Genomic DNA, 238,851 nt, shown 5'->3' with positions numbered 1-238,851 from the left:
GTCTCGGCACGAGGTCACTGTGGAGTGTCACCTGTCCAGCAGAGCATGGCAGGGGATGTCTGTGTCCTTGCACCCTGGTGTAGTGCTCAGGTGAGCCCTACTCAGGTGCCCTGCTCCTCTGCATTGTGCTGGACATGCAACTCGGCCTCTCAGGAACACATGTTCCACTGTGGCTCCCAGGCCATGAGGGCATCTTGGGGGTGCAGTGCAGGGCCAGTGCCACCCACAGACAGCCCCAGCTTCCAGGTCAGGGATTCTCGCCTGGCTCTGATTCCTGGTTCCCCTGGCCCCAAGCAGGCTCGGAAAAGCACAAGCACCCTTGCCGCTCCTGCCTGGCTTCCAGCCTCTGAGACACTCGGGGCAGGGGCAGGGCAGCCCCAGGGGCAGGAACAGACAGGCAAGACTGGTGACAGCAGAGCTACCCCAACAGGGACCCTCTCTGGACACAGAGGTCACCATGTCCTGGGCACAAGGAGGCCCAGTTCTTTCCCCGTTGCCCCTCTGCAGCTGCACTCCAAAGCTGACAGCTGGGTCCTTGCCCGCCTCCAGGGCTGGGTAGCTCAGGGCCTTGGGGTGAGAACAAGCACTGAGTACCCTAGCTGTGTCAAGTGCACCCTGTACCCACTGAGGAGGCAGGCACACACCGTAGTAACCTTTATGCCAAAAGCAGAATTCTGAGAACTTACGTAACTCAGCCAGCCTACAGGAGGAGGGAGAGGTAATAAGTGGGGTAACCTGCCGCTCACTCCACCCTGGTGAGTCCCAGTCTACATCTGTTGTCCGGTGTCGTAATTAACACAGCTTCCTTTCATCTGCAAAAGATTCTTCTCTTCCCCAAAACAACCCAGGCTCCCTCCCAACCCCATTTTCCAAACTTCAGGGACTGCCTGCTCGGACCTGCTCTGCTTGAAACCACAGGCTCGGGACGGGGCTGCAGATGCAACAGCTGAGTGTGGCTTCTCTGCAGCAGCAGAACAGGGGAGAGACGGGGGGCCCCAGGGTCTGCGGTGGCTGTGCTGAGCAGCTGGTGGGTGACCGCGCCCAAGACACAGGCCCATCACAGCCCCCCATCCCATTGCATGTGAAGAAGGGTGAGCACCTTTCTCCCAGGCCTGGGTTCACTCAGGACTGCGTTAGTTATGCAGTAGTACATTAGAAGCTGAGCATGGTGGTGTAAGCCTGTGATCCCAGCTGGGAAGCTGAGGCAGCAGGATCAACCAGCCTGAGCAACTCAGTGAGACTCTGTTTCTAGAAACGCAAACAAAAAAAATACAGAAAGCAAGTCTGCCCCTCAGGTTCCACCTCTTTCACTGGAGGCTGTCACCAGATGAGAAGTAACAGTGCCATGGTTTCAGACCCAGATAGTGAGATAAAAACCTCTTTCCTGTACAGGCCAGGGTGTGGTATGCCTGATCTGCACAAGGCCCGGGCTTCCACCTCCAGCACTGCCAACGAGCAAAAACTTCCCTTTATGAATGATGACAGTTTGTATATCCTGTCACAGTGACAGGGCAAGTCATTGAGGTGGGGGCCACACAGCGTCCTGCTACACCATCCTGTTCTCTGTCCAGGCTGCACCAAACTCAGGTTCTCTCTCAGGGCCTAGTGACAGGGGGTGACAGGGTCAGTGGAAAAGACATCTGGGCTGGTCCGATGGCAGTGGGTTATCAGAGCTTATTAACATTAGTGTCACTAAAGTTGGTATACCACCCCCCACTGCTAAATTTGACTAGCTTAGAAAAAAAAAAAAAAAGACATCTGGACACTCCCCACGGAGAGTGAGATAGGACGAGCTGCAGGCCAGCAGGACCTGGCATCCAAGGCCACCTCCCTGTCACTCCCAGCTTCCCCGTTGGCTTCACTGTCCAAGCAGTACCCTCTCAGCGAGTGCTGATGTTTTGATCAGTCACCATCTGTTCTCCAGCCGATGTCCTCCACACAGTGGCTGAGACTGCAGGTTACCACGTGTGAGGACGTCTGCAGTCCCCAGGGTCCTTTGGGGCTCCCTTTCTACCCTGAGCACCTGCAGTTTACCTGCAGGTGGGCTCCATGCCCCACCCCTCAGCATCCTTCCCAGCTGCTAGGCGGCCGCACTCCTGCTGCGGCCCTGCAGGAATTGTGGACAGGCTGTAGGCATGGAAGAGTGTGGTAGACTTTGCTCAGAGCCACTCTCCTGGCCACAGCATGCACCCAGCTGATCGAGGACCGCACTGGAGTCTCAACAGGCAGGGAGGAAGGCTGTGAAGTGGCTCTGTGGTCACAGTGCTTGGGGTCACAGACCGATTTTATCACTTGCTGTGGGTCTTAAGTAACAACCTGCCTGAGCCTCTGAGAGAGCATAACGGCATCACCCTGTGTCCAGACTGTTACACAGACAAGACTGTGAGAGCCCGGTGCTTGGAGCAGGGCCCCGAACTCACTGGACCAGAGCTATTGTCACTGCGGCCTGGGGAGTGACTGGTGCTGTGTGTAGTTATTTGTTGTACAGAAGTTGACAGCAAATAACCCAGCCACAGCTCTCCCTGGCCATTCTCAGCCCAATCCTCTTATGAAATAATAAACCTTGGGCCAGTCATGGGACACATGCCTGCAATCCCAAATCCCAGCACTCTGGGAGGCTGAGGCAGAAGGACTGCAAGTTTGCCCAGCCTGGGTAACTTAGTGAGAACCTGGGGCATGTAGCTCAACAAGAAGCTCCTGGGTTTATTCCTCAGGGTACCCTGCCCCCCAAAAAAGAAACCTTGAAGTAGGAGGAAGTTTAGTGTCAGAGATTGTACTTCGCAGTACAGTAGGCCTGGGGCACTAGACCAGTGTCCAGCACCAAAAGATTAATCAGTCAGTCTTCAAGGGGCGTCCACACCAGCTGTGCAACCACAGTAAGCATGTAGATTCTGGACTTCTGGTGATTGCAGAACAGGCAGGCAGCACTGTAACAGGGGTCTCAGTCCAGACTCTAGGAGCCCCCAAAAGGTGCAGACTCCTCAGCTGTGAGCACCATTTTTGTGCTGCAGTTCCTCTGTGAGGGACCATGACTCAAAGGGCCGGCACCCCCACAAGTCTAGAGACTGCCTCAGGGCAGCTGCAGAAGGCTGTGCCAGGTCCCCTGCTGGCACAGCCACTCCCAGGAACACCAGGACCCAGACAAAGCCAGGCGACAGCACTGCAAAACAACAGAGCAAATTTGGGCAGGTGGAACCCAAGGCACGAAAGTGTAACCCCAGTTAGTGAGACTGCAGATCACAGGCACTGGCTTGGTAGGCAAGCCCAGGAGACACGTGGGAGGTCACCTCAGGTCAAGCAGGCAGGTGCCTCACGGGGGCTGGGACAACAGGCATGACCTGTGTCACACCCAGCGTGGCCCAGGGAGGCAGTGGCAGAATGGAGCCAACTTGGGCTCTGGTTATCTCAGCTTGGCCCCCATCTATCTACACAGCAGGGCCCTGCGGGCCTCAGTGGCCCCTTGGCCATATCCTTGCTTTGATGAGAAGGCTACGCAGGCAGGCAACACCTTCAGAGTCATTTTCGAGGCAGTTGGGGCTGGGCTGCCACTGCAAGCCCAGCCGTTTTCACCTTCCTGGATATAAGGGGTCATCACTAACTGCAAGGTAGCTGGGAGGCTCTGAGGCCTGAGGGCCCCCCAGGGATGAGGTCCTGGGGCACAGCCTGTGGCAAGTGCTTGCAGAGGGCTGAGACAAGCAGCAGAGGGGCACTGGCCTCGGTGTGGGGTGGGGGGAAAGAGGAAGTGGGGCACAGATCAGAAGTGGCCAGGGAGGAATGAAACTGCTGCTGTGTGGCAAACAGTCCTTCCTGCACCCACTGTGGCCCAGCTGACCTCAGCCCTCACACACACGTGTGAATCCACAGGACAGTGGTGTGCATAGGACCCGGTCCATCCCGTTTTGTGCAGCGGAGCTGCCCCATGTCACCAGGATGGCCCTGCCAGGTTGCCCTAAAGTGTAGCACAAGAGAAATGGAGCTGGGGACTGACAATGCCTGGGCAGGACACCTGGGCCCAACTACCCCGACTGGCTTTGCCATCTGCTCATGGCCCAAACTGCTCTGGACCTGACTTCAGCCCTCTTTGGCCCCAGACCCAGGCTCCTTTGTGTTTGTGTGTGTGTGTGTGTGTGTAGTTTTTAAAACAGGATCTCACTATGCACTTCCCACTGGCCTCAAACTCATAATGATCCTCCTGCCTCAGCCTCCCAAATGCTGGGATAATTAGTATGTGCCACCACTCCTGGCAGGCCCCTTCCTTTTCTGACACTGCTTGCTCACCTGCAGGTCCTGAGACAGATGGGAAATGACCCCACTCTTCCCTTTTCCTCTCACAGCCAGACGGGGGCATACATTGCTTGGCATGGACAACAGCACAATCCAAGTGATGCCTGCTCTGACCTCAGCAGGCTTGAATTTAAATCCATGCAGGCCAATCAGTAACCTTGAATTTGGACCAGTCAGAAGGCTCATATTTGGACCAATCAAAAGCTCACTACTATTACATAAGCAACAGTCCCAACAAGCATCTCAGATTGGCTTAGGAGGACTTCTTTCTATGTAGTGATTTTCTGTCTGTCTTTAAACAAGTTCCCAGTATGGTGATCTGCAAATCTGCTTGTGATTTATTTTTCTGATGGTGTAAACTCAGAAGGCCCTCTGCTCTCAGTGACCCTGACCCTCTGTGGACCTGGCCTTTTGTGTCAGTTTTTGTAACAAAAAAATTTAAGAGTTAAAGCATTTTTAAATTAAAAAAAAAAAAAATAGGGCCAGTTGTAGTAGCACATGCTGTCATCCCAGCACTCAGGTGGCGGAGGCAAGAGCAGAGGCAAGCATTGGAGGCCACCCTGGGCTACATGGCTCAAGGCCAGGCTGAACTACAGCTTAAGCCCTGTCTCAAGAGCAAAACAAAAGCTTGTAGAACTTTAAAGATGTAGCTCAGAACACTTGCCTAGCATCCATGAGGCCCTGGCCTCAATTCCCAGCACTAAAAGGAAGATATTTTCGTGCACTTACAGATATTCTCCGTTTACCAACCTCGCTGTTTAATGACTGTTCATACTTAGGACCGAAGCACACTGTTCAGACTTGGGACCAGCCGCTCCCTCATATGTGAGCAGCAGTGTGGCCTCGTGGTGGCTTCTACAGTAGGGTACTGTAATTCTTGTTGATTGTACTGTACATTACAGTCCTATAGTTTTATTGTTTTACCTTATCAGACTGCATGTAAAAGTTATGCAAATAAAAGCAAAGGGTCAAAAAAGAAGGGCCTTAAGATTCCTGGGTTGTATTATGGACTACAAAAATAAAAAAGAGCTATAAATTCTAGGGCCTGCTGGCCCTGAAGAGTTCCAGAGGTGAGCAATAGAAACGAGTGGAAATTGGTAGCAGAAACCAGCAGCGTCCCCTTAGCAGTGACAGTCACTGGCGGGGCAATGCTGGTGTGCGCCAAGGGCGGAGGGACACTAGCAGAGCTTTCCCTTGCTGACCCATGATTTCTATCCAAACTGAACAAAGCAAACCCCCAGTTGACTGATGAGAACCTGGCTTGGAGCACTGCTGGGCAGCAGTTAGCCAGTGGTTGGGAGGAAGGGCCAAACCCCCAGAAGGGCTCTTGATCCGGGAACTTTCATCCAGTGAAACCCATGACCCACCTACCCCGAGGCCCTGCCCATTTCCTGGGAGGCTCAGCAATGGAAATGGGGTGCTTAGGACAAGACCTTCCTGCCTAAGAGGTGGCCCCTGCCCCGAGCTGGCTCCCAGAGTGGAGTCAGCACATCTCATTCTTCAGATCCATGTCCTTGGCCACAAGACCTCAGCATTAGATGGAGGTTCGTGATCAAACATACCAGCGCTGCTCGTGGCCAGGCACCATGGGATTCACACAACAGGCACTGCATTCCTTTACTTGGCAGTCATCAGCAGCTCTCAGCCCTGGCCTGTGCACCAGTGTCACCTGAACAGCAGAGGGCCTTTGGGAACATCCCTGCAGGGTGGATGAGACTGAAAGGTGGTGACAATCCGTCTAACAGGACACACTCACACGCCAAGAAACAGCCTCCCTGGCCTCTGTCTTTTCAGCCTCTGGGTGTAGGACCTGTTCCCCGGCTGGAAAGAAGGGCATAAGGTGCAGGGTGTTCAGGGGATACAGGGCAGGAGGCCCATTCCCACCAAGGATGCATCGTCACGGCCCACTTTTCCCCCTCAAATTCCTGGAACACATGGCCCTCAGAACAGCCCTTAGCCGGGTGGTGACCCCACCTCCAATCCTAGCAGTGTGAGCAGCGTGGTCCTAACTTGATGCCACCTGGGTAAGTTAACAGGCCACTCTCTCAAAAAGTACTGGGGATGTAGTTCAGTGTAGAGGCCCTGGGTTCAGTCCCGAGAACCACACACACACACACACACACACACACACACGCTCACTTCCCTTCTGTGGGAGGCTGTAGGTTCTGTGTCTGGAGCATCAGCTAACAGGGACTGCAGTGACAGGAACTGATTGTAGCCAACACTTCTGCTTGGAAAGGGAGGGAAGTACGTGGCCCCAGCTGACTGGGAACATTGCCTAGATGCCAGCGGCTTTATTCTAGAGAAAGGTTAGTGAGATTATGGACCGGATCAGGAAAGAGCCCAGAGTAGAGATGACCAAGGCGCAGCAGGGGAAGCAGGCAGAGCTCGTGGAGGGAGAAGCTGCCAAAGACCACAACTAAAGCCCCATTATGGTGCAGCACACACCCTATAAAGTAGATGAGCGGTGTGGGGGAGATATGAAATGACAGCAAAGTGTCCTGAGAAAAGGTAAATAAAACAGAAGATGAAACCAGGCACAGTGGCACATACCTATAATCCACCACTCGGGAGGCTGAGGCAGGAGGGTCACCACAAATTCAAGTTTGAAGCCAGCCTGGTAAATTCAAGGCCAGCCACAACTACATAGCCAGGCCTTGTTTCAAAAAGACAAAAAGTGCCAGGTATAGTGGTGCACGCCTGTAATCCCAGCCCTTGGGAGGCTGAGGCAAGAGGATTGCTGTAAATTGAAGGCCAGCCTCAGTCACATAAGTGAGTTCAGAACCAGCCTGGACTACACAGTGAGACTCTGTCTCAAAAAACTAAAAACAAAAAAAATGATCCATGTCTGACCATCCTGGCTGAGTGAATGGACCTTTTAAAGGATAAAGAAGAAAACTCTTCAGACACCCAGGAGAAAAAAAGTTGTGTCCCCAGGAAGGGGGAAAAAATGTCAATCTGGCCTCAAATTTTTCCACAGCAACATTTAGTGCCAGAAGACAAGGGCACAGAGTCTTCAAAGTTGTGTGGAGAAGAGGAAGCCAAGAATACTACACCCAGTGAAGTTGTTCAGATTTATAGAGAACATGGAAAAGGTCAGAGAAAATAGCACCCCGGAGCCCTTTTTGGAAATCAGACCAAAACTGCTCAGCAGTGAGATCTAGCTAACTAACCATTTAAAGGGTACATTTTTTAAGAGATAAAATCATGACTCATACAAATATAAATGAGCATGTTAAAATTTTTATTTAACTTGTTAAGTAATTAGTAAGTAACATGTAACTGCTGATTCAAAAGGAAATTTGAGTACATGCACATCCATTGCAGATGATGCATGTTGGCTTATGATGCATGTTGGATTATGGCTTTGCATAATGACAGGACCCACAGGCAGCCCTCAGTTGGGACATGGGACACAGTCATTTGCATTTCTAAGACTAGAATCATCTGGACTGCTGTAGTCTTTACAGTTGAGGTTTGCTGAAAGACACAGGTACCCTAAAGAATTAGGTACCCAGGCCAGCTCAGGGACAGAGCAGCTGCCTAGCATGAGAGAGGCCCTGGTTCCCTCCCCAGCACCACAAAAAAGAAGATGGGTAAAGATGACCCCGGGGAGCCGGGATTCAGCTCACTGGCACAGGGCCTGTCTGGCAAGCATGAGGTCCTGAGTTTGATTCCAATACGCCCTCCCCCAAGAAGTGACCCAGGATTCCATGAAATCAGTGGGTGATAGAGTACGTTTAGCTTGCATGGGGCTTTAGACTCAACCCCCAGTACTACCAAAAAATAAAAGATAACTCAGAAAGGAGAAGGGATCCATTTTCCACTATTTTACAATGTTTTCTTATGTGACCAAAAAATGACTCAAATGCTGAACTCTGAGACAACATCAGGTTTAAAAATTAATGTGAGTCAGGCATGGTGGTACACACCCATGCTCCCAGCATTCAAGAGGCTGAAGCAGGAGGATTGCCCTGAGTTTGAGGCCAGCCTGGGTTCAAGGGCAGCCTAGACTATATACCGAGACTCAAGTCTCAAAACAAAACAAATGGGGCTGGGGATTTAGCTCAGCGGCATAAGCACCTGCCTTACAAGCAGGCAGTCGTGAGTTCGATCCCCGGTACCGATAAAAAGGAAAAAGACAAAAAAAAAAAAAAATCAAAACAAGACTGTTGGTCATGGTGATGCATGCCTATAACTCTGGGAGGCTGAGGCAGTAAAATGACAATTTTGAGGTTAGCCTGGAAAATTTAGTAAGACCTGTTCTCAAAAAGGGTGCTGATAGGGGTGCCGGGATGCAGCTCAGTGCAGGGAAAGATTTAAAATCCAACCCCTTGTACCACAAAGCGCGGTGGAATGGAGCAGGCCTGCTGGAGCTGGAGCCCAGCGGTACAGCACCTGCCTGGCTTGTGCAAGGCCTTAGGTTCAACGCCAGCACCAATCCACCCAAACAACTCAACACTGGGAGAATTACAGTGACCAAAGACTGTGTTATACACTGTGACAAATTTAAAATATTAGCATCAGTCTCAGGAGCTCAGGTGGAAGATGGGAGGAAGCAGGGTGAGGGACCAGCTCCTCTTTGCTCTTCCTGTTGCTCCCAGGGAGACACTCATTCTTTTTCACCAAGACATCATCATTCTTTCCATGAATTTCATAATCTTTTTCTTTAACCTTAGAGAAATCCACTATGAACTAGTACTTCTTGTGAAAAGTAAACAATTTATATTACATAAGACTCAGAAATTTTTCTACTTTGGCTTTTTGTTTTGTTTTGTATTTTGGTTACCAAATTTGGTGAGTTGGGATCGTACTCACGACCTTGCACTTGTCAGGCAGGTGCTTATGCCCCTGCACTAAATCCCCAGCCCCCAGGCCTATATTCTTTCTCTCTCTGTATCTCTGTCTCTCTCCAAACTTCCCTGTGTATGTAGGGCATCGCCAAGTGCTCACACAGGACAGTAGCTCACAGTAAACATCTTCTGTGTTCCCGAAGTCCGAGGTGCCAGGAATAGAGCAGAGAAGAGAGCCCTTGCTGGGTGTGGGGCGCACACCTGGGATCCCAGCACTCGGGATGCTGAAGCAAGAGTTCAGGGTCAGCCTGGGCCACACAGCGAGACCCTGCCTCAAAAAAACAGGATCTAAATAAATAAGTAAAAATTCAAGTTAAAAAAAATACACTGGCCCTCCTGAAGCTGCTGTTCCTACTGGAAAACCTGTCACTTCCTTCTTTGTTTTCTTTTTTTTTTTTTTTTTTTTTTTTTCTTTTTGTACTCAGTGTTATTTGTTTTGACAGTGAGCATATATCTCTTTTTATAAAAATAATCATCACTTCTGAACATCTGGAGTTAAGAACCACTACATTTTAATCTGTGTGAGTCACTGGCACTTTAGTATAAATAAGGTTTTTAAGAAGACAGTGTGAAGACCCAGAGTCTTTAAAGGTCTCAGCTAAAGATAAAATTTCACAAAAAGGAGAAAAAGATTCCCTGCCTGGTGGCTGAGGCCTGGTCCCCAGGTGCCAAGTCCCTCCTGGAAAGAGACTCCTTGAGCCCCTCTTACCTGAAGGAGGTGCCGGCCCATGCGGCAGGTGTCATGCCAGGCAGCTCTGGCTGCACCCCGCCGGCCTCAGCGCCAGCCCTAACTCCGGCATTTTGTTGGGAGGAGGGAATCACTGAGGCTGGAACTCACGACCTCTGCCCTGAGCTGCACTTCACCCTGTTTATTGCTTCTCGGGTTTGAGACAGGGTCTCACTAAATTGCTCAGGCTGGCCTGGAGCTTCCGATCGATCCCCACCTGCTGAGCAGAGCCTGACTCCTGCCCCGTCCATCGAGCCCTCTGGGGGACATTCTGCTGCCAGACCTTGGCACCCGCCTTTTCCCCCCCAGGCTCGGGGGGCCCCTTCCTGGAGCCCCCACTTCAGGCTAAGCCTCCTGTGGCTGAGTCCCTGGCCATCCACCCTTCCTCCTGGGGCTCTCAGCCCAGGGCCTCCTGCCAGTTGGGCACCCTTTGCCAAGTTCCTTCCCCTCTGGACTTTGTTTCCTTATCTGAGAAGCGGGGACATGATAAGCGCCTTGATGGGGTAAAGAGTGCGCAGAGTGCTCGCTATTTTTAGCTTTGGATCTGTTGGAAGAGTGACAGCTCAATGCGGGTTGGTGGGGAGCTGCCCCGCCTGTCCACACAGAGATGAAAGCCTTTCAGGGGAGCCCCAAGAGAATCCACAGGGACTGGGGGCACCAGAGGACCCCAGGCCCTTCCAGTGGAACATTCTGGACACTCGAGGCCGTGCCTGTCCCCACCCCTTCCAGCTCAGTCCCTGTGCCCAGCTGGGAAACATCTCAGTTAGTCTCTGCCTGCTCCCCCGGAGACCCTCCAAATCACACCCTCTAAGCAGCCCGTCAGAAGCTCCCAGGGTGAGCCCCACTCAGGGTCCTGCTGGGCTGGGTGAACTGAGGTCACCTCACCCCCAGCAGCCCCAGGGAACCTGAAGGCAGGTGGGGGAAGGCAGGGGCTGTCACCTTCGTGTCCCTAGTGCACCTTTCACGCTGCTGCAGAAACAGTAGTCACATGAACTTTTCCTCAGTGAGTGCTGGGTGCCCTCAAAGGTGACAAGAGGTGACAGGATCCAGAGCACAGGAATGCAGCTCCTCTCACAGACCTTTTGGGGTGTCTGGCTGGAGCCTCCCTCCATTCTGTACCCCCTGGCCTAGCATCTCCCACTCTGCGCAGGTTTAGCCACCTTTGTGATCATCCAGCTCTGTGAGGGAGACACTGGACTGAAGAGGGGAGAGTGGGACCCCAAGATCACATGCAGGCCTGGCAGCCCCACCTGTCCCGGACCCTACTCCCCTGTCCCAGCCTTGCAGCCTCACAAAGTAGGGGAGGCCTCTGAGGCGTGGTTGGTGCCACCCTGGCTGAGCCTTGGCCTTGGCCTTCGTTAGGGCCCCAGGGTCCCACCGTAAGGTTTCCAGGAAGCTGGACCCTGCCGTGGCAGGAGCCAGAGCCTTACTTGGTCCTTGGTCCTTCTTGCCCTGGATGGAAAAATTCTGTCAAGACACACAAGCCAGTGGCTGGAGGTTTAGCTCAGCGGCATAAGCACCTGCCTTGCAAGCAGGCAGTCGTGAGTTGGATCCCCGGTACCGATAAAAAGGAAAAAGACAGGGGCTGGGGATTTAGCTCAGCGGCATAAGTGCCTGCCTTCAAGCAGGCAGTCGTGAGTTCGATCCCTGGTACCAATAAAAAAGAAAAAGACAAAAAAAAAAAAAAAAAAAAAAAAAGACACACAAGCCGTGCGCAGATGCTAGGTGAGGTATGTGGGGAGTGTGTGGGGATGCAGATTCAGGGAGAAGGCAGTCTGCACAGACTGCAAATTGGTACCCGTTTTCTTTTTCTTTTGTTTGTGGTACCAGCGATTGTCCCCGGCCCCCTTGGTACCCATTTTCATGGGCCAGGAGTTACTTTTAGGATCTGGGGTGCTGGGGTACTTAGGATGTTTGTCACTGTTTTACAGAATTACTTTGGGATTGCAAAATGCCTTCCTGTCCTTTTTAGGAAGTGTTTCCTTGGGGAACTTAATCATGTAAGAAATGGACAGAAACCTAGCTCTAGCCCAAACCAGGAGGGTCCTAAATGACATTTCCTTCCCTGCTGTCAGTGGGCTGTGGGCTACAGGCTGTGGGCTGTGGCAGCTGGGCAGGCTGTGTGCCCCACTCTGGAATTAGACCTGCAGGCATCTGGGTATCAGGAGGACGGTGCACAGAATGTCACCTTAGATGTCAGGGTGCTCTGGGGGTGGCTTCGAGGTTGAGACCTAAGAAGTGGTTGTAAACGTAGTATGCATTGAAGTCTTTGTTTATCAATCAACTGACGCTATTGTGGACATCTCCCTCCAATCTGTCCCTCCGGCCCTGGGTCTAACTGGCTAACAGTGTTGGCCCTTGCTGATGGACACTCAGGTTGCTTTTGATCTCTTTGTCTCTCTTTTTTTCTTTGAGACAGGGTCTCTCTGTGCAGCCCAGGCTGGCATCAAGCATTCCTGCTGCCTCAGCCTCCCGAGTGCTGGAATCTATTTCCGTCTTTTAAGGCAGTGCTCCAGTGACTCCTCTGTCCACACCCCACTTGGCCTTTGGGTGTGGACAGGTAAATTCTTTGGGGCCAGGCCCTAGCAAGTCCCTGGCAGGACTCTGGGTCTCACACCAGGAGAGAGCACCTTTGAAGAGGGCTCTTCCCCACAGGGGTCCTCTGACTGAGCCATGCTCATCCCCCACAGCTGATCCTGGGGTTCCTGGGGAGACAGCCTGAGAAGCACCAGTAGAATTCTGAAGATCTCTGGCAGAGGGCAATGCCAGGCTCCAGTCTGGGTCCAGGAGGCGTGGAGCTGGTCTGGACAGATTGTTGTGCAAATCAAACAGGTAAGCAGATCTGGGGAGCAGAGGGGTTCCTTGGGGGGGGGGGGAGCCTGCCCAGGCCGTAGGAGGTTTAGAGTGCAGTCCTGGGGACACTTCCTGCTCGGGCCTTTGTTTCCTTCCCTGGGAATCCACCAGAATACCTGCTGGGTCCTTCACACTGGGGAGGTGGCCAAGTCCCTCTTCATAGTCCTGCCCTCGAGGTTGAGGTGACCTCCTCCATAGCCACAGCCCCAGGCACCTTCTCCCACTGTGCTCCAGGAGCCAAGCAACTGGGTCACCCTTGTCACCCAGCAGCCAGCACATGGACACAAGCAGGAGAAAAAAGAACAGTACAAAGTCTCCCGAGCTCAGCCTGCACCGCCTGGGCTGTAGGCCACCTTCAAACACTGTGTATCCCACAGGACTCTTAGGTGGAGTGCCGGTTCCTTTTGCTTTTTGTGTGTGTTTTTTGTTTTGTTTTTGCTTTTTTTTTAGCTATTTGATTTAAGGGCTCTTCCTCCTGGGCCTTGGCAATTCTAACAGGCACGTGTGGATGCTCCTCAGTGTGAAGGAAGGGGAAACCAGGCCACTATTTTGAACTGAGGTCCTACTCAAGGCACCAGTAGACCAGAGCAAACTCATATGGTGTCACTCATGCCAAATGTCACATCCTCATCAAACTGAAGCTTTGCGGAATCAGGCAGATCCCTCCTGCCTCAGCCTCTTGAGTAGTAGGGTTACAGGCATGTGCCACCATGCCGCCTCAGCAGGTATTCCTGAAAGCAGCTTCTAGTCTGCCTGAGCCAGCCCTGTGCTTTCACCCTTCCCGAAAGAACCTGACGGTAACCAGTTACTTTTCTAGCACTGTTCCTTGTCTTCACCTCACAAAAGCCAGCGCTCCACCACTGCCCAGCAATTCTCATTTTTCTTGCTTAGCCTAGAGGCTGCCAAGATACAGCGTACCCCTGATTACCGTGTGCTTGACACTGGCCTCAGACACAGGACTAAAGTGTCCCCACCTGGGTTCCCAACTGGCACCCAAGGACAAGCTGGATTCCAGCACCCCGGAAACCCCTGGGGGGAAGGTGACACCACTTGGTGAAGGCCGCTGGGGCAGGGGCGCCCCAAGGCCTGGCAGTCAGTCCCTAGCTCCCCATTTCCCTCCAGCTGCCAAGAGTGGCGCAGATCCCGGCTCGGCTCCTCCCCTGCAGGTGGGCTGAGCTGCATGCTGCTCTCTGGCTGCAGCACCGAGGAGCTGGGCCTCTCCCACAGGCCCCTGCGCTGAGCCCGCTCTCTTGTTACCTTTATTTGGAAGTGGGGAGGGCTGAACCCAGGGAGCACTGAGGCGCGAGTCCACACCCCACCTTGAGACATCTCACTAAGTAGCCCAAGCCGCGCTCTCCGTCCTCCTGCCTCAGCCTCCCAAGTTGAGATGATAGACATGGTCCACCACCCCCAGCCTCCTGTCATTCTTTTAAAAGCCGCTTTTGAAAAAAAGGCAAAAGCATGATCATCACCCACAGAAAAAGGAGCATAAAGATTTTATTCTAGTCCTAAATGAATTTAAAGTAAGGGAGCCAGACAGGTGTTACAACTGGCTTGGACAGAACCTGACTGACACCTTTCATTATCAGCGAGGGGCAAAGCCGAGGGGAGGGAGGGCAGCAGGTGCACGGACCGCGTGGAACCTCGGGTCTGTAGACGGCTGCTCCACGCTGCCCTTCACTCCTCACCCCCAGCATGCGGGGGCGGGCTCCTCGCCCAGCACAGGTGCACAGCGTTGTCCTACAGCTGCCAGCCCTGCAGCCCCTCGCTGGACGGTCTGAGGCCCCTCCGACCCCCCTGCCCACAGACCATCCAGGGCTCCCCTGTTTCCATTTGAACCCCATGTCCTGGGCTCCCCTTGACCCAGCTCTGGGGCAGATGTTTGAATGAATAAACCAAGAAAAATCCCAGGGTCCTAAAACCAGGCTGGGCACATGACGCCCACACAAGATGGTGGGACACCCCAGCCCACAACTGCAGGGTGGTGGCTGAGGCGGGGCCTCCTGGGAAGTGAGGCTCAGAGCTGGGGAGGGGCTGCTGGCCTTTCTGCTTTGAGCCCCGGGGCTCCCAGGAGCCTCTGCCCTGTGAGTCTCCCGGAAGGAGAAAGCAGCATCCTCATGCTTTGCATACTTACATGACTCAGAAACTAGTTCTTATAAACAAATCGAAGCCACTTGTGGTAGCCCATGTCCTTAGCCTCAGCAACGGGGGAGGCCAAGCCAGCAGATCACACAGATCGCAAGTTCAAGGCCAGCCTGGACAGCATAGCAAGATTCTGTCTCAAAGGACCAAAGAGGAGTTTCAGGAAAGTCACACGGAGACACACCGATGGAATCCAGCCTGCCCCACAGTTCATTGTACAACACGTAAGTGGTTATCGCAGGGATCAGGGCTCGGCTTCCACCACGACGGTCCTGTGGCCTTGGTAAGTTACTTCGAGTCTCCATACCTCAGTTTCTTGCTATGTAAGTTGGGGCTAAAAAAAACAGCTCAGAACAAAGTTGCCGAGAGGGTTGAATGAGTTCTAGGAAGAAGACACTCCCGTCAGTCCTGGTAAACGTTCCAGGTCCTTGTGACTTAGGAAACAAGGTGTGCCTGGTTTTGCATCATTCTTGGGACTCACAACCAAAAGGCCAGATGAGGAAGATGGACCCAGGAGGAGACAGCCGTCAGGAGACAAAGTCACTGACCCGAGGCTTTGCAGCCGGCCGGGGCCACCATTTCCTGGGCCTGGCACAAGCCCCATGAGACAAAGCCAGCCAGATGCGGGCTTGGCACGAAGTAGGCGTTTAAAAAAGGCTGGTTTGGGCTGGGGATTTAGCTCAGCGGCATAAGTGCCTGCTTTGCAAGAGCGAAGTCGTGAATTCAATCCCTGGTACCAAGAAAAATAAATAGAAAAAAGGCTGGTTTCTTCTGCTCCTGCCTCCACCCTCCTGGCTGTCCAGCCAGGGCCCTGAAGGTCACCTCCAGTCACAGGGATTGTGGGATGGGGAGGGCTCCAGCCCGAACACTGCCCACTGCTGTCCAGTCAGCACTGGGGGCTGTGAGAACCCCACACCCGCTTTCGGTCTCAGCCATCCTGGTGATTGGACGAGGCTCTCAACCCAAACCACGGGGCTGATAGGTGTTCTTGAAGCTAAGAGGTGAACAAATCTATTGTCCCAGCACTCAGGGGGCTGAAGCAGGAGGATCATTTGGGCCCAACCTGGGCAACTTAGCAAGAGCGTCTCAAAATAAAAAATAATTTTAGAAGGCTGGCGATGCAGCACAGCATGAAGGGGTGCTGTGTTCAAGCCCCAGGACTTCTTCTCTCTAATGAGGGACTGGAGTCAGTGAGTGACTGCATGAAGGCCGTGCCCTGGGGCTGTCCACAAAGTCAACTGACCCATAGCCCACAAAGCCCCGCCTAGGTCAGAGGTGGAGAATGACTCAGCTGCAGGCTCAGTGGCAATTAGCCTCCTCAGTTTATGGACTAAAGGTGTTTTAAAAACAGCTCGCCCAATGTCGGGAAGCAGCCTGTAAACAGCAGCTGGTCAGAGGGCCCACCCAGCATCCCCTGCCATCGGGCCTCAGGTCTCCAAGTGGCTCCACACTGACCTCCCCCTCCTGCCCAGGTAAGCGGGGGCGCCTTGCTTCGTACAGCAGATGGCACGATCCCTAGGTGGTGTGGGGGCTTGCCAAGGGAAGCAGGCCGCAGTGGCCGGCCTCCCCTCAGGGGCCTGCTCTGCCCTCTCTGCTCTGGGAATCTGGGACCTAGACTCTGGGAGGCTGGGTGTGCTGGTGCTCACCTATAGTCCCAGCTTCTCAGCAGGCTGAGTCAGGAGGATTCAGGGGCCAGCCTGGGCAACATCTCAGAGGAGAAGGGAAGGTATTGGCAGGCAGCTCAGTGGTGAGCACTTGCCCAGCATGGGCAGAAATAAATACATAATGGGGAGGCCCATGCAGTGCTGTGCCAGGCTGGTGGCTGGGGAGTCACTGCCACGAGGGCAGGGAAGCCTTCCCAGTAACCAGGAGAGACAGTTCTGCTGGGCAGACGACACAGACCTGCAAACGCACCCTGTGAAGCAAACGGCTGTGCTCAGTCCCCCGGGGACCCTGCACCCCCTCCTGTGGGGCCGGCCCAGGCTTTGCCAGCTCTGCATATGGCACCACTGCCCAAAGATGGGCCACCCTGTCACTAGGACATGGCAGCTGTGGATGCTGCAATCTTGGGCTCCTGACTTGGAGTGACCTGGCCACACTGTGCCTGCGCCATTTCTGCTCTTGCAGTCCTCTAGTGGGTCCTCCAGGTTCATCAACTTGGCATCAGGAGAGAGAGAGAAGAAATGGCCCCCAAGAGGGGTCCAGAGGTGAGACTGTGCCTACAGGAGAATTTGCCTTGTGACGAGGACACAGTGCTAAGCAGTGGGGAGTGGTAGGCTCTGCTATAAACCTGTCAGGGCAAGTGGGAATCCAGATGGAAAAGTAAAATTAGCTCCTGCCCCTGCCACGCACAACTCCAGGTGGATTCAGGATCACGTGCTAATATCAAAATTCGAACACACAGAGAAAAGTGTAGCAGGATATTTTTATGACCTCGGGGAAGGGAATAATTGTTTTTGTTTGTTTGTTTATTTAGGACAGAGACTTGCTATGTACCCCAACCTGGCTTCAAATTTGTAGTAATCCTCCTGCCTCAGTCTCCTGAGTGCTAGGATTACAAGTGTGCCCCATCATCCCTGGCTCTCTGGAATAACTTCTTTTTTAAGGAAATGTTGAAATTATAATTTGCACTGGGAAAAGTGTGCAAGTTACAATTCCCCAGGTGACCCCAGCTGGGCTCTCAGCATCCAGGCCAGCAGGCTCCTCCCACCACCCTGGGAATCAGAAGCAGCAGGCCTGGGGGTGTAGCTCAGCAGCAGAGCGCTTGACTAGCATGTGCAAGGCCTTGGGTTCAACCTCAGCACCAAAAATAATGAATAAAAAATAAAACAAGAATTTAAGCAAGAAAAGCATTGGCTATAAAAAGATCGATGTGCCTGATGGCACTAACACTGAAATCTTGCATCCAACAAAAACGCCTTGCAAGATGTGTCACAAGATGGACGAAATATTTCTTTTTTTGGTACCGGGGATCGAACTCATGACCTCACACTTACCAGCCAGGCGCTTATGCTACCGAGCTAAATCCTGGCTGGAGAAAATATATATATATATATATATATATATATATATATATATATTTTTTTTTTTTTTTTTTTTTTTTTTTTTGTCTTTTTCCTTTTTATCAGTACTGAGGATCGAACTCACAACTGCCTGCTTGCAAGGCAGGTGCTTATGCCACTGAGCTAAACCCCCAACCCCCAAGAGGAAATATTTCTAATACATATAACCAAGAGATTAGAACTCAGAATACATTTGCAAATCAAAAAGAGAGACAGGGGTGGGTGATGGTGCAAACCTGTAATCCCAGCACTCTGGGAGGCTGAGGCAGGAGGATCACAAGTTCAAGCCCAGCCTGGACAATTTAGTAATTTAATGAGACCCTGTCTCAAAACAGAAAGGAAAAAAAAAAAGGGCTAAAGCTTCTTTAGTGCGTGCAGAGCTGGGGATTTAGCTCAGCAGCATAAGCTCCTGCCTTGCAAGCACGTGGTTGTGAGTTCAATCCCTGGTACCGGTAAAAAAAAAAAGACGTGGTGCAGTGTGAGGGCCCCAAGTTCAATTCCCAGGACTGGGGAAAGAAAAATAAATAAATAAGGAAGTTTTGAAAGAGAGAGAAAACCTCCAAAAACCTCCACACTACTGACCAAAGTAAGGTGTGTGATTTTGTACCCTTTCTATTGCCCTCGTCTCCAGTCTCCATCCTCATCCTGCCTACGTCCCCTCCTAACAGGGCCCCAGCCGGTGTCCTCCCTGCCGCCAGTGTCTCCGCTCAGAGAGGCCACTGCCGAAGCCACATCACACAGTTCCCCGCAGCTTCTGACTTAAAGTCAAAACTTCCTGGAAATCAAAACTCAGTGGCTTCCTACCCTAGAGACCAACCGTGCTGCGCTCACAGATTCTCTGAGTCAGTAATCTAGAGATGAGCTCCCTGGGGTGGGGGTAGAAGAACCGAGCTGAGGACAGGGGGCTGGGATCTTAGCTGGGCATCAGCGGGCTCTTGTACACATGGCCCCGCCACCGTGTGTGACCTGGCTTCCTCACAACATGGTGGGTTCAGAAGTCAGCACTGAGTGGGGGCGGGTCACGTGTTAGCACCCAGCCTCCTGGCCAAGTGGCATCACTGTTGCCTTATTTTAGTCAGCAAGGCAGCTACAAAGCGCCAAGGCCTGCCCAGTTGAAAGTGGAAGGGAAATGGACTCAGTGAGGGAGCACAAGGTTCTAGAAGATTCTGGAAGCGTCCCTAAACCGGGAATGTTTCTATGGCCTTTTTTAGACGGTACACACAGGACTCCTCAGTACTTTGAGCAGGAGTGGGTTGGGGAGAACCAGAGCCATCTGGGTGTGGGCTCTGCTCCCTCCCTCCCCGGCTCCCCAGCTCTCAGGCCTTTTCCCTGACAGCAGCACGAGTGGCTGTCTGAGAAGTGGCAGCTCTTCAACCTCCCTGAAGGGTCCAGTGTGTGTGGCGGCTTGTGTTGTTTGGGAGCTGTCATCTCTGTTCCTTGTCTTAGAAAATCTGTTCTCTGCCTCCCGTCATCCTCACTGCCCAGGGCGAGCCGCTGTGGTTTTGGCAGTGGTGTCAGACACAGGCCGCTGGGGGCCTTGGGTTTCAGCAACAATCACATTTCATGAGGGCCAGCCCAGTGCACGGAACTGTCTGCCTTCACCAATCAAAATAGGCATTCATGTTTTACACACCAGAGACACATGCGTGTGCGAGGAGCAGAAACGTGAACAGAGTGATGAATACACATGTTCCAGCATATACCTGAGCGTTTCTTTTACTGGGCCTGGTGGCACACACCTGTCATCCCAGCACTTTGGAAGCTGAGGCAGGAAGATTGTTTCAAGTTTGAAGCCAGCTTGGGCTATATAGTGAACTCAAGGCCAGCGTGAACTGCAGAGCGAGATCCTGTCTCGAAAGAAAGAAAGAAAAAAGTTCCGATGTTGAAAAATGTGTTATTTTCAAAGGAAGCACACTAATCCCAGCCGCTCAGGAGCTGAGGCAGGAGGATCACTTGAGCTCAGGAATCCAACACTTTTGTTTTGGTCTTTTTTTTTTTTCCTGTTTTGGTTTTTGGTACTGGGATCAAACTCAGGCCCTCACCCTTGCCAGGCAGGCGCTGCACCACTGAGCTATATCTCCAGCCCTAGAGTTACTTTTTATTAAACGTTACATATTACATTTTTGTTTTTTATCTGTCTCATGTTCCTATATATTCTGTGCACGGTATGTTGACTGTTTCTGGTGTTTACACTTTATGTAAATATGGTTATATTTCTTATCTTGTCAGAGGAGGAGGTTTATATGGAGTTTTCTGAGGGATCTTGAAAAAGGCCTCTCTCCATCTTTTATTTTTTGGTTGTTTTGTTTTGTTTTCTTCTTCTGGTCCTGGGGACAGAACCCAGGGCCTCACGTGTGCTGGCCAGGAGCTGTAGCACTGAGCTACACCGTCATGATTTTTCATTGTCTTCATCTGTCAAACAGTGACAGATCGTCTAGGGAGCAGTCTTACATGACATGAAGAAGTGTCCCCCGCTGTCAAGCTGCCAAGCTCTCCCAGCCTCTGAGTGGAGGCAATGACAGGAAGGGCTGTGAGATGGCCCTTTGCCACGTTCCCTTCCAGTGCTGCTGGGGGACAGCACAGGGAGGTGCTCAGGTCAGTAACTAGGGTCCCCTACAGGCTCTCTAAGAACACAGCATCTGGGGACCAGAGCCTTGGTGTCACAGGCTGAGAGGAGACCTTCCAAAGAATAACCAGACAATCCTATGCAGCAGGCTGAGGCAGGAGGATCTCAAATTCAAGACTAGCTTGGGCAATTTAGTAAGACTTTGACCCAAATTATAGGCTAACTTTTTTTTTTTTTGGATACCGGGGATCAAACTCAGGACTGCACACTTGCAAGGCAGGCGCTTATTCCTACTGAGCTAAATTCCCATCCCTTTGATCCAAAATTAAAAAAAAAAAAAGAAAAGAAAAGAAAAGACAGCATGAGTTCGAGGTCAGCATGGACTACATTGTGAATTCAAGGGAGAGCCTGGGGGGCTGGGGATTTAGCTCAGTGGCATAAGCATCTGCCTTACAAGCAAGCAATCGTGAGTTCAATCCCTGGTACCGATTTAAAAAAAAAAAAAAAAAAAAAAAAAAAGAGCTAGGAATGTAGCTCAGTGCACAACCCTAGGTTCAATCTCCAGCACTACGAAAAAGAAAGAAAGAGCCTGACCACAGGCCCGAAAGCTGGACCCAGTGTGGCTTCTCCTGACTTTCCTCTGACCTTCTCTCCCGTCAAGCCCACCTGGCCCAGGGGCTGCCTAGCGAGTTTGGTCACATCCTGCTGCTGTCAGTCCTGAGAGGACCCTGACTCAGCAGCAGACCGGCAGGGAGGTGAAAGGATGTGGGTGAACGTCATTGCCTGTCACCACGTCCGTCCGCCTGGCCCAATTCCTGGCAGGGAGTCACCCTCTGTGGGTGTGGGCCTACACCAGCGTGGGGCCGTGCTGCCTTCAGGACTAGGGGACGGAGAAGAGTGAGGAGAGGGAAGGAGGCGTCCCCAGCTGGGGGCAGAGACCTCCATCTCACCTATTGAAGTGGACAGGGACCTCCCAGCCTGAGGGTGACCAGCCATGGGCAGGGGAAGGGTGTCCAGTGGGCCCTGTTCAAGCGGGAGCCAAGTCCTAGGCTCAACACTGTGCTCAGGTGGGGCCTGTACCTAGCCTGTGTGAGGTCCCAGACTCCATCCCAGTGCAGGGCAAACAGGGACGCGTGTGCACACACACACACACACACACACACACACACACACACACACACACACGCTCTGAGTGAAGACACTGTTTTATTATGCTATTCTCCCCAACTCTAGTACTGAGGATTGAAACCAGAGCTTTTTCACTGAGCTATATCCACAGCATTTTGTTGTTGTTGTTGTTTGTTTGTTTGTCTTTTTGAAACAGGGTCTCACTATGCAGTTCAGGCTCACTTTGTAGCTCAGGGCTCACTTTGTAGCTCAGGCTGATCTCAAACTTGCAAGGATCCTCCTGCCTCAGCCTCCCGAGTGCCGGGATTACAGGCATGAGCCGCCATACTCAGCTCACAGCCTCTTTCTCTCTTTCTTTCTTTTTTTTGGAATGGTCTTGCTAATTTACTAAATTTCCCAGCCTGAGCTCAACTTTTTGAACCTGTTGCCTCAGCCTCCCAGAGTGCTGGGCTTAGAAGCATTTGTCATCATGCCTGGTCTTTAATGTGCTACTCTGAGTTTTTAAAAAATGCAAATCATTGTCACTAGTAACAAGTTTGAAAGGCACAAAGAAGAAAATAAAAACACAGCCTCAAGTCCTTCACCACACATGGCTGTTCTTGGTTTCCTGACCTGTTATCTCCTTCTAGTCTCTTCTGTGTGCTTCCTTTATGAATTCTATTTTCTCATCAGCTGCTTTGTAAATTCTACACGGTGGGCCACTTGCCATTTTAGACCACTGTACACAAGGGCCAGGGGTATAGCTCAGTGGTACAAGTACCTGCCTGGCAAAGTGCAAGGTCCTGAGTTTGATTCCAGGCCAAAAAAAGAAAAAACAAAAAACGCTGTACACAAAGCAAATGTGTACAGTGCTCCCCGTCTCCCAAATGGAGAGAGCTCCACCTGCACCCCCACCTGAACACACCACAAAGCGTGAGGCTTCTCAGAGGCAAGGTGCTCCCCGACCCCCCAGAAATAAGTTGCCTGCTGCCCACACTGGGCCTGGGTGTCTTAGCTCTGCTGTGATTGGATGATCCCCACAGGGGGTGGGGCTTGCCTGGCACTCAGAGCTGGAAACATCCCGGGCGGCTCACCGTGCTGCCCTTCCGGAGCATCTGCCCTGTGCGAGCACCACGCCAAACATTTTGTAGAATTAGCTCACGACATTCTTGTGACATTTCAGTAGGGAGGTGTCGTTATCCCATTTAATGGGTGAAGAAACTGAGGCCACAGGTCAGCCTCTTCTGGGGTGGGTCAGGCTGCTGAGGCCTGAGGATGAAGACAGGCTGTCCTAAGAGGGGGTTGTCAGAGGGCGAGCCAGTCCTGAGACCGCTGCTCTGCCGCCTGAGGCTCTGGGACTGCTTCAGTGTGCATCCCATGCCCATGTGTCTGGCACAAGACATGGTTCCTGGCATGCAGAGCCTGTCCCCGTCACAGGTCCTAGGGCAAAGGTTTGAACAGACATGTGGGGTGAGCTACGCCTCCAGGCACCTGACCTCTCGCCATCTGTCCACTGCAGCTCAGCTGGCTCACAGAGCTCAGGAGGTTTAGATTTTATAAGGTCACCCAGGCATTCTGGGTCCTCATGCTTGGTACTTGTTTACATGCCAGGTGAGGGCAGTGCTTCCACTGGGCATGTGGCACAGAGCACCAAGTGGGCTCTGTCTCTTGGATCAGCCATCAGGTATAGGAGCCTGTCAGCTCCCCACTTGCTGCTCCCATAATACCCTGTGTAGCTTCAGCAAGGCTGCCCTGGTCCTGGGCTGGCGCCCAGGGCCTTCACACTGAGCTACATCCCCAACCTTTTTTATTTTGAGATAGGCTCTTGCTAAGTTGTCCAGGCTAGGCTGGACGCTTGTGATCCTCTTGCCTCAGCTTCCCAGAATGCAGAGATTACTGTTGTGCACCACCACAGCCGGCAGGGCCTGTCTTCTGTGCAGTCCTACCCCTGTGATTGCCGGGGACAGGTATGCGGAGCACCTCCCACTTCTGCCCTCTCCTCAGAGCTGCCTCTTCCACCTGCAACAGCCACTGCATTGCAGCTCATGGATGAATTCTGATGGATTAGCTGTGACTGGCTGGCATGCAGTGTAGTGATGAATTAGCAATGTCTGCCATGGGCCAGGACATAGCAGGAATGCCACATGTGCTGTGAGTTTGCCATCATTGTGACTGCCAAGTGACCTGTTCCAAGTGGACCCTTGAGGAATTCCCCTAGTACTCCCCACAGGTGAGCTATTCCCCTAACCCATTTCTCTAAAAATGAGCCCTGGGGAGAAGCTCGTGGTTGAGAGGGGATTTTGCATTGGTTCATTCTCAGTCACTTCCTGTCCCAGATATGGGCTCCAGGATTCGTACAAGGTTTATCCGTGAGGTCATAACTGTTGTCCTGAGCCTCTGCTTCTGAGGACTTGAGTCCTGCACAGGGTACTCCCAGCTTCCTCCCTTCATCCAGCCGTGCCCAGGAACCATGTGCCCCTGTGGACAAGCCCATGCCCGCTTTCATCTGGTCAGAGATAGCATGCAAATTCATGTAAACACTTGGCCCTCCCAGAGTGTGTGATATTTTTTTTATTATTATTGTTCATTTGGTTTTGGGTGCTGGGGTGGGAACTAGACAGATGGTTACCACTAAACCACAGCCCCAGGCCCAGGCTCAGAGTGCTTTTTGTGGAGACGGTGTTTCACTATGTAATTCAAGGTGGCTTCAAATTTGTGGTGATCCTCCTGCCTCAGCCTCCCAAGTATGGGATTAAAGGTGCATGCCATCATAGCCACGTCAGGGGCACATTTTAAAAGCAGAAATTCATAGTGGGTTCCAGTCATCAGAAGGGGGACATCTGAGACAAGGGAACTGCCTGGCACTCCTCAGATCAGTTTGGCATGGTGAGTACCAACCAGCCTCACCCCACCCAGGTCACTGTTTGCTGAGCCCGACTCAGCTCTCTGGGGCAGCGTGCCTGGCTCTGCCCGGTGACTCCCTGTTTCCCCGTGTCTGAGTGGAAGGGCTCCCCTCCCCCACCGTGCTGAGGGCCAGGGGAAGCCCTGTCTGTGGTTCCCAGGAAATGACTTGGGGTGCACAAAGGAAACATGTGCGAGCTCCTAGAGTTCTACAGACAGCAGGAAAATTGGAGGCGTCCACCACCCTAAATCACATGTCCTTCCATAGCCCTTCAGTCTGTCTATCTCCTCCTCCAGAGCCAGGAGCTCAGGGCGAGGCATGGGAGACTTAGGTTTTTTTTCCTGTTTTTATGTAGAATCAGGTTTTGTTTTTTTTTTTTTTTTTTTTTATTTTAAAGAGAAAACCGAAAACAAAAACAAAAGAAACACAACTATAACAACAAAAACCCCCAAACAATAACAATATAGACTTTCAAAACAAGATAATAGAAATTTAATAATAGTTGCAATATTGCATATTGTTATCTTCAAAAGAGTGGCTTGGATTGCCAGATACAGATATGCAAAACTGATCAAACCATATGTGTATTAACTGTTCTTTTCCATGAACTAATAGAATTAGTAACAATCATCTTAGCAACCTTGTGTGTATGTATGTACAAATTTATTTTATTTTTTATTTTTTATTTATTTTTGTCTTTTTCATTTTTATTGGTACCGGGAATCGAACTCACGACTGCCTGCTTGCAAGGCAGGCGCTTATGTCGCTGAGCTGAATCTCCAGCCCCACAAATTTATTTCTTTTTGCTTTTCTCTTCCTTCTTTTCTCTTCTCCTCTATCCCAGTGGTAGAATCAGATTTTTCTACAGTGAAATCATTTGGTCAGCCAATACTGATGGGCACTCACTAAAAGGGCAGGAATCCGTGCCCTCCCAAATAGACCTAATAAACTGGGCACCAAGAGAGGCATAAGCAAAGGAAAATACAGAGTATCTTGGGGTGAAAAGTCATGGAGAAAAAAGAAGGGCAAAGGGGACATTGGAGAAAAGTTCTTAAAGACCCAAAAGGCTAAGACAGCAGCATGTCACAGATGAGGTACAGGCAGATGTGTGACCAGTGCAAAGGCCCTGTGGTAGGAGTGGGGTTGGCAGAAAGGACAAACAACAAGGAGTCCAGGATGGCTGGGGCAGAAAGAGCCAGGCGGTAGAATGTGGGCAGTGAGGAGGCATCGGGTGAGGCTGAGGTGTCTTTATGAAAGACAGATGAGTTGGTAGTGCAGGCAACTACATTTTTTAAACAGAAAAGGACCAAATCCTATTAATGCTGAAACTTGAATGAAAGACTGAGACACCTTTGTCTGTCTATGGACACCATGCTTGGTGGGGATGGCAGGATTGGGCTTCTTTCTGGGGTTCTAATAGTGCCTGGATCCTCCCCTGGGCTTCTAGCAGTCAACCCTACCAGTCTAGCATAACCAGAGTCAGATCACCACTCCGTGGCAAGGGGTGAGGGCCTTGGCCATCTGCTGCCCCCCAGGCTGTGTGGGCCCCTGGGGACTCTCACTGAGAACCTGAGCCCCCATCCTGGGGCCACCAAAGAGGGGGTGGTTCCTGGGGCCAGTGAGAAAGGAGGAGCCAACTAGGAGGTCCTGGGGGGGGGGGGACAAAGGCCACAAGCTGTGCTTTTTTTTTTTTTTTGGTACCAGGGATGGAACTCAGGACCTAGAGCTTGCCAGATGTCACTTAGGCCGCTAAGCCAAATCCCCAGCCCTTGTGCCTTTTGTTTAATTTTATTTTGCTTTAGTGCTGGGGTTGGCGCCCAGGTCCCGGCACAGGCAAGCCCCGCGCCTAGTGCCTAGCACCAAGTGGCCCTGGTCCCAGCTACATGTGCTGTCACCTTGAGCGTGGCCCAGGCCAGCCCAGAGTGGCTGCCAGAGCCTCCACAGGAACACACAGAACCCTTCACCTCAGCCAGGCCCTGACAGAGTGTCATTGTTACAGTCACGGATAAGGGCCATTAGCTTGCAAATGTCACTTCGGTGTGTGTGTTTATCCTCTTGCACACTGGGTCAGAGGGTTGCCATCATGTGCCGGGCTTGGCCTGCTTTCATCCAGGACTCTGGGGACAGGCGGGGCCCAGCAGCAGCCATGGCACCCTGGCCCTGCACCCTCTGTCCCCAGTCCCGCCTGGCAGACCCGGGCAGGGGAGCACACGTGGCCAGGAACTGGTTTCAAGGACCATACTTGGGTCTCCGCTCTGCTAACCCTTGGTGGTTCCTAGAGTCAGACAGACACGGATTAGAGTTTTGAGGGTACCACTGCCTGTACATGTGTTCCTGGGCAAGTTATTTAATCCTTCAAAACCACATGTTCTTATCTGTAAAATGCTTACTTTATAGGATTGTCAGGAGGATTAAGTAAGGCTATGGTGGTAAGAAGGCAGTAGAATCTCCCATAATCCCAGGTGCTTGGGAGGCTGAGGCAGGAAAATCCCAAATTCCAGGCTAGCAACACAGTGAGACCCTATCTCAAAACAAAATAAAAGGGCTGGGGACTTAGCTCAGCGGCAGAAGTACCTGCCTGGCAAGCGTGAGGTCATGAGTTTAATCCCCAGTACCTAAATAAATAAAAATAAAATAAAAAGAGTTGGGGATGCAGCTCAGTGATATAGCACTTTCCTAGCATATACAAGGCCCTGGGTTGAACCCCAGTACCACGCAAATATTTTAAAAATAAAAATAAAACCCATGTGTGAAGAACTTATCATGGCAGCATATGCAGCAAGTTTGCTAAGATGATTTTCATTACCACTCCTGTAAACACAACCACCTTACAATTTACTGTTGACACAGGATTTCACTGTCCAAGTTTGCGTTTATGTTTATGATTGTACTGGCATCAAGCAGTTCTTTTTAATTGCTGCTGGCTAAAAAGAAAAGAACAGAGGCGGATTTAATGCGTAAATGATGCGTTGAAGCCAAGGGAAGGCCGGTGATGTAAGAGCCCACTGCACAAACAAAAGCAACTCAAACAGGGAAAGGTGGGGAGCGCGGGCTCTGGGGCGCCGGCCGGGGGGCCGGCAGACTCGGGAGGCGCCCTGCTCAGTGCTGGGGCCCCGCTCTTCCTCCTTTTGGTGAAACTGGTATCATTACTGTGCATCTTCCTAGATCTGCAGTTTTTTGGGGTTTTTTTAGTTTTAGTTTTGCTTTTGTATTACTGTTTAATCTATTTATTTTATTTATTTATTTTTGTGTGTTGGAACCCAGGGCTGTACCACTGAGCCACACGGCTAGCCCCGTTTTTATTGGTTATGTACATTTCTCTGAGGTAAATGGACTTATAAATGAAAACAAGCCCTAACATACCACCTGTTGACCAAAAGCCCTAAGGCTTGGAAGACAAATCGGATGGGATGGCGCACACCTGGGATCCCAGCTCATGGCCAGGCTGAGGCGGGAGACTCAAATTCTAGTCCCACCTGGCCAACTCTCCAAGACCCAGGCAACAAACAAAACATCAAAGGACGGGAGATTTAGCTGGGTGCAAGGACCCTGATTGAACCTACACAAAAATAAGTAAAATGTTGAAAGACTGCGTGGGGCATATTGTTCTGAATCATTTTGACCTGCGAGTCTTGCATTATCTATCAATCACGTGCTGATGGATTTGTGCAGACTATAAGAAGGTGTGTTTAGAACACATCAGAAATAATTCACGGTGGCCCAGGGCCAGGGCTGCTACTGCCTCTCTCCCCTGAAGGTGGGGAGAGCGTCTCCCCACAGGCGACCTGGAAAGGACCCCTTCCCAGAAGCAGGCAAGCCAGGGAAGAGGGGCCTGCGCTGCTCTGGGGCAAGAACCAGCAGACACCAGGAGGGAGGGCGGGGAGCCACGTCTGTGTGGTCACCTGTATGCCTGACATGGACCCCAGAGCCCCTTCTTCACCCTGAGCTGATGCCCCACCCCGGCTGGGCCACAGCCAGCCAGCTTCCCGTGCCCCGGGCCTGTCCATGTGACGGGAAGAAGATGAAAGTTCTGCCTCAGAGAACTGCTTGTTGCTTGACCTCTGACCTTGGGGCAAGGAGCCAAAAGAGCTTGCAAAATAAGCCACCAGGCACCAGGCCACATGGAGGCTGCTGAGCCAGGCAGCCTCCCGCCTAGGAAGTCAGCCACGGGGCGAGGCAGAGCTTACCCTGATAGCCCTTTGCTCAGGCCCAGGTGGAAGGGTCAGAACTGCCTCCTTGACCGGCAGAAAGAGGGAGCTAGTGGCTGGGGACTTACAGTCAACAGGGGAGGAAACTGAGCCCTGGAGAGATGACGTAATTTTCCCAGGGGTCTTCAAGAGCATCTTGGAGCTGAATTTTATTTTTATTTATTTTTTTATTTTTTGGTCTTTTTGAGACAGGGTCTCTCTGTGCACTTCAGGCTGGACTTGAGCTCACTTTGTTTTTTTTGTTTTTTTTTTTTTTTTGAGCTCACTTTGTAGACCAGGCTGGTCTCAAACTCACAAACATCCTCCTGCCTCAGCCTCCCGAGTGCTGGGATTACAGGTGTGCGTCACCATACCCAGCTGAATTTGATTTTTATTTGCAGCCTTCTGTTGTTGTTCTTCTTTATTGTCTTGTTTTCAGCTTTTATTTTTTTGTCTTTTGAGATAGGGTCTTCCTATATAGTCAGGCTGGCCTTGTACTCATAGGGAGCCCAGGCTGGCCTCAGATATGTGGCCATCCTCGTGCCTTCACTTCCTGTGTGCTGGAAGTGTTTACCACCAGGCCCCCCTGTAGTCTTTTTATTTTTTTGAAACAGGTGCTCACTACATTTTCTGGGCTGCCCTTGAGCCTGTGACCCTCCTGCCTCAGCCTCCAGAGTAGCTGGGATTAGCAGTTTGTGCTACCACATCAGGACTGAATTGGAGTCCAGAGCTGATCTGGTCACCAGTATGCTGTGCAACCCGATCGGGGTGGAGGATGGGCGGCTCAGTGAGGCACTGTACAGTTGCTGCAGAAAATCCAACATGCACTGTTCTAAGAACCAGGTGAGCAAGACTTGGCCAAGAAAAAGCTGAGTGTGACTCACAGCGCGCCTCCCACTCCAGATGCCTGAGTGATCCATGTCTGATTCAGCACTGCTCAGCCCTCGCTGAGAGGTTGAGGCACGGGGGTTTCCACCCAGACTCTCTTGTTCCACTCCTGAGGCTTTCTGTTCCTAACGCCTCGGAGCAAAGCTTCCTATCTGGAAACGGGGGTGATAAGGCAGTGTACCTGCCTCAGGGGGTGCTGGGAGCAGGAAGTGAGGGAGTCGCCTTCAGGCCTGGCGGCTGGTGATAGCCAGTGAGAGCTCTGTCCAGGCTCCGTGTAGGAAGAACCAGAGCCCTGCAGGGAGGCAGGATGCGGGCGGCAGGCTGGCTCCCCCAGTTCCTGTCCCGCACAGACCCCCTCTTCCCAGGACAGCAGATGGATCCGTGGTCCCTCCGGCCTGTTCAGAGCCTGCACTCTGCCTGGCGGTGGTGCAGTCGAGTGACACAGGCTGTGGTCTGTGTGCCTCCTGTATGGGGATCACCCGTTCCCCCTTTGGCTCTTTCCAGGGTAGGCAGCAGAGTCTTTAAAAACAGCAAACTGAGTAAAATTCTCTAAAAACTCATCTCTGAGTTGCTCTCAGGAGGAATTTAGACGTCAACCTGGACAAGGCTCCTCGGTGGAGCCCTCTTTTATCTCCTCCACTCCCACCCTGTCCCACCTAATTCCAAGAAGCGGCTCCTCCCATGGGGTCACACCCATGTCCTGTCCCTGCCCTGCCGCTAGCCTGGCCACCCTCTTGGGCCCTTTATGGTTTTGCCTCTTTCCTTTTTTTTTTTGTATCCTTCAATACTGAGGATTGAACCCAGAGCCTTTGTACTGAGCTACATCCTCAGGCTTTTCAATTTTTCTGTTTTGACACAAGTTCTGGCTCACTCAGACGGCTAGTCTGGGATCAGACTTGCAGTCCTCCTGCCTTAGCCTTCCAGAGTGCTGGTGTTACAGGCATGGACCATGGTGCCTCAGCTCAGACATCACTTCCTCCCAAGCCTGTTTCTCCCCCTCAGGAGTCCCCACATTACCCTTACAAATGGTCCCCTGCTGACTGACTCCACCACAACTGGGGCATAGATCCCGAGTTCAGTCAGCACTCAATCAGTATCAGCGACACAAATGACAGTGTCAGGAGGGCCTGGTGCACCCTCCACCTCCCACAAACAGGGGTCTGAGGTTCCACCTACCTACACCCACCCCCTTGGTCCCACCCCGGTTTGCCTCCCACTTCTCTGGGAGTTCCCCAGAACCGAGGTGGTCTCCATCAACCCCGGGGAGGGCCCCATGCTGCTTGGCATGCACAGCCATCCCAGGCATCGCTCCCTGCCAAGTGCAGCCCCCCCAGCAGGAGGAGCCGCCGTGAGCGGGCGGTGCAGGGCACAGCTCCAGCAGGCACGCTAGCTCCCCAGCCCCGAGGAGCTTGCCACCCTCCCCCAGGTATTTACTGACTTTTCCCCCAGCGCTGTTTGTTTTAGGGATTACAGTGAGTGGAGGAGCCTGTAATTTCCAGACTCATTGGTTCCTCTCCTGGCAGCCAGCGCTGATGATACCGTTCCAGACACGCTGGTTTGATAGCATCATCCAACATGAGATTCTCTCATGGCTTCCCGAGCTGAGGGCGGGCTGGCTGCTCCTAGGGACACTGTTCCTTCCACCTTGTCTCCTCGCAGGTCAACCTTGCACCCAGGTTGTTTTGTTTTGTTTTGCCCTTCTCTCTCTCTCTCTCTGCCCTTTTCTTCTCTTGCAGTGCTGGGGTTTGTGAACCTGGCAAATGCTCACCATTGGGCTACAGCCCCAGCCTCTTCTTATTTATTTTTGGAGTCAGGTCGCTAACTTCCCATCCTCTTGCCTCAGCCTGAGAGTAGCTGGGACTACAAGCCTGTGCGACCACATCCAGTTTACAATTGTTCTCTTTATTGTTTCTTTCAAGTACCACGATCTCTCATTTGTGTAGTATAGCCAAGAAATGGGAAATGGTCAGGGGATTTAGCTCAGCAGCACAATCGCCTACCTGGTCCTGAGTTTGATCCCCAGTACCAAAAGAACCCCAAACAAACAAAAACAAATGGGAAACAGACGAAAAACAAAAAGCTGGGCATAGTGGCACATGCCAGTGATCCCAGCAGTCAGGAGGCTGAGGCAAGAGGATCACCATGAATTCAAGGCCAGCCTGGACAATATGGGAAGAACTTGTCTCAGAAAACCAAAAAGAAAAAAAAAAAAAAAAAAAAAAAACCAGAAAGGTGCCACTCCATATAAATGACCTTTCAGAACAATTCTCTCTAAACACTAAAAGTTTAAAGTTAAATAGATTTTAAAGGTGCTTTATTGAAACATAATGGACACACTATAACCTGCCTGTATTTAGAGTACACAACTTGATTTTTTGGGTTTTGTCCCGCCCTGATTTGTTCTGATGCACAGACACAGTCAAATGATGAACAGAGCAGCCAACATCCCAAGCGCTCAGGCCCTCCCTGCCCCGAGGCCTCCCTCCCCCATCAACTGCCAACTGCCGTCTACTACTTAATTCTTGAGTGTCCACCCTCTTGCCAGCTACCAGCAATAACAGTGCGATCCTTGATTCAGCCCCATCTCTGACATCCTGAAAACGCTGTTCTTAGATGTCATGAGGATGTGGCCTGCTCTCCTGTGGCCGTATGGGGCTCTGGGCTTGGGAGCTGTCTCTGTGGCTTCCAGCCAACAACTCCTGCCTCTAACTCTGCCACATCAACTGCCACCCTGTGACATTTCCATTTGTCACTGCGGATCACTGGTCCTCAACTGGGAGTGATGCGTAAACATTTGAGGCCTTTGCCTTGTTATCATGGGAGTGGGGGTGCTACTGGCATCATCTAGAGTTTAGGGGCCAGAGAGGTGACTGAGTGTCCCAAGATGTCAACTGTGGCAAGGTTGGGAAACTGTTCTGGAAGAAGCTGGAAAACTCCTCAAGAAATTGCAGTGGTGACTGTCTTCTCTGTACGGGGCAGAGAAACAGCAGCAGGCTTGTTGGAGCTGCAGGTCATGGAGCTTACTGGTTCAGGAAGATTCAGGGAGGCTCAGGTGGCTCCATCCAACTCTACCAGAGGCAGGCTCAGCTTCCTGGGGACAAGCCCTTAGGAATGTCGCATTGGGCAGGTGCTCCTGAATGGCAGGTAAGACTCCACCTGAAGCATTTATTAGGTGTCTGATTGTGATGGCACTGGCTGTCTGCTGCTGCCAAGGTGGAAGACATGAGTTGGTGAAAGGAAGCCATTCAACCTAGAAGTGACAGCCAGGGCCGGGGTGGGAGTACTATGGTCAGTGCACACCTGCCCAATACATAGCAAAATGAGAAGGGCTGGCCATGTCGGGATCGGGTCCCAACACAACCCAATATGTCACCAACAAATCACTTCTAGCAGCTAGCTCCTCCCCCCACCCACAGACACAGCTTGCCTGTCATATAAAGGAAGTTTTCCCAAAGTGGTTCAGCCAGAACTGAAAGGGCCCTGCCCTGTGCTGGGCTGCAGCGTGACCTGACTGGGGGAGGAAGGGTAGCCTCAGTCAGCGTGGACCCCAGGGTCCTGGGGCTCACGGGTGAAGTGTGGGTGTGCTCTGTGCACCCCTGCAGGTCGGGAAGGCTTTGCTGTTGCCTTGTGGGACTTTTTGTAGATGTTCCTGGAAATGCAGGTAAGCAGAAAAGAAGAAAACAAAGGGTTCTGGAGTCTTACTTTTTCAAAAAAGCACCAGACTCAGGTTGCTGTGCACCCTTCTCCACAGGCGTGGATGCTGCGTACACTTTGATTAAAACCAGGTGCGGGAACTGCTGCTGAAGGCTTTGTTCAAGGTACCGAAGTGGGGAAGAGGCTGGAGAGGTGAGCAGCCCTAGGGGACTGCAGGACTGGGTAGGCCGGGTGGCTTTAAGACTCAGGTTATCGGGCCTGGGGATTTAGCTCAGTGGCATAAGCGCCTGCCTTGCAAGCATGTGGTCATGAGTTCAATCCCTGGTACCGGTAAAAAAAAAAAAAAAAAAGACTCAGGTTATCCTGTGGTAATTCAGGATGAGCTCTACTCCCTGCCCCAGGCCATACCCGTCAGGCCCCTCTTCCCTTCAGGTTCCCAAGGCACACAAATCCCTAACTGCTGTGTAAGGCTGGTAACACTTTACCACCTAGAACCTAGGATTCCTGCGCCACAAACTGGGCTCCCTCAGCCCTCAGGCTTCAGATCAGTGGGCAGGGACGGATAAAGAGGACAATACCTGGGCCTGAGGATTTAGCTCAGCAGCATTGGAAGTGCTGCGTGGTCCTGAATTCGATCCCCAGTACCGATAAAAACGAAAAAGGCAAAAAAAAAAAAAGAGGACAATACCTGGCCACAGGATTTGCTTCCTAGAGATAAAGAAGGCCTTTCTGCCTAGAGGGGATTCTCCCTAGAGGGGTCTCAGGGAGGGTGGCATTCAAATTCTTTGTATCAATGAAACTTTTTTTGGGGGGGGAGTCTGTGGGGTAGGTTGGGGAGTCTTCCTAAATTGCCCAATCCTCCTGCTTCAGCCTCCTGCCTATTGGGACTTTACGCTTGTGCGTCACACCTGGCTGCAAAGTACAATGTTATGTGAGGCCCCCAGCTGTGACTGGGCCGAAGTGGAGAGTCTGGGTGAAGCTCCCTCTGAGCAGCTCGATAGCTTCTGTCTACCACAGGCACTAGTGGAGCAGCCAGCTGGTGGGAGAAAGGGGAAGTGGCGTTGCTGGGGCCAGGGTGGCAACTTGTGAACCCCTGCCTCCCCCACCCCACAGGCTGCAGCAGCTCCCCTGGGGCCAGGCCCTGGGGACGGGTGGGGTCCTGGGCATCCGGCATTACTTTCTCCCTAGAGTGACCTTTTTTTCTAGGCCAGGGGACAAGTGTGACCCCAGGTCAGACGGGGTCAACCCTGTTCCCCACAATGAGGTTGTCTTGCTCACAGAAAACCATGACTCACTTCCTGCCTCAGTCTCACTGCGGGAATATGGCTCTCCCAACTGTGGTTGTTGCTGGCAGGGACTACCCCAGGGTGGCCCCTACAAGCCTGGCTTTCTGTGCGGTGGAGTCCCCAGTCTGGAAGGAGGCCAGAGTTATAGACTTATCCCCCAATTTTTTGAGAGTTTTCAGTTTCTAAAGGTCCATGAGGGTGCCCCCAAAGGTACCTGATCCCACTACCTGAGTATTATTTCCATTTTCCAGAGGGGTAAATTGAGGCTTTGAGAAATTAAGGTGGTACAATATAAAATGGTGCCCTGGGGATTTGAACCCAAGCTTCCTAGTTGACTTTGGAGATAAGATAATTACTTTAGGGATAGTATTTAAGCTCTCTGGGCCTCCCTGGCTTTCCTGTTAAGGTAAATGTTGATGTACAATGGGCACCTCATGAAAATGTCCTGTGCCCACTTCTTGGAATTTGGGTGAGGATAAAAAGAGCTCATGGAACAACTCAGAAGGTACCTAGCTCCTATATGGCCCTCAGCGGCCTGTGTGCCATTCCCTGCAACTTCCACAAAGGAGGCCACAGGACGCACTGCTGCCAGGTGCCTCCCAGGGAGTGGGAGGGATGAGCCTCCGTAGCTTTGACCTTGAAATAACACAGCCAGGAGGCCGACGGCCACATTTTCCCCCTTTTCTTTCTAAGCTCAAGCAGTGCTGACCTTAGCCAAGTGGCACAGACGTTTTCTAGGACAGGACCCAGGGAGGGAGAGGTTTCGGCTGGTATAGCGCTGGTTGGATTCCGGCTCTTCCCAAACTTCGGGTCTCTCCCAGGTTCCAGGGTCTACTAGCTGTGGGGCTCAGGGCAGAGTATTTAAAAGGGCCTCGGTTTCCTTATCTGTAAAATGGGATTAATAATGTCAGTTTGGATAAATCATTAGGATTAAATCATGACATAAAGAGGAGCGATAATGTGAAAGGGCCATGTGCACAGGGGCCAAAAGACACAATTAAAAGGAGGTGGGCTACTTCTGCTTATAAACCCACCTGTCTATACAGAAGCCGATGAAATCGTGACTGCCTCCCAGTAAGTCAGGAGGTTTGCCCTGTAGCCCAAGGACGAGCGCAGAGTCCCGGGTCACCATCGTCACCATCTCCGGGCCCTGGACCCATCATGTGGGCACAGGGAAGCGGGGACGACAGAGTCCTGCAATCGGCGCTCCCAGGCCCTGCCCGGCTCCTCGCGAAGGCTCGAGTTCGGGTCTCCACAGGGCCCAGGGAGCCGCGGCAGGGGCCGGGGCGCGCGAGGCTTCGGGGATCCCCGGCTGGGCCCGCTGCCCGGCTCCGGGGCGCGCGCCGGCGCTGGGATCGCGGCTGGAGGGCGGCGGGGCCGGGCGGGCCGGGCGGGCGCGCGGAGGCGGCGCCGGGGGGAGGGGCGCGGGGGAGGAGCCGGGCCGTCGCCGCCGCCGTGACAGCGGCCAGAGTAAACAAGCCGCGCCGCCGCGGCCGGGCCGCTGCCCCCGCCCGCCGCCGCCCGCGCCCGAGCCGGAGCCGGAGTCGAGCGCGAGGCCGAGGCCGCCCTGGTCGCCGGCCGGGCCGAGGCCGCGCCGCACGCGCGCCGTGACGCCGCCGCCGGGCGCGCGAGCGCGCCGAGCCCAGGCCCTGCCGCGGGGCTCCGCGCTCGGCCGGGGGCGCCCGCCGGGGAAAGTTTCCCCGCTGCGGCTCCCAGGGTAAGCGGCGAGGGCGCGGGGGGCCGGGCGGGGGCGCGGGGATGCAGGCCGGGGACGCGGCGCGGGGACGCAGCGGGCTGACGGGACTGCGCGCGCGACGCGGAGCCGGCCGGGCCCCGGCGCGGGTGGCGCCGCGCGGAGCAGGAAGCGTTGAACCCACCTGAGCGCGCCTGGCCGAGCCCTCGCCCGCACTTTTCCTCCTGCGGTCGGGCCCGGCCCTCTGACCTCAGAAAGCGCCCGCGGGGCCCGGCCGGCCGGATAGGGCGCGGACCCCGGGGGCGTGGGGTCTCAGTCCCAGCGCCCAGCAGGGGAGGCCAGGACCCTCCGCCCGGGCCCGGCGCCCCTGCTGCACACCTGTGCGGGGAGAGCGCCCAGGTGCGGGCCGCGGGCGAGCGCAGGCCCAGGTGGGTCCCCGAGGCCTGGCTGGGGCGGTCGGACCAGGGCCATCTGCTGGCCAGACGGCACCAGTTTCCCACCACCCCTACCCGGTCGTCCCCCCTGGGGGGGGGGGTGTCAGACCTTAATGTTCCAGAGAGTGCTGGTGTAGGAAGCCTGAGGGGGACCCAGGTGATGTGGCCTAATGAGGGCCGGGCCAGGTGTGGACAGGGCAGCATGAGACTGTATCCAAGCCTGGCCCATTGCAACCCAAAAAGCCTCAGTTAGAACTACAGTGTTTCCTAAATTGCGGTTCCTTGGAGAACTAGCATCTTCTGTTTTGTTTTGCTGTTTGCTTTTAAAAGAGAATTTTGTGGCTTTACGAAAAAGTTTGAAAACCACTGGTCAAACAGTTTTTACCCCGGAAAACTGACGCCCAGGGAGAGGAAGTGACTTGTTCAAGATCACTTAGCAAGTAGAAGTTGAGCAGGGGCTAAGCGTCAGAATTTCGAAAAGCCACCCGGTGCAGGTCGTAGCTGAGGGCTGTCTGCTGGAGAGAAAGACTGGACTGGGCTTCCTAGTGACCTGAGGTGGTTTGTCTGGCTAGACCTCTGGTGCCTGGGAAATTGTGGCCCAGCCCGGTTAGGTACAATTTGGAATATGTTCCTGAGATGACTGGTGATCAGGAGGTTCTGGGGCTGGACAAAAAGGACTTTGCATAGAAGACAGACCCAAAGAACTCCGCAGCTCTCTGTGGTCCACCCTGAGACCGATGGTGAGGCTGGAAATCCAGCCAGCCTCGGGGTTTGAGACTACTGGGACTCAGAGGGTGAGTCAGAGTCTGCGGAGGGGGTGGGGAGAAGTCCATTCATTCATTGTTCTCAGTTCTTGCTCTGTGTGTGTGTGTGTGTGTGTGTATAGGGGGGTCCTCCTTCTGTGTGTGTGTGTGTGTGTGTGTGTGTGTGTAGGGGGTCCTCCTTCTGTCCTGTGTGTGTGTGTGTAGGGGGTCCTCCTTCTGTCCTGTGTGTGTGTGTGTGTGTGTGTAGGGGGGGTCCTCCTTCTGTCCTGGAAGCTGAGGCCGAGCTGGTAGTGGTGGTAGGATGTCTGGGGCTCTGGAAGCCAAAACTACCTCTCCCCATGGCTCAGTACACTGGGTAGAGGCGGGCAGGCCTTCTTTCCTGGGAGACTGTTCAGTTGTGCCCAAAGCTTGCTTGCTTTCCAGGTGCTGCAAGGTAATTAAATAGTTGGTTAATCACCTTTAACACCAAATGGCTGCGGCTCCCTCTATCATGTGCTGAGACCTGGGCCAGACCCAGGTGATCAAGCCTTAACTGGAGGCATAGTGGGGGCTACAGTATTGTGGGTCAAGGGGTTTGGCTTGACATCTGGACCCTGAGGCAGCTATATGGCAAGGAGAGAAGAGGACCTGGCCCCCACATGCTTTAAATGGGGATTTGTGGACCCCTCACCCCCTAGGGCTTGGGCATCAGGCTGCCCAGCCATTGCTCAGGCTGGCTGTAGCCACCTAAGGTGTCCTGGGGCTGTGGCTCTCAGGTCTGCTGCCCCCTGCCTGCCCTGGAGCCCAGCATGGCTGCCCCTCGGGTGTAGAAGAGCTACGTGGTGGTTGTCTCCTGCCATCAGCTGTCAGGTTATTTTGGTGTAAACTGAAAATACTTCAGGAATGGTGTGTGGAGTCCCCCAGCCTGCAGCGTGGGCTCGCAGCAGCCAGGGAGTGGTTGTGGCCAAGGGCTATCCCTGGACAAGTGAGCCTGCTGCCTGCCCACTCCCCAAGACTTACAAGAGCTGGGGTACTTTCGCTGGGCTGTTGGGCAGAGTGGCCATGGGAATGACAGGGGCATCCGGCCTTGTGGGCAGGCACAGAGCCACTCAAGGAGCTTGGAACTGGGAGGGACTTCCCAGCTGCCGCCTTCCCCAGAGGCTTGACTTCTGGCCACTCAGAGGCCCTATGTGGGGACAGTTATATGGCCCCAGGCAGAGAGGTCCCGCTGTCTGTTTGCTGAAGGAAGAAAAACAACACAGGACTATTGATTCAGCTTCACCTTGGTGCTCCTAGCTCAGCAGCCAGTATTTGCCCTGGCTGCGGTCTCTGATTACGCAAGGTGGTGGGCACAGAGTGAGCAAGAGGGGTGTTGGGGGGCGGTCTTTTAGGCAGGGTTGGGCAGCCTCAGTGTACCCCAGGAAACATCAGGGAGAGCCTGGGACTCTGGCTGTGCCCATCAGCCCTAGAAGGTCCCCCGCACTTGGAGCGCTGTCCCCCAAGCCCTGCCCCGACCTAGGTTGCCCACTCCTGGCTATGGGGCCTTTGCAGATAACTCCTTCTGGCTGAGTCTCTTTACTGAGCCAGGAAACCCTAGTGAGTTCATTTAAAAACTTTTAAAAGCCAGTGTTTTATTCCTCTGTAAAATATACCTAGGTATTGTACAAAGCATACAATGACACAAAGGAGAAAATAACAATTACTCGAGATTCTCAACATCTTGAAAGAGCCTTTGTTAACATTTTAGAGTGTGCCCTTCCAGATTTTGTTTTTGATTATGTACATATATAAATAGCTTTAAAAAACAGTGGGATCCTGTGTACATACTGCTTTATAACATAATGCACCTTTTATTTTGGCAAGGTCTTTTCTGATTTTGAGCGCCTCAAGTCTTTGATGCTCTTTAGCCCCTTTCTGGGTCACACTTGTGTTTTTGGTGGAGACAGGCTCTGGGGGCATGTAGGGGTCACATGTCCGCCTGTCTGGTGCCCTTGGAGGCCCAGATTCCTCCTGGGGAGGACTGGTCTTGTTTTATCCTTCTCCCCAGTGCCCCTTTTGCTTGCCTCTTGAGTTGTCGGGTTTGGAAGGGCAGCTTTAGCTCATGGCTTTGGAGGGACTGACTGGCTCCCCTGTCTCTCTTGTTTCCCCCAGAGCCGGCAGCCCTCATCCTACCCTCTAGCCCTGCCCATCTCAGCCCCATGCCCCCACCAGTCAGTCCCGGGCCACAGGCAGTAAACAGCAGGCACGAGGGAGCCGAGGCCCTGTGACCAGGTCCAGGAGGCAGGAGCTCCACAGTCGGCCACCTGCCCCCCATGGAGCTGAGGCCCTGGTTGCTATGGGTGGTAGCAGCAGCAGGAGCCTTGGTCCTGCTGGCCGCTGATGCCCGTGGCCAGAAGATCTTCACCAACACGTGGGCTGTGCACATCCCTGGAGGCCTGGCCGTGGCTGATAGTGTGGCACGAAAGCATGGGTTCCACAACCTGGGCCAGGTAGGTAGCCTGCTGGCCCAGGCGGGGGATGTGTTCCGGGAGGGAAAAGATCATGGCACCAAGAAGCTGGAAGTGTTGGGTTAACTTCTCCGGGTCCGGGTGGCCAGTGGGAGGGGAGTGTGGCTTGACAGATGAGCAGCCTGTCACAGTGAGGGCAAAGCTCCCCTTGGTCCCCTGCATGTTTGTTCTGGGTCCTGGGGAGGGAACAAATATCCTCCCCCCCACCCCCACCATTGCTAGCCTCCCCTTGTAGCCACTGTCCACCCCCCCCCCCCAGTCGCTGCCTCCTGGGGACTGACAGATGGAAGGCCCATCTCAGTCTCTTGTTTCCCTGCAGATCTTCGATGACTATTACCACTTCTGGCATCGAGCAGTGACAAAGCGGTCCCTGTCACCTCACCGCTCTCGGCATAACCGTCTGCAGAGGGAGCCACAAGTGAGTCTGGCCCCGGCCCCCCTGCTGCCCCTTCCTCTGCCTACTCTCCCTGCTCCTCTTCCCTGCCACACACCCCACACCTACACCGCCTCCCTCATCCTCTCCCAGGTTCGGTGGCTGGAGCAGCAGGTGGCGAAGCGACGGACCAAACGGGACGTGTACCAGGAACCCACAGACCCTAAGTTTCCCCAGCAGTGGTACCTGGTACGGCGCTATCTGTAGCCCTAATGCTCCTCTGTGAGATCCTGTGGGGGTTGGACCGGCTGTGAGGCTTTGCTGTCCCGAGTGCCATCTCTCCCTGCCCCATCCTGATGAGCCTTGGAGGTCATCCCCCCACCTCCAGGGCTCTGCGTTTCCCAGGAGGCCACAAAAACAGCAGTGTCACTGGAGCCAGGATGGATGTAGAAAGGGCTTTGGGGCGGTGAGGGGATTCACCACCTTAGCCCTACACTCACGCGGTCAGACGCATCTTCTGAGTAACGGGTGGTGTCTCTGCAGTCTGGCATCACCCAGCGGGACCTGAATGTGAAGGAGGCCTGGGCGCAGGGCTATACGGGGCGTGGCATTGTGGTCTCCATCCTGGATGATGGCATCGAGAAGAACCACCCAGACTTGGCAGGCAACTATGTGAGGAGGCAGGAGGGAACAGCCGTCCCGGGTGAGGGGCGGCCGGGTGCGTCCTGTCCTGCCGTACAGTCAGCTGCTCCTAATACAGCCACGACCTTTCCAGGATCCTGGGGCCAGTTTTGATGTCAATGACCAAGATCCTGACCCCCAGCCTCGGTACACGCAGATGAATGACAATAGGTAAGAGCAGCGATCCCCGGACCTCTGGCCCCCTTCTCTTCTCTCCCACCAAGATCACAAGGTTGAGCCTGGGTGCCACATGGGTCCGCCCCAGACACCTTTGTCCATGGTCCTGGTCCAGCTGGGGCGCCGAGGGAGGTGGCCCTGTCCCGTGGAGTGGGGGTGGGTGTGGGTAGAGGGATGTGCTGAGCCTTCCTGCCCTCTGGCTGTGTCTGCTGTGCTCTGTCTGCAGCACTAAGGCTGTGCTCCTGGTCCCGGCAGGCATGGCACACGGTGCGCTGGTGAAGTGGCTGCTGTGGCCAACAATGGTGTCTGTGGTGTGGGTGTGGCCTACAACGCCCGCATTGGAGGTGGGTGTGAGCCTTGGCCCCCTGTTCCATGGTGGAGGCGGGAGGGACTTCGTGTGGGGTTGCCGTCAGCCCGCTTCCCATCTGACCAGTGCCTGTCACTGTCCCAACGTGAGTCCTTCTGACCACGCGGATAGTCCATCAGGGTTCAGTGACTCCGAGGGCTGGCCTCCCAGGGCCGGTGGCTGGCGGTGGCGTGGGGCTGGTGTCTCTTAACAGGAGTCCCCACACAGACAGCCTTCATCTCCCTGCTCCTCCCTGTCAGTCTTCCAGGCCAGCCTAGCTGAGGGAGCAGCCGTCATGCTTTTCCCCTCTTGACTCTTACACTGCAAGGGCAGAGACAGGTGTTAGGGGCTCAGGGCTTTCCAGCAGGGAAGGCTGGGCATGCCCCTTGGGGTGGCCCTAGCAGTGGACCCACACAGCACCCTTCTTTCTGCCCTGCTCTGTGGCCAGGGGTACGCATGTTGGATGGTGAGGTGACAGATGCAGTAGAGGCACGCTCGCTGGGCCTGAACCCCAACCACATCCATATCTACAGTGCCAGCTGGGGCCCTGAGGATGACGGCAAGACCGTGGACGGGCCGGCCCGCTTGGCCGAGGAGGCCTTCTTCCGGGGGGTGAGCCAGGTGAGGGGCCTGGCCCAGCCTTGCAGCCAGGCCTGATCTCTAGGGGCTGCACGGTCTTCTCAATAGCACTCTTCCTTGTGTTTGATCTTAACTTTATGTAAGACATATTTCTTTATTGTATTATTATTTTTTGGTACCAGGGATTGAACTCATGACCTCATACTTGACAGGCAGGTACTGTGTCACTGAGCTAAATTTCTGGCCCATGTTTCTTTATTTTGTAGTACAAGACATTGAAATTAAGGCCTTCATATTGAGCAAGATTCCACCCCTTTTTATAAAGCATTTTGAGCTGGACATGGTGGTACACACCTGTAATTCCAGCATTTAGGAGGCTGAGGCAAAAAGATCCTTGAAAGTTTGAGACCAGCCTGAGCTCAAGACTAGCCTGAACTGCATAGCCAGACCCCATCTCAAAAAGACAATAAGTAAATAAACCAAAAAGCATCTTGAACAGGTTCCTACTAAGTTGCCAAAGGTAGGTTGAATTTGGGATTCTCTTGCTTCAGGTTCTCAGAATGCTGGGATTAGTGGTGCATGCCACCATGGCTGACTTCAAAGCATGTTTGTTAAAGCATTACAGAGCCAGGCACAGTGGTGCATGTCTGTAATCCCAGCGGTCAGGAAGCTAAGGCAGGAAGATCGAAAGTTCTCACCTAACCTGGGCTACCTGGAGAGAGACTCTATCACAGCCTTTCCTCCAAATGAAAAAAAGGAGGAAAGAGCTTCTGGGGCTGAGGACTGGGAGTATAACTCAGTGGTAGAAGGCGTGCCTTCTGTGTGTGAGGCCTTGGATTTGAGCCCAGCACTACAAAAAGTAAATTAATAAAGGGACACAGACATGCTAGGCGTGGTGGCGCATGTCTATAGTCCCAACACTCAAGAGGCTGAGGTAGAAAGACTGCTACAAGTTCAAGGTCAAGGAGCTGGGGATTTAGCTCAGCGGCATAAGCGCCTGCCTTGTAAGCAGGCAGTCGTGAGTTCGATCCCTGGTACCAAAAAAAACGAAAAAGACAAAAAAAAAAAAAAAAAAGTTCAAGGTCAACTTGGACTCTCCAGCATCATCTTCCTGCCGGCCCTCCCCCAGTCCCTATCCTGAGTGACCTAGCACACTTTGTCCACAGGGCCGCGGGGGGCTGGGCTCCATCTTTGTCTGGGCCTCAGGGAACGGGGGCCGGGAACATGACAGCTGCAACTGTGACGGCTACACCAACAGCATCTACACGCTGTCCATCAGCAGTGCCACACAGTTCGGCAACGTGCCCTGGTACAGCGAGGCCTGCTCATCCACGCTGGCCACCACCTACAGCAGTGGCAACCAGAATGAGAAGCAGATCGTGAGTCTTGCTGCGGCTGAGGAGGGCGGCTGCTGGCGCCCCTCCCATGCTCAGAGACCCCTTTCCTGCCCATCCGTTTCCTCCCTGCCCAATTCACTGTATCAGCCCATGCTCCACGGGATGGGAGCTGGGGGCCCTGTAGCCTCCGGGAAGCCCTTGAGAAGGGTAGGCCTAAAGCACGCACTGCTCTCCGCCCTCCAGCTAGTCCCCCTTATTCCTTGAGAAAGTGAAGCCGGGAAGGGGCCATGCATCCATCCGTCCACAGCAAGTTGGCGAGGCAGCTGCTGGGCTTGGGGTAGCTTTGATCCTGGCTCACTGTCCTATTTGTTGGGTGCTAGGCAGAGGGAGGACAAGCAGGTGGCCCCTCCGTCCATCACAGACCCTAACACCACTGTCCCCTAACAGGTCACCACTGACTTGAGGCAGAAGTGCACGGAGTCTCACACAGGCACCTCAGCTTCTGCCCCCTTGGCAGCTGGCATCATTGCTCTCACTCTGGAGGCCAAGTAAGCAGTGGCAACTTTGTCCCCACCGTGCTTTTTGCAGGGCAGCCTTGGGATTCATCTTCTCTCCAGAAAGCCTAAGCCCCTCACCTGTCTACTCCTCCCCCATAGTAAGAACCTCACCTGGCGGGACATGCAGCACCTGGTGGTCCGCACCTCAAAGCCAGCGCATCTCAATGCCAATGACTGGGCCACCAATGGTGTAGGCCGCAAAGGTGAGAGCTAGCGGGGGCCCAGGAGCAGGTTTGGGGTCCCTCGCTCGGTGGGGGTGCTCTGCTCCTCCCTGTGACCCTGCCTTCTCTGCCTCCACAGTGAGCCATTCCTATGGTTATGGGCTCTTGGATGCAGGCGCCATGGTGGCCCTGGCCCAGAACTGGACCACAGTGGCCCCCCAGCGGAAGTGCGTTATTGACATCCTCACGGAGCCCAGGTGAGGATTGGACCCTGCTGGGCTGGGGGTGGTGGCTTCAGAGCTGTGGGGGTAGTGCTGGTTGCTCTGTGCTTGAACACTCAGCTTCATGGTGACATTGGCATGTGACCATGGTGACATTGTCTCTTCACTCAGAGACATTGGCAAGCGGCTGGAGGTGCGCAAGACGGTGACTGCGTGCCTGGGTGAACCCACTCACATCACCCGGCTGGAGCATGCTCAGGCGCGGCTCACCCTGTCCTACAACCGCCGCGGTGACCTGGCCATCCACCTGGTCAGCCCCATGGGCACCCGCTCCACCCTTCTGGCTGCCAGGTGCCGGCCCTGTTCCCTGCCCTCCTTGTCCTGCCTCCCCTGCTCCCTGGCAACTCCCATTCACAGTCCCCTGACACTTGTCATAACTACTCAATGGGACACTGGTGGCACTTGGAGAGGGCCAGCTTTGTTCTGTGTGAGGCCATGTCCTAGGAATTGCTAGCTTCCATGCATTTAGGGCCAGCAGCATGTGTTCCCATGTAAAGTGCTTTACACCGCTGTGGAGTCCCCTGGCGGAGTCCACCTGGGCCCCAGGAATCAGCCAGCAAATAGGCATTTCCGGCTCAGCAGAGTTGGTGGCACATGGGGGCACGAGTTCATGGCCCTGGGCCTGGGTTGGGTGTCCCTGGTCTGGGGGTCCACAAGGCTACAGATGGCTGTATATACCCCTTCCTCTAGGCCACACGACTATTCTGCAGATGGGTTTAATGACTGGGCCTTCATGACGACCCATTCTTGGGATGAGGACCCATCTGGCGAGTGGGTCCTGGAGGTTGAAAACACCAGTGAGGCCAACAACTATGGTATGAGGTCCTAGGGGTGCTGGGTTGGGGGACACGGGGTGTGGAGGTGGGTTGGTGGGGCCTGGGATGCCTGTGGTGCTGAACCTCCTGAATCCCGTCTCTGCCTCCAATCTGGGACAGGAACACTGACCAAGTTCACTCTCATACTATACGGCACAGCCCCTGAGGGCCTCCCTACATCTCCTGAGAGCAGCGGCTGCAAGACCCTCACGTCCAGCCAGGCCTGCGTAGGTCAGTAGTGAGGTATGGGGTGGGAGCAGGGCAGGGGCAACAATCTTAAAGTCCAGCTGTAGGAGGAAGCAGCATCTCAAAGGACCCTGGGACTTGCCAGGCATGTGGTGCAGGCCTGTCATCCCAGCCCACTGTGGGCTAAGGGAAGGAGGACTGCAAGTTTGAGCCTAGCCCGGGCACTTTAGCAAGACTCTGTCTCAAAATAAGGGCTGAGAATGCAGCTCAGTCTAGAGATCCTCCATGCAATTCCTAGAACCACATATAAAAGAGACAGAGACCCAGGGACTCTTGGGCCCGGTGCTTGGGGTTGCAGGTCCCTGGGACTGGCATAGACCTGAGCTGTGGACTTAACGTAGCCCCAAAGCCGTGGCCACTTGGCCAACACCTTTCCTTCTCTCCCATGCTGGCAGTGTGTGAAGAAGGGTTCTCCTTGCACCAGAAAACCTGTGTCCAGCACTGTCCACCAGGCTTCACACCTGAAGTCCTTGACACCCACTACAGCACCGAGAATGACGTTGAGACCATCCGGGCCAGTGTCTGTGCTCCCTGCCACCCATCCTGTGCCACGTGCCAGGGCCCAGCCCCCACAGACTGCCTCAGCTGCCCCAGCCATGCCTCCCTGGATCCTGTGGAGCAGACGTGCTCCCGGCAGAGCCAGAGCAGCAGAGAGTCCCCGCCAGAACAGCCACCGCAGCTCCCGAGTCTTACCCAAGAGATGGAGGCTGAGCCGAGGCCTGTAGCTGGCCTGCTACCCTCACATCTGCCTGAGGTGATAGCCGGCCTCAGCTGCGCCTTCATCGTGCTGGTCTTTGTCACCGTCTTCCTGGTCCTGCAGTTGCGCTCGGGCTTCAGTTTCCGGGGGGTGAAGGTGTACACGATGGACCGTGGCCTCATCTCCTACAAGGGACTGCCCCCCGAGGCCTGGCAGGAGGAGTGCCCGTCTGACTCAGAGGAGGATGAGGGCCGGGGCGAGAGGACCGCCTTTATCAAAGACCAGAGCGCCCTTTGATGAGCCCACCGCCAGCCCCCTCCAGCCCTCTCCAGCCCATCCTCTCCTTGGGCACTTTTTAATTCACCAAAGTATTTTTTTATCTTGGGACTGGGCTTGGACCCAGTTAGAGGGGCAGAGGGGCAGAGACTGCTTCCCACCCACCTTTGGGCCCACCTGGCTGCTGAGCTGGGCCCAGGTCAGCTGGAGAGCAGGGGAGGGTCTCTCCTTCCCTTCCCCCTCATGGGAGGACGGAGCCACACCTGAGGGGTAGCTGGCAGGGGCAGCTAGCTGAGGCTGAGCTGAGGCCGGGGCCTGCAGAGGTCCTGTGGAGGGAAGGGCAGCCCTTCTGTGAATTCCACGCCTGGTGCAGCTCCTGCACCTCCTGTCCCTCTAAAGCAATAATGGTCCCCATCCAGGTGGCAGGGAAGCTGGCCTCGGAGGGATTTACAGGAGGTGGCCACTTCTCCAAGGGCTTTTGCATCCCTGACACTGTCCCACACCTCTGGTGACCTTCAGCAGAAATAGTGATCACAGGAAGGGACCAAGTGAGGCAGGTTCTTCCAGATGTGTACCGGTGGCGGTGTCCCATCACTCTGCCCTCCTCTGTGCCCCAGCCTCCACTGGGCCAGGCCACGCTGGGCAGGCCTGAAATGGTAGCCTGCCTACCCTGTACTCTCCAGCACCCTTCCCTCCTCCAGGGCCCAAGCCCCTGTTTTCTGAGCCCCGGGCCACCTGGGCTGTTGGCACTCACAGTCCCGGAGCCCCTGGGTGGGTGGTGGGGAGGGACGGTGGCCAGCCCGGCCCCTCCCGCCTCTCACCCAATGCTGCTTTCCCCTGTGGGGATCTCAGGAGCTGTTTGAGGATATATTTTCACTTTGTGATGATTTCACTTTAGATGCTGATGATTTTTTTTTTTTTTGTATTTGTAATGGGGGTAGCAGCTGGACCACTCACCTTCACCCCCACTGCCCACTCTGCTCTCCCCAGCTGCCCAGCCCTGAGGCGGAGGGGGCTGCAGTGTGCTGCTGAGGCCCAAGTGCTGAGGGCCAGGCCAATGGGGTGGGCTCCAGGAAAGGGGGTCACGGCAGGAGGGGCAGGCGGACATCTGTTTAAAACAGGGCTTGTGGGTCACCAGTTTTCCAAGTCCAGGGGTGGCACCAAGCTCCCTCAAACACTGTGCCCTGACAGAGCACTGACCTGCCATGCCCCCCCAAACCCCTCTTCTGACGTGCCTTTTGCACCCCTCCCATAGGACAATCAGCCCCCTTCCCCCCAGGAACCCCTTTTTATTTTTCTCCCCAGTCCTTTGGGGTCCCCGGCCACCTGCCCAGGGGTGCCCCCTCTTCCATACCCTCTGTGGCCATCCCAGCTGTTTTTGTAAGATTCTGGGTTGGTGCACAGTGGTTTTTTTCCTTGTAATTTAAAAAGGCCCAGCATTGTTGGTTCTATTTAATGGACACGAGATAATGTTAGAGGTTTTAAAGTGATTAAACGTGCAGACTATGCAAACCAGGCTGGTCTCCAGTGTGGTGATGTTTCCCCATCCCAGAGGGCAGGGAGGAGCTGTCCTGGTCCCCATAGGTGGGCCTGAGGCGAAGGGCCACGGCCAGCCCCTGTGAAGAGGGACAGGTTGTGGGGGGAGCGAGCCTCTGGGCTTCAGGAGCTGAGCGGGGTACAGGGTGAGTGACCTGTGCTTAGTGACCATCCTCTCCCTGGGCTGCAGTGACTGGCTGCCTGCTAGCCATAGGCCTGAAGCCCAGGGTGATTCACAAGGGCGGAGCTTGAGGCCCACCTGGGAAAGTGCAGGCTTCCGCCCTCACCCCTCCGCTACTCCTGCAGCCCTAGGTTCTGCAGGGCACAAAAGCTGCTGCTGCCGCCTGGGTGGAGCGGGTAGAGAGAGTACTTGAGAAGCAGGCTTCTCCTCGGGATATTTACTTGGAAATTTTATTCAAATAGAGCTGGCGCATAGCTCTCCTTGGGGAATCTAGTGGGGTGGGGAGGGCCCAGACTAGCTTCCCCCTTCCGCTTCTGGGTGCCCCACTGTTCACAACCTTTGGACAAGTGGCTGCTCCGAGCCCGCCCCTGTGCCCCCTCTGCCGGCTTCAGGCCCCTCTGCCGGGTCCCGGGACTTGCTGGCCCTGGGGAGTGAGCTTGCCCACAGGCCTCTCAGCTCTGCTCTCTCGGCCATTCTTTCCCAGCCGCCGCCTCCTCCCTTCCGTTTCCGAGGGTGGCTGCTGTGGCCCAGCGCGGGGCAGAAAGGCCGGCGGGGGCTCGCCCGCCCCTTCCCCTCAGTGGCCCGCCCTGATCTGGGCCAACTGAAATCGCCCGGAGGAGGAAGCACCAACCAGGAACTGGCCGGCCGGCCGGGTTGGCGCGGCCTGAGTCCGTTGGTCCACAGCCTCCCAGAGGCAGGAGCAGCTGGCTTGCAAGGGTAACTGCAGGGGTGCTGGGGGCTTTGTAGAGTAGGGCCCCAGGAGATGACAGCCGCCGGGTAGGGATGGGCTACAGAGGGCAGGACAGCCCCAGTAGCCAGGTTGTGGCTGTGGCCCCGGGCGCCTCCAGCTTGGGGAGATCCAGCCCAGTACAGGCCTGTGTAGTGGTGCTGGGTACAAGGACCCCAGGAGGGAGGGTCCAGGGCATTCGTGCTCTAGGATTGGAAAGGGGACTTCTGGCTGGGCTTTGGCCTAGGGTCCAGGAAGCAGTGAGGGCCAGCCTCAAGCTGAGCTGTTTTTGCTGGGCATGACCCCACTCACCCCCTGCAGTCCCCAGCTCCTCCCTAGGGCTCCCAAACCTCTTTGTTATGCTCCTCCATCTCCAGCTGCCGACTTACTCCAGTGATAGTATCTTATTTGCCCTCAGGACGCCACCATGGGCTTCTCTTCAGAACTGTGCAGCCCCCAGGGCCATGGGGCAGTGCAGCAGATGCAGGAAGCTGAGCTTCGCTTGCTGGAAGGCATGAGGAAGTGGATGGCCCAGCGGGTCAAGAGCGACCGGGAATACGCGGGGCTGCTCCACCACATGTCCCTGCAGGACTCAGGGGGCCAGAGCCGAAGCAGTGGCCTGGACAGCCCCATCAGCCAGGTGAGCTCTGCCAGTGCTGCTCTGTCTGCCCGTTCCCTTCCTGAGCCGCTTGGGGTGAGACTGCAGATCTAGCAGGCTCAGAAGCCACTGTCCCTTCTCCCTGCCTCCTCCACTCCACAGTCCTGGGCTGAGATTACCAGCCAGACAGAGGGGTTGAGCCGAGTGCTTCGGCAGCACGCGGAGGACCTGAACTCGGGGCCCCTGAGCAAGCTGAGTTTGCTGATCCGGGAGCGGCAACAGCTGCGCAAGGCCTACAGCGAGCAGTGGCAGCAACTGCAGCAGGAGCTCACCAAGGTGGGGACCAGCGCAGGGCCTCAATGGTCGCTGTCACCCACGCAGCCTTGGAGGGGTGGCTTGTGCAAGGGCCCCAGCATTCACAGGGGAAGTACAAGTTCCTGACCACGCGAGGCGAGCCAAGCCTAGGACGGAAGGCCAGCTCCTTGGCCACTTCCTCCCTCCTCACCCACCCCCCGGGGGCGGCCTGCAGCCTCAGCATTGTCTGGTCCTGGCAGGCCCCGGGAGTTCTAGGACTAATGAGGCCCTTCTGCCTAGGAGGAGCTGGGGTAGTGACACTGCCAGACTCTGGGGTCCTGCAGACAGCAATGTGGCCACCACTGCCAAGCAGTTGGCCTGCCTGGGTCTGAATCCTTCAGCTCCTCAGTTGCAGGCCTGTGATTTAGAGCTACTGTTACTTCTCTGGGTGTTCCAGTCCCTCCACTGTCCAGCACCACCTCCCTTTCAACAATGCCAGCTGGCCTGGCCATGCACCCACAGCGGCCTCTGGTGGCCAGCCTGGCCTTCATGCCTGGTACCATCTAATGCAGGGGCTTCCCACTTGTGTAAAATTGGAGGGGAACACAATCATGCCTGCTGGTTTTCATGTCGATTTTGGCTGTTGTAAAGCTACAAGGGCAGAAATGAGTTATTGCAACAGAGACCCTGTGGCCTACAAGCCTAAAAATATTTACTATTTGGTCCTTTAAAGAAATTGGAATCAGACCTGTGGCACATATCTGTGATCCCATACTTTGAGAGGCTGAGGCAGGAGGATCACATATTTGAATCTTGCTTGGGCAACTTAACAAGATTCAAAATAAAAAGGGCTGGGGATGTAAGTAGCGCAGTGTAAAGGTCCTGGGTTCAACTCCCAGTACCAAAGAAAGAAAGAAAGAGAAAAAGAACGAAAGAAACAATGAAAAAAGAAAGAGACTGGTCTGGTCTATGCCTTTAGCTCAGCTCCAGAGGGGGAAACTGAGGTTCAGAGGAGTGCAGTAGAGCTTGTCAGTGTGTCCCCACACCTAGCAGAACAGGAAAGGCAATCCTGGTCTCGGACTGCATTCTTGTTCCTGTTGCCAGGAACATGATTTGCCTGACTCTGGGGCGAGGCCAAGTGCAGAGGAAAATGGGGGGCTCCTTTGTTAAGAAACAAAGGACAGAGGCACATGCAAAACAAGCTCAGGATCCTTTGTTGGAGCCCTGAATAGCCACTAAGGCCACACAGAACCTGAAGCTGACCCTCTCTGCCTCCCCCAGCTGCCTGTCTATAACTGTCAGGGCCTTTTCTCCGAGCTCAATCCCCAGTCACTCTTTTATTTCTTATTTTGAGGCTGTCATTAAATTGCCCTGGGTGGGTTTGAACTTGTGATCCTCCTGCCTCTGCCTCCCAGAGTACTGACATTATAGCCGTGGGCTCTCACACCCAGCTTCACATCACGGCCTTCTGAAGTCTCTAGGCCTTTCCAGGAGGATGGCCTTCACGTACAAGAGGACTGTCCATCCCTAACACTGGCCACCTCTGTCCCATCAGACCCACAGCCAGGACATTGAGAAGTTGAAGAGCCAGTACCGAGCTCTGGCCCGGGACAGCGCCCAAGCCAGGCGCAAGTACCAGGAGGCCAGCAAAGGTCTGTGGCTTCCCTCACGGCAGGGAGGGGACATCAAACCACTGCTGACCTGCTGCAGTGCTGACACCCGCACCCCTCCCCGCTCTTGCCACCAATAGACAAGGATCGGGACAAGGCCAAGGACAAGTATGTGCGCAGCCTGTGGAAGCTCTTTGCCCACCACAACCGCTACGTGCTGGGCGTGCGGGCCGCGCAGCTGCACCACCAGCACCACCACCAGCTCATGCTGCCCGGCTTGCTGCAGTCCCTGCAGGACCTCCACGAGGAGATGGCACGCGTGCTGTGAGCCCTGCCCCACTCAGAACTTTCATTTGGGTCAGAGTGCTGGCTGCATGGTCATAGGAGAATGGTCCTGGGCTGAGGCCCTGGACCAGTCCACCTATGTACACCCAAATTAATATGCCAGTGCCCTTACCTCAGGGTGCTGGGGGTGGGTTTGTTTATGGTACTGGAGATTGAACCCCAGGGTATGTTGAGCTATACCCCTTACCAATTTTTTTTTTTTTTTTTTGGTACCAGGGATCAAACTCATGACCTTGCACTTAACAGGCAGGCACTTGAGCCACTGAGCTAAATCCCCAGCCCATCCCTTACCCTTTTTAAAGTTTATTTTGAGATAGTCTCACTAAATTTCTCAGACTGGGCTCAGACTTGTAGCCCTCCTTCCCTAGCCTGCTGGGATTACAGGTGCAGGTCACCACCCCTGCCCATCACAGGGTTGTATCACATTGATTCAGCCCCATGCTAGGCTCTGGGATACAGCAGAGAATAATGCAGGCAAAGACATCTGTCCTCAGTGATCTATGCTAGGGAAAGGAAGGGAGCAGAAACAGGGCAGTGGTGCACACCTATATAATTCCAGCTTCCGCAGAAGCCAGGGCACAAGGATTGAAAGTTGAGTCCAGAGGGCTGGGGATTTAGCTCAGCGGCATAAGTGCATAAGCCGCATAAGCAGGCGGTCGTGAGTTCGATCCCCGGTACCGATAAAAATGAAAAAGACAAAAAAAAAAAAAAGCAAGTTGAGTCCAGACTGGGCAGTTTACCAAGACTGTCTCAAAGTAAGAAAGGAATGCAAACGGGCCCAGTAGTACAGCACTTGCTGAGCATGTGTGAAGCCCTGGATTCTGTCCCCAGCTCCTGTGTGTGCTTGTATGCGCACATATAACACACACATGGTCAAAGCAGGTCCGAAGCAAGTGCTACAGAAAAAACTAAATCTAACCCGGGAGATTGGGTGGGCTGAGGGCCTGGGGAGGAGTTAGTTTTAAATGACCAACAGGCCCTCTTTGAAAGGGTGACATTCAGAAAAATACCAGGGAGGTGTGGAAGTGAACCATGGGTCTGTGTGGAGAAAGACATTCCAGACTGGGACCCCAAGGGGACAGATGTGTGGAGAGGGTATCAGAGAGAAGTCAGACCCAGGAGGCTCAGCGGAGTGCTGGCTGAGGGCAGGGTCAGGCAGACCCAGGCTGGACGAACTGGGTTAGAGGCTATCGGGTGACAGAGGCTCTGACAGACCTCTGTGCGGACTGTTTGATAAGGTCGCTCTGCAGGATGGGGTGGTGCACACCTATAATCCAGCACTGAGGTGGGCCAAGGCAGGAGGATCACAAATTTGAGCCCCACCTGGGCAATTTAGTGACTTCGGAAACCACGTCTCAAAATAGGAAATAAAAAGGGCTCAGGATTGAGTTTGACTTCAATACAAATGCTCGGGGTTCAGTGTCTAGTACTTTAAAAAATAAAATAAAAGCCACTCTGGCTGTTGTGGTACAGATAGACTTCAGGGACCAAGGACAGAGGCAGGGAGACCAGACAGAAAGGAGGCTTTTATGGGGATCCAGGGCCCAGGGTGGTGCGAAGAGGTGAAAGGCCATCAGGCCAGGTCCAGGGTGTATTTTGAAGGCAGCGCAGGCGAATTTGCTTGTAGATTCTGAGACTAAGACAAGCGAGGCTGCCTGACCCCCTGGAGTATCTGGAGATGGAGTTACCATTAGCTGGAAGACTTCAGTGGCCCAAGAGGGAGTGTGTGCTTCGGCTGGGTGTTTAGGGGGTCTGTGTTCAAGATCGCTTTGAGTAGGTGGTTGTATGCGTGAGGCCAGGGCAAGGGGAGCTGAGGGGACTGCTGCCCAGGGAGCACAGAGTCATAGCACTTCGCTAGCTTACAGTTGTGGGGGTCCAGTCCCCAGCTCTGGGGCTGACTGCCAGGGCAGGCAACTGCAGCTCACATATTGTGAGACCCCTGGGCTGCCAGACACTGTGCACAGGTTCCCACCTTATAGGTCCTTATAGGACTGCAGCACACCCCATGAGCAAATCAGGAAGTAGGAGCCCAGGAGAGGTCAAATACTAGGCCTGTCATGTGACTGTCCCCTGCAGTAAGGTGGGGTCAAACCCAGTATCCTAGGTTGAATTGTTCACTTTGGCCAGCCCCAAAGCCTCCCTGACTGGTGGACCTGTCTTGGGGGACAGGAAGGAGATCCTGCAGGAATACCTAGAGATTAGCAGCCTGGTGCAGGATGAGGTGATGGCCATTCACCGGGAGATGGCTGCAGCTGCGGCTCGCATCCAGCCCGAGGCTGAGTACCAGGGTTTCTTGCGACAATATGGGTAAGCACATCCGCCCTTGCACCTGCTGAGCCAGGGCTGCCGGCGTCTTCACTGAAGGGACCTTGTCCACCTCTAGCTCCACCCCGGATGTCCCACCCTGTGTCACCTTTGATGAGTCACTGCTTGAGGAGGGTGAGCAGCTGGAGCCCGGAGAGCTGCAGTTGAACGAGCTGACTGTAGAGAGTGTGCAGCACACGTGAGTGGTGGTCTGGATTGGGCCCTGGGAGTTCCTTGTAGACCACGGGTGTTATGTGGGCAGGTGGGAAGTGAGCTCTATTGCGCTGAACCTCAGCAGCTGCGCAGCCTGCTTGGTTCTGCAGGACACATTCGAGCTGCAACTCTGACAAGGCCCTGCCTTGGCTGCAGGCTGACCTCAGTGAATGATGACCTGGCGGTGGCCACCGAAACCACGCTGAGCCGGAAGGAGGTGGTCAGCCAGCTGCAGCGAGAGCTCTGGAGTGAGGAGCAGAACACACATCCCCGGGAGCGGTGAGTGGGTCCCCCCAACACCCCGCTAGCTCCTCGTCCTGATGGCCTCCCCTGTGGCTGCAGACCGAGGTTGGTCTCTCACAGGCTGCCCGCCTGCTGGCCTACAGGGTGCAGTTGCTGGGCAAGAGGCAGGCATTGCAGGAGGCACTGCAGGGGCTGCAGGTTGCCCTGTGCAGCCAGGCCAAGCTGCAGGCCCAGCAGGAGCTGCTGCAGACCAAGCTGGAGCAGCTGGGCCCTGGTGAGCCCCCAGCTGTGCTGCTCCTGCAGGATGACCGCCACTCCACCTCATCCTCGGTGAGCGCCGCTCCCCTGCCCGCCAGCCATGTCCCCCACAGCCGTGCGCTCAGGGGCCGTGCTCCTCATTTTCACCCTCCCCCTCCCCAAGCCTGGCCACCCGCTGACGTGTGTCCCTGGCCTCAGGAGCAGGAGCGAGAGGGGGGAAAGACACCCACGCTGGAGATCATCAAGAGCCACTTCTCGGGAATCTTCCGCCCCAAGTTCTCGGTGAGTGGTGCCCAGCCCAGGGCCTGGACCTAAAGGGTGGGCCAGGTTCAGGGTCTGCTTCCCTTGGTTTTCTGGGCTGAGTCATGGGAATGTTCCAGGACAATACCCCACCCGGACTGCTTTATTGGGGTGCCCCTCTCCTCTTGAAGTCCAGGCTGCTTACGTTCCCAGTGCCTGCCACTCCATGCCCTTCTGGGCTCCCCATCTCAGGGACTAGTAGCCTTGGTTGTCCCTCTGCTCTTCCTTCTCCAGAGAGCTTGTGACCTGGAGGAGAAGGTACACAGATAGCTGTGTGTGCTACTTGGGGGCTATGAGGACTTAGTGGGTAAACAGAGACTCAAGGTCCAGTTGCCTCCCCTGAGTGACTCTAACCACTTCTTCCCACACGTGTCCAGCTCCCCCCACCACTGCAACTGGTTCCCGAGGTGCAGAAGCCCCTACATGAGCAGCTGTGGTACCACGGGGCCATCCCACGGGCGGAGGTGGCTGAGCTGCTTACGAACTCCGGGGACTTCCTGGTGCGGGAGAGCCAGGGCAAGCAGGAGTATGTGCTGTCAGTGCTGTGGGATGGCCTGCCACGCCACTTTATCATCCAGTCCTCCGACGTGAGTGGGGCCCCGGGCTACCTGCCTACCAGGGGATGACCATGAGCAGGCAGGGAGTGGCTGGCACATCTTAAACGCCTCCCTATCCCTGCCGGACAAAGCTGGAGGCCACCTGGGTCCCTGCAGCAGGAGAACGACTTAGCATGTGTCCTCCCCTAAGAAAAGGTGACCATGCTGGAGATACAGCTCAGTGGCATAAGCGCCTGCCTGGCAAGTGTAAGATCATGAGATGAATTCCTGGTACATCCCACACACACAAAAAATGGTGGCCTGATTGTCACATGTCACATGCTTGTGTCTGTTCTGTGGGCCTCTCTGCCTTGTCCCTTCTCCCTGCTCTCTCCCTGTCCATCAGTCAGCAAGGAGGCTGCTGACGCCAGGCCCTCTCTCCGCAGAACCTGTACCGCCTGGAAGGCGACGGTTTCCCCACCATCCCCCTGCTCATCGACCACCTGCTCTGCTCCCAGCAGCCCCTCACCAAGAAGAGTGGTGTTGTCCTATATAGGGCTGTCCCCAAGGTGAGCTTGTGGCCTTAGGGAATGGGGACTGTGGGTCAGGGTGCCACAATGGAACAGCAAGGGCACACATTATCCAAAACCCACATTCAGGCTGTGACTGCGTGTTCTGGGTAGTACTCACCTGGTGGGGCACCTCAAGTGTGATCCCGACTGGGGGAGCACGATCCTGATCAGGCCAAACCCCGTCAGACATAGCCTCACACAGAGGTTCCAGGAAAAGATGGCGGACACCTCCCCAGAGCCTGGGGCCCTGCTCTGTACTTACTGTGACACTCTGACTCTTCTTCCCAGGACAAGTGGGTGCTAAACCATGAGGACTTGGTGTTGGGCGAGCAGATTGGGCGGGTGAGTTTGCATCTTTCCCTCCCTGCCACTTGCTCTGGGCCATCCCCAGGCCCTGCATCCGGAGACCTCTCGGTCTCCCAGGTGGTTCTGTCCGGTACCATTGGCTCCCTTGCCCAGCCACTGCCATTAGCTGTCCCCTGGGAATGGAGTACCTGCCCCAAACTCCTCACTAGCACCCCAGCTCCTGCCCTCATATGAGCTGTAAACTGCCTGCCTAGGAAGGAGGTTGCTTTTCAAATGCAAAGGAGAGTGGCCCTGGCTCTCCCTTGACACCTCTGAGGATGCGGCATGTCACAGGTGACTGTCCTGCCCACCAGCGCAAAGCTCTAGAGAGCTAGGGGAGCAAGTCTGAGCTTGGGGGCTGAACACAGAGAGCTGGGGACCAGGGACTGTCCCCTGAGCACAGACAAGACCGAAGCACCGGAAGCTCTGGTAGGAACCCGAGACCATTTCAGGGCAATTTTGGCGAAGTGTTCAGCGGGCGGCTGCGAGCTGACAACACGCTGGTGGCAGTGAAGTCTTGTCGGGAGACGCTCCCTCCCGACCTCAAGGCCAAGTTCCTGCAAGAAGCCAGGTGAGTAACAAATTAAAGACGACCAGAGGTTCCATTCCAAAGTGTTCCTCTGCACGAGGCCCAGTGTAAAGTGTTTGACCTCACTGGTGGCGCTGAACCCTCCCAGCCCCCTCACACCTTGTAGCACTCTGTCCCCATAAATAGAGCCAAGGCTGCCAGGGGGTCCACCCTATCATGCATCCAGGGCCGATGGCCTGTAAGGCCAGGTTGTCATCCCCTGACTCTGAGGTGCTTCTCATGACCTTGGGGCTTGTGGAGGGAGACGGGCAGGGATGCCGGGAGCTGAGCACTGGCACCCCCCAGGATCCTGAAGCAGTACAGCCACCCCAACATTGTACGGCTCATTGGTGTCTGCACCCAGAAGCAGCCTATCTACATCGTCATGGAGCTGGTGCAGGGTGAGTGTGGTGCCCGTCTCGGGGTGGGAACTCAGCCAGCCAGGTGTCCCTAAGGCTCAAGGCTGCCCCTGTCCAGGAGGCGACTTCTTGACCTTCCTTCGGACTGAGGGAGCCCGCCTGCGCGTGAAGATGCTGCTGCAGATGGTGGGGGACGCGGCCTCAGGCATGGAGTACTTGGAGAGCAAGTGCTGCATCCACCGGTGAGCCGGCCTGACCTGGGTATCAGCTCCACGCCCCACAAGCGGCACCTTCGTTCCTGGCTTTGTCTGGGTGCGCTGCCCAGCCCAGGCAGGTGACATTGGCTGAAGGAGTCCCCTGCTCTGCCTCACCCAGGGACCTGGCTGCTCGGAACTGCCTGGTGACAGAGAAGAATGTCTTGAAGATCAGCGACTTTGGGATGTCCCGGGAGGAGGCTGATGGGATCTATGCAGCCTCAGGGGGCCTCAGACAAGTCCCTGTGAAGTGGACCGCCCCTGAGGCCCTGAACTACGGTAGGTACCTGCTCCTCATCCAGCCCAGGCTGCAACGGGGAGGCCAGTGGACAGGGTGACGGGGACAGCTCCTTCATGCCGCCCCATCCCCTCCACAGGCCGATACTCCTCTGAGAGCGATGTGTGGAGCTTTGGCATCTTGCTCTGGGAGACCTTCAGCCTGGGGGCCTCACCCTACCCCAACCTCAGCAACCAGCAGACGCGGGAGTTCGTGGAGAAGGGTAAGGTACTGCCTATGGCATTAGCCTGTCCCACTGGAGCCCAGGAGCTGTCACCCTCTGAGAGGCTGAGACAGCAGGATCAAAAGTTTGAGCCCAGCTTGGGCAACTCAGTGATTTAGTGAGGCTCTATCTCAAAACACACACACACACACACACACACACACACACACACACACACACAAAAAGGATAAGACAATGTAGCTCAGTGTGAAGGCCCTGGATTCAGTCCCCAGTATCACACACACACACACACACACACACACACACACACACACAAAAAAAAAAAAAAAAACCAAAAAAGAGAATCACCCTGTAGTTCCCTGCGTGGAGCACCTGTCTGTGCCAGGCCGTGCCTTAGCACATTTGCCCTTCCCACACGTGAGGGGGATCAGTGTGTCCCTTTTGCAAATGGAAACACTGAGCCTTACAGAGTCACACAACCAGCACGTGGGGAGGTGGAGACAGAAGTCAGATCTCTATCTTGTGGTCAGTGGTGTAAACAAGACAGGTCTGTGTGAGTGGCCCCAGGCGGTTCTCACGCCCAGTGCCTTCCCTGTCCTCCCAGGGGGTCGCCTGCCCTGCCCGGAGCTGTGTCCTGATGCCGTGTTCCGGCTCATGGAGCAGTGCTGGGCCTATGAGCCTGGGCAGCGGCCGAGCTTCAGCACCATCTCTCAGGAGCTGCAGAGTATCCGGAAGCGACATCGGTGAGGGCGCCAGCCCATGGTGCCTGCAGGCCGAAGTGTGCCTCCTCCTCCGCGATCTCTGGTCACACTGAGAGCAGCACCCCACGGTCCTGGGCTCCAACCCCCAGCACCCTCACTGCTGCAGGGGCAGCCCTAGGTCCACTCTGGCCCCTGCTCCTGCCGAGGCGTCCTTCCTTGGATAGAAACAATAAAACCACTGTGCCTTTCAGGTGCTCTTGGCTTCGCGGTTTTTTGGAGGGCTGGGCCAAGGGGCAGGCAGAGCTGATTGGGTAGCAGTGGAGGCGCCCAGGCTGAGAGCTTAAGGTCATGGACAGACTTTGGCCAGATGGTGGCGCTGTCCGCCAGGAAGGCGGCCAGAGAAGCAGAACTGTGGGGAGAAGGGGGAGTTTAGCACTTAGAGATGTCCCTTGGAGGATCTAAAGAGTACCGAGTGAAGAGATGGGTCTGGAAGCCCACATGGAAATGTGAAAGCCATTGGGTCGTAAATGTCAGAGACACTTACGGCTGACACTGTGGATTTGGACCAGTCACATCAGTTTGGTAGGAAAGGACGGACTAAGGTCCACTCTAGGACAGATGTGGCCCAAGAGGGAAAAACTTCTCTGAGGCGTTCCTCTCCAGACTGCGTCCTGGGTGCTGAGCTGGAGATTGGGGAGCCCTTGCCCACTCCCCCAAGTCCCTCTGAGACCTTGCTAGCAGAATCAGTGAAGGCCAAGAAGACACAGTAGCTTGGGGCTGAACTGCAAAACAAGAACCGGGAAAGACTTAACATGTAAGAACACAAGCAATAGGAATCATGCAGCTTTAGGCAGGGAGTTGCATGTCTGTAATCCCAATACTCAGGACGCTGAAGCAGGAGGACTGCAATTTCAAGGTCATGGTTTACAAAGAACCATCAAATAGGCCTGGTGGGTAGCTCAGTGGTAGAGCACTTGTCTAGTGTACATAATGTCTCGGGTTTCATTCTCGGCACCAAACACACACACACACACACACTTTAAAAGAAAAAAAAAAACATGAAGTAAAGTGGCCATCCCTTAAAATCAGAAAGTGGTTTACGTCAAAGAGGAGTTTTAGCCCAATAACTTGGTTTTCCTTTTTGTTTGTTTTTTTGGTATCTAGAATCGAACTCGGGACCTTGAGCTTGCCAGGCAGGCAGTTATGCTGCTGAACTAAATCCCTGACCTGAGCTAAATCTCCAGCCCAATAACTTGTTTTAAAAGAAGAAACTGGGAACTGGGTTGGTGTCACACAACTGTCATCCCAGCACTAAGGAGGCCAAGGGAGGAGGACCAGAGTAGGCAGATGCAAGGCCAGCCTGTGAGACTGTGTCCAAAAAAATAAAAATTAAAAACTGGGGGCTGGAGTTATAGCTCAGTGGTAGAGCTTGGGCTTGGCATACCCTTGGGTCCTTGGATTCAAACCCAGTACTAAACAAATGAAAAAGGGGAAATATTTGAGATCTGAGAGCTGGAAGTGGTGAGAGCTTAAACACTTCTGCTTCTGGGTAGTTTGTAGGAAATCTCCACAGGCCACCTTCGGCCCCATCACAGCAGCTGGGGAGAAACAGACACAAGGGAGTTCATTTTATTTTTAAAAGAACAGAAAGAAGTGGAAAGAAATACAGATGACTAAATTTCCAAGAAGGAAAGAGTCCTCCTCCCAAGGTGAGCTGGCGGTAGGTGGCCATTTCATTCCCTGAGACATTCGCTGCTTTTGGAACAATCCAAGAGGGCCACTCCAAAGGGACAGGGTGGTGAATGGCCATCAGTCCCTCAGAAATGCACCCAGACCCAGTCTTACATGGGGCGAAAAGGGAAGGCAATGAGACATTTGGCCAAAGGCCCGGAGAATTCACAGCAGCTCTCAGGCTGGCAAACTGGGTGCTAATGACTGACCTCAGGCTGCTTTGGGCCAAACCCACAGCGTGATCCAGGGGAGGTAAATCAGAAGCCGAGGCTGTGGCAGCAGGTCTTTACAGTGTGAGGGCAGTGGCGCGGCTGAGCTCATCTGGGGGCAGGAGAGGCGGCCCTGCAAGTCCACTGTGACCTCAGTCTGGATTCATAATCGAGATCGTGAGTTCCAAGATGATGAAACAGTTGCCCTGGTCACCGCATGTTTGGTCAGCGCTCCAGGCCGTGAGGGAAGGTAAGTATTTTCCTTCCATCTGGGGTGACTCCCAGGAAACCACTGAGCAACTGGGAAATAAGTTCCTCAAAATGAAAGCTGGGAGGGGGCCAAGATAACGCACAACAGATCACCGAGGGGGAGACCCCGGCAACATCCTAAAGGGAAGTGACGTCGTCACTATGGAGGCTGAGAAAAGCCCATGACAGGCGAGCGGGAGCCCCTAGGTGTTGGCAGAGGGACCCAGGTGAATCCCAAGATCTCAGAACCAGAGCAGCCAAAGCAGTAACCCTTGGTTCAATGCCAAAACCCTGAGAGCTCAGGCAGGAGGTTGCTGGTTTAAGTCCGGGAGTCCAAAGCTAAACATTCTGGACTTCCAGTGTCCAGGGCTGGAGTCCAACCTGTCCCAAGTAACCTTCTGTATTTATATGCCCTGGTCCTGGCCACACAGAGGGCAGGTCTCCCCCACCCTGCCTACGCAAGCTCCCAGCCCACCTCCTCTGGGGCCATGTGCCCTAATCAGCCTCTAGGCTTCCTCTGCCGTTGTAGACTCTGTGCCACAGGCCGCTGTGATGAGATATTGCCTACAACCTGCCCCAAGGATTTGCAAATGATCCTGCCACTCGACTATAAATCAACGTTGTTTAGGAGTGAGTTCCTTTGAGCTATTATACACCGAGTGGTAAAACCAAATGTACCCTGAGGATAGAATTTCCCATTTTTGAGACAGGGTCTCGCTATGTAGTTTGGACTGGCCTTGAACTTGTGGAGACCCTCCTGCCTCAGCCTCCTGAATGCTGGGATTTCAGCAGTGCACCACCAAAGCCTGGAAGAATAGATGTTTTCTTTTTTTTTTTTTTTTTTGTCTTTTTCCTTTTTATCGGTACTGGGGATCAAACTCACAACTGCCTGCTTGCAAGGCAGGAGCTTATGCCGCTGAACTAAATCCCCAGCCCCCAAGAATAGATGTTTTATATGTGCATAATGCTTCTCTTCATTGTAAGAGATGTTCCCAGTGGGGAAATGTCATGACTGGGGTGTGATAATTAAGATACAGACAAGTGGCCTGGCCAGGTGGAACCTGGGAGCAACCCAGGAGAGTGGGGGAACTACTCTGATGAAGCCACTTGGCTGGGGAGCCAAGCACCATCCACTTAGAAAAAGCACTTGGGACTGGCGCAGTAGCTGGCCCTAGGGGAACACCTGTGATCCCTGCTACTTGGGAGGCTGAGGCAGGAAGATTGCAAATTCCAGGCCACTGTAGGAAACTTAGTGATACTTTGTCTCCAAAAAAAAAAAAAAACTTTTTTGGGGTACCAGGAATCAAACTCAGGGTCTTGTGCTTTGCCAGGCAGGTGCTGTGTCACTGAGATACATCCTTGGTCCTCAGAAAAAATTTTAAAGGAGCTGAGGGTGTAGCATAGGGGTGGGATGCTTGCCTAGCATGCTTGAGGCTCTGGTATGCATCCCTGTACACCCCTCAGGTGAACCCAAGAGAGCCTCAGCACCCGATAGCAGTCTTTCCAGCAGTATGCTGGGCTCAGCCTGCTGGATAGGGCTACTCAAGAGGCCCTGCGGGCAGGACCCCAAACAACACCCAGCCTTAGGAACTACCCTCTCAAAGCCAGGCATGGCGGTACACACCTGAAATCCCAGTACTTTCTTTCTTTCTTTCTTTCTTTCTTTCTTTCTTTCTTTCTTTCTTTCTTTATAATAAGGAGCTTACTGTATAGGCTGAGCCTGACCTGAAACTCCCCATGTAGCCCAAGATGGCCTCAAATTTGAGATGCTCAAATGCTCTAAGCCTCCCAAGGGCTGGAATGACAGGCGTGTGCCCACATGCCCCGTACAGTTTCTGCTTTGTTATTGGGAGCTGGTGATCACTGAGAGACTAGGATATGTTTGTACCCCGATATCTTCACTGTGGGATGGGGCTGGAGCAGGGCAAACACCAAGGATGTGCCCTTGGCCCATCGAGCGTGTTTCCCAGGGGATATGCCGAGAAAGAGATAAACGGGGTCTGGCTGACTCAGAGGCAGCATCTGTGCCACCGCCTTGGGCTCAGCAAGGCCTCTGAGAATGTAGACCTGATCCCAGGTCAGCTGAGTTAATGACCAGTGGTGAATGCTGGACTGTTTACACGGTGTGTCCTCAGGGAAGACAGATTCAAGTTTTGCACAGGACAGGGGTCTCTCCCAAGGGCAGAGGTGTGGCTGTGGTGCTTGGCCTGAATGACTCCTGTCCATGGGGCTTTGCTACATTTCCTCTGCCTCAGAATAGCAGCCAGGGGCTGGCAGCCTTGTGCCTGGCCACAGGGCAACTGGATCATCAAGTCCCATCTCGTGCCAGAGGAGCATTAGGCTCTAGACTGAGGGGCACCCATGTCTGAAGGGGACCTCTCTGGAAATCGGGGGTGAAACCCTTTGGCCAGGAACATCAGTGGAACCAGCCACCTGGTCAGTGCTGTAAAGCCATGGTCACAGTCACATAGGACGTGACAGTACATCCAGGGCCATGGCCAGAACGGGCCTGGCCATCTGACCACATCAGGCCAAAGAGGCCCGGCTCATGTGCCTGCACATGAGCTGAGTTAACACACACAGCTGAGTGGCAAAGAGAGCTCCAGAGCTTGCGGTCCTGCACTGATCCTGGTTGGTAGCTGGGCTGGGTCTCCCACTTTCCTTCTGAGAGTACTCAGGATGTTGACTGCCATTTCTCCAGGCACGGGACAGTGACCCCCAGACGTGCAGCAGAGGGGAGTTGAGCTTCTCAGGGTCCCACATGGCCTTGGGTGCATTTTGGATGCCCAGGCGCATCCATCAGATGAGGGTGCTGCTGCCTTAGCAACCATGGAAGCTCAGCAGTGGGACCTGCTTGGGATGTTCACTGGGCATGTCTTGCCCTGTGTCACCGACAGGTGGCAGCATCAACAAATCTCAGAAAGGGCTTTCAAAGGCATGCTTGTTCTTCCTGTCTCCCTTCATGCCTACCTCAAGGACATAAGGCCCGGAACCTATGTTGGCAAAGGAGGTTGGAGAGTCTCACCTGATATTTCTCTTCCTGCCCTGCCGAACACAAACCAGACTATGCTGTGCAGCATGAGAAGCGATGGACAGTCGCACTGTGCTGGGTCCCTACTGGGCCATCCAGGGCACCTAGATAGCTGCCCACCCTCTCCTGTACCTGGCTTAGTGAACCAGGAGAGGTGGAGCAGTTTCTCAACTTGGAGCAGAAGTAGTGTGGCAGTAAGGTGGGCTCCAGGGACATCTGGGGCTCAGCTGGCCTGATTCCAGGTGGCAGGCCTGGTTGTGCAGAGCCTTTCAGGTGGGCCTGTTCATCACTGGACTGAATTACGGTCAGGAGATGTTGCTTCCAACAAACAGAAATCCTTTGGGCTGAGCTCTGTGCAATTCATCAGCTGTCTGATAAGGAGACCTAAGCTCCTGAAAATATTTGGAAATAATTCTTGGCAGGACAGGTGAAAGGCAGGGTGGCAGAGGTGACACTGCCAGACACAGCTGGGACACAGTGCTCTGAGACGCTTGCATGGCTCCCTAAGGGCCTAGCTCACACCTCCCTATAGGTGAGGCTGGACCACCGTGTAATCCCAGCCTCGGCAGGACGCTCTTCGAGGCCTCTTGCGCTATAGCAGGACCCCTCCCGAGCAAGCAGAGCCAACAGCCTGGGAAGGAGCCTCATCCCTTGTGGGCAACTGTGCCTGGCCATTTGGAGCCCCTCCCCCATCCCCTGGGTGCAGCCGCAGCCTGCAAACCTGCCCAGCGCCAGCTCAGTCTCCTCCTCATCAGAGACCTCCCACCATTCCTCCCACCCGCTCAGTGCTGTCCAGTGGTCCTAGGGTCCTAAGGAGCTGCCACCGCACCAGCCTGCTTTTGCAGTATGTGTAGATACTAAACTGCCTGGATCTACTCCAGCTTTCTGTCCCCTAACTGGGAACACACTTACACTTATGACCACAGCAATGGTACAGAACTCCCCCCAAAAGGTCTCCACGCTTCCTGAAAGTGAATTCTCACCCATGTCCCATAACTACTGACTTCTAAATCACTATATAGTATCTCTTCTAACTTTTCTGATTAGACTCATGCAAGAGTGTATACTCTTGTGTATCTGGCTGGGTCATACTCAGCATGTTTCGGTAATCATTACGTTCCTGCAGGTTCTTGTGCTTTGTTCCTTTTCATTGCTGAGTAGTCTTTCACCATGTGGATGTGCCATAACTAGTTTATCAGTTTACTTGGATGTTTTAGTTTTCAGTTTGGGTTGTGATGAGTAAAGTTGCTATAGACCATTGTACACCAAAAAAGATTGTGCCACATGTTGTAAATTATACCTTTGTTTAAAAAGAAAAAGTTAAAAGACAAATAAGAGCTCTTGAAAATTAATGTTTTCTTCAAAATGAAGAAATCACCCAGAAAAAAAAATGTCCCAGAACACAGGGCAAAATACAAAGCATCTGGCATTCTAGTTAGAATATAATCCTGAAAAAAATGTTACTGCTGGTGATAAAAGAAATGGAAGTTAAAAGAATGAGATGTTGCTTTGTATCTGGTTAAACAATTGAAAACTATTTAAGCGATATTTAGCAGTCGGGTTTTGGTCTTTTTTTTTTTTTTTTAAAAAAAAAACATTATTTCCTTTTTTGGTACCAGGAATCGAACTCAGGGCCTCATGTTTGCCAGGTAGGCACTGTACTGCTGAGCTACATCCCTGGCCCAACAATTGGTTTTGACTGCATAAATCCTTGGTACAGTCCTTTTGGGGAATCACAAAAAATCAATTCCCCCACCAGTCACATCAGGGCTTGTGTTTTGCCTAGGAAACCTCAGTGCTATGAATTTTTCCTAAGGCAATAGAATAGTTTATAAGCAGTAGAAATTTATTTTTCACAGTTCAGGAGCCTGAGAAATACAGTACCCAGACATGAGCTGATTCTGCGTGCGGCTGGTAGATGGCGCCTTCTAGCTGTACTCTCACAAGGTGGAAAGGACAAGGGAGCCCCCCAGTCCTTCTCCAGGGGGCACTAGTGCCATTGCTGCAGGCTCCCCTCTCACATTCCAACCGCCTGTAGGGTTAGGGGAGGAGGGGAGGTGGAGGAAGCTCCTATCAGGTGCAGCCAGGAGAAGAAAAGTTGGGCGTGGTGGCACACGCCTGTAGCGCCAGCACTATGGGAAGCGGTGGATAGAAGATTGCAAATTCAAGTCCAGCCTGGGGAATGCAACAATTTAGCAAGATCCTGTCTTGAAAAATAAAGGACTGGGATGTAGCTCAGTGTGATGGCCCTGTGTTCAATCCCTGGCACCGCTCGCGCGCACTCACACGCGGACTTTCTAGAGATGTCCATTGAAGCATGTTTTAGGGTGCTTTAAAATTATGCACAACCATTCGGTGGCAGGAAAGAGACACTCGCAATTGTGTGCGACAGACCAGCACCCCAACCCACAGAAGACCCTTTGCCCGAAGAGCCAAGTGCGGGACACCCGGGTCGCCTGCCCATGGGGGCGGCAGCAGAGGGCGCACCTCGCTCTCCGCGGGGCTAGTGGCGGGGAGGAGAAGCGTGTCTGCTCCTATGACAATGCATTCACTCTAGGAACACTCAGAAAAAATAAAAGTTGCGCGCCTCTGCGCGGGGCTGCACATGCGCAGTGCGGCCACCGGCGGCTCCGGGTCCAGGGCTCCGACGGCGGCGCCGGGCCGGGCCTGGCCGGGCCGGGGGCGCGGGAGCGGAGGCGGCGGCGGGGCGGGGCGGGGCGCGGCGGGCTGTGCCTGTCCCTGTCCCCGCGCGGTCCCCGCCCCGCGCGCTGCTGCGGACGCGCGGTGCGGGCCGGGCCGCGATGTGAGGCCCGGGCGGCGCCACGGTACTGGGGACGGTGGTCACAGAGCCAGGCAGGTGCCGCCCCACCAGCCCCCGCCTGGACCCGGCCGCGAGAGCTAAAAATACTTCTCGGAAGCTGCGGAGCGGAATCTGATAGCGCAAAGTAGGGCAGGACGCGGAGGCGGCGGCGGAGCGGCCGCAGGCCTCGCCCCGGCTGGTGGACCCCGGTCGCTGCCGGTCGCGGCTCAAAGTTTTGCACTGCAGCAATCAGTGCTCAGGGGAGAACTAGGCCTGGCTGTGTGGCGGAATCCGAGCTTGTCTTTTCTTTTTCCGCTACCGCCGGGACCTCGCATGCTAGGTGAGCGCTGCCACTGAGGTGCACCCCAACATCCCCCTTTTCCTTTTTTCCTTCCTTTCCTTTTGTCCTCCCCTCCTTCCCTCCCTCATTCTCTTCCTTTCTTCATTTTTAGAAATGTATTCCGTGTTCTTACCGAGACAGAACCTGTGCCAGGCAATTTCTGCTGAGACCGAGCCCAGTGCATGGGGAGAGAGAGACCTTCATGTCTCTTCTGCCTCTCGCTGTATCTTTGTTTTATTTTGCAGCATTGAGAGTTGAACCGAGGGCTGTTGCACTGTGCTAGATCTCCAGTCCTTTGTATTTTTATTTTGAGACAGAAATCTTTAAGATAGGCTTGCCTTGCATTTGTGGTCCTCATACCTCAGCCTCCCAGAGTGCCAGGATTGTACTTTGAATTAAACAAAATAGAGACCAGTTTATTCATCTGAAGAAGCACATGGCCCAGAAGCCTGGACAGGTACCAGGAGCCAGACCCCCAGGGAAGATGGTTGTACTCAGGAGGTTAGGACTCTCACCCTGGACCCATTTAGCTTACATTTTCTTTTTTTTTTTTCAACGACCTCTTGAATTTCAAAATATTCTTTTTTTTTTGTTTGTTTGTTATTGGTACCGAGGATCAAACTCATGTATTTAGCTTACATTTTAGCTGAGGGAGCACATTTCTCCACCTCAGTGGCAGAGCTGCTCCCAGGTCCAGGCAGGACCAGTCCTAGATGTGCTACTTAATTGTTCTTTTAGAGTCTTAATGAAAAGAAGGAAATCATGATTGGGTCTCAGTCCACAACTTGTGGTGCTGGTGGTGGGGATTTGGTGCTTAGAAAGCTTGTCTTTGCTGGAGCTGGAAATAGGCATTCCTTAGTAATGCCTGGGAACTCACTGGGGCATGTGGTAGAAAGACCCCAAAGGGATTTGCATGCCAAAGCTACAGATGGCATCTCTTCTGCCAGGTGCACTCAGAGGCCAGCATGAAACTGAAGAAGCAGGTGACCGTGTGTGGGGCTGCCATCTTCTGTGTGGCTGTCTTCTCCCTTTACCTTATGCTGGACCGAGTGCAGCATGATCCTGCCCGACACCAGAGTGGTGGGAACTTCCCCCGGGTGAGTCCTGCCTGGCTGTTGATCCCTGTGTCTACAAGTCACCTGGGCTTGGATTGTCACCCAGACAGAGAGTCATGTCAGCCTAGGCAGGTTTTTAGCTCTTCATTCTTCCCTTCCTTCCTTCTATGGTTCCAGGGATCAGACTCAGGGCCTTGTCCATGCTAAGTGCTAAGAAATGCTCTACCACTGAACTACATCCCAGCCCAAGTAGGGAAAAAAAAAAAAAAAAAAAATGAGAAAGAGAAAGACGGAGGAAAAAAATGGCAGTGTATGTTGCTACTTTGTGCCCTGGAATTCTTAGCACATTGCTAATTGATTGCAGCATTTTCTCCCATTAAGCCCTGATGTGATGGATCTGTCTGGGCACTGTGCTCCAGACTGGCAGCACCGATCACTGTATGTGACCTGAAATCTTTGCCATCTGTGAACTAGAGAATGCTCAGGCTTCCAGGTGGATCCAGTCCTCAGTAGTGATGTGCATGGGACTTACCATCCCTGGAGGCCTGTGGTCTGGTTTCCGTGGAGGGGGAGGGCTCACAGCCAGGCCTCAGGTGGTTCCTAGGCAGGTGGCTGGGGCATAAGGAGCTGTAGGTGAGTGCATTCTGGTTTTTTGGCAGAGCCAAATTTCTGTGCTGCAGAACCGCATTGAGCAACTGGAGCAGCTGCTGGAGGAGAACCATGAGATCATCAGCCACATCAAGGATTCGGTGCTAGAGCTGACAGCCAATGCGGACAGCCTACCCGCCCTGCTCCCCTACCACACAGCCAATGGCTCCTGGGTGGTGCCCCCAGAACCCAGGCCTAGCTTCTTTTCCGTGTCCCCCCAGGACTGCCAGTTTGCTTTGGGAGGCCGGGGCCAGAAGCCAGAGCTTCTGGTAAGTGTAGGTGGTGGTGGCGGCCTGCAGTGGGCACAGGCAGGCACTGAGCTGCCTACTTGCCTGCAGATGCTGACAGTGTCGGAGGAGTTGCCCTTCGACAACGTGGAGGGTGGTGTGTGGAGACAGGGCTTTGACATCTCCTACAGCCCACATGACTGGGACGCCGAGGACCTGCAGGTGTTCGTGGTGCCACACTCTCACAATGACCCAGGTGAGCCCACGGCAGGGGTACCAGGAGCTGGGGGAGAAATGGGTGGTTGGAGGAGGAGGTGGCGTCCTCAGGGGCCCCCATTTTGGCCCCCCAGGCTGGATCAAGACCTTCGACAAGTACTACACAGAGCAGACACAGCACATCCTCAACAGCATGGTGATCAAGCTCCAGGAGGACTCCCGCTGGCGCTTCCTCTGGGCAGAAGTCTCCTTCTTTGCCAAGTGGTGGGACAACATCAGTGCCCAAAAGAAGGCGGCAGTCCGAAGGTTAGTGGCAGTGGGAAAGGTCTGGTACTGTCATACAAGTCTGGGCAGGGAGGGCAGATCTTACCATATGCTATGGCGCTGGCACGACAGCTACAGCAGAGACGAGGGTGACAGTTAGTGTCAGAGATACCAGTTGCTGAAGCGTCCGTGGAGAGAGAGCACGGGGCTGCCCCCTGGGAACACAGACATGGTCCTGTGATATGTAAACTCCAGCTGACATGGGGTGGGCTGGCAGGGAAGCAGGGCCAGTATTTGTGCTCTTGGTCCCAGGTTCAGGTGGACTGCCCATGAGCCCAGCCAGCGTCATCTGGTTGGCAGGCCTGGACATGGGTCCCCTCCCTATCCTGAATGTGGCTTCCTCCTTAGGCTGGTGGGAAATGGGCAGCTGGAGATCGCAACGGGAGGCTGGGTGATGCCAGATGAGGCCAACTCCCACTACTTCGCGCTGATTGACCAGCTCATTGAGGGACACCAGTGGCTGGAGAGAAACCTCGGTATGTCCAGGTAGACACCCTGCGGGTGGGGACACCAGTGGGGTTACCCTGGAGCTGGGCCTGGGTTATGGTGACAAGGGGTAGTAAGGCACAGGGACCAGGGGCTGGGGGCGGTTCCTTTCTGGGCTAATGTGGGCCTGAGGTGGTGGCACCTTCCAGTCTCTGCCAAAATGCGGGCCTGAGGTGGTGGCACCTTCCAGTCTCTGCCAAAATGCGGGCCTGAGGTGGTGGCATCTTCCAGTCTCTGCCAGGGCATGAGCTGGAGTTGTAAGAGATGGGCAAGGCCGAGGTTAGGCCCTGTGACTCTGAGACATTCAGGGTCTCTGTAATCCCATGTCCAGGTGTGACTCCACGCTCTGGCTGGGCAGTGGACCCCTTTGGACACAGCTCCACCATGCCGTACCTGCTGCGCCGTGCCAACCTGACCAGCATGCTGATTCAGAGGGTGCACTATGCCATCAAGAAGCACTTTGCTGCCACCCATAGCCTGGAGTTCATGTGGAGGCAAACATGGGGTAAGGCCAGGTAGGGCAGCGGGTTCTGGGCAGTGCAGCCTTCACTGGGAAGAGCAGACTGGTGGGCAATATGAGCCCACAGTTTCTCAGGTCTCTCTGCCAGAGTGATCTGTCCTTCAGGGGAGGGGACGGTCGTGCTGACCTCTCACCTCTGTGGGGCTCCCTATGTGCCCTTTAGGCCCCTGTGTCTGTCCCCTGCCTGCAAGTCCCATAGCCTGAGTCCCACTAGAGTTTCGCTGTCTGTCAGGGCTGCCTTTAGATCTGTGCCCTCTTGAAGTCCCTGTGCACCGCGCCTGAGGCTGCCCGCTGATGGATGACCACATGCTGTGTCTTCTGCAGACTCAGACTCCAGCACAGACATCTTCTGCCACATGATGCCCTTCTACAGCTATGATGTCCCCCATACCTGTGGCCCTGACCCCAAAATCTGCTGCCAGTTTGATTTCAAACGGCTGCCTGGTGGGCGCATCAACTGCCCTTGGAAGGTGCCACCCCGGGCCATCACAGAGGCCAACGTGGCAGAGAGGTAGGCATTGGCCTCCAGCCCTGGCCTGGGCATGGTGTTGATTTTTCACTCTATAGAGGAGCCAGGAGGCTGGGGAGCTATGTGATGCCAGACATAGCTGAAAAACAGGGTGGGCTCAGGTGCAAGTTCAGCTCCTTGCAAGTCTCCCTGGAAAACTGGCATGGCACTCAGGAGCCACCTTTCCCAGAAAGCTCTTACTGTCCCCAGCGGATATGCTTTCCCATATCAGAGCCACTTGAGTGATCAGAGGCAAATGACCTGTAAATTGGTACAGTTTCTTGCAAACCTCAGGCTAATGTGCCTTTCTTTGGCTCAGGTATTCTGACTTGGCCAGAAGTCAGCAGGATCCTGTGCAGTGGACCACAGCCCATTCACGTGGCCATTCAGTCCCTCATAGGGCCTCCAGCCTCCCTGTCCCCTTTGAGAGAATAGTTACAGCAGAGATGAGAGAATAGCCATGTCCATGTGGCTAAAATCGCCCCGCTGTCCTTGAAAGTGCTGATTATCTGTGACCTAACCAGCGATTTAGCCAAAACCTTAAGAATGTAACAAGTTGAACTGGTTTTCATGTGACCAGAAGGGAAAGAAAGTGGTCTTTTGTTTCTAGAAATCTGCACACTGATTGCAGGAAGAACTCTGGCTGTTAAGCAAGCATGACTCTCCCAGCAGCGGCCGCAGTCTCTGAGGCTGGCCGGGCTCTCAGAGAGCAGCCCAGGGGGAGGACATGGCTCCCTGGTCTGAGAGGCTCCCAGGGCTGATAGATCAGGGGCAGGTTTCCTTTGAGGGATCTGAAGACAAGTCGAACCAGCACAGTAGTAGTAGACTAGTGCCCAAACCACAATACCCATCAAAGGACATTTAATAGGTTGATCTAAAAACAGGAGATCAGGAAGATCTGCAGTGGTAGCTCAGTGGTAGGGCACTTGTTTAGCATGTATGAGGCCCTGAGTTCTATCCCCAGCAATGCAGATAATAATAGTGAATAATAAAAACAGGAAGGAACGTTTAAGTTGTGCTATAAAGTTTTAAATTTGTATTGGTTTTACCCAGCATATGGATTAAAAAACCCAGATGTCTATGTATAATCCTATCATGTGTCAGGCACCACTATAAGTGCTTAGATATAAATGCTTTCATTCATTTTAATTCTCATAACATTGTGAGGATTAATGATACTAGTAAAGATACTAATGTTATCTGATATTATTCTCATTTTACTAGAAAGAAACCCAGAGAGGTTGCCTGAGGTCACCCAGCTATGTGGAGCTGGCTTTGGCATAATCTAACTCCAGAGTCTGGGTTCTGTTTTGGGTGTTAGGAGGTGCAGGTATGGTTGGGTGAACCCAGGGCTTTTGCACTTACCTACAGCATCAGCCTTTTCATTTTATTTTATATATAAAATATATAAGGAGACAATATCTTGCTAAGTTGCTAATTTACCCAGACCTCACTCAAACTTGAGGTCATCTTGCCTCAACCTCCTGGGATTACAATAGGCGTGTACCACCATCCTAGCTGAGCCTAGGCTCTCTAACTGCAGTGCAGTGTGCCTTCATTCACCGTAGCTTCAGAGCTGGGATCCCCCAAACCAGAGGAGATTTTTTAGGTATAAAGGCTCCACTCTTGGCTTCAGAGAGCAGAACAGGAGGTTCAGGGTGAAGATACTGTGCCGATCAACATACTCAGAAAGCACAGTAATTGACTATGAGTGTGGTGGCTGGTAACCTTGGGCTGCACACCTTGTGGACAGTGGAGCAGAGGTTGGTCCAGGGAGGTCTGGTTCCGTACACCACCCTCCACCCTCCTGTCTTTATGCAGTTCAGAGCCCCTGGCTCAGAGCACTGGCTGGAAAAACACATTGTAAACTGGCTGTAGGGGCCAGTTTATAGGAAGGGAAAGTTCAGGCATCTTTGTTGTATCTGGAGAATAATTGTGGCAAGGAATGCAGATGCAGGGTCTGGGGATTGCAGCTCAGCAGAAAGAGGAATTGTCCAGAGAACACTGGGTCCTAGGTACCCGTTCCTACTCTGTGCTGTGTCCCTGGAGGCCAGCCAGCTCCACAGAGGCCTGATGCTTGCTCTGGGTGGCCCTGCTCCTTGATCTCGTAACCCTCTGGCTTCCAACAAGGCCTACATCCTGTTCCCCCCAGGGCGGCCCTGCTTCTGGACCAGTACCGGAAGAAATCTCGGCTGTTTCGCAGCAATGTCCTGCTGGTGCCACTGGGCGATGACTTCCGATATGACAAACCTCAGGAGTGGGATGCCCAGTTCTTCAGCTACCAGCGGATATTCGACTTCCTCAACAGCAAGCCTGACCTCCATGTGCAGGTGGGTGGCTGGCTGGTGGGTCGGGGCTCCTAGAGCTGCAGCCTGGGGTCTTCCTGGGGGGACCCCTGCTCCCCGCAGCTGGCTCCCAGCAGGGGTTTGTTACCTCTCAGGATTTATCTTCTGTGAGGACAGACAGATGAGCCAAAGTTACCACCCCTACCCCCACTCCAGCTGCTGCAGCACTGGTGGCCTTAATTCCCAGGAGGCCCTGCAACTGATGGGAGCTGGTTTGGGGGTCCCCACAGGCCCAGTTTGGCACCCTGTCAGACTATTTTGATGCTCTGTACAAGAGGACAGGGGTGGAGCCGGGGGCCCGGCCCCCAGGGTTTCCAGTGCTGAGTGGGGATTTCTTCTCCTACGCGGACCGTGAGGACCACTACTGGACAGGGTACTACACCTCCCGGCCGTTCTACAAGAGCTTGGATCGAGTCCTGGAAGTCCATCTGCGGTGAGATGCCCATCATGGGCTTCGGGGAGTCAGCTTTTGGGGTTGAAGGCCAGCTGGGCCTGCAGGAGGCCAGGGTGGCAGAGGAGTGACAGGAAGGAGATGGGGACTGGCCTTTCATGCCGGGCAGGTGGCAGGCAGTGGCCCCTCTCTCTGCAGTGGGGCAGAGATGCTGTACAGCTTGGCGGTGGCACACGCCCGTCACTCCGGCCTGGCTGCCCGGTACCCACTGTCCGACTTCACTCTCCTGACGGAGGCCCGACGCACTCTGGGGCTCTTCCAGCACCACGATGCCATCACCGGCACTGCCAAGGAGGTCGTAGTGATGGACTACGGGGTCAGGTGGGCGCCTTCTCCTTCCCCCAAAACTCTACAGCATTCCCTGCACCCACAGATGGTGGGCAGTGGGCCAGCTGTGGAGGGCCAGCCCTGTGGTCATCTCTGGCTCCCTGTGCTGTCTGTGCAGGCTTCTGCGCTCTCTTGTCAGCTTGAAGCAGGTCATCATCAATGCGGCCCACTACCTAGTGCTCAGGGACAAGGGGACCTACCACTTTGAGCCTGGGACACCCTTCCTCCAAGTGGTGAGCCCCGCTGAGTCTGCTGGGTCCTCCCTTTCTCTGGTCAGGTGGGGAGAAGGCCTGGTGCCTGATGCCTCCTCCCTCCGCCTGCTTTGCTCCAGGATGACACCCGCTCCAGTCATGATGCCCTGCCGGAACGCACAGTGATCCAGCTGGATGCCTCGCCAAGGTGAGCCACGCTAGGCCAGGTGCCCCGAGGCCCACAGACCCCTCCTCACTCTGCACCCATCCCCCATGCAGGCCCTGTCCTGCCCACTGGTCCTGCCCTGTCACCTCTCCCCCCCAGGTTTGTGGTGATCTTCAACCCACTGGAGCAGGAGCGGCTCAGTGTGGTGTCCCTGCTGGTCAGTTCGCCCCTTGTGCGTGTCCTGTCGGAGGATGGCCAGCCCCTGGCCGTGCAGATCAGTGCCCACTGGAGCTCAGCCACCACCATGGTCCCCAATGTCTACCAGGTGAGGCGGAGCTGTGTCTGTGGTGGCCTCTCCCAGGTCCTCCCTCTGCCCCATCATTCACTTCCATCACCCTGCTGTGGCCCCACCTACTGTCCAGGTTGGCGGTGAGCATCTTGGGGACAGGGGCTACACTCTTGGGCATTGAGCCTCTTTAAAAGGAAGAGAATAATAATAATAATAATAATAATAATAATAATAATAATAGAAGTATGAGTTACAGTGCCCCACTGTCCATTCATTCTGTAAGTATTTATTCACTGAATTATTTGAGACATGGTCTCTCTATACATTGCCCAGGCTGGCCTCCAACTCCTAGGTTCAGGAGATTTTGCTTCCTCAGTCTCCTACTACCAACAAGGAGTATTTGTCAGAAGCCTCATGTGGTACCACTCTGTAGGGTTTGTTTTGTTTTGTTTTGTTTAGCACAAGGAGATTAAACCCATGACTGAGCTACCTCTCTAGACTCACTTTTTTTTTTCTTTTTCATTTTTATCAGTACTGGGGATCGAACTCACGACCGCCTGCTTGCAAGGCAGGTGCTTATGCCGCTGAGCTAAATCCTCAGCCCCCCGACTCACTTTTATTTTGACACAGAGTCTTGCTAAATTGCCCAGGCAGGCAGGGTTCACAGTTCTAGTCCTGCCTCAGCCTCCCAGAGTGCTGGGTTTACAGGTGTTCCACCCTGCTCAGTGCTACTTCATAGTTTGTCAAATGTCATTTGAGACTGAGAAAACCTGACCAACAAGAGGGGACACTCAGGAGAGGACAGAGGTTCTGGTGGATGTGGGACATGCCCAGGCTCTCTGTTAGGAAACAGAGACTGGGATCCCAGGATGCGTGGCCCAGCCTGTGTCCTCACCCCTGTGCCCACAGGTGTCTGTGCCTCTCCGCCTGCCTGCCCTGGGCCTGAGTGTGCTGCAGGTGCAGCAGGGCCTGGACACACACCGCACACTCTCCTCCTCCGTGCGCATCTACCTGCATGGACAGAGGCTGTCGGTCAGCAGACATGAAGCCTTCCCCATTCGTCTCATCGACTCGGGTGGCAGTGATTTTGTCCTCAGTAACCGCTACATGCAGGTCTGGTTCTCAGGCCTTACCGGGCTCCTCAAGGTAAAGGGCCAGGGGTGCTGTGCAGGGTCACGAGTGGAAGAGAATGTACGTGCTGGTAGGGCTGTGCCCACTCCACTCCAGTGACTGATGGTGACCGGGCATGGGCTGTCTCAATGCTGAGCCAGCAATCTGGGAAAGCTGGGCGCGTTAGGCTGTTACAGTAATAGATACCCGAGTTCATCAACTTATAAAGAACACAGTGTCGGGTTAGCCACGATTTCAGGGGTTTTGGCCCCTGGCCCAGTGGACCTACCTGTAGGAGCCGCGCATCATGGTGGGAGCCTGTGGCAGAGCAGAGCTTTCCCTTTGTGGGTAGGACAGAGGAGACAGGAGAGGGGGCACTCTGATGACCCCAAATCTCCTTTGGGCCCTGCCTATTAGCTACCACCTCCTCCCTGCAGCACTCCCAGACAGTGAACCCTTAACACAGGGCCTCCAGGGAGCCTGAGCTGCATGCTGTAGCCCCAGGCCAGGCCAGGCCTAAAGCTCTAGTTTTTCACAGAGCGTCCAAAGGATGGACGAGGACCAGGAACAGCGAATAGACATGGAGCTCCTCGTCTATGGCACGCGCGCGTCCAAAGACAAGAGCGGTGCCTACCTCTTCCTGCCTGATGACCAGGCCAAGGTACCTGGCAGGCCCGGGGAGGTGTCCATAACAGAGCTTGCAGAGGGCCATGGTGACTGCTCCCTGCTGGGGTCTTGTCTGCTACCCCGGGAGGGAGGTCGGTGCGCAGGTGGTGGTCACAGTGGGGCCCAAGGTGTGGGCAGAGTCCCCTGGGATGAGAACATCTCCTGACCAGCCTCAGGCTGCTAACTGCTCAGCTGTCTATGCCTCCGTCTCAGTGGCTGCCTCCTCTTTCCTAAGCCCTACGTCCCGAAGAACCCACCCGTGCTGCGTGTCACTGAGGGCCCTTTCTTCTCAGAGGTGGTCGCCTGCTACGAGCACGTTCATCAGGTGGTCCGACTGTACAACCTGGAAGGTGAGGTGGTGGGGGAGATGTGGGCCTCGGTCTGTGATGTGTGCCCTCTGCACACCTTCCGTGTTCACACATCTGTTCCCAACAGATGGAGCTTTTGAGTCAGGATGCTTAGTGTCTTGGGATAAAGTCACAGAGACACCGTCCCTGGGACTCTCCCAGGAGGTTGGGCAGAGTGTCCCCAGCGTAGCTTCCAACCTGTGCTCCTCTGTCTTTCTCTGTGTTTCTCCCGTGTCCCTGTGCCCAGGAGTGGAGGGGCTGTCTCTGGACGTGTCATTCCTGGTGGACATCCGGGACTATGTCAACAAGGAGCTGGCCCTGCGCATCCACACAGACATTGACAGCCAGGGCACTTTCTTCACAGACCTCAATGGCTTTCAGGTGACATCTGGCTCCCCAGGGCAGAAGGGGGACTGTGTTGGTGGCTGTCATGAATGTGGCGTGTGTAATCAGGAACTCTGAGGGCCCAGACGGTCCACAGAGGCCCTTGACTGGCTGGGCCTCCCAACAGGTGCAGCGCCGGCGGTATCTGAAGAAGCTGCCCCTGCAGGCCAACTTCTACCCCATGCCGGTCATGGCCTACATCCAGGATGCACAGAGGCGCCTCACGCTGCACACGGCCCAAGCCTTGGGTGTCTCCAGCCTCAGCAAGGGTGAGCGGGGAGCAGGAGGCCACGAGGGTTCACACCAGAAGCAGCCACCCGCCATGGAGGCCTGTCCCCTGCCATGGCCTCCTCCCCTAGCTTCTTCCCTGTCATTGTCAGTCACCTCCATGTTGGAGAAGGGATGAGGGAGCAGCCACAGCTCCTGCCAGTCTCCCTGGACACGGGGCGGCAGGCTCCACGTCACCCTGGCACAGGCAGTGGGTGGTGGGGGTCCCGTGGGATCCCTCAAGAGGCACCAGGTACTAAATGGAAACTACTTGCTGAGGTGTGTGACCCTTCTGGCAGGGGTGCCTGTAGGGACACTCATGCTCAATATTTTAGTGAAATACTTACAAAAAGAGAAAAAAGAGAGGATGACGTTCTTTCTTCTTTTTTTTTTTTAATCCCCAGTACTGGATTTGAACCCAGGGCCTTCCCACTGAATTACATCCCCAGCCTTTTTCAAATTTTATTTTGAGACAGCATCACTGTAAGTTTCTAAATTACCCTGGGTGGACTTGAACTTATGACCCAGGGTGCTGGAATTAACGTACATACCACCATGGCCTGCTGGTTCCTTTTTTTTTTTTTTTTTAAGTTTATTGATACATTTAGATATACATGATGATAATATTCATCATAAGGAATTTGGACTCATACATGATGTATTTTGACTTTTTTGACTCAAGGACTCAATATACAATACAGGCTGATTTTTTTTTGTTTTGTTTTGTCTTTTTCATTTTTATTGGTACCAGGGATTGAACTCACGACCACAAGCTTGCAAGGCAGGCACTTATGTCGCTGAGCTAAATCCCCAGCCCCCTTTTTAAGTTTTTTTTTTTTTTTTTTTTTTGGTCTATACAGGCTGGTTTTGATACATAGTGATTTGTATCCCAAGTTGTCCTCCAATTTACAACCATCCTCCTGCCTCAGCCTGCTGAGTGCTGGGATAATACACATGTACCACCATACCCAGTTTGGTTTAATTCTTTTTTTTATTCTCTTTTTTTTTCTTTTGGTACCAGGGATTGAACTTGAAACTTACCCTGCTGAGTTAAACCCCCAGGCCCTTTTGGTTTAATTCTTTTTTTTGGTCTTTTTCATTTTTATTGGTACCAGGGATCGAACTCACAACTGCCTGCTTGCAAGGCAGGCGCTTATGCCGCTGAGCTAAATCCCCAGCCCTTGGTTTAATTCTTAAGAATGTCTCCAAACCAGGCTTATCAGTGTACACCTATAATTCCATCATTTGAGAAGCTGAGGAGATAGAGACAAAGGCAGGAAGAACACTGCAAATGTGAGTCCAGTCCGGGCCTCGTAGTGAGTTTAAGGCCAGCCTGGAATATATAGCAAGATGCTAAAGCCCATCCAAAAAGTAGAGTGTCAGAAATGTTGATCTGGAGACAGAGCCAGCCAGTTGGGCAAGCTGTGGGTGGCTCCCCGAGCCTCAGGGCAAGATGGGATTTGGACCTGGTGGCCTCTGAGGCCCTCGGCGTCCCCTCTGTGGGACAGAGCCTTTGTGCAGGCTGAGCTCCAGTGCCTCTAGGACTGGGGGGTGGGGTAGGGACTTGAGGAGGAGTTGGGCCCTGCTGCCCTCTGCAGGGAGCAGCGGGCCCATCTGCCTCGTGACTCCGAGCTGTACCCCAGAGCCCCCGCCCTTCTGTGGCACGGTGTGTTAGGAAAGGGTTGTTACCATAGAAGGGATCCATTTCCGTGTTGGGGCTTCCTGTGGTAAAGCACAGGAATCAGAGTGAGGGAGCAGAGGTGAGGGAGGACCTAGCACCCGGGTGGGAGAGGATGTTGGCTCTCGTCAGGAGAGCTGGAGGCACCAGGCATGGGAGTACACATGTGTGGTCCCAGCACAGGAAACTGAGACAGGAGGATTGTAAGTTTGAGACCAGCCTGGGGTATATATGGAGCTCAAGGCCAGCCTGGGCTACCGAGCGAGACCCTTACTCCAAAACAAAATAACAACAACAAAGTTCAGGAAAACTCGCCCAGCATCCATCAGCTTCCCAGTGAGCCCCTTCTGCACACACGTTCACAAAAAAAGCACAGAAAGGGCTGGGGACATGGCTCAGTGGCGGAGCATTTGCCTAGCATGTGTGACACTCAGGTTTGATCCCTAGCACTGCAAAAAATGAAAAAATAAAAACCTAGAGATGAGCCAGGCATGGTGAGACACATCTGTAATCCCAGCATTCAAGAGGGTGGGGCAGGAGGACCTCGAGTTCAAGCCCAACCTGGCCAAGTTAGTAACTTAGACCCTGTGTTAAAATTATAAAAGAAAAAAAGTGCTGGGAGCCCGGCACGGTGGTACCAGGAGTAGCTGTAGCACTTCGGGAAGGTGAAGCAGGAGGCAAATTTAAGCCTCACCTGAGCAATTTAACAAAGCCTTGTCTCAAATTAGAAAAAAAAATTTTTTTTTATTAAAGGGGCTGAAGTATAATTCAGTGAGACTGAGTTCAACTCCCAGTACTGGGGCTGGGGCGGAGGGGCGGCATGTGGAGGTGACTGTCAGCCATCTGTGTTCCCCAGGGAGCCCCGAGGCCTCTGAGCCTCTTCTCATCCATCGCCTGGCTGTCCGTGTCATAGCCAACTTCTACAGAGCTGGTGTCTGGCTCACCAGCCTCCCAGCTGTCCCCTGCCATGCAGAGCACAGCTGGAGGCCAGGGAGGGAATCTGGCCACCCTGGCACAGTGTTGCTCTTAGCCCCTGATTGCTTACTTACTTTGTTTTTTGTTACCAGTCCAGATAGGGCACCCTGCCGGGTTTCCCGGACCAGGGCCCCCTTCCTGACTCACAGTGCGTGGCTGTGCTTTCTGGCCTGTGGGTTCCTCACTGAGGGACAGGGGCACAAGGCTACCACTCTCGGCCCTCCCAGCTGCACTGTCCCGACTGCCTGAGCTCCTGGTTTTCCTCCTGGGCTTTTTCTCAGGGCTGCATTGGGGATTCACTTCCGGAAGCTGTCTACTCAGAGATGGGGTGGGGTGGCAGGCTGGGCTCACTCCTCCTTCCCCCAGGTCAGCTGGAGGTGATCTTGGACAGGCGGCTGATGCAGGATGATAACCGGGGCCTGGGCCAAGGGCTGAAGGACAACAAGAGAACCTGGAACCGTTTCCGTCTCCTGCTTGAACGGCGAACCACGGGCAGTGAGGTAAACCTGGGCCCGGTGCCCAGGGGCCAGGCAGACTTGTCACGGGGTGATGGTGGTATCTGCTTGAGGAAGGGACAGGCAGAGCAGGGCTAACTCGGGTTGTGGCAGGTAGCTGTCTGCGTCTTGCTGACCGTCTCAGGTACTCTGCCTCTCCCTCTGTCGTCTGTGCCCCTGTGTTGTCTCCCACCTCCCTCTCTGCTGCCTCCACCCTGCCCTAGCCCTTTAGCCCTTTACCTGTCCCTGCTCATCTCATGGCTTTCTTTGCCCCACCAGCCTGGCTTTTTCTCCAAACTGGCAGCCTTGTTTAGGGGCTTGATCTTTCCCAGCAGCAAGAGCGGTGACCAAAAGGTAAGGTTGGGTGACGGGAATGCCCAGCAGGCTGTCACTGTACTTGGAGCCCACTGCTTGGTGCCCAGGGGTCAGTGGCTCAGCTGTGCCCGCCGCGTAGACACTGAGCTCCTGCGGTGCTGGGAGCTGACTAGTGCTGCTGACTCTAGAAACTGTGAGTAGGGCTGCGGTAGAAATGGACGTGCACACCCAGATCCTGAGGAACAGATCGTGGTGCAGCTGTGGAGGTTACAGACACTGTCCTGGCAGGGGTGTGGGCCAGGCTTGGCTTTGACCAGGTGGAAGGCTCTAAGACGTGGAATGGGAACTGGCAGCAACTTCCTTCGGTTAGACCAGACCTATGCCGTCTTGTGTGGTTGTCACCAGCCACATGGGGCTGCCCCAGTGAATTAAAATGAAATAAAAAATCAGATTTTCATTCCCATTGAGCATAGTTCATTCCTCACTGACCCCAAGTGCTACCGTTTAGAAGTGTGGGTTGATGAATTTCCATGCAGGAGGTTTTGTGGTGGGTGCTAAGCTTGAGTGTGTTAGGGCGATTGGGCCATCTGCAGTGGCCATGAAAGCCTGGCCACAGAGCCCAGGGCGCCCAGAGAAGGGCAGGAGCAGGAGCGATGCTCTCAGGCCTCGGCCCTCTGCGAATAAGCCCAGCCGCAGAGAGCAGGTAGGCAGTCTAAAGGCTGCCCCAATAGGATGTGTTGGTGGTTTGGACAGCTGAGCCTTGGGTGGACAGAAGTCGGGGTGGCTGCTAAGACTTTGTAGTGGTGGATGGCAGGGGTTCAGCAGCCCCCGGGCCTGGTCAGAAGAGGAAAATTGAGATCCTGGGTGTGCTAGGGCCAGGGATCAGAGAAGAGAGCAGGGGCTTTGGAGGCATTGTTCATAAACCTGTGAGTGTGGCATCGAGGGCAGAGTCACAGGGCCCAGGGCCCTGGGCACCAGACTGGCACTGTGGATGTGGAGCGTCCTGGGGACCCCAGAGAGCTTAGAGCACTTGCTCCATCAGATGCTCATCTCCCACCCTTCTGTCCCACTCATGCGGATGTCTGTCTTACATTGTCTGTCTGTCTGTCTGTCTCTCTCTCTGATGGGACATGTCACTGATGAGTGTGTTGCTCATGACAGCGTCACAGATAATTACCAGACAATGTGCACGTCACAGATAATTACCAGAGAAAAGCAACCTGTCTGAATTGGGTGACATGGGAAGTAGTCATGCACAAAGGCTCAGAGGTGCAAGGTCTGGGGCCAGATCCAGGGAGAAGGCTCTTGGCAGGGGAGGTGGCCTGTGCTGACCTCCCCTTCGCCTTCATCCTGGCTGTGCCCTCACCCTCCTCTTGGTCCCTCCCACAGGCCCAGGACAGCCACTCCACCAGCTACCCATCCCTCCTTAGCCACCTGACCTCCATGCACCTGAATGCCCCGGTGTTCACCCTGCCTGTCGCCAAGACGCTGTTCCCAGGCCCCAGTCTGCAAACCTTTCATCCTCTGGCGTCCTCACTGCCCTGTGACTTCCACCTGCTCAACCTCCGCACGCTCCAGGCTGAGGTGAGCACCCTGCTCAGCCTTGGCCTCCAGGGCCCATTTCCGCCCTCCCCTGTCTCTGTGCCAGCCTGCCCTTCACTGCCCGCATCCTGTCGCTCTCCCAGGAGGATAACTTGCTCTCGGCAGATGCAGCGCTCATTTTACACCGCAAGGGTTTTGACTGTGGTCTCGAGGCCAAGAACTTGGGGTTCAACTGCACCACAAGCCAAGGCAAGGTGAGCAGGGCCAGGTGTGGGAGGCAGAGCTCTGCAGAGAGGCCGGAGGTGGCCCGCTGGGGAGAGCTGGATGACAGGGTGGGGGAGGACATGTTGTGCCAAGCCAGTGGCACAGTGGCTTGTACCTGTGGCACATGCCTGTACCCCCAGCTCTGCGGGAGGCTAAGGCAAAATGCCTGCAAGTTCTAACCCAGCCTGGGCAACTTAGAGACTTGGTGAGACCCTGTTTCAAAAAGAGAGAGAGAAAGTGAGTTACTCCTGGGTGTCGGGAAGGAAGGGGGAAAGCAGTTGGCCCACGCTTGGAGCTACTGAGGCCTGGCAGGGCAGTTCCACCAAGGCCTAGGACCCTGAACCAAGCCAAGACCCACTGCATCTTCCTCTGGAAGCTTTGCCCACGGTGTCAGTGGCCGCTGACAAATGCACCCACGTGCCAGGCCGTGGGCCGGATACCACTGATGCAGACGTGACCGTGGTCCTGTCCTCAAAGACTCACACTTACTGTGACAGTTCCTACCCCGAGACCCACGGCAGGGTCTGGAGCTGAGCAAGTCTCTGAGCCTGAGACTGGCCACAGCTGAGTATGTGTGAAGCATTTTGCTCCTGTAAGGCGGCAGAGCTCCTGGCGGGTGTTACTTTCTGCAGTGCTGGGACAGAACCCAGCCGTGCACATGCCAGGCAAGCACGCCTCACTACACTGGACTCTGGCCCTTCAGGTGATTATTTCTTTACTCTTTTCCTTTTAATAGTTATACAAATTCATGGTGTTCATTGTGGCAGAGTTGTACTTGCACATAACATACTTCAGGCATTACTATTCCCTGCACCCCACTTTACCCCCTCTCAATCTCATTTCACGTTTTTGGGGGCTTGCAGTGTGTGTGTATTTGGTATATCCATCCCCCATTGTCCTCCCTTACCTCTCGCTGCCCTTCTCTGTATTCCTAGCTCTTGGCTAATAATGAGCTCCCTTCTTTCTTGTCATCTTTCTTTTTTTTTTGTCTTTTTCCTTTTTATCAGTACCAGGGATCGAACTCACGACTGCCTGCTTGCAAGGCAGGCACTTATGCCGCTGAGCTAAATCCCCAGCAGTCTTGTCATCTTTTTTAAGATTCCGAATATTAGGGGAAATGTGCCGTATTGATGTGAGCCTGGCTTGGTCCGCAGATCCACCTATTTCTCAGAAGACGACAGAATTTTGTCCTTTTTTATACATATTACACCACATTGCTTTGCCCATTCATCTGTTGCTGGACCCCAGGGTGGTTCCATAGCTTGATTGTTATGAATTATGCCGCGCAAACCGCAGGTGCACAGGTGTCCCTGTAGTATGCTGACTCATTGGCAGGTGTGTGCCCGGGAGCGGCAGAGCTGGAGCAAAGGGTAGCTGTTTCCGTGTTCTGAGGAGCTGCGTACTGACTGCCGGAACGCTGTCCCGCCTGCCTGTGTTCGCACCGGCAGTGTCACAGGGTTTCTCTCCCCGCTCCAGCCCTGCCCCTGCCTTGCTGTTTTCTGTGTTCTCCATGAATGCATTTTGACCGGGGTAAGAGGAAATCTCAGGAAAGTGAGATTGGATTTCCCTAACGGCTGAAGATGTTAAACATTTCTTTTCCCATGTACTTAATGGCCATTTGTACTTTTGAGAAATGTTTCTTCAGTTCATTTGGCCACTTATTGATTGGCCCATTTGGCTTTTTTTGTGTGTGTTGATTTAGTTTATATATATTTATATTTATAGATACAGTATTACTCCTGTCAGAAGAGTAACTGGCAGAGGTTTTCTCCCTTTTGCAGGCTGTCTCTCCATTCTGTTAGTTTTCCCCTTGGTGTACAGATACTGTTTAGTTTGATGTAGTCCTATTTGTTGATTCTTATTATCTCCTGTGCTTTTGGAGATCTATTCAGAAAGTCTTTGCTTGGGCTTATGGCTTGAGGTGTTCCCCTGTTTTTTATAGTGATTTCAAAGTTTCGAATCTAGTGGCCGGGTGTGGTGGTGCTTTGTTTCCAAGTGAATTTTTTTTTCCCCAAATGAATTTTAAGATTGTTTTTCCTACTTCTGTGAATGTCATTGACATTTTGATGGAAATCACATTGAATTTGTGTAACACTTTCGATAAAAACGATCATTTTGACAACATTAATTCTACCAATCCATGAACTTGGGAGACCTTTCCATCTCCTGGTGTCTGCATCAGTTTCTTTCCTCAGTGTCCTAAAAGTTTCATTGCAGAGGCTTTTCATTTTTTGATTAGACTGATCCCTAGTTATTTGAAGCTATTGTGATGGACTTATTTTCCTTATTTCTTTCTCAGCTAGTCCATGATTGGTGTATAGTAACACTATTGTTTTTTCTACCAGTACTGGGAATTGAACCTGAGACCTTTGCACTGAATTATATCCTGAACTTAAAAACAAAAACAAAAACAAAAAACTTTGAGACAGGGTCTCACTAACTTGCCCAGGTAGGTTTTAAACTCGTAACCCTTTTTCCTCAGCCATCCAGGGTGCTAAGATTACAGGTGTACACCACCTTGCCTGGCTAAAGCTATTGATTAATTTCACATCCTGCTATATTGCTGAATTCATCTATCAGCTCTAAAAGCCTTTGGGTATTATAAGTATAGGATGGTGTGATCTGCAAACAAGGATAATTTGACTCTTCCCTTCCTGTTTGTATCCTTTTCCTTTCTTTCTCTGCCCTAATTACTCTGGTTAAAATTTCAAGAACTGGGGCCGGGGATTTAGCTCAGTGGTGTAAGCACCTACATGGCAAGCGTGAGGTCGTGAGTTCAATCCCCAGTACCAAAAAAAAAAAAAAAAAAATTCAAGAACTGTACTGAGTAAGTGTGGTAAGAGTGGCCACCCTTATCTTGTCCCTGTGCCTTGTGGTCCTCAGAGATGAAGTGCTTGTTAGCAGGTACAGTAGCACCTGACTGACCCTTCTCTCCCACAGGTAGCCCTGGGAAGCCTTTTCCATGGCCTGGATGTGGTGTTCCTGCAGCCGACCTCCTTGACCCTGCTCTACCCGCTGGCCTCACCCTCCAACAGCACGGACCTCTATCTGGAGCCCATGGAGATTGCCACCTTTCGCCTCCGTTTGGGCTAGGGCTTCTTGTGGCCTGAAGACAAGTTCGTCCATGGAGACTGCCACCCCGGTATCCCATTCTGATCTGCCTCTTGAAACTGTGACAGACTGGGCTCTGCCCTCGCTTTCTGTTCTTTGTTGCTTCTGTGTTTGAGGCAACCCGCACACCCAGCCGTTGGCAGGCAGGGCAGACACGGCGAGGTGTTGTGGAGACGAGGGCCTTGGTCAGGGTGGCTCTGCCTCAGGTCTGCTGCAGCTGTGTGTGGCTGAGCCCCAGCCCAGGCCCCCGCCCCTTTCCCAGGATGGGATGTAGGAGGGGAGGTGCAGGGCAGGTGGAGGCTAAGCGGGTAGTGATCGGCCTAGGTAATTATTGGCAAGGGCTGGTCTAGGGGTAGTGAGGCCACCTGTCTTGGTGTGAGGAGCAAGATGAGAGTGGTTCTGGCGGGAGACAGGGCACTCGTGGTTGACAGTGGGGTTGAGGAGAAGGAATCCCTGTTTCTCCTAAGAGCCTGAGGGCCTCACTGCTTTCTGTGCATCTCTGTTGGCAACACTACTGAGCCTGCGTGCCCTGGCTTTCAGGGTGACCAGAAGGACTTGCTAGGCACATGAACAGAGGTCTTAGGACACTTCAGGTACTAAAACCCTACCTCAGAGTGGCACTGAATCTGTGTGTTGATTTGTGGGGTAGGGTAGTGACAGGGACATGGGATGAGGGTTTTCTCCCTACTCTGACCCCTCTTTTTCCCTTTAATTCATCTTCTATCCCCAAGAGCTCTTTCTTGTCTGGGGTTTTGGCCCTAAAATGTTTCCTTTCCTAGGAAAGGAATCAAGCCTCTCAGACCCCACAGGCCTAGGCATCTTGGAACGGCCTCTGGCACCTTGCCTGATGGGCAGCCCTTGGGGCTTTGTCTCAGGCCCATCCTTGGGCAAAAGTTTTCCATTCCTGGCATGGACAAAGGATCTGGAGGCTGAATTAGGAGGCAGTAGGGCTGCTCATGTTTCTTTATTTTAGCTTCGATCAATAGAGAAGAATTTATGAGTCTCTTCAGATGCTGAAAAGATATTTGGTACCATTTATAATCTATTCCTTATTTAAACTCTTGGTAAGACTAAGAAGAAACATCCTAACCTAGTACAGAATGAGTGAGACACCACGGTGTCCCGGGAGAATCAGGAACCATTCAGGGGTGTGCTGTTATGTTCTGGTGTGAAGGCAACACCCACCCCTGCAGTGAGGCAGGTGAGGGGCGAGGGGAGAATTCCCTTCCATTATTTGTAAACAATAAAGCTGCCTACTGGTAAAATCTAAGAGAATCAAGAAGACCTACTAAGAGCTTTCCGTAAGTTCATGCACTGCTACACGTTCCTGTAAAGATCTTGGTTCTTCTGACTTCAGCCCATAAATTCAATATAATTTCGGCAAGATGAGATTCAACTGGTTCTGAAGTTCATTGGGAAGAGTAAAGGTGGGGGAAACCAAGAGAGTTCTGAGCGGCAACGGAAGGGGTTTGGAGTGGTGCTGAGTGGGTCGAGGCACGTGTCCTAGCAGGTTTCCCAAAGGACTTTCCTGCAAGCAAGGATTCACTCTGTGACAGACTGTGTATCAGACAGACCAAAGGGCCGACATGGAGGGAAGTCCAGGAAAAGATCCTGGAACAGAAGAATTTTGTATATGATAAAAAGGATTTTAAATGGAGAAAAAGTGGATTATTTAATAAATAGTACTTTGAGGCAACTAGCTATTAGAGTTAGAACTCTACCTCAGTTTCCACAAAAATTAGTTCTCGAGGGAAAAAAATAAAATGACAAGATTGCTCCAGAAAAAATATTTTTATACCTGTAATGTGGGAAAGTCTTTTCTAAACATGAAACCTAAGAGATATAAGGGAAACGATAAAAGATTTTACTACAAAAAAAAAATACTGAAAACGTTTCATGCTGTGGGAAGCATCAAGGTTAGAAAACAGATGCCAGACATGGGCAGAAACATTTCCAGCATAGAGAAAGTAAGTACCATTTAGGAGAAGAGCTTGCTGCAGCATGTCAGGGTCACTAGGGCCTTCCAGGTGGCCAGTGAAGACAGGACAGTAACACAGCTGAGTTCCTGCAGATCTTACAGAGTCTTTGAAGCCCCAGGAGCTGGAGTCCGCCTGTCTCACAGTGGAGGGAGTAAGGCGGTCAGCCATAAGTGCTGCGTGTAAGGCCTGGGCCATAGAAGAGCGACAGAAATTAAGGCTATGGCTGGGGACACAGCTCGGTGGCACAAGCGCCTGGCAAGTGCAAGGTCCCGAGTTTGATTCCCGTACTTAAAAAAAGAAGAAAAATATGGTAAAGGATGCTAAGTAATCAGAGGAAATGTTATTGTAATCAAATGATAGATGAGAATGTGTGAACTCTTAAATTAGCAGAATAAAGAATATTATCTTTGAAGGTCTTAGATGTGCAATGAAGTTATTCATCTGACAAGACCAATATTTAATGCTATATACTAGCTTTTTAAAATCAGTTAAGCAGTGTTCAAAATGTGGCCCAGTGACATCAGAATTGCTTGTGAAACATTCATCCAGGCATGGCAACACATGGCTGTAATCCCAGCTACTCAGGAGGCAGAAGCAGCAGGATTGAAAGTTCAGGAGCAGCCTGGGCACCTTAAGAGACTCTTGTCTCAAAATTTTTAGAACTGGGGATGCAGTGAAGTGCTAGAGTGCTTACCTACTATGCACAAGGCCCTGGAGTCAGTCCCCAGGAAAACACATGCACACACACACACACACACACACACACACACGCTCAATGCCTCCAGAGGGCTTCTTTAGCCTGAGTGTTGCAGTTACATGTAGAGTCATGGCTTCCCTGAGACTGGTATGTGATAGGATCAAGAAGCATAATCTTGCTTTCATGCATAGGAAGGAAAAAGGATCCCGGGTACCATATTTGAACCCGTGAGGGCGAAAGAACTTCTATTTTAACAAGCACTCAGGTGAGCACATAATTTGGAAATAGGTCTGTTTTAAGGCAAGCAGCAACGAAATCATGGGAGCTATGGCACTGAGGCCACAGTTCTGAGGATGACAAAACTGGAACCAGGACACAGTACAGACAACTTCAGCCACTAGAAATGCATACAATTCTGTTCCTGCCCGTCAAGCCTGCATCACATAAGAGCTGGGTCCTGGAGTGCAGGGTGATCAGACCAGGAGAACCTGGGGGTGGCTCGCTTAGGGCATGGATGTAACTTTAAACACATGCACACACGGTTCTGCATTTCTAATAGGAACTTCACCTGCTTACCCAGGAACGGAATCTTTGACCATAACAAAAAGGTACACAAGGATAAGAGTTGTCATCGTGAGCTACAGCAGAGACCCTTCACTACACACCTCAGTGTCACCTAGGGAAAGTGGGAAATAAATTCAGATCACAAACAGGACAAACCAACCATTTGGGCTCCAACTTTGGACCTCCCAGAGAATAAATTGAATTAGAAATGAATGCTTTGGAATTAGGGCAGTCTAGGATCAGGAAGCTTATGTAGAACAGGTGATGACTTCTTAGCATTTGAATATAACAGGTCCTGCAGTGGAGGAGGAAACACACAGGTTTCCTTGTAAGAATGCCATGCTGTTGAGTATCTGTGTCCCTTCAGAATTCATGTTGAAATCCATCTCCAGTGTGTAGTACTGAGTTGGGGCCTTTAGGCTGGTCTCAAACACTTGGCAATTCTCCTGCTCCATGCCTGGCCTAGGAGGTATCTTTGTTTTATTTTATTTATTTTTGTACCTGGGATTGAACTCATGACCTCGAGTTTGCCAGGCAGGCGCTTAACACCACTAAGCTAAAATCTCTGGCTAGGAGGCAACTTCTTAAGTGTAAAGAAGTTTAAAATAATAATAGAAAAAAATCATGTCCGACTCCAGGAAACTGATTTTTAAAAAAGTTTAAAAAAAGTCTTTTTAAACCAAAAGACACCATAACCTGGTGTACTTTAAAAGGTTCGCTCAGCCTTTTATCTGAGAAGAAACTGGTTTTCTCTCAATACCAGCCTGTTTTGTTCCCCTTTACCTATTTTTTCGTAGAACCAGACCACGGGACCTTCTATTGGGCAAATTTCCATCGTGGTCCATCTGACCTAAATTTCTTCATCCTCTGAGCGATCGCTTTCAAATGAAGTTTAAGAAGGCTCAATCACTGCTTAGCGGCCCCCACAAAACACCATAGGTGACCCCTTGAGATGGAGCCCTCCCCAGACTCCGCCTCCAGCCGGCCCTCCCGGGACAGTTGCCCGGAAGTCCCTGCTGCTTAGCAACCACCCTCCCCGCGGTCTCAGAGCAGAGACGCAGCCAATCACAAGTTTCTGCGGCGATTTAGGGTACTAGCGGCCTAAAGTCCTCCACAGGCCTTTTTATATGACCGCTGGAGTCTCTTCAGTGCCAGCCAGAAACTGCAATACACCTGACATTCCTCCCAGTTGTCAGTAGGACAACTACTGAGGACCCCTTCAAGGGTCAGGCACCCTCTGGAATGTCATATAATTTGTGAGGCTGAATTATTTTTTTTTTTTGTACCAGGGATCAAACTCACAAATTCGCGCTTGCTAGGCAGGTGTTTATGCCGGTAACCTAAATCCCCAGCCTTGAAATGTCAATCTGACCCTGATAAAACTACTTACGGGCTGGGGATTTAGCTCAGCGGCATAAGCACCTGCCTTGCAAGCAGGCAATTGTGAGTTCGATCCCCGGTACCGATAAAAAGGAAAAAGACAAAAAAAAAAAAAGAAATGTCACATAATCTTACCCTGATAAAACTACTCAACGCACCACTGCTGAGGAACCCAGGCTTGGAGGGCTTGAGGTACACAATTTGCATCATACCTTGCTGGGGGACAACAGGCAACTCACCTATCCGACCTCCATTCAGGAGGCCAGAGAAAGAAGCCCGAGGCAATTGTATCTTTTGCCCCAAATGCTTTATTTTCTACAATGACTTTTAAGTCGGTGTTTATACAAGGTAAGTCCCAGAGAGGCTAGAGAGCCCACCATGCAAAACAGGAAACAGAAAGACTGACTAAATGGATGGGGTACCTCTTGTCCCCACATCCGAGGCTCAGCTTAGTTGGAGGGAGGTGTTCAGTGCAAATGCACCTTTGACATCTGAGCTGTGGGAAGGACAGAGGATGGGTGGTCAGGAGGTACCAAAGAACTGGACTGTGACTCTGGGGTGGCCTGGGTGAGATCAGAGTCCAGACCTCCTGGTGGCACCAACAACTGCTCAGAGTGTCAGCCCTCGATCCTTAAACAGTTGCTGTAGAGATTCTTCCAGCCGCTGGTTGGTTCCCTGAAGCCCCTTCACCACCTGCGCTGCCCACTCGAAGTACTCCTGGACACGATGTTCTGACCATCCTGTGAAAGAGTGGAGAGAAGCCTGCTCAGGGCGGGTCAGGGGCAGCATGGTCTTTTACCGCCTCACTGGAGGGTTTGGTGCAGGGCCAGGAGGAGTTCCAGATGGGACAATCTGCCCTGAAAACTTCAGTTGGCCTAGTGGTATGTTCACCTTCCAAGCCTACACTACTGATTCTGTAATGATTCTTAGTGGAGAAACCCTGCTTTTATGCTAGCTTAGTAAAAATAAATTTGAACATGCTAATTGCACTTCCTTAAAACTCAATGCTTAAGGGCCAGGAATTCAGCTCAGTGGCTCAAGCGCTTGCCTGGTAAGTGCAACGTCATGAGTTTGATCCCTGTTACTGCCTCTCCCCAGCCTCAATGTTTATACTAAAGGTTCTGCTCTGCAGGTGTATGCAGTGTTGGGATCATTGGGCACCATGTGGATTGCTAAAAGGACACATGACACGGTGAGATGATAACAGATTTAACTGTGTCAGTCCTGGATCCCACTACCAGTGTTGTCAGCTATTTGTTATTGTATTTTCAGTTGTTTTGTTTTCCCAATTTAATTCTCACTCTGTGCCTCTCAACTGCTAACAGTGATAAACGTGATGTAAATAAATGATGACCCTGAAAAGGTGCTTTGCCAGTTATCTCATAGTTTACAAGTTGTATTTTCTTTTAAATAAAGGTTGCAATGTTTTATTGGAGAGGAAAACAAGCCCATTTTAGGAGGATTCTTTGGGGAGTTAAGCATGCCCAGGTCTTTCTCCGGGAAACTGACCAACCCGTCTGCAGAAGGGAGACAACCGTTCCCATCCCTCAGAGCTAGTGGGGAGCGTACCCGCCGGGGTGCAGCGATTCAGATCCCTCAGATTGTACAACTTGTCTGCCAGCTTCACCAACTTGGCTCCTGGGCTGCTGTGTGGTGCCTGCTCCACCTGCTGCCGCTTCCTCTCCAGCTTGGGCAGAGTCTTGTCATCTGTCACCTCCTCCACCAAGCGCCGTACCTGGGTTCCAAAGTGCAGCTCCACTTCATCCAGGGTGGTGTCTGTGTCTTCCACGGTGTCATGGAGCAGAGCCGCCTGGAGACAAGCTCCCCATCAGCCCTGTGACGCCTCTGAGTGGGGTCCGGGACTCCTGCTCCCCACCCGAGCTTCCTGGCAGCCAAGGGGTAACGTTACCTGTAACACCACAATGTCAGTGATTCCTGCCTCGTGGGTCAGGATCCGAGCCACACCTGGTGGGGGCAAAGTAGCAAGTCAGACCGGAGGGAGCCGCAATACTGTGGAACTGGCCTCTCGCTTACTGCCTGTAAATCTCTTATCCTCTCCCTCAGTCAACCATGCCTACCCTCTTGGGATGTCGTTAAACGGCACACCGCAGATCGGTGCCTGGCACAAAGCTTGGCACAAATGAGTCGCTCAATGACGTGCGTGCCCTTCGCTTTCCCTTCCCGGTTCTCACCACCCCTCAAGCACCACGAATTACTCCCGGGCCAGCGCACCCACCGATGGGGTGGTTGATGTAAGGGGTCCCTTCAGGATCCTTCCGTCTTTGCTGTCGGTGCTTACGAGCCGCGAAGTCTGCAGCTTCCAACAGCTGCGCGACTTCCGAGCCCATCACGCGGGTGGCGCAGGGGACTGTAGCAGGTGAGTCGGAGTATGCGGGCGTCTGCAGCGCCCCCTAGCGCGCTGGAGGCCCGGGCCGGGGTAGATTGCTGCAATTTTGATTCCCTCTGAAGGTCCGAAGCCCAGAGAAAAATGGTGTGTGGAGATACTGCAATATCGCAGCCCTCGGTCAACCTGGCTCTCTGGGAGCTCACAGTCCTGGAGGACGGAGAAAACAAACAAGAAATCAGACAAGCTTCACGGTGCGCCCCTGAATTCGGGGCTGGAAGCCACAGGGGACTGTGGGGGTCTACACTGATAAAGAATGTTCTCAGGAGGAAAAGGCAATTTCCAAGTTGTCTACATAGCGAAAGCCTCTTTTTTTCCCCTTTTTTGTTAATTGGTTCCAGGGATCGAACTCACGGCCACACACTTGCAAGGCAGGCACTTATGCCGCTGAGCTAAATCCCCAGCCCCTGCAGCAAAAACTTTCAAAGTGCTATAAAAACTACCTCTGCAGCTGCCAGCCCTGTTACTGTGGGCCCAGGAGAAGGGCCTGAGACTTGGGGGAAAAGAGTCTTAACCTGGGATCCCTGCCTAACTACCTCAGATTCAGGCTCCCAGGCATCACTGGTGTTTCCCCACAAACGGTCTTTGTTCTTAGTGCCAGGACAAACTTTGCATTGCTTTCTTGCGCTGTAAGGGCTCCCGCTCCACTCCCCAGGCACCTGCTGGGGTCCCTCAGGTGATGAGTCTTTTTTTCAGCTGTTCTGGGAGCACCTTGTTGCCTGGCTTGGGTAAGCACTGGAATAACACTCTGCTGGCTAGTAGCCTTGGCCTTCTGGGGAAATTCCCTGCCTTAGGAATGGCAGCTATGAGCTATGAGGAGTAAGAGACCTGAAGAGCCCCCAAAGGACTTCCTTTGTAACACTGATCTATGAATGCCTAATAGATAACAAAAGGTAGGATGAAGCTTTGTACCTCTGTCTTTATTTTATTTTTATTTAAATTTTATTTATTTTGAGATAAGGTCTCACTATGTATTCCGGGCTGGCCTTGAATTCACCATGTTAATTCAACACAGACTGGTATTGAACTCACAGTAATTCTCCTGCCTCAGCCTCTTGAGTGCTGGATTTAGGCCTGTGCCATCACACCCAGCTCTGCCTTCCTTTTTGATATTCTTTGTCTGTGTGTGTGTGTGTGTGTGTGTGTGTGTGTGTGTGTGCCGGGAATCCAACTCAGGACCATGTGCTTGTCAGGCAGGCACTGTACCACTGAGCTGTATCCCTGGCCCCTGCCTCCCTTTTATATCTGTCTCCTTTATTACCTTATAACTTGGGGGCAGGTCCCTGCTCAGCTTTGCACGTGGGTCTGTTACACTTAAGGATGCCTATCTAAAAAGTAGGAATACATGGCTCTAAATTCATCTAACCTGTCCCACTGTCCTGCAAGACCAACCACACCCAGAATAACTAAAGTAATTTTCAGGATTTGCACGGACATACAACTGCCAGCTTCTGCAGCAGCATCCCACTTCAGACTCCCTGGACTGATGCCTAGGATCACAGGTCATTGATCTAAACCTAGAGTCACCTCAGATTCTAGGAAAACCAGCGTCTCACAACCCACCCCATGATGAAATCAGCCCCCTCTAAGCTGGTGCAATTATACTGTGACAGTGACAGTAACTGGGAACTGAATTGTCCCCTCAAGAGATGCTGTCTCTCCCTAACAAAGCCTGGGACACTATCAACCAGACCAGGTTTCACCAGGGTTACCCATACTGACAGCTATGCAAACCCCAAGCTATGCTGTGTCTTTCAAGATTTTTTTCAAGTCTTGAACCTTTGGGGTCTGTTCTCCCAGCAGAACCTTTCTGATACAAACTCCTCTGCTGCCCTTGACACTGCTCGTCTCCGTGATCGGCAGTTGGGAAAGGGTAGCCAAGCTGATTTGTTGGGTCACTACAGCCAGGGCTATTACCCTAAAGCCCTATAGCACCTGACAGGTGCAGTCAGCCAGTTGCTAAGTGTACTCCAGTCAGACAGGCAGCTTTTGCATTCTGCTTGGTAGCCAGGGGAGCTGAGGCTCATGGGAAGGTAATGGGAGGCCTCTCCCTTGGTTTTCACCTGGGTTTTGTGGTTGCCACGTTGCATGGTTAGGGAGGAAAGTCCCACCGCTGGAACTGAGGTCTCTTGGGCATCAAATGAATTGTCAGAATCCCCAGGACTTCACAGCAGTCTAGAAGCTAGAGCATGGTTAGATAGCAACATGTTTGCTTCTGTCTGATCTTTAGGCTGATTGCTCAACTCCTCTCTCATCCCTCATGCTCTCCTCCAGTCCTCTGAGCCTTCTTCCCTTCAGCTCAGAAAACCCTGGACTGATGGGAGCCATGGGACCTGCATCTTCCAGCAGATGACAGCCACGGAGTCACTTCTGTTTCTCTAGAAGCCTGTTAGAGGCTCAGGTAGAGGAGCCTTGGGCTGGTGTTAATGCTGCCTGAGAAGCCTCTTGGATTTTTATCTATTTATTTTGGTACCGGGATCAAACACAGGACCTTGTGCTTGCCAGGCAGGCACTTACACCACTGAGCTAAACCCCCAGCTCCTCTTTGATTTTTAACTCCTTACTGTCTGCAGCCTTGATTTAGACTGAGAGATGTCGGGGTTCCTAGGACCAGGGTTGAGGTGCAGGTGACTCTCATGGGCTCCCAGAGGAGGAAGCTGGGACCCTTGCTGACAGGCCTGTCCCTGGGGCTGCTGCTGCTCTTCAGTTGGAGGACCCTGGCCCAGCCCACCTCACATTCAGGTACAGTCTCGTCCCCCATGTGCGGTCTGCCCCACGAACAGGGAGGGAACTGCCCTTCCCTTCCGGAGGGGTAGATCTAGTACAGTGGGATGTGGTCAACACACCTGGTCGTCTCCACCCCTCTCATCTCTCTCTTCAGTACTGGTCCACCACCCCTACTTGTGCCAGGCCACCCGGGATGCCGATGGCCGTCACCATACTGGTTTCTTTTGTCCTCGGCTCTCCGATTCTCGGGAGGAGGCCTACTGCTGCCATCTGCCGGCTGCAGGGAGCTCCTGCTGCACGCGCGCTGAATTCGAAGCCCTGTACCAGGTCAACCTGTCGGCTGTTCCACCCCCACGCATCCTCAGGTGAGAGCACCAACCCCGCAGTCAGGGTTGGTCAGAGCACCATCCCCGCAGAGATAGACAGGGCAGTGCAGTATCTTTGGCTGTGTTCTCAAATTCGGGGATGAGGAGACTTGTAGCTTGCAGATTAGTGGAGGGACAGAGCAAAGCGACAATCACATAAATGGTGATTCAAAAAACTGTGAAGGTAGCCGGGCTCACGTGTATTCCTCGCATTCTGGGAGGCTGAGGCAGGAAGATCACAAATTGAACCCTTGCCTGGGGAGCTTTGCGACTTGGCCGAGACCCTGTCTCAGAATTAAAAATAAAAAAGGACTGAGAATGTAGCTCACTGTGAAGACCCTGGGTTCAATCTCCAGTACTGGAGAGGGGTGGTCAGGAGACTATGAAAGCCGGAAGATAACAGGGAGGCCCATGCCTCTGTGTTGGGGGCACAGTGGTGGGTCTTGGTGTCAGTCAACACTGAGAATCAAATACTCTGTGGATTACACACATTATAAGTGGGCGGCTCAAGGTATTCCTGAGCTCCTGTATTTGTTTGCAAATGTCTGAACGAAAGTCTGCATTTGCCCAGGGCTGGGATCCTGCACTTTTGCAGGATCCTGATACTCTCCCTCCCTTCTACCACAGGGGCCCCGGGTCGCTCTTGGCGCTGGGCCTCTATAGCCTGCTGCTGGTGGCCCTGGTGACCGCCGACTTTGTGCACTTCTATCGCGGCCGCCGGCGGGGAAGAAACAGCAGCGGCCGCCCGTCTCGCCCTTCTTTCTCTACCGTGCGCCCCCTGCGGGTCCCGGCGAGAATAGACTAGGCTTGTCCCGGCCTCTCGCCCCTTGGCCCCGCCCCTTGGCCCCACCCCTATGACCCCGCTTCTGACGCAAGGGGCGGGGCGTCCAGCGTGCACCTCCCCAGCCGCAGACCTGCGCCTGCGCGGGCCGGAGTTTCAGCGCTGCGATGACTGTGAGTGGTCCTGGGACCCCCGAGCCCCGGCCCACCATCCCTGGGGTGCGTACTCAGCCTCCCGTCTGGCACCCCTCACACTGCTTGCCCGTTCCCGTGCTTCCCTCGGCCCCATCCCTTGCTTCCGTGGGACTTGTACCCTCCAACCCTCCTAGCTCCCCGGAGCCCCCACCCCACCACGTTCCCATCCCTACTCTCCGACAGGCCAGCTCGGCGGAGCAGCTGCGCAAGGAGGGCAACGAGCTGTTCAAATGCGGAGACTACGAGGGAGCCCTGACGGCCTACACCCAGGCCCTGGATCTGGGCGCCACGCCCCAGGACCGGGCCGTCCTGCACCGGAACCGGGCCGCCTGCCACCTCAAGCTGGTGAGGGCCGGAGCCGCTGTCCCCCTGCTTGCCCGACCGGGCTGGACACTCACTTTCCCTGGCCACTCTCGGTTGCCAATGTCTCAGTCTCAGGGTGGAGGGGCATCAATCGGGTGACTAAAGAACAAATCCCTCCGCTGCCAGCTAGTGCCTGGGAATGGAGGTGACTGTCTCAGGCTCCTGATCTTGCTTTTACAGGAAGAGTACGAGAAAGCAGAAACGGAGGCTTCTAAAGGTAGGAAAGTGGGCCCCGGGGTAGCCGTGAGTGGGGCTTCTGCTGTGGGCAGGGACTCTGGGACCACCGCTCCGTCTTCTGCCTTGGTCCTGTGACAAGCTTGCTTGCTTTCTTTTCCACTTTTTCGGGCATTTCCTTTTCTGCAGCTGTCCTCACCTTGTGAGACTGGAGTACCGAGCCCCACTTCCGTCTCCCCACCTTCCTTGGGTCCTCGAGATCTTTCCCTACTGCTCTTGCCTGGAGACGTTGGCCTCTTGGGTGCTGACGGAGCTCCTGTTTGTGCTCAGCCATTGACAAGGACGGTGGCGATGTGAAGGCCCTTTACCGGCGGAGTCAAGCCCTAGAGAAGCTGGGCCGCCTGGACCAGGCTGTCCTTGACCTACAGAGATGTGTGAGCCTCGAGCCCAAGAACAAAGTTTTCCAGGAGGCCCTGCGGAGCATTGGGGGGCAGATACAGGAGAAGGTATGCGGAACTCAGGAGAGCTCGGGGTACTGACCGGCAAAGGGACCCGGGTCGGGCTGTGGAAGTAGCTACTGGTGGCAGATGAGTGTAGGATGATACTCAGCTTTGCCATTGGTTAGGGGAAGTAAATTAAAACAACGATGTCTTCTGGTGGTCTGTTTGGCAGACATGTAAAGTTTGGACACTTCCTGAGGCAGACACCAGCAGTGAACCTGGAAGGACAAGGACGTTATGACTGGTGGGGGCGGGTGTAAATTGGTACAGCTCCTCTGGAGAGGATGTTTCCATGTCTATTACAGTGTTTACACATGGATTTATTTGCTGGGGATTAACCCAGGGCCTCACTTATGGTAGGCCAGTGCTCTGCCACTGAGCTATAGCCTCAGCCCCTTATTAACATTTTTAATGAACGTTTTCTATGGCCCAGTATGTTTACTTCTTATCATAGAAATCCTCATTCATGTGCACAAGTAGGTGTGTGCATATTTATCTCAGCCTCATTTGTAGAAAGGAAAACTTGGAATTTGTCTGTGTAATAGAATAGCAAAGTGGGTGATGCTCTTAGAGTTGTCTAGATTGTAGTTGATGAGAAGAGGTAGGTCCACACGTATCCACGCAGAAAGCTCTTTGACACTTGTTGAGTGAAAGAAATGCAAGCTATACAATAAAACGTAGGTGGGATGTTATTTATGGCGGAATGTTCTCCAGATGTATATCCAAACCAGTACTGCTTTTTGTGGGTGTGCTTGGATAATTACATATAAATACAAATGAGAAGTATTTTAAAATTTGTATGATAACTTTGCGACTCTTGAGGAAAGGAATGGGATTGAGCTTTCTTTCCAAAGAGACTGATTTGTCTTTTTCCTTTTTATCGGTACCGGGGATCGAACTCACAACTGTCTGCTTTACAAGGCAGGCGCTTATGCTGCTGAGCTAAATCTCCAGCCCCTGTTTTGTCTGTTTTTTAAATTGGGAGATATCATTGTGGTGTATATCTTGTTTTTGCTTTTTTAATGTAATATATAGGTATATATCAATCTTTTTTTGTGTGTGTGAGACAGGGTCTCTCTATGCAGTCCAGGCAGGCCTGGAGCTCACTTTGTAGCCAGGCTGGTCTCATACTTGCAACGATCCTCCTGTCTTAGCCTCCCTAGTGCTGGGATTATAGGCGTGAGCCACCATGCCCGGCATATCAGTCATACATATCAAAAGGCACTAGATATTGAAACCAGGGCCTTCACACTAAGCTATATCCTCAGCCCTTTGTTTTGTTTTGTTTTGTTTTTTTGAGAGAGGATTTCACTATATTTCCCACATTAACTCTTACAATCCTCCTCTCTCAGCCTCCCAGAGTGCTGAGATTACAGATATGCCTGGCTCTTTTTATTTGAGATAGGGTCTTGCTAAGTTCCCCAGGCTACCCTTAAACTTGTGATCCTCTGTTTCAGCCTCTCAGACAGTAGAGGTTACAATTTTGTGCCACTGTATTGTAGCAGATACATTTTTATTTTTATGCTTTGGTACGGGGGATTGAATTCAGGACCTTGTGCTTGCCAGGCAGGCACTGTGGCACTTAGCTATATACCTGGCCACCAGTATTTTTTTTTTATTTGTTTTTTTGTCTTTTTCTTTTTTATCGGTACCAGGGATCGAACTCACGACTGCCTGCTTGCAAGGCAGGCGCTTATGCCACTGAGCTAAATCCCCAGCCCCCAACCACCAGTATTTTTAAATTGAGTTACAACAATGAATTGAAAGGGTCCCGGGGGGGTAGTCTAATCACCTACCTGGCAAGCACAAGGTCATGAGTTCAATACCTGGTACAAAAATAAAAAGGGGTGGGGAATAAATTGAAGGACCATCATGAGCTATAACCAAGCTTGAATTAACCAAATAATTTGGCTAATGATAGTTAAAATGCTGTCATAGTGGGAACAACTATGAACTTCCAGTTTATTGAAAGGTTGATCCTTGGGTAAGCAAGTAGCTTTCCTCCCGCTGCCAATTCTTGAGTGGCAGCAGCTGACTAGAATGCTCTGTTGAGAATGGTTAGGATGAAGATTTTCTGAGGTTAGCCAGAGGCCACGCTGTGATCAATTAATTATGTCTGCCTGGATGCAAAGAGGGAAGAAGGAGTGGTGCACTTGGGATTTATGACTCTGTGTCCAGGACTCTGGGAGGGGAGGGGAAGAGGTTTAGAATGATCTTGCCCATGCAGATTAGTTTTTAAAACTGTTAAGAGAATTCTGGCTGGGAATGGCGGTTCACATCTGTAATCCCCATACTTTGGAAACTGAGGCAAAGGAGTCACCATGAGTTCAATGGCAGCCTTCGCTACATACAAGTTCAAGACCACCCTTAGCAACATAGTGAGGCCCTGTCTCAAAAAAAAAAACCCACCAAAGCGGGAGGCCAAGGGAATGTTGACAGATCTCTACAAGACATAAATACGAGTTCAGTGCTGTGGCGGCACACGTGTATGTGTTTCTTTATGGCATTGCCTGCAGCAGTGGTGCTGTCCTAGTGGCCAAGCAGGAAGTAGATCAGAAGAAAATGGCTCCCAGCAAGTCTGTTCCTGCCCGGCGTGCCATGGCTCTGGGCCTGAACCAGCCTCCTCCCTGCTTCCCAGCGATGGGAGTCAGGCTTCAGAGAGCCAGGGAGGACAAGCAGGGACATGTTGGCTCTGACCAGGAATGGTAACTTCTGCATCTTGCTGGCCCATTGTAGGTACGATACATGTCCTCGACAGATGCCAAGGTGGAGCAGATGTTCCAGATCTTGCTGGACCCAGACGAGAAAGGCACTGAGAAGAAACAGAAGGTACATCCCTGGTCAGGACCAGTGGGCTGAGCCCCCCACTGCAGCCATCATCCTCAGCCTCGTTCAGCTGTGTGGGTCTCAAACCTCCTGGCCTGGGTCACATGTCCTACATGGTCCTCTAAGGACCTGGGGCCTTGCGGCCGTGAACCAGGAAAGGGAACCCATTCACAGAGTGCCCCTGGCCAGGGGCTGAGCCAGAGTTGGGTGTACAGAGGTGATTGGGCACTGCTGTGCCCTTCAGTCTGTGCCAGGGACTCAGTTCACCAGGACTCATTTCCTGTCATCAATCCTAAGAGCAGGTTGGTTCTCCTCCATAAGAAGCTGAAGTTTCAGGGCTGGGAATTTAGCTCAGTGGTATAAGTGCCTGCGTTGCAAGCAGGCAGTCGTGGGTTCGATCCCTGGTACCAATAAAAAGGAAAAAGACAAAAAAAAAAAAAAAAAAAAAAAAAAGAAGCTGACGTTTACTTGGGTTTTTGGCCACTGTCACTCAGCTGCTAAGTGGGAGCTCGGATGTCCCAGCTTGGGGCTTCTGCATGCTGTGCCCTGTGCTGGGCGCAGTATCACAGTCACAGTGCACTTCCTCTGACGTAGGCTTCCCAGAACCTGGTGGTGCTGGCACGGGAGGATGCTGGAGCTGAGAAGATCTTCCGGAATAATGGAGTTCAGCTCCTGCAGCGCCTGCTGGACACAGGAGAGACAGACCTCATGCTGGCAGCCTTGCGCACGCTAGTTGGCATTTGCTCTGAGCACCAGTCCCGGGTAGGTGAGGTAGAGGTCTGTCTGTCCATCCACTCACCCACCTATCCATCCATTTGTGCTTCTACCCCTCCCCTTATTCCAGAAAGAATTTAAGGCAGCAGGTAGGAGACAGAGGAGGAGAAAGAAAAATGGCACCAAAAAGGTCCATGAGTTAGGGAGAGGGTACAGCCAGGAAAGACAAGAGCAGCCTCCAGCACCTGGGCCTGCTTCCCTGCAGCCAGCTCCCAGACGGGCTAGCCAGGTGCCCGGGTTCACATGGTGAAACTCAGACAGGCACCTGCCCTGGCCTGTGTCTAGATGAGACCGGCTTTTCCTCAGCTAATGATGGAGTCACAGGTCCCTCACAGCATTTTTACCATTGAGATGGTGACCTGAGTCTAGCACAGACTGGAGTCTCTAGCAAAGACAGTTCTGTTCCTGGGACACTATGGTGAAATCCATGTCCCCAGCTCTCACCTAAGTGGCTTAATTCAGAGGACAGGAACTTGACCCTTGGGTACTTGGAGAGGTGCCTACAGTTTCTGATTAGATGTGGAGTGGGAAGTGCTCAGTATAGAATGCTTAGCCAAGTACAGACTGTATTTCTGGGCCAACCCGTTTACTTTCTGTTACTTTTCATGTGGTCCTGGATTCTCCAGCCCAGAAAGGAGGTGGGGGCCTTGCAGGCACATCGTGTGCATGTCCATATCCCCAGGTGGTGTTGGACCGCAGGGCTGGAACTGGGGAGAAACGAGGTGTCCGTAGGCTTTGCAGCCGGATTTCTGCATCTCCTTTGGAGACCTGAGCCAAAGTAGCTGTTTCTAGGGCACGGTCCCTGTGCCTTCTGGTTGTGTACTGGTCTTCAGCAATCCTTCCCACCAAAAACCGTCCTGTTGGGGTACTGTCAGACAGGCCTATGTTCTCCTTCCTGGGCACTGAGCATTCCTGCCAGCTGTTGCTTTGGGTTGTGCACTCCAGCTGCCAGGTAGCAGTCTGTGTGGCTGCTCTGTGCCAACCTGAGGCTGTCTGCTCCTCTCCCCAGACAGTGGCAACCCTGAGTGTGCTGGGAACTCGGCGTGTGGTGTCCATCCTGGGCGTAGAAAACCAGGCCGTGTCCCTGGCTGCCTGCCACCTGCTGCAGGTGATGTTTGATGCCCTCAGGGAAGGTGTCAAGAAAGGCTTCCGAGGCAAGGAGGGCGCCATCATCGTGGGTGAGTGGAGGCCAGCCTGGGGCTGTGTTGAGGTTTCTGTCACAGGGGACGGGAGCCAGGCCAGCTCTTTTGGGACTAGACTTGCAGTTGCACATTGCTCAGATTTTGAGTCTAAGCAGCCAGGGTGTCCGTAGGGGAGGCTGCAGCTCAGGCCAGAGCCCAGCATGCAGGGACCCTTTCCCTGGATCACCCTGGCTAGGTGAGAGAGTTAAGGGTCACAGAGGGTGGTTACTGTAGAGCCCAAAAGTGTTCCTTTTGTTGTTTGGGAGCTGCTGAGCTTGAACCGAGGCCTCTACTGACCCTGTGTGTGTCCTGTTGTCAGAGCCCGGCCGGGAACTGAAGGTCCTCATCACTAACCTCCTAGAGCTGCTGACTGAGGTGGGTGTCTCTGGCCAGGGCCGAGACAATGCCCTGACCCTCCTGATCAAAATGGTGCCCCGGAAGTCTCCTAAGGACCCCGACAATAGCCTCACTCTCTGGATCATTGACCAAGGTAGGTGATACAGTTTATGGAAGCTTGCTTAAGTGGCTGAGGTCTGTGTGTCCCCAGAAGTGGTAAGGAAAGTACTAACGGAGTGTGGACCTTACGTGGCCTATGTAGGGCTCTCAGGGAGTCTAAGCTTAGGTTCTGTGTATGCACATGTGTATGTACAAATGCACGTACACTGGGCAGGCCTGTGAGCAGATTAATGGAGGCTGGAGTAGCTTCCTGGGGCTGAAGTTTTGGTTGGTTGGTTGGTTGATCTTTTAGACACAAGGTCTCACCATGTAGTTCAGGTTGGCCTTGAACTTACAGCAACTCTCCTGCTTCAGCCTCTTGAATGATGGTATTACAAGTGTGTGCCACCACACCCAGCTTGGTTTTTGTTTGTTTTTTTAAGTGAACATGGCAAGATTTTATTGTCTTCATAGAAACAAAAAATGAAAGTTAAAACCGGATCGCTTGGCCCTTTGTCTTTTTATTTCCTTCCAGTTAAAAATATTGCATGTCTTAATAGCCAGCATTCTCTTAGATCTGCATTTGGGTTCAACCCAGTCAAGCCTCAGCACGATCTTTGTAGTTTTGCCCTTTTTCCAGAAAATCAGCTTAGCCTGTCACCCATAGCTGCTCTGCTTCCTGTCATAATGCCGCTTTCCCTGGACATACAGAGAATCTTTGCCTTTCTTGTACTGTGTCACTTTGTTGGGTCGGTGCTTGCCACTCTTGAAGTTTGCTGGGGGCCAGGGATACAGCCCAGCAGCACACTGCCTGCCTGGCAAGCATGAGGTCATGAGTTTGATTCCCCAGTACCAAAAAAAAACCCCAGAAAGTTCGCTGGGGTTTAGGAACATTCACCACACTTGCAAGAGTGCTATCAGCAAGGAAAGAAAGCTTTTTTTTTTTTAAAATGCTGGCAAAGTTTTGCCAAAAGTAGGAAAAGAGGGCTGAGGAGATAGCTTAGCGGCATAAGTGCCTGCCTGACAAGCACAAGGTCCTGAGTTCAATTCCAGGTACCAGAAAAAAAAAAAAAGGGTATGGAAAGAAACAGGTTGTGAAGAGTGAATTTGAGCCAAGTAAAATTAGGAAAAGAAAAGGAGTATACCATATAGCATTGGGCAGCCCACAGTGGCCTACGCTTTTTTTTTTTTTTTTTTTTTTTGAGATAGGGTCTCACTATATAGTCCAGGCTGGCCTGCAATTTGCTATGTAGCTGGAGGTGGTCTCAAACATGTGGTCCTCTTGCCTCAGCCTTCCGTGTGTTGAGAGTACAGTCATGTGCCACCAAGCCTGGTAGTTTGGTTTTTGAAACAGCACTTAGTTATGTATACCAGGCCGGCCTGGAACCCACGATCCCCCTGCCTCAGCCTCTCAGGCCTGGGATCACAGGTTTGTACCACCAGGCACAGCTAAGTCTTTAATGGTTGAGGTGAACATGTATTCTCTTCTCGTATCAATCCATACTTCTCTTTTGCACACAAAGATACATAAGCAAAGCCTTTGAACATATCTGTGAGGTCCCTGTATATACCCCGTCTCCATCATCCTGGTGTCTCTGCAGGGCTTGAGTATCCTTTTCCCCTTAGGATTACAAAGCAGGAGTGGCAAAGCCCGGAGCACTGTGTCACTGCAGCGCTGGCACGCAGAGCTCCCATGTGTATCTCCCCTGTGGCACAGCTGCTCCCCAGGGTAGCGGATGGGCTGGCCAGGTCCCCATGTGCCTTGCTGCCACCTCTGACCTTTGCAGTCTCCTAGCTGAGCAGGCTCCTGCTTCCATGTGTCTCCTGGAAGCCACCTCCCTTTCCCTGCAGATGGAGGTGCTGGTGTCCTAAGTGGGTGCCTTTTTTAGGTCTGAAAAAGATCCTGCAGGTGGGGGGCTCCCTGCAGGACCCTGCCGGGGAACTTGCAGTGACAGCCAACAGCCGAATGAGCGCCTCCATTCTGCTCAGCAAGCTCTTCGATGACCTGAAGTGTGACGCCGAGCGAGAGAATTTCCACCGACTCTGTGAGAGTTATATCAAGTAAGGCCGGCCCTCCATCACCAGGGTTAGGGCAGCGGAGTGCGGACTGGTAGGAGCCACAGCGGTGAAGGGCTAACAGCAGGGAGAGCAGCTTGGACAGCGCTAGCGGACGTGTGACAGAGTCCAAGGCCCACTTCTTATTTTCTTCATCTGAGACAGGGTCTTGCCATTTTGCCGGGTTGGCCTTGGCCCGCTGCCTCAGCCCCCTGAGGAGTGGGGAGCACAGGTGTAGGCGCTGTGCCCGGCCCACGCCTTGTTCCCAAAGTAAGCAGGGCAGGGAGCTTTGCTCAGATTAATTTCCAGGAGTGCGAACAGTACATCCAGCACAGACTGTGATTATGAAGCACGGACTGTATGTGTCCCAATCCAAGAGGGATACGTGCCAGTCCTCAGCTAAAAGGAGCTGTCGGGGGAGACTGAGGATATGTTACGGGACAAACAGCAGGATCTTGGGACAGGCAGCCAGCGGCCGGGGATAGGGAGAGTGGCCTGTGTGTTACCAGGGAATGCGTGCTTGGAAGTGGAAAGAAAACTGGTGCCAGGCGCGTGTGTGGTACCAGACTGAAGGCTGAAGCAGGAGGCTTGCAAGCAGGAGTGCTGCCTAGGAGCAGGAGCTTAGCAAGACCTTGCCTCAAGACAGGCATGTAGCTCAGCGTGAAGCCCTTGGTCCCATCCCCAGGACCTTGCAAAAAGAAAGAAATGGGTGGCAGCCATCCAGATGCAAAGTTTCCCATGGCAGTTTTTCTTTTTTAAACTATTTCTGGACAGTAGAGGGGAATAGCAGGAAAGTCTCTTTATGTGTGCCTTGGTGTGACCGCTGTCACCCTGTGTCCCTCAGGAGCTGGTTTGAAGGCCAAGGGCTGGCTGGGAAGCTGCGGGCCATCCAGACGGTGTCCTGCCTCCTGCAGGGCCCATGTGATGCCGGCAACCGGGCCTTGGAGCTAAGCGGGGTCATGGAGAGCGTGATCGCCCTGTGTGCCTCCGAGCAGGAGGAGGAGCAGCTGGTGGCTGTGGAGGCGCTGATCCACGCGGCTGGCAAGGCCAAGCGGGCCTCGTTCATCACTGCCAGTGGCGTCTCACTGCTGAAGGACCTGTACAAGCGTAGCGAGAAGGACAGCATCCGGATCCGGGCGCTGGTGGTGAGGTGATGGGTGGGCTACAGGACCCCACCAGGGCCAGAGGCCTGGGACTGCTTCCTCCCAGCCCAGGGCTTCTGGTCAGGTCAGGTGAGCCACATACAGAGAAAAAACAGCTGCAGGGTTCACACAGTGTCCCTGGGAGCTGGTGGTCTGGGCTCAGCTGCTGTGGACCTCCTCTGGCAGAGGCCTGGATCTCTGTGTCCCATAAGGACCCGACTGCCCAAAACCTCTATCTTTTCTCTGTGAGTGTCTTGGCTTCGCTTGCAGAGGGCTTTTTCATATAGCATAGGAAGGGACAGCAGTTCTCAGTGAAGACTGGGAAGGGCTGGACGCTGCAGTGACCACTGACATCCTGTGTCATGTGGCCACTCAGTAGGTGATCGTGCTGCCCAATGCTGCAGGGTGGCCTGGCAGGATGTGCTGGTCAGTGTGGTGATCTCCAGAAGACCACATGGGAGGCCTAGGCTAGGGCTGAGGTCACTTCCAGCCTCTGTCCCACAGCCAGGCAACTGTTCTGTCTGCTCCCCCAGGGACTCTGCAAGCTCGGCTCGGCTGGCGGGACTGACTTTAGCATGAAGCAGTTCGCCGAAGGTTCCACTCTCAAACTGGCCAAGCAGTGTCGGAAGTGAGTTGTGTGGCTTGGTTGTGGCTCCACACCTGTCTGATTGCTCAAGAGGGCAGGTCTTGGGGCTCCTTCTGATGACCAGCAGCCCCAGCCAGACCCCTGGGATCCTGGCACGTGACCTGCTTCCATCGTGTTGAGGGAGCCCCTGTTTTGTGCTTATTTGCTTTGTGCTCTCAAGTCTGACACTCTCCCCTGCCCTGCGTGTCCCCAGGTGGCTCTGCAATGAGCAGATTGACGCAGGCACGCGGCGCTGGGCCGTGGAGGGCCTGGCTTACCTCACCTTTGACGCTGATGTGAAAGAAGAATTTGTGGAGGATGGGGCCGCTCTAAAGGCACTCTTCCAGCTCAGCAGGGTAGCTCCTGGTTTCCTACTGTCACCCCGGGGACCCTGTCCCAGGAAGGAAGGTGGCTACTTTGTGGGTGTGGGCATCAGCAGAGTCCGGAAGGGTGACTTCTCTGGAGGGACTGAGGATGGAGGCTGGGGTTCTCTGAGTCCAGGGGCTGGGGAGGTCCAGGGGTCTGGTCTTCCTGTGCCCGCTTGCCCTGCTGAATGCCCCTCTGCCTTGGCAGTCTGAGGAGAGGTCTGTGCTCTTTGCGGTGGCCTCGGCCCTGGTTAACTGTACTAACAGCTACGACTACGAGGAACCTGACCCCAAGATGGTGGAGCTGGCCAAGTATGCCAAACAGCATGTGCCTGAGCAGCATCCCAAGGTGAGGACCACTGGAAGGCAGGCCTCCCGGTTCCTGAGTCCTTTGGCCCAGGGCATCTGCCTGCAAGCCGGCCATCTCCCTTTGGTGAACATCAGTGTCCTTGGTGGGAAGGGTCCCTCTTCCAGTCCAGTGGTACCAGGGCCCTGAGCTGCCTCCCTCATTAGGACAAGCCTAGCTTCGTACAAGTGAGGGTGAAGAAGCTGCTGGCAGCTGGCGTGGTGTCAGCCATGACCTGCATGGTAAAGACCGAAAGCCCTGTGCTGACCAATTCCTGCCGAGAGCTGCTCTCCAGGTGAGCTGCCAGGGGCGCTGCACCCCCAGCTCCTGCCAGGCAGGGCCTGTGCTGTGGCCATCTTCAGCTTCCTGCTCTATCCCCGCAGGGTCTTCCTGGCTCTGGTGGAGGAGGTGGAGGACCGAGGCGTGGTGGTGGCTCAGGGTGGGGGCAAGGTAAGTGCTGTGCTTCCTGCCTGTGGCCTGGGACCCACTGGCTGCCATGCCTGAGGGCGGGCTTGGCAGGGCACAGAAAGACATGGTTAGTGAACAGCAGGACCATCTCCCTGAGGAGGGAGTAGGGCTGGCCTGGCTCCCCAGGGTCCCTCACTCCCTGTAGGTCTGAGGTCATCCCCTCACTGGCTTTTTTCCCTTCATGGCCCAGGTGTCCAGCCCAGGTCTGGCCCTGAATAGGTGTTGCAGCAGGTGCTAGGCCAGGATGAGCAGACCCAAGGGGTGCGGTCAGTCTGGAGAGATGGGAAGGCTGAGGGCACAGCCAGGGTCTGTCCTGGCACTGATGGGCTTGTTTCTCTAGGCACTGATCCCGCTGGCCCTGGAAGGTACCGAGGTGGGGCAGACCAAGGCTGCCCAGGCCCTCGCCAAGCTCACCATCACCTCCAACCCAGAGATGACCTTTCCTGGTGAGCGGGTGCGTGCCATCTTCCCTGGGCCTGTCCTCTCCTGCAACCCCTTCCTGGGCCCAGATGGCCACTGGCCAGGCCTCCCCTGAGACCAACAGGAAGCAGTGGCAGCCTGAGAAAGCCACTCTCAGGACTCCTGCCTGTAGGGTGACTGGGTCGTGGGGGCTGTGGCAAGTGGCTCTGACAGGTAGCGTTTGGATTGCAGATCTATGAGGTGGTCCGGCCCCTCGTCTCCCTGCTGCATCTTGACCGCTCAGGACTGCAGAACTTCGAGGCGCTCATGGCCCTAACAAACCTGGCTGGGATCAGCGAGAGGCTCCAGTGAGCACCTTACTCTAGGCACTGGGATTGTGATCTTCCCTGATAGCATTTACAGCTAAAAAGTATCCCCTGGTTATTGGTGTGCACATGTGTGTTACTGGGAACAGGCAAAGTCCTTTTTTATTTTTTATTATGAAACACAGCCTTAAAAGTCACTCAGTTACCTAGGCTGGGCTCAAACTTGTGATCTTCCTGCCCCAGCCTCTCAGAGTGCTGGGATTGCAGGCATGTGCCACCACATACAGCTGGTCCTTGGCTTCTCAGCCTCACAGTGACTTTCACATTGTGCATGTGAGGCAGGAGACACAATCTCAGTTCAAGTCCTGGGTTCACTCAATACCAGTGTGTGATCTCATGCAAATTACTTAACTTCTCTGCCTCAGTTTCTCCATGATTGAGATAATCATGATACCTAGCTCATGGAGTAGTGATGAGGACAAGTAAGTGAGAAAATCCATGGGAAAATATTCCACGCACAAGTGCCTGGCCTCTCACAGTGGGCCCAGCCAGGACTTTGGGCACATGGCTCGCCAACCAGCCACTTTCTCCCCTTGCAAGCTGATAAGACAGTCACCGCTGTGCCTTCACAGCAGGGTTATGGGGACCTAAATAAGACATTGCAAGGACTGGTTGGAAAGCCTGCAGATGATCTTGCCACCATCCCTGTCTCCCATCTCCTGGTTGTGAGCATTTTGCACAGATGTGTGCTTTTTCCAGGCCTGATCAGGAGACCAGAGCAGTGCAGTTCCTGCCTGGTGCAGAAGGACGTGGGCATTGCGGAGGGCTCTGTTCTGCAGGGCTCTGGGGGCCGAGGCTGTGTAGGTGCTGACACACCACCTCTGTCCGCAGACAGAAGATCCTGAAGGAGAAGGCTGTGCCCATGATCGAGGGCTACATGTTCGAGGAACATGAGATGCTCCGGCGGGCAGCCACAGAATGCATGTGTAACCTGGCCATGAACAAGGAGGTGCGTCCAACGCGGGAGCTTGTGACAGGCAGCAGTGCACAGGGAGCTGTGCTCAGCTTTGGCTTCAGGTCCAGCTGACACTGTCCCCTCCTGCCTGGGCCACAGGTACAGGACCTCTTTGAAGCAGAGGGCAATGACCGGCTAAAGCTGCTGGTGCTGTACAGCGGAGAGGATGACGAGCTGCTACGGAGGGCAGCTGCCGGGGGCCTGGCCATGCTTACCTCTGCACGACCCTCTCTGTGCAGCCGCATCCCCCAAGTGGTTAGTGCCCATGCACCCCGAAGCCCCGCCCCGGGAGGGTACGTCCTAGAGGATGAATGTGCTCCACTAGCATCAAGCCTGACACTGTTGGTCACACCTTTCCCGTTTCTCACAGACCACGCACTGGCTGGAGATCCTGCAGGCCCTGCTTCTGAGCCCCAACCAGGAGCTGCAGCACCGGGGTGCTGTGGTGGTGTTGAACATGGTGGAGGCCTCGAGGGAGATCGCCAGCACCCTGATGGAGAGCGAGGTGCTGGAGATCCTGTCGGTGCTGGCTAAGGGCAAGGAAGGGCCTGTTGCCAGGGCTGCTGCTGCTTGCCTGGTAAAGGCGGTGGAATACGGGCTTATCCAGCCTAACCAGGGTGCAGAGTGAGGGGCTCCCTTCCCCGAGGCTCAGGTGCACGCTTGCTATGACAGCACTGAGGAGGACAGAGGAGCTCTGGCTAACTGAGGCTGGGGTGCTGAGCACAGTGGCTCCCCCTCTGCCAGCTTTGATGTCCTCTTCCAAGTTAAGATCCACATTCAGCCACACTGCCGAAGCACGCCAGCACGGCCTCAAGCCTCACTTAGAAGGCACTGGTGTTTTCTGTACTCCAGAGAGCTGGGAGGGCCCGGTGCAGCCCTGCCCAGCCTGTGCATTCTGGGCCCGGGGCGCCTGGGTCTAGCACCTGTGCACATGCCTCACGCCTGCTGTAGGCCTGCCTGCTAGGGTACAGCGTGTGGGACTCAGATGTGTGCCCTGGCACTGAGCAGAGAAGGCTGCGGAGGGAGAAACAGGAGATGGGCAGGGTGGTTGGAGACCACCTCTGGAGAGGGCTTCCCAGGGGTCCTACCCCGCCTCGCTGTCGGAGGACCAGGGGGTGAGCCTAGGAAGCTAATCAATAAACTGCAGTTTTATGGAAATAAATCGTTTCACGGTACATTTTTCTACATGCCGGGCCTTCAGTACGCTTGTCTTTATAGTCTTAAGTTCTCTGTGATCTGTAGTCAAGCAGTGCTTGCGAAACTTAGGTTGGTGTGCTCCACATATTCGCGGAAAAAAATCTCAAGTTGCTTGAAGGGAATGCGCATGCCCATTAGGGGCGGGCCATTTGCTGAATCTAAGGTGCAGGAAGGAGTTTTTTGGTCCAGCGGATGTAAGTGACGGAGCCCCAGCCAATCGGAGGAAGAGGCACCACCTACAGTCACTTCCGGTTCTGAGCTTGGGCAGTAGGGAGACGGCAGCTGGGATAGTGGAGTGGCTGTGTCCCCCCCATTTTGGGTCTCGTGTCTACCAGTAATTGCGCCCCAGTGTTCGTAGTTACCCTCAGTGGTTCTAATAGGAGCTTTGCGGCCTGCAGAGATTTGATCCGTTTCACCGACGGGCTTGCTTTGGCGCTGCACGGGCATCAGCCCGAAACCATAGAGCTGGGTCGGAGGAGGCGACGGCTGGAAGGTGAGCACAGACCACCGGACGCCGCGCCCCGGGGGATGATGCTGCCGCCCTCGGGATTGATTGGCCGCGAGGAGGCTGCTGCAGCCAATGGCCTCTTCGCTCTGCCCGCTGTCTTTCAAAATTTGTCCTTCTGGTCCAGAGCGCTGGGTTTGAGATACTTTTCTGTGCTGCGGCAGGACGTTCCGAAAGGTGGTGGGCGCAGGGCCGAGGTCAAGGTCATATCTCGAGTTGAGAGTGGATGTGGTTGTAGGAGAACTCAGGATCTGACTTTAGAGGTTGAAAGTGTTGTATATTTCTAATTAAGCTGAACCACCCAGGTGGGGCGGTGGCGTTGCCATCGGAACTGCGTACGGTCCATTCTGCCCCTCGTTAAGTGTGAGCTCCTTAGGGGCAGATAGCATCCACGCTGGCCCAGGGTGACGGCTCAGTGAAGACTTGTTGAACGACTAAGTGACCACATGAGGTCTACTGGAAATTGTGGTCTTTGAACACCAGTAAGATGTACAGTGCCCATTTTTCTTAACTCTAACTACTGAGCCTCCCGAACCAACAATATCAGGGCTGGAGCCTTTATATTACAAACAGCTATTTTGAGTAGGGTCCAGCAGCACCCTTCCATCCCCTTTGTAACACAAGAAATCCAATTGGCCACTGGAGCGCTTGCGTGGCCCATGCTCTCATGGAGCAGTGGAGCAGTGGGATCTGGGCTCTGAGCCTTGTCCTGGCTCTGACTGGTCAGATTACTTGCTTTGATGTCTGCTGTAAGAGGGGCCCAGCTGTGATACCCGTGATGGCCTGTAGTAAAATCCGGGGCTGGAGAGGAGACTCAAGTCCTGGGGCAAGGCCTGAGGTGAAGCCAACCGGTGTCCCCTGACAGTTTAGAACTGTGTAAAGCTGAGGCCCGCATTTGTGTGCATGGGCTCAGCCCCCAGTGTGCGCAACGTTATCTCCTGCTTTTGCAGATACCGCGGCTGCAACACAGGGCTAATCCTCGAGAATCTCTGAGAATCTCCGGGGGTTGAACTCCAACCTCTGTCCTTGGCCTCAGGCATGGTGGAGGAGCAGCCTGGGGCCTGGTTCGGCTTTGGATTCTGTGGCTTTGGACAGGAGCCAGGCTTGGGGCGCAGGTGCCAGGTGCTCAGCCCCGAGCCTCTGAAGACCCGCAGGGATATCTGCCATGTGAGCGCGAGCTGGAGCTACACTGCATTGGTGACCCGTGAGCGCCTGTACCTGATCTGTCCCTGTCACATCTGTCACACGTGACTCCTTCCCAGTTCAGCACCCCTCACTCTGCCCCAGGTCCCATCCTACTCTCTCCCTGCAGGTGGAGGCTGTGTGGAGCTGTCGGGCTCTGTGAGTGGCACAGCAGGCGGCTGCAGGGATGTGTGGGCCTCTGAGAGGCTCCTTGTGCTGCTGCGTGATGGCCCAGGGTCTCGGGTGGAGCTGCAGGCCTGGGCGCCTGGCTCTGTGCTGCATGGGGAGCCACTCTGGGCCCAGGATCCAGAGGCCAAGGGAGCTGCACTGAGTGCTGAGGCCCCGGTGGGGACACTGCCCCTGCTGCCCAGCAGCCATGTCTACGTGAGTCCGTGGCCACCCTTCCGCCACTGCCTGGCCCCAGAACTTCGTGCACGCCAGCTGGAGCTGGGTGCCGAGCATGCGCTGTTGCTGGACGCAGCTGGCCAGGTGTTCTCATGGGGCGGGGGCAGGTGAGGCTGCTGGGGTACAGAGAGATATGAAGAGGGGACCCTCCCTTGTGTCTGGCTGACTGGGGCTTCGTTGCTCAGACACGGACAGCTGGGCCATGGGACGCTGGAGATGGAGCTGGAGCCACGGCTGCTGGAGGCACTGCAGGGTCTGCCTATGGCCCAGGTGGCTGCAGGAGGCTGGCACTCGGTGTGCGTGAGCGGTGAGTGACCTGGGCTTCTCCACACAGCTCACTGCGTCCATGCCAACTCCTCCTCTTCCTTCCAACAAACTCCATAGCCGTAGACCACAGCCCTCTGTGCTGGACTGTGGTACTCTGTCCTGTCCTTTACCAATCATGAGTACTATCACCTGTCAGCAGCCAGGGCTGTCTTTCTACCCAACGAGCAAGGAATTTGAAGGGCAGCCCATCCAAGAGGGAGAAGATGGCTTTGGAGCGGAGGTGACCCCGGGACACTTGCAGGGAAGACAGAGATGGCCAGTGTGGGAGGAGGTGCTGGGGCTGAGATAGAGAGGGGAGAGCTGGGCACTGTCTTGGGGCCCAGTGCAGCTGCTACTTAGCTCTTCTGGGGTGTTAGCCACCACCTCCTGTCCCCTGCCACACCCCTACCTCACACCTTGTACTTGGGAGGACAGCTGGGCTGGAGAGCACTGGGTTGCAGGCTGAGCACAGAGGGCTGGTAACTGTCTATGAGAGTGTCGCACCTGAAGTCCAGAGGAGTTTCAGGCCTTGCATTTGGAGCAGATGGTGGTTAAAGGCCACCATCTGTGCTTCTGAGTTCCAGATCATCACTGTCTATGACCTTGGGCTGGTTCTTACCTGCTGTGCCCCCACGGTGTCTCAAGTAAAGTGAGGCTATTTTGTAAGATGATCACACCATGATAGACCTCCCCACAGGGCCCTAGTGAAAATTGAGTGTACTGTATTTGAAAAGGGCATAAAGCATTGGGCACAGGTGTAGCTTTTTGTACAATGAGCTACCACAGCTGGATCCTGGGGTGTTGGGTGTCAGTGGCCTGGGGGGACGAGGGGTGGAGGTACAGGCTGCCCCATGGGAATCAACAGGGGCACTGGGGAAGTTCCATTGAGGAGGAGGCACAGTTTAGCAATGTAAGACTAAAAATGGAAAAGACAGGTGGCCCAGCATGGGAGCTTGCTTAAGCAAAGGGTGACAAGAGGCTTTGAGAGCGGGGAACCTGAGACAACAAAGCCAGGGAGCCTGCGGGGTGGGGCTTTGCCTGGCGGGCTGCAGGCCATGTTCTTCCCCATTAGCTCATGGAGGGAGGGTTGGGGCAGCACGCAGGGGTGGATGAGGGCTCAGCCTGCTTCCTGGGTGCCCTCGATGCCTTTCAGAGACCAGGGACCTTTATGTCTGGGGCTGGAATGAATCAGGGCAGCTGGCCTTGCCCGCCAGGAGCCTGGCAGAGGACAAGAGGACAGTCACAGGGGAAGGTAAGGGTCAGCCCCACCCAGGATATTGCTGTTATTCCCAGCTTCTGTGTTCAGGAGGGGTAAGTGACATCCTTGTCACCTGGACATACCGTGGGACTCGGAGCCCTTCCAGCTGTGTGCTGCAGGGCTGATGCCAGTGCTGGTTGGTGTCTCACAGCCTTCAAGGCCACCACCTCGGTCACCTGCTGTGGGTAGAGGTGGGAGAGTAAGGTGCTGCACAGAGGCTCTGTAGCACAGCTGTGACGGGTCTGGCTCAGTGTTAAGTGTCCTTGAAACCATTTCCCCCGCCACAGGGCTGAACCAAGAGGGTTCTGAAGTAGAGACAGTGGCCGGCACCGAGGATGGAGCCCCTGCTCCCTTCATAGCTGTCCAGCCCTTCCCAGCCCTGCTGGATCTTCCGCTGGGCTCAGAGGCAGTCGGGGCCAGCTGTGGATCCCGGCACACAGCTGTGGTGACACGTGAGTGGGGACAGGTGGGCTGGTTCAGGATGGAGCAAGGTGGCACTCTGGCTGGGGGCCGTAGGAAGGTGCTTTAAAACCAATTTAAAAACCACCTTTGTGTGTGTGTGTGTGTGTGTGTGTGTGTGCTGATCAAACCTAGGGCCTTGCACATGCTGAGCTATACCCTTGCACCCTGTAATCCCAGCACTCTGGAAGGCTGAGACAGGAGGATCTGTTTGAGCCCAACCTGGACAATTGAGTGACTTAGCCACACCTTGCCTCCAAGTAAAGAACTATGAGCTGGGTGTGGAGGCACATGCCTGAAATCCCAGCACGCAGGAGGCTGAGGCAAGAGGATCACCAATGGTTCTGGGCTCTATAGTGATTTCAAGGCCTGAACTACATAGTGAGACCCTGCCTTAAAATATATACAGAAAAAAGGAAAAATGCGACAAGGGCCAGGGATGTGGCTCACGGCAAAGGCCCTGAGTTCAGTCCCCGGGCCTGTCAAACCTCTTAAGCCTGTGTTGCAGCATGTCAGATACTTGCTGGGGAGCTGCCTCGTTCATCAGATCTCACCTCTGTTCCCCTGTAGCTTAACAGTGGCCCAAAAGGCTGGTCCTGTTCTCTATCACCTGAAACAGCTCCAGGCGGGGCTCAAACAACTCCCTGCACCCCTGTACCAGTTCCGCTCAGCAGCTGTGAGATGCAGGCCCACAGGTGACAAGCAGGCCAGCCTTACCTGTCAGCTCACTCCCTTAGCACGCCACTGTGCTTGGACTTGGACGCCCGTGGGGAGGAGGCTGCTGTCTCCGAGCCCATGTCTTGGGGTGGAACACGGTGGCTGTGGCTTAGGCTGGCCAGGCTAGATGAATGCCTTGCCAAGGACAACAGTGACTGTTCTGTACTGTCCTTTTTGGTTGCAGGAACAGGGGAGCTCTACACCTGGGGCTGGGGTAAGTGCAAGGATTGTTTTGTTTTTTGAGATAGGGTCTTGCTATGTTCAGGCTGGCCTTGAGCTCTCAGCAGTCCTGCCCCAGCCTCACGAGTGCTGAGGTCACAGGTGTGCGCCACCATTTCCAGCTAAAAGGATGGTTTTATGAGACCCTTCAACCAAGGAGAAGAAAGACCTAGAAGGACACGATGGGTGACAAAACCACAGGCTACAGGAAGTGGGGGCCTTGGCTGAACATGAAGAACAGAATGGAAATGCTGTGTCCCCGCACCCTAGGGGAATAGATCTAGGCACACTCAGGCTGGGGATTTAGCTCAGCAGCATAAGTGCCTGCCTTACAAGCATGCAGTCGTGAGTTCAATCCCTGGTACCAATAAAAAGACAAAAAAAAAAAAAAAAAAAATAGATCTAGGCACACTCAGAAAGTCTAAGATCAGATGGTGGAGAAATGAGATGGCATCAGTACTGCCCACTCTGCCTTACTGATGGAGCGCTTAGGCGGCATTTACAAAATGCATCTGTCAGCCTGGCTGTGGGCAGAGAAAAGATAGAGCGGCAGTGTGAGGCCAGGACGGGCACAAGGTGCAGGAGAAACAAGGTCTAATCTGGGAGGCCCTGGGAGGCTCTTCCAGGTTCTCCCCCTGGGTTTGCCTGGCCCTAGAGCTTTCTGGTTCTGGGTTCCTGGATGTACACAGCAGCAGGTCGGAAGATGGGCTGCCTTCCCAGAGAGGGTGCCTAAAGGGCTTGTTTGGCTTTAGGTAAATATGGACAGCTCGGCCACCAGGACAGCGCCAGCTTGGACCGGCCCTGCCGAGTTGAATACTTTGTACATAAACAGCTCCAAGTAAAAACTGTCACCTGTGGGCCCTGGAACACATATGTGTATGCCGTGGAGAACAGGAAGAGCTGATATATGTGTAAATGTATGCTTCAAGTTATACACAAAAGTGTATAAAACAAATGTACAGTGTATTAAAAATGACAAATTTTTAAAAATGACAAGTCTAGTGCTGTGATGTACCCAGTCAAATCAAGGAAACCCTTGCCAGCACGCAAGGCCCTGGTCTGCCTCTGCCCAGCACCCTGCACCAAGGAACTGCACAGCACTGTCCCTGGGCTGGACCTGGGGGATGTCACCCAGATGATTGTGAAGTACAGCAGTCTGGGCAACGCTTGAAGTCATTTTTGCCATTCATGTCCTTGTTTAATTCAGAACTTTACCACCCTTGTACAGGTTCTGTTCTGGGAGAATGTTCCTCAGTCGGATTCCTTCCTAGGTCTGACAGTGAGTTTTACACAGTACACCTGTGAAAGGTCGCAGCTCCAATGTAAGTTGGGGACTTCTTGTACACAGTTTGTCTGATTCTAAACAGCAGATAACAGTCATTTTGCACACGTTTTATTTTGGAGACAAGATCTTGCATATATCTGCATATGACATGGCTGGCCTTGAACTCGTGGCGATCTGGCGCTGGGATTACAGGCATGCACCACCACGGCTGGCTTTCATTTTGTGTATGTTCTTTGAGTTTAACATTTCCATTCAGTGTTGCATGATTCATGCGTTGTATACTGAAGTTCACTCTTTTTTTGTTTTGGTACCGGGAATCGAACTCATGACTGTGAGCTTGCTAGGCAGGTGCTTATGCTGCTGAGCTAAATCACAGCCCAGTTCATTCATTTTTATGCAATAAGGTATCCATTCTGTGGATGTAGCTTAAGCTCTGTATTCTTTCATTGATGGTCCCTTTTTGTGGTCTCTGTTTTGTTCCCCAGAGTTCTTGAGGGCACTCGGACATTGTGCATTGTTCTGCAAACATTCACAGTTGGAGACAGCTTTCACCTTACTTTGTGTGTTCCAGCCAGCAGTGATGTGGGTTTTGCCACAGCTCGGACATCAGATGGATGTCTAGCTGCTTTAATGTGTGTTTCCCCGAGTGTTAGTGGGCCTGGACAGCTTTTCATCTGTTTACCAGAAGTTGGGAGTTTTTCTACTGTCGAGTGTCTGTTAAGTCATCTGTTCTTACTAAAGTTTTGTACTTTTTAGTGATTTGTATTCTTATATATTTTAGATGTAAGTCCTTTGATAGTTATGTGTTTTTAAAGTATTTTTTCTATGTTGTCAGGTTTTGTTTTTTGGAGACAAGGTCTCACTGTGTTGCCCATGCTGGCCTCAAACTCACATCCTCCTGTGTTAGCCTTGTGAGTGCTGGGATTATAGGCGTGGGTCACCTTGCAAGGCTGTCAGTTGTCTTTAGATATCTTTTGGTAGTGGCAGTTTTGGGGTGATCGAAGCCAGCGAGTTCAGAGCTGTATCACCTGCCCTTTTTATTTTCTTTTGAGACAGGGACTCATTTAGAGACTAGGCTGGCCTCACACTTGCAATCTGCCTTTCCCAGTGCTGGGATCAAGGGTGTGTGCCATTGTGCCTGGCCTTATTTTTTAAATATTTTGTCCATATCTTTGTTTAGCTCTTTGAGCATCTTTTAGTTAACTGTTAAAAGTTTTTGTTGATCAGGTCCACAAACTGGTCCTTCTCAAAGAGGTTTTCTGATTCATTTTTTCTTTTACCATCCTGGTTTTTTTTAGATGCTTTGTGATTTTATTGTTGAAACTAGACATTTGTATCCTGTAATGTGATGTCTGAAAATGAGACTCTCCTTTCACAGGGTTTGCATTTTAAAATCACTGTGTGGTAAGGCTGTGTGTGTGGGAATTGGCCTGAGGGGTAACTTGAGGTCTTCTTAGGTTTCCTCCCGAGCCTGCCCCTCTCCCTGGATGTGTGCAGTAGCCATCAGCTCAGCCGTCTGCTGTGGCACGTCCTATTTCAGTGTCTGGCTTGCAAAGGGGAAAGCGCAATCCAGAAGGAACACTAAGCCCAAACCGCTTTGGAGCTGCTTCAGCCAGAGAAGTCTGCACTGCAGTGGAAGAGCCATGGTCATGGGCCTCCTCTGTTTCTGTCTCTGCTGTCAGGCTATAGCCCTGGTGTTGGAGAGGCGAGGCCTTTACTGGCCACCCTGCCTCTCACAAGCTGTGTCCAGTCTGCTGCAGCAGTGTGGCTCCCTCTAGGGGCCATGGGTGGGATAGCTGCTATTGCCTCTAAGACTAAGACTGACCAGAATTCACCTGGTGTTGCTGGCCTCAGACTTGAGGTGACTCTGCTTCAGCCTCCTGCGTAGCTGGAGTCCAGGTGTGGCACTGCACCCAGCTTGAAAGCCTTTCAGTAGACCCCAGGACCCCCGCACAGCACATCAGAAGGGTTCTGGCAGCACAGCTGTCACCTGTGTGCAGAGAGGGATTGCTGCTAGCTAGATAGGTTCTTTGGGGCACTGTCACATCCTTTTGTGACAATCTTGGTGCCTTGTCAGGTCCTTTGACTTCAGTAGTTTCCCTTACAAAGGATTTTGTGCCCAAACTTATTGGTCTTTCATGTGACTTTTGAGACAAGGTTTCACTCTTTGAACTCACTTTGTAACCTAGGTTAGCCTTTAACTCAGTCCTGCCTCAGCCTCCAGAGTGCTGGGGTTACTGGTTATGCCACCACACCCAGCCTTCATGTGGTTTTTGAGTCATAGAAAACATTCCTCTTACACTTTGTAGAGGGACTCAACTTTTGATCATGTTTTCTTGCGCCGTTTCATTTTTCATATTTAAAGCCTGCATCCACGTGCTTATTCTTGCATATGTATTAGGTTTGTCTCATTTCTACTTTTTGTAATGACTGACCAGTACCAGCTCTCTGAAATGCCGTGGTTATTGGTAGGGCCTAGACCTAAAGTGTCACCCAAAGGCTCATGTTTGCAGGTGGAGCTCTTGGGACGTGATCAGATCACAAAGGCCCTAACTTTGTCAGAGGGCTAATGTATCAAGTTCACAGCTCATGGTGGGGCCCTGGGGCACGGCCTTCAGGTGCTTTCCCTTCTCCAAGCCCTGGTGCCCAGGGGAGCAGCCTCCCTCTGCCACAACCTTCTTCCCACCACACACCTAAAAGCAACGGAATGGCACACCACAGACCAAGACATCTGCAACTGTAAGCCAAAGCAAATCCTTATAAACTAGTTGAGTCCCTCTCTGAGCCTTGTGCTCCCAGATGTCTTTAATCACAGAACTCTGTAACAGGTTTGTTCTGACAGAGGCTTCATATATCCTGGGTCTAAAGGTCAGAGCAAGTAGAACCTAATTTGCAAATATCTTCTCCCAGTTGACAGCTTTTAATTCTACTAAGCATCTTTTGAACCAGCACAGTGGCACATGCCTATAATCCCAGCCACTGGGGAGCCTGAAGCAAGATCACAAGTTTGAGCTCAGCCTGGGCAACTCTGCAAGACCCTGTCACAAAGAAAGCAGGTAGGTGTGAGTAGTGGACTTGCCTAGCACAAGCAAGGCCTGGATTTGATTCTAACACCAAGGGAAAAGTAGTCAGGCATAGCAGTGCGTAACTGTACCCCCAGCTACCTGGGAGGTTACCTTGTTCTTTAGAATATAAAATTATTCCTAACTAAAAAATAATCTTTCTCAGGTAGGGTCTTGGTATGTAGCTCAGGGAGGCAGTGATCCTCCTGCCTCAGCCTCCCAAGTGCTGGGGATTACAGACCCACCAGCCCTGGATTTTGTATATCTTTTTCAGTAACCAAAAATGAAAAACAGTAATAACGTCCATAGTTTTCAAAATTTATTTGACTTTATTTTTAAAAAGTCACATGTACATATATCCTGTTTTTAAAATATAAACAGCACGTCTGACACCTACAGAACAAGTCCACACCGGTAACTTCTGAGAACCATTTTGCTGTGTCACAGGTAAAGAATAAATAATAGTGCTTTGAGAGAACACAGTGATGGACAGAGCAGGTCAAGCCTCAGCGCAGATGCTGTTGCAGTGAAGCACCCAGTAGTGACGTGTGCAAGGTACAGAGCCTCAGGGCAGATGCTGTTGTAGGGACACGCCCATAGTGTCGTGTGCAAAGGTACAGAGCCTCAGCGCAGCGCAAAGGCCGGCAGACCCTGTTGCAGGGATGGGCCCTGGTAGTGACGTGTGCAAAGGTGCTGGTCTCCACAGCAGAAGCAGCCCTGCCCACTGAGACAGCCTCCACACCTGGCTGCAGGTGCAGGGGTAGGACTTGGGCACAACGGGCACAGGGTGGGGACTGGGCCTGAGGAAATGCTTCAGACAAAGGGACTGTACTCTACCAAGCGGTACACAATTTAACAAAGGCAATCCAGCCACCTGTCACTCTTTGGTGGTGAGCTGGGCCACCCCAAATGCAGACACACACGGAGCTCCTCAGTGTGACAGGGTGATCTGGACAGGTCTTAGCAAAGCTATCAGAGCTGTAGCATTAATTGGACATCCCTAGATTTCAGAAAACATTAATTGCTAATTATAAGTACACAAGCCAGACTCACGGCCCACGCCCAAGGCTGGGCAGTCATTTCCCTGCACGACAGTCAGCTGCACCAAGCCTGGATCGTGCTTCACCAAGTACAGTTATAGAGCAGAGAAGGCGATTAGCCCAGATGCTGAAGTTTGTACTTAACTGCTATAACTACGTTTTAAGGTATTTCTTAAGTTGAACTGAAGAAAAAGTCCAGCCCCCATATCCTTATGTGCAGCTGGCTGTCTGGTCAGGGCTTTCAGAGCTGGATGTTGGTTGAATTGAGGATTCGAGAAGCAGCGTCAGATTTGGAGGCCTTTGAAAGTTCTCGCTGTTAGAAAGTAAACCACGTTAGTGGCGGCACTGCCCCTCCCGCCGCGCCCCTCCTTCCTAGGCATGGTTAGGGTCAGCAGGAATCCTGAGGACAGTTCTGGGAAACAGGCCCTAGCACAGCAGTCTGTTAGCAGGTGAGGAGCTCCGAGCGCCATGCTGTTAGTCACATGGCCCTGAGCCCTTTCCTCAGCCAGCGCCTGCTAGAACCTCACCCAAGACCCCCCTTCCACTTCACAAAGCTACTCGTAAGAGCTAAAAGCTAAGTGAGCAATGGCGTTGGTTTCTTGAGCCCTTTACAAAACAGTGGGCTGCCCAATTTATCTACCAATCCCTGGGGCCGAGGGCCTGGCACCTGCTGGTGGCCTGATCTCGTGCTGGAGCACATGGTATAGAAGCAGGAGACAGCATGAATGACCCGAGAAAGGTGTCAGTGGGGTGAGGTTAGTGCCTTAGAGTTGCCGGTGGAGTTTATCAGCCACAGCAACAAGGACCGGAAGCAGTCTTGGCTGAGCAAGCACACGAGAAACCGGCCTGCAGAGGGACACACACCCACTTCTACAGGTATGTCATTTGGAAGAGGCCGAGTATAAAGCTAGTTGCTGTGCTTCACCTACCCCACAATAACATGGGGGGAAGCCTAGGCTTTAACTCAGTATCCCTCCAGGAACCGGGTGGCTTCACCTCCCACTGGTAGGATAGAGACAGAGGATTTTAGTAAAGGCATGACAGGTGGGTGTTAGCAGACACAGCAGGATACAAGGTGAAGACCAGGCTGGAAAAATTACTTCCCAGTGCTGCGTACATGCTTAGTGGCTTAGGATGTAGACACAGGCAAAGGTGAGGAAGCAAGCAGCGGCAGCTTAGGCAGACAGGAAGTTGATGATCAGCCTCAAGAGGTTAGTAAGGCATATGCTCCAGGACACAAATCAGCAAACAGGCCAAGAACCTCACTGCAAGCAGCACACAGCTGGGGCTCCCCTACCCACATGACAGGGCCTTCCTTCTTTCCAGCATACTTTAGGTCTTGGATGTCATAATTGAGGAGGGTGCAGGTTTTCCGTGAAACAGTAGATAAAAAGAAATCTTCATCTGACTTTAGGTGCGGCTGAGAATCCAATTCAAGTCTGAACAAGTTTCCCTATTAATCATAAGTTAATCATTTGCAATATAAGATACTTGTTTTTGGAAGTCTCTAACCGAAATCCCTGTTTTTGTGTAAGAAGGATTCTGTGAAAATACAGCTGAGATTATGAGTTAGTACAGTCTTGTGCCCAGGTGGGAATGAAGCCAGCAGACAACAGATCAGATTGGAAAAGGGGTCACAGGACATGCAGGAGTCGCCATACAGACCTGAAGCCCAACAGTGGAGCTGTCAGAGAGGAATGGATCCTTCTAAGAACAAAGAATTAAGATAGTTACCAAGAACTCCACCAAGAGTGCACCAGGGTAGTGAACAGTGGGTCACTTCCTTTAGCCAGGGGATGGCTTTATCTTGAGCAGGATTCAGGTTAAATATCCAGTGCTGCTGCCAACTTCCATCCTACACACCCTGCGTAAGCCAGCCACACCCCACCATGGCCAAGGCAGGAAAGGGATTCTCAGCCTGAGGTAACTGACCTGACTACTCTGAGTGCTCTAGGGAAGATCCCACTGCCCCAACTGTGTGCTCCCCAGAGACTGGTAGATATTAGAAAAGGTGAATTACCGCAAATTCAGAATAGGTGCTGGCAACAGAATTAATGCTGAAGGTGCGCTGGAGGGGCGCTGAGCCAGGGTACCCACCACTCAGAAAGCTTCCGCTAAGCTCTACGTTCTCCTTGTTGGCCCCAACTCTGTTGGCACGGGGAGTTTTCTTTCCTGAACAGGTCGAAGTCACTCCTGGCTGCAGAGAAGAAAAACAGATCTGTATTTCTCTTTATGAACAGACACATGCACACGACTCCCGTGATCAAGGTTTTTCCTTGCAGTTCTGGAGACTGAAGGCAGGGCCTTCATGTAGAGCCCCACCCCGCCTCCTCTTTGGTGAAAACGGTCTGACCTTCCTGCCTCAGCATCCCAGAATGGTGGGGTTGTAGGCATGGGCCACTACAGCCAGCTGTAATACCACGTTATATAACGCATGTCTATAATCCTGGGCTTTGGTTTGGGAGAAAGTACATGACCTTTAACACCTATCCTGAACTTGGCCTAATTTGCAAGGCTGGTCCTTTCCTAGAGGTCTCCATCTCTCTCCCTTTGATCCCACCTATATCTGGTGACCCACTGTCACTGGGCTGGAACCCACATCCAGGGGGACCTAGTTCGGTGCCACCTGATCCTCACTATCCCAACACAGCCCAGGACTTCCTGTGGTATAAGTGAGGAGGCTCGGTGACTTTTTAATCTCGTTAGTTTTTGATTATCTAATGATTGTCTGGTTTATATTTATCAACTCAGCATCTTAATGAAAACTGAATCCAGGATCTTGGAAAGGAGCCGAAGAGGTGGAACGTGTGGATACACAGAGTGCATGGAGACGCACTGCACACAGTGCACTAACCTTGCTGCCAGAAGGAGGAAGTCGAGACGTGGGGGAGTGGAACACTGTCCCCCCAAAGGCAGGACGGATGCTGCTATTGGCTGCAGCATTGGACATGACGGTAGTGTTCAGCTGAGGAGGAGAACAGATACATTACTGATGTGCGGTAGCACGCTCAGCCTGGCCAGCAACCCACCCCCCTGGAGAGAGACATGACTACAGTGGGAAGCAGGGCAGGAGAGACCAGTCTGCTTGCTAAAGGGCCTGCTGGGTCTAACACAGCCTTGAGGAAATGTGAAATGTTCAAAGCATATTTGTACCAACACATGGGACTGTAAAGTGGTACAGCGGCTTATGGCACAGACGCCTATCATCTGACCCTAATGGGGTACCCAGAGACGTAAGCAGATATCCACAGACTTGTGAGTATGACAATCGCTGGGTACGGTGGCTCACACCTATAACCCCAGCTGAGGCAAGGGAATCATTGCAAGTTCTAGACCAGCCTGACTTACAAAGTGAGCCCAAGGCCAGCCTGAGAGCAAGAGCCTGTTTCAAAGACCAGGAAAAAAAAAAAAAAAAAAAAAAAAAAAAAATATATATATATATATATATATACACACACACCCACATACATATATAAATAAATGAGTATGGTAGTTGTATTTGTAATAGCCAAGGCTAAAAATGGGATACTGGTCCACAATAAAAAGGAATGAACCTCAAAAAAAAAAAATCATATTGAGGGGGCTGGGGATTTAGCTCAGCGGCATAAGTGCCTGCCTTGCAAGCAGGCAGTCGTGAGTTCGATCCTTGGTACTGGTAAAAATGAAAAAAGACAAAAAACAAACAAAAAATCATATTGAATGAAAGAAGCTATACAAAAAAAGAAAAGTATGCTTCTATCTATATAAAATGTCAGAAAATGAAAAGTAATATGCAGTGAATTCCGAAAATTTCTTCCACCAGAGGCTAAGGGAGGAGGAAAGGAATACGAAATAGCACTAAGAAACCGGGGGGGGGGGGGCCCAGATATGTCCTCCACAGTATTTGATCATGGTGATGGTTTCAGGAATGACACATACCAAAACTCAGCTGGGCAGAGTGATGTGTACCTGTAATCTGAACACGCCAAGTGGGCAAAACTTAGAGCTAAAAGTTTCACGTGCTGGCTAGGGTCTGAGCCCTTGTAACACCAAGGCAGTGCCAGCCAAGAACTGTCAGCCACGTTGTTATCACAGGCTGATTAGTGCAGTCAGGACTCGACATCCTGCTCTACAGAGTAAGAAGTATTAAATATTTCTTTAAAAAGCTTCCATTTATGATATATGAACATTGGCTTTCACCTAGTACCATGGTAACCTGTTGAAACTGCAGGATGATGAACCTGTGAAGGTTTCAGTGCCACAGAATATCGGCGATTAGTAGCCTAGTTTACTGAACTGGCGCACAGCGAAGCTGGCCCCTCCTCTGCTGTCACTGGGAGCCACTGCTCACAGCTGGACCTCAGTGCTCCACTCACTCAGATGAACCCAGTCTGGAACAGACAAAACCTCTCTTCCATCTCAGCAGACCGGCGGGCAACAGTGAGTGTGGAGCCCGACTTCCCCCGCTCACGAGTGGCAGGACACAGTGGTTTACCTTGCGCACTTTGCCAGGCGTGTTGGGAGCCAGAACTCGCCGCTTGCTGGGGGTCCGGGGAGCACTGCCGTACAGTACCTCTGTCTCTGTCTGCTTCTTGTTCTTCAATTGCTGTGTGGAAGTCAGAAGCAACAGTGATGAGTCCCAGGGAACAGGTCTGGGATGGGAACAGGAGCAGGGCTGACACCCGGCGGCAAGCCTCTGCTGCTAGAAGGAGCTGCCAGAGGCTGCTGCATCTTAAATCCACCCTGACCCTGGCAGAGACGTAGTTGCTGCTCCAGCCCTCCACTTCTCATGCACACTCACCCTCTCCTGCTTGGCTCTCTCCTTCTCCAGTCTGTGAGTCTCCCACTGTTCCATCACATACTCCATGAATTTCTGCCCATTCACTAGAAACGCCGTCGATTGCTCCTGTTCCCACATCTCAATCCGTGTCTTCAGCTCCTCTTCCAGCTGAGACCAGAAACAATGACATGTTCATTCTTCAAGTCTCTGGTGTGACGCCCAAAGGAAATGATCATCCTAGAGTAAGTCCACTAAGTATACCTACAATCCTACCACAGGAGGCTGAGACGGGAGGACCATAAGTTGGAGGCCAGCCTGGGTTACCTATACCATTTCAGAACAAAAACCTAAAAAGAGCAACTCTTCCCTTCCTGGAGCATTACTAGCCTGATTCTGGGTAGCAGGACAACCATGGCTACAGGTCAGAATGACCACAAGTCAGAGTCTAAGGATGCTTTATTCACAACCCACACAGAGGCGAGAAAAAGCAAGAAGCCGAGTCAGGGTTCTGAGGGGATTTTGTTTTGGTACCAGGAATTAAACTCATGGACTCATCCTTGCCAGGCAGGCACTGTGCTGCTGGGCTGTATCTCCAGCCCTGGCAAGATCGCCGATGTTACCTAGACTGTACACTGCAAGGAGGACTAAGGAACCAGACTGCTTGGGTTTCAACCTAAAATCTACCACTTACTGTGAAAAGATGAGAAAAAAACGAAGTTGTATTATATGCTGAATTATTAGCTCAAAATTTGTATTAACAGCCTAACCCCCAGTGTCTTCAAAAGTAACTGTATTTGGAGAGAGCCTCTACAAAGGTAACAGATCAAAGCAGGTCAGCAGGGCAGGCCCTCACCACTATGACGGGTGATTAGGACAGGGAAGGCCATTGAAGACACAGGGAAGGGAAGGCGGCCCCCTGCAAGCTGGTCACAGCTTGCAGACAGAACTCCTGAGGAACCCAACTGTCAGGCACGACTTGCTCTCAGACTTCTAGCTTCCACGATTGTGAGAAAAGACATTTCTGTCTCTTTTATGCCACCAGATACAGCACTAAAAACTTACACACCTTGCTAATCAGTTGCTTACACAGAAAGCCCAACAATATTGTTAATATTTTTGGAAGACAGCTTGGGGGCAGAATAATATCTAGCAAAGGATATACAGAAAGTGAGATATACCAGGTATGGTGGTACATGCTACAGTCCTAGCAGGAGTCCAGGTTCGAGTCTAGCCCCATGATTTACTGAGACCCTGTCTCATGCCCAGTGTGAAGTCCAGTGTCAATCGCTGGGACCACAAAAACTAAAGGTATCTTGGAGGTAAGCATCAAAAACCTCTTGGCAAAAGTATTACCTTAGGGAGCGTTTTCTGGAGTTTTGCTCGTTGCTTTTCTTCTTTTAGAAGATTTCCTCCCCGGTTTGTAAATCGACTTGGATCTGATGCCTTTCTCTGAAAAATACATTTCATTTATTCCTGACCAGGATAATCAGACTAATTACTTCTGCTAAGAATTCTTGTTCTCATGATAATATTTTTAAAATGATTAAAAGTTTTACATTCCTATTCACTCTGAGCAAAGAGGAATGGGCACTCCCAGGCAAGCACAAGAGCAATCTCTGGGGTGCAGGAAAACTAGCATCTCCTCTTCGTCCAAGTAAGAGCACCAGCTGGGCGTGGTGGCTCACGCCTGTAATGCTAGCGCTCGGAAGGCTGAGGCAGAAGGATTGTTGCAAGTTCGAGGCCAGTCTGGGATACATAGTGTGTTCAGGGGCAGCCTACACTAACAGCAAGACCCTGTCTCAAAAAACACACACAAGCGCACAAGAAGACTAGCACAGAGTCAGTGGCACAAACTGTGTCACTGGCTCTCTTCCCCGTTTGTGTCAGATGATGTTAGAGCACAAATGGACACAAGGTATGTGGAGGAAGGACACTGGTGTACACTTAGAGGGCTTGCCTCTACTTGCCTGCTTACTAATGGCACACTGTCATAGGACACAGCTGGAATGCATGGTCCGGAGGGTTGTAAATAGGGTTTCCCCAAGTCCTCACAAAATAAACAATGTAAAGTGAAAGCTAACGGTGCAGCGCAGTGGTAGAGCTCTTCCTGACATGTGCAAGGCAGCCAGGTGTGGGGGCGCACACCTGTGACCCCGGAACTTGCGGCTGAGACAGGAGAATCACTGCGATTTCCAGGCCAGCCTGGGCTACAAAGTGAGTTCAAGGCCAGCCTGAACTGCACAACAAAAACCTGTCTCAAAAGAGACAAAACAAACAAACATGTACAAGGAAGGCCCTGGGTTTGGACCCCCAGGCCTGCAAATACATATGTTTGTACATACAGCATCTCATTTTTTTTAATTCTACGTTTTCTTTCTTTCTTTCTTTTTTGGTCATTTTGGACAGGGTCTCGCTATACAGTTCAGGCTGGGTCTTGGGCTCACTTTATAGCCCAGGCTGGTCTCAAACTCACAATGATCCTCCTGCCTTAGCCTCTTGAGGATTATAGGAGCGTGCCACCATGTTAACTGTATGTTTTGTAATCTTTTATAATTATACTCAGTAATGAGTATATAACCTGTCATCTTAAAAGTCCACTATCTAGGGGCTGGGGATTTAGCTCAGTGGCATAAGCGCCTGCCTTACAAGCAGGCAGTCGTGAGTTCGATCCCTGGTACCGATAAAAACGAAAAAGACAAAAAAAAAAAAGAAAAGTCCACTATCTGAAAATAGGAACAGATAGAACTATCCTTGGCAATTTGGAAGCTAAACATGTTAAAAAAAAAAAATCTATTTTCTATTCCAGAATACTTAATTCACTACAACCTTATAAACAAGCACAGGCATTTTTTTTTTTTTTAATTGCGGTACCGGGGATCGAACTCATGACTGCCTGCTTGCAAGGCAGGTGCTTATGACGCTGAGCTAAATCCCCAGCTCCATTTTTTTTTTTTAAAAACACAGGAATTCATTTATATTTTTCTTAAATGCAGGCACATCAATAAGATTGTTGCTTTAGTCCAAACACATCCACTGAAGTAAGGTAGCCTCTTTAATAAATGGTGCTGGAAAAACTGGCCTTCTACAGACTAGAGTAATCTCTACTAGAGTAATTACCACATCTTTCACCATGTACTAGGCTAAAATCAAAATAGATCACAGGTCTAAAAATTAAAACAGAAACATGACATCTGCAGGAAGAGAAAAGAAGTGAAACTGTTGAAGACATTGGTGTAGGCGAAGACTTTATGAACAAAACTCCTATCACAGGAACTGTCACAAAACATCAGCAACTGGAATCTCATCGTATTAAAAAGCTTTTGCATAGCAGGAGAAATCACCAACAGTGTGAAGAGAACTCCCAGAATACAGGAAAAAATGTTTGCCAGCTGTTCCTCAGACAAAAAATTACTAGCAAGAACATTTAAAGAAAAAAAAAAAAAATCAGACACTTCCCCAAAATTTTAAGACCCAATCCAAACATGGGCATCCAATATACAATTCACAGATGAAGAACTACAAACAGCAAATAAATATATGAAAAAATATTCAACATCACTGGTCACCTGAGAGACAAATTAAAACAATGCTGAGATTCCACCTCACCGTGGAAAGAATGGCTATTTTTCCAAGAAATCAATCAATAACAAATGCTGGTGGGGCTGTGGGAAAAAAAGGAACCCTTCTCCACTGTTGAAATCAGGATGGAGATTTCTCAAAAAACTGGGACGAGAGGTCCCATTTGAGCCAACTTGACCCCTTCTGAGTATTTTCCTGTAAGAATTAAAAGCATCAGGGCCGGGGATTCAGCTCAGCGGCATAAGCGCCTGTGTGGCAAGTGCGAGGTAGTGAATTCGATCCTTGGTACCCTCCCACCCAATAATTAAAAGCATCATAACCACATTGATATGTGCATACCATGTTTACAATGATGTGGATTTTTTAGACAATGGAGCATTACTCTGCCGTAAAGAAGGATAAACTTGAGACATTACTAGGTAAATGGATGCACTGAGGTGATACTCCTAAGTGAAATAAGCCAGACACACACGTATAAATGTCCCACTGTTTCTTTGGTGTGAGAAACCAAAATGTGTAAATAAAGGACCAAAATATTTAACAGGTATTGTGAAAAAGAAAATGTTCAAATGGAGAGGGGAACAAGGGTGGGAGGAAGGAGAGAAAAGTAAAAAAGTGAGAAAATGAAAATATGACAACAAAATTTGGGAGAGAAGGAGGGAATAAAGGGAGTGCAGGGAAGTGGGGAAAAAAATAAGTTAGGTCATGCACAGGTAGAAATCCTCTGTGTACCACTGAGAATCTAAAATGTACCAGTAAAATCTGATTTATTTAAAAGGCAAGAGCACAGCTCTAGCTCTTTGCTCACATGTCTTCCTCTTTGCTTTTAACCACACATAAGGAACACCTCGAGGGCTGGCCGCTCTGAAACAGCTAGAGGAGCTCATCCATCCTCTCCTCCCTGGAGCCCTAGCTTCCTGCCAGTGAGATGGAATTAATTAAAATTCCCTTCCATGGGGCTGGGGATTTAGCTCAGCGGCATAAGCACTGCCTTGCAAGCAGGCAGTCGTGAGTTCAATCCCCGGTACCGATAAAAAAGAAAAAGACAAAAAAAAAAAAAATTCCCTTCCAGCTGGGCACTGTGGCATACACTGGTAAATCCCACCACTCGGGAAGCTGAGCAGGAGTAAGCCGAGTACAAGGCTACACAGTGAGTCCCTGTCTCAAAAAACAAAAAACAAAAGAAAACAATAAATTTAGAAAATCCTCTTCCAGCATGAACCAGAGAATGAGGTCTTAAAACTTCGGGCCCTCGGTGCCTCACCTGTCTCAATCTAACCTATGCCTGGGCTCTAAAACGCTGTCAGTGTCAACCAGCAGAAAAGGACTTGCGAGTACACAAATGCACCTAATAACCAGGCAGTTTTCTAGAAGAGCAAAAGCGGAGATGATAGAGAAGGCGCGGCCTGCCCTGACGTCCGCTCCTCTGGCCTTCCTCCTAACACAGCCACATTGAGCCTGGGACCTCCCAGTGGAGCACTGTGAAGAGATGCTGGGAAGAACCCTTTGGGGCAGTGCCTTCCTTGTCTGTCTGTCCACCACACAGAATGGGGCTGCATTGTGTCCAAGCTCCACTAGCCCCATGGCCCCGGGAGGGCCCCCTTTACAGTGGAGTTGCCCCACACTGAAGCAGCCAGGGTCCTGGGCCTGCCTGCCTCTCCACGCACCCAGCAGTAACAGCTGTTCTCTCACATACCGGCGCGTAGGCTTAAGTACAGAGCGTTAGCAGGAATTCAGGCTTGAATGACAAAGACAGGACAGCAGGTGCCTGGTAAAGAACAAACAGAACAACTCCAGCTCCACACAGGAGCACGTTTCTTGACATTTCTTTTTACCATAGAGGAACAGATAAACATTAGGGAAATACCTCAAATTATTATTTTTTTTTTTTGTCTTTTTTTCTTTGCTTTTTATCCGTACTGGGGATCGAACTCACGACTGCCTGCTTGCAAGGCAGGCACTTTTGCTGCTGGGCTAAACCCCCAGCCCCCATACCTCAAATTCTAAGAAGAGCCTCCAGTTCTCTTGCCACTTCCGGACACCTTCAAAGAGCTCCTTGTGAACTTGATAGTAGTTTTTTAACTGTACAATCTCAGCATCGTGCAGCTGCAGCAGGCTTTCGGTGTAGTCCTCTGTAACATATGGGACCATAAGCTCTAGAAAACATCCTCTAGTATTTAGTGTTCCAATTTAGTAAGACTATACCCTCCTAAAATGTTCTTCCTTATAATAAAATGAGACAGGAATCTTTATGCATTGTGGCTAATGAAAATAAAAGCCAGGCATGTCAAGATAAGCCCAGGGGTACTCAGGGCTTAGATTTAAAAAATGTTCTCCAAGATCTGTGCCATCTCTTGCTTGTCTTAGGTTTCTGTCATGTCTTTCCTTTTAGCTTTGCCCAGCCAACAGAGTCGGATCATGGGACATGTCTAAAAACATTCAGTGATTTTAGTCAGGACAGCTTTTTCTTTATTTTTTGGTACCAGGGATTGAATTCATGACCTCTCGCTTGCCAGGCAGGCGCTTATGCTGCTGAGCTAAATCCCTAACCCAGGACATCTTTATCTTTATGTTCAGGCCAGGCTAGAATTCCAGTGGACTCCTCTGGACTCAATCGTAAGATCACACACTTTCTCGTATAAGGCTCTGGACTAAACATTGATTTGCCTTAGTGTTCTCATCTCCTGACGGTAACTGAGATAATATTGTTAAGGGTTGAGGCAGTGTCATCAATGGCTGAATCTATTCATGAGAGCAAATGCAGAACTTCCATTGAGTCCTTGGGCTTGGGAAAGCACGCAAGAGCAGACCACATGAAGACTAGACTTCTGTACTAACCAGCATAGTAGGGAGCAAAAGCTTGTCTCTGCTCCTGGCTATAAAAACACAGGTCCCAAAACTGAGCCAGCTCTACTCGAATTGCCTCAATTACTTTCTTCATGTTTTGCATTTTCAGTTCTTCCAGCCGCTCTACTTCTAACTGTAGCTAAAAGAAAAAGACATTTACAGGTGATTATTACTTTTGTTTTTTTTTTGGTAGTATCGGGGACTGAACCTAGGACCTTTGTGTGGAGCTACATCCCCAGGCCTCTTTTTAATTTTTGGCGGGGGCGGCAGTTGAGACAGAGTCTCACTCTGTGCATAGTTCAGGTAAGGCCAGCCTCAAACTCGTAGTGATCCTCAAGTGCCGGGATTACAGGTGTGCACCACCATGCGCAGCATTTTAATTTTGAGACAGTCTCTCAAAGACACTAAGGGGCCCAGGCTGGGCTTAAACTTGTGATGCCCCTCCCGTAGCCTCCTGAACAGCCAAGATTACAGGCATGAGCCAACCATGCTTCACTTCAGTGCTTTTCTTCTTTTCTTTTTGGTGGTACTAGGACTTGAACTCGGGGCCTGTCCACGGAGCTACTTCCCCAACCCTTCTCTCTTTTTGACACAGTTGGACTAGGTGGCTAAGTTGCCCCGGCTGGATTTGAGCTTGCAATCCTCCCGGCCTCAGCCTCTCAGACAGAGTGCTGGGATTTCAGGTCCCACCACATGTGGCCGCTGATGCCTGCCCTTGGCAACAGGCAGGCCCATGGTAAAAGCTGGTAAACACATGGGATTGGACCTGGAAACACTCGTACAACACTGCTGACCCAGCACCCAGAGGGTGTCCTTTGTTGTTCTTGATACTGGGATTGCACTCACAACCTCGCACTCGCCAGGCAGGTGCCTGTGCCACTGAGTAAACCCCCGACCCATCCAGAGGGTTTCTTACCGCTCTCCTCACTTTGGGGTTTGACCCAGGCTGACTCATGGCCACAACTTCCCTCTCTTCTTCAGGTATTTGTAGCCTGTCCCAGAGCTCTTGGATCTGAGCACGCAGCCTCTCACACAGTGCTTCATTTTGTGATTTTCTCATTTCCAGCTGTGGAAGGAAAGGCAACAGTTATAGCAAAATGGAAGCACAGAACAGGATGGCCCTCTGGCCTCCCAGCAAGAACCATCCAGATCTAACAGACAGGCAGCATTTTCAGGAGATTTCCAAGAGGCATCTTTCATGCCTTCTGAACATAAACTGCAAGGCTGTCATTACAGATTTCAGACCTCAGGAACGGGATTTGAATTTTGAATTGAAGTACTATTCCAATTAAACACTAAGCTGGCTGAGCGTAATGTGCTCACCTATAATCCTGGCACTTGGAAGGTGGAGGCAGAGGATCCCTGTGAGTTTGAGGCCAGCCTGGGCTACAAAATAAGTTCAAGCCCAGCCTGAACTGCATACTGAGGTCCTGTCTCAAAAAGAAAAAAGAAAAAAACCCACTAAGCTAATTCAAATGGCTAATGTTACTTCATCTAAAATTTCAATGTCCTTTAAAATATAAAACTTGCAAGTGTGTGGTCATGAATTCGATCCCCGGTATCGATAAAAAATTAAATAGAAATAAAATAAAATATAAAACTTAATTTTCTAGGGGCTGGGGATTTAGCTCAGTGGCGTAAGCGCCAGCCTTGCAAGCAGGCAGTCATGAGTTCGATCCCCGGTACCGATAAAAAGGAAAAAGACAAAAAAAAAAAAAAAAAACCAAAACAAAACAAAAAAAACAAACTTAATTTTCTTATGTACATATAAGTTTACTTTAAAAAAAGCAGTTGGCCCCAGAGGTATAGCTCAGTGGCACAGAGCCTGCCTGGCAGGTTCGAGGTCTTGAGTTCAATTCCTGGTACCAGAGAAAAAAAGTTGGGTTAGGCATTCAGCTCAGTGGCAGAGCACCCAGCTGGCATCCATGAAACACTGGGTTAAAGACCAGGGGTTCACTATGACAAAAAGGCTGTCATGTATTATTATCTTAATCCTTCCTCAAGCTCTTTATGTTTTTTGGTTTCTTGAGATAGGGTCTCCTGTGTAGTTCAGCTTGGCCTCAAACTCACTATTGTAGCCCAGGCTGGTCTCCAACTTGTCTCAGCCTCCTGAGTTCTGGGATTATAGGTGTGCTTCCTCTCTCTCTTCACTTGCACTGGCTCTGTATTAAAGACTAAAGAAAAACTCTGTCTGTTTTTCAAAATACTGCATTCTATTGAGATCTCTCAGGCTGTAATCTGAAAAGGCATTACCTGCCGTAGCAGCTTCTGTAGTGTTGTAATATTCTCCAAAGACAAACAAAAGGCATCTTCATCTTCACACACCACATCTCTTTCAAAGCTTGTGTCTGGAGTGTGATCCAATTCTTCCATACATAGTATGATCTGTCTCTTCAAGTTGAGAAACTCCTCACGCCTAGATGCCTATTAAAAAAAAAACAAAGCTATTACAGTATACCTAGAGAAGGTCAATGGACTCTGAGGAAGTACGAATGCAGGTGGCGTACCTTTTTTTCCCTCAGAGTTGCCAAGTGTTGTCTGAACTGGTTTAAGTCTTCTACGCTGGGAACACTGGTGCTGTCTATTTCATATTGGGGCATGCAAAGAATCTCACAGAGTTCTCGATCTTGTTCTTGAAGTAGCTTCAGTTCCTGTTTTCTCTCCTTTTTCTGTTTTCGCATCAATTCCACCTGAGTGCGCAAATCTTTTTCTAGTTGCAGGATGGTTGTTTCTCCTTCTTCCTGTGTAAGATGACACACTACTGTTACAAAGTTCCAAGTGATTCCTTTGGAGGATAAAGAACTGTGAGGGAGCTAGGATGACAGATGCTAACTTTACAACTAACCCAACAGCACACAGTTCCCACTAGGAAAAGATGAACAATACCAGGCACTTGTTCTAGCTTTGTTTTTTAATTGTGGTAAAATAACATGATTAGCTTTATCACCCTAATTGTTTGTAGGTATATAGTAAAGTGGTGTTTAAATACAGGTGGTCCCCAGCTCAACAACGGCTCCATTTACTGATTATAGTGGTGAGAAAGCAATAAACATTCAGTGCCATCTGTACTTCAAGTACCCATACTAAGGCTGTTTCTCAACGCAAGGAAAGCGAAGCCTAGGATAGGATGATGTGAGGCACATACATTCTTGTGTATTTACAGTGGGCACCGGGATCTAACCCAGTAAGCTGAGAAACATCTGTAGCTAATGTTGTGCAAGCACCCCCATCCTTCCCCAGGACTCATTTCATTTTATAAAATAAACTCTATTTAATAGTAAGTCTCCAATTTTCCCTATTCTCAGCCATTCTACTTTTTGTCTCTTTAAATTGCACTAACTGGGCATGGTGGCAAACGCCTGTAATCCCAGCACTCAGGTGGCTGAGACAGGAGGGTCACTGTGAATTCCAGACCAGCCTGCACTACACAGTGAGACCCTGTCTCCAAAAAAAAAAAAAAAAAAAAAAAAAAAAGTCTACTCTAGGTATTGGAGCACTATTAACTTGCACTACATAGCAATCCTGGCCTTCTCTGAATTGGGCAGTGTTTTCTTGACAGCTTGTGAGACATGTCTTGTAAAGTAGCTATTTTAGTTGCTTCAAGGCATGCAGCTTCTGGGTATAAAAGTTGGCTTTGGGGGAACTTTGCCTTGCCTTGTATCACTAGGTACTTTTTTGTTTCCTAGGTACCCACTTTTCATTTTCTTTCAAAGAGCAGAGCCATCTTTTCTTAAGAATTCATTTTTTAAATAATTAATAATGCAAGACGCAACTTGGTTTTCATCACCTATCTGCTGTTTTACCCTTGAGTGGGGCAACTCTCTATGTACATGAAAATTATTTTGTTACAGGCCAGAGATGTAGTTCTGTGGCACAGCACTTGCCTAGCTAAGTACAAAGCCCTGACTTTGACACCCAGTAAGAACAGAGAAAATTACTTTGTCAGGATTAAGGGGGCATTCCATTCCCATTTCTCATGTCTAACACCCGCTCTCAGGAAGCTTTCCATGCGCCCTCTGAAGCCAGTGCTTTCTCCTGGCACTTTCAAGCCAATGCTTTCGCCTAAGTCTCACCCCGACAGCCAGATCCCCCAGGTCTGTAAGCCGCACCTGAAAGGGCTCGACATGCAACTCATTGCACAGGGTGCTCAGCTCTTTTTGGCAGTTGGATATGCTTTTGATAAGCCTTTCCTTCAAGCTCTCCTCTTCAGCAATCATCATATCCAGGAGATCCTACAGGACAGAAAACAATCCACAGGTTTGGGCCATCAGCTTGGGGGAAAAAATGACAACCACTACTCTGCCTTCTATCTCTTTGAATCTGACTATTCTAGATATCAAGGCATTGCTACATGATGTGTAAATGGTTGGAAAGCTCGCTTTAGGTTAGCTACAGGGTGGTATGTGTAGCTTTCAAAACAACATCCTAAACTGGGTGTAGTGTCACATGCCAGTCATCTCAGCACTCAGGAAGCTGAGGCAGAAGAACTGCCATGTGTTCAAGGCCAGCCTATGTTACACACTTGAATTTAAGGCCGGCCTGAACTACACAGCCAGACCCTGTTTCAGACCCCCTGCAAAATAAACAAACAAACAAACATCCTAGTAATCCTAAAAACATTACATTATCAATAAAAATCAATGTAGTAATCTATGATCTACTTCTAACTGATGACTGGAATGGTAGCTATGTATCCCATAAATTTATACAACTTTAACATTTACAGAATAACATCAACACTAAAACCCTCATAATTCAAAACTTCAAGGACTTAAGCAAAAACAAGAAGGCCAGGAATATAGCTTAGCAGCACAGCGCCTACTTGGCAAGCGCAAGATCATCTGTTCAATTCCCTATACACCAAACAAAACAAAATAAACAAGAGCATCATATGATGTCCCAGTGTGGGTGATCAACTGTCACTTTGGCTCGCTATCTCAAGAGAGATACCAACACTCCTACCCCGCCCCGCTGCAGAGACCAGAACTGCTCAACTCACCTCGATGTGTTTCTTTACAACCTGGGTTCTCTGTAAGCGCTGGTCCTCCGGAATCCCGATTGTTTCCCATATTTCTCGAAGGTGATTAAGAGCTTTCTGGAGACACACTATGGACTCCTCTGCCAGCACCTCACTAAAAAGCACAAATTTTCATCTATGATATTAATCACTGCCTCAGGACTGAAAGCAATACAGCACGTTTAGGAACTAAATATACCAGCTCTCAGTGGACTTATGGCTGACATTTTAAAAAATGAAAACAAGCATTAAGCTTAATTCACCTTTATCCACTCCCTTTTTCTTTCCTCTCAAATGCCAGACTAGTAAAGCAAAATTCAGTGTCACATTTCATTACAGAAATGCCTTCCGGATAATATTCAGCCTCTAGACCTTCCCAATAATTCTACCAATGTCAATATAACACAGAATTAAAACGCTTTTGCTGAGCCAGGTGTGGTGGCTCCTGCCTGTAATCCCAACACTCGGGAGGCTGAGGCAGGAGGATCGTTTTGAGTTCGAGAACAGCCTGGGCTACAAAGTGAGCTCAAGGCCAGCTTGAACTGCATAGCGAGACCCTGTCTCAAAAAGACAAAAAAAACAAACCAAAACAAAACAAAAAAACCCGCTTTTGTTAAAAAAACAAAAAAAGATAAAACATCCATAGAATAACTCCCAAGACAAGAGTTTGCTGGTGATGCTGGGCATGGTGGCACTAGCCTGTAATCCTAGCATTCAACAGGTTGAGGCAGGATCATCACCTTGAATTCAAGGCCAGGCTGCATTACAAAGTAATGAGGCCAGTCTCATTTTTAAAAAGTGCAAAGCTCCCATAAAACAGCTGGCAATTGATTACTTTACGTGTGCTCTTTTCTTAAAACTAGTAACAGAAACGATAACTAAAATAAAAGGGTAACTATTTAAAAACTGGCAGCCAGGGATGGTGGTGCACATCTGTATTCCCAGCACTGTGGAGGGCTGAGGCAGGAGAATTGCAAGTTTGATCCAAGTCTGAGTGTCTTAGCAGGACCTGTTGTCAAAATTATAAAAATAGCCGAGTGTGGTGGTCAGCCCTTCCAGCACTTAGGAGTCTGAGGTAGGAAGACTGCTTTGAGTTTGGGACCAACCTGGGTCACATACTGAGTTTAAGGCCAACCTGGGCTACGAAGTGAGACGCTATCTCAAAACAATCAAACAAATGAAAATTATTTTTGAAAGAATAAAATGACAGGGGGCTGGGGATTTAGCTCAGTGGCATAAGCGCCTGCCTTGCAAGCAGGCAGTTGTGAGTTCGATCCCCGGTACCAATAAAAAGGAAAAAAAGACAAAAAAAAAAGAATAAAATGACAACTTAAAAACACTGCATAGCTGGGCATAGTGGCACACTCCTATAATCCCAGCACTTGGCAGCTGAGACAATATTCTACCAAGTTTGTGTCTAGTTTGAAATACATAGTGAGACTGTCACCAAAAAAAAAAGTTATATAAACTGGACAGGTGGGGCACAACGGTAAATTTCAGCTACTCAGTGGGCTTAGGCAAGAGGAATTCAAGGATAACTTGAGCAATTTAGCAAGACTTTGTCTCAAAAATTTAAAATAAAAAAGGGCTGGGAAACAGCTCAGTATGAGGTTCTTGGCTCAATCTCCTGAAGAGAAGAGGAAAGGAAAAGAGGAAAGTAAAAGGAAAGGAGAGAGAGACAAAAAATTATACGATCTTATGATAATAATTCAGAGTACTCATAATGAACAATTATCACAGTCCAGTTATATACTGCCTTGCTAAATGCTTTCACCTAAGTCCCTTTAGGGAGCATATCTGAGGTTTTTAAAAGAGCACATCACTGAATAACTGAGAATGCAAACGAGAATACTACCCAAGGACACAAATGTGAAAACAGCCACTTTTTCCAGTCTCTAGGCTGAAAAACATCCTCTAGTGGTTTCCTACCTAGGGGCAGCCTGCACTGACCACACTGCTCCATTTTCACCCCCACAGCCTCCAGAGGAGCTTCTCAGTCCCTGCACAGCCTGTCTGGAAACCATAACCAGTTCCCCAGAGTGGCCAGGCTGACAACTGCTGTTTCTGAGTCCTATTTCTCATATCCTTTATATATACAAATACATGAAATTCAGGTGTACTCAAAAGACAAGTTTCGTTTGTTTTTGTCTTTTTGAGACAGGGTGTTCCTATGCAGTTCCGGCTGGCCTTGAGCTTTGTAGCCCAGGCTGGTCTCCAATTTGCAATGATCCTCCTACCTCAAGCCTTCCTTTGCTGGGATTACAGGCATCCGCCACCACACCCAGTTTCAAAAGCCAAATTTTGAGGTAGTAATTCCATTTGCTATTTTAAAGCATAATCACCTCTCCCAGTTTGGAACCAGAGTCCCAGAATAACTTCCCTTCCTTCTCTGGCTTTTAAGAACAATTGAACAACCCACAATGGACTCTTGAGTAAGAGGCCTTTAAATACCACATAGGAATTTTACTAGACTTTAGAATGTGTCATTACTTTTAACCCACAGCAGTTTAAACAAAATGTCCTTCAGGTAAGATTATTTGCAGTCCACCACAACCTTACACAGTACTGAGTTTGTTTTTGCAATGGCACTAATGATTTGTACCCATTCTCCGGTGCGATTATTTCGAAAAAGCTGATCAAAATTACTAATCAAGGACCAGGCATGGGGATGCCTGCCTGTGAATTTCGGCACTTTGAGGGACTGTGAGTTTGGAGCCAGCCTGGGTTCCACAACAAGCCCTTGTCTGAAGAAATTAATAATATCATGGAATCAAGAATCTTACTAAGCTAAGCTTTGGGGGAATCAAGTCGCCCAACTCTTCATCCACTAGTTTTAGCAACATTTGTACAGCCTCAACATACAAGGCCTAGCGCTGATATTCGTATTTTAGAAATGAGAAAACGGGCGCGCCCGGGGTCCACACGACTGGAGTCCCCGCATCGGAGACTCCCACCCGGCAAGGAGGCCCTCCACCCAGCTCTTTGCAACACGGTAGCACCCCCGGCCAGCAGCAAAGGGAGACGAGAGACTTGATTTTCACGCTTTCTTCAGCGAAGCGAGAAGCCGCGCCCAGAGAAAACCGGACTTGGGCGCCTCGACCCAACAAGCTGCACGGGATGGGCGTCCCCGCCCGCGCTGCGTCCGCCGAGACCCGCGTCCCCAACCCCGCCACGCCCGCCGCGACCCTTGTCCACCCGGCGTCGCGCGGTGTCCCGGCCTCTCTGGGCGAGGGCTGTCGTGAGCCCGGACGCCCCGACGTCGGAGGGCTCTTGGACCCCGCACTCCCCCGCGGCCGTACCTCCTCCTCATGGCAGACGCCCTACCCGGTCAGCCGGGAGACGAGACCCCCGAGCTCCTCAGCGCGGCCCGAGCGCAGCTACCACCGGGAACGCTAACTATCCAGCTGCACGTCGCTACCCTCGGAGCCGTTGAGCCCCGCGGAATTTCAAAACGTGCCTCGAAGTGAGCGGCTCCGTGATTGGTGCCGCGTCCGGCCGCTCGTTGCGAAGCCCCGCCTTGGCCGGCCGAAGGATGCCGAGGAAGGCACTCCGAGGATGACGTCATCCGAGCCCGCTAGCCCGCCCTGTTTTGATTCGAACAGCGCCGCGGTGCTGCAAGAGGGACTCGCCTACTAACTAGCTTTCCTCAGGCTTCTAGACTGAGAAAACCTGAGAAATGACCTTCAGTGCGAAAATTCCCAGATGCAGGAAAGCGTGCACCAAAGGGGAAGGGAAGGATAGGGGCCGGATCTCGCTCTAGATACATTAGCGGTTAATCAGGACAAACCTGTTAGGTATTATCGCCAAGTCTCACGATCGGTGAATGAATTGAGATCACTTGGGCATGTTTTCAAATTACACGCGTTACGTGAAAACTAAAATTTGAAATGGACGGCATAGTACTTTGATATCCTTTTCTGTCTGTATATCCCAAAATGCACACATACCACATTTTTTCCTAATGATTCATGGTTGTATAATTCCTGGCCTGTAGTTATTTCATAACTCAATTATTTTACTGTTGACATTTTGGCTAATTTTTAAGATAACGCTGGGGTAGTTTATGATAAACCTTTGTATCTTGCATGGCTTTCTGCGACTGATTCCTAGAAGTGTGACGCTCCCTTTTAAACAAGGTTGTACAGTATTTATTACTTTGATGCCAGCTGAGCCTTCCTGGCCCTTCCAGTTATTCTCAGCAGTGCTGAATACTGTACTTTTAAACCTCATCCTTTAGAGGGAACAAAAAGCACTTTGTTTTTCTTGCTTGTTTGATTAGAACCTGCAATTGCACATTTTCATGTACTAGCCAACTGGAAGTCCTGTAGTCTCATCACACGCCTTTCCCCCCAGGGTAAAAGGCTTCCCTTCCAGAGACATGACTTTCTTACTTTCAGAAAAACTTCATTGGTGCTTTCAGCACCTCCTAACTCATCAGCAGTTTGCCAGAACATTCACACCCATGGAGAAACCATTGCTGAAATTTGTTTTGTTTTGTTGAAGTTTTTGAGTGCCTAGCTATGTAGCCCAGGCCAGCCTCAAATTTGCAGTGATCCTCCTGCCTCAACCTCCTGAGTTCTGGGATTACAGGTGTGTGCCACCACACCTGGCTGTTTGCATTAATTTTAGTTTTAAGATGAGGGGATGGGGATTTAGCTCAGCAGCATAAGCGCCTGCCTTGCAAGCAGGCGGTCGTGAGTTCAATCCCCAGTACCGATAAAAAGGAAAAAGACCAAAAAAAAAAAAAAAAAAACCATGAGATTAGGTGTCTTTAAGGTGGTATAGCTGTAACTTCAATGCTTTTCAGAAATGTTTGGACGTGTTCCCAGGACCGGCACTGTGAAGATTCCATGGCTACGGCAACTCTGCTCTCACCTCTTTGGACACTGTAGTTCTAAAGTGCGTATCTTTGCCATTCACAGCATGTCTCAGCAGGTAAAAACACCGCATACTGTGCACATGTGACCCTGTGAGAGGGTCGTACTGTAGTCCAGTGAGCATCAGCATATGTGCTGTGCCTGTTTATTTACTTGACATAGGGTCTTCCTGATGTCACCTATTCCTTTTGTAGACTAACAGAACTGCCAGAAGTACCTTCAGTCCTGCATACTAGCCAGAGAGAACACTTGAGGCTTGCCTTTTTCTTGGAATATATTCTGATACAGCATTATCATTCGTCTATGGAAAGAATACAATTACTCAAGTTTTGATTTTCTGTCTTTCTCCCTGAAGCACCAGCACTGTGGGGGGTGACAGCAGATGGAGACGTGCAACCAGGAGACACTGTTGCAAAAACCCGGGCAAGAGACAAAGACTTCTGCCCTGGGGGTGGTGGGAGAGGAGGATCCACAGAAGTTTCAAAACAAGAATCAACAGGACAGGATGACCAGCTAAATACAGGATAAAAGGAATAAATCTGAGGTCCTGGCAGTTTCTTACATAAACAAGATTTGGGTAGATGAAAGTGGCACTCAAGGAAGCAATGAAGAGGTGCAGATTTAGGGATTCAAAGTGAGCTAACTTTACTTTGTTTTCTTTTTGAAACACAGTCTCACTGTGTAATTCAGGCTGGTCTTAAACTGTGTAGCCCAGGCTATCCTCAAGCTCGGAGATCCTCCTGCCTCAGCCTCCCAATTGTTGGAGTTACAGGTGTGCGCTACCACATCCAGCTGTAAGTTCGTTTTAGACATATAACCAGGTAGTAACTCTCATGTGAAGCTCAGGAGAGAGATGGAAGCTTGAGATCCAAAATGGATGAGACAACTCAGAAACTGCAAGAGAACAAAAATAAAGGTCCCAGGAGCTGACTAAAGAGAATCAATAAGGAAAATGTGGTCATCAGTGAGATCACGTTAGAAAAGGCCTGAAAAGGGCTAGGATTTTAGGTCAGTGGCATAAGTGCCTGACTGGCAAGCTCAAGTTTATGAGTTTGATCCTCGTTACAAAAAAAAAAAGGCCTGAAAAGAGAATACTAATGTGATTAAAGCAAGAAAGAGCCAGGAATAATGGTGCAAGTCTGTAATCCCAACATCTGGGAAGCTGAGGCAGGAAGATCCCAAATTCTGGTCCAGCCTGGGGAATTTACCAAGATGTATCTTGGAATAAAAAATGAAAAGGGGATGGGGGTGTAGCTCAGAAGAAAGGCCCTGGGTTCAATCCTCATACTAGGAAAAACAAATGAAAGCTGTTTGCTAACCATTTGCTCCACCTCTTTATTTTAGGGTTGAGGAAACTGGTACAGAGCTGTGAGTGACTTTTACGAGGGAGAATGGAGTAGGCCCAGAGCTCTCTGGGAGTCAAGGCCGGCCCCACTGTGCGGTCACTCATAGAGGCAGTCGTTCAGGTCCGGAACTACAAGGTTTTATTTACAGAGGCTTAATTTACAGTGATATTCAGAATGGATTTAGCAAAGGATACCTCCTCCCCACACATCTCAGCAGCATGGACCACACAGTACTCATAAACAAACCCGCGGCAGGACCTGAACTCTCTCCTCAGATGTGTTCCCACAGTCCAAGGTAAGTGCCAGGCTCTGAGCAGGGGAGCTGTGTCAGCAGCAGGGCCCCACACCCCTGCCGTGGGAGGACACTCCGGGAAGGCCTCCTCACTGGCTGGGATGCTCAGGTTTTCACCTCACTCATGGCCTCCATTAGGCGAGCACTGTTCGTGACTGCTGTCGTCAGAAAGATGAATCTGTACCCTAGGGAGCCAAGAGCAGATGTGACTAAGGGTGGCCTCAGGTGCCCCTTGGGAACCACACTGTGCCCCCAAGTCCCCCGGCCCCGCTGGATGACACAGCAGTGTGGACACACAGACATGAGGGCCAGGCTCCTGGGCACCGCATGTTTGCCAAGCCAGAGGGACTGGTGGCAGCGGCCTGTGGCGAGTGGCATCAGGCCAGGAGAAAAGCCTCCCACGTGGGGCCCAGCACCCACGCAGGCCGCCTCTCCCCATTCTGTGCTCTTACCTTTCTCTCTGCCCAGGAACCGCAGGGCTGAGATCTCCGAGAATGTGCACCCCCCAAGGAATACCACCAAGATGAGGCGCAGGGACTCGCTGGAAGCCCTGTCTTCCTTGGTCGTGTCTGTGAGGACGGTCACCTCAGCACCTTGCTGGCACACGGACCGGGTGACGCCCAGCCCTCGCCACACCACACACCTGTGAACGCACACTCGCTGCAGTTGAGCAGCCGCACCACCTCCTCCAGGCCCTGCCAGCTCCGCCGCTCCAGCACCTGGGGGACCCAAACTCTGTTTTCAAGTCCGCAGGGACAGCCAGGCAGCCCCTTTCCCGCTGGTTTCAAGCATGAAAGAGCTGGGATGAGCTGGGATGAGCCAGGGAGCACGGGCCAGGGTGAGGTGAGAACAGGAGCAGGCGTGGCGGCTCCCACCTGCTCGATGATTCGGCAGCTCAGGGGCACGTAAGCACCGCTGAAGACATACGCCATGTCGCGGGGCACTTTCAGGTCATACTCGCCATCCACACGGGGGATCTAGGGCAGAGGTGCCACACCAGGCAAATGACAACTCAGCTGCAATCTTTCAAAGGTTAGGTAAGAGCAGCATATCCCAGACAACAGTTCCTATTTCACAAAAGGGAGAACCAGCAACAGTCCATTAACAGGGAGTCTGTAACCACGAAGACCACTTCTGTCCAGCACCTGCCAATTCTCTGCCAGGTCTTCGCTAGCTCCCTGTGAAGGGGCTAGAGGAGGGGTCCCCCTTTCCCGGCCCTTCCCTCCAGCCCCTTACGGGAGAGCACAAGAACTCATGCTGCCCAGTATTCACTGGCACGTGTTTGTTAGTTAAGCGTGTCAATCTTTGTGTCTTGTCTCAAATTAAGCCTGTGCCTATGAGGCTGTCAAAGGATCTTCCTAAAACTCAAAGAGTAAAATGGTCTTTATGGGTTCAGAGTACTCCACAGAGGAATGGCCTGCAGCCTCCCTGGTCCAGTCCTGTCCACATACCAAATTCAGCTTTTTGCTGATGGCACGAAAATTGCTCCTCTTGGCCAGAGAACTGAAGGCATCAGTAATCTTTCCTGGGGAAGAAAACTATGCTAGGTTCCATCTAAGGTCATGGATTTGTGACACTGCCCACTGTACAGAGGTCACCATTCAACACATGACAGGTCCAACTTGTCCAAAGACCCCTTTGGAACTGCTTCCCTACATTTTCCTGGAGTTGATCAAGATGCTCTGGGCACCCCATTCCCCAACTGGTGTCTTCTGCCTCCTACAGTTTGTCCACAAGGACCCCAGTTTATGGGTTAAGTGTCATAGCTTTGGAGTCCTAATGACCTGACCTACTGACCACAGGACCTTAGAGAAGCCACTTAATTTCTCTAAGCCTCAGTTTCTTCATCTATAAAGTGGGAGAAAGAAACCTTAACTCACAGTGTCTTTCTGAGGATTAAATTAGAAATTACATGCAACAGTGTAGGGTATGTTCAGCAGATGGAAACTGCTCTTCCTGGCAGAAACAGCAGTGAAGATGACATGGCAGGAAGGGATCACGTCCTCCCTCCCATTCCCTATTCCTCCCAGGGCTCTACGGGCCCCGAGGAGAGGGAACAGCCAGGGCACCCATGCTTCCCGCTCACCTGCAGCCTTGTCGGTCACCAGCTTGCTCACTTTACTCTCCACTGCAGTGAGTGTGTCCCCTGGGGCCTGCTCCGTAAGGAGACCCGCACCCCGCAGATTAGAGAAAGTCAGCAGGTGCTCGGGACCGTAGCTCTGAAGGCAGAGCAATCAGCTAGTTACTGAGTGTCCAGCAGGAGTCTGGCCCTGCTAGGTGACGCAGAGGTGGGGAGAGAAGAAATTCACAGCCCGTCTGCAGCCTCTGCCCTGTTGGAGCCCAGACTTTGTTGTATGCAGGATTTTCACATCATAGATAACCCAATACAAAGCCAGGCACAGTGGTGCAAGTCTCCAGTCCCAGCACATGGGAGGCTGAGGCAGGAGGATCATAGGGTCAAAGCCAGCCTGGACTACACAGTGCATTCAAGGCCAACCTGAACTATATAATGAGACTGTCTCCAAATGTGCACTCATGAGTGCATGTGCGTGCACGCGTGCACACACACACTGCATAGAAAAGGAACAACCCAACACCAAACAAAGAGGAGTAACATGCAGCTTGAAACTCTTACAGGACACAGGGCCTGTGAATGGAAGGCTGGTAGAAGAAGACTCATAGATAAAAGACAGACATGGAAAGACCAGACAGGCCAGTTAAGCCAGGGCCTCACAGCGTGCTAGCATGAGGGGATTCCTAGGAGGAAGAGCTCACTGACTGGGTTTAGGGGCTGAGCTGTTTAAATTCTCTCTGACGTGAGAGGCAGGGTGTGCTGAGAGGGGACCTTGCTAGCACTGCTAGAAAGGGGCTAGGATGGAAACAGGGCGAGGCGGTAGAAGACAGGGCCATTTCTCCTTGTGCCTTTTTCGAAACTGTTCCAAACTCCCTTTCCAGAAAGTTCCCTTAAGAACAACTTCTCCAGGCCTTACCTGCAGGTACTGTGTTTTCAGAGACCGATAATCCTTGGGGATCAAACCTAAAGATGAGGAAATTAAGACAAGTGTGTGAGAAAGGCCTGCTGAGGTCTACAACCACAAGCACCCAGACCACTTTCATCAGGAGGAAGGATTCAGGGTGTCAGGCTCGCATAGGTGCAGCTGATTCTGAACTGATGCTGAAATGAAGCTTGCTTATTAAAGCTAAAGGCCTGCTGCAGAGTTCCAAGGAAGCATTCTGAGCCACAGGGCAGTGAGGGAAGGACACTGGGCTGCTGCTGATCAAGCTGTGACTGGGGAAGAAAATGGGGTTTCTCCTGTGTTTCTTTCCCACTAACAGGCAGTTCCCTAGGATACTACTTTACAGCACCTGAGAAACAAAGTGTAAAATGGGTTCCAAGTATGGTCTCATGTTTTTCTTAAGAGATAAATGAACTTCCAACTGGGCACGGTGGCACATGCCTACATCCTGCATGCTACTCATGAGGCTGAGGCTAGAGGATTGCTGTGAGTTTGAGGCCAGCCTGGGCAACACAGTGAGTTTAAGACCAGCCTGGACCATATAGTGAAACCCTGACTCTTAAAAAAAAGGACTTCTGATTACAGTACAGTAAAGGGGATTTAGAACAGGCAAAGAACTTCTCTAGGTAGGAAGCAACCAGAGCACAACTGACCAAACTTGCTGTGAAACACAGCAGAACCTGGGCTCTAGGAACGGTGTATGAAATGACTTGGTTCCCCTTTCTCCTTGAATGTACATACTTTTATCAAGAAACTTATTAGGAGGCAGCTGAAGCTATAAATGCCACCCCGTCCACACCTTTGCTGCCCTGAGCCCCAATGGGCACCGCCCCATGCTCAGGGATGGGCCAATTAATTACCCAATGGCCTGGTGGGGGTCAACCAAAACAAAGACTGCAAAAAGTTTTCCCCTAGTACTGAGCACTGAACCAGCTGCATCCCCAATCCTTTTTTATTTGATCATTTTTTTTCCTTTTGTTTGAGACAGGAACTCACTATGTAGTTCAGGCTGATCTTGAACTCATTTACGTAGCCCAGGTTGACCTTAACCTTACAGCGTCTTCCTGCCTCAGCCTCCTGAAAGCTGCACCACCAATTGCAGCCTTCCCTAAATCGACCAGGCAGGGCCCATACTTGTGATCTTGCTGCCTCAGTCTCTAACAATGATGGGATTACAAGTATATTGCACCATGCCTGGCTAAACACTGCTTTGTTTTCTAGGAGAAACCATCAACTTCAGGAAAACATCTGTTCGCTACAAGACTTGTCTTGTTCCTGAGGCACAGATGTTGTCCTCAGGTCCCATCTTTTGGGCTCACCATTCTCTGTGATGGACAGGAGGCACATGAGGCGAAGGCTTTCTATGGGTGACACCTGTGTGGGAAGACAGCGTCAGGGAAAGCTGTTGTGCCCTCCCACGTGGCCCCACCCCACCCAGGCCTTGGCAGCTCGCCTGCCGGTCTATGTGCTCCTCGATGTAGCTGGTGCTCTCCCGGATGTTGAAGCCTTCCAGCAGTGCTGTGGGGACAAGGAGCGCCTGTTACTGGGGCCAGCTCAGCTGCTGCCTTCTACGCTAACAGGCGGCTCTGTCCCCATCGCTCTCTCCATGCTAGGGGTGGACTGATGGACGCCAGGACTTATTGCAGGAAGCAGCATCTCACACAGCCACTGTGAGCTGGGAGGAGCCAGAGAACATCTGGGGCTGGCAGGCAGGGCTGTGGGAGCAGGAGCAGAGGTCGGGAGGGCTGCTGCAGGTACCATGCTCGGTCTTAATCAGCTCCTGGAAGTCCTGTTTCGTTTTCTTCTTCATAATCGATTCACAGGCCCCGATATCTGCAGATCCAACCAAAAGGAAGCTGACATATTCCTGGTCTCTTTATTGTCCGGAAAGAGACTATCTTAAGGCAAAATCCAGAACTACCTCTTCCCATTTTGGACCAAAGGAGATCACTACCCGCCAACGACCAGGGTTCTCCTCTTGGGAGCAAAGACCCTCAGCATTGCCCACCGGGGGTACAGTCACCTCCACTCGCACCCCCAGCTGGCACCTACGGAGGCTCAGCAGGCGATGCTCCTGTTTCAGGCCCTTAAGTTCCTGGGACACGAAGTTCTTCATCTGCTTGATGTCCATTCCTCTCCGGCGCTGTGGGGACGTCCCCATAAGGTCAACACCCCTGAGTTCACACAAGAAGCCACACACTGCCTCTGTGGCCTACCACCCATGAGAGGAGATGAAGCCTGTGGTCATATTAGGGGGGGACCCCAGGGGCAGCAGCCTGGGGAGCCACGGAGGAAAGCAGCGCAGGGGCTGTGGCCTCACATCATACTGGGCCTGCAGGTTCCGCGCCTTCTGGCTCAAGAAACCAAAGACATTGGAGAAGTGCTCATTGCGAATCTCGCTGAACACCTGTGAGGGGACAGACAGACAGACAGGGCTCACTGTGCCCGAACTGTATGTTGTCCCTTCCCACCTCACTGGTAGAACGGCAGGACAGGAACTGGGCACACTGTTCCCGGGAAGCCTGGCTCCCGAGCGCTCGGCCTCCCTCCCGGGGCCTGGCCCGGCCCTGTATAAGTCACTGCCAGTGCCCTGGCCTTTACCTTGTCGTCAGCATTGAGCAGCACCTTCAGGCTCTTCTCCGAGGATGTGACTTCTGGGCCAAAGTCGACACTCCCTTGGAGAGCAGAGGGGGGACGATTAGGAAGTTCCCGGAGCCTCTTCTTGCCTGGCAAAGTCCCCAGCGCCACCAGTGGACTCAGAGTCAGGGTCCCTCCCACATGCACAGCCTCGCTCCACTTTACCATGACGAGGAGCATGAGGCCACGTACCACACTTGATGCGGAAGGTGTCATCTACCAGCCCCTCATAAACCACTTGGGAGCAAAGCGCAGTCACAAAGTCTGTATCTGAAACCAAGACCCGCAACGTGAAGGATCCCAGCCCAGCCTCCTGCCCGTTGGTTAGCTCACGTCCTTTGCACAAGCCCAAGTGCCTATGCTCTGAATCACTGTGGGGACTCAGCCTAACGTGCAGATCCGGACTTGGGTCTTGCAGGGCCCAAAGACAGAGGAACGCTGGGTATAATTTACCTCTATCCAGGAGGAAGATATGTCCGATCTCTGGCCTTCGGCTTTTGGTTTCACTCTCCTCCTCCTCCTCCAGCGTCCGCCACAACTCATAGGACATCTACCAAGGCCCAAAACGTTCTCAATTTTATGTCCAGGTCCCCCTGCAGTCCCATGCCTACACAAGCCAACACTTTCCATGAGACACTTCACCTTGCCCCCAGGAAGGGGGCTAATCATGACCCAATGAACCCGCTCTTCCATCTGCACCTCTCGCTCTCTACCCTCCCCACGCCAATGAGGGAGTGTTACCCCGCCCAAAGACAAAAGGATGTAGCGCTGCCACCCAGGGGCCCTCGCTCTTGATTTCTGCCAGCCACCAATTCTCTTCTCTAGACTACACCGGAACATAAAGGTGAGGTGAAGAATACTCCTCATATGCTCCACAGATGCCCATGCATAATCACTGTTAGGTACAAAACCGGGAAAACCAGGACACAGGGACAGAACACTGCCAAGTGCTCTTACCTTGGCACACCTGCCAATCCCATAGCTGTTTGGAAAGGGTCCGTAGAGAGTGCTGAGAAGGTGCAAGGCCTGAGCCACAGTGTTGATCCAACGCTGATCTCCTTCCTGCAGGGCCACATGGGCCACAAAGACATGGATCAACCCAACAGCGCCCCTGGAGAGTGGAGAGCTCCAGAAGCCACAGGGCAGGATGGCACAGTCTGGGAAATGCTTGGAAGAGTTTGTACTGGCCCCAAAAGAAGATTCATACAGATCAACCTGTAGATGTCACTCACCAGATTACTCACTTGCAATAAATTATAAGCATTGGAGAAGGGTTAAACCAGAATTTCCAGCCCACTGGATCTCATACTTGTCCCCATTCCTTAATGCCAAGATCAGAGGCTCTGTATTTACCAGGAAGTAGTCCCTGAAAAATTCTGGCAGCTCCATGCTCAGCAGATCCACATCAAGAGGCAGCAAAGAGAAGGCCCATTCATCACAACTCACATCTGTGGGGATACAGCACAACAGACTTTCATGGAAGGTCTGCCAGTCGTGCTACAAACACTTGAGCACCTGTCACACATCAGGCACTATGTTTAGTGTTAGACTTAAAGAATAAGAAGCAGTCTCTGCCCTTAAAGAGATCAGCCTGGTAATGAACACGGCAGCCTGCAGCACAGTGTGCTAAACTGTGGGCTTTTGTCAGAGGCCTGACTATGAATATTCACTCGTGCTATTCTGCAAATATTTACTGCAACTTGCCTACACACAGGACTACGCTAAACACTGGGAGACAGTGATGGAACTGTTCTCAGTTTTCTGGCACTTATGATCTAGCAGTGGGAGATGTAGCAGTCAAACTGTGACACAAGGTAGTAACTGCAGTCCTGCTTCCGAGGAGCAAAACAATAAACCCTGGGCTGGGGGCGCAGCTCAGTTCAGAGTACATGTTAAGCGTGCATGTGGCCCTGAATTCCATTCCTAGAAAAAATGAAACAGCAACTGCTGTGCTTAAATAGCTGGGAATGGTGCTACATGCCTGTAATCCCAGCACAGAGGGAGGGTGAGGCAGGACGATCAAAAGAACAAGTCGAACCCAGGCACTCTAGCAAGACACTCTCTCAAAATAAGTAAATAAATTGGATGTGGTGGCACATGTCTGTAATCCCAGCACTTGGGACACTGAGGCAGGGAGATTGCTATGAGTTCAAGGTCAGCCTGGGCTACACAGTGAGACCTTGTTTCAAAACAATTAATTAATTAATTTGAAAAGTGGGTCACTGGTAAAATACTTCTGAGCTTTATTCCCAGTATCACAGAGGGATAAAAAAGTGACAAACTTAGAACTGAGTGAGATTTGAGTAAGCAAAAAGTGGTACGGTGGAAACATTCTAAGCAGCAGAAATGCACATGTAAAGTCCCAGGGGCCGAGGGCAGTCAGGAAGAAGAGAGTGTCCCGGGATGGGGGTCAGAAGGCCACGCTGAGGAGTGTGGACTGTACACTGAGCCACTGCGGGACTCCAGCAGGGAGGAGCTGCGTGGAGAATGGAACGTGGGCTGCACAGGGCAAGAGCTCCGGCTTTTCCTGGTGGACGCAGGAAGTAAGCACAGAGCAGTTACCGATCCCCCGCTCCAGGCCCAGGTGCCCCGACAGTGTCTTCAGTGGCCGTCTGCTCCGCCCCCCAGCTGTCCTTCCCCCACTCACCCTCCCTCTCCACTCACACGCATCTCCTCACCTCCATAGATCCCCTCCTCCTCAAGCACCATCTCACATGCATAAAACTGAAAGACAAGAGGAAATTGGTTAGTGACGTCCGGCTTCTCCACCCTTCCCCATCCCACCTCCTCCACCCCTGCCAAGATCGAACCAGAGGGGCAGGGTTTTGTGAGAACCAGAGGGCTGGGAGTGTGGCCAGTGACAGACCACTTGCCTACCATGAGCAAACCCTAGGTTCAGTGCTCAGCACCAAAAATAAACACCTAAGTTAAATTCTTTAAAAAATTGAGAGAAGCGATCAGGACATACACAAGTACTCCTTGCCTCCTGTGAGGTGCTGTCCTACACTGCCTTGGAACTCTGCTAGGGAAGCTGGCCATCACCACACTAGCCAGTCTTGGACCTCCAGAACTAGAAGCCTCTTTTCTCTATAAGCTACCCAGCTCAGGTATTTCATTATAGTAACAGGAAACAGCCTAACAGTCACCCATGAGGGCAATTCCTGAATGCAGTGGTGGTGGGGGAGCCAAGAGAACTCAAAGCACTTAGATCTAGAATGAAATCATCTAGCCCAACATTTCATTCTTTTTTTTTTTTTATCTTTTTTACCCCTTGTGGCTTTTTGAGACAGGATCTCCCTGTATAATCTAGGCTGGCCTTGAACTCATGATCTTCCTGCTAAAGGTTGGGCCACATCTGGCTTTTTCATCCATTTTATTTGCTTATTAATCCAGTTACGTTTCTGCATTTTTTTTTTGTTAAATCTCCCTTACAGACTGGAAAAGCTTTTACAGAGAAGAAAGATGTTCTGGCTGTCTCTGCAAAGTGAGTTGAAGCCTCGTACGGCAGTGCATACCTGTAATCTCGGCATTTGGGAGGCTGAGACAGGAGGACTGTGATTTGTAGGCCTGCCTAGACTGTATTGCAAGACTCTCTTGAATGGATAGATGGACAGATGGACTGAAGGAAGGAAGGAAGGGAGAGAGGGAGGGAGGGAAAGGGCTGTGCAGGCAAAGCCGGAAGGACGGTATAAACAGTTGCTGATTTGGCAGAGGCACAGTGAGTCTGATCAAAGACACTGCCCTGGGACCCCAGAACACTGGGCAGGAGGAGGCGTGGCTCTGCGCGTCAGAGGCACATAGGCAGTATTTTTTTTTTTTTTTCTTTTTGAGACAGGGCCTCACTATGTAGTCCAGGCTGGCCTTGAACTTGCTTATGTAGTCCAGGCTGGCCTCAAACTCACAGTGATCCTCCTGCCTCAGCCCCCCGAGTGCTGAGTTTATAGGTGCAAGCCAGCATGCCTGCACATAGGTTATGTTTAAAGTGGTCATCTGGGGTCAATGGTTTAGCTCAGCAGTACTAGTACCAATCTGGCAAGCACAAGTTCATTCCTTGGTACCAAAACAAACAAACAAAAGTGATCATTTTAGTTAGGCATGGTGGCACATGCCTGTAATCACAGCCCTGACAAGGCAAAGAGGATTGCCATGAGTTTGAGGCCAGATTGAGCTTAAAGCAAGTCCCTGTCTCAAAAATAAATAAAATAAAATGAAATAAAGTAAAGGGGTCATTTTTTGCAACAGCAAGCAGAGAACAAAGAGTAGTAAGGACAGACTGCAAGGGAAACCAGAAAGAAGGAGCAGGAGTGCCAGCACCGGGGCGGCAGGGAGATCACTGACTCGGGGAGAACACTGACACCTGCTGTCTGAGAAGCTGCATGAGGGAAGTGAGAGGACCAGACGGAAGGTGAGGGTGCCAGGACACGAGCCAGCAGTGCCACCAGAGCCTGAAAGTCACCTCACTTACATGAAAAAGCATCGAGTCTAACACCATCAACCCCACTTCACAGATGCCGTGAAGGCACAAAGGGGGTAACGGCTTCCCCAAGACCACGCACTGGGCTTCGGGCTTCAGTCTCCGCTACTGCTTCTATTTTCTCTAGATTTTTCTCAGGAGATTTGAAAAGAAATACATCCTGTCTTCCCCCTTTGGAGTACTAAGGATTCAATCTGAGGCCTTCATATCTAGCTACATCCCCAGCCCTTCAGTATTTTCATTTTATTTTACGTTACATTGATTGATTAATTAACTGATGATGCTGGAGCTTGAACCCAGAACTTTCACTGTGCACCAACCCTGCCCTTCTGTTACTTTTTTATTTTGAGAAAAGTTTTCACTAAATCACTAAATAGCCTGAGTTGGGCTCAAACTTGCAATCCTCCTGCCTCAGCCTCCCCGAGTGCTGGGCTTACAGATGTGGCCACCACACCCAGGGGTGTCCTTGCAACTGTCGTTTCTACCTGCTCTAGTGTTATAGGCCTACAACTGGCAGAATAACGGCCTGGAACATCATTCCTAACAACCGCTGAGACTGAGGAAGGGTCTGCCATGTGCCTACTGATGTGGAAAGGAGAGGAGAGCTCAACAGAATCACAGAACAGTCATACAAGCCAGGCACAGTGGAGGAAGCTGAGGCAGGAGGATTGTGAGTTCGATTCCTGCCTGGGCTAAACGGTGAGATCCTGTCTCAAACTCCTCACCGCCAAAAACAAAAAAATCAGTGATATAGCCAGGCACAGTGGCACAGCCCTCTAACCTCAGCTACCTAGGAGACTACGGCAGGAGGATGGCAAGTTTTTTAGAGAGAACTTCAAAATAAAAAGAGCTGGAGATATGCATCATGCTACAGTGGCCCTGGGGTATGATCTGACGAAAGAAAGAAAGAGAGAGAGTAAAAGAGAGAAAGCAAAAGCCAAGGGAAGAAAGAGTCAACAGACAGAATTCAGTGTGGACGCTCCCTCTGACAATTCCACATGCTTTATTTGGGGCTTTGAGGCCGTCTGACAGCAGTTCCCTGTGTACCAATCAGGAACACAATAAGCAAAATACAGTGGCGGGTCTTAGGTTTGGTCCTGCAGATTTACTCTGAAGACACTGCTGTTGGCTCCTACCCCTGGCCAGTCCCTCGCCCTGGCCAACTTCATTTCCCACTCTGCCAGGACCTTCTCACCTTTTGAGGGCTGAAGATCACTTTGTACTTTCGAGTTCGGCCAGCCGATTTGTCAGCATTGACGAGATCTACAGAGACAATGAATGAAGCTTGGAAAGCCACAGACTAGAAACCAGGAAGCAGCAGTCTTCTACAGTGCTAAGGCCAACTTACAGGATTCTTTTCCTTTTATTCTTCTGTTTTTTAGGGGGATGCTGGAAAATGGAGCCCAGGGCCTTGTGCATGCTAATCAAACACTCCACTATAGCCAGGTGTGGTGGCGCACACCTGTGATCCCAGCACTCAGGATACAGAGGCAGGAGGATCACTGTGAGTCCGGGGCCAGCCTGGGCTCCACAGTGACAGCTTGTCTCAAAAACCAAACCAAACCAAACCAAACCAAACCACTCCACCACTAAGCCACGTCCTCAGCCAGTCTTCTTAAAAGAGTCCCCAACACCTTTGATCTCGCCTGCTCCTCCCCAGATCTTAGTTACACTGAATACCAGTCCACTCACTGGCAATGTAGCGCATATTCTTGATGCGGGGTCTGACTAGGAAACACAATCTAGGAGAAGAAAGGAAAAAAGAAAAAAGAGGCAAAGTCACAAAGTTGGGAAGAGCTTTGAAGAAACTGAAACAATACCAGCTCTTTACCCATTTGCCCTTCTTGACGGAGAAGCCCTTCTGGTTAGGGCTCATCCTAGCCACGCCAGTTCCCATGGTCACCCATGACCCAGCCCCAGAAGCCACCACCTCACACCACAGGGGCACTGTGAGGAGCACGGTGCCTTTTTGATCTTGTGAAGGATCCGGGAACTCCTAGGCTAAAATACTTCATGGTCCAGTGTGTAAAAAAGACATATATACAGAGTACATAAATAATCAAGTGCCATAGGCCAAGGATGTAGCTCAGTGGTACAGCCTCGACCTGGCAAGTGCAAAGTCCTAAGTTTGATTCCCGGTATTTAAAAAAAAAAAAAAATCAACTGCTAAAAAATAAGGAAGTAGGGGCCGGGGATTTAGCTCAGTGTATAAGTGCCTGCCTGGCAAATGTGAGGCCACAAGTTCCATCCCCAGCACCAAAATAAATAAATAATAATAATAATAATAAGGAAGTATAGGAAATAATGCTTTTTAAACTGAGGTTGATGGATGCATTCTCTAGGATCTGGAAAATTTTTTCTTCTAAGGTATACATTATTTAAGTCTGAGAAATATTACAGAAAGACAACAGGCACTTCCTGAATGTATATGCAGTGGAGAGGAGAGGCACAAAGGTCACAGAACCCAGGAGAAGAGAGTCATCCTGCACAGCGGGAGCCAGGTGCTCATGGAGGAAGGGGCTGCACCCTGATGGTCGGGCATGCTCTGCAGGAGCCGCGAGGACAGGAGGTCAGACAGAGTGGTGGACAGGGCGCAGGGACAGGTCAAGGGTGGGGCTGTGCATGGAAGTACAGTCAACAGAGGCTTAAAGGGGACAACCAAGAACAAACTGTGCAGTAGCATGAGAAGCCACACTGGTGACAGCCTCGGCATCTGTGATTCACAATTTGAATTCAACCTGGTCTGAAATGGAAAGCCTTACAGGTTCTTGATAAGAGCATGACACAAATAATTTTTTTTTTTTATCGGTATCAGGCATCGAACTCACAACCGCCTGCTTGCAAGGCAGGTGCTTATGCTGCTGAGCTAAATCCCCAGCTAAATCCCCAATACAAATAATTTTTGGACAGCTGAGCATGATGGTACACACTTGGCATCCTAGCATTTGGGGACACTGAGGCAGGAAGATGGCAAGCTCCAGCTGGCCCAGCCTGGCAACTTAGTGAGACCCTGTCTTTTTTTCTGGTCTTTTTGAGACAGGGTCTCACTATGTAGTTCAGGCTGGCCGTAGGCTCACTTTGTAGCCTGGGATGATTCTCCTGCCTCAGCCTCCTGAGTGCTGGATATAGGTGTGTACCACCACATCCCCCCGTTTTGGTTTGTTTTTTGTTTTTATTAAGACCCTATCTCAAAATATAAAAAGGGTAGACAGTGCAGTTCAGTGTGAAGCCCTGGTTCAACCCCTGGTAACTACAGATGGCAGTGGATTAGACAAGGAAAAGGAAAAGGGTTGGAGAAGTTTGAAATGGTACAAGTTTAAGGAAGTGAGCCCTATCATGGACATCACAGAGCTGGATCTTGGCTGAGACAGATCAGAGGTGAAGGTGGGTGTCGCGGGAACCCCCTCCAGCTTGGTGGTAAGACAGACTCCCAGACACTCACTGTTCGTTGGTGCTGAGCACGGGCTTATTCTCCACCTTATACAGCTTGTCCACTTCATGTTGCTACAGGGAAAACACAAGATAGTGGGCGTAAGGGTGCTGGCTTGAAAAGCACAAAGCATCACACAGAGACACGGGACTCCTGCAGGGCCGCTTCTACATGCTCGTTCTGGAGCACCAACTGCCCCCTTGCTAAGTCTCCCCCTGCCTTCCACAGGGTCAACAGGGAGCCAAATCTAAAACAATGCACAAACAACACAAGCAACTTCATCCGATCTCCTCTGTCTGGCCGATTCAGCCACCTTCTCTTACCCTGTAAGAGTGCTTACTTTCTAGTAATTTGTACTGTTCACCAAAAGAGGAACTGCTCAAAGAGGAAAGAGGGCTGGTACCTTCAGGATGGAGACACTGGCAATCCGGTCCAAAGGGCTCATGAGATCTGGCTCAATGAACAAATCCTTTTTTCCAGGAAGCTGAAGAAGACACAGTACACTGAGGTCACTCAAGGGTCCCACAAGCTCCCTCAGTTGAGAAGTCCTCCAGGCTCACATCCAACAGAAAGAGGGCTGCTGAGCTAGAAGTGTGCCAGCCATCATCTACCCCAGCATCTCTTCTGTACCCACAGCAATGCTGCTCTGTATAGTCACCTATTTTGGAAAGATATTCACCTTCTTCCTCAGGTTACCTCCTTGCCGCCCAGCCCTCCTGCGATCTCGGTCTGCAGGTGATTCTTTTCCCTCTGCCTCCTCTACTCTGATCCCAGCAACCTCTTGTTTCCTGCTGAACACAGTCAACAAGGCAAACCGCTCCCCAACTAACAGTGAAACATCTTCTCAAGTAGCATTTTCCCCATTAAAAAATAACACAGTTCAAAGGAAAACTCAGAAAGCCAGTGTGCTCACCCTCTCATCCCCTTGCTCGTCCACCCTACCATTCCCATCTTCTGGTTCCTGTATCCTAACTCCCTCATCTCTTCAGAGGCAGAAGCCATAGTGAGTGACAGGGACAGGTTCTTCTCCACCAAGCCTTGACAAGTGGCTGGGCAGTTGCCAGTGATACCTTCAGAGGATAATCACACCGGGGCCAGGGCCGGAGCTGGGCCCGGGCGCAGGCTGCATGACATGTGCAGAACAAGCAGTTCAGCTGCGCAGATGCATAAGGTACTGTGCAGGGCAATGGCTCTCAACTGGGGGCGATTCTACCCCCAAGACACATTGGGCAATGTCCAGATAAATGTTTGGAAGTCAGACTCTGGGTGTGTAGTTACTGGGATGCTAAGTAGCCTACAATGCATGACACAGGCCTCAAAACATAATCACCTAGTCCAAAATGTCAACAGAATCTGCAATAGTTGATTAGGATTGAGCATTCTGCATTCCAGATGCCAAGTTAGGGAATGTGGATTTGATCCTTTATGGAAAAGCTTTTACCCTGAAACATCCATATCCACTAGAAATTTTAGTTAGATAATCTCACTGAGGAAGTTAATGCAGCAGACCAAACCCCCAACGTGTGGCAATGAATGGGGACCTGCCTTAGCCTGTACTGCTGGCTGCGGTAACAGGTTAAGAGATCCCTGGAGCATGTGGAAGACATTAACAATATTAATACTGCTAATATGTGATGGTAGGATTTTAAGTGTTTTTTATATCTTTACATTCTATATTTTCTGTAATATGCAAATATTTTATTTCATTTTTTTGCAAGTATTATTTTATAGTCATTATTTTTGTTTCTGGAGACAGGGTCTCACTATGTAGTGCAGGGTGGAATAGAACTCACTATTGTAGGCCAGGCTGGCCTCAAACTCAGTGATCCTCCTGCCTCAGCCTTCTAAGTGCTAGGATCTCAGGTGTGGGCCACCATACCCAGTTTATAATCATTTTTAAAATCATGTGTAAGAAAGTATCCACAGGATTCAGCAACCAGTTCCCTCAAGGGAAAGGAAAGGCCAAAAAATATGAAGGAGGAGTCTGACCCAAACTTCAGCGCCACCAAGGCAGAAGTTAGTTTGGTGAGGGTACTGTGTCTGGCCATGGTGAGTCACTCTGTGGCTTTACTCTCACACTCCACTTCAAATTTCTATCCTTGCTCTGGGTCTCTCCCACATTGATCTCACCTGCACTCATGGCTTTAGGATGGCTTTCCAATTCCTCAGACATTTGTTGATTGTCTTTTATATGCAAATCACTGTGCTGGCATTAAAAGCAAATAAAACTGTGTCTTTGTCTACATCTTCATCCCAGCCGGACCTCACTAAATCAACTTTTGCCTGTAATCCCCTAACCCTAACCCTAACCCTAACCCTAACCCTAAAACAAAAAAGAAAAAAAAAAAGCCGCACATGAAAAAAAATTGAGTCTTTTTTTTACTGTGACTTAAAGTTCATTCACCACTTTCCCACTGCTACCAATTTTACACCATCCCACACGATGCTGTTAGAATCATCATCAAACAGCTTCATGCCACGTATAAAGAGAATAGAAAACAAAACAACATTCAGTGGCTGCCTAATGCCTGCCACATAACTGCTGATAGTTCCGTCCCTCTTCATGTCTCATGCGTTCTTGGTACCTTAACTTTGCTCCCACTGGGTCCATCTGCCTGCAGCATGCTCTTCGATCTCCAAAGAAAATCTGCTTATTGTCCTGCCTCCTGAAAATTACTAGATCTCTCCAGTCAGATACGGCTGTTTATCCTGAACACTTCAGGCAGCCTAGCTACTGCTCATTTATCACCAGAAATCCCGTGGGTGGCAATCGGTATTTCTTAGGGCTGTTACAGAAGTGTAAAATCCCTAATAACAACAAAGGTGTCTTAACCATCTTTCCCTCCCCCATGATGCCTGCCACGCGTGAGATCTCGCTTGCGGGTAGGAAAAATTCATTTCCACTAATTCTCTGGCCAGGTCCCATGCGGCTTTTACTACTCTCTGGTTTTTCTTGCTGAGTGCTGCATTTTGGACCTGAAGCTTCAAGGCTACCAAGGGGCAAGAACAAGAGCATAGGGACTCAATCAGGATGCATGCGTCCAGGAAGTTCTAAACTGCTGCGAAGGTGGCTAGGCTGGCGGACACTGACCTGCTCTAGCAGATAGATGAGCTGGTCTCGAGCCAGCCTCTTGAGCATGGAGAAGTCAGGAAGCTCTGGGGCGTCCGGCCGATGGGGAAAAGCCATGGCCGTGGTCACCTGGGGCCTGGTGTGGTAGGAGGGGGACGTCCTCTGCTCTGAGGCGGCGAGCTGGAGCCCAGGATAAGCCCAGTGCCGCTATCTGTGCCGCACGACTGGCCACGGGGTTCGCACGGCCCCGGGGGGGCTCTCGCCCCTCAGGCGGAATCCAGGACGGAATGGTCACCTCCCAGCCAGACTGCATCAGCCTCCGGGGACACTCGTCTCAGACGTGCAGCCACCGTATCCACACCCTTTCCTCCCTGAGCCACTCTTCTAGGTAGCAGGATTGCCGTCTACCCTGGGGCGCCCTGAGGACCCCACCTCCTACCACAGAAACGACTTCCTAGACCTACCGGAAGTGCTAGGTTCCCGTCTCGCGCTTAGCATACTGGGAAGGGGACGGGGTCCGGAAAGGGACATTTGAAAACTAGAGGCGACAAATCAACGTTCTTGTTTGATTTTCTGGAGAAATGTTTTCTTAGGATAAAGTAATTATATATTAAACGAATTTTAACGGTACAGTCAATAGTCGATCACTCAAGAAAGGGTTAGGGACATGCTGACTTTTCGAGAACTTCGAAAATGGGTCCTTCTGCCTGGCAAGCACAAGATCGTGATTTCGATACCATAAAAAAAAAAAAAAAAAAAAAAAAAAAAGGAACGAAGGAAGAAGGGAAGGAGAGAGGGGGAGGAGTAAGGAAGAAAGGAAGGAAACGGGCCCTTTTCTTAGGTGGCGCACGCCTAAGAAAGTGTTAAGGCGCCATAGAGATAAAACTGACATATCCAACTATATGCAGGAAATTGTATGGTCAAATCATCTAACTCCAACAGTAAACGGCAGGGGAAAACTACTTTAGAATAAGGAAATTTGGGGTGGTGGTACACGTCTGTGATCCCAGCATGCAGGAGGCTGAAGCAGGAGGATAGCCACGAGTTTGAGGGCAGCATAGGCTATATAGTGAATTTGAGGCCAGTCTGAACTACGTAGTGAGACCTCGTCTCAAAAAACAAACAAAAACCAACAACAAAACTCAAATAAAAGCAACTTAAAGGATGTAACAAAATGGAAAGTTACGTGTGAATACGCTAATAAATCACCTGTAAAAGTCACTTATGAAATAAGTGAGCACTGTCAGAATATAAGGTGTTATTAAACAATGAGGGCAAGATGCCGTGACACACACCTATAATCCCAGCACTGGGAAGGCTGAGGCAGGAAGACTCACTGCAAGCTGGAAGCCAGTTTGGCTAAATGGGAAACCCTGTCTCAAAAAGAGAAAGGGAGGGGGTATAGCTCAGTGGCAGAATGAAGACCTGGGTTCAATCCCCAAAACTAAAGGAAAAAGATTGAATAAGGAGTATGGAGGGGTTCCTTGCTTTATATTATTCCACTTTCATATGTTGAAAAGTTCTGTAATACAAGACTAAGTGCAATAACAACTTTCATATTCATACTCCACTCCAGGAGCTCATCTAGTATTTTATGCCCCCACACTCCCACTATTCCTGAGATCAACTCTCACTGCACTGAGAGGTGGGACTGCACATTGCTTCTAAGTGGTGTGGACACAAAAGCCCCTTATGCTGGGGTTTGCCAGCCATCTGATCCAGCTCCCAAGATTGCTGTGTGGTGCCCACAGCACCTGCAACCTTTCCCTCCTAGATGGAAACCTGTTAGCTGTTGTTTCCTCCAGCAGACAAAGCACAGTTCCACCTCACCCAGTTTGGTGCTCCTGTTCTTCATTTTGTGAAACAGGACAGCCTGGAAGAGGGTCCATTGAGTCCTTGGGACCCCAGCCTAGCAAACACTGAGAATGGTTCTCCATTCCACTTGCCTGGGCTCGGAGGCTGTTTCCTCCGAGCTAGAGTGGATGCTAGAGTTTTCTACCACCAGGGAGTCAGGATCCAAGACCAATGCCAGCCAGAGGACAAAGTTTGCTTCGATGCTCAAGTGCCTTGGCTAAGTTTGGGATTTTGCTGGCAGTCATAAAAGGCAGGGCTTGCTGAGTAGCCTCCTGTAGACTGACTGCTTGTTACAAAGTTCCCAGTCATTAATTCAATGATTAGCCAGATGGCAGGAGCTGGGACTACAGCAATGAACATGCTCATCTCTGCCCTTCACAGGATCTACATTCAAAATGCAGAGTAGCGCTGTGGATTTAGCTCAGCGGTGTAAGCACTTACCTGGCAGGCACAGGGTCATGAGTTTGATACCCAGTACCAAAAGAAAATAAAAGAAATAAGTCCTTATCTTTCACAGTCAAAAGTTAATAATATTGGAAGCTGAAAAATTTTAAAAATATATAAGAAATTGTGGAGAGTGCTGACTGCTGGCAATATAGTAGCAGTGGGATCTCAGACACTGGGGAAAACTATACTGTGGCGACAGTACGAATGTGAAGGGTGCTGCTTTTTTTTTTTTTAAAGGGTGCTGCTTTTTTTTTCAAGTCCACTTTTTAAAGAGAAACAAATTTCAAAACATGGCAATCAGGGGGCAACAATGGCACATTCATTGTGCATTGTCATCCCCAAATCATTCACCCAGAGCATAAGACATCTGCATTCAATTGTCTGAACAATACCAGCACAGATCTTTCTCTTCAATGAACTCAAAGAAATCAGTGTATAATTATCTTAACTATTTTTTATATATACATATACATGTACATATGTTGTTTCTTTCAGCTTCTCACACTAGTAAGACAATACAATAGTTTTACACGTCTTATTTATTTCACTTATGAGGATAGTCTCAAGTTGCATCCATTTACCTATAAGTCTCATTTATCATTCTTTATGGCTAAGTAATACTCCATTATATAAGAATATCACATCTTTTTATCCACCCCTCAGTCTATAGGAGTTAGGTTGTTCCCAAGATCTAGCTATTACTAATTATGTTACTATGAACATGGGTGCACATATATTGCTGTATGATGTTTCCAACTCTTTTGGGAAGATACTCAGAAGGGAAACAATTGGGTTGAATAAGACCTCTAGTCCTAGTTTTTTGGGGAACCTCCACAGATTTCTACAGTGGTTGCACCAGTCTGCATTCCCACCATTCTGATTCCAGATGAGTTTTAGGGATTTCCTCTGTGAGATGTGCTATTGGAATTTTAATTGGGATTACACTTAATCTTTTTTTTTTTTTTTGTCTTTTTCCTTTTTATTGGTACTGGGGATTGAACTCACGACTGCCTGCTTGCAAGGCAGGCGGCGCTCATGCCACTGAGCTAAATCCCCAGCCCCTGGGATTACACTTAATCTACATAATAGTTTTGGAAGTATGGCCATTTTCTCCCACCCTGGAGAAGGGTTCTTTTTTGCCAACAGCCCCTCCAGCATTTGTTATTGATTGATTTCTTGAGCATTTTTTCAAATATGTATTTGCTGTATTTCTTCACCTGAGAAGTGTGAAGATGCTTTTTTTTTTTTCCTGACAGGATCTCACTATGCAATTCAGGCTGGCCTTGAGCTCACTTTGTAGCCCAGGCTGGCCTCAAACTTGCCAACAGTCCTGCTGTCTCAGCTTCCCAAGTGCTGGGATTACAGGCATAAGCCAGCAGGCCCAGCTCATACTCATTTTTGGATTGGGTCTTTCAATCTGGGAGAACTGATTTTTTTTTTTTTTTTTTTTTTTAGTTCTTTATGTGTTCTCAATAGTAATTCTTTGTCTGAGGTACAGCTGGCAAACATTTTCTCCCACGTTGTAGGCTGTCTCTTCACTCTGTTGGTAGTTTCTTTTGCGGTGAAAAAGCTTTTCAATAGGGCAAGATCCCAGTTGTTGATTCATCGTGATGTTCCTGTGCAATTGGGGTTTTGTTCATAAAATTTTTGCCTACACCATTGCCTTCAAGAGTTTTACCAACTTTATCTCCCAGCAGATTTAATATTTGTCTTAATATTAAGATCTTTGATCCATTCCAATTTTAACTTAGTGCATGGTGAAAGAAGGGAGTCCAGTTTTAATCTTTGGCGTGTGTAAAGCCAGTTTTTCCCGCACTACTTTTTAAAGAGGCTATTTTTCTTCCAGTGAATGTGTTTGGCACGTTTTAAGATAAGGTGGCTTATTAGTGTGTTTGCAATTGTTTCTGCATCTTCTAACCTGTTCCGCTGTTCTTTGGGTCTGCTTTTTTGCCATTACTATGCTGCTTTTATCACAGTAGCTGTATAATATAATTTCAAGTCAGGGATTGTGATGCCCTCTGTCTTGTCTTTGTTGCCCAGCTTTGCCATTGCTATTCTAGGTCTCTTCTGGTTCCAGATGAGTTTTAGGATTTCCTCTGTGAGATAAGCTATTGGAATTTTAATTGGGATTACACTTAATCTACATAACAGTTTTGGAAGTGTGGCCATTTTTACTATACTGGTTCTTGATACCCAAAAGCAGGGAGTATCTCTCCATTTTCTAATATCCACTTCAATCTCCTTTTTCAGAGTACACACATCCTGGTTTTTAGGAGTAGCTCTACACTTCCATAGACCACTGGGGAAAGGGCTTGGTTAGAGATGATTTACAAGAGTTGGAAATGCAAATGTAACAGTCAAACAGCATCCACAGTGAATCCTTAAAACCATCCAAATAAACCACTCTATATTTTATGAAAAAAAAAAAAGTTAAACAGCATTCAGAACTTCTTTGAACAATTAAAAACAACTATCATAGCAAGTAACCATAAATGTACCAGGCATGGTGGCACACACCTGTAATCACAATACACTGGGAGGCTGAGCCAGGAGGACCAAGTTCAAGCCCAGCAGGGGCAACTTAGTGACTTTCTGAAAATGAAAGGGCTAGAGATACAGCTCTCTGTGAAGGCTCTGTGTTTAATCCATATTCCACCAGAGAGGGCAGAAATCAATAAACCTTTACCATAACTTACTTGACAATGAAAACAAGGGCTGTGTCTACTCCTGTATGTCTAACACTTTGTCCTCTGATAAAGCTGTCGTTAACACCAACAAATGCTCATAAGTGCTAATTGTTAATATTGACATTAAAAAATAGCAAGATGCCAGGTGGCAATGACAGAGTTGAAATGTCAGTGAATCAGTAAATGAATGGAAACTATGCCAAACAGTGGCAACAGAAGCCCTGGATTAGTGGAGACTAGGTTCCAATTCCAGTATTGTCACTTATGACCACCCTAGGGTCGGCTTCCTTATTTGGAGAAGGGCTCATTGTCTATTCTTGCCCACCTCATGTAACGTTTGTAGGAATCTGATGTCACCTGTACAATGAGATATCATCTACTTAAACCTTAGATTATGGCTGGGAATGCTAAAGCCTTTTGCCTATTTCAACTATTTCTTTTTTTCCAACTTCTACTCAATCTCCTTTAGAACCCCAGCAAGTAAGACAAAGATGGTCAGTTTTGGGTTGTCAAAACTCAGCAACCACGGAGCACTGAACACAGAACTCTGCTTGAGATGCCTGTAGTTCCGTCTCTCCCAGTGTTCTGACAGGAATGCATCCCCTTCTGCCTGTTCCATTCCATCACCCTCCAAGGTTCACAGATAACCACCCCCATCCCAGAGAGGACCAAGCAACACAAACAGCTACGTTTTACTTTATTTTTGCACATAAGGGAAACAACCAATTGACTAAGCAGTTCCAGAACACTCCACGTTAGGGATTGGGAAGGAAATGAGGTCGGAAGACAAGCTCATTTCCTCCCAAACATATTATTACAAGTGTGACAGAAACTCAACTCGGCACACACAACACTGGTGTTCAACACAGAGCCCAAGCAGGAGGGCGCACAGGACTAAAGGCCCACAGGGGCTGGGGTGGAGGTTGTGATCCAAAAAGCTTCATTTAATCAAGTAGCTCATATTCCAGGCTCATTGCACCCCTCTATGTGAGGGTAAATAAAACATGCAGAAACCCTAGCTGGACGCATACCAGTGATCCCAGGATTCAGGAGGCTGAAGCAGTAAGACTGCACTGAGTTCAAGGTCAGCCTAGCCTGTGTGACCTTTCACACAGTGAAAATGTTTCAAAACAAGGGAGCAGAAATCCCAACAGCATCCCATTTGCCCAGCTGTGTTTCACGAGGCATTTCCATAAGCCGTGCTCTGGTTCAGATTCTGTACAGGAAGTTCCCATTGCTGTCAAAGAACTCCCGGCCCCTCTGTACTACTTTGCTGCTGAAGTTCTGGTCATGTGGCTCATCTGCCTTCCACTCCTCCAGCTTCTCGTCACTTGGCAAGCCACGGCCATTGGTGTTTCCGGTGCCCACAGTGTGTCTGGTGGAGGACTTTGGCTCTCTCTGATGAGCTGAGGCTGTAGTGTTGGGCACAAAGCTCCCCTTCCCCAGATCCCGGCTTCCTTTATTCCTTACTTTCGGTCCATGTGGAGCAGCTGTACTCTGAGTGTTGGGCTCCAGCACTGTCAGAGCTGTGCCAGGGCTCTGGCCTCTGGATGAGGCCTCCTGCATGGGCAGCAGCAAAGAGCCCAATGCAGCATGGCCTGCAGCAAGAGGCTTTGCTCCATCTCCCGGGCCCTGCAGCTGCTGCATGGAGTGGGCAAGCCCAGCCTTCTTAAGGACTTTTTCATCCTGCTTCAATTTCTGTTTCAGAGTGGGTACAAATTTACTTTTTAAAACCCTGCGAATAACATCGGTACTGACATCAAAGCCTTCAGCCAACCGGGAAACTGACCAGGAATCTGCAAATTCCTTGTGTAGATACCTATAGGAAAAAGAACCAAGTTTTTAACTTGGGAGTCTCCTATCAGAATAGCACGTTCATAATACTAGTAATAAGTAAAAAGTTTTGGAAAAACTGTAAATTCACTCCTTATAGTGTGCCAGTTAACACATTCCCTTCAACTCGCACTACCAGTGGTACCACTGGCAACTTGTACGGCTGGTGGTACAAATACATTTACTGGCCTTTTTACTAATAAAATATATGAAAAGTGCTAGATGGGGCCATTGTGCATGTACTGCTGGTGGTTCAAGCTGCCCAGCAGTCAGACAGGAATTACAGCCTCGCTGTAATTGGCTGTTAAATGGCTATTCCATTCCTGTGTCAGTAGGACCAGACCACTCTCGTCTCTTCTCTTCACATCCAAAGAATGTTTCCCACTGATCCTGATACCACGTTAGATGCCAGGGATAAAAGACCTGGATCTCTGCTTCTGTGGTGGACAGATCTGTCGCACAGTGATGCTGTGGTTCAGTGTTTTAGCACAGGATGCAGTAAAAGGACCCAGGCCGGAAAACCAAGGAAAAGCAATCACAACACACTGCTTCACAAAGTTGTCCAAACGAGAGCTGATCTTCTTTTTTTTTTTTTTAAACTTTTTATCTGTACAAGGGATCGAACTCTCAACTGCCTGCTTGCAAGGCAGGTGCTTATGCCGCTGAGCTAAATCCCCAGCCTCTGAGAGCTGATCTTAAAGGATGAAAGGGAGCAATAAGCTGACAGAGGGGCAGACAGAGGAGATAAAGATACTGACAGGAAGCACACATGAAAGGCAGAGAAGCACATGGCCTTTGCTGGGACTACACCACCCTGACAGGGAGGATGAGCGCACAATCACGCTATGCTTGGCAGCCTGGAATTTACTGCAATAACTGAGCCAAGGAGCATTTTTCAGCAGTGGAATTTTCATTGTGAAGCTCCATCCAAGGGTAGTTTCTCAGTGGTAAAGGCATGGGTAAAGGGGCTAGGGTGCAGCTCAGTGGTAGAACATCTGCTTAGAGCTGTCAGGGCCCTGAGTTAGAGCCCCTGCACCGCCAAGAACAAAATGCAAAAAGCACCAGTAGACTAGCAAAAGGCTGTTAGAATAATCCCAAGAGTCTGCATGGAGACAGTGGTAGTGAGAGGATGGGGGGAAAAGAGCCAAGGACCATTTCAGAAGGTCCCCTGGTAGGAACTAAATATTGGGGGTACAAGTATCAAGGCTGCAATTCAGAATCTTAGCTGGGGTTGTTGATGAGTTGTAAGGAAAACAGAAGAATTACATTGTCAAGGACCAGTGATGAATTCTATTTTGTATATGTTGAGTTTTATTTGTGTAATCGTAAGATCAAGGTGACAGAATTTCATTACCGGGTCAAATGCTGCTGCTTTATTTTTGAGACAGGGTGTTGCTATGCTGTCCAGGCTGGCTTTGAACTTGGGGAGATCCTCCTGCCTCAGCCTCCCAAGTGCTGGGATTACAGGTATGCACTACCATGCCCAGTTTATGCAAATGCTAAGGAGGCTAGAGACTGCATAGGATCAATAAAATGAAGACATCACTGAAGGACTGTACTAAACACACATACACCAAACAAAAAACAACAAAGGTAGTTAGCCAGGCGGGTAGCCTTGAAGCCAGCCGGGAATAAGAAGCGAAATCCCAGCACTGTGACAGGCTCAGGCAAGAGGATTACAAGTTTGCCAGCCGGGGCAACTTAACAGACTTAGATGACAGAGGACTTTAAATTGGCAGAGGTCCCTGAGTAAGCATGGAAAGATATGACTTAAAGCACACCAAACACTGGTCCTAGACAAGTGACAGTCTATCACTTCTAAGATGGAAGTAGAGTATGGGAATGGAAGGTAACCAGCTGTGGTGGTAACCTCAGCACTCCTCAAGAAGCTGAGGCAGGAGGAGTGTCATGAGTTTGAGGCCAGCCTCAGCTACACAAAGTTCAAAGTCATCCTGACCTTGTGCAATGCTCCAATGAACAGCTTATCCTTTAGTATATTACATATATAATACATTAGCTGCATAGTGAGACTCTGTCTGAGAGAGAGAGAGAGAGAGAGAGAGAGAGAGAGAGAGAGAGAGAGAGAGAAAGAGAGAGACAGAGAAATGGATGGTAAGGAACAGAACCAGGAAACTTACTTAATGGACTATTTTTTTCCCTGAAGTTAAAAACATTTTTTGACCACAAAAGGGTATTTACTAGGGTTTGAAAAGCTGTTTAAGACAACAGAAAACTCTGTCTGGGCTGGGGCTGTAACTCAGTAGTACAGAAAACCACTTGCCCAGAATACCCGTGACTCTGGGTTCAGACAATAGGGAGCTGAGGACCCAGGAGAGAGGTGCTGTGTGCTACGAGTCCTGACCAGTGCTACAAATTCTCTTTATATTAAGTCACAACTGTGCTCATTCTCCATTCCATGGATATGGAAAATGGTAAATGACCAGTACAGGGCTATTAAACCATATCAATCAAAATGCATGTACACTTATCTTTTTATTAGTAAGCCTGATTCTGGTGACATATACATCAAATACTCCTGGCAGATACACTGCATGATGTATATACAGCTATTTATTGGTGCACTATTTCTAAGTGAAAAGAATGGAAACAACACAAGTTGCCCCAAATAAACTACAGTTTACTATGTTAGAAACAAATGAATAACTCTTCTGATTGGAAAAACCTATAGGATACAAAAAGTAGAAAAAGAAGTGCAGAACAGACTTCACAGCATGCTACCATGAGCCAGGGATTTAGCTCAGTGGTGTAAGCACCTGCCTGGCAAGTGTGAGGTCATGAGTTTGACCCCTGGCACACACACAAAAAAATCAATCATACCTAGTATTCTACTGTTCGTGATTCAGGATGTGAAAATAAAAATTTACATTCATTCATACTTGCTTGTATTTGCATAAGGAAATTTGGAGAAAAAACAAAAACCAATAGAAATACTCATAGGAAATGGGTAGGGCAAATAAATCAATGTACACTTCAAGTTGTAATTCTGAGCCATATGTAATATATTATCTACTAAAATGTTTTTAAGAGAAAATTTTTCTAAATTTAGAATTTAAAAAAGATCCCTGTTAAGATTTTCTGCTGGGCATGGTGGTACATGCTTGTGATCCCAGCATTTGGGAGGCTGAGGCATGAGGATCACCATGAGTTCAAGACCAGCTTGGGCTCTGTAATGGATTCAAGGCCAACCTGAACTGCACAGTGAGAACCTGTCTCAAAAAAAAGAAAAAGATTTTCTAAGTTATGGAAAATGTATATAGCCATGGAAGGTCCATTTCTGGACCTTAGGCTGATTTATTTAAATATCAAATGTGGCATCTTCAATTTACTATTTAAAAAGTTAAGCAAAAAAGGAATCAACTGTGTGTCATAATGTTAAAACTTATTAAATCTAGGGGACCTAAATCTAAGTTTGTAAGTTCATTTCACTATTGTACTTTGTTTAAAATTTTCGATAATAAACAAGAAAATATAAGACAGGCCTGTTGCTCCCCTGCACCATCCAAGCACTCTTGAGAGGTTGAGGCCAGACGAATGAAAGTTTGAGCTTTGCCTGGGCAACTAAGACCAAGTCTCCAAAACAAAACAAAAAAAGGTTAGGGTAATATCATCCCTAGTAGCTCAAAACTAATTTTATTTGTTTTTGGTCGTCTTTTGAGACAGAGTCTCACTGTATAGTTCAGGCTGCCCTTGAGCTCACTACGCAGCCAGGCTAGTCTTGAACTCGTGGTTATCCTCCTGCCTCAGCCTCCCAAATGCTGAGATTACAGACGTGCACTATCACCCTTGTTTTAAAACATAATTTTAAAAATGCGAAACCTGTGTTCTGGCCCAGTGTCCTTCACTTCCCATCACAGCCATCAAGCTACTATGAGCCTTACCGGATCTGGTCCATGGCCTCCCGCGTCAGAGTTCTGGGAGGGGGACCTGGAGTCTCCATCTGCCTCCGGATTCTGTGGAATCGGATTGCTTTCTTCTGCCGTCTCAGGGTGCTAAGGGAGAGAACCAGTGGCAGAAGCCATGCGTGCAAGCAAGAAGTGTTTTTGAAGGGTTTCCGGCTAAATTAGACAGCCCAGTCGTCTTCTCTCTGTCCGCAAACGCCACTGCGCCATGTCTGGAAGCTTAAGAGCTGCTCTGTACAGCGCCCCAGAATCTGAACACCTAGAACAGTAACTGCCTGTAAAAGAGCGGAACTCTCTAGACCGATGATAAAAGGACGTCACTAGCGAAGGGACCTGCGATCATTAGGAAACGGAACACGTGCCCCTGCGGCCCTCACAACAGGTAAAAGGAAAGTAGGGTCGCTGCGGAGGCAGAGGCAGGATACCCGGCAACAAGGGGGCGCGGCCCGGAGCGCCGGGATGCGGAGCCCTAGTTAGGCTGAGGGCCCTCAAAGGAACCGATACCTTTCCAACTCCTGCAGCTCCCGCTCCTCCGGTTCCCAATCGGAATCCGGGTCCGGCTCGCGGCCGGTAGGACCTGGGCCTGCCACCCTTTCGGTCGCGAATCCACATCGCGCGACGGCGGCCCGGACACGACGGACCAGACAGTGTGTCAAGGTAGCTGCCATGGCGACGCAAACCAGCTTTCCAGACAGCGACCCACCCCCACCGGAAGCGGGGGGGACGACCCAGGAAGAGGAAGGGGTAACCGGAAGCTGAAGAGGTCCGGCGTCCTTCCACCTACCGGGTGGGCGGGGCGACAAGGGCGGAACGTCCCTTCCGCCGAAGCAGGAAGCTTCAGTAGTGTGAGCGTGGTGAGCGTGTCCCTGAAACCCGAGGGCAGAAATAAGATATAGCACGCGCCTGGAAAACGACATAAACTTTAATAAAAAGACAGTCCAGTTGCCAGCAGCCGTCCTTCTTTCCCAAGGCTGCCCAGGCCTGCCTGTCTTCACCACGATGGCGGGAGAAGCGTCCTCTTAAATCTAAGACGGCGACATCTCCTTGCGGTGGACACTTGGCTCTGCTAGGAAGGGCCTTTGTCGACGGAGTGCTCTTCAACCCTGGGCCAGCACCCAGGGTTCAGACCCATCTGCTAGCGATAAAGCCATGCTGAGGCTTGCCGTGCGGAGATGAGTACGTGGCCGTCCTGCTTTTCATCTCGTCTTTAGCGGTCCGGAAGGGTGTTGAGGAATTCTTAATGTCTTTTGAGTTGTGCCTTTTGCAAACAAGGTTCCTGGCCAGGAGATTTCACACTGAAACTTCGTGGCAGTCTTTCACTTAGCAAAGATTGAAGGCCTTTCGCTCCGCTGGAAACCCGAGGGTTCTCCAGGAGAGGGTAGGTGCTGGGGTCCCCTCCTGCCTTTACCTGTGCTGGCTGACGTTGAGAAGTGTGCTGCGGCGCTGCAGCATAGGTGCAGAGGCCACGCAGACGGCGACATTCCCGGGCTTGGCTGCTCTGCATTTAGAGTTTACCATCGAAGGCAAGGTGCATTCAGTCCATGAGCCGCTTTCCACTCTCTCCGGCTGCAGAAGATAGCGCTGCTTTGAGGTTAAAATGGATGACGCTGATCCTGCCAGAGCTCGGCTTATGGCTTCTAACCTTCTGCTGTCCTGGCCTTCTGCAGTGGAAACATGGACACCCCACCCCACCCGCCCCAGTTGATACACATAGAAGAGATTTACTCACCTGTTTCTCTGTGATCCATTACCAACCCGGAAGAATGGCGCACATCCCACCCTCCAGTGTCTTTGCCACACTGTATTGTCACTGATGTGTTTACTTGGTCATTTTTGTTACCTTTATTGCAGTGTGGGACTGCGTTTCTGCCAATTCTATCACCAGGGGCTAGAACTGTATTTACAAGGAGGTCATAAATGGATCACCAGCTCCCCTAATACTACATACAGTATTAGAAGTGCCACATTATATTGGGTCTTCCCAGCTGTCATATTTGCTATTGGCAATTGTGGATCAAAATGACCAAAGCTAATTTTATATACTTACGGCCCCCAAGCCTGATTCTAGTGTCGGAAAAACACTGTGTCCCAGGTTTCTTCACTGCCAATGAACAGGGACCCATGGTTGCTGAATCCCATGTCCAGTAGAGGTTCCTGGACTGCAGATGATACTGAGAATGATGCGGAATTGTGGCATTCATGCTTGACAGTGGCCCTAAGAGCCTTGGGATCAATTCTTGGGGCTGCAGGAAATGTGGATGGCCCTGCTTTGAGGCAGCCTCTCTCAGGAGCACCAGTGGAACCAGCCTCAGAGACTGCATTTCTTGATTGCCCAGCCCATCATGGTGAAATCTAGGCTAGAGGAGAAAAGCAGCCCCTTACCATAGTTTTTTGTGAGGTTGGATGGAAGGCTGGAAGAAATAGATAACTGAAAAATCTCTTCTAGGCCATAGCCTCCTTTTAGCCAGCTACTTCTTTGGAGTTCAACAAAAACAAAGCGCCCAACAGGTTTGCTTCTAGCTGATGGAATATTGAATGCAGCAGCTGTTTTGTTGACCCAAAACTGTTTACTTAGTTCCTATTAAAGCCAGGGCACTGGCAGCACTAGTGAAATAATCAGACAGAATCACAGGGGGTAATGGGAGCCTTGTTCTTTGTCAGTCATGAGTGTTGGGACACTGTGAGGTGTGAGGGACACTGTGAGAGATAGCAAGTCTCTTATAATTGAGAAAAGTAGGAGCTGCATTTTGCTGGATATCACTACCAAAAATAACAGAACTTGGGAACAGAACTTGGGAACAGGTACAGAAAAAACAGACAGACCCTCTCTCAAGGGCCAGTACATTTGGCTTCCACAGGCTCCACAGACAGATACTGCCACATAAGCCTCCTTGGGAATGACCACTACCATGTTGTGGCATCAGAGCCCTTAGGGATTCCTTCGATCTGTGTGACACTTCATAGGGACCCTCACCCGATATTCATGAAGGTTTTTCTGATTCCGGTGGCTAAAGTGGAGCATGCGAGTAAGCTGCTCTACGATACCCAGGCTTCGGATGAGATTCCCCCTATGTAGCAAGCCCTTTATCCGTTCTAGCTCTTCCTCTTCCACAATTTCTTGAGGTTTCATGCTGTCCAGGTATATTGGTAGCAGCTGCAAGGCACAGAAGAGATAAATGAAGGCCCTCCAAGGATGAGTCCCCAACCATTAGCAAAGATAGCTGCAGGACGCCTGCCCACTTGACTGCTGTAAGATAATCTCCCTCTGCTGTCCATTCTCTGACTTCTGTCCAAACACTCAGATTTACTTTACTAATTATGAGCTCATCTCATGCACAAACGGCAGAGAGAACAGCAGAAGTTCCCTTCACTAGCAACCCCAGCCCATCTTCCAGCAGAAAGATAAGAACCAGAACACCTTTGACAGCTCTTTCTCCTGGTTTTGCATCCTGTAAGTCAAGTGGGTTCGGGGCGCTGCTCTGGGTCTGCTTTTCTCTCCAGCTGATTCCCCCAGATTCTGGTCCTTGTTTTCCTTTCGCCTCTTGGTGCCTGAGTTTTCCTGCTGTTCTTGCTTCAGGCGGATCTCTTCCAGTTGCTGCCTGATAAGACACAGCTTCAGACAGGGAAATGGTGCTGGGGAGCAGGGGGTACGAGGAGATGAGGGTACGGAAAGAGCAGAATTGTAATGCAGTCTTAGGGCCAGTGGGACGAGAGTACGTGGGAGATGGGAAACCTACTGAATGAAAAGAGACCCCGAGAGACTGATAGAGTTGGAACCGCGTTCCTCTTGCCTTGTGTGTCTGGCTTCATCTCCTCCTACTAGGGAGTTCAGCTTTAGGATTTGCTCTTCCCGATGTATACAGAGGAAATGGAGGCCAAAGTACCTGGCACATTCCTCTCTGGCCTTGGAGGCAACAGTCTCTTGGAAGAGGGAGCCATTGTGCTTGAAGAAGGGCGCATACTTCTCCTTGTCAGGCCCTGGGTAGATCCGCCGATATCCCCCGAGGTGGGAATCCTCGTATTTCTCCTGGTCCAGCACAGCTGCCTGGGATGACTCTATCTGTTCTCGCCTGTGGAAAGCGAGCTCAGGGGAGTCAGAGGGCTGTGAGGATGCTCAGTAGGGGACGGGATGATGGCTAAATGGGAAAACCTTCTGGTGGCTGTTCAGCTTCCTCACCTGTGTAGGGACAGCTGCCAAGCCCATGTTGGCCCAGCCCTGCCATGTGTACACCATGGAAAACAGGCCTGTTTTCAGACTTGATTCTCATCCAAAGTGCAGAAGGCTCTACTTGGTTTTTTTTTTTTTTTTTTTTTTTTTTTTTGTCTTTTTCCTTTTTATCGGTACCGGGGATCGAACTCACGACTGTCTGCTTGCAAGGCAGGCGCTTATGCCGCTGAGTTAAATCCCCAGCCCCAGAAGGCTCTACTTGTAAGCTAGCACTTCAAATTTTACCAATGTCTTAGGTTTCCTTCCTTCCTTTCTTCTCTCCCTCCCTACCTTTCTGCCTCCCTTCTGTAGTCTTAGGGATTCAACCCAGGAAACACTGAGCTTTGGCAAGGTGGGGTGGGGAATAGGGTCTCCCTAAATTGCCCAGGCTGGCCTCGAACTTCTGATCCTCCTGCCTCAGTCTCTGAGTGCTTGATTAAAGGCATGCACCACTGCACTAGCTTATTACGTTTCTTTAGTTCAGTAGTTTCCAACCATTTTCCCCCGCTGAAAGCCATGATTCACTCAGGGGCACAGTCCAGCCTGTGGGAATACTCAGGGTGTTCACTGTTAGCCTTCACTCCCACTCATCCCACAAGCGTTGAGTGCCTGCTGTGTGTCAGGCCCTAACGGCTGTCTGAGGAGTCAGATACACACTGTCCTGTGTACTGGAATGCAAGTGGAGACAACAGTGTCATTACAGGAATAACCCAAGCCTACCAAACTTTCTTGTGTGTATCATTAACAAATCAGAATTTTGGTTACAACTACCAAGTGTGTTTGCAATCTATTTAATTTAATTAATTTATTTTTTTAATTTAAAAGGAAAAAGAGAAACAACAAAACAAAACAGTGTAAGGGTACAAGTAATACAGAATTACAAAAAAGAAAAAGAAAAAAACAGTAAGATATTACCAGTTAATAGATTATACACTATCATCTTAGAGACAGTGGTTCAGGATCAAAGCTTACAAAGTGAACATTCAAACAATGAGACTGCAAACAGTTGTGTTCAATGATCCAGTCAAAAACATTAATATGGTCATTATTTAACACACCTAAACACACTTGCTGTTGTATCCTTTAGGGCACTTTTCCCCCCCTCTCTTTATTACAACAAAATTTACACATTTTGGGTTTTATTGCTCCCATAGATCTTACTTTTTTTTTGGAAGAGAATAAAATCAAACATGATAAAAACAAAGCTGTCAGTCAAAACCAAGGATAGACATAGCACATGATGTAAAAACAGAGTACAAGGTTATCAACAATGGTTACCATGTCTCTTGCTTCCTTAATCCATTTAATTTTAAAAAACAAATGACTGACACTGATGTAAACAATTCCTTTGTTAATGAACCATACACATCTGTCTGTCTTTATGCAGAGATTCAAGGGCCTGGGTTTCTAGAGGAACTCCACTAACAACCCAGCTGCTCAAAGCACATACAGCTCTTTATGGGCTACTAGGAAAACAGCTTAAAACTCCTTGCTGTACAGGGCACAGAGTGGGGACTTACACAACTGTCTGGGTAAACAAGGAAGGAAAATTTTGGGGGATTTTTTTGCACCGGGGATCAAACTCATGACCTCATGCTTGCCAGGCAGGCACTTACGCCACTGAACTAAATCCCCAGCCAGGAGGAAAATATTTTGTATAAATACGTTGGGGCTGGAGATTTACCTCAAGGGCATAAGTGCCTGCTTTGCATGCGTACAGTCGTGAGTTCAATCCCCAGTACAAAAAAAAAAAAAAAATATATATATATATATATATATATATATATATATATATATTTGTGGTTTAAATGCTTGTGAACATATACACCTTACAGTAGAAATTTTGATTGGCTCCAGGAAGAAAAATTAGAAAGCTGGAGAAGGGCAAGAGAAAGACCATTTACTATATCATTTATATTTTGTTTTTTGGATTTTGTGTTTGTGTTTGAGACAGGGTGTCACTGTAGCAGAGGCTGGCCTTGAATTCTCAGTGATCCTCCTGTCTCAGCCTCCTGAGTGCTAGGATTATAGGGTTGCACCACTATGCTCAGCTGTACCATTTGTATTTGAACATATTATCTGTGACTTGTGATGTGTTGTCCAAGCAAACCTGAATGTAGTATTTTTAATAACTTATTAGGCCCAAGTAGGCTTCTCCTTTCAGAAGGCTTTTACTCTCAAAAAAGTATTAACAAAGACAACAAATTAACAACACGTCAGATACCTGGCACACCTGGCTTCTCGTGGTAGTTGGTGACACAGCCAAAGCCGCTCCTTGACTCGCCGCTTGTCCTCCTCAATCACTTTCCTTTTGTCACAGCCCTGGAGGTTGATGAGGGTCATGGCATCACAGAGAAGTGCATCCTTTACGTCTCGGTCAAGGCGGGAATCTGTGGTGAAGCTTGGGGAGTGGTTCACCTGTGGAGAGAAGTCCCCATTGTGCCTTTCTCACCTACCTGACGAGGTAGTGACCTCTTGCAGTCCTAACTGGGACTCTAGGAAAGACATCTCATGTGTCGACTTTGCTGAGGAGGCTGGAGGCTTGGTTTCCAAGGCCACAGGACTTGACATTGATCCTCCAGTTCACAAGGGGAGACAACAGATCAGACAGCCTGACTCTTAACTCATCTGCTGTCCTCAAGGCAAGGGTCACCAGGGAGCCCAAACCTGACTACTACAGTAGAGGCCAAAGACTCATCCTATTGCTTTGGCTAGTTCCTGCCCACTGCGGGCTGGGCCTTCCATGTCCCATACCTGCTGTTCCCCACCATGTACGATCCTCCCCCAGGTATCCTGCTCATGGAGGCCTCTGGACATTGGTCTTGCAAAGCCCATGAGACAAACCTCACCTCCAGCAGCCAGGGCTTCAGCTTGTGATCCAGCAAGATGTCAAAACCAAGGATCTCAAAACAGGCACATGTACCTCCACTCAGGTACTGGGGAAAACATGTTCGGTAGTTGTGGCGCAGAACAGAGTGAGCTGAGATAATGGTTTTGATGATGATGCCCTCGATGTCTCTCCACAGCTCTCGGGGGTCGTAGCTGTGCTCTTGAAGCCAGGCATTGAGTGTCGACAGCTTCCTGTGAGGCCCAGGGCTCAGAGGAAGACCTGTTGCTATGCCAGCAGGGCCTGGCCAGGGCAGAGGCTCCCCGGTGCTGACCCTCATTTCTCTGCTTCACAGGGCTGCTAGCAGCTGGGAGCAGAGATTAGATGTTGGGTGGGTTTGGGGCTGCACTCCAAGCTCAGACATGAGACCTAGGTCTATAAAGACTGAGTGGTCCTGGGCAGTCAGCCTCCCAAGAGTCAGCCCAGTTCATGAGCACTGAAAGCTGTAGAGCTAAGCAGCAGAGAAAGCAGGAAAAGAGAGAGGGGTAGTACCTCTTACTGCCCATAGCATCATCCCGGACAAAGTTCTTGTTGTGTTTGTTGATTGCATAGTTGGTGAGGTGCATACAGACATTCTCCTGGGAAGCAAGGGTCCAGTGCACTTCACTGTGCTGCCTGCTCTCGGGCCCTCATTGCTTTCTTGTTACCCACCCCTCTCCAGGGTTGCTGATGTCTTGGCTCTCTTCACAGGGGACTGTCCTGTAGGGTCCTGGGAAGCAGGGGCTGCTGGGCTTTTTCTCTGTCACTACTCGCCAAAGGCTTTCCCCACAGCCAGGTGCCATACACTCCCTGGCTTCCTTACTCTTGCTAGATTCTCCTAGAACCTTGGCACTGCTACACCAGAGAAGGAGGCGCTAGCCTGGTGCTCACCAGGTTGTTATGGCTGGGCTCCATGTAGGGTGTGGTGGCGAAGCGGGCCAGGCCCTCCTCGTACATGAAGATGCGGAGAGGGTCGCAGGATGTAATTAGGACGTAGACTCTCATGTCAAACTTTAAGCCATCAATGAGGAAGGGCTGCAAGCACACAGAGCCAGAGGAAAGAACTGGAAACTTCTGAAGCACTTACATCATGCTGCATGCTATATGCTCCGAGTACAGAACAACTGACTCTGCTCCCCCCCGCAGCTGTATCAAGGAGCCACGGTTACTGTTCCCATTTAACAGTAAGGACATGGAGCCAAGGAAGGAGTAAAAAACTTGCCAAGATCACAAGACTGGCTCTGAACCGTGGCTCCATTTGCCTCCAGGGGAAAGCAGACCAGATACAGGTACCTGAAGCAGTTTCCTCCCTGGATTCCAGGAGGACCAGGTCCCCAGTGCAGGGACCTGGGGAGCAGAGATTAGATGTTGGGTGGGTTTGCGGCTGTACTCTGAGCTCAGACATGAGACCTAGGCCTATAAAGACTAAGTGGTCCTGGGCAGTCAGCCTCTCAAGAGTCAGCCCAGTTTCATGAGCACTGAAACCTACAATTCAGGGAGGGGCCCGGTGGTCCCCAATATCCCTCACCTTGGAGATATAATGCTGGCAGATCATATGCTCTCCTGGCTTGATCTCCTTGGGGTTTCGAGTGATGAAGATGCCACGGCCCTGACAGCCGCTCTCTGGCTTGCAGATGTAAGTACGGATTTTTCGCTGCCGACCATAGGCCTGGAAGTCCCCATAGCTGTGTGCAGAGAAAGGCTGGTCAGGAGGTTCCTGTGCACCACGGCTGTCCCAGGGCCCTGTGAAAATCTTTTTGCTCCTCCGTGGGTATCTGCTTCAGAACTACATTTTTTCTGACCAGCTGAAACTTACTTGGCCCATGTCCAGCCCTCTGAGACATACCTAAGGCACAAGACCAGAGTCTGGAGGGAACTCTTGGGGTGATCCCTCCCCTGCCCCAGGATGCCACTCACTCGGCAGGGAGGCACCAGGTGCGGGGGAAGATGTTGTACTCGCTGGGGTAGAGTTTTTGCATGCGATTGAGGTTACGTGCCAGCAGATCTTTGCGGCAGAGTTCTGTCATGCCAGGGAAGTGGTTGATTTTCTGAAACAGAGCCAGTTGGTGGTACTGCACTCCTGCCCCAATAAGTGGCAGATCCTGGGGGCCAGGTATCCAAGAGGCAGTGGAAGAGAACTGGGAAGGTTAAAGCAGAAGTCACAGTGGAGGGAAATGCTATACCTCATACTGCAAGGATGAAAACTGGAAGATGCCCTATGAGGCCTCCTTGCTCCATCTAAAATGCACACATCCCAGAAAGTTAGGCCACCAGGCCCAGTGACAGGGTACACTAGCCAGGATCTTGGACATTCTAGCTACCGTTCTAACATCCCCAGACCACCATAACTAGTGCTATAAGAATAACAATCTATGACAGCACAAACACATAAGAAGAAACATTTCCTAAAATACCAAGGTGAAGGCAAGTTGAAAAAGGCCCGTGCTTATAATCTTACCACTCTAGGAAGCTGAGTCAGGAAGACTGCAAGTTTGAGCCCAGCTCGGGCAACTCAGTGATTTAACCAGACCCTATCTCAAAATTAAAAACAAAAAGAATTCTTTTTAAAAGCTGGGTATATAGCTCAATGGAAGGCCCTGGGTTAAATATCTGGGCTGGGGATTTAGCTCAGTGGGGTAAGCATCTGCCTGGCAAGTAAGAGGTCACAAGTTCAATCTCCAATACCACCAAAAATAAATAGATAAATCCCTAGATTTAACTGGAATTTGGGTGTGGGGGAGGACACTCTAGAATGTAACTCAGTGCAAAGGCTCTGTATCCCATCCCCAGCATTGTACTTTATTTTTATTTTGTCTTTGCCAACCAGATTTTATTGGTACATTTTAAACATAAATAATGATCACATTCATCTTAAAAGAATTTATACCTCAGGCTGGGGATTTAGCTGGGCATTTAGCATAAGCACCTGCCTTGCAAGCAGGCGGTCCTGAGTTTGATCCCCAGTATCGATAAAAATGAAAAAGACAAAAACCAAAAAACAACAACAAAAAAAGAATTTATACCTCCCAGTAGTGTCATTTAGACAGTTTTTTGTTCTGTTTTTGTTTTTACTTGACAGAGTCTCATTTTGTAGTTCAGGCTGGCTTTGAACTCACTATGTAGCCCAGGCTGGGCTTGAACTCACAGAAATCCTTCTGCCTCGACTTCCTGAGGACTGAGATCACAGGCATGCACCACCACACCTGGCAAGCCATCTTAACTGTACAAGGACACTTACAATGCTCATATAGCAATGACATTGCCTATTAATACATTCTTCAGAAATGCAACCCCATCACTAAGTTTGGGTGACTTATTTTATTGCTAATCATCCTAAAGACCTGATCAGAGAATGAAAATATGTGGTCAGGTGTGGTGTCGAGGGCCAAGAGGAGAGAGAGAGAGAGCTTCCATTGACAAAGAGCTTGCATGGACCCTCTCTTATCTATACAGGGGCCCAGCCTGGGTAGCCTCAGGAGGCCAGGCAGGTGGGAGTGTGTGTGTGTGTGTGTGTGTGCAGTCATTCTGGATCTTAGGCCAGAACATTGTTACCTGAAATCTCTTCATTTCCATGACTCGCTCCAGTGAGACTGAGCAGTCTGTCCAGTACAGGATCCACTCTTCATCCTCACCCACTTCCTTCAAGCCACACATCTGGGCTGCCCGCCGCACTGCAGAGACAGGGTGGTCAGTGTTGTGACCTGGGCACCATCAGCAAGCCCAGGAACACTAAGTGGGTCAGGGATGGAACAGAGCTGAGTGAAGGACAGAGGAGGTGGGTGACCATACCTTTGCTCTGTGTCTTATTTACCAAGTGGCCACTTCACGTTCATGAGGCTGCCGTGTGCTTCCCGAATGTGTGGCAGCAGTGAGAACCTGGCAGATCTATTTCTCAGTCAGGACAGTTTCTGGTTTGCAGGTGGATGCTAACTGGGGGCCCCACTGGCATCTAACACTAGTGATCTCTTACACAGATGCCAGTGGAGATAAAAGGGGAAAGGGGAGGAGAAGGCTGACCCAGATGTATTTTCTTTTCCTAACTGCTGAAGCCTCTTCAAAGTTTCCTTGAAAAAACTGGTAGGGGCTGGGGATTTAGTTTAGTGGCATAAGCGCCTGCCTTGCAAGCAGGCAGTCGCGAGTTCGATCCCTGGTACCGATAAAAAAGAAAAAGACCAAAAAAAAAAAAAAACTGTGGTAGTATTTATACCACAAATCTGTAGTATTGGGAATGAAATCAGGTCCTTCATACTGAGCTTTTCCCATAACCTTATCTTATTTTTTGAGACAGGGTCTTGCTAAGTTCAGGCTACATGTATACTTGCCATCCTCCTGCCTCAACCTCCCAGAATGCTAGGATTACCAGTGTGTACCACACCAGCTTGTTTTTGTTTTGCAGTGCTGGGCACTGAACCCAGGGCGGTGTGCAGGCTGGTAAACACTTCCACCAAGATATAGCCCTAACCTTGAAAAAACTTAACTTTTGTCTTCTCTCTGTTAAAGTGTGGGAAAGCTGGACCAACCAGATTCTCAGCCATTTAGTTTTTTCTTGTTAGCTAACTGTGGGGATACACTTCCTATGATGGAGACTAATTGGAGCATCAATATCACAGTAGCTGAGCTGAGGAGCTGGCCTGACAAGACCTAGGGTTGGGAGCCTGACTGCAGTTCTATCCCAGTGCGAGAAAGAAAGTCCCCTGTGCACAATAGCGCTTACCACTCTCGTACTTGCAGTTGGTCAAGTTGATGGTCAGGGGCCTGGAATGGAGGAATGGCAGAAATCAGGAAAGGGCGGCGAAGGAAGGACAGACTTCTGGGGTGCCCCATACCCAGATAAAGAGATAGCCAAGAAATTCAGAATTCATTTTCTCTAGAGGCCACTTAAAGGCAACACCAGGGTGCTATAAACATGCTGAAATTCCAAATTGAGCCAGCCCGGGATTTTTTTTTTTTTTTTTTTTTTTTTTTTTTTTTTGTCTTTTTTCTTTTTATCGGTACCGGAGATCGAACTCACGACTGCCTGCTTGCAAGGCAGGCGCTTATGCCGCTAAGCTAAATCCCCAACCCCGATTTTGTTTTGATACCAAAAGGTTAACGATGCTCTAACCTTTCCTCTTCTGTTTTGAAAGCTAAAGGGAAGAGCACAGATACCTACCCTAGTCCCCTAAATGCTGAAGGGAGGCTGGGGGGACTCCGGACCTGCCAGGAAAAGGTTACCTGCGTTTCCGCTTTCTTCTCCTCCTCCCAAGGTCATCTGTGTCAGCTGGAGCTATAATTTTCTTGGCTATGATAGCTAAGGGAACCCCATCCTCCAATGCCCTATGGTCAGCCTCTGACAAGGCCTGCTGCGAAGGATTAGAAAGGACCAGGGCTTCCTCTTTAACACACTCCTCCTCAGATTCCTCTTCCTCAACATCGTCTTCATCGGTTTCACTGTTCTTACAGGTGCTTGGCTCCATCCTTTTAGACTCTGTTGGGGAGGGTGTGTGAGGATGAGATATGTATCAGACGAGTGCAAGCCTATAATCCCAGCACTGAAGAGAGTGAGGCAGGAGAGGCTGAGGAGGATCCTTGCAAGTTCGAGGCCAGTCTGAGCTACACAGTGAGTTTCAGGGTAGAGTGAACTACATAGTGAAGCCCTGCCTCAAAAAACAAGCAAAACAAAAAGATCAGAACAATCCCACTAAACAGCATGTTTTCAAATGTACTGGGTCGTGGGGTTGGATGCAGGTGAGAAGTGGATTCTCCAACAGTCTCCATACCTCTGGGATCACACAACATACTTTGGATCATACAACATACTTTGGTGCCTATAGGAGTGGCACAGCGCTAGCTTGAGAAGAGACCATGGCTTTTTTGTTGTTCCTGAATGGGAGGAGGGATAGCTGGGAGAAGTAGAGGATATCTTTGCTTTAAAATACAGATAGTGACCCATGGTAGTTGACTCATATACCGGGTTCCATCCACAGTACAAAACTCAAAAACATAAACGTAATTTAAAATATAGCTGAAGATCAAAGGTCCTCCTCTATCTTGCCCTTTCCCTGTCCCGGGACAAGGTGGGGCCAGGCACTCGATGGCTAAGTCCCTTTAGGCAAAGGTTGTTCACTGCGGACATTGCCCACCCGATGTGGCGAGGAGCTGCCCCTAGCGGCCCGAAGCTGGGGTTAGCTGGTAGCTCATGGCCGCCCTTTGCCCGCTCCGACTATGCCTGGGCGTTCTTTGGGCTTCTGTGATCACAGGACCGCGGCCTCCGCAGACACGACGGGGAGCCAGCTCCCCTTCAGCGTTAGCTTCTAGCTCTTTAAGCCAGCGGGCAGCAGCAGCCACAGCCGTCGCCATGGACACCAGGGCGGTGCCAATCGGAGAGGTGTTCCGGGGGCGGGGCCTCACGGAACTACGCGACTTCGGTAGAGCTATCTTGAACCCAGGAGGACACTGTTGCCTTCTGCGCAGGAGGTGGGAACTCAGAGGTATGCACCGCCCCTCCGTTGCATCATGGGACTTGTAGTCCTTCCATGTTGGGCTTCTCTTCGCAGCACCCCTACCGCTGTTGTTTCTTGAATCACCGTGATCAGCCTGTGTTTGGAACAATTACCTGCCTTTTGCCTTTCTTTGGATTTTTTTTTTTGTCTTTTTCCTTTTTATCGGTACCAGGGATCGAACTCAGACTGCCTGCTTACAAGGCAGGCGCTTATGCCGCTGAGCTAAATCTCCAGCTCCCTTTTTAGTTTTTTTTTTTTTTTTTTAATTTTTTTTTTTTTCCCTTTTTAGTTTTTTTGAGACAGCATCTCGCTATATAATTCAGGCTTTCCTTGAAATCACTATGTAGCACAGGCTAACCTTGAACTCGTGGGGATCTTTCTATCTCAGTCTCCCAAGTGCTGGGTGCATCATCACACCTGGCCTCTTGTTTGGTTTTTTGAGAAAGGTCTTGCTGTGTGGTCCAGACTCGCCTCCAAATTGAGATCTTCCTGTAGAAGCTATTTTAAAGCAGAGAAAATTTAAAATTTATATTTTTTAATTTCATTTTTTAAAAATCCACTTTATTCAAAGATAGAAAAAAATAGTAGTAGTAGTAGTAGTAGTACAACAAAATTTCGAAACAAGTCAATCAAGGGGCAACAATGGTACATATATTATGCATTGTCATGTCCAAATAATTCACCCAGAGAAAAAGACATCTACATTCAGTTGTCCAAACAATACAAATGTTTACTTTCAGGGAACTCAGAGAAATCAATAGTATAACTATCTTAACTATTTTATATACATATACTTATCTTTCTTTCAGTTTGTTACACTAGAAACAATACGATGTTTGCATGTGTGTGTCTTATTTCACTAATGAGTATGGTCTCAAGATACATCCATTAGGGGTTGGAGATTTAGCTCAGTGGCATAAGCACCTGCCTTGCAAGCAGGCGGTGGTGAGTTTGATCCTCAGTACTGATAAAAAGTTTTTAAAAAATTTTAAAAAAAAGATGCATCCATGTACCTATAAAAGTGTCCAGTTTATCATTCTTTATGACTGGGTAGTACTCCATTATATAAAAATACCACATCTTTTTTATCCATCCCTCAGTTGATGGGCAGTTAGGTTGTTGCCAAGATCTAGTTATTACAAATTGTGCTGCTATAAACATGGGTGCATATATGTCACTATGGTATGTTCTTAATTTTTTTGAGAAGACACCCCAAAGGGGAACAGCTGGGTTGAATGGGACCTCTAGTCCTAGTTTTTTGAGTAGTCCCCACACTGATTTCCATAGTGGTTGCACCAGTCTGCATTCTCACCAAGTGAAAGGTTCCTTTTTCCCAACAGCCCCTCCAGCATTTGTTCGTGGTGGATTTCCTGATACTAGCCAATCTTTCTGTGGAGAGGTGAAATCACAGTGTTGTTTTGATTTGAATCACTAGAATGACCAGTGCTGTTGAACATTTTTTCATGTATTTATTTGTCAGTTGTATTTCTTCATCTGAAGTGTGCATTCATCTTAAGATGCCCATTTTTGGATTGGGTGTTTCAATCTAGGAGAACGATTTTTTTTAAAGTTCTTTATATGTTCTTGATAGTAATCCTTTGTCTAAGGAATAGCTGGCAAACATTTTCTCCCACGTGGTGGGTTTTCTCTTCACTCTGTTGGTGGTTTCCTCTTGCTATGCAAAATCTTGTCAGTAGGGTGAGATCCCAGTTGTTGATTTTTTGGACAGTTCCTGTGCAACTGGGGTTTTGTTCATAAAGTCTTTGCCTACACCAATGCCTTCAAGAGTTTTACCTATTCTATCTTCCAGCAGGTTTAATATTTCTGTTTTAATATTAAGATCTTTGATCCATTATGATTTTAGCTTAGTGGGTGGTGAAAAATATGGGTCCAGTTTTTTTCTTTTGAGACAAGGTCTCACTATGTAGTTCAGGCTGGTCTTGACCTCACTTTGTAGCTCAGATTTGGTATGGAGCTCACAATGATCCTCCTGCCTTAACCTCTCAACTGCTGGAATTACAGGTGTGTGCCATCACGTCTAATTTATTGGTCCAGTTTTAATCTTTGGCGTGTATAGAGCCAATTTTTACAGCACCATTTTTTTTTTGTCTTTTTCGTTTTTATCAGTACCAGGGATCGAACTCACGACTGCCTGCTTGCAAGGCAGGCGCTTATGCCGCTGAGCTAAATCCCCAGCCCCTACAGCACCATTTTTTAAAGAGGCTTTCTTCCAATGAATGTGTCTGACACCTTTGTCAAAGATAAGGTGGTTTAGTGTGTCTGGAGTTGTTTCTGCATCTTTTAATCTATTCCATTGATTTTCAGGTCTATTTTTCTGACAGTACCACACTTTTTTTTTTAATCATAGTAGCTTTATGTGTAATTTCAGGTCAGGGATTGTGATGCGCCCTGTCTTGTCTTTGTTGCTCAGGATTACCTTTTCTATTCCAGAGTAATGCTTGCTTTCAGGAATGAATTTGGGAGTATTGCACCCATTTCAATTTCATTAAAGAGTTTGCGAAGTAGTGGTGTTAGGTCTTCACTAAATTTCTTGTAGAATTCCACAGTGAATTCATCAGGAACTATCTTTGTTGATAGGTTTTTAATTGCATCTTCAGTTTCAATTATGGATATTGGGTTATTTAGAATTTTTATATTTTCTTGATTCAGCTTTTGTAATTCACATGTGTCTAAGAATCTGTCCATTTCTTCTGTATTTCCCAACTTATTGGAATACAAGTTTTCAATGTAGATAGAGATGATTTTATGGATTTCTGTAGGGTCAGTTGTGATTTCACCCTTTTCATTCTGAATTGCGTGGATTTGAGTCTTTTCTTCCCTTTTTTTTTTTAAATAAGGTTGGCTAAGTGTTTGTCAATTTTATTGATTCTTTCGAAGAACTCACTCTTCAATTCATTGATTCTTTGTATTTTTTTTAGTCTCCAATGTGTTAATTGTGCTCTGACCTTTATAATTTCCTCCCTTGTACAAGATTTTGGTTTAGCCTGTTATTTTTCTAGAAGTTTGAGGTTCAACATTAAGTTGCTTATATGTGCTTGCTCTGTTTTCCTAATAAGGGTATTTACTCCTATAAATTGCCCTCTTAAGACTGCTTCCTAGCACCATAAGCGCCTTCCTTGCAAGCAGGTGGTCGTGAGTTCGATCCCCAGTACTGATAAAAAACAAAAACAAAACAAAACAAAACAAAAAGACTGCTTTCATTGTGTCCCACAAGTTGTTTGTTATATTGTCATTATCATTCAACTGTGGAAACTGTCTAATTTCTTCTCTAATTTCATCTATGACCCATTGGCTGTTTAGGAGGGTGCTATTTAATTTCCATGTGTTTTTGAAATTCTTGTGGTTTCCTTTGGTATAGATTTCCAATTTCATTGCACTGTTGTCTCATAATATACATGAGATAATTTCAATTCCTTTGCATTTACTTAAGCATGTTCTATGAGCCAGTATATGGCCTATTTTGAAGGATTTCCCATGGGCAGCTGAGAAGAGTGTATATTCTGATGTGGGAGACATCTACTAAGTCCATTTGCTCAAAAGTTTTAGTTCTAATATTTAGTTTTAGTTCTAATATTTCATTATTGATTTGGTGTCTAGTTGATGTTTTTGTGACAGTAGGGTATTGAGGTCTCCCAATACAATTGTATTAGGGCTTATTTATTATGTTCATTAGTAATTATTTTATATAGCTGGGTGCACTAATATTTGTTGCATATATATTTATGATTGTTATCTCTTCCTCTTGGATTACTCCTTTTACAAGGATGCAGTGACCTTCTTTATCACTTTTAATCAGTCTTGGCTTGAAATTCACTTTATCTGCAAATAGAATAGCTATGCCTGCTTTTTTCCTATGGAATATTGTTTTCCATCCTTTGACTTTCAGTCTATGCATTTCTTTTTGAATTAAATGTATTTCTTGTATACATCATATTGTTGGATCTTGTTTCTTATTGCCAGTCTTTTGACTGGTGAATTGCGACCATTAATATTGATAGTTATTGTGGGAAGCCGCCTGAGATGGCGCCCATTTCCTGCTTCCGGGTTCTTCCCGGCCTGAACAAGCCCGCCAAATTGTCATATCTGCCCAGTTACCCGTGACGCTAGCCTATCAGCTTGTTAGGCGCGCTTCTCTGTGATTGGATACTGCTTCCCCTTATAAGAGGTTGTTCCTGCCCCCAACGGCGGAAGAGGAACCAACGTTGAGGGTGGCGGACCTTGTCAGGTCCGGTTCGCTGTACATAATAAAGTTTGAGAGCTGATCCTGCTCGAGTCTGGCCTCCTGTCTTCCGCGGCTCCGGTCATCTGGTGGCCCCCGTACGGGGAATAAAAGACTCAGCGACGTGCCTCTTCGGCCGGGAGGTGCGATTGCTGTCGCCTGCGGTACGACGGAGGACCTGGCCCAATAACAACGGAAGGCCGCGAGCGCCTCTTCTCTTCACCCTGATCAGCTATACAGCGGTTCCCGGGACAGGTGAGTACTGGGTCACCTGGGTTGGGTGGACGCACCTAACAGATTTTGAGCGCCACACGAGTGGACGCTGGGTTTTTTTTTTTTTTCTTTTCTTTTCCCTTTGCATCTGTTTTGCTTTCGCTTCGCTAATACAGCCCGACAGGCTTTTGATAGAGCTCGATCGGAATGCTCAGAGGAGCCCGGAGCCACTGCCGATTGTGGGTCTCCGGAGGACCCTCAGGGCTCTAATTCTGATTCTGATTCGGAAGGCTCAGAAGAGGAGGTCGTCTTTGCTAAGCATGACCCTCCTACACCGTTAAAAGAGGAACTTAGGGCTCGGGAAGACCACCCTGCCCGAGCTACTCCGCCTTACGGGAAGAGCTTAAGCCCTTCCGCCCTTTGGCAAGTTCGCGACCCACGATCGCCCCTTTCAGGGCGCCAGGCCCCACTGCACCACCGTGGCCAGAAGAGGAGTTGCTCCCTGGGCTGCCACCACAACCTATGGCACCGCCCTGGTTAGAGGGAGAGCTACTTCCTGGGTTGCCTTCTGCGCCCCCATCTGGGGAGGGAGGAGGACGTTCCTTCCACCAGAGGGTATGGTCGCGGCTTCCCTTTGAGTGTCCCGGTCTCCATGCATTCCCGGTACAAGTAGGAGGCAGGGGAGGAGGAGGATATTATGAGCCCTTAGAAATTAAACAACTTAAAGCTATCAAGGACGCAGTTTCAGCTTATGGGCCCAATGCGCCATTTACCATGGCGCTTTTAGAGGCATTGGCAGGTCTGCTCTTAACTCCTGGAGATTGGACCCAGCTGGCACGCGCCTGCCTCTCCCCCGGACAATATTTAGATTGGAAGTCCTGGAATGAGGAATTCTGTGTAGAGCAGGCGGCAGCCAACAGGGAAAATAACCAGAGAGAGTGGAACAGGGATATGCTATTAGGGCGAGGAGCCTTTGAGGAAGATCAAACTCAATACCCTCGCCAGGTTTATGAACAAATTAGCCGCTGTGGCCTCCAGGCCTGGAGACGGCTGGCTGGAAAGGGAGAACATACGGGTCACCTTACAAAAATTATACAAGGGCAGGGAGAGCCATTTTCAGACTTTGTGGCCCGCATGCTTGAGGCCGCTAACAGGATTTTTCCAGATGCTGAGGCGGCTCACCCTCTCATAAAACAATTGATTTTTGAACAGTGCACTAAGGAGTGCCGTGATGTCCTAAGAACTAACAAAAATAGGTCCTTAGAAGAGTGGACACGCCTGTGCCGTGAATTGGGTGGCCACGGCCTAACGCCCAAAGGAAGAATATCATTGGCACTCTTTACCATAAATTTTTTAAACCTTAATCACAATAATCATTCCCCTGCCATGGAGCACAATAACCCGTCCCCGGCCGACAAAGGGCTGGTGAGATGGAAAGATGTCCTTACAGGACAATGGATGGGCCCGGATCCAGTGATTAGTTGGACCCGAGGTGCGGTTTGTGTTTTCCCACAGGAACCAGGTCGCGAGCCGCTGTGGGTCCCGGAAAGATTGACGCGAGCAGTAAACTCCCCACCAGTTCCTGATAAAGCACAGGAGGATAAGCCCGCGGACACAAGTCAACTCGACCCTTCTGGGACCAACGCTCAGCGCCCGAGACCATCTACAAACTAAAATGTCTGGTTTGGAGCTTTTTCTATTCTGTGGGTTCCTATTAATCACCCCTGTGATATGCTCAGATTCCACAGAACCACCACAATATCTTTGGGGTCCTTGGCACCACCCGCCTACATTGGCACCTTTTTCGGCGGCCTCGCCCGCCTCACCCAGGGTTTACACCATCAATCAAACAGTCCTTGATTATGCTAATTGCCATGGCTATCCTAGTAGGGCTTGTGGTTATTAAATGCTTGTTAGATCGCCTCATACAAACTCAGCAGCAGGTTAAGATCACAGCTATGGCAGCCATGCAAATGGCAGCAGGTGGCCCATCAGGCCAGCAGGCCGCCGCATATCTCCTTCACATTGCAGAACATCAGCTATAAGAGCTGAGTGGGCAAGCCAATGACGGGTAAGACGGGAAAAGCCCTCCCGGTCAACCTAAGACAGGCTCCACTCAGATATACATGGCCTATAAGGCCAGGGGTCCCTCCCGGAGTCAAATTATTGGCATTGAGATGCGAGACCAAGGGTACTGCAGTGCCATCCGCCTCAAAGGTTGGGGGGAAGGCAGGAATGAATGTCTATATGCATCCAGGTTCGGTTCACAAAAGCCTGGCCCTGCGAAAAAATGAACCACTCACCTTGAGCATGGTCCTGGCGCAAGGATATGCACAAAACAGGGTGATGCACAGCAGGGTATAGACCTCTACATTCTCTCATGCCTCGGCCTACAAGGTAGGCCCACTCCTAGGTGTCTAACAGCAACAAGGTCATAGACACCTTGGAGGGACCCACAGACCATCCTATTTTAATAAATAAAAAAGGGGGAGATGTGGGAAGCCGCCTGAGATGGCGCCCATTTCCTGCTTCCGGGTTCTTCCCGGCCTGAACAAGCCCGCCAAATTGTCATATCTGCCCAGTTACCCGTGACGCTAGCCTATCAGCTTGTTAGGCGCGCTTCTCTGTGATTGGATACTGCTTCCCCTTATAAGAGGTTGTTCCTGCCCCCAACGGCGGAAGAGGAACAAACGTTGAGGGTGGCGGACCTTGTTAGGTCCGGTTCGCTGTACGTAATAAAGTTTGAGAGCTGATCCTGCTCGAGTCTGGCCTCCTGTCTTCCGCGGCTCCGGTCAAGTTATAACTGATATGTATTTTTTGTCTTTTTCATTTTTATCAGTACCGGGGATCGAACTCACGACAGCCTGCTTGCAAGGCAGGTGCTTATGCCGCTGAGCTAAAATTCCTCAGATGTTGTTATTGAAGTATCATACTTCTCCATTAATATTGAAAGGTACTTTTGTGGGATACATCAATCTGGGTTGAAAGTTATTTTTTTAGAACTTGGAGTACTTCACTCCAAGCTCTCCTTGACTTGAGAGTTTGTGCCGAGAAGTCCACTGTGATTCTGATGGGTTTTCCTTTAGGGTGATTTGTTTCTTTTCCCTAACAGCTTTTAAGATTCTGTTCTTGTGCTGAATTTCTGTAAGCTTGACTGTGATATGCCTGGGTGTAACTTTTTTGATCATTGCTAATTGGAGTTCTATATGCCTCACTATTTGTATGACAAATTCTTTTCCTCTACCAGAAGTTTTCTGTCATGATGTCTGTGAACATTTTTAAATGTCATTTGTGGTATCTCCTGCTTGTTCATTGACTCCAAGTAATCTTATTCTTCTTTGTCTCATCTAAGAGCTGTTGGATTTGATTTCTCACGGTCCCTTGCTAGTTTTAAGAAATCTTTCTTTTCCTGGTCACTAACTGTAAGCCTATCTCTAAAATCTGAGGTCCTGTCCTCATATTGGCCTAATCTGTTTTGAATACTTCCATGAAGTTTTTACTCTCCTGGATATCTGCTTGAATCTACTTTATTGATTTCATTTCTTTCCTATGCTGCACTTTCATAATTTGCTTAAGCTCATGGTGTGTGTTTTGGTAATCTCTGTAGTTATCTGAGAGATTATTTCTGATTTAATTTTTTCCAGAGCTTCATTCAATTGTTTTGTTGTTCACTTCAGAGAGGCCTTGTGGGAGGCTTTTGATTGTCCCACCTCGTTGGCCCCTGGGTTTGCCTTTGGTGAACTGGATGTCTGGGGCTGCATCTTGTTTAAGTGTTTTCTCATTTGTTTTCTTTTTTTTTAGTTTAATTCCTGGGGTGATAGTTGTAAATTTCCTATGGTGGGTTGCTTTATTGGTGGTATTTAGGACCCTTAGGTGATGATTACTTCTCTGAGGTATCTTCCAAGCGTAGCTGGTTTTTGAGTTTTGAGTCTGTTGGAAGATCTTATTTCTTCAGTTTGCTGGAGATGAGAAGTTGTTGCTCATTTGGCCCAGTCCCTGGTTCTTTGGCACTGTGCTACAGTATTTTGTGACCCTTAGTTAATCTCAGCCATGGATTATCAGGGCCAATAGCCGTTTAGAACAATTATGTTAATTTTGGCTGTAGTGGTACCAATAACATCAAACACAGCCTATAAAACAACAAACTGAGCCAAATCTTACTTTGCAACTTTTAACCATATATGAACTAGATTTGTGATAACAGACTGTAAAACAAACCAGATAATTATATGCAATATATAAGTCTGTAATGTGTCAACTCTGCCCTCAGGGTTAAAATTTAAAATGGATTGACCTTTTTTTTTTTTTTTTTTTTTGGTACCGGGGATCGAACTCACGACCTCACATTTGCCTGGCAGGTACTTATGCTGCTGAGCTAAATCTCCAGCCCCCAAATTTAAAATGGATTAAGGAGAAAATAGAGAAGTGGAAGAAGAGAAAGAGATTACAAGAAAAGTTGGAGGACGAACGTGGATCCCACCAACTTGGGGAAACTGGTGCAGAAGACTGAAGGAAAAGAGATGGAAAAGATAAAAGGAAAAACAGAACAGAACCACTCACCCTCACAAAAAAAATGGAGAATGAGAGAAAACAAAAAGAAAGAAAGAAAAACAAATAGTCCACTTCCAGTATCCTCTCTGGGTTTGCCAGTAGATAGCCTGTGGAGACCAAGTCCTGGATCAGGCCACTGTATCCCAGCAAGCCAGCAGTTGCTTTATGGCAGAGAAGTAGATAACCTCAGCAGGCCTGCCCTGAGACGAGACTCACTGAGCTCACCACAGTCCAAACATGGGTCTACACGTAGCTAGGAGCTGCTGGAGGAAGCTGGCAGCAGTTCTGGTTCTGGGTTTAGCCAGCCCGACTCCAAAATGGCTCCTGACCAATCACTCTCTCCACAGGAGAACTGAGTCCTCTGTGCTCACTCCATGTCCACCGCTCCCCTCCACTGCTGTGTCTCTCTGCAGAGGCTGCTGAGGTCGCCAGCCACCACTGTCACTGTGACTGTGCATCCCCAGGTTTGAACAGCTCCTCTCATGTAGTGAGTCCGGCTGAGAGCGAAGGTGCCATCAGCTACCGCCTTCTTCTTCCTTGAAGTTTGTCTTTTTACTCTCTCTGTGGGCTTCAATTCACACTTCAGAGTCTTCCTAGACCCAGAGGACCCACTTCCTTCCTTCCTCGCCCTCACGATGCTGTATTCCAGCATCTGGATGGTGACTGTCAAGAGAGGCTGGTTTCTCTGCTGCTTACTCCTCTGCCATCTTCCAAAACTTGTATTTCTTATACTGAACATATTTCTGACATTTCAAAAGATGAAACTGGGAGAAACAGCCTGTTCCCATGGTTAGTAAGGTACAGATTTGATGAGCCTTGACACTCCGGGTGCCAACTGCAAGATAAGTGTAGCTCGGCCAGGAAGGAATGTTTCTCTTACTTGAGAGTCCCAGAGAGTTCTCACTGCAAGGTCTCCTCTGCCGGGTCTCCGACAATGATGGATTCTTCCCCTGTATTGTATAGTAGTAACCTCATTTAGTTGGTTTCTGTAAGAGTAAATTCTGCCTAGCAATCAATGACAAAGACGTGTAATCAGCTGTAGGATTTCGTTATCTGCCTTTTGCACTTCCTTTTGGAAACATATGGACAATTGGAAAACTCTAGTCAGTGCTGATGATTTGGAACTGATTTCCATCAGCCCACTAGCACAATAAAGCTGCGTTCTAAGGTCCTCTGGTGTCGTGTCTCCATTTGGTCTGGTCCTGAATTCCACATTAGTCCTGCCTCAGCCTCCTGAGGGCTGGGATCATGAGTATGTGCCACCACCGCACCTGACTTGAGAAGGACAGCTCTGACTAGAACACGTACCTTTCTGTTCTGATGGGCTGAGGCAGTTCCTTTAGGGACGAGAAGCACCGCTTGTCACTGTCACAGACCCTCATTGGTCTGATTTCTCCTCGTCACCTCCACCACACTCAGCCCAACTGCCACTGAGGTTCTCTTGCGTGGCTAAACCAAGAGGCTTAAGGAGAACAGTCCTCCAACCCTCGCTGGAGCAACACCATTTTGCTGTGGACCCAGGAGGAGCTGAGGCTGTGTGCCGGGCTGCAGCGCCACGAGTTTATCCATCCTCACTGACAGTGCTGGCTGCAACAGTGAACTCTGGTAAGGACAGGGCGGGAACAGAGCACACACAGACACAGGACTTCTCCACCAAGTCTATTTTCTTATGCTGTTTTCTGCTGTTAATAACTCAGTAGCAGAGCACAGCAGAGTAGGTAGTGGTAGAGCGTTTGTCTAGCACATACAAGGCTGGGTTCAATCCCCAACACTGTGGCATGGAGGAACTTTCGTCTCCCTTTTTATGGAAAAAGTCATTTGGGTTAGGTAAATTTAGTCTATTTTGCTTTGTTTTTAGGCAGGGTCTGTGTAGTTTTGGATAGCCTTGAGCTCACTATATACCCCAGGCTGGCCTCAAATTTCTATAGATCCTCCTGCTTCAACCTCATGAGTGTTGGGATTACAGGTGTGTCACACCACACGCAGCTGGGAAGGTGTTATAGGTCAGTCCTAGGGAGAAATTGGGAAAACTCCAATAATTGGCCCATTAATTTAAAATCTACTAAATTGTAATGGCCATCTGTACTTCCTTCAGAGGTCAAGCAAGCAAAATAAATCATTACTGAACTCAGTAGACACAAAAGCTAGAAGAAAAAGGCTAAAATCATTGCCATTTGGGGAACACGAAAGTAGTCAAAAGTTCCACCATAACGTTAAATTGTTTTTCTTATAATACAGGACATGGGCATTATCCCAATGAGATATGTCATTTCTTTGGAGTAGAGAATTGTGGACTAAAACATTAAAGCTTCACACAAGCCTGAGTACAGGGGCCAACTCCCAAAGACCCTGCCACAGCCAGAGCCACAGCCTGCAGCACAGGCCGGTGAGCTGAGGCTCTAGCGGAATGGTCCTCCCAGCCCAACAGGAACCCAATGAGCAGGGCCTCACAGTGCCTCAGGAGGCCCAGCAGGAGTGGCAGCAGTGGTCACTGCTGTTTAAACTTAGGATTTCTTTTACTCTAACTATGCAAATGGGGTAACAGAGTGGCAAAAGGACTTTTCACACACAAGTGCTCTCACAATAGCACCCCTGGCCAGCTCCTCTGGATCCAGGGTAGAAATCACTGGAGTAACAGCACAACACAGCTGTGAGTTTTTAAAACACTTCCTGGATTGAGTCAGACAAAGGTACAACAGTGAGGACTCTCTGGACTTTACGAGAAGCCTGAATCATGAGGTGCCTGGGAAGGGCCTGGGGAGGCCCTGGGAGGGCTGGCTGAGGTGGGGCCATGAACTGCTAAGGACACCCTGTTCAAGAGCTGCTCACAAACACACCTGTCCCAGCCCAGTCCTGCCATGTGACTGTCTGTAGAACAGTCCTGATCTCATGTTTGCCACCTGACCTTGACAGGTGACTAAATCTGCCAGCTTCCTCTTGTTTTTGTTTTTTGAGACAGGGTCTATGTAGTTTGGGCTGGCCTTGACCTCATGGTGATCTTCCTGCCTCAGCCTCCCAAGTGTTATGGTTAAAAGTGTGCACCACCACACCAGGCTGGCCTCCTCTTGGTAAGTGGGGACAATCGGAAGGCCTGTGTCTTTAAAGTCATGAAGGCATCCAGTCCCCACATAGGATGACGGTGATGGGACTCAACTTCATGCTGAAGGATGCAGGACATCCAAGGTAAATTCTCAACAGGTGAAGAAATAGGTACTGGAGAAACAGCAGGCACCTACAGTCCCAGATAGAAGGTAGCTGAGGTGGGTGGACCACTTCAGCCCCAGAGACCAAGGCCAGCCTGAGTAACATAGGGAAAACCCATCACAACAAAAAAATAAAATAAAATAAATAAAAAGCCAATATGGTGACACATGCCTGTAATCCCAGCACTTCAGAGGCTGAGGCAAGAGGATCACTCTGGACTAGTGAGTTCAAAGCCTGGCTGGACTACATAACAAGAACACGTCTCAAAAAAAAAAAAAAAAAAACAAAAAACAAAAAACAAAAAGCTACGGGCAAAGAGGACAGAGGGGGAGAACACAGCAAGTGGCAGCTGCATGCTAGAGGAACAAAACTCATCAAAGCAAAAGCTAAGACTTTGGCTGAGATGGAGGATGTAGCTGAGTGAGAGGGCACTTGCCTGGCATGCACCAAGTTTGATGCCCAGGGCAAAAAAAGAAAAAGAGGCTAGCAATTGGTGCACAGGAGAGGTCCATATGGAGTGTGAAACTCCTGCACACATTCCCTTAGCAACAGGCCTGTCACACCTGGAGCTTGTCCAAGAAGGGTAGACAGCGACAGCTACACCCATGAGAGCACATTCGTCAGATTTATTCCAAAGTTTCACCCTTTCACAGGGACAAGTTACCTGTTCTTTTTTTTTGTTGGTTTGAGACAGTCTCATTTAGTCACTAAGCTGCCTAAGCTAGAGTCAAACTTGCCATTTTCCTGCCTCAGCCTCCCAGAGTGCTGGGATCACAGGGCAGTTATCAGTTCTTTCTTCGTCTTTCCCTTTAGTCCTAGAGACACGGGAAGGCAGCCATGAAAATAAATGCGCAAGTGACCACAAGATGATGAGCAGCCCTCTGGAGAGGGATGCAGACCAGCTAGTAAAGACATAGCTCTGGGACTATGGCTCTTCCTGGGCCATCAGGGCCACTAGTGCTGTCTGTACGGCTGTAGCCTGGGCGGGGGGCAGCAGGCAGTCCTGAATGAGGGCCACAGCGGTTGCCTCTGTCAGGCTGCTGAAGTCCTGGGCTGTTTTGACTGGAAGGTGCCCAGCCAGCTCACAGAGGGCGACATTGAAAGCCTCACCCTCCTTTATTCCAAAACTGGACTTCCGGGCCCACAGGATCACTCGGACCCCTGCAAGGGCTGAGCAAGGCGATGCCCTTCCAGGTGGGGCTCCCCGTGTCACAAATAAGTTATGTGCAATCTCCTGGTCAGCCAGATAGTCAGTGGCCCGACAGACCCTCCTAATCACAGCTTCCAAGTCAGGCCCGGGCCCGCTGACGTAAAAGAGGAAACCAGGAGCAGGCAAGGTCTGCAGCAGGTGCAAATGACCCCCTGGGTCCAGGGGCTGGCTGGGCGCCCCCTCCACAGGCAGCCTGTGGGCCAGGTAATAGCCATGCAGGTGGAGGTGGTTTACTGAGGCCAAGCCCCCCAGGCTGTTGAAGCCCACTCGGAAGCCTGGGTGCGAGCTCAGCAGTACAGCCTCCAACCCAGCCCGCAGCACCCCTGGCAGCAGGCGCTGGGGCAGCCCTTGGGCAGGCACAGGCACAAAGAGCACATGCCCCCACTCTAGTGGGCTGACATTGATCACCACCAGGATGTCCTCCTGTGGAAGGGCACCAGGCAAGTCAGGCTCCCGGTGCAGATGGAAGAGGACTTCTCCAGGCCGGATCTTGTTGAAGTTAAACTGTTCTGGGTCGAATGCCTGCCTCACACTCTTGATGTTTTGGGGGCACCTTCTCTGCATACCTCTCTCCACATTCAGCTGAGCCACAAAACCCACAGCACCAGGAAGGACTTGAGTCTGCAGCTCCCCCAGGAGGTAGCGAAAGAATCCCAGCTCCATCCGTTGCTGCCAGGCTGAGCAGAGTGCAGAGTCGAAGCGGGACAGTGTCCAGGAATCCAGGATACTGGATGGACGGCTAGGCCACTGCACCCCTCCCACGACGAGCTCCTCCTGCCCATACACAAAGGCAGGGGCACCCTGCTCTCCCCAGTCTTCACAATCTGGGGGCAGCAGGTAGGAAGTTCTGTGGGTGTCAGACAGAACAGCCATGGAGCTGCCCTGAAGCTGTTATAAAAGATGAAAAGCAGGATAGTAACACATTCTTACAAATGTTCATTCTCAAGTAATTACTTTTTCTCTGATTACAAAGGCAATATATAAGGGCTGAGGATATAGCTTAGCAGATAAGCACCTGCCTGGCAAGCACAAGGTCCTGAGTTCAATTCCTGATTACCCCCCCCCCAAAAAAAGTGCCACTACAAAAGCAATATAATACACAGCTTTGGTAGAATATTTTTAAAAAAGAAATTTCTCCTAATTCTGTTGCCTGCAGATGAATGTTTTTGCTGAATTATAAATATTTATTGATGGGGCCGGGGATTTAGCTCAGTGGCATAAACTCCTGTCTGGCAGGTGCAAGGTTGTGAGTTCGATCCCTAACCGCAAAAAAAAAAAAAAAAAAAAAAAAAAAAAAAAAAAATTATTGAGGGGCTGGAGATGTAGCTTAGTGGTGGTAGGGTGCCAGTCGAGTGTGTGAGAGGCCCTAGGTTTGATTCTAGGAAACACCAACAAAACAACAAAACAAAACAAGGACGTACACAGTTTAGAGGCTGGGGGTATAGCTCAGTGTCAGGGTACCTGCCAAGCATATGCAAGATTCTGGATTTGGGTCCAGCCTCAAGAAGAAAAAAGTATATAGACACATACACACATATATGTGTGTATATTTATATATTTAAATACATGTATACACGTATACAGAGAGGAAAAAGAGAAAACATAAAGACAAAATACAACCTGTATCTCCAGTGCCCAGGGAAAACCTTGTTTGCATTTAGCTTCATATTCATATGTACATTGATTTTTTTTTTAAGCATTGCTTTTGGTTTTTTGAAACAGGGTCACTATGTAGCTTAAGTTGGCCTCAAATGCTTCAGCCTCCCAAGGACTGGCATGTGCGACCACATCCGAATATACTGAGTCTCTAGATTTTGACTTTAAATTTAAAACACTCTTCAACTTTTGTACATATAAAAGTAGGTTGTGCGTGGTGGCACAAGCCTGTCATCCCAGCACTCAGGAGGCTGAGGATTGCTGCGAATTCAGTGCCAGCTTGGGCTACATAGCAATTCAAGGTCAGTCTGGACTACAGAGCAAGACGCTGTCTCCAAAAGAAAAACAAACAGACAAATAAATAAATAAATAAATAATCCTAACCTTGGTTCCTGCTCCCAGCAGTAGTACAGGTTCATTCATTCGTTGCATGCATATCCCATAAATATCTATTGAGAGTCTAAATACCAAGCACTGTCCTTGGGTTAGGAGGGGACCAAAAGCAAGGGTCTCTGCAGCCAGCGAGGAGCACAAGTAGCGGCAGGTGGGATCTTCAGGGCGTGCCGCCTGTAACTGGGGAGCCGGGCTGCGCAGGGAGCCGGACAGGGTAGGGAGCCTTGGAGTAGAACCCCCTCTACAGGACTGAGCCTGACAAGTCACTGAAAATGCTTTGGACTTGTGCACTTACATTTTGCAAAAGAGACATGGGGCTGGGGTGGTAACTCGCGCCGCGTGGTAAAGTCATGATAAGCCTTCTCTGGGAAGACGGCAGCCCACGGCCTCCACCACCCAGCAAGTCCCGAGGCTTCCCGGATGCTCTTCATGAACTTCCTAGTTGCTTTTTACAGGTTCCCGCCCAAGGATGCAGTCAGTGGTCAACACCTACCCCAGGTAAGGCGGACGCATCTGGAGACTTGGCCAGCAGCTGCCACCGGGTCCTTAGCTACGCAGCGACGCCCTTAGCGCAGGCGCGTCTGCACCACGCGTGCGCAGAGACCGGCCCTGCCCAGCAGGAGGCGGGGTCCGAGTGCTGGTCCCGCCCCAGCCCGCCCCCAGCTCTCTCGGCACAGCGGGGTCCCGGAGCTCGGCGACCAGACTGCTCCGCGGTACCGGTGCGCTGCGCCGAGGTCGGGCCGGGGGCGGGGTCTGAGCTGCGGTTGCCGCAGGGACTGAGCGGGACGCGACTCGAGGGCGGAAGTGAGGAAGTTGGCGTCCCCAAGAGCGGCGGAGCTGTGCGCGCGGCGGCCATGGGGGGCTCGGGCAGTCGCCTGTCCAAGGAGCTGCTGGCCGAGTACCAGGTGCGCGGGACACCACCTTCGGGGCCTCGCGCGCCGCCTGCGCCCGGAAGAGGGGGTCTGGGCGCGGCGGCGGCTGCTCGCTTAGCACCATTCTTTGCCTTTGCCTTCCAGGACTTGACGTTCCTGACCAAGCAAGAGATCATCCAGTGAGTGTAGCCGCGACTCCCACTTCCTGGGCGCCCTGGGACTCCTCAGAGGCGGATTTAGGGGCATGGCACCCCGGCAGCAGCAGGGCCGTAACTAGAGGCCACCCCTCAGGATCCAGGAAAAGCTGGGCGCTGTTTGACCCTACACTTGCCTCCGCAACTTCCTGCCCGGGCCTGGTAGCCCTGCCCCAGCTGTCTGTCACCTTTGCCCCCTAGCAAAACCAGAGACACCTTGGGAGCCCAGCGATGCCTTGCTCCGACTTTACCTGAATAATACAGTAACCGTTAACGCTTGTGGAGCACTTAGCACGCCAGCAACTACGTTAAGGGGTTCCTTGCTTTGCCCAGTTCCATCTTGAATAGAGAGGTACAGGAAAAATAAGCAGGTTTCAAGAGGTCAGTGATTTGTCTAAGACTGTGCTGGGAGGAAGAAGACTTCTGTGGGCCATGGCACCAGAGGCTTCCCTGGGCAAAGGCTGTTGCATTTGGAAAGGGGTGGCAGTTGAGGAGCAGCAGTCCCTGGAGTGAGGATGTGGTTTTGCTCTTTTTTCCCTGGTGTTAATGGCCAGCTTCTGGCCCCCTCTGCAACCTCTCCATCCAGCAGGCATCTCTGGATCGAGCCTGGCACACAGCAGGCCCTCAGGAAGCCTTGTCACAAGAAAAAGGCTCTCAGGCAGTCTTATCTCCCTTTGACTGACCATTGCCTGATGACTTAAAAGTTCTGCGTGTGTGGCTTAGTGCCCACCTGGTTATAAGGGGCTGCCAGACAAGGAGTGGGGATGTAGCGCCCTCAAAGAGACTGGAGAGGGGAGTGCCAGTGACTTCCCCTTTTTCTGACAGAGCCCACAGGCGGTTTTCTGAGCTGCTTCCTCGGGAGAAGCAGAATGTGGAGGACTCGCTACGAGAACGTGTTTCCTTTGAGGATATCCTCAGCCTTCCAGAGCTCAAGGTACGAGCCCTGCACCTCTTCGTGCACCTTGCTTTGCTAGATTCCTGTCTTCCTGCCACTCTGTGTAGATCAGAAAGTACCTGGTTCCCATTCTGATCTCTGTTCCTTTTCGGTTTCCTTTTTTCTTTTCTTTCTGAGCTACAGTGAGTTCAAGTCCAACCACCAGACCTTGTTTCAAAAAGAAACAAATAGGCTAGGCATGGTGAAGCACATCTGTGATCCCAGCACTTGGGAGGCTGAGGTAGGAGGATTGCTGTAAGTTTGAGGCCAGTGTGGGCCAAATAGTGAGTTCAAGTCTAGCCTGAACTACACAGCAAGATTCTGTCTCAGAAAATGAAACAAAAACAGGACTGGGAATATAGCTCAGCAGCACAGTGCCTGCCTGACAAGGGTGAAGTCCTGAGTTCAATTTCTGCATATATATATATATATATATATATATATATATATATTTTTTTTTTTTTTTTTTTTTTTTTTTTTTTCAGCCTAAAGAGAGTCATTTGCAAGTTCAAGACCAGCCTTGGGCTATAAAGTGAGCCCAAGGCCAGCCTGAAGTGCATAGTGAGACTCTGTCTCAAAAAGACAACAGTAACAACAAAAAAGCCTATCTTGCCCAATGTTTTGGCTACCTTCCTCAGGCCTTATGCCTTTGGGAGGCTGCCCTGCCCCTTCTCCAGCTGCTAATTGGCTCCTGTGCTACGGCTGGCCTGAGTTACATAGTACTAGTGCTGTGACCTGTCCCTCCACTTGTCAGTGGGGTTGTACTGAGTGTGTGACCAGGGCTATGACTGTGGCACTTACAAAAGCTCACGTTCCCAGGCCAACCCCTTCAAGGAACGAATCTGCAAGGTCTTTTCCACATCCCCTGCCAGAGACAGCCTGAGCTTCGAGGACTTCCTGGACCTCCTGAGTGTGTTCAGTGACACGGCAACCCCAGACATCAAGTCGCACTATGCCTTCCGCATCTTTGGTAAGGGTCCCAGGGGCTGGTTGTGTGTTCCATCTGCACTGTGCAGGGAAACGGGAGCCCCTAGTGTAGCTGCGAAGCTTTTCCTGATTGAAGTTCCTTCTTGGTTTCCTTTGTGTGCTCGCTAGACTTCGATGATGATGGAACTCTGGACAGAGAAGACCTGTGCCGGCTTGTGAACTGTCTCACTGGGGAGGGCGAGGACACTCGGCTCAGCACTTTGGAGATGAAGCAGCTTATTGACAATGTGAGTGGTGGTCTGGCCAGGCCTGGGCACCCTGGGCATGGGAAGGAAGGGCTAAAGCTCTCTGGTTCCCAGATCCTGGAAGAGTCCGACATTGATAGGGACGGGACCATCAATCTCTCTGAGTTCCAGCATGTCATCTCACGTTCACCAGATTTTGTCAGGTATGACAGTGGTCTCCCTGCCTTTCAGGTACCCGTGGGTCCCTGTCTGCTGCATTTGGATCTGGGATGCTATTATGGGAGGTGGTACTGAGGCAAGAGAGAGCTCTGGATCCCCCAGAATGTCTCAGGTCACTCTTCCAGTGGGAAGGTCACCCATGTACCCAGATACAGCCCATTCCAAGGAAAAGTCTTAGGAGAGAGGTGAAAAAAAATTTTTAATTTTATGTTTTTTGAGCCAGGAATCAAATTCAGGACTTCATGCTTGCTGGGGGGGGGGGGGGGCACTGTGCTGCTGAGCTCTATCTCCGGCCCCTGGGTTTAGTTCCTACCTTCCTCTTCCATCAGAAAATCCACCTTGGGCTGTGGATGTGGTATAGTGCATGCTTACCATGGGTGAGGCCCTGGCTTCCACCCCTACTGCCAAAAAACAGACAAAAGTCAAAAAGGAAAAGAAAAAGAGAAAAGAAAACCCAACCCACTCTTTTCTTGTGCAGCTCTTTTAAGATTGTCCTGTGACTGCAGTCCTGGTGTGTGTCGTAGCACACCCTGTCCAAGACCTTCCCACTGCCGAGCTGTGGTCTGGGTCATGTCCACGTCATCAGGGCCAGCCAGCTGGCCCAGCCTGGAGCTGGCACTGCAGTGGGCTGGGGCAGGGAGCACCCTCCCCGCTCCTCACTGCTGCTCTCATTGCTGTTTCTACTGATCAATAATAAAGGTTTCAGAAGTTTTGACTCTTGTATGTGACACTAGAAACACTGGTGGGGAAAGATTGGGCTTTTAGAGACCTTTGGTCATGTTCGGAATAAATTCCATCTAAAGAAGGGGCCAGCAGGAAATGAAGCCGTACTCCCCAGCCTCACCCACCCAATTTGGGCAGATCTCTTGGTTCCTGATTATGGTGGTGGTTACATGCATTTCTACATGTTTTCTCTGTTTTTCTACATTGAGACGAGGGCCTGTGCCTGGAATGATGTCAAACTTCTGGGCCTAACTTCCCTGCGCCTCAGCCTCCCAAGTACCTGGGACTGCAGGCACCTGGCACCCTGTCCAGCCATGTGTTAAAATCTGAAGGCAGTACACTGAAAGAAGAAAGTGTACACTGAAAGCAGGCCAAGTGACTGCTTAAAAACTTTTAAAAGAATGCACAGTTCCAGGGGCTGGGGATTTAGCTCAGCAGCATAAGCACCAGCCTTGCAAGCAGGCGGTCGGTACTGATTGAAAACAGTTCCTGCCAGGCATGGTGGTACACACACCTATAATCCCAGCATGCAAGAGGCCAAGGCAGGAGGGCTGCTGTGAGTTTGAGGCCAGCTTAAACTACATAGTGAGACCCTACGTAAGTGAATGGTTGTGTAGCATGCCTGAGGCCTTAGGTTCAATCCCCCAATGAAACAAGGAAATAAAGGATTTGAGCTGAATGGATCAACCCTGTCCCAGGAACTGGGTAATGTTGACCACAAGCTGGGCTGCTTCAGGCTCTCTGGAGCCTGAAAAGAGGTTCAGAACCCCCAGAAACATCAGTCTCAAACAGTACAAGTCTTTTTAAGAGGAAAGATGATTAAACAATATTTCTCCAGACTTATTTTAAAAAAGAAAAAGTAAAGTGCATTTTATTAAAAAAAAACAAATACAAAACCCACAGACGTTCAGGGCCCTGTGCTGGGCAGTGTAAATACCCCTGAAGTGGAGACAAGTGATGGGGAACTTGGCTAGGATAGGCCAGGCTCCAGCGAGTTCCCTGTGCTCGAGTCTGAAGGGGGCTGATGTGTAAGGGACACACAGTTCTCAGGCTGGGATGAAGGAAGGCAGTAAACAGTCTCTGAGGGCAAAGGGCTACGTGGTCATAAACTCCTGGGCTCATGCTTCTCCTTCGTGGCCACAGCCTGATACAGGCCAGAAAAGTCCAAGAGCAGGGTCTGAGCCCAGGGCCTGGGAGGGCTGCAGAGCCAACCAGCCCTCTGGTCCCTGAGGTGCAGGAGATGGCACCAAGCTACATCCTGGCTGTGGCTGGCACAAGCTGGCCACTGGCTCTGGTGAGAAAATGCAGCAGGGCAGTAGGCTAAGGCGAAGGTGGAAGAGGCCAGTTAGTGCAGGTTTTCATCTCTGTCCCATACCACCTGCAATTTGTCCCCGCAGGGCTGGGAGGGAACTGGGTGGCGATGTGTGGCATCTCCGTTGCCTCTTCCCATGCCCTCTGGTTTCACATTTTCAGCTCTTTTTTTAAACAAAGGGCTCAGTTTATGTACACAGCATTGTCCTGCTCCAACCAGGCAGGCCCCCTCTTCATAGATGACTGTTGGAGCTCTGGGCTGGGTGGTATGGGCCTTACACATGGCTGGAGGGCAGCAGGCTGGGCAGCCCCCAGGCTCCCCAGGGCAGGCACCTTGGCCACATTCATGAGACACGAGTCCACCTGTCACTCTGAGCAGTCACGGCCCTGAGGCCAAGGTAGCCTTGTCACACCACAGAGTCACGGATCTCAGAGCCCAGGCGGACCCGGGGCCGAGGGCACATAGGGGACACTTCAACAAAGCTGTCCTGGAGGCTGAGTGGCCTCTTCTCAGACTCCGTGAAGACCCGGGGTCCTGGAGAGCTATCTGACAGAGCCTGATAGCCTCGGTGGTCCAGTGGGGTGCTAGGGGGGCCGACGCCATTGAGCGGTCGAGTCTCGGGTGGCAGCACCACAGGGCGAGTCTTGGGGTGCACAGTGGCACACTCCCCCTGCTTCAGAAAGTCTTTCATGCCATCCCGGTGCCGGTAGAGGAAGAACAGGAACAGAAGCACCACAGCGAGCCCAAAGAGAGTGCACATCACCAGAAATTCATTCCAGTAGGATTTGTCCCCGCCCCAGCTGGCCCTGCCGGCAGCTGGCGCACTCACTCGTGATGTGTTGATGATGACAGGGACACTGCCACCCTGGTCTGTTCGGTGTGCCACCTCATCCTCTACCACTTCCGGGCAGTAGCTGGCCACCAGCTGCTGGAAGCCCTCCTCTTGTGACCAGCACTCAAAGACCCCCAGCCTCTCCTGGCTGCCCACCAGCAGCAGGTCTCCAGTGGGCAGCACCCGGTAGGAGGATGAGACATTGAGAGGGGCCTTGTCATGCAGCCAATGCCGGGTGGCCAGGTTGGACAGAAGGGGGCAGGCCAAAGTGTTCACTGTGTTGGGCCGGAACTGGACATGCTCACATGGCTTCCGGCCTGTGGGCACAGGAAGCACTAGGTAGTTTACAGTGGCCACAGGTTGTGACGGGCACTCTGGGGACACTGAGGACTGTCTCAAGCTCACTTTGGGGGCCCTGCTCACAGGGCTGGAGGGAGGAGGATGAGGAAAGGGATCTGTCCCACCAGTGCCTAGAGGAGTCAGGCTGAAACCTTCAGGGGGTCCCTTACCTGCTGTTACAGAGAACCGGCGCGTGGCCCGGGACATGTTGCAGAGCTCCTGGGCATTGCCCCCTTCAACGTCCTGGATCCACGGCCTAAGGCACAAAGAGAGTCTGGCATCAGCCAAGAAACCCTGAACTCTCAGACACAGACTTGGAAGTAGGGAGGGGACCAGAGCCCGGAGCACACCAGGCCCCACACGCCAGGCTGGAAGGGAACTGTGCACAGATTCCCCAGCTCACTAGGTCTCTGAACATCTCCCTTGTGCACTTAGTGCAAATCTAAGTGACAGCCTACTTCCCTGAATGACAAAAGCAGACTTTCTAGAATATGCATGTAAATATCTCTGTGTAATACACAAGCACTGACCTGCCTCACAAACCTTTCTCAGTGCAAGATTAACCAAGGCTACATCCTGCACTCCTAGTCCTTTTTCTTTAACCATTATTTTAATTTTGAGACAAGCTCTCACTAAGTTTCCCAGGCTGACCTTGAATTTGCAGTCCTGTCTCAGCCTCCCCAGTAACAGGGATTACAGGCATGTCACCACAGCTAGTTCCTATTTAGTTTCTTGAAATATAAAATAGACACTAGATGTACCCATATAAGAAGCAAGAACACTTTCATGCCTTTGGCATGCAGTAAATTTGTGTTTTCTATAAAAAAATAAACAAACCAAAAAAACCCCCCAGAATGCCACAAATGGGATAGATCCCATGTTTGTTTGAAACATTTAGGTTTTTGTTTATTTTACACATATGTAAGAAAAACCAGGAAGGAAAGAACATCAAAATCTCTGTGATTCCCTGGGGAAGGGGCAGTTTTTATTTGCTTATTTGGGTTTTATTTTTTTGTATATGCTGAATTATATTCTCAGCCCCACAGGTAGTTTTTATTTTTATACTTTTTTTTTTGAGACAAGTTCTCACTATGTGATTCAGTTGAATTCACTATGTACCCCAGCTGACCTCACACTCACAGCAGTCTTCCTAGCAGGATTCTGCCTCAGCCTCCTGATTGCTGGAATCACAAGTAATGCACCAGTATGCCTTTTCAAAAAATTTTTTAACTAAGCAGGATCTTGCTAAATTCCCCAGGCTGGACCTGGAACTTGTGATCCTCCTGTCTCAATCTCCTAAAGTGCTGGGATCACAGGCATGTACCACCACTCCTAGTTTAATAAAAAAATTTTTTTAGCTCTTACCTTACTGTTACTAAAATATGTTCTCATTCCAACCAATGTTCTACCAGGCTTTTCACAGCTGTGACATTTTCTACCCCTACCAACCCTGTCCCTGCTTGAGGTAGGGAAGCCCAGGGCTCAAGAACACTTAGACTGAGACTGGGTATAACGAGGCTGTGCACTGGACCTACACAGACCTGAAGCGGGCAATGGCCAGATGGTCTCTGGGAGCTCTCACCTGGAGGCTGACTCAGGCTGATAGAGGCTGATGTCTCTGCAGCTGGTGCCACTCCAAGCGCAGTAGGGGTCACGGGCGAGGACGCAGTCCCCACAGCTCTGGTACAGGCTGCAGTTGGCCACAGGCACCTGGACTACGCCTGAGTGAGATGCCGCATACAGCAGCCCCTGCACAGCCAGACCCCAGGGATTAGAGGTGGGCGTGGGCACCAAGGGCACAGCCAGACCCAGGGCTACCACCCATGGCCACACCTAGCTGGCTTGCCCACTAAAGCTTCCCCTAAGGGCATGGTCATCCTCCTGATATCCCAACTTCCTGATAGCCCATGCCATAAGGCTGGATTCCATGTTGCACCTCGCTGGGGCAGGAGAGGAAAAACCAGGTGGGCACTGCCTGGTGCCAAGGAAATGCCACCCCCAAGCACATGGCCTTGGCTCCTGCCTCACCTACTCACCCTGTGGCTGTCCAAGAGCAGGTTCTGCACAGGCTGTCCAGGCAGGAAGACCTGTAGCTCCTCGATGATGTGCATCCCTTGGCCGACACCCACTGCCTTGTGCAGCCGGCCATCACCTGGGGTGAGGATGCATCTCAGCCCATTCACCATGCCTCATAGCCCACTGCCCACCAGCCACATCCCTGCCCTGATCAGCCAGGTCACAAGCACTCACCAGTGCCCAGGAAGAGGACATCATAGGTGCGGCCCAGGGCGGAGAGGCGGTGCACGGCCACTCGCTGGTATCGGGCGTGTGGCTGCAGCAGCAGCATCTGGCTGCGCACCTGTCCATCCATCAGGAAATGGTCCTTGAGGAAGTTCAGCACGCGGTCCGGGAGCTGCAGGGAGGAGTGGATCTTCCGCTCCCGGGCAGCGTTGGTGATGCACTGAGGAAGAAGACGGCAGCATGAGCCAGGACAGACAGGCCCTGTCTCCCCGGCGGGGACCACCTGACCCCTGCAGAGTGCCAGTGTGCTAGGCTGCAGGCCAAGGGCAAGACCGGGGTATCCCTTTGTGTGTACCTGGGCCTCAGCTGCCACACCCCTCTCCCGCCCCCTACCCAGCACCCTTCCTTCCACCTCTGAGCAGGGCGCGGCTGAACATGGTCCTGGGAAGTGACAGGAGATGCTCTGGCTGCCTGCTTACCTCTGCCCGTGGGGTTAAGATACTGGGGGACCCCTGAGCAGAGGCACATGTTGGCCATCGTCCCTTCACTTGGTCCCCCTCCTCCACTGGACTGTGAACTCCTTTAGTTAGCAGGTCACAGCTAACCAGACCCTAGGCAGCACACCTTCACCCCCAGAAGCGGAGGATGAGGCTCCCACTGGCACCCCTGAGGGGGACCCACAGCTCCGCTGCTGCAGAGGTAGTGTCCGGGCGCCCACCCTCCCTCCCTCTCACTGCCGATTCTCTCACACCGCTTCCAGGGTCCCCTCCCAGGGTCACTATGGGCACTCAGACCCTCTGAGGGTCAGCTTCTGGGGAGCCCACTGGGCTAGATGGGAAAAAGATAGGACTGTCACCTAGGGTCGGGTCACCTGAGACCTGCTAACTAAGGAGCTCACAGCTGAGTGCAGGAGGAGAGGACAAGTGACAGGAGGATGACAACATCCCATCCTCCCTAATGGGAGCTCGTGTCCAGCCTGAGGCAGGGTTAGACTGAAGACATCTCTACATCCATCTCGCTAAGTAGTGGGCCTAGACGTGTCCCCAATTTAAAGACGTGAAAACATCAAGAGACGCTGTGTGATCTGCCCAGGGCCCCAAGTCCTCCCGAACACACCCTAAGTACCAAGCACTGATACCCACCGACCCAGGTCGGGGTGTGGGCACCGGGTGGGTCACCGTGTACCACTGCTGCGTCTCACGGTTCACCTCCTTGTAGAGGCCGCTGAAGGCCCTCTGCACGTCATTCATGGAGAAGATGCACACGGCAGAGCCCTCGGTGGTCCCCCCATTCCTGCAACACAGACTTCAGATCAACCCTGGAGCCCTGAGCAGGCTCCTGGGCCCAGCCCTGGCCACCCTATGCCCTCCTGTGCTTAGCCAGCCCTGGGCCCTACCACTGGGATGTGAAGACCCCGTAGAAAAGGGTTTGGCGCCAGTCCTGGGGGCTGGGGCTCAGCGTGAAGACATCCTGCAGCACGTTGAATGGGAAGCCATCGTCGGGCCTTGAGCACAGCAGCTGGGCCTTGAGGAACGACGTCCAGCGCTGCTGCAGCACCCGCTCGCCACCCTCATCACCCTGGAGGAGGGGGACAGGTGAGCTGAGGCACAGGCAGGGCTGGGGCTGCAGGTGTGGGGCTGCCCCCGCCCTGCCCTCCCAGTGTTAAGAAGGAGCCAGAGCCAAGACACAGTTCCATCAAAGTCAAGAAAACTTCCAGGAGGGCCAAGTTTGGTGGTGTCCACCTGTAATCTGGGCACTCAAGAGGCTGCTGCAGGAGTATTGCAAGTTTGATCTCAGCCTAGCTCAGTGGTCCCTTCTTAGTGAGGCAGGTTCGTGAACAACAATATAGGAATCCAAACAGCCAAAATGATAAATTTGAAATTTAATGAACTGAGCTCAGGACCACTCATATACAGAACCCCCTCTCCCCATTTTAGGGTCTAAACAAGTGGTACCAAACTAGAAAGTTACAGAGCTTTTAAAAGAGAGAATCACGAAAGACATCCTGTTGCAAAGAATTTAGCTTGACTCTTACACTAAGTTTTGGTTGACACTTGTATCCTGTTTTTTTTTTTTTTTTTTTTTTTTAGCAGATTAACTTTTCTCCTGTAGGTACAGCTCATTCTGTTTTTCTTGTGGGACTTATACCCTGAGTAACTTTTCTATTTTCCTGAATACAGGGTATTAGTTAAAGGTAGGGCTCAAGATGGCATCAATTATGCCAAGCTACACTTAGGGACTTTGGCAGGCTCATAAAATAAAGAGTTCATGTTTAATCAGAGATCCCCACCTCCTCAGAGCTTCCCCGGGATGAATTTAAGCACAGAACAATTCTGATGTTGGTGGTATTATTATTTGCACCTGACAGAGGAGGGAAGTTATTTCACCCACAGGGTGAGGCCCCTGCCTGGAGGCAGCTGGGCCTCCAGAGTCTCTGGCTTGAGCCCAACGCTATGCCCCCTCTGGATCTTGTGAGTCATTTCTGTGTGTACTTTTCTGCATTTTCACACTATTGCTCCAAGCCCTGAGCAAAACCAGAGATCCTTTATCTGCAGGTTCCATATACTTACCTTGCAGATTCGGGCCACACGTGACACAATGGTGTTCTCAAAGAACTCGAACTCCTGGCCGGTCTCACTGAAGAAGAAGTAGATCTTGTCATCGTCACCGTGCAAGCTGCCCAGGCTCTCAGGGATGTAGGCTGAGGCCACGAAGGCGGGATCTGTGGGGGCCGGGAGGGAGCACGGAGTCAGCAGAGGATCCTGGGGCAAATCCCCTCCTAGGCACTGGCCGCCTGCTGGGCAGGATGGACTTCACCTTGCAGCCAGTTGAGGGAGCTCTCGGTCTTGGTGGGGCGCGGGCTCTGGCTGCGGGAAATGGCCGGGTCGTTCCCCTGGAAGCTGCTGACTGTTCCTGTGTAGAGCTCCCCATCTGCCAAGAAAACATTCCCATGGGAATGGCTGCTCTGGCCGGGCTCCTTCTCCCCGCTGAGGGCCCAGAATGACCTGAACACCATCCATCCTGCCTGCACTGGGCAGACGGAAGCAGGAACTTGGAAACGTGAAACCCCAAGGCCGGCCATGGTCCCGCTGTCACCCTGGGAACTGGCACAGGGACCTGCCCTGCCCAGAGCTGACCCCTCTCCTGCCCCGACACTCACCAACCACCAGAGCTGTGGACTTGAAATTGGGGTCGAAAGGACAACGGCCCTTGCCGTCTTCTAGGAGGACATTCCCCGCCTGGTCCTGAGCCAGGGTGAAGTTCTCTATGCTCTGCAGGGGACAGACAGGTGGGCTTAGGAGGGCCAGGGAAGGAGGAGGTGAAGGAGAGCTGGTGGCCAGTGGAGAGACTGTCAGCAAGTACAGGGCGGGGGACAGGAGGGCGCAGGTGCAAAGAGAGTCTGTACCCCTCATGTGGCACCAGTTCAGTGCTGGGAGGGGCACTGTTGCCCCCATTTACCCCACAGGAGGTGAGAATCAAAAGGGCCACGCCAGGTATTTCCAGCTCCAAAACTGGGGATCCAGTCCTGGCCCCCAAGGCTGCGCTCTGCTAGAGGAGAAGGCCAGGGGTGTGTGCTGAGAGGAGTGTGTGCGGTGACAGCAGGACTGAGCGAGGGCAGGGGGCAGATGCCGGTCAGTGTCCTGGGCGGAGGAGGGCCCGGGGCGGGAGCACTCACTATGTAGGTGCACAGGGGGCTGAAGGCCGCGGTGCCACAGGTGAACAGGTGGCTGCTGTTGAGTGGCAGCAGGATCTTGATGTAGTTCTGGCAGTCACGCTAGGGGAAGGAGGGACAGTTTGAAGGCCCAGCCTTCCTCCCCAGGGCCAGGCCCAGGCCAGGGCTATGGGGACCCTGGGCTGGGGCACTCAAGGGTGGGAATGGACGAGGAACAGGAGCTTCCTGCAGAGCGGGTCCTCGCAGCAGGGGCTCTGGGCCACAGCTCGGAGGCTTGGCGGTGGTTCTCAAGGGCCTTCCAGAGGCTCTCCGGAGCCCCAAGTTCCCTCCCAACCAACTAGAGAGCTAAGTGCAGCCCGAGGCAGGAGGAAACAGCCGGCCTGAGCCTGGGCCCAGGCATGCAGCACCTGGGACCGCGTCTCTGGCCTAGTGCTGACCAGTCCCCAGGCTGCCCTGACACCTTCCAGGCCATCTAACAGCAGCGCTGTCTGCTCACTCGGCAGCTGAAGTGCTGGGCCTGGAGTTGCTTGAAACGCTAGTTTTCCACCTGCTGCTGACCCCCTAGAATGACCTCCTCCTGCTGGCTCCATCCTCAAACATGCCCCTTTTCTTTGTTTTTTTGTTTTTTTTTGTTTTTGTTTTTTTCGTTTTTATCGGTACCAGGGATCGAACTCACGACCACAGACTTCCAACGAAGGCTCTTATGCCGCTGAGCTAAATCCCCAGCCCCCTCTTTGTTGTTTTTTTTTTTGTTGTTGTTGTTTGTTTTTTTGACACAAGGTCTTACTACGTAGTTTGGGCTGACCTTGAACTCACAGTGCTCCTCCTGCCTCAAACACACATGGAATTCAGCCACTTCTCACTGGCTTTACTGACCCTGGAGCCAGCCACGGTCACCTCTCACTCCTCACTGGCCTCCTGTCCTGCCCCGTGGAGACTCTAGTATGCTGGGCAGGGCGAACCCTAAAAGCAGCAGGGACCACGTCACGAGCCCAACTATGTACTGGCCACCTCCCTCAGAGCCTTCAAGTCTGACTCCTTTTGGTTTTTTGTGGTATTAGGCCCAGATCAAACCCAGGGCCTGGCCCACAGCTGGCTAATGGCTCGTCTTAAATTAAATATAACTGGGGCACTGTTTGTTTCCTTTATTTCTCGAGACATTCTTGTCAGGTACCTCAGGCAGTTTTCCTGCCTCAATCACCTTTTAACTGATTTTGTGCTGGTTTGTTTGTTTGTTTTCACTAGGGTGGGGATTAAACCCAAGGCCTTTGCATGAGCCACATCTTTGGCCCTTTTTTTATTTTTTGAGGCAGGATACTGCTTAAATTGTTCAGGCTGGGTTTGAACTTGTGAGCTTCCTGTCTTGGCCTCCCAGAGTGCCAGGATTACAGGCGTGTACCACCATATCTGGCTTGACTGCTTTCTCTTTTCCACAATCAGCCCCACTGCCTGAAGCAGAGAGGTGTAAGTGCTTAATTAATCCTGGGATACGGCTCCATGGCAGTGCCCCTTGCCTGCAGTGGCCAAGGCCCTGGTTTGATCTCCAGTACCACAAAAAAGAAAAAGGCAGACCCAGTGCTTAATAAGTGTCTCCTGAATACAGGCACAGCCAGGACTTGAACCTGTGTCCTGACCCTAAGTCTGGTTCCCTGGATACCACCTACTGCCTTCAGGACCAGGAGGCCTCTGAAGACAGCAGGTGTCCCCCAGGGGAACCTTGGTTGCTTGAGTCAGACCCCACACAATGGTTCAGCCCAAACCAGGCTGTCAGACCTGCAACACCTGGGACCATCTGTAGATACACACAGCTCCCCTCTCCCCATCCCTGCCCAGGCTGAAGCTGATGTGTACCAGGACCTTACATCGATGAGCTCACTGCAGCCTGAGGAAGCCCAATGACACTGGTGTCCTTGTCCCCATCTTACAGGTGGGTACACTAAGGCTGGGCAAGGTCAATCAACTTGTCTGCGCTCCTAGAGATTCGAAGACTGGAGCTAGAATTCGAGCCCAGCTGTGGCTGCTGTCTCAGAAGCTGTGCCCTCTCCCCCAGCCCTGGCTGTGCCCGCCCTACCTCCTGCCTCTGCCGCCAACTCTGTACCCCCCGCCCTGTCAGCCCTGCTGCCCCACAGCTGGCTCACCTTCGGGTCCTTGCCCTTGAAGCTGCACTGCTGCTTCCTGTCTGCATCCGCGGGCCACAGCAACTGGGGGAAGAGGGGGCAAGTGTGCAGGGACCCAGGGGACCCCAGGCCGCCCTCCTTACCCACCCGCATCCTGGGAGCCACAAGGCAGACCTGCTGCTGTCCCCCTTCTGCCAGCTGGGCCAGCCCCAGAGCTGCTCACCTGCTGGTACTGCCCGCCTGGCAGGAAGCTGGCACTGCTATTGAGTGCGAAGAGGGTCTCCCGGGCACCCACGTACAGAGTGCTGCCATCCCTGCTCAGCAGAAGGGCTGTGTAGTTGGACACGTTTTGGGCTTCAAACTTGAGGATGGGGCGCTCTTTGGAGCCTGGGGGAAGGAAGATGGGAGTGACCTGGGTCTCCCTCAAGGAACCTCCTGTACAGAACTCTAGAAGGGGCCAAGTTAATGGCCAACAAGGCACTAGACGGCCTGGGGTTGGGGATGAGGTGGGTGGGGGCTGGTTTAAGGAGGAAGCAGCATTCCTGCTCTCTCCAACATCATGTAAGAAGCAACGGACCCAGTGTGGTGCCCGCCTGTCATCCTAGCACTTGGGAGGCTGAGGCAGGAGGACCACTGCAAATCTGATGCCAGCCTGGGCTATGTATTGAGTTCAACAACCGCCTGAACTACATAGTAAGACCTTGTTTTAAAAAAAAAGAAAGAAAAGAAACAATGCACAGAAATGTATGTAAAATAATGTTAATTATACCACCATTCACATGAATGAAACAGTGGAAACAGCCTGAGTCTTATCTTAGGGAGGCAATGCAAATACATGATGATACTCTGTTCTGTGGAATACTACACAGTTGGCAACAACAACACTATATTAGAACTAGTAAAATAAGAACAAAGCTGTACAAGAAACGTGTGGTCAAAATACAAAGCAAACTGTAAAGCCATGGATTCTGAGTATATAACAAGAGAAAGGAAAATACATTTAACTTGGGTGGCACTAGACCCAAAAGAAGCTTGATGTGGTAGTGCACACCTGTCATGCCAGCACTCAGGATGCTGAGGCAGGAGGATCGCCATAAGTTTCAAGTCAGCCTAGGCGACATAGTGAGTTCCAGGCAGCCCTACACTACATAGTGAGACCCTGTCTCAAAAAGAAAAAAAAGCTGGCCAAGAAAAGGAAATGCACGCACAGTCCACGCTGGTCCTGTGGCCGAAGGCGGCTCACCCTCACAGAGTAGTGCAAACAGCCCTGGTCTCCACCTTTGACTGCCAGCCAAGGCTCCCCTCGGAGACTGGTGGTTACGGAACAGAACACAAATGTTATCAGCGTGGCGTCACCGCACCATGACGCAGTGGGGCGATGGGGTGGTGGCGTGACCAAGGAAGAGTGCAGGCTCTAATTTTCCCTGGGTGAGGGGGGTCAGGCGAGAGGCACGCAGTGGCTGGGGTGTGTGCAAGGCCCTGGGCTTGATCCCAGTACTGAAAAAAATAAAGCAAAAATGCGGATTATACCAGATGTAAAGAAAAAGAAATAGAGGGCCGGGCATAGAGCTCAGCGGCACATCTGCCTAGCAAGCACAAGGTCCTGAGTTCAATTTCTGGTACCAAAAAATGAAAAAAGAAACAGAGCTTGGTGCCACATGTGTGTAATCCAAGCTATGAGAAACTGAGGTAGGAGGATCGCGAGTTGGAGGCCAGTGTGAGCAACTCTGCAAGACCCTGTCTTAAAAAGGGTTGGGAGTGAAGGGCCGGGGGCTTAGCTCAGCAGCACAAGCGCCTGCCTGGCAAGCGCAAGGCTGTGAGTTCAATCCCTGGCACAAAAGAAAAGGGAGTTGGGAGCAGAGCACCCCAGGGTTCAACCCAGTTCACACACACACAAAAGAATTTGGCAGTGGTGTCCGTGACCATGACAACTGTGGTGCCCTTACACACACACACCACTGCGCCATGCCCCAGCCTCAGCAGAGCGGCAGGGCATCAGTCACTGCGGCAGAACACCGCATGCGGGGAGGCGGTGGGAGGGGCAGCTGCATTGCTCTGAGCAGCCGGTCAGGAGGCCAGACGTGTAAGAGAGAAAGGCCACACACGCCTTCCACTTCACAGACGGGAGGGATCGCCAGGCAACGTGAACCGTACGTGACTCAGGGTCGGAGTTGCCCACTTAACCAGCTGGGCAGCCCTGCAGCAGGCTGTGCTCTGTATACAAGGCCTTTTATACTTTTCTAAATTGTGTGCAGATGCCCTTGACACAAAATTTATTATTCCTTGTTGGAGAATCTGTAATAATAAGAAGAGATACTAAGTACCTATCACCACGTGAAAATAAAGGTTATAAAACAGTATTTGTAATCAGAGTCTTTTACTTTGTGCAAACACACACACACACACACACACACACACAACACCCTAGAAAACTATATCACAAAACGCTGAAAAATGGGCTGGGTGTAATGGCACACACTGTATAGGCCCAGTGACTACAGAGGCTGAGGCAGGAGAACCCCAACTCAAGAATAGCCCAAGGAAAAAACAAACACAAAACTCCTGAAACACAGCAGGATTGCAGGTAATTACAGGCTACTTAGTTTCCTTTTCCTTTATGGTTTTTAGATTCTACAATATGCAGGTTGTGTATGAAAGTAAAAGATACAGGAACAAAGAAGCAAACGTTCCCATAGGGTGTGCTCATGCTCTGAATTACTATAGAATCTGGAGAGAAATTATTTTAAAAATGCAGAACAGCTGACAACAGAAAAGCAAGCAACAGCAGCCCCCTGACCACAGGGCTCGCCCTGACTGGCCAGTGGACTGCGACCACGCGGACAGGCCCTGAAGCCCAGGAAGGAGGGCAGGGACCGGTACAAAGCGCTGGAAAGACGTGGCCAGATGCCGAGATTTTACACCCCACGGCATGGGTTCCAGAGGGAGTGAAAACCCAAAGGAAAGAAGGCAGTAAAATATAAATATTAGCTGGGTATGGCAGCACACTCCTACAATCCCAGACCCGAGAGGCTGAGGCGGGAGATCACTTGGAGTTCCAGGCCAGCCTGAACTGCACAGGGAGATTCTGTCTCAAAGAGACAAAAATAAAGAAATAAGTAAGCATTAAACTCAGTAGGGAGAGGAAAACACATCTGAAAAAGACATCTAAACCAGAAAGGAGGGAAAGAGTCACACTGGAAGTCCTAAGGCCTTCACTCGGCTACTAGTAATGGTGGCACAATTAGCATTGAGCCACCTGGTGACCAAAGAGAAAAGAGAATGAAGTTATTTTGTCCTCACTGTTGCTTATGCCAAGCGGCCAAGGAAGATGCCAGCAGTTAACACCTCTGCCAAGGCAGAAGCTCCAACACACCCCATGCATCTCCACCACTGGCCCCAAACACTGTGAGCCAATGTGTGTGCCTTTCTGGGCTCTGCTACACTAACCATAGCATTCATGAGCAGGGACTATTTTATGCCCTGTTGCTAAATGGGGAAATCAAAGCTCAGAGGGGCTATGCAATCTGTGCAGGGCCTCCCAGCAGAGAAGGAAGTGGAGTGGAAGGCAGACACAGGAAGTTTCCTCCCTGAAACCTCACCCACCTAGCATGGGATACGCCAAAGTCACCTGGGGCCCAGGCTGTCCCTAGAGCTTCTGCCCCTGCTGGTCCGGGTGGGGGTCCAAGAAGGAGCCGTTCCCTGGCTCATAGCCCAGTGTGGAGCAGGCGACCAAGCACTGGGCAGGGCCTCCGGCAGGGCAGGCAGAGGTCAGTTTGGGGCTCACAGGTGTCTTGCAGGGTACCGGAGAGACCGGGACAAAGCACTGCTGAGCCCTCTTAGCCCCTGCTGCCCTGTGTTTCTGGGATATGCAGGGCTGCAGCCTCCCAACCCCAGCGCCCAGCTGCCACACTGGGATGGAAGATGCATCCACTTGGATGGGTCCTGCGACTCCCAGCAGGAGGCCACTCCTGGCACCTATCCAGACAGAAACACCAAGAACCAGAGATAAGCTGAAGTCCCAGGTGGCAGTGTCACCCCACTCAGACCTGGCAGGTTGGTACCAAGCTGCCCAGGGTCCCAGAGACAGAGCCCGGCTGGCCCGGCTCTCCAAACCAGCCGGCTGCCCGAGAGCCCACAGGTCGCCTCCATCCACACTGGGACAGATGACAGCAGGACAGAAGGTGCAGGCGTAGGCACAGGGCCCTCTGTGCCAAGCCTTCCTATTCTGGGGAGCCTGGCTCAGCTCCTTTCCCAAGCCATAGACTTAAAGCTATGGGCACTGAGGACCTTGGCCATCATGATCCTCTATCCTTAGGGCTGGCTTCCCCCTGGGGCAACTCAACATGACAGAGTGCAGACTGCAGCCAGATCCCGGGGTTCCAATCCAGCCCCTCACTAACTTTTTGTTTTTCACTCCATTGTGTGTGTGTGTGTGTGTGTGTGTGTGTGTGTGTGTTTTTTGGTACCAAGGATCAAACTCAGGACCTCGAGCTTGCAAGGCAGGCACCTACGCCACTGAGCTAAATCCCCAGCCCCCTTGTTTTGTTTTTCAAGACAAGATCTTGCTAGGTACCCCAGGTTGGCCTTGAATTTCCTACTGGCAGCGACCTTCTGCCCCTGGAGCGCTGGAATGACAGGTGTGTACCACCACGCCCAGCTTGTGAAGGAACTTTTGAAAGCTTCACTTTCCTTATCTGTAAGATGGGTCCAATAATAGCAGCCTGCCTCACAGGCGTGTGAGGAGAAGAAAATGAGCCTATGTGTAAATAATAATATGCATAATGACCCGCATTTACTGAACACTACGCTCAAAACAACTCTGCACACATTACCTGCACTGGCATAGTGTCTGGCACACGACCAGCACTCGAGTGGCTCAAAAACAAAACCCAAAGCCCTGCAGGAAAATCCAGCTCCAAGAGCGGTGCCAGCAAGGCAGGGCACTGGGGCACCGCACCCAGCATGGGTCGCCGCACCCAGCATGGGTCGCCGCACCCAGCATGGGTCGCCCTGACCACACCTGAGCAGCTCTCATGCAGGCTCCTGTGAGCACAGCTCAGAAGCGGGGGAGGGAGGGGGCATGCGTGAGTGGGCCTGCGCCCAGCTGTTCAGATGGTGCTGCTGCCTCAGCCCTGGAGTTCCTGGGGTCCCCCTGGGGGGGCCAGAGTGACACACAGCCTCTGCCTTAGCCTGCCCGTGTATGTGTGTGTGCGCGCATGCGCAAGCACGTGTGTGTGTGTGTGTGTGTGTGTGTGTGTGTGTGTGTGTGTGTCCTTGGAACCACAGGGCTTGCCCCTGCCTGTGTGCTCGCTCCTGGGCACACGCTGGGCAGAGGTGACAGTGGAGTGTCGCTGCATCTGCCCCGTGAGGGTTGGTACCCTCAGGCCAGTCACTTTTATGCTGTTCTCCATTGTGGCTAAACTACCAAAGATCCTGTCCCCTGATCAGACACCTCCAGACCCATTCACCTGGCAGTGGCTGGTTGTCACTCTCTGTCCCCCTGCCAGGCCTAGGCCAGGGCTTCTCCAGGGCCAATGCTCCACAGGGTAGCTAACCCCCCACCCCAGAAAGAAAGGGGCTGAGCACACAGGTGCCACCTGAGGGTGGCCCCACCTCAGGGACATAGGCTCGTGGCAGGAAGTGACAAGGGAACGACTCAGCCCCCAATCCCATCTTGAGTCTCTCCCCATCCCTGTGACTCAGCCGGAAGCATGGAGCTCCGGCGGGAAGAGGGCTCAGCACAATCCCCACCCTGGGCAGTCCCCAGCTAGTGAGCTGTGGCACCAATGTGACTCAGAGCCACACCTCACCTTTCTCCTTGGTGGTGAGACGCTGACCTGGCTCTCACACCCTGCCTTCCACAGGTCCCGGCATGACAAGGCAGCACCCGTAGCATCGGGGCAGGGGGTCTTCAATGAGGAGGTAGCCAAGGGCCCCCTGACCCCCACAGAGGCTCTGGGTGGGGGACAAGCCTCAGGTCCCACAAGCCAAGTCAGGAGGACCCTGGCCACGCAGGAGTGCACTGCATGCCACTGCTGACTGAGGGACTCAGCACAAACTAGGGCACAGCCAGTGACCTGGCTCACTTCCTCTCCCCCAGGATGTATGGGCACCAAGTCATGAGCTGGCTTTAGTGTCATCAGGCCAGAGCAGAGCACGACCAGGGCAGCATCCCTACCCGGAAGAGGAGTGAGGTGAACTGCGTGCCCAGAATCCTTCCCACAGGGCCAGGCAAGGTGTTGCATGACTATAATTGCAGCACTCTAGAAGGCTGAGGCAAGAGGATCTCAAGTTCAAGCCCAACATGGGCAACTTAGTGAGACCCTTCTCTAAAACACAATGACAACTACAAAAAAAAAAAACCTAGTTCAGCCCCCAATGCTGAAGAGGAAGAAAGATAAGCAAAGCCTTCCTGGGGACAGTGTACCTGGAACGCCTCTCCTGGCTGCCCATGCCAGGGCCACATGAGCCGTCCAGGGGCCCTGTCAGGACCCCAGGTGTGCGACATGTGGTGAGTTCCCGGCCACAGCAGCACGGGGTGTAGCAACCACCTCCGCGCCCACTAGAACATGCTCAGCGTCTCCATTCCCTGTCCACTGTCACCTGAGGCCTGTGCCCCTGGGTCCCCCTTCCTCCTCCCAGCTCACAGAAACTGGAACCACCCGGCACAAATGATCCCAACTGCAGCCCCAAGCTCCTCAGATTCACCCACCTCGGAAAGCAGTTTTCCTCAGCGTCATTCTAGAAACTGCTGCACCTTCCCCACTCCTTAGGCAAACTTAGGAAGACAGCAGCAGAGCTCTCGGTCCCATTCCTCCCGCCTGCTCTCCCCCGGGGCAGGTCCCACACTGGAGGGGTGATGGGCAGGTGGGTGTCAGTCTGCCACAGCCAGGGATAGCCTCGCTCCGTCTGTACCCAACCACCCCAAGGATTACACTGTCTCCCTCCTGCGTCCCCACCCCTGGGAAAACAGCATTTTACCTTGAGTGAATTAAGTCCCATAATCCTCCCCAGTAGTGATGGGGTTGGATCTGTGGTCTCCCTTTCTCAACCAGGAAGTGGGGCAGGGCTGGGATTTGAACCCATATCCGTCTCTCCCAAGCCTGTTACTAAGCACCTGTCAGCTCTCAGGACTGTGCTCTGGAAGCTCGCGGCCCTCTGGGGTCAGGCATCGGCACTGTCTCTCTCACTCTGAGAACAACATCCATGCCCTCACTCCAGTCACACTGGGGCTCTTGACCCCAAACCCCTTCTTCCAAGGAGACTGTCTGTGACCAGTACCCCTCCCAGTCGCCTCTGTCTTGGCATCTGGTGTGTCTGTGACCTCTGCAGCCACCATGCTCCTCCCCATTGTAACTGATGACACAAAGCTGCAACTCAAGGTCCCCTCTGTCTCTCTAATCTCAAGCCAGGCAGTCACCTCCGTCTGCAAGGCCCTTCCCTTTAACTCATGCATATACAGGATCTTACGGGTATTTATATCCCACATTTGTGTCAAGTGAGTTCCAGGGAATTGTGTCACAAATGTTTGCTGACTGAACAAGTGGATGACAGAATCCTCCACTATGGGGTGCTCTGGTCCAGACAATGACCCCAGATGCAAAAGGGGGCAGAGGACACAGAACAGCCACAGAACAAGTGAGATCTAAGAGCCAGGCATGGTAGCATACACCTTTAATTCCAGCACTAGGGTGGCTGAGGCAGGAGGATCTTTGCAAGTTCAAAGACCAGTTTGGGCTACAAACTGAGCTCAAGGTCAGTCTGAACTGCACAGTGAGACCCTGTCTCAAAAAGACAAAAAACAAAACAACAACAACAACAAAAAAAACAACCAACCAACCAACTAAACAAACAAACAAACAAAAAACCAAGATCTATCTGAAAATCCTGACTTAATCACTGACTGGCTGTGCTACCCCAGCAAGTCACCTACCTTGTCTAAGCCACAGGCTCTACTCCCCTAGCCTACTCCTTGTTCCCATGCAGGATGGGCAGCCCCCTTTCCTGGGCAAGTGCCCATACCCTGGCTACCTCACTTGGTCACTCCAGCAGGAAGCTGGGGACAAGCGAGGGGACAGCATGGCCACCCAGAGGCAGAATTCAGCACCTCTGCAGAGGTGGCTTCTGCTGGGGCCCAGATGCTTACTGCGCTAAGCAAGGGGGCCTGACCATGCCAAATCTTCCAAGAAGCTGGAAATCTAAATTTTTATATGTAATTTCCCAAGTTTTAAATATCACTAATTAACAGTTTTCTAAATCACTTGAAGGCCAAACAAAATATATATCCAGGCCGGCTCTGCCCCACTCCCTTCCCCTGTCTGAGACATCCACCCTGTTATTGGATGCCGCATTCCCAAACACATCGGCCACTTCTGTAGCCCCAGCAGTGTCCTCAGGGACTTCAGCCGGCCCCCACATCATCTCCAGAAGTGACCCAATCTCTTTACCAGACGGGAACTGTAAGCCAGCAATGACTCCGGGCTGAGCCAGGCCTTTGTACTGGCTTGGTACAAATCGCAAGAATAGTTTTGGAATTGAGACACTGTCCCCAGCGTGGTTCCTCTGTGTCCAGCTGCCGGACCCTGGTGGGAGGAGCTTCCACCTCTGAGCTGTGGGTCCTCTTCCACACAAGGCAAAGCAATACATCCCCAAGCGCAAGAGTACACCTAGCACAGCCAGCACTGCCCAAGGGATGGGCTCCCTCCTCCTCGCTGGCCCTCTCCCGCGGATGGGCAAGAGGGGACAAAGACAGGAGACTCGTCAGTGACCGGCCTTTTCCAAGTACGGCAGAGCATCTGTCTCTGGCCTGCTGGTCATAGGCCCTCCTCTCAGAGCCCTGCTGTGCTAGAGTGTGGCTTCCAGGGGCCCAGGAGTACAGAGCGCAGAAAAGGCCAGGTCACAGGGTTGGGGAGCAGAACTCTCATGAGGCAGACAAAACACCTCCCCTCTGTGACCCCCAGTGACCCAGGCTGTCAGGCAAGACAACCAAAGCCTGGGTGCCATGGCAACCCTGTATCTGTTACCTCCTGCTACCTTCATTCCAGGATCCACTGTGGAGCAGCAGCTACGCCACCAAGCACCAGTGGGGTTTGGCTGCAGCCCATGGCAGACATGGTCTCATAAGAGCAGTGACTTTATAGAATCATGCACAGTGGTACATGCCTGTGATCCTCGCACTCCGGGAGGCTGAGGCAGAAGGCCTCCAAGTTCAGGCCCAATGTGGTACATCCAACACTGTGCAAGCTTAGAGCTCTCCTGGACTGGCAACCAGGCTTTGCTTACCAGGTGGAAGGGACTAGGGGAGCGGGGCATCCAGCTCCAAGCAAAGGCGAATCCGGGGACAAAGGACTCCTTCATCAGAGCATAAGAACCAGGGGCACTTGAAAATCAACTAAATTAAGCAGGACCTCTGGCCACCAGCCCACCTGTAGGGGCCTTGCTGTGACTTCTATGCCAGGGCAGGATGAGACTGCACTCCTTGGCCCCTTGGTGGGCGCAGCACCTTTGGCCTTGGTGCCTACTAGAAGGCTGTGCACAGCCAGCACTCAGGCAGCAGGCACCAAGCTGGTGCAAATAAACTCACCGAGCCAGGTGGAGAGGTGCGCAGGCTAGCACAGCAGAGGGGACGCTGCTCCCCTCCACACAGCACGTGCCAGGCACCCCGCCAGGCACTTTACATACATTATTTCCTGTAATCCTCTGGGAAGCCAGGAGGTGGGTCCTGCTCATACTTCTACCTTGGCAACTTGAAGACAGGTTTAGGGGAAGCTGAAAGCTTGCCCCAGGGGGCGCATTTAGTGAGGGTGCGTACCAAAGATCTTCCAAGGCCAGCTGATGGGACAAAGCCAAGTTGAAGCCACAATCAGCCAGCAGAGGGCTAAAGAAGGTGTCAGCGAGAGGGCCTCTGGGGGGCCTTGACCCCACATGTCTGCTGCAGGGTCAGACCAGCAGCTGCTTCGTTTGTGACTGCAGTTTGCAGGCCATGGGTTTCTTTCCAGGCTGCTTTAGACCTCACGCCCAGAGCTCTCTGGTGAGACGCTTCTGGGGCAGGAGAATGGCACATTTTGGTAATCTAATTGCCACATAAGGAGACCTCTAGTCAAGGGATCCCCTTTTCCCCTGTGGCCAGGCTGGGGGCCCCACATCAGTGTCCATTCTGCTCCTGACCACACACATCTTTTTGGAGTTTATAGGGCTCCAATTTTTTGGCACAAAAGAACTCAAACTGTACACTCTTCATCAAACCGTGCCCTTCACAGAGACTTCCAGATGACCCCCAGAGTCCCCAAGGACTGTGCCCCAGCATTTTTCCCCATTCTGACCACTGGATGAAAACACCCCCCCACACACCCTCAGGAGCCCTAAGGATATGATGGTCACCACCAGTCACAAGGGCTCTCGATGATGGACCCCAGAGGCAAAGCTTATGGGAAGTCCACTTTAAGGACTGTTGTAAACCACAGACATGGTCCAGGATGGCATCAAGTCCCAGGGGCTCTGGGGATACAGTAGCGGAGGGCAGGTGGCAGGAAAGGGGGTATGGTTTCCATGCTCTTCTCCCTAGGGGCAGGGGCAGGAAGGGCCCAAGGGCCCCAGGCCAAGCATCAATGGCTACTACAGGCTTACCCAGAATGGGCACAGTGCCAGGAACATCTAACAAGCCCCCAGGGATGAGGCAGGAAGTTGCCTTGGGCCATGCTCAGAGGGTGTGTCTGTTCAGCCACCAGGGATCCCCCTGGGGATGACCGGCAGTTCCAGGACTGCAATGGGGGGGGGGGGTTTGCAAAGGCCAGGGTGGGGGAACATGTGGGGTGCACAGCTCAGACAAGTACGGATATGTGTCCACCAGTTCAGGTGGCTGGGGTACGGCTCAACTACTCCAGGGCTTTGGTAGAACCACAAAATGGGTCCCCTCTGGGCAGGCCTTGCCCCAAGAACACAGTGGAGAGTTCTTTTTCTCCAGGATCCCCAGCCTGCAAAAGAGTGTGGCTTGCATTTAGGCCTTTCAACTACTCACTGGACACCACAGCATAGGGCACAAGACACACATTTGTAGACTGTCTGCTGCAGTCTACCAATACACAGGGATGAACTGCGAAGGGGGTGCAGCAGGTGTCCCCACTCCAGCCTGGGCCTGGTCCCAAAACCGCTCAAGTGAGCCCACTCCTGGGGCTGTCTGCCTGATGCTCAGCAGATCCTCTCACATCCCTCAGCTGCTTTCCCTTCACCCTAAGGCAGCCTCTTCCAGTTTCTGTGCAGGACCCAGACCTGGCAAGCCTCTCTCAGCTTCCCAGAGCCCAAAGAGTCCACTGGGGCATCTGTCTTGGTCACCTTTCTCTCCTCCCAAGGCTGAGCGGGTATAAGTTGTGACCATGATAGAAATAGCAGAGTCAAAGGCCTGGATCTGGACACACCTGTTCCTTTTTCATTTCCTGAGCTAGGGCACCAAGAGGCTGTGGTCACAGTAGCACCCCTGCACTGCACCCCCCCAGCAGAACCATCCAGCTGTGCACAGGATGTGCATAACAAGAAAGAGAACATCTGAGGAGTGGTTTCTCTATCAAGCTCTGTCCAAAGGACTTTTCAAACATGTAATGATTTAACTCTCCCAACCCTGAGCTAGTTGCCATAATTATCCCTATTTTACAGATGAGGAAATCAAGGCCCAGGGAAGTTAAGTTGCTTGCTCAAGGTCACATGGGTACTAAGTGACTGGAACCCAGGCCATCAGCAATGTTTCATATAAAGGTTCAAATAGTTACTCTGGGCCCTTGGGCCCTGCCTTAATTTAAGTGCTGATTCCAACCTTTCCTGTTGTAAATAGGATGCTTTTAGGGGCGGGGATGCTGTGAGGTGGAGGGAGTCTGATACCGTTCGTCTGCAACCTCTAATTTACACATGCTTTATCCTAATTCATTCGATGTGACAATCAACAGGTTAAAAGCCTTGGAGAAAAAACATCTGCTGGGCATTTATCTGCCTGGTGCTCAGGTAACACCTAGCTTCACTGAATCCAAAGATCCCCTTGCAAGCTACCTGGCAAGCTACCGAACCCATTCTGTGGGCCCAGAACTCCTGCAGAGAACAGAAGGTACTCCCTTGTCCCCTAGCAGACACGGGCTTGGAAGCCAGTCCTTTAGATTTTCTAAAGTCCATGGCCCCAAGAGGAGCTGGAGAAGCTAACTGGATGAAAGGGAGCAGACAGAGGACAGAGGAGAGGCCTGGAGAGCAGGGGCAGAGGCCAGCACCAGGAAAGGAGTCCGCCTGCCAGCACAGCACTCCCAGGCCATTCTAGGGACCTCACTCCCAAGGCCTGGGGACGCGGGGACCCAAGGCTATCCTGTGGCTCCCTGGGCTTGGGGGAGGGAGGTCAGGGACTCAGTGGCAGGGAGCAGGGATCAGGCGCTGGGCCGCCCGCTGCGGCTCGCGGCCGTGCCGCGACTTGCTGGGAAAACCAGGACCTCAGTGTTTATAGTGCAGTTCCAGCGCCGCCCCAGCCCCTCCGCCCAGCGCCGGGCTCTGGTCAGCGTCAAAGACCAGCGGGCAGCACCCGCGGGCTGCGGGGGGTGGCACCGAGGACCCCTCCCTCTCGGCCCAGAAGGAAAACGGTAGAGGGGCTGCAAGGTGTGCCTCGCGGGCACCCAGCAGGGGTCGGCGCCGGCCCTCCCGGCCCTCCTTTGTCGCGGCACTCACCGAGCGGCAGGCTGATCCGGGGGCCGCGCGCCCGCGCCCAGCCCGAGGCCAGGGGCAGCAGGGCGAGCAGCGGCAGAGCGAGCCGCAGCAGCGGCGGGGCGCGGGGCGGGCTCGGCCGGGCCATCGCGGGGCGTCAGGATCGGCTCGGGCGGCGAGCTACGGTGTCCTGGGCTCGGGCTCAGGTGGCTCCACGGGCGTCTCCGGTGGCGGCCCCGCCCCTCAGCCCGCCCCGCAACCCGAGCCGCGGCCTCCGCCTCCGGACCTGGGGGGAGGGGCGCCGGTCACGTGCGCAGCCGCGGGCGCGGGAGCCCGGGTCCCCGAGCGCGAGGCTCGGGCCGAGCTCGCCTCCTCTGCCGGGCGCTCCCGGGGCCGAGCGAGCGAGGGAAGAAGGAGTCCAGGCTTCCCCGTCCCGGCTCGCTGCGGCCGCCCGACTCGTCCCCCTTTCTCCTTCCTGGTGCTGGAAGCCCGCGGGGCGCCGCCTAGGTGCAGCCTGCTCGGGAGCGCCCAGAGGGGACCGAACCCCGGGCTCCCCCACCTCCTGGGGGGCCTTCCCATCTCCCCGGATCTGACCCCTGAGGCCCCTCGTAGACCCTCGCCAGCCCGTGGGTGTGGGAACTGTGGCCTGGGGGAAGGTCAGGCCTCTTTTCCTTTCAGCTGCCCCCAGCACCCACCTGTCTGGGACCGGCTGCACTCGGCAGAGGTGGGGCAGGCGCTGGGCCTGCAGCTTGCGAGTCCGGTCCCCGCGTGGGTCGGTCCACCGCAGGTCTCGACTCGGCGTGCGCTGCACGCTGGCACTTAAGCCAAGTCCCCTGCAGGGTTGTCCGCGCTTGGAATTCTGACCACGCGAAGCAGAGCACGCTAAGGCCCGGGGGCGGGGCAAAATTAGCTTGAGTGGGATAATAGGATTTAATGTACTGCACTGCCACGGGGCTGAGTCCTTCTGCACTGCCGCACGTGGCCTGGCGAGACAGGACCCTCGGAGGCCACAGTGCAAGCCCAAAGGTGACCAGCCCCCATCCTTCTGGCTCCTCGGTCCACATCTGGGCACTCGGCTCTGCGGATCCCAGCGGTCGACCTGACCCTCTAGGGGGTTCTGAAGTCAATGAGTTGAAGCTTTATCAGCATTGCAAAACACAGGACTGAGCCAGTAGCGAGTACACGGATGGCAAGATAAGTGGCTTTTGGGAAACCTGTTTCAGCTTTTCCTGAGTGCACAAGATTTTAATGTAAGATGTAATCTCTCCTGGAGCTACAGCCAAATGGAGCTTGACAACCTCCAGCAGTCAATTCCGAGGCAGTGGGGACCACTTCTCCAGGAATTGGCTGCAACTGGCCAGTTTCTCTTTAGCTCAGGCCAAAAGCCTGTTTTCAGAGCCACTCCTTTCCTGTCCTCCACACCCCCAGGATCTGCCACATCCTGTGCACCGCAGGTGGCCATCAGATAGTGGGCAGAGCACTCAGACAGGGGTCTGCAGTTCCTGCAGCCATGGCGCTCTTGACCTGTGAACTGCCACCTCCCCCAAGTCCTTTTGTGGAACGCTAAGCTTGCTCCCAGCATCCTTCTTGTGGCATCCAACACCTATGGGTCTCCTATTGCCCGGGTCTGGAACCAATGCATTTAGAGCCAAAGGTGTCCCCAGTCTTTCCAGAACCTGGACCTCTGCCTGTCCTGAATTTCCAGAGCCTCAACATTTCTATTTGGCTGACAGGCAGCTCACCCAGCATAGCCCAAACCAAGTTCCTGATCACTCCTTCTTCCCAAAAAGGAGGCTCCATCTGCAGCCTCCTGGTTTCATCTAATGGCAACTCCATTGTTCAGTTGCTTGGGCTTACAAGTTTAACTCCTGTCTTTTCTCTCACTCCTCACAACCAATCCACTAGCAAATCCACAGTCTGACCAATTACTACCACCCCAGACCCCACCTCTCTCTCCTGGTTACTCCAAGAACCACACTGACTGGTCTCTTTGCTTCCTCCTCTGCTCTATATAGTGTATTCTCAACACTGCAGCCACAGTGAGCCTTTAAATGTAAAAGTCAAGCCTGGCATGGTGGCTCACACCTATAATCCAAGCACTTAGGAGGCTGAGGCAGAAGGACTGCTCTGAGTTCAGGGCCAGCCGAGGCTACAAAGTGAGTTTAAGGCCAGCCTGAATTGCATAGTGAAATCCTGTCTCAAAAAGACAAACAAAGGGGGCTGGGGATTTAGCTCAGCGGCATAAGCACCTGCCTTGCAAGCAGGCAGTCGAGAGTTTGAGAGTTCAATCCCGGGTACCGATAAAAAAAAAAAAAAAGACAAACAAAGATAAAATTGCAAGTCAAGTCATGGCTCTCCTTTGTTCAAAGTCCTTGAATGAGCTGAGCATGGTGGCACATACCTGTTAATCTGTGTTAATCTGAGCACTCAGGGAGGCTGAGGCAGAAGGATCCCAGCCAGGGCATTTTAGTGACTCAGTCTTTAAAAAATAAAAAGGGACCTGCCAGTATAAGTGAAGCGTGATCCCCAATATCACAAAACAAATTTAAAAAAAAACTTTCAGTATCCCCCCCATCTCAGGGAGGGCAACGGATGGTAGGGAGGACAGGGATGTGTACTTATTGGGTTTGTAAACATATCCCAAGTATCTAGAATGGTGCCTGACACATGGTAGGTGAGCCCTCAACAAATACTGGATGAATAAATGAATGAAAGAATTTACCTAAGAGACACAGAATATTGTTGGCTCATGTTAACCAACAACCAAAACTATTTTGATACTTGCTTTTGTTTGTTTGGTATTGGGACCTTGCATTTGATAGAGAGGCACTTTCTTTGCTGCTGTGTTATATCCCTGGTGCACCAAAATTACGTTGATACCAACTTCAAGCAAGGTAGGATTTCCCTCCAAACCTGAAGTTATGCAATGAACTTTTTCAGCCTAGCCCAGGACGTCATAATTCTCTTCCTGATTCTGACTCTGACCCAGATTTCATCCACCGAGGTCATTCAGAGTATTGGTTCTATTCCTTTGCCTTCCCCTCCCAGTTTTGAGTCATTTGTAAATTTGATTAAGCATTCCTTCTGCCTTAACACAAGTCATTGACAAAACTAATGGGCAAGGAGACAAGGTACCCAGATCTTGGTTTCCACATGCCACTGGCAGTGAAAGGGACCAGGGAGAATGAAAGAGAAAGGGAAAGTGCACGGTACAGAAAGCATCTCGTTGTGCCAGAAAGACTAAATAAATAAATAAATCAGGTCAAGTCAAAAGGTCCTAAGAACCAGCTTGATGGCCACTTACAACATGGACTGACGAAATGAAATAATGGATTCTAATGCATCAAATTAAAATACCATCCATTTAGTCCACGGTGAGACTCTAAGAAGGCATTAGAAGGGATGGAAAGGAAGCTTTTCTCTACAGAAAAATGCTGGCTGACAAGGTAGAAGAGATGATAGGGGGGCTGGGGGTTTAGCTCAGCGGCATAAGTGCCTGCCTTGAAAGCAGGCAGTCGTGAGTTCAATCCCCGGTACCGATAAAAAGGAAAAAGACAAAAAAAAAAAAGAGATGATAGGACTAGAAAAATCCAGAGTCAAGCAAGGATCACTGGGGAATGTGGAACCTCTGAGCTGGCAGATTGTTAGGAAACTACACATTAAACAAAGCCTCAAAGTGCATCCCACTGATGACTTAGTAACTACCAAAGGGAAAATGCGTCCTTAAGGGCGCCCATCAGTTAAGGTTGTAAGTCGCACTGTCAGCAATTCACCTCCTGATAGGAGGCAAGAAGCACAGAACCCCAATCCTTGGCTCGTCCTTGCCAAAAGTCTTTGACCCACATCTGGTAATGAGGACTTATATAAGCAGGTGGTCATGAGGTGGATTCCACAGGACAGCCCAGTCTCTTCAAAAAGAAGTCTGGGCTAGGTGTGGAGTTTGGTGAGAGAATACTTGCCTAGTGTTCATGAGGCTCGGGGTTCAATTCCCTGTGCTAGAAAAAATAGAGAGACAGACAATCTGTCTGTCCCTGTCTCTCTGTGACAGGGAAGAACGACAGATACTGTTTCATGTTGGGAGTAAAAAGACAGTAATCAGACATGACAAGTGAACCTTTATTGAATCTCAGATGAAAAACGCATGGTGTGATTGGGAAACTTTTAAAATGGACTGTGTATTAAATGATATTTATTGACTTATTGTTTATTTTCTTAGGCATGAAACTAGTACTTCTGGGGCTCAGAATATAGTTCAGCGGCATAAACACCTGCCTGGCAAGTGCAAGGCCCTGAATTTGATTCCTGATACCAAAAATAAATAAATAAATAAGATAAAATCAGAGAATAGTATTTCTTAGATATGATAGAGTCTTTATGTATTTATTTGGTACTGGATCAAACTCACGACCACGTACTTGCCACGCAGGCGCTTATGCCACTGAGCTAAATCCCTGGCTGAGTCTTTGTTTTTTGTAGATGCTTGAAGCTCTTAGAAGTGAAATGTCCTGATATCTGCAACTTACTTTCGACTCTTTGGCAGAAACAGATTCTGTGTGTATCGTGCGTGTATTAGATAGGAAGCACGTGAACTGGGCTGTGGTGTAACTTTAGCAATTGCTCAATAGTGGAAAACTTTTCGTGCTAATCTTTTTTTGGGGGGGAGGGTGTTTTGAGACAAGATCTGGCTACATAGTCAAGGGTTTCAACTCACCTATAGTCCAAGGCTGGCCTCAGACTCACAGTGATTCCTGAGTGCTGGGGTTGCACGAGTGCCACCGTGCCCAGCTTGTGCTCATCTTTTAGTTCTTTATTTGGGAAATGAGAGAGGCAAATGGCACGCTGGGAGACCTCTGGCACGTCTGATCACTGCTCTTGTGGTCGGAGCAGCAAGTTCTGCATCCTCCTTGCTGCCAATGTGCCTCCGTATCTTCCGTAAGAATATTATGAAAAAAATGGTAAGAAATCTTCTCAAAATCAAGGTGCCAGTCCCAGCATTGGCTCCTTCTGCCTTCTGCTGACTGCCTGTCCCACTGGCATCTGTCAAGAGCCCAGTCCCAGCACCAGGAAGCTCGTAGGGCACAGCACGAAGGGGCCGCCCCAGTACCCTGGTGACATGGGACCTGTGTGACGGCAGGACTGACGCAGCCTTGTTTGGTGGCTAATTATATCGTCCTCAGGGCTGCTCATGCATCAGAAATATGTTTCATGCCGTCTGGGCAGCAAGCCACTCAAGGGCAGTAACAGGTCCCCCGTGTTCGGGGGACCACACAGGACTAGAACAGTGTGAGGGTTCACCTGCTGCCTGGGGGCAGGGGCACTCCAGTCTGCACCTCTGCACAGCAGCCTGGCTGATGAGTTCTCCCCAGACCAGAAACCTAGGAGGGCCGCTCACAGGGGAAAGTCTCACTTAAGTGACTTCCTGTAGACAGAGTGGTTCCCAAGCCAACGACATGTCTGCTGTTCCCTCTGCCACTCTTGGATGGAGGCAGATCTTTCTCAGCCAGGACGCTGTTTATAAAGAGATCAGGGAGCCGCTTGGAAAAGGAGTGCAGAAAAGAAAAGAGAAGCAAAAAGCAAGGCTTCTCTGTGCCTGCAGCCCAGCCCTCCTGCTTGCTGTCTGAGGTTCTCTCCCACGCATACCCAAGAAATTCAAAAACAGAAGAAGGAAATGCAAAATGTGCATGGCAGCAGGCCGTGGTGACACACACCTGTAATCCCAGCACTTGGGAGACTGAGGCAGGAGGATCAATGCAAACTGGAGGTCAGCCCAGGCTGTACAGTGAGTTCAAGGCCAGCCTAGACTCCATAAGGAGAGCTTGTCTCAAAAAAAGCAAAACAACAGTAACAACTAATAAGTCAATATGGTAGTGCACATGCCTGTAATCCCAGTGCCTGGGAGGCTGAGGTAGGAGGATTGCTGCAAATTCAAGCCCAGCCTGGGCTGCAAAGTGAGTTCAAAGCCAGACTGAACTACAAAGCAAGACTTTTGTCTCAAAACTAAAAAAAAAAAAAAAAAAAAAAAAAAAAAAAAAAAAAATAGCATATTGCAAGACATTGTAAATAGGCCCAGACAGAACTTTCCTATGGTGAGAGATGTCAGAGTCATATGCCTGTAGGGAGGGGGATCATCAAGGATGAAGGAAATAGTCTGTTTCTTGATCTGGGGCTGGTTTTCCGGGTGCGTGCAAATGTTAAAATGGGCTGAGTTGCAACATGCGTGCATTTTACTGCACGTAACTTAGACTTTATATGTGATGCCACAGAAGCAAAGGAGATGAAGAAATGATGGGAGGAGAGAACAAAGGGAAATAAGAAAGGCTACGGAGGAGAGAAAGGGCCCAGAGGAGCACAATTGCAAATACTGCGCAAAAGAGCACAGCTGCCTGCTGCCTGCTGCCTCTCTGCCTGGCTCAGTGCAAGGGAACAGGCCAGAGGCACACAGTGGAGCCCTCTGTCCAGGGCACGGCTGGCCTTGCCAGCCACCGATAACCCTGAGCAGCTGGTTGTGATAGCACATGCCACCTGCAACCTCAGCACTCAGGAAGGCTGAAGCAGGAAGAACACATGTTCCAGCTCAGCCTGGGCAACTTAATAAGGTCCTGTGTTAGGATTGCTAAAAAGGGGGTGGGAATGTAACTCAGTGTGAAAATCCTGGAGTCAATTCCTGGTGCCACATGGACGCACACACACCCCATGTGCATGCGCACGCGCCACACACACACATACACATGCATGCGCAAAACATCTCTAGATCCGAGCTCTGCCATCCATCCCTAGGCACAGGCAGGAAGTCCTTGATATGCATGGCCCCTGGCGGCGGCCAACTCAAGCCCGCTCCCTTCCCACCAGGCAGCCAGCTCTCATCTCTCAGTTCCGCTCTGGGAGTTGTTGCTTTGTTTGCTGCCCATGGGGAGGGGCCTCCTGCCAAGCCCAGCAAGCTTGAACTCAGAGGTCCACCTGCCCCACCCGGAGTAGACTTGGCCTCCTCCCATTCCCGGGTGCTGGCTGGCAGGCTGCCTAGGCAGGCCTCGCAGACATGAGCTGGCTGCAGCCCAGCTCCCTGGGTCTGGGCCCCTGCCACCATCCCCTCGAAGCGCTGAGCTCTCCTCCCATGCCAGCCTGCAGCTGCAGCTCCCCACCCTGGCCCGGCCGGGCATACTGCTGCCATCTCCGCCCCAGGGGGGTCAGGCAGCAAAACAGCTGTGGCACTGTCATTCTGCTGGGGAAGCAATAGCAGTTGGCACACTCTGCGTGGTTTAAAATTAGCCAATGGCCGCCGGGTCCTGGGGCTGCAGCAGAGGGCAACTGCCCAGGGCCAGAACTGACAAGGCCTACGGGTCTCCCAGGCAGCTTCCAGCAGGGTCCAGCTATAAACATAAACACATGGCCATACAAGGTTGGTCTCAAGCCCCAAGCTGCTCCTGCTCCCTGCTCTTTTGTCTTGCTCCTGTGAAGGGTAGAAGTCCTATCTAAACCAGGCCACACAGTCACTCTGACTCAGTTTCCCTATCTGCCATGGAAATCCTAACAGTACTGCATCAGTACTAACAAGTACTCATGTTAACCACCTATGGGATGACTGGGACACAGGAGGGCCCAGACCCCATGCTGTGAATGCTGTGCTGGCTCCTCATGAATGCAATGTCCCAGCTGCACCTGTGTCTGGCCATCTTCCCCTCACCCTTCTACCCCATCTAAAGGCTGTCCCATGGCTGCCACGGTTCTTCCCATCCCCAAAGCTGCCCCAAGGACCCTGTTCCCGGCTCTGCCCAGCAAACGGGGTGCTGAGGCTGCAGCTCTTACAAGGAGGAGAACCAGCCTGCCTGGCCCGGGTGTGCCCGCCACCCAGCACCAGCACCACCCCCACAGGCCTGTTGGGGCCTGAGTGCCACTCCCTAGGCCATGGGGATGTGGTGCAACCAGCAGGGCTCAGCCTGTCCCTGCCCAGGCAGGGCAGGACATGATGTTGCCACTGTCACTCCCCTACATGCCCAACACAAGTGTGGGGTGCTGTCAGCTGGGCACCAGAGATGGGCTGGCACCAGGCACCCAATACTCTGAAGAGGCATAGTGACTGCTCAGCAACTCTCCCTACCCCTCTGTCAAACCCCTGCAGCCACAGTGGGAGGTGGGGATGCTCGCCCAGGTGTGAGAGGGAAAGCTCTGAATTTGTGATCTTCTTGCCTCAACCTCCCAAGTAATGGAGATTACAGAATAGCTGGGATTAGAGGCATGCACCACCACCACACTGGTCAGAGAGTAATTTCTAATAACTTTCAAGATTAAATTTAAAAAGAAAGCACACTTGAACCAGGCACAAATCCAAAAGCATTGCAAATTTGAGCTCATCCTGGAAAATTTAGCAATTGATTTGTCACACACACACACACACACACACACAGAAGAAGAAGAAGAAGAAGAAGAAGAAGAAGAAGAAGAAGAAGAAGAAGAAGAAGGAGAAGAAGGAGAAGAAGAAGAAAAGAGAGACTCCATGATCCAGGTGTGGTGGTATACACCTATAATCCCAGCATTTGGGAGGCTGAGGCAGGAGGATCATTGCAAATTCACAACCAGTCTGGACTACAAAGTGGGCTCAAGGCCAGCCAGAACTGCATAGTGAGACCCTGTCTCAAAAAGACCGGAAAAAAAAAAAAAAAAAAAAAAAAGGATATGGTGCCAGTGAACCTGTAATCCCATTGCTCAGGAGGCTGAGGCAGGACAATTGTTGTGAGTTCAAGGCCAGCCTGAACTGCATAGCTGAGACCCTGTCTCAAAGGAAAAAAAAAAAAGACTCTGTGTGAAAGTCCCTGAGTTCTTTAATCCCTAGTACTGCAAAGAAAAAAAAAAAAGTCACACTTCACTTTGGAAGTTATATGACCCTGACATGAAAGCTCTGGCATGCTTTCCTGGGTAATGTATTTCTTAGCACTTACGATAAGTGCAGCACTACACTGACCTTTTACACTGAGTAATTTATTTACCCATCACAACAGAGGGAGACAGGAGGTGTTACATTCCCACTACACAGGAGAAACAGAAGCAAAGGCTCAGGGATTTGCTAAGGTCACACAAGCTCTAAGTCAGGGCTAGGACCTGAACCCTGATCTGCTGTCTCTGGATCCACCCGGGTGGAATTCCAGGTTCTGTCTCAAGTTACAGCCATCTCTTCTTCTCATAATGTAAGCTGCTGTCTTCCTTCTTACCCTCCTTTCTCCAGCCTCCTTTTCTTTCCTCCCCATCCCTACTTCTTGTCCTCCTTTTCTCCTTTCTTTCATTCATTTAACAAATGTTCCTTGTGTGCTCGCTGCCTCCTAAGCACTGCTCAAGCTGAACTGAAGGAGACTGAGAGGCAGCGACCCCGCTCCCGCGCTGACATCCGGATCCCTGTACCTCTCCTCCTCAGACAACGCCCCTCCTCACCCACATTTCTTTAGGCACATTCACTCACTCTTCCTTTGTCCCCAACAAAGGTAGTGGCCGGGGCCAGCCTGGCAGTGCTCCCAGCCTGCACAGGCTAGAATCCCACTGTCTCAACTGACTTCCGGAGCTGCCCCTCTGGGTTCCCTCGGTGTCTGGCTCCGGTTTCTTTTAAGGCCCTCATTATGCGGCAGTAAAACATCATTTAAGCAGCACAACGCGCTCCTCCCGCTCTTCCCCCGGCTCCCTGGGTGCAGGGGCCAGACCTGCCTAACTCAGGGTTTTAAATCTCCAGCCGCAGGGCAGAGCTAGCTCAGGCACCCTAAATGAATACATGTGTGCGGTGCTCCTGGCTCAAGTGGTTTCCAAGCCATTCATGCCTGTGCTCTTCCAGGATCTTTTGACCCACCTTCCTTTTATCTTGTTCAAAGGCAAAGGCAGCGCGCAACAGTGGTGGAGGAAAAGGCCCCACTGCTGTGCTCTAGGGCCCTTCTGCCTCTGGTCTGGAAGCTCTGCTATTGTAGAAGCCGTGGAGCGGAGCGTGGTGGGAGAGTCCCAGGGGACAAGTTGTCTGCACCATGGGGAGACTCAGCTCCTGCCTAGACGAAGGCCTACATATTCCATCTTTTTGTTTTGTTTTGTTTTTTGTTTTCGGTACCAGGGGTCAACTCATGACTGCCTGCTTGCAAGGCAGGCGCTTATGCCGCGGAGCTAAATCCCCAGCCCTATATTTTCCATCTTTAATTTACTGATTGCCATGGCCCCTATCTTATCTTTTCTTTTCTTTTTGAGACAAGGTCTTGCTCTGTAATTTGGGCTGGCCTTGAAATGCATGGCGATCTTCCTGCCTCAGCCTCCCAAGTGCTAGGACTGCAGGCCACCATCTTTTGTTTTTTGGTGTTCCTAGGGATTGAGCCTGGGGCCTTTACACTAGTTATAATTTCCAAACTTTTTTATTTTTTATTTTGAGACAGGATCTCCCTAAATCACTACACTTCCCAGGCTAGGTTTCAACTTGCCTCAGCCTCTCAGGGTACTGGCATGACAGGTGTGCACCACACCAGACCTATTATTTATACTTATTTATTTAATTTCTTTTGTTTGTTTGAGACAATCTGGCTATGTAATTCAGGCTAACCGTGTGTGTGTGTGCACTTTGAGAAAGTCTCCCTATGCAGTTCAGGCTGGCCTTGAGCTCACTTTTTAACCCAGGCTGGTCTTGAA

General features: G+C 51.3%; 13 protein-coding genes and 1 long non-coding RNA gene across 43 annotated transcripts; 6 read left to right on the top strand and 8 right to left on the bottom strand.

Annotated features, from left to right (window-relative positions):
- The first annotated feature begins 14,865 nt into the window (after positions 1 to 14,865).
- Positions 14,866 to 47,929, top strand: Furin (furin, paired basic amino acid cleaving enzyme). 7 transcript variants are annotated; one of them, XM_063250063.1, is made up of 18 exons: positions 14,866 to 15,142; positions 16,211 to 16,331; positions 33,323 to 33,389; positions 39,533 to 39,870; positions 40,208 to 40,306; positions 40,415 to 40,510; positions 40,805 to 40,933; positions 41,037 to 41,113; positions 41,375 to 41,463; positions 41,914 to 42,086; positions 43,211 to 43,423; positions 43,829 to 43,929; positions 44,038 to 44,141; positions 44,239 to 44,356; positions 44,492 to 44,671; positions 45,071 to 45,195; positions 45,316 to 45,426; positions 45,837 to 47,929. In XM_063250063.1, exons 4-18 carry the CDS (start codon positions 39,694 to 39,696, stop codon positions 46,433 to 46,435), a joined length of 2,391 nt encoding a protein of 796 aa, XP_063106133.1. In that variant the 5' UTR covers positions 14,866 to 15,142; positions 16,211 to 16,331; positions 33,323 to 33,389; positions 39,533 to 39,693; the 3' UTR covers positions 46,436 to 47,929. The 7 variants fall into 7 exon arrangements, with proteins under 7 accessions (XP_063106133.1, XP_063106132.1, XP_013014060.1 ...); XM_063250062.1 differs by having other exon boundaries at positions 33,323 to 33,417; XM_013158606.3 differs by lacking the exons at positions 14,866 to 15,142; positions 16,211 to 16,331 and adding an exon at positions 31,886 to 33,232.
- A 553-nt stretch (positions 47,930 to 48,482) lies between these two features.
- Fes (FES proto-oncogene, tyrosine kinase) lies at positions 48,483 to 59,069 on the top strand. 2 transcript variants are annotated; one of them, XM_013158602.3, is made up of 19 exons: positions 48,483 to 48,848; positions 49,259 to 49,498; positions 49,619 to 49,792; positions 51,306 to 51,402; positions 51,501 to 51,684; positions 53,875 to 54,012; positions 54,089 to 54,208; positions 54,379 to 54,501; positions 54,609 to 54,795; positions 54,922 to 55,005; positions 55,401 to 55,610; positions 56,006 to 56,128; positions 56,420 to 56,473; positions 56,929 to 57,047; positions 57,351 to 57,445; positions 57,522 to 57,645; positions 57,779 to 57,936; positions 58,035 to 58,157; positions 58,723 to 59,069. In XM_013158602.3, the coding sequence occupies exons 2-19, from the start codon at positions 49,286 to 49,288 to the stop codon at positions 58,863 to 58,865; spliced, it is 2,469 nt and encodes an 822-aa protein (XP_013014056.1). In that variant the 5' UTR covers positions 48,483 to 48,848; positions 49,259 to 49,285; the 3' UTR covers positions 58,866 to 59,069. The 2 variants fall into 2 exon arrangements, with proteins under 2 accessions (XP_013014056.1, XP_003475804.1); XM_003475756.5 differs by having other exon boundaries at positions 48,484 to 48,848; positions 49,277 to 49,498.
- LOC134476382 (uncharacterized) lies at positions 59,053 to 60,910 on the bottom strand. The gene is made up of 3 exons (XR_010047971.1): positions 60,760 to 60,910; positions 59,364 to 59,601; positions 59,053 to 59,228 (listed from the first exon to the last, which is right to left on the bottom strand). It is a non-coding gene; the product is annotated as an uncharacterized LOC134476382 (long non-coding RNA).
- Positions 60,911 to 66,694: 5,784 nt separating this feature from the next.
- On the top strand, positions 66,695 to 88,480 carry Man2a2 (mannosidase alpha class 2A member 2). 6 transcript variants are annotated; one of them, XM_063250060.1, is made up of 24 exons: positions 66,695 to 67,179; positions 68,127 to 68,276; positions 68,894 to 69,151; positions 69,221 to 69,365; positions 69,460 to 69,631; positions 69,998 to 70,125; positions 70,467 to 70,640; positions 70,980 to 71,166; positions 73,316 to 73,493; positions 73,739 to 73,941; positions 74,098 to 74,280; positions 74,405 to 74,519; positions 74,618 to 74,685; positions 74,803 to 74,968; positions 75,842 to 76,078; positions 76,581 to 76,703; positions 76,944 to 77,058; positions 77,303 to 77,436; positions 77,567 to 77,708; positions 80,726 to 80,859; positions 81,133 to 81,207; positions 82,558 to 82,752; positions 82,854 to 82,964; positions 85,915 to 88,480. In XM_063250060.1, exons 2-24 carry the CDS (start codon positions 68,145 to 68,147, stop codon positions 86,065 to 86,067), a joined length of 3,528 nt encoding a protein of 1,175 aa, XP_063106130.1. In that variant the 5' UTR covers positions 66,695 to 67,179; positions 68,127 to 68,144; the 3' UTR covers positions 86,068 to 88,480. The 6 variants fall into 6 exon arrangements, with proteins under 6 accessions (XP_063106130.1, XP_063106129.1, XP_005006325.1 ...); XM_063250059.1 differs by lacking the exon at positions 81,133 to 81,207 and having other exon boundaries at positions 66,699 to 67,179; positions 68,915 to 68,983; positions 69,104 to 69,151; XM_005006270.4 differs by lacking the exon at positions 81,133 to 81,207 and having other exon boundaries at positions 66,700 to 67,179; positions 68,894 to 68,983; positions 69,104 to 69,151.
- Positions 88,481 to 90,990: 2,510 nt separating this feature from the next.
- Hddc3 (HD domain containing 3) lies at positions 90,991 to 93,100 on the bottom strand. Its single transcript, XM_003475762.5, has 4 exons — positions 92,942 to 93,100; positions 92,615 to 92,670; positions 92,275 to 92,515; positions 90,991 to 91,445 (listed from the first exon to the last, which is right to left on the bottom strand). Exons 1-4 carry the CDS (start codon positions 93,051 to 93,053, stop codon positions 91,315 to 91,317), a joined length of 540 nt encoding a protein of 179 aa, XP_003475810.1. The 5' UTR covers positions 93,054 to 93,100; the 3' UTR covers positions 90,991 to 91,314.
- A 3,901-nt stretch (positions 93,101 to 97,001) lies between these two features.
- On the top strand, positions 97,002 to 111,332 carry Unc45a (unc-45 myosin chaperone A). 2 transcript variants are annotated; one of them, XM_005006272.4, is made up of 20 exons: positions 97,002 to 97,155; positions 97,360 to 97,521; positions 97,720 to 97,756; positions 98,044 to 98,219; positions 100,950 to 101,042; positions 101,634 to 101,801; positions 102,823 to 102,991; positions 103,314 to 103,484; positions 105,319 to 105,490; positions 106,329 to 106,629; positions 107,160 to 107,254; positions 107,466 to 107,607; positions 107,825 to 107,965; positions 108,130 to 108,257; positions 108,346 to 108,412; positions 108,771 to 108,884; positions 109,082 to 109,197; positions 110,047 to 110,164; positions 110,270 to 110,425; positions 110,541 to 111,332. In XM_005006272.4, exons 1-20 carry the CDS (start codon positions 97,150 to 97,152, stop codon positions 110,796 to 110,798), a joined length of 2,790 nt encoding a protein of 929 aa, XP_005006329.1. In that variant the 5' UTR covers positions 97,002 to 97,149; the 3' UTR covers positions 110,799 to 111,332. The 2 variants fall into 2 exon arrangements, with proteins under 2 accessions (XP_005006329.1, XP_003475533.2); XM_003475485.5 differs by having other exon boundaries at positions 97,064 to 97,200.
- Positions 111,333 to 111,461: 129 nt separating this feature from the next.
- On the top strand, positions 111,462 to 127,208 carry Rccd1 (RCC1 domain containing 1). 7 transcript variants are annotated; one of them, XR_010047970.1, is made up of 9 exons: positions 111,462 to 111,860; positions 112,823 to 113,076; positions 113,185 to 113,566; positions 113,645 to 113,766; positions 114,919 to 115,017; positions 115,311 to 115,475; positions 116,384 to 116,413; positions 117,647 to 120,759; positions 124,557 to 127,208. XR_010047970.1 is itself a non-coding variant. In XM_063250058.1 (9 exons), the coding sequence occupies exons 2-8, from the start codon at positions 112,911 to 112,913 to the stop codon at positions 117,721 to 117,723; spliced, it is 1,041 nt and encodes a 346-aa protein (XP_063106128.1). In that variant the 5' UTR covers positions 111,462 to 111,860; positions 112,823 to 112,910; the 3' UTR covers positions 117,724 to 117,740; positions 120,614 to 127,208. The 7 variants fall into 7 exon arrangements, 6 of the variants coding, with proteins under 6 accessions (XP_063106128.1, XP_023423297.1, XP_063106127.1 ...); XM_063250058.1 differs by having other exon boundaries at positions 117,647 to 117,740; positions 120,614 to 127,208; XM_023567529.2 differs by lacking the exon at positions 116,384 to 116,413 and having other exon boundaries at positions 117,647 to 117,740; positions 120,614 to 127,208.
- On the bottom strand, positions 121,072 to 141,494 carry Prc1 (protein regulator of cytokinesis 1). 4 transcript variants are annotated; one of them, XM_003475487.5, is made up of 15 exons: positions 141,307 to 141,494; positions 137,990 to 138,122; positions 137,100 to 137,222; positions 135,498 to 135,731; positions 135,244 to 135,414; positions 133,907 to 134,056; positions 132,982 to 133,129; positions 132,139 to 132,275; positions 127,918 to 128,013; positions 126,586 to 126,732; positions 126,280 to 126,390; positions 124,660 to 124,770; positions 123,826 to 124,002; positions 123,471 to 123,512; positions 121,072 to 122,118 (listed from the first exon to the last, which is right to left on the bottom strand). In XM_003475487.5, exons 1-15 carry the CDS (start codon positions 141,315 to 141,317, stop codon positions 122,047 to 122,049), a joined length of 1,863 nt encoding a protein of 620 aa, XP_003475535.1. In that variant the 5' UTR covers positions 141,318 to 141,494; the 3' UTR covers positions 121,072 to 122,046. The 4 variants fall into 4 exon arrangements, with proteins under 4 accessions (XP_003475535.1, XP_063106122.1, XP_005006330.1 ...); XM_063250052.1 differs by having other exon boundaries at positions 123,471 to 123,509; XM_005006273.4 differs by lacking the exon at positions 123,471 to 123,512.
- A 2,700-nt stretch (positions 141,495 to 144,194) lies between these two features.
- Positions 144,195 to 161,619, bottom strand: Vps33b (VPS33B late endosome and lysosome associated). 5 transcript variants are annotated; one of them, XM_003475236.5, is made up of 23 exons: positions 161,172 to 161,618; positions 158,484 to 158,564; positions 158,093 to 158,154; positions 156,343 to 156,392; positions 155,846 to 155,913; positions 152,855 to 152,900; positions 151,530 to 151,624; positions 151,134 to 151,238; positions 150,630 to 150,726; positions 150,369 to 150,446; positions 150,141 to 150,214; positions 149,860 to 149,946; positions 149,592 to 149,682; positions 149,298 to 149,372; positions 148,993 to 149,057; positions 148,859 to 148,913; positions 147,513 to 147,559; positions 146,609 to 146,741; positions 145,974 to 146,047; positions 145,398 to 145,499; positions 145,166 to 145,241; positions 144,975 to 145,091; positions 144,195 to 144,707 (listed from the first exon to the last, which is right to left on the bottom strand). In XM_003475236.5, the coding sequence occupies exons 1-23, from the start codon at positions 161,265 to 161,267 to the stop codon at positions 144,628 to 144,630; spliced, it is 1,854 nt and encodes a 617-aa protein (XP_003475284.1). In that variant the 5' UTR covers positions 161,268 to 161,618; the 3' UTR covers positions 144,195 to 144,627. The 5 variants fall into 5 exon arrangements, with proteins under 5 accessions (XP_003475284.1, XP_063106123.1, XP_063106124.1 ...); XM_063250053.1 differs by lacking the exon at positions 150,369 to 150,446 and having other exon boundaries at positions 150,141 to 150,265; positions 161,172 to 161,619; XM_063250054.1 differs by lacking the exon at positions 150,369 to 150,446 and having other exon boundaries at positions 161,172 to 161,619.
- Positions 161,620 to 166,818: 5,199 nt separating this feature from the next.
- Positions 166,819 to 172,619, bottom strand: Ngrn (neugrin, neurite outgrowth associated). Its single transcript, XM_003475237.5, has 3 exons — positions 172,396 to 172,619; positions 171,871 to 171,981; positions 166,819 to 167,957 (listed from the first exon to the last, which is right to left on the bottom strand). The coding sequence occupies exons 1-3, from the start codon at positions 172,557 to 172,559 to the stop codon at positions 167,348 to 167,350; spliced, it is 885 nt and encodes a 294-aa protein (XP_003475285.1). The 5' UTR covers positions 172,560 to 172,619; the 3' UTR covers positions 166,819 to 167,347.
- Positions 172,620 to 172,793: 174 nt separating this feature from the next.
- Positions 172,794 to 184,420, bottom strand: Ttll13 (tubulin tyrosine ligase like 13). Its single transcript, XM_063250051.1, has 14 exons — positions 184,179 to 184,420; positions 183,679 to 183,719; positions 182,517 to 182,635; positions 180,882 to 181,012; positions 180,493 to 180,649; positions 179,856 to 179,999; positions 179,478 to 179,563; positions 178,948 to 179,179; positions 178,332 to 178,516; positions 175,776 to 175,961; positions 175,310 to 175,490; positions 174,866 to 175,045; positions 173,939 to 174,248; positions 172,794 to 173,552 (listed from the first exon to the last, which is right to left on the bottom strand). Exons 1-14 carry the CDS (start codon positions 184,418 to 184,420, stop codon positions 173,296 to 173,298), a joined length of 2,451 nt encoding a protein of 816 aa, XP_063106121.1. The 3' UTR covers positions 172,794 to 173,295.
- Positions 184,421 to 198,260: 13,840 nt separating this feature from the next.
- Positions 198,261 to 201,569, bottom strand: Gdpgp1 (GDP-D-glucose phosphorylase 1). Of its 3 annotated transcripts, none has more exons than XM_003475488.5 (2): positions 201,407 to 201,569; positions 198,261 to 199,752 (listed from the first exon to the last, which is right to left on the bottom strand). In XM_003475488.5, the coding sequence occupies exon 2, from the start codon at positions 199,735 to 199,737 to the stop codon at positions 198,580 to 198,582; it is 1,158 nt and encodes a 385-aa protein (XP_003475536.1). In that variant the 5' UTR covers positions 199,738 to 199,752; positions 201,407 to 201,569; the 3' UTR covers positions 198,261 to 198,579. The 3 variants fall into 3 exon arrangements, with proteins under 3 accessions (XP_003475536.1, XP_005006334.1, XP_013014232.1); XM_005006277.4 differs by lacking the exon at positions 201,407 to 201,569 and adding an exon at positions 201,209 to 201,400; XM_013158778.3 differs by lacking the exon at positions 201,407 to 201,569 and adding an exon at positions 200,905 to 201,187.
- Positions 201,570 to 201,636: 67 nt separating this feature from the next.
- Cib1 (calcium and integrin binding 1) lies at positions 201,637 to 205,016 on the top strand. Of its 2 annotated transcripts, none has more exons than XR_010047968.1 (7): positions 201,637 to 201,818; positions 201,930 to 201,964; positions 202,805 to 202,913; positions 203,733 to 203,883; positions 204,009 to 204,127; positions 204,317 to 204,489; positions 204,783 to 205,016. XR_010047968.1 is itself a non-coding variant. In XM_003475239.5 (7 exons), exons 1-7 carry the CDS (start codon positions 201,768 to 201,770, stop codon positions 204,802 to 204,804), a joined length of 576 nt encoding a protein of 191 aa, XP_003475287.1. In that variant the 5' UTR covers positions 201,637 to 201,767; the 3' UTR covers positions 204,805 to 205,016. The 2 variants fall into 2 exon arrangements, 1 of the variants encoding a protein (XP_003475287.1); XM_003475239.5 differs by lacking the exon at positions 204,317 to 204,489 and adding an exon at positions 204,200 to 204,288.
- Sema4b (semaphorin 4B) lies at positions 204,780 to 229,059 on the bottom strand. The gene is made up of 15 exons (XM_003475489.5): positions 228,906 to 229,059; positions 228,235 to 228,496; positions 215,765 to 215,928; positions 215,563 to 215,625; positions 213,428 to 213,526; positions 212,912 to 213,023; positions 212,569 to 212,682; positions 212,322 to 212,473; positions 211,148 to 211,329; positions 210,894 to 211,044; positions 209,761 to 209,971; positions 209,547 to 209,662; positions 209,093 to 209,259; positions 207,681 to 207,766; positions 204,780 to 207,488 (listed from the first exon to the last, which is right to left on the bottom strand). The coding sequence occupies exons 2-15, from the start codon at positions 228,356 to 228,358 to the stop codon at positions 206,746 to 206,748; spliced, it is 2,484 nt and encodes an 827-aa protein (XP_003475537.2). The 5' UTR covers positions 228,359 to 228,496; positions 228,906 to 229,059; the 3' UTR covers positions 204,780 to 206,745.
- Between the last annotated feature and the right edge of the window lie 9,792 nt (positions 229,060 to 238,851).

The sequence above is a fragment of the Cavia porcellus genome, unplaced genomic scaffold (genome assembly GCF_034190915.1).
Source record: "Cavia porcellus strain 051 isolate PalLab524CR breed Dunkin Hartley unplaced genomic scaffold, mCavPor4.1 scaffold_6, whole genome shotgun sequence".
NCBI classification, from domain to species: Eukaryota; Metazoa; Chordata; class Mammalia; order Rodentia; family Caviidae; genus Cavia; species Cavia porcellus.
Note: the sequence above shows the minus strand (reverse complement) of the source record. Positions and strands in the feature narration are given on the sequence as shown.

Bases quoted from the DNA above. Each gene is read 5' to 3' on its own strand.
- Furin (XM_063250063.1), top strand. From the start codon at position 39,694: ATGGAGCTGAGGCCCTGGTTGCTATGGGTGGTAGCAGCAGCAGGAGCC. The intron at 44,142-44,238 runs GTGAGAGCTAGC...CTGCCTCCACAG, and splicing joins CAATGGTGTAGGCCGCAAAG to TGAGCCATTCCTATGGTTAT. The intron at 44,357-44,491 runs GTGAGGATTGGA...CTCTTCACTCAG, and splicing joins GACATCCTCACGGAGCCCAG to AGACATTGGCAAGCGGCTGG.
- Fes (XM_013158602.3), top strand. From the start codon at position 49,286: ATGGGCTTCTCTTCAGAACTGTGCAGCCCCCAGGGCCATGGGGCAGTG. The intron at 55,006-55,400 runs GTGAGTGGTGCC...ACACGTGTCCAG, and splicing joins TCTTCCGCCCCAAGTTCTCG to CTCCCCCCACCACTGCAACT. The intron at 57,446-57,521 runs GTGAGTGTGGTG...GCCCCTGTCCAG, and splicing joins CGTCATGGAGCTGGTGCAGG to GAGGCGACTTCTTGACCTTC.
- Man2a2 (XM_063250060.1), top strand. From the start codon at position 68,145: ATGAAACTGAAGAAGCAGGTGACCGTGTGTGGGGCTGCCATCTTCTGT. The intron at 69,366-69,459 runs GTGAGCCCACGG...TTGGCCCCCCAG, and splicing joins ACACTCTCACAATGACCCAG to GCTGGATCAAGACCTTCGAC. The intron at 71,167-73,315 runs GTAGGCATTGGC...TGTTCCCCCCAG, and splicing joins GAGGCCAACGTGGCAGAGAG to GGCGGCCCTGCTTCTGGACC.
- Hddc3 (XM_003475762.5), bottom strand. From the start codon at position 93,053: ATGGGCTCGGAAGTCGCGCAGCTGTTGGAAGCTGCAGACTTCGCGGCT. The intron at 92,516-92,614 runs GTAACGTTACCC...GCTTGTCTCCAG, and splicing joins CTGACATTGTGGTGTTACAG to GCGGCTCTGCTCCATGACAC. The intron at 91,446-92,274 runs GTACGCTCCCCA...ACTCTTTCACAG, and splicing joins GAATCGCTGCACCCCGGCGG to GATGGTCAGAACATCGTGTC.
- Unc45a (XM_003475485.5), top strand. From the start codon at position 97,150: ATGACTGTGAGTGGTCCTGGGACCCCCGAGCCCCGGCCCACCATCCCT. The intron at 98,220-100,949 runs GTATGCGGAACT...GGCCCATTGTAG, and splicing joins GGGGGCAGATACAGGAGAAG to GTACGATACATGTCCTCGAC. The intron at 108,258-108,345 runs GTGAGCTGCCAG...CTATCCCCGCAG, and splicing joins TGCCGAGAGCTGCTCTCCAG to GGTCTTCCTGGCTCTGGTGG.
- Rccd1 (XM_003475486.5), top strand. From the start codon at position 112,911: ATGGTGGAGGAGCAGCCTGGGGCCTGGTTCGGCTTTGGATTCTGTGGC. The intron at 113,077-113,184 runs GTGAGCGCCTGT...CTCTCCCTGCAG, and splicing joins CTACACTGCATTGGTGACCC to GTGGAGGCTGTGTGGAGCTG. The intron at 115,018-115,310 runs GTAAGGGTCAGC...CCCCCGCCACAG, and splicing joins GAGGACAGTCACAGGGGAAG to GGCTGAACCAAGAGGGTTCT.
- Prc1 (XM_003475487.5), bottom strand. The intron at 133,130-133,906 runs GTAAGAAACCCT...TTTTTCTTTTAG, and splicing joins ACCCCAAAGTGAGGAGAGCG to CTACAGTTAGAAGTAGAGCG. The intron at 123,513-123,825 runs GTAATTCACCTT...CTTTGTTCTTAG, and splicing joins GCACCTATTCTGAATTTGCG to AAGGATCCATTCCTCTCTGA.
- Vps33b (XM_003475236.5), bottom strand. From the start codon at position 161,267: ATGGCTTTTCCCCATCGGCCGGACGCCCCAGAGCTTCCTGACTTCTCC. The intron at 147,560-148,858 runs GTGAGCCCAAAA...CCTCATCTTTAG, and splicing joins CCTGTCCATCACAGAGAATG to GTTTGATCCCCAAGGATTAT. The intron at 145,500-145,973 runs GTATGTGGACAG...CCTCTGCCCTAG, and splicing joins TCAGCAAAAAGCTGAATTTG to ATCCCCCGTGTGGATGGCGA.
- Ngrn (XM_003475237.5), bottom strand. From the start codon at position 172,559: ATGGCAGCTACCTTGACACACTGTCTGGTCCGTCGTGTCCGGGCCGCC. The intron at 171,982-172,395 runs GTATCGGTTCCT...TCTCTCCCTTAG, and splicing joins GAGCTGCAGGAGTTGGAAAG to CACCCTGAGACGGCAGAAGA. The intron at 167,958-171,870 runs GTAAGGCTCATA...TTTTTCCTATAG, and splicing joins GAGGCCATGGACCAGATCCG to GTATCTACACAAGGAATTTG.
- Ttll13 (XM_063250051.1), bottom strand. From the start codon at position 184,420: ATGGAGCCAAGCACCTGTAAGAACAGTGAAACCGATGAAGACGATGTT. The intron at 181,013-182,516 runs GTAACAATGTTC...GCTCTGTTTCAG, and splicing joins TGGAAATGAAGAGATTTCAG to AAAATCAACCACTTCCCTGG. The intron at 175,962-178,331 runs GTGTGCCAGGTA...CGCTTTCCACAG, and splicing joins CAACTACCACGAGAAGCCAG to GCGAGAACAGATAGAGTCAT.
- Gdpgp1 (XM_005006277.4), bottom strand. From the start codon at position 201,265: ATGACTTTACCACGCGGCGCGAGTTACCACCCCAGCCCCATGTCTCTT. The intron at 199,753-201,208 runs GTAAGTGCACAA...CTTTTATAACAG, and splicing joins CCATGTCTCTTTTGCAAAAT to CTTCAGGGCAGCTCCATGGC.
- Cib1 (XM_003475239.5), top strand. From the start codon at position 201,768: ATGGGGGGCTCGGGCAGTCGCCTGTCCAAGGAGCTGCTGGCCGAGTAC. The intron at 201,819-201,929 runs GTGCGCGGGACA...TTTGCCTTCCAG, and splicing joins AGCTGCTGGCCGAGTACCAG to GACTTGACGTTCCTGACCAA. The intron at 202,914-203,732 runs GTACGAGCCCTG...TCACGTTCCCAG, and splicing joins TCAGCCTTCCAGAGCTCAAG to GCCAACCCCTTCAAGGAACG.
- Sema4b (XM_003475489.5), bottom strand. From the start codon at position 228,358: ATGGCCCGGCCGAGCCCGCCCCGCGCCCCGCCGCTGCTGCGGCTCGCT. The intron at 213,527-215,562 runs GTGAGCCAGCTG...TCCTTCCCCTAG, and splicing joins TCAAGGGCAAGGACCCGAAG to CGTGACTGCCAGAACTACAT. The intron at 211,045-211,147 runs GTAGGGCCCAGG...TCTGTGTTGCAG, and splicing joins GGGGTCTTCACATCCCAGTG to GAATGGGGGGACCACCGAGG.